Raw genomic sequence first — 288358 nt, 5'->3', positions numbered from 1 at the left:
TTAATGTCCACGCTGCGTATATGCAAAACCATACACAGAGAAAATCATACATTTATACATCTAAAATAAAAGCGAAAACGGAGTATTACTGGCGACCTCTTGCCAGTGGCGTACAGATGATAACGGTCAACATGTATGGTAGTCAAGCTGTTAATTTTAATCTACAATATAATCCTATAGCGTGCATTAACATGTTTGCAAAGCACTTGACAGAATATAACTGAACGATACTTAATATTAAGTAGAAGGAATGTTGCAGTGTTTTCAATGTCAATTTGTACATGCTAAGTAGGATTATGTCAATGAAGCCGAAATCTTTAAATGGAACTATTAATGACAATCACAATTCTGATCAAGATAACCATCGTCCAAATTTGTTTCAATTTTTAGTTCTAATATAAGAGGTCTTACAAAATGTTTCTTTCTATTTGTAATGTAGTATAATAAGTGATTATTCCACGAGGTGGCCCGCGAAAGAGAATTTCCTCGGGACATACCTCAGATCGTACTCAACGTGGGTTACGAGTTCGATGTACTACTTGCACTCCCATGTGTTTTGACCTCTTTCCCCCTTCAGTGGGAAAAATCTGAAATTTCACTGTGTATAATGATTGGTTGATCTGGAATTTAGTGTCCTGTTCAGCACCAAGGTTACATGAAACGTGGATCTACAACTTAATGTGGGATCCGAACTACATGAGCTCCCACACAGAATCGAACCCGATGTATAATAGTGTTACAAAAGGTTATGTATGGCATTCCAGATCACAGCCAAAAGTTGATGATGTAGCAAAGTAATACAACACGTACATTGTTTCACAAAATCATCTTTTGTAAAAACTCACATCTCACGAAGGTTTAGTTTCAATTATAAGTGGAAGTTTAAAAATTGAATAACAGATTGTGACGGTAATGAATAAATTTAACATCGGTTTCACATATAAATAATAGATTATTCCATGAAAGTACACTGTACAAATAATTCAAAGGAGAATGTGCAAGCATATAAATATGTTAGAAAGACGTAGAGAATCGACTGAGACAGTTTTTAGCAAAAGCTTACTATCCCAGTCATTGTAGTGTAGTTGGAAGTCACGGTAATATTTCACCTGAACTCAGTTTGTCTCCATATTTAGTGGAGCATATCCAGACATCATCTGTTGTAATGATGATTAGAGTTTTGATCTTAGCGAGATTTGCAGGTGAGAGTGAAACAACACATGATACTAAAATCCAATTCTAGATAGCAAGGTGGGCCCTGCTTTGCATCCTGAAGGTTGCGATTTTGAAATATGCATGCGTTCGCACTGATAGTTTAGCATTATGACACTGTGTAATTAAAACGCAGAGCCTAGGAGAGACAAACTTTATTTATTATTATTATTTTGTAAATAACATATTCTATAATTACTTACTGTATTATCCATGGATCAACGCACTAATTTGCGTTGTTTTGACAAGCTAACGGATAGTACGAATATATATAAACACATATTTACTTTTTCGGCAATGACATTAGCTTATATCTTAACAAAGAATGTAGCTAATTAACAGAAATTCTGTCACTGCTTACGCCAGTCTTAAGTTTTTTCAGGATTGTTTTGCTAATTAAAGTAGAAAGGTGATCCATTGTTATATACCATTGCGTACCGTAATAATTGTGAATTATATGTCGTATTTAGCACGCACAGCATACTGTGAGAAGAAAGGGGAGAGATGATAAATTCTCTCGCAACATGTTATTGGCTGGGCTTGTGTTTTATATAAATTGACATTGCGGTTTAACGTAGTGTTTTGCTAAAGATTACGCTTGAACGTATTCTGTTAACATCTAAATGAATTTCTATTCTTTTGTATCACCCATATTACTATGAATCAAAGCTTAAATTCTCCATATGTAGTTCTCTATTGACTTCTTTCTAAATTTTCAGGTCAATCGTTTGGCTGCAAACACAACGAGATGTAACATTAGAACGACAACGAGCACCAGGTCTTTCTCCTCGCCGGGATGACCCTCATGAATTCCGAGTGGGAAGACTAAAACATGAAAGAGTGAAAGTTCCTCGAGGAGAGGCGCTGTTAGACTGGGCGATTCAGGTGATGAAAATACACTCAAGCAGAAAGAGTATATTAGAGGTAAGTACATTTTTGCTTTCATAGTTAAAATAACTTTCTGTGTATATCGTAATTTGTAAATAAATTTAGACATTAGTTTGGAAGTAGGAGTAATAAATATATAACTAATCATTCACTTACAAACAGGTCTTCTCGGGTTAGCAGCCAGGTAAATGCTGTTGTGTGTTGCAACATTTCGAGGGCTGACGTTGTCCTTATCTTCAGGCAGATATGATGAAGCAATAGTGTTTTCTTTCTTTCTTTCTTTTTTCTTCTTCAAAAAGCAGACTTTTTATAGGAAAGAACTTCCATCCGCTCCCAAAAAAACCTGCTTTTTGTATATACCTGTGAGTAACGCTAATATACTAACTTCAGAACATGTAAGATTCACAGGTATAAAATCCGGGCAAAACTATTTGGACAAATACATACATACATACACCTAGGTATACATAGGTACGAGGGCAAGTCAGTAAGTATATACACTTTTGTTTTAATCGTCTGTAAATTGTCTGTATGGTTTTCTGCACTCTAGCCGATAGATGACATAATTGTCTTCGTTTGTGGCAGGTTTCAGCGTTATGACTTCAGTTTACTTTGCGTTGTTGCGAAGTAAACATAGCTGCCTCACTGTCCGTTTCCACCACACAGGACTCGGTTAGCTGCTGACTGTCCAGTAGGTACTGACAGATTTTCACACGATTGCGCGTGTTCTTTTAAGTGAGTTGTTTTGGAACCCATCTCGCACAGATTACGGAAGTTGAGTTTGTTATGAATAATTTCATATGCAGAACTATGACAAATGTTCATATGGTTTATACATTTCATATCTTCGTACACGTTCAGACCAAAAAAAAAAAAAAAAAAAAATCTTATTACGGAACGTGATTCTTCTGTGGTACAAACAGTGGCTCAGCTGTGTTTACTTTGCAGCATCCCAAAGTGAACTGAAATGATAACGCCGAAACCTGCTATAAGCAAAGAAAATGGTGCTATCTATCGGCTTGCGAGTGAAAACAGTTTAGCCAACGTACAGACGATTTAGAACAAAAGTGCACATACGAGTACTTATTGACTTCTTCTCGTACATATATATGGTATATATACAAACAAACAAAATATACCCGACATTGCATGTATATGACTACGAGAGTTTCTTTTGCCAGTATCATGTAGTATGTTCTGTATTACAGTTCAGTAACAGCACATTTCTATACCGAAGTGTGTAAAAGCTTTCTATATCACCATATATGTATAGTTTATTCATTAAATTTACCTTGTATGGATAAATTAGTCATGACTGTGCGTATTGAAGTTTAGGTAGTAGGTCACTGAATGGATAAGTGTAGTATATAACTTGTATATTACACTTAACACGATAGTTTCACGATTTCATTTGTTGTAGGTTGAATTCCAAGGCGAAGAGGGTACTGGTTTGGGTCCAACGCTAGAATTCTACGCTTTAGTAGCAGCGGAACTCCAGCGACGAGACCTCGGAATGTGGCTGTGTGATGATGAACTAGCTGATCAAGAACAACATGTGGATTTAGGAGAAGGAATGAAGCCTCCTGGTTACTATGTGCGACGATTGACAGGCTTATTCCCAGCTCCTTTGCCTCAAGACTCTGCTGCGTGTGATAAGGCTGTGAAGTATTTCTGGTTCCTTGGTGTGTTTTTAGCAAAAGTACTGCAAGACAATAGACTGGTGGATTTGCCTTTGTCTCGGCCGTTCTTGAAATTAATGTGTCATGGAGAGATTCGGAATAATGTGAATGAAAGGTAAGATACAAAGGACAAGTAGAATGAAGTTGCTCTTATAATTATTTTTATAAATCGTACTTAAAAGTGATAAGGTTGTCACGTAAAAAAGAAAATTCCGTGCAGCTCCCTATAAGGCTACAGGAGGTTGGGGAGGGGGGAGTGAGACAAGAATGTTACTGGGAATTAAGAAAAATAATTTTATTGGTTTCCGAAAACAGCAAATGACCCTGGTGTATTGTTCTGTAATTACGAGGGGTATTAAATGGGATAGGAATTTTAATATCCAGTGTAAAATGGCCTCTGAGCTGTATCTGGTGATTGTTAAATAAATAAATAAATAAATAAAAAGTAATGCATCCTATTATCCTAGATCTTGAATAATGCATCAATCAAGCTAAACACTTAAGCTAGGACACACTTGAGCTGAGCAATGAGGGTGCAAAGTCCCCATAAGAATAACATGGAGAATTTTTTTTAAATATCGGAAATGAACAATATTAAAGTTGAATTTATAGTTTTTGGTATGGCTGAAATGAATAGTAACACTCTTTAAATCCAATTCAACTTCAAGGTCATACTCCACTCCCCATGGAGGGGAGGGGGGAGCGAGATTTGAAAATTAGTCGGAAACGACAGATATAAGTGATGAATTCATAGTTTTCGAGTTTGCTGAATTTAACGGTGTCTGCTTTCATGTTGTTCAAGTTCATCCTCACCCCTTGGGGTGGGGGGTGGGAGAGGATGACTTTTTAGAAATATTCAGATAAGCTAGCTAATTAGTAACTACTGTAATTAGAGCGAATTAAACAGATTAACATATTTTCTCGCTCTTGCACGGGAGTCTGTGGGTTGCTAGTTTTAAATATTACTTTATTGTGAATCTATAAAAAAATCCAAAATTTTACCGCCCTTAAATTCTGCCGCCCTGTGCTCGAGCACAGAATAGCACTTACCTAAATACGGGCCTGGGTCTACCACAGTATTCCCATAAACATTTATTAGCCTCTTTTGGATGATTTTTACACTGGTGCAACCCTTTTTCACCAGGAACTCAGTTACCGCTCTTTGTTATGCCTCAAATCAGTGTGTCCTTCAATCAATCTGAAACATCCCAATACACAAGTGTTAGTGAAGGTCTAATATATAACACATCAACAACGCGCTACTAATTACGAAAAATTATACGAAGCATTACTTTTTAATGCCCCTCGTATTCTCATAATATTAGCAATAAGTGTATAGCTAGAAGCTTACATAGAGAAGTGTAATATACTGGTTCTCAGCGGTGTTTTTAAGATGATTTCCTCCTGTTTCCAATATTTTTGGTATATTTTTTTCTGACATGGGTAATAATGAGGAAAACTCACTGTCAAATTTAATTTTCTTTTAGAATTGGTTTATACCCAGGCGACAATTCCAGACCTTCTGCGGATGAAGATGTGATGATGTCGTCGTATATTTCAGAAGAAAGTGAAAAAGAGCTTGAACTGGATCCACCTAAACCAAACCAAGAAGGTGGAAAACCATGGTTAGTAAAGATAATCTCTTGAATTCGTGGTCAGTTAGATACTTCGTACTGTAATTAACCCAATAATACCAGGTAGCGGGACAATTTAATAAAATTGTGGACCCGACTGAAATAATGGTCTAATTAAGAATAATTTAAAATGAGAAACACAGACTTAAAGAAGCTTTTCATTCTCTTGTGAAAATTATTCTGCAGAGCTTATAATTATTTGGCAGTTAGTACAACGAAACTCTCAACTTTTGTATGCTAGGGGGGACGGTGGCTCAGTGGTGGAGCGCTTATCTCTGGTGCGTGGGGTCCCTGATTCGATCCCCGGCCAAGTAAGTTTGTGATGGATAACATCGTGTCCGTGGGTTTTCTCGGGGTATTCCCGTTTCCTCTCACTTTCTCATTCCACCAATTATTCCATGATCATTCACTTGCCTTAGTCTAATAGGCATAATCGTGGGACGTTAAACTGAAAGATTTCATTTCAGTTTTCAATTGAAATTACAGGTTATAAAATTATTCTTAGTCGGTGGCATGGTCCTATAATCTAGTTGTCTTGTAGGCGAGATAATGGTGGTGAGTAACGGCCTATGCTGTGAGGATTAATCTTGTGTGATCGTTGTATGATGTACACCCGCGAATTGCACTGATCGTGGTTCGGAGTCTTAACGTTAATGCTAGGTCCCGTCCTTCATAACATGTGTGTTACACAAGGACGTAGAACACAAAAGGCACGCTCAAAATTATTCCTCATAAATTAGATTCATACTTAGCTGCAGAGTGATCTCGTAGTACCTTTTTAATTTTTTTCCTGACAGTTAGTGTAGAAAACCTAGATTTTACGAACAAATGTAGTCCTGTGATTTAAAAAAATCAAGTTTTTATTCTTCTTCGTTTGTTTTTTTTTTTTCTTTTAAGTAGTTACACAATCAGTATTATGCAAAAAAAATAATAATAATAATAAAATAAAAAATAAAAAAAGTAAATCAAAACGATTATAATATTAGAGATATCATTTTTTAAAATATCATCAATTTTGAGAACTTATCTCGTTAAAGTTTTACGCTCTGCAAGCTATTCGGATAATACCAGTGGTCGAAGTGAGACGGTATGCGGTGGTATGTCATACCGCCTCTGGTTTTTCAGTAATGAGGACATACCGTCGCTGTTTTTTCAGTGATCAAAACAATATTTAAATTACAGGTATGTTGAGTCAAAATCATAATAAAACATAGCGCCTCTGCTTTTTTTTCCACTTCGAACACTGGGTGATACTTATAATTATTGAGTTGTAGACCACTAATCTTTTCAGTTTCATTTATACATGCTTCAGACTTCCCAGCCCTAAATAGATTGAAAGACTTTTCAATGTTGAAAAGAAAAATTCAGTCAGTAATGTTAATTCAACAGAGTTTTGCTTTCTTTGCGCTTTAATAGAAAGCATATTAAAGAAATTTATTCGGATTTGCTGAGCTGAAAATTAAGTGAATGGTCGCTCCTCGATTAGATATAATGTATTATTATAACAATATTTGACCAATAAATATGACATTCATACCTGTATTTGTTTTCAGCAAAGTAGTTTTTGAATAATGAAAGTAACGTTCGAAATTTAAAAATAAACAAAGTTAATTATGAAAACTCATAATTAAATATGATGACAATATGATTGGATTTTCAAAAATTAGACAGTTTTACTAATGTCAAAATAAACATCGCACATTATACATATTGTGTTGTGTTGGGAAGCAGCTGATTTGGAAATTTAAGGTATGATATTGATAGACGAAATGCTTGGGAAAATCTTGTAGCTCTTGCCTTCCGTGCTCATCGTTCGTATATCCAACGTATGCTTATATGGTTTAAGTGGACCACAATATTCATTGGTAATTGTATCTTGACAGTTTAACTTACTACACGTTTTCTGTTTCAGGTTTTCGGGTCTTTTGACTCCAGAGGATCTACAGGAAGTAGATCCTGTAAGAGGTCATTTTCTTCACCAGCTACAAGAATTAGCGAGCCGCAAAACTAGAATCATTCAAGACAACACCTTGTCACCTGAAGTGAAAGCAAATCAAATACAGAATTTAGCTTTGTTGACAACCTCTGGCCCAGTGGTGCATCTAGAGGACTTGGCGCTTACTTTCCAGTATCTTCCGTCTTCGCGTGTGTTTGGCTTTTCTGCTACAGACTTAGTGTCCGGTGGAGCTGATGTTGAAGTTACATTGGATAATGTGGAAGAATACATTGATCTGACGATGTCCTTCTGCTTAGAGAAAGGTTTACAGAGACAATTGGAAGCGTTTCACCAAGGCTTTAATCGTGTCTTTTCCATGGACAAACTCCGAGCTTTTAGCCCTGAAGAAGTGAGAGTGATGTTATGTGGTGATCAAAATCCCAAATGGTCAAGGGAAGATCTTCTCAATTACACAGAACCAAAGCTAGGTTACACACGTGATAGGTAAGAAATTGACAAAATATTCGTAAAATGTTAATCATGTGAAATTGCTTTTGTTTTTCTCTCTCTCTCTCTCTCTCTCTCTCTCTCTCTCTCTCTCTCTCTCTCGCTCTCTCGCTCTCTCTCTCTCTCTCTCTCTCTCTTTCTCTTTCTTCTATTTCCTTCTCATCATTTCTGTCTTTCTCTTTCTGTAATAGTGAGGAATCTTCTTCATTTTAAAGACCACATTGACAATCCCCATTTCCCAATAGGACCGCATATACTAGTTTTGAGTAATCTATTTTTTTCTAGTTATTTTACAGTTATTACTTAAATGGTTACATTAATAATTTACATAAAAAGTATTGCATTTTAGTAAATTGTTATTAGACATATGTAACTTCAGAATGATATTTCTCGTATTTCATATTCCTTATATAATGTTTCTGACGGTTTGAAATTTAATGTGCAGGTCCTCTTTAATATTTCTTTTAAATATATCTATTGCCTTAAATATGTTCATTATTAACACAAATATATGGAAATGGATACCCTATTATACACGTTCACCAATATAACGAAATATTGCAACTTCAAATCGCATTGAAACTTGAGTGGAAACCCAGATCATACTCAATACAGTGAAAATAATAGCAAATTTTATGTGTAATAAAATTAAACCATAACATTACCATTACCTACAGATGAATATCAAAGTAATAGAAACACCTTTAAAAAACTGCCATTTACTAGCTTAATATGTCGTTAGATCCTCTGAACAGCTCAGAGAGTATGGTGTGGAATCACAGAGAACGTAAATATTCCTCGTGCGTTGCATTACTCAGTTTCGAAAGAGAGGAAATCTGCACTGGATTCGTTTCTCCTAACCGAACCACAGATGATCAATTAAGTTCAAGTCCGGAAATTGGACGGGAGGCATGCAACTTCATCCTTTCATTCCTCAAACCGCCGCAATAACTCCAGCTGTGTAAATGGGCATATTGTCCTGGAATATAGTGAAAGCACATCTGGAGCATACGATGCATATGCCCCCCTCTAAAATGGCGACATAATTACAGGCGGTGGCGTGACTGGTAAGCGTCAACACACAACTTATTGAAAAATTGATATTGCAGCCAACGGTATTACAGAACCACCGCAGTGTTTTATAGTTGGGCGGAGGCACTAAGAATCATATGTTTCTTTGGGCTCCTGCCACACACAAACATAGCCCATATTTTGAAATAAGATGAACCGTTACTCATTCGACCATATCACACGTTTCCAGTCATTAGCGTTCCCTGTTGCATGTTCACACCACCATTGGCGTCGCGCTAAAGAGCCAGTGTAATCCCTTGTTTACCAGTGCAATCCGACCTCTTTATGTCCGTGTAATATGACTCGCGGCGGACTGTAGGAGGTGGTGTTTGAGATTCACCGTTACTTGCACCGCAGTCTCACGACGGTTCTGAGTGACAGTCTGCTGTAATGCTATGTGGAAATTGTCACTGAAAGTTTTCTCCCGACCTCTGTTCTCTCCCGATGTGGTTTTGGCCTTGTTTTTAGGCCATCATCACCTTGGACACTGTCCATGGCGACACACCCAATTTACTTCCACTTTCGTCACTCGTGCACCATACAACCGAGCGCCTACAATTTACTCTCTTCAAAAATCATAGAGGTTTTCCATTTTACACTATCTCCGTGTTCAGTTCACTACATACTGCTGTTTAACTGCTCCTCTCGTAGTACGGAATTTTCCCTTACAATCCACCACCAACTGCCCGGCGCTCCAATCGCCACCTGACCGTTGTCAACCCAGACATCTGACTTATTTCCAACTCTAAGTGTTTCTAGTACTTCGACAACCAACTGTATTTCTTATATATGTCGGATCCTAATGAGTCACGGCACAACACTGTTGCGGAAGAGTGATACAGATGGTACAAACCTGCTTCGTAATAAGTAAACTTTATTACCAGGTTGTGTAAAAACTTGAATTCTGTATCACCTGAATATAATCGCACGATGTAGGCAGACATCATTCAGTGCAAGAGTCATTTCTTCTAAGCACTGGCCTACGTTTAAACCACTCGTAAAGTTATACCGCAAAACTGCTCGTATCTCATTTCATGACCAAGATATCATAGCAAGCACTTCAGACTATAACTGTTAATGAATAACTCAGCCCATCGACTTGGTGTAGCGGTTATTGTGCACGTATGAACATCTCATCCTGCATCAAGAAGCAGGCTCCTGCGACACATTGTTGCGTCGTATTGCAAAAGTTTCCTAGTACCCTTGTTACCCTTGTTCTTACCTTTAAAAGCTTTAGGGAAGCAGACTCTAGTGACATATAAAAGGATATGTAATATGTTAGTGTCTGGTACATTAAAAAAAATAAAATAAAAGTATACGCACCCATTCATACGCCAAGGATGACCTCGACTTGGAATTTCAACCTCCTTTGCTGTTTTCGTCGACCAATTTTTGGAATGAAAAACGCCTACTTCTAGAATTCATATAATGTTCAATTTGATCCTCTTCGCACAAAAACATTAAAAACCACTGAGTTTTAACTTCTTGGCAGGCGTCTTTGTAAATTCTTGATTTAAAAGAAAAAAGAAAAGCAAAAGAAATGTGAAAATAATTATTATACATGAACAATATAATACAAAACCATTTACACTAACTCTCCTTGATAGAAAATTAATCATTTTTAAAATTGGACGACGAAAATCGCGGAGGAGGCTGTTACCAAGTCGGTACATACTAGGAGCATGAACGGGTGAGTATGTTGTTTCCTATGTAAAAATACCTTTGTAGATGGGTAGATCGTCTTGATAACGCTTTCACAGTTAGAGCGTAAATTGAATGAGTAATGCATTAATTTGGTTCTACAAAGATGATGCAGTTTTACAAGATTAGTTAGCTTTGTCGGCTATTTGAGTAATGCAAATGACTAAACCAATACATGAGTATATATCATTTCTGTAAGATTAAGTTTTTGAGAAATCTCGAAGTGAATTTTGCTCGCTACTAATTATATAAACTTAGTTCATAACATTTCTGTTAAACGTTAGTTCATTTGTGTAAGTCAAGTATTTATTCCATTATATCTTTGTTTTGCAGTCCTGGTTTCCAGAGGTTCGTGAACGTACTTGTGAATATGTCTCCTGAAGAACGCAAAGCTTTCTTGCAATTTACCACTGGCTGTTCGTCGCTTCCACCCGGAGGCTTGGCTAATTTGTATCCCCGTCTCACCGTTGTTCGGAAAGTGGACGCCGGCGAAGGCAGTTATCCGTCAGTGAACACTTGCGTGCACTACCTCAAACTACCCGACTATCCAACGGAGGATCTGCTGCGGGAGAGACTGCTTGCGGCCACCAGGGAGAAGGGCTTCCACCTGAATTAACAATGTGGGAGATGACTATGAGTCCTGCTCAAAACATTATAATAAAACATGGGCTTTGTTTATTGGTCCATATCTGCTGCAAGCTGCCAGTCAGAAACAGCAAGCACCTTCTGTGATCAAACAGACTGAGTTCTAAAACAGTTGATTTCTTTGCGTAATTGACAACTACTGTGTAGCAGCTACAGGTGTTGTGGTTTGACTATCACTTGTCCCTTGTGTACACATAATAACGCAGTCTTCTTGTTTTCGCTTTGATGTATTCCATGTGTATAGTTGAATGTGTCCCAAAATTGTATGGGCTCCTGTGCAATGCAGTATATTCACTATTAAAGAAAATATAGAGAACTTTTATTGTATGGTTTGGAGAAGGAAGACAAAAAAAAAATATTGTATTAGATGTAGCCTAAGACTTTAAGATTTCTTTTTTTAATTTTTGCAATAGTGTTGTACTAAGAACTGTGAAGGAGCTATTGTTTTTCTGCAGTATTGGACTCAAGAGGGGACTGCTAATGCATTGGTGGACTTGCAGTGCTGTTAAGTAAAGCCATCTATTGCTGCAATGTTAAAAGCAGCTTTTTTTTTCACTGTGCCTTAATTGCACATTTATCAAGTTTGTGATAGGTTTTCACGTAGCCTCAGCGGCTTTCTGCTTCGACTGTTAATGAAGCGACACGGAAGAATCACGGGTTGGCTGTGGAGAAAAGGAGAGCTCTTCAGTTGCAGATTACACACCATGCAACTTGTTGCTTTTTTAGGCATGTTAATTGTACAGGTGGGACAAATACAAACTGAAGGGCAAGTTGTTAATGATCCCATTTTTTTGTTTTGAATTTGAAGAGAGAGAAAGTAAAAAGAAATGTTAACGGGTGCACGAGCTGTGTATCTGATTCCTCTGTAAGATAAATAATATCTTGTAAGGTCATGTTTATGTTCAGATGGTTAATAAAAAGTCACAAATGGCTTACACTACCATTGTGTTTCGTGTTTGATGTGAAATCACACAATTGTTTATGTATCAAAGTTGCTGTGTCGCAGTGATGTTTAAAGTTACAGGTAAAAACCAATTTTTCTCTACGTCTAATTCTTACTGTGGATGAAATTACATTAAATTTCATAGTTAGTAAGTGTAGTTGAACTAAAGATGAAAAAAAAATCATTTAGGAATTGTCACTTCTTTTGTCTCTTTCGAAAGCACAATAGATGTAATAAGAGTCTGCTCATCCACTGTCAAAGGTGAAGTTCGGATGGTCTGTGAAAGGGAGGACTGCATAGTGCAGTGATTAATCACTGGCATAATAAGCGGGAGACCTGGCTCGATCTTCGGCCTGATCTACTTTTATATACAGTGTGTCTACTAAATTTAAAGACTAGCGACACTATAAGATAGCTGCTGGAACCACCAAGCGATTATTGTGTATAGCTTTTAGTACAGAGTATGTTGTGCATTGTGTGAAGAATTCACGAATTTGTTCTAAATTTTGTGAGTTACAGTGATTTCAGTGAACTGTTTTTTCTTCGTTCGTAAACTGGAGCAGAGAGTAGCCATCAAGTTTTATGTAAAACTTGGCGAAACAGCCACGGAGGCCGTGGACATGATTCAAACAGTTTATATCAATGATGCTCTTTCTCGGGGTAATCAGAGAGTAAGGTTACAAAGGCTTCAGTGAAGCGTGTAGATATTATTTCATAGAGCCAAGAGATAGTACATACATTAGGTTTATTTTTCGACAATCTCCTTATTGGTTCTGGAGATATTCCATATTCACTTGTTACATCGTGGAATGAATTTGAAGATTCCTTCCTGCTAAAAATTCCGTCCTTCCGTGTTCAGCCAGTTGTCAATGCTCGTCTGAAGCGAATTAACGGCCTCCTAGGTGCTCCTTCAAGTGTGAGAACAGGTGAAAGTGATCCTCGTGTTCTCTTGAATCAGCTCCTCCACGCGAGTTGTGTTCACATGTGTTGTCATGCTGGCCACTGCGCCCCTCGTCGGTGACGTTCTCTCTACCAGGTGCAAACTTTCGATACCATTCTGCAACATACTGACGAGGCATTACAGTATATCTCTGAACTCCTACCAGCTGCCGGTGAGTTTCAGCCGTGGTCATATGTTTTGCCCACAGAAATCGAGTAACTGGGCGGACTTCTTCGCGAGACCAGTTTTCCAAACGAATCGCCATTTGAGTTTACCTACAACTAGTGCCGTAAAGTGGCGAGTGGCTGAAACTGCACAGTTACCAACGCCGTGTATTAAAATTACTGCAGCCCCTCATTCCCCTATTAACAATTGAAAGTCCAGCAATATCGGCTTTGTAACCTTAGTTTCTGATCCTCCCTCGTATATTTCGACAAATGAATTGGAAACTAAATAGCGTGTTTCTTAAGGAACTCAATCATTGATGACTCTGTATTGACCCTTATGCTTCTGTATTTTTAAATTAAGCTCTTATGCGGAAATTATATTGAGTGGTTCAAAGCAAACCGTAAGGACATCTAGATTTAAATCCACGAACATCTATATTAAAGACCTTTGTATCACAGAGTGAAACAAAAGTCTAGATACATCCTGTCAATTTCAAAATTACTGGAGGAAATAGGACAATATCTTGGATAGAGGTAGTGGGGATGGAGCCGAACCTGATAGAATATATTACTATCGTGGTGGCCATCTCAAATTCGGGTCCAGTACCCACTAATCAACTTCAATGCGTTCTTTCAACAAAAGTGCCGTACCTGATACCTAAAGTTAAAACGAAGGATATTGTAAATAGAGGATTTGCCCATATCCCTATTAAATCGATGAAGCCAAAAAACAACCAAGCATCGGCACGTCTGATGGCTACTCTCGTTTCTGCCATCGTCTGATTGGCTACGTTTGTTTCCGCCATGATTGTTGGCTCAAAACATTGCGATCCTATTGAGCGGAGTGGGCAGAGTACGGGTGGCGAAACTGTGACGTATGGCTTCAAGATCTTCTTGTAAGAACAGATCCTCTATTTTATAAGATCCTTGGTTAAAACCGTATTACACCGCTGCATTTTCCCCGCTTATAGAGCAAGTAATCCTTTAACGGGAAAATAAAGCTAATTCGGAAATAACTTATGTACATTGTGGTAAAAAGCTACTCCAAAACTATATTTCACACCCTCCTTCACATTTAAAATTTGGCCCTGAATCCAAGATGCCAGTGATGATGTTAGTATACCTTATCATTTGCAGTCCCATTCCCTCCAGTCGTTTTGAAATTATAAGGGTGTATCCATAGTGGTTTCATTCTGAAGTTAAGTTATTGAAGGTCATTCGAAAAATTCTTGGAGTAATCCCTGTTTGCAGGTTTGATTCCAGAGTGCGTTATTATTGTATTATGAGTCATGTGACAACTTCTCATTTTAGTCTGGCTCAGTAAACAGCAGCCGAAGAAAATTTCCTAGGGGGGGGGGACATCTCCCTGGTATTTTTTTTATTTGCATTAAGAAAATCTTAAGAATATAAGTTACTATAATCGTGCACCGGTATTTTCGTGAGCCAGGGGGAGCCGCCCCCTCCCTGACCCCATTGGGACACCCATAGTTGAGAGGTTACAGTTAATTATGCAACCACACTACTCAGGTGTTTTAAAGTATAATAAGTTTTTAACACCGAAAGATCGTTAAATACTTTGTGAATAAGGACACACGGACTTCATCATTTTTAATTGTTGCCAAGTGGATGTTAATATATAAGATAATTGAAAAAAATCACTATATAGTACTCCAGGATGGCCGATTAAAGGTAAGTTGTACTGCAGAAGCTGTAGATATATGTGTGCACTAGTAATTGATATTTCGACCAAAGAATACTGAAGAAATTGCAAGATAGATGCCACCACTGTATCACTTGAGAGAAAATTAATCATAGAATCCAAATCTTTAAGGGCAACTTAGCCCGTTAAAAAGAAAGTAATTAAAACAAGTAACTTATTTTGTACGTTGCTTCTAACCATAGGTAAAACATGGATATATTACTGCACTCCTGAAATGAAACAGCAGTCAAAACCTTGGAAACATCCTGATTTTCCACGTCCGAAGAAGATATGCATGTGAGGTCTGCAGATCTCGTCTTTAGTTTGAGGTGCAAAAACTATCCATTTCATGCTTTATTCCATTGGTTTAAAAAAAAGTGCTATACAAAGCTTTTGAATCAATTATACAGGAAAAAAGGCCAGTTTTAAGAAGCTCGTATCAACAAGATAGTGTCCCCCCCCCCCTACGGACGTTGTTTTAATGACCAAAGTTAATGAGTTGGAGAATGATTTATTCACAAAATATCGACGTCAGACTTCACCTCTTCCCGAAGCTGAAGAATATACCATGATGAACTTAACATTTTCTTCAGATGAACTAATCAAGGGAGGATTTTGCAGGGATCTTGTATACTTGATGGCATAAAGTCTAGAAACTTGTTGGATCAAATGTGTCAAGGAAAACTGTTGAAAAGAGTTAAATAGAAATTAATGCCTTGTATGTCATTTCGAAAACCCTCCAAATGATTCTCGATCAACGTTCTACTGTAATTACAATAAGAATTTATTATTATTATTTTTTTAAAAAAAAGGTCCGATACCTACGTTGGATGGAAACGCATTTAAGAATAGAAGTAGAAATTCTTGGAGCAGGCCGAAGTTGGAACACAAGAAGGTGGTAATGATCCCAATGTAGCGCCTGTGGTACATCCCGAACATGTTTTACAGGGTGTTTGAAAAATAGTATTAATTTAATTGGATGTGTAACCACTCCGAGCGGCCACAGAACCATCAATTCAGGCATATAACTCGTCTATTGATCCTGAATGTCTGTATGGGTTATAGTATCTCTCGCTGTAGACCTTGGCGTTTTGTTTAACGTCTCAAGATTATGCATCGAGGCTAACGGAGGCTATGATGGTTAATGATAATGGTGGAATGACGAAAGTGGGAGAGCCGAGAGAATCTACATATACGGTGTTTATCCACCATGAACCTCATTTGGAGGGAGCTGGAATTGAACCAAAGACCGCATGCGCAAGAAGTGAGCGCTCTACCATAGTCCTTGGCATAGTTGGGCGGTGGCTGGTTGCGACAGTGCCGTCCCACTGATCTTCACAGAATTTGATAGGATTTAAGTACGGAGATCTAGCAGGCCAGGGTTAGAACATGTATTCACTATAGGTAGGGCTGGGTTGTCGTGGCAATATGGGGACATCCGTTATCCTGCTGAGGATGGTTTCCGCAAAATGACGATACACTAGAGGCGAGTAGGATGTTTAGCTTTGTTTCCCAGCGCCAGAATGCCAATCGTGGGTACTGCATAGCGAGTGCAAGTAAACTGGAATTTCTCGCTCATCTGCAAACCTACAGACGCACACGTTCTGCTAGAGTTTAAAAAATCCAAATCTAAATATCACACCTTTCATTTGCTTCACCACTTCAGTTTCTCCCAAGAATGAAGATGCTCTTGTCAATGATCAAGATCATGAGGTAACCATGCCACAAAAACACGGAACACTTGCTTTCAACAATTGATAATAGTATTCATACGTTTACATGGGAGGTCACGCAGTTCTTCTGATTTCACTGACGGTCGTCATCCTTTTAGTTACGGCGGCTCAAACTATTCTTGTTCAGGCACTCCCTGTTGCGTCGCGAGGATATCTGTTGGAGTGACAGGTCCGGCATCGTGTTGTATATCACTGATACATCACTACCCACCCGAGTGACATCTATGAAGTGATCAACTGGTCCCGCCACCAATTGTACAAGTCTCCCGTTGGCGTCGTCCTGATGTTGCAGATAAGACTATAATCCACATACGACTGCACTTTCCTTCCTGTTGCCTGATTTTAAAATTACTAGTAGTATGTTTTCTGATATTACGATGAAGTATGCCCTGCGGTTCGAATCGGAAGATATACATAGATGTTCCTAAATAAGTTTCCACTATTCCATCAGTATTTGCACAGTTCAGTTTTCCATATAGGAGAAAATAAGCAACTAATCTTCCGTCACTATCAGTAAGCTATGAACGAATTAGCGTAGATTAATGATTCTCGTTCCTGACAATAGGAAGATACCGCAAGCCAACATGTGTTCCAGGAATTTAGCTTCGAGTTTCAACAGACGAATGTTTAGATAGCTTCTACGACAATCATAATAATTTGTACCTGCCTATAAAGTTGACTGTTCTCTCAACGAATGTATAGAATGAATCAAATATGTTGATTTGCGTCGTACATATATGTAATTCTACATCACCTGCGAAGAACGTGTTGGACGACCTTGAAGAAGGAGCGAAATTTGACATAAATGTTGCTGCTCGCAGTACGAGTATTCTCGTCTGAGAAATGTTTTGATTATGACTCATTATAAGGACATTAGATAAGGTAGGTGGGAATTAACTTCCTATTGAAAATTGCTTATAACTTTTTAAATCCTTTAATCAATTTTGACAAAAGAAAGAAAAAAGTTTAAAACGGCAGAATTTATTAAATATCTCGTTCAAAGTCATTGCGTGTTATCAAGTCGGGAGCGTGATGTAACGTTTAACCTTGAGGGACCGTTCTTACAAGCAAAGGGTACGAATATCACGACTCGAGTTGCGCAATGAGAGTTATATATCCTTAAAGAGCATCAAATAGATAGTTAATTACCAAGTTATTAGCTGCAGTCCGCCAATGGAGAAAAAGTTAGGGGGTAGGGGGTCTATAGCAAGCACAAGAAAGTTTCTTCCGTCTCTCCTATGTATTTGGGAAAGTGAGATAGGATTGAATTGACATGTTCAAACCACAGTTGATGTGGAAAGAAAAAATCGAATATTCCAAACAAAAGTAGTTTGTACAGTCCGCAGCAAAAAAAAAAAAAAAAAAAAAAAAAACCTACAACATTTATTGTGAAACTATGTCCAACAGCGTAGGGAATCAACATAACGTCTAAGTGACACGAATCACGCCAGGAGAAACTTCGGGGTCCTCCCCTGCACATTTATTTTTGGAACAAAAGACTTCGTTGTTTCACAATAAACTTACATGCTCATGTTGCAGATTTTTTGCTTCGGACTGTACAATGTGCACATCTTACAACAACAAGACGACAAGCTTTCCGACAAATTTATTCCTACAAATGTCACATTCACGAAGAAACTGATTCCGACTGGATGCACAGGACTAGTTCAGGCCCCGGACGTGTGTACATTTCCCGTCCTTACAAGAACTTTGTCAAATTCATCACTGACACAATCGCACTATATCAGGAAACGAACATCTGGCACCGTGACAAGTTCTTGAATATGCAATCGTTTAGAGTTCTGTGCTCCACCATTGCACAACATGGTTCGATTTGCTTTCTACAAAGCGAGATACCTGGATCTCGAACCGGAAGCATTTCAGACACCTTCAGTACTGTTTCGATTCCCTTATCACTGAATTGTGTTATCACTGCGAATCGATGGCCATTGTAAGATGTGCACATTGTACAAACTGCTTTTGTTTGGATCATTCGATTCTTTCCACTCTCTACATCAACGGTATGGCTTATGAATATGTTATTTGAATCGCTATAGGAAAACCTTCCAAAATACACGGGAGAAACGCTTTCTTTGTGTTTGCCGTAGGCCCAATGTTAACTTTGAAGTCCCATCACTTTCTCTCTATTGGCGGACTGCAGCTAATAACTTGGTAATTAACTATTTGATGCTCTTTAGGGACATATTACTCTTATTGTGCAACTCGAGTCCTGATATCTATACCCTTTGCTTGTTAGCTAGCATCTTAGTACAAAATTGATAATCCGTGGTGCAAGCACAGAGAAGATGCCGAAGCGTGAAAGAACCTCGTGCCTCGGTAGATGGAAAGACCTTCAGGCATTACCATTTGAAGCTAATGAACGCAGGTTCTGTAGCAAATGTTAGAAGACATGGACGCTCTTATGTGCAATCCGCGGCAAAAAACCTGCAACATGAGAATGTAAGTTTATTGTGATACTACGCCTAACAGCACAGGGAATCAACATAACGTCTAAGTGGCACGAATCACGCCAGGATAAACCTCGACATCCTCCCGTGAACACTTATTTTGGAGCAAAAGACTTCGTCATTTCACAATAAACTTACATCATTATGTTGCAGGTTTTTTTGCAGCTGATTGTACAAGTGATTCAGGAAATGTTGAAATAAAGTCATCACGAAGACACGGAACGCATCACAATCAGAACCGTTTTGAAGGAAGTTTGAATGTTTGTCCACGAAAACTACATTACTGCCGGGAGTTACTAGTAGAAGATTGACCATCGGTTGGGGGATGCGGGATGATGATTACTCAGTATGAAAATTGGTGCGACCTTTCAAGAATGTCCTGTGGACAGATGAAGCTGTGTTTCATGTTTCGGGGTTTGCTTATCGTACAGAACCAAGAACTTTGATGAAATGGAGGAGCAACTTGGCCAGATTTTTGGAAACGTACCGCTTGAGCCCAATCACAAAACGTTAAGCATTACAGTACGCTACGCCACTGATACATAAGATGGCATTAATGAAATATGTAATAACGTTTACCTCGGCGAGGAAAAATTCTTTTCGTTCCAATAGAATTAATTAAGGATTTAGTTTCAGACAATTTTCAGTAGGTAATTCTTAGCCATTCTACAGGGTAGCCCAAAAGTAGGTATACAGTCCCGTCCAATCTTTTATATAATTTCTTATTGATATCAAACAGGTAGATCTACAAGGGTCGTTCAAGGTTGACCGGGATTTTCGTACGTAAATAATCGACGAATAGCCGGATCATGATGAAACTTGCGGGTGACGTAATGTATTCCTTCTCGAGTAACTAGCGCCCGGCATGACGTATTTGGCGCATGCGCAGCAGTTGCAGTGAACATGGCGGCAAGCAGTGTGTCTGTGGAGCAGCGGTGTGTAATCAAATTTCTTGTGAAGGAGAAAGTTAAACCAGCTGAGATTTTCAGAAGATTGCAAGCACAGTATGTTGAACAAACGATGTTACAGACAAGAGTGTACGAATGGTGTGAACAGTTTAGCGAAGGTGACAAATGAAGCGCATGGACACATTTGCCCGACTGCAGTAACACCAGTGAATATCACACGTGTTGAGCAAATGATTCTTAAAAACCGGCGAGTAAAAGTGCGGGATATTGCTGCTGAAGTGAATCTCAGTGTCGGGAGTGTTGAGACAATAATTCACGACCACTTACGCTTCCGCAAAATCTGTGCAACGTGGGTTCCCCGCCAGCTGACATTTGATCAGAGGTGGACACACATGACGGTCTGTGAACAGCTTCTGAATCGGTTTCGAGTCGCAGGTGATGAATTGTTGCAATGCATCATCATGTGTAATGAAACATAGTTGCACAATTCAACTCCAGAGACCAAAAGAAGCAGCATGGAGTGGCGACATAAAGGTTCTCCGCCGTCCAAGAAAAGCAAAACGCAGCTGTCCGCTGGAAAGATCGTGGCAAGTGTCTTCTGGGACATGAAGGGATTTTGTGGACAAAGGGAGCATAATTAATGCCCAGTATTACCCCACATTAATGAGTGATGCTGTACAAAAGTTCATTCGCAAGAAAAGACCTGCGATGTTGTCTGGAAATGTCATTCTTCTCCATGACAATGTCCGTCCCACAGGCCAATATGACAACAACTCTGGCCGAAATGCGCTGGAAAGTTCTACCCCATCCCCCCTACAGTCCAGATTTAGCCCCCAGTGATTATCATTTGTTTGCACTCTTAAAGGCCATCTGGGAGGAATGAAATTCTTGACAGATTAAGCACTGCGGAACGATGTCCTCCAGTGACTACAACAACAACCAAGTTCTTTCTACGTCGAAAGAATCAGGGAGCTGCCTCAACGATGGCAACGGTGCCTCGACGCGTACGGAGAATACTTTGAAAAGCTGACGTAGTTTGGTGCTTCTTGTGCTATCTGTTTCCTCTGAAGAAATAAAAGTCCCGGTCAACCTTGAACGATCCTTGTAGTTTCTTTATTATTTGTTCTTAACGTCTTTTTACTTATAACTTAAGCCTGGAACAGTCAAAGAAAATAAATCCATAAACTAGAATGTTATATTTGGTCAATCAGGCCCATATTTAGGTAAGTGCTATTCTGTGCTCGAGCGCAGGGCGGCAGAATTTAGGACGCGGCAAAATTTCGGATATTTTAAAGATTCCAATAAAGTAATATTTAGAACTAGCAACCAGCAGAGTCCCGCGCAAGCGCGAGAAAATATGTTAATCTGTTTAATTCGCTCTAATTACAGTAGTTACTAATTAGCTAGCTTATCTGAATATTTCTAAAAAGTCATCCTCTCCCACCCCCCACTCCAAGGGTTGAGATGAACTTGAACATCCTGAAAAATGACACCGTTAAATTCGGCGACCTCGAAAACTATGAATTCGACACTAATATCTGTCGTTTTCGATTACTTTTAAAATCTTGCCCCTCCCTGGGGAATGGAGTATGACTTTGAAGTTGAATTGGATTAAAACTGTCACCATTCATCTCAGCGACCCTAAAAACTGTGAATTCAACTCTAATATTAGTCGGGCTGCGGTGGCTCAGTGGTAGAGCGTTCACCTCTGGTGCTTGGGGTCCCGGGTTCGATCCCAGTTCCCGCCAAGTGGACTCTGTGGTGGATAAACACCGTGTGCGTGGGTTTTCTCGGGGTTCTGTTTCATCTCACTTTCTTCATTCCGCCATTTCATTCATTACTCATCACCGCCTCCTTTAGCCTAACCGGCATAACTGTGGGACGTAAAACTCAAAGATTTCATTTCATTTTTCTGATATTAGTCGTTTTCGGGGAGGGGAATTTTGTGTGGGGCGGCAAATTATTTAGAGCACAGGGGCGCACCAATATATAGATATGGGTCTGTGGTCAATGCAGGGGTGTATACATACTTTTGGGCCTAAGAGGCAGCTTGGATAATCTTAATTGTGGTACGATTTAGAAAGAGAAAAATGAAAATCTTTAACATCATTGGAGATTTAGAGATTTAGAGTACTTAACACTAAAACTAAAAGGATTTGAAATTCAGTGGCTAGTGTGCGTACATGTTGTGCATGATTCTGTTCGATTCCCAGCGCGAGACCATTGGAATTTGAACGTATTATGGTTTGGATTGTCTTATACTGTTGGTCCACGTCTGATCGCCTCGAAACTCATAAGTCTCATAGACGGACACTAAACTTCAGTAAACAAGAGGTACGGGCCATCACACTAAGCTTCCTCACTCCAATTTCTTAAACTAAATCATGTGTTGCAGTTATTAATGACACATTTTCTTGTGAAATAGAAAAAAAATTATAGTGTTGTTGGAAACTTTCGCCTAAAGAAAACACTCTCGAAAGTATCTAAATCTTGTAGATTTTTATGTAAGAAATGACTCTTTATGTCGAGTTATTGATTAAATATTTATATGTAAAATAACAAAATAGCAGAAATCTTATTACACGAAATTGTCAAAAAAAAAAAAAAAAAAACGAAAAGTAAACTACCGCTTGAGGATATTCTTTTGGAACCTACCTATGAAACACTATAGGAATATGAATGAAATATTTATTTATGAGATATGAACAAATTCACTTGAATTGTTTTTAGAAAATCGTCTGAAAAACAAATTAACAAATTTACCGCCAGGAATAAACTACTACTCGTACATTTTTCAGACTAATGAATTATTCCGTATTGTCAGGTTATTCAGGAAATATGAACAATATCGACTTTATATATATAGAAAATTGTCCGAGAAAGCATCCTTCAGAATAAACTATCCCTCGTATATTCAGGACAAATGAATTACGCATTATCAGACTATTAATGAAATATTTAATTATGAACCAAATCGCCTGATTCATTTTTGAGAAAATCGTCCGAAAAAATGTCATTCCCAAGAACAAACTATCCCTAGTATTTTTTTCAAGGACAAATGAATTACACCATATTGTCAGGTTATTAATGAAATATGAACATAAAGAAAATTGTCCCAAAAAAATTGTCATTCCCCAAGAGTAAACTACCTATCACAATCATTCAAATTTCGGTGGCCTCTATAGCAGTAATAGCGTAACTGAGATAGATGGGGCAATGCACATTCAAAGCACTTTAGAGTTTAATACTATGATCATAATATGTCGGATTTCGAATGTGTATTTGCAATCTAAAATGCAATTGATTTTTAAAACTTGACTTTCTTTTTTTTTTTTTTTTTAACCAATAGCCTTTATTTTGAAAAACAGCTTAGATGACTTTCAATAAATATGATCATAATGCCGTTTACAGCAACTTGATATCTCTAACCGTTCTAGAGAGATGGTAAAAACTGGTAAAGTTTGCAACACTGCTGAAAATTATGTAATTCCGAGAAAAAAGGTATCTTCCACCGCACTAAACTTTCTCTCTCCAATTCCTTAAACTAAATCATTACTATAGTTATTTAAAATTTTCTTGTGAAATACAAGCACAATTCTAAGGCGTTTGCGGAAAACTTTTGCGAAAGAAAAATCCCAAAAGAAACTGTCCCTTGTAGATTTTTCCATAAGAAATAACTTATACCATATATTAGGGTTATTAACCCGTAAGTAGTCGCGCCCTTTTCTGTGACAACATTACTCGCGCGGGGATCCAGTAGGCCCCCAAATTGATATTAGCTAACTCTAGACTTGTTTTTAAAAGTATTTGCTACAATTAGAATTTTTGTACTGGTTTTGAGACCTCATATACTGGTATATATTCATACCAGTGCTGGTATATATTCATCAGGACTTGTGGCTAGCAACACAGAACTTACTTGTTTGGGGAACAGTGAACTATCCATCATGGATTTTCTCGTGGAAATGATTTATAAAAGTATAATGAAATATTTATTAAGACATAGACCCTATAGCCAAAATCGCCCGTGTCGTTTTTGAGAAGGTAGACTGAAAAGAAACTCATCTACTAGAATAAACCACCCTTTGTGATCTTTTTTCGTAAGGAGTAATTTACACAATATTATAATTATTAATGAAGTACTTATTTATAAAATATGAACAAAATTGCATGACTTGTTATTGCGAAAATCGCCCGAAAAAATTCACCCCAAGAATAAACTACCTCTTGTACATTTTTCAGCACAAATTAATTATGCCATATTGTCAGGTTATTAATGAAATAAGAAGAAAATCACCTGAGTCGTTTTTTGAGAAAATCATGCGAAAGAAAACTCATACCAAAGATTAAACTACCAACAGTCAGCAACCAAGCTCAAAAAGGAAGTTTCCACCTGATTGGAGGAAGGCTCCTTGGGGTGAAATTTGTAAAGCTCTACGGGTATTATAGTGAAAATTTGTACTACAAAGGACATATTAGATGAGGCAGTGGATTTCTTAACCACTGTTGTTCATCAACAATAAAAGACTTTGTACCGTCCAAGAAAATAAAAACAATGAAATTTCCTCCGTGGCACGACGAAGAGACTCACCACATTGCGGAATAAGAAAAGAGCTTCGGAACTGGCGTGCATTCCCAAATGAACAAACTTATAAGAAATTTTCTAATATAAGACGTCACATAAAAAAGCCACTGAGGTGCAAATATCTGGTATTTCAAAAATTTTAGACACCAGCATCGACAACACTTCTGATCTTTATCAGGTCTAGATCTAAAACTTCTACCGTTACCTCATATATCCACCACTCCTCCAGAGGTTAAGTCACTCTTATTTTGTCTCCCACCCCAGGCCCTGAGAATATAAGCTCGATCTTTCTGCGTTCCTGTGCTTGGGGTCCCGGGTTCGATCCCTGACCCGCCAAGTGAACTTTGTGGTGGACAAACACCGTGTGCGTGGGTTTCCTCGGGGTTCTTCCGTTTCCTCCCACAGAGAAACTCGCTGTAATCATCTCACTTCTACTTGTCACTCGCGATGTACACAATGGTGGTAGAGTTGCAGATACAACATCTGAACTTTCCGTGGTTAAAAGGAGTTATCGTGGCCCCGTATTTTTCAACTTTTTGTGGTTTAAAATGTCGATTTCGATTAGCTCTGTCTAATGACATCACTTTTGATTTCTGGAACCGACCGCTTTGAACGCATTACGAAAATTCAATTTTGATCGGGTAAATTAAGGAAAATCCAAGATCCAAAATTCCGGATTTTCGTTAATTTTCGAGGTCAAAATAGAATTTTCGGGAAAATGGAATATGTTATTCATGTACGTATAAATATGAATCGAATGATACATATTTCGCCCGTCGGTCACATTGCTCAAAATCCCGTATTTTCGTTAATTTTCGGGGTCAAAATAGAATTTTCGGGAAAATGGCGTATCAATGTACTGTACGTGTAAATACAAATCGAATGACGCCCATTTCGTCCCAGTCGTTACCACACTGGTCTGCATTGCCCAAATGGTCCCACTTTTTTCTGACCCCTAATTTGTTTCAAAATTTTTTTGTTTGAAATTTTTGTTTGTAAGCTTTTTGTTTGAAATTTTTGTTTGGAAAATTTTGGTTTCAAATTTTTAAGTCATGTGCATGTGGTTATTATTATATATGATTATTACCTGATGAATTGTTCGTAAAGTGAGCTCCAGGGGTCAAGAGTAACCACTACCTCTACATCATGAAGTGAAAATGCTTGAGACGAGTGCGTATAATTGTTTGAATTTAGTCGGGAACTGTCGCCGATCATTTGAAAGTGAATATGTTAGAACCACGAAATAAAATAAATAGATGCGCGTCATTGTGTTATAAAATCACTTGGCGAGCGGATTTTATCTGATTCCAAACGGTTATCGTCGAATATACAAGGTTAAAGGAACACTATGATTAGCCAAAATAAAAAGACCTCAACCATTTATCCCTCTACAACCGACGTTTTTTTCATCGCCTTCGTGGCCAAGTCGGAAGAGCATGCGGCTAGTAATCCAAAGATTGGTGGTTCGCGCCCACCTTTTTTAAAGTGCTTTTTAGACTCACCTTACTGTAAACAAATTACGCGTATAAACGATTTAACATATTTTGGGGGAGGAATTTTGTTGTTCATTGGCGTTTCGTCGCGCCTCTGCCACTGGTGGGCCGCTGGTGGTACAATTTTCAAAACGGAAGTGGGGCCATCGCGGATCGTCGCTGCGGGGCTGCCAATTTTTGGCGAGATGTCGCTAGTTGCCCATAGGTGGTCCACAGACGCTTATGGCATGGGGAATCTTTTCCCGTCTCCTCTCCTAATTTTTTTTTCTTTCGAATTTTCGTCTCATCTCAATTCTCGGAAAATTATGTCTAGTCTTGATTCTTGGAAAGATTTTCTCGTTTCATTTTGTAAATTGGTGTACGGTTCAAAATTTACATTCTGATTTTCTTCTTAATTCATCTAGAATTTACCAGAATCCTTCCGTGTTATGATAGGTACGCGATGAGTATGGTGTAACAACATCTAAATCATATTTGTTATTGAAATATATTGTATAATGACTTGCATACTTTTAAACATCGATGAATACTCTTCATTGTGTTTCTACAATTACTTTATTCACTTATAGTTTTTTTTTTTTTTTTTTTAATTTTCAATCATGCAATAATAAATCAGCGTTTGAGACTTGTCTTGTGTAAAGTAGCGTTGCCGACGAGACTTGAGAAATTTCTCGTCTCGAAAATGAGACGATGAGTGTCATATGTCTCGTCTCCGGTTCAACACTATTCAATCCTCGCCTCATATCTTGAGTTAGCTCTCACGGGCAAAATTCTCTTGCAAAAAGTTAAGTCATCCTATTATTGTGTTTGAACGTTTAAGAAAAGTAACAAGAGTCTTCCTTGTAGAGAAGAAACAATAATAGAAAAGAAAGAATATCAAAGCAATTATCGAGCCTAGCTGTTAGGATGGAGAGCACTTGAGGATGGTTAATAAAATGCAGAAGTGCGTAGGTTACCGAAGAAGTAAACAAGTCATGTCATTATTTAACGACGGAAATCTACAGAATAATACTAATCCCTCTCTTTTTTTTCTTCTATCCGTGAACTCTTTCAAATACAGCCAGTATGGACATTTACTACTTCTGAAATTACCAACAAACAGTGTATGCAAGATTTCATCTCTTATATCAAAGAAGATCCACGGAACCGCCTAACGAAGATGCTGATGAAAGGAAAATGTTGTCTCCCTGTCTGTGTATGTGCGTGTTTTAGGTCAGTCGTTATTTCTTTGGGCTCAGTGGAACCGATTTCTGTATATATTTCGAGGTTCATTCGGATATGTGTGTATCTTTATGTCATATATTCTTGCAAATAGATTCAGATCCTGTGGGACCCATCAACCTTTGAAGGATGTCAACTGGTCGAGTGCCCTCATCCCCGCAGAATCGACGCCTGTGTCTGGATGTGACTTTTTAATTTGTCGCCATGCTAAAACTCTCAGTTTACTTAAATATGTGAAGTACTAGAAGTTACAGTGCATAAGTAGAATTTTAGTGCTATCTATAGTTGTGCACTATTTTGTGTTTAGTAAAAACTGTGTTTAATTAGTTATGTCTGCCAGTTCCAAATAAGAATTCTGAAGATTGTACGAAACAATTATCATCCAAGTGCACATTTATTCTTACCGCAACCTTCAATTTCCTTTATACGCATTCTCACTAATATTGCAGATCTAATTATAGCTTGCTCCTGTGCAGTATTAGTAGATGACATCTTCCGAGCAGCGTTCGACTACTACCCACTTAATTTGTCGTCGACAGATTCAAATATTTGCAAGAATTGAGATGGAACTATTTAACGGATGGCATTTAGAATCTCCCCCAACCAGACCCGTATCCAGGGGAGTTTAGGGAAGCCGGACTCCCCTAAATTTTTGCTAGCTCCCTAAAATTTTCACAGTAGGCTTGAAAATGAACTATAATATGGTGATAAACTATAATATAGTTGGATCGGCCCCCTAACTTCAGCCGGCCCCCCTTATATTTTTGGGCTAGCTACCGGCCTGCCCTCAACTCATTTCATGGCTCCAGAACCGAGTAAATTGTTTTTTTTTTTTTTTTTTTGGTCTAAATTGTGATAAAGGCGGAAAACAACGAGCCCTGCAGGGCTTCTAACCCCTTTTCGCTCGCTTAGCTATATTTTATGAGAAACTAAAAGCTAACCCTATTTAACTTTCAATGTTTCTCTAAGTGATACCAAACTCGACAATTTCTCACTAGGAGAAAATCCACACGGGCGCTAACTTTATTCTTTAAAAAGTTGACATATCCACGTAAAAGAGGATATGGTGCTTACTGCTGCTGATTGGACATTTCGGTGCCGGAGTCGTGTGCGATTTATTACCATGTTCGTAGGAGAAAGGAACTGACTTTGTTGCTAGAGTCGCGGCAGTTAATTTGAACAAGCAGTTTAACATGAACTAACTAATTCGTTTACTAGTTCACATGAATGTGCTGTTTAAAGAGTCATTTCGTTCTTGAACGATCCATCATTAGTTGGTATGAACTGGAAACGTAAAAAGTGGCAAAAAGTCCTCATTCCGCAACCATCTTTGAAATATTGTGAATTACAATGCAACACAAACAATAAAAGTAGTTATACCTTCTATGCAGAGTATAGCAAATCAGGGCGCAAATTTTGCATTGCGTTCACCCAAACCGCTATAGAATAAGGCCGTTACTTTCTCCTTAGGACCAACTGGAAGACCTTACGTAACTGGCAACTATGAAAATCATGACTTGGTAATCTTTCTGACCTTCCCGTACCCTTCTCATTAAAGAACTACAGCAGCCGGCAAGGGGACGATAACATTCATTATTGCAGTACTTAATACATCGGAATGGTAAAAAGTTACTATATATTTGTGACAAAAATATGTATATAGTAGTAGTGCAATGATAAGTTATAATTTTTGTTCCTTGCCTTTGCGTAGCTGTTTTGTTATTTTGTTTAAATCAAATCATAGCTTAAAAGGACCTTTCTGAATACTTCCATGTGCAAGGATATTAATTTTAGCTTCTTTCTAAATGAATTGTTTTGATTAAAAAGTACGAGTGACTTATACATATTATGATGTGTGATTTGAATTAAGAACAATCAACTTTAGTGTCATGTTCATGATTTGCACAAGGCCTACCTCGAGTTATACATAACCAGCTGATCTTGTTGGTAAAAGTCAACTTTCTCATCTGGTGTTGAACACAGGTGTAAAGCTAACCTAAGTAACATTTTAGGACATCTTAGGGTGCAGATTTACTGTACGGATCTACTTATTCGTAAATTTTACGAAACCTGTAATAATATTTTAATAGGCTGTATGTAAATAATGAGAATGTGTGTGTATACCTACCTTTGCTAATGCCTCTGCTTCCAACAGACACTCCTCCCCTGCAGTTGCTACGCCTGTGCCAGGACTCGGTTAGATAGCATTCCTGCTTTTAAGTACCGGTAGCCACCTAGCGCAAGTTGGTTAATGTCTTTTACACAGTTCTTATCATGTACTACTATGAGCAAAATAAATGACGCGTCTCTTTATTTTGAAGTTTTTTTGAAAATATCTCCGTTTTCTTTATATGTTCGAAATTTCGGAAGGTTTCCCCAGCAGGACAGGTTAATAACAAACCCGTTTTTAATATTTGTGTTAGATATTAGCTTAAAATAAAGAAATTAGAAGCAAAAAACATTAAATCGACAGAAATCTCGAGAATTACCAACTCTGCTAAAGTGGGAAATTTTCAAGAACGCGAGGGAATTCTGCAGTTCAACACGAAGCAGCGACATCTATGTCATTGAGAGAAGCGTGGATTAGATCTACAAACGAAAATTTTAACGAAATATTTCTAGTATGTCTTATTATATGCATAGGGAACGAAAGTTTGCATAAGGAAAGTAATGACAACGGTGTGAGACTCGTGAACTTTGCAACATCCAAAAACCTAATCGTGAAGAGTACAAAATTCCCACATCGCGACGTTCATAAATACACTTGGACATCACCAGACGGAAAAACACATAATCAAATTGATCACGTTTTAGTAGATAGAAGAAGACAATCTAGCATAATTGACGTCCGGTCGTTTAGAGGGGCTGATTGTGACACTGATCACTACCTGGTAGCAGCGATAATACGGGAGAGGTTATCGTTGAATAAATGTAATACTCAATGCCCGAAAACGGAGAGATTTAATTTAAAGAAATTAGAAGAGAGCCAGGTAAGAGAGGAATACCAGATTGAAGTTTCGAATAGATTCTCGGTTTTAGAAGACTCGGAGTGCACTAGTGTTGAGGATACTTGGATTGAAATTAGAGATAGCATTAAAAGTTCAGCAATAGAAAAATTGGGACACGCGGAAATACGTAGGAACAAACCATGGTTCGTCCAAGAATGCATTAAACTAGTAGAGAAGAGAAAACAGGCAAAATTACGGTGGCTACAAAATCCGAATGAAATAACTACACAAAATTTCGCAGATATCAGGCGGGAAACTTCCAAAACTTTTAGAAGAAAGAAACGGGATTTTTTGAAAGCTAAAATTAAGGAACTTGAAGATAATAGTAAAAATAAAAATATTCGGGACATGTATAAGGGGATCAGCGAATTTAAGAAAGGTTATCAACCTCGTGCTTATATATTAAAGAAATCTGACGGAACAGTTCTCACTGATACGGATAGCCTCCTAAATAGATGGAAAGATTTCTTTGACGATTTGCTGAACACGCAGCCAAAAACTAATGTGCGTGGAGAAAAGGAGATACACACCGCAGAACCGTATATTCCAGAACCCAATCGAATAGAAGTGGAAGCCGCTATAAAGAAATTAAAGAAACACAAATCTCCGGGTGTAGATGAAATTCCGGCTGAGTTAATTTTAGCTGGAGGCGAAAAATTGTGGAACAAGATACACAAACTCATTCTCCTTATCTGGAACAAGGAAGAATTGCCACAAGAGTGGAAAGAGTCAATCATTGTTCCAATTCACAAGAAAGGCGACAAAACTGACTGTAATAATTATCGAGGCATTTCTCTTCTGTCAACATCCTATAAAATCCTTTCAAATATTCTGTTAGCAAGATTGACCCCATACGCAGATGAAATTATTGGAGATTATCAGTGCGGATTTAGACGAAATCGATCAACTATCGACCAAATATTTACCATTCGCCAAATACTCGAAAAGAAGTGGGAATACAATACCCCGGTACATCAACTATTTATTGATTTTAGAAAGGCTTACTACTCGGTTAGGAGAGAAACATTATACAACGTTCTTACAGAGCTTGGAATACCGAGAAAGCTAATTAGATTAATTAAGATATGTTTAAGTGAATCCCAAAGTAAAGTGCGGGTAGGAAAATTTTTGTCCACGAGCTTCCACGTCGAAAATGGCCTGAAACAAGGAGATGCGTTGTCGCCATTATTATTTAACTTTGTGCTGGAATACGCCATAAGGAAAATCAAAGATAGCAACCAGGGCCTAGAGTTGAACGGCATTCACCAGGTTATGGCATATGCTGATGATGTAAATTTAATAGGGGATGATAGGAGAACAGTAGAAATAAATGCAGAGATATTATTAAACGCTTGCAGGGACATGGGTTTAGAAGTAAATGCAGAGAAAACTAAATACATGGAAGTGCGTCGGGACCGTAATACGGCAAATTGTGGAGGCGTTAAAATATTAAATAATACTTTTGATAAAGTGGATACTTTCAAATATTTAGGATCAATATTAACAGACGAAAATCATATTCACGAAGAAATTAAATGTCGACTAAAAGCAGGGAATTCGTGTTACTATTCGGTTCAAAATCTCTTGTCGTCGCGAATTCTGTCGAGGAATTTGAAGCTTAAAATATATAAAACGATAATCATGCCTGTGGTTTTGTATGGTTGCGAAACATGGTCGCTTACTCTGAGGGAAGAACATAGACTGAAAGTATTTGAGAACAGGATCCTGAGAAGAATATTCGGACCCAAGAGGAACGAGAATGGGGAATGGCGGAAGCTTCATAACGAGGAACTACATAGTTTATACGGTTTACCCAACATTGTTAGGGTCGTCAAGTCTAGGAGGCTTAGGTGGGCAGGTCATGTAGCTAGAATGGAAGAAAGTAGAAACGCTTTCAAAGTCTTGACTGGTAGACCCATAGGAAAACGACCATTAGGAAGACCTAGGCGCAGATGGGAGGATAATATTAAGATGGATCTCGCAGAGATAGGAATACAAAGTAGAAACTGGATCCAATTAGCTAAGGATAGAAGTCAGTGGAGAGCTTTTGTGAACGCGGCATTGAACCTCCGGGTTCCATAGGCCATAGAGTTAGTTAGTTAGTTAGTTCTTATTATATGCATTATCAGCGAACTCCAAATATATGAATCTATGCTAAGTATTAACGTATAGATAGTGCAAATAGTGGAAATTACCTATGGAAAAAGACGAATTGTTAGCCCAATCGTAATGAAAAATCGTCTTTACTGTAGAACAGGTTCCGCTTATGTAAGAAAGCAAATAGCTCAGTTAGATAAAGCAACGAGTTTGTATACCGAAGGTAGACGGTTCGAATTCCGTGGAAGTACTGTTGTCATTTTTATCACTAAGGTTATTTTATTTATTTTTTATTTGGGAAAGAATCAAAATGTAACATATGTGTAAAACTTATGACGATACCCAAAAAAAAAAAAAAAAGTTTGGATATTTTGATAACAGATTTCCCTATTAAATGTTTAATTTTCTCTATAAATATTTATCTTAAATTGAAATTGTTTTGAATTTACTACATAAGCAAAGTTGCCCGAAGGAGGAGAGCTCAAGTAATAGATATTCTACGTAAAAGCAACCTATTGTAGAATGATGATGCTTCTTACCTTCAGCACATAATCTTAACGTTAGAGAGTCAGAGAGAGAAAATTCCTGTTTTTCCTCCCCTATGACCACTCATCTTAAAGCTCTATCTATAATGATTCGTGTCACATAATTTCGGCTCTCCAAAGACATTCATATTTATTATTATTATTATTATTATTATTATTATTATTCCTGAATATGAGCCAGAGCCCACTCTGAAAAATTGCATCTGGCGTTCTGAGTGAAAGTTCTATGGGACTATTAGAAAAATATATTCCCGTTTCCACGCTGATGGTAGAATTTCTTAAACAGTTATTGAATTACGTTCGAAAGGCAGGCGTAAATAGCGCCCCCGCAACAATGAGGCGTGGGGACCGCACAAGCTGCAAGGCCAAAAAATATACAGTAAGTACGCCGGGGCGGAGCAGGCCAAATTTTCACACGGGCAAAGTGACTTTTTGGCGCCCCTTCCCCTAGTAGTAGCCTATATTTTACATTTTATCATAGTGTTTTTAATAGTTTAAACCAGGAGCGTCATTTCAGATTTTGCTTTGGGGGGGGGGGCAAGACCTCTTGATATAAGTAAAATTTCGCGTTTTTCACTGATTTACTACTATTCTAATGATAAAATCTATATACATCTCAAACTCAGGGGGGGCAAATGCCCCTCCCTGCCCTCCCTAAATGACGCCCCTGTTTTAAACCCATTTTCAAAAAGAAATCCATTATCTAGGAAAATTTCACAAAGAATATGGCTCGCTATAAACAATACCAACTCCACCCCCTCTGGTCTAGTGGCTAGCACGCCTGCCCTCTGTGGTACCGGGTCCAATTCCCGGTGGATTACTGTTGAACGATAAAAGTGGTTCGGATTCCACTATAATTAGTATCCACATCTCCCTTGCCCATTAAGGCATAACCGTGGAACGCTAAACTCAAGCAAACAAACAAACAACACTTAATTCCCGGCACTCTTTATTCTACATGCCATCTCTCAATTTTTCGATACAGCCCCCTTAGTACTATGAAACTCTCTTCTTCCATAGTGAAATGTAAAAAGATCATATAATTGCCACTACTTTACAAGAATATAAACCAAAAACGTCAGTAGAAAGCACATTGTAAAATTTACTTTTTGAGGCTCGTTTTGGTGCCCCTCTTTCTCTGGCACCCCGGGCAGTCGCCCGGCCCTTAGTCCGCCCTTGAAAGTACGGACGCATAACTAAGGACTGCGGAGGAGAGGTTAACCTTCATGTTATGCCACTGGTTTCACGTGTTTGAAATGTTCAGTAAGTGATCGGTTAGTGAAATAATTTCGACGGTTACTGATGTTTAAAGTTTAGGTAAGACAAAGCTACCTAATCAAATACATTTGATATCGCGATGTCACAATTTGATTTTTCCTCACATAAAAAAGATAAAAACAATAGTAATAAAAACCCTTACTCGTACTGGGCTCCTAACTAACTAACAACCTAATTCTTACAGACTAGTTGCTCTGACCAACTGAGTTTCGATTTCTTACGCGAAAGAAGTCTGTTATATTAAGAGGCATGCTTTTCATTATCAAAACTGTTCGAAGTAATACGAACATGGCTTAAGAACAGAGACGGAACTGAATTACCACTCGATTGACCTTGAGGGCAAATCACCAAAGCGTAGCTATAAACGTAAGTTCCAGCATGCATTTCTCTGGAGTTGTGTTCAGTATTCCTATCTGCCAGTCATGCTTGTTCGTAGGAGTAATATGTTACAAACCTAACCTTTCGATAGAGCACAATGACAGAGAATCGGAGGAAAGAAACTCTTGCCATTGTGAACGTGGGATACCACACTGTGCAATAAAACTGACGCGTCTCCTTGAAGTGATATTTCATCGAAAATAACTCGTTTTCCTTTATATAGTCTATCCGAAGTTTTTGAGGGTTTCAAAATGAGGAAATGTTACTGACAAACAAGAACGCATTTATGGGTGGGTCTAGGGGGTCCGGACCCCCTCTGAAACCCCAACTTTTATGTAAATTTAGCCTAATTTTGGGGATTATCTTTTAAAATTTTATTATAATTTATCCTAATATTGAAGTCGGACCCCTCCCGAAATAAATTACTGCATACGTGTCTCTGACAATTTTCAATATATTCGTTAAATAATAAAGTAAAATAACTAAATTAGGAGCAAAAAGCTTTAACACGGGCTAACTTTTGTCTACTGCCAATATTGCTAGAAGGGATATTAATAGCAAAAACTGCTAGTCAATGCTAAACCTTGGAACGTCATCCCGAACAACAAGTCTATTATTGAGAACTACATATGAAACATGTTATTAAAACTTATCCAGCTTTTATCTGGCATGAAATTATTATATACACCAAAATTCACTCTCCTAAAATGTGTATCTAAACAATGTACGAAGCAATGAAAATTTTTTATCGAAATATTTGGGCAGGAAACTCTAACAGCCAGCCATTTTATTTAAATCGTAATAAACCCTGTAACCGTACGTTAACGTGAGGGCAAAGCTTGGTCCATTGGTAAATTGTTTGAAGAATAAAAACTCAATGTTCGTAGGTTCGAATCTATCCAGTCACCACAACATTTTATTCTTATGTGTAACGATGAAATAAGAAAAAAATGTATAACCGTTAAGACAAAACTTCAACCAAGTCTGAAGAGAACAATACTAAAATAGTAACACAATGACGTCAACCAAAAATTATTTCATGTAGCGTTTGGACGAAATTACAGCTGTTAACAATTGCAGAAATAAAAACAGGCTGATAGCTGTAATGCAATCTAGACTTCTGAATGCATTTACTTCCTGAAAACTTCCGTCTCGTCATTGGTATGCCGTTAATCATTGTAAAACCTTTCAATTGGAAGTGAAATGACACAAACTAAAACAGTTTTAAATCAATAAATGTCTATGTGTAAAAGTAGGTGTCTTTTATCTGTAGTTCTTAGTTCCTTTTACTTTGAAGTGACAAATGAGAGAAGAAAGTATGGTGTTCGAAAAAAAAATCAAATTTGAGATTTCAACGAATTTATACGTATTATAGCCCCTAACACCGAAAAAGTTATTTTTCGATACATGTCTATCTGTTCGTCCGTCCGTTCGCTACACTTTTCTGTGCACTCGCCTAGAGGCCATACCGTTCAACTTATCGGCACCAAATTTTAGTTTAAGATTTTCATAGTATTTCCTATAGTTTTTTTATTTCCCTCCTACTCCCAAAACAAGGGTAGTTTCCTGTACGATGAAAATAGAAAAAAGATATTTTCTCATAACTGGCTCTAACGATCTTGTTTTCTTTCTTTTTTTATAAATCAATATTTAATTAGCAACCCTATTTTGTGGTATAAGGCATTTATCTGGGAAAAATCTACAAGGGGTAGTTTATACTAAGGGGGTGAGTTTTTTCTCAGTGATTTTCTCAAAATGGACTCAAATGTTTTCGTTCATATTTCATAAATAAAGATTTCATTAATAACTTATCAATATGGCATAACTCGTTTATCCTAAAAAAATGCGAGGGGTAGTTTATTCTTGGTGGAGTGTTGTCTGGGCGATTTTCTCAAAAACGACTCAAAAGAGTTTATTCATATTTCAAAAATAAATATTTCGTTAATAACCGAACAATATGGCAAAACTCGTTTGTCCTGAAAAGATATGCGAGGGGTAGTTTACTCTTGGGGGTGTTTTTCCTCCACGGTTTTCTCAAAAATGAGTCAAGCAATTTTGTTCGTACTCAGAAATAAATATTTCATTAAAAACCTAGTAATATGGAATAACTCGCTTACCCTGAAAGAATCCTCAAGAGATAGTTTATTCGGGGAGTTATTTTTCCCTCACGATTTTCTCAAAAATTACTCGGACAATTTTATTGATAATTCATAAATAAGTATTTCATTAATAACCCTATATTTTAGTGTAAGTCATTTCTATGAAAAACAATTACAACGGATAGTTTATTTTTGGGGTCAAGGTTATTTCCCCGACAATTTTCTCGAACGACAGGCGATTTTGTTCAAATTTCGCAAATAAATATTTCATTAATAACCAAAAGTATATCTTAACTCATTGTTCGAAACAATTCACAAGAGGTAGGTTACTCTTGACGTGTTCTTTTTGAACGACTTTCCCAAAGTGACTCATTTGATTTTTTTTCATATTTCATAAACAATGATTGCATTAATTGGTCTATTATATGTCTAATGAAAATGTGCTCAAAGTGTGAGTTAGTTTTGTAGTGTGGATTTTCTTCAATCGAAGTTTTTTATTCGATAATCTGACATTCGATGTATTTGAATAATACGATAATTTTATTCGTATTATCCAAATACACACTTCAGTAACAACTGCGGCCTAACACAGTTAAGAAATTGAATTGAAAAAGTTTAGTGCGGTGGCCCTGTAATTGATTATTTTTTGAGAAACTCCCTAGCTTTTTGTGGTAAACTTAGGCTTTTCTTTTTCGAGCGACAAAAGAGAGAAGAAAATATAGTGATTGTGAAAATAATATCAAATTCAGATTTCAACGGATTTACGTTTCATGGCGTCTACATACCGAAAATGTGACTTTTCGACACCCGTCCTTGCGGTCCGTCCGTTCGGCACACTTTTATATGCACTCGCCTAGAGGCCATACCGTTCAACTTATCTACACCAAATTTTAAACTTAGGGTTTACTTAGTATTCTTACAGGAGCTTTTCCATTTTTTCCTACCACCTAAAATAAGCGTGGTTTACAAACAGCCGAAAATCGAAAAACGCTATTTTCTCAAAAATGGTTTTAACAATTTTGTTTATTTTTCATTAATCAATATTTAATTAACAACCCTATATTGCAGTATCAGATATTTCTCTTAGAAAAATTTACAAGGGGTAGTTTATTCTTGGAGGTGACTTTTTCTCGACGATTTTCTCAGAAAAGACCCTGGCGAATTTTGTACACACTTCATAAATAAATATTTGACCTTACAACATGGTATAAGTCAATTGACCTGAAAAATATATGAGTAGTAGTTTATTCTTGGACTTGAATTTATTCTCAGTGAGTTTCTCAAACACGACCAGTTGGCAACCCTGTATCTCGACAACGAAGCTGAATTCGAAAACTGCAAGAGGACCATTTGTCTCCTTTTGATGTCACGAATCACCTCCCGAAGTTTGTGGACATCTTTCAGGTTCACCCTTAATGAAGCTTCTTTTCGAAAAGTTAACTATTAACTTTAGGCATTGTTTATCTTTTTTTAAATCACAAATGTCGTTATTAATTTTAAGGCAGAGAACTACTTCTGAGAGAATAGATCTTGAAAGATAATATTAAAACTTAGACTTTTGTTTTCGAGACATTCCAGACAAGACGAGACATTTTACAAGCTATCTCGTGTCCAAAACATTTGCCTCGTATTATCTTGGATGTCACAAAGCGCGTCTTGTCTCTTTCTCGAGACATGTCTTATCTCGTGCGCATTCGTTAACACTTGGAAAGGATTATCTTTCTACTCAAAGCATTGTTTTTATAATGGTTGCATATTTATGATAATTGCTGTCCACATAAATTACAGTCCTTTCAGTTGAATTAATTTTTATTATTATTATTATTGAAATTGCAATATCTAGTTTAACGTTGGTCGATTATGCACCTACGCTAAGGGAGAATGATGATGAATGAAATGGTGAAATGAAGAAAGTGGGAGGAAAATGGAAAATCTCAAGAAAACACATACCCATGCACACGGTATTTGTCCACCTCAAATTTCACTTGGCGCGAAGTGGAATCGAGCCACGGACCCCATGCACCAAAGGTGAATGCTCTATTATTATTATTATTATTATTATTATTATTAATAATAATAATAATAATAATAATAATAATTGTAGCGAGCTCAACGGGTTTCAACCGTTCGACTTAACCAACGTTTGGGTGCCTATTCGTTCGTCGGCTCCATGAGAACTTCTCATAAAAGACATTTCATTTTAATGAAACTAGTAAGTGCCTTCTTTTAGCTCTGCGAAGTAACTATTGCTTGGAATATGAATCTGCAAAACATAGAGGTAAAATTAACCAAATGGTGCAAGTTTCCACTTATATATACAAAACAATTTTGCAATATCAACTACGTAAATCTTGTCCCATAAAGAAGCCGAAACCCCTACACCGAAGAGCCCTCCGAGATTTGATCATTGTCCACACGGACTGAAATTGTCATTTGAAGCCAAGGCTTTAATATGAAGCCAATAATTTCTTTAAAATAGACGGAAAATTCGGAAGTTATAAGCATTTTCATATTTTTGCCTTTTCTTATAAGGGAGCCGTAGCCCCCTATACTGAAGAGCCCCCCCCCCCCCCGGAGATTTGATCATTGTCCACTCGGACTGAATTTGTCATTTGGAACCAACACTTTAATACGAAGCAAAATATTTCTTTAAAATAGACGAAAAATTCGAAAGTTATAAACATGTTAATAATTTTGCCTTTTCTCATAAGGGGGCCGTATTAGCCTACACTGAAGAGCCCCACGAGATTTGATGATTGACCACTTGGACTGAAATTCTCATTTGAAACCACAACTTTTAATATGAACCCAAAAATTAAACTTTTACATCAATTTAAACTGACTGGGTTCCGGTTCCCCCCACTATTGTTTAGTTTAGTTAAGTGGTAATTTGTGACAGCTTCACATCATCAAAAGAATGTTTCACTTCAACTCCCCTCCCCCAGGAGTTCGTGCTGGATCCACCACTGGAATCAATAGACACTCTTCCTATTCTTTTTGTCACCCTTGATTGTGTAGGGGCTCCCTCGTACAAATAAAGAAGCGGTAATATTACAATCAAGGGGCGCTATATATTAGGTATTTTTTTAGTTACCTACCCCTAACCGCACAGGGCCATCTTTCGTAGAATAAAAAATATTACGTGATATTCCAATCATGAAAGGGGAGAGGATGCTGTAAATATATTTCTTATTCATTTTGTCTGTCCTGCTTATCAAAAATTACTTTCTGTTGGAAGGGTACTGAAATGAGAGGGGCAAAATAAAAAGTCGTACCCCCTCCTACATGGTTGCTCAAATAAGTACTAAAGAAAGCATTTTAAACTAAGATATTTAAGATTTAAACTAGGAAACTAAGATATCCTTACATTATGTAAGGATGGCATATTCAGGATTATTATTATTATTATTATTATTATTATTATTATTATTATTTTTTGAATGTTTTTGGAGCACCGAAATTTTGTGAGACGAACAATGATATGTAGAGGTTTAAGATGGGTGGTCATACAGGAGGAAAAACCAGGATTTTTCTCTGTCTGACTCTCTAACGTAAAGATTATGTGCTGAAGGTAAGAAGCATCATCATTCTACAATAGGTTGCTTTTACGTAGAATATCAATTACTTGAGTTCTCCTCCTTCGGTCTACTTACCTTATGTAGTAAATTCAAAACAATTTCAATTCAATACAAATACATTGTAAAACTTTTCCGTAATTAAACATCTAGGGAAAATTAAACATTTAATAGGGACATCTGTTATCAAAATATCCAAACACGTAGATAGAAGAGTATCTAGTGAGAAATATTGTGAAACTTTATAAAATTCTCCAAATTAGAATTAACATTTACTGGGAAACATTCGTTATGCGCCAGCGAGCATATGGTGAGCAGTGAGCACAGGGGAAATAATTACGAAACTGTTTGCAAACAAAATTAGGGACGCTAATGCAAATGCGACAACGGCATTTTTTCTTTTTTTGGTATCGTCATGAGTTTTACACATACGTTACAATTTAATTCTTTCCCACATAAAAAAATAAATAAAATAACCATAGTGTAGAGATAAAAATGACAACGGCATTTCCATGGGATCGAACCCGCTACCTTCAGCATACAGACTCATTGCTTTAACTAACTGAGCTATTTGTTTTTTTACGTGAACTGAGCCTGTTCCGGTAAAGACGATATTTCATTACGATCGTCCTACCAATTCGTCCTTTTCCATAGATAATTTCCACTATTTGCTCTATGTTTATGTTAATACTTAGCATATATTCATATATTTGGAGTTTGCAGATAATGCATATAATAAGACATACTAGAAATATTCGTTAAAAGTTTAGTTTGTAGATTTAATCCACATTTCTCTCAATGACATAGATGTCGCTGCTTCGTGTTGAAATGCAGAATTCCCTCGTGTTCTTGAAAATTTCCCACTTTAGCAGAGTTGGTAATTCTCGAGATTTCTGTCGATTTAATGTTTTTTGCTTCTAATTTCTTTATTTTAAGCTAATATCTAACACAAATATTAAAAACGGGTTTGTTATTAACCTGTCCTGCTGGGGAAACCTTCCGAAATTTCGAACATATAAAGAAAACGGAGATATTTTCAAAAAACTTCAAAATAAAGAGACGCGTCATTTATTTTGCTCATGGTAGTACGTACACTAAAGCCCTCCTGAAGTGAATCTGCTCGGAAGAATACAAGTTCACACCCCCAAAACGATTAAGATACAGAAAGTTGATTTCCTGAGAAATAAATATATTTGTAATAAATTTGTGTGAGAATTAATCTGCATCCAATTTAGATACAGGTAGAATGGCCATGAGAGTTTAAAATAACTTTTTCTGTTTGGAAATAGTGCAAGGAGCTTTGTTACACAAGGTATCCATTCGTAATTTATGTGTCGTTAAGTGATTGCATTGCGCGGTACCATCCTAGTTTAGACAACCATAGATTTGTAATATCTGCAAAGACATGCAGTGTATTTTCAGAATAGAAATGTAGAAAGAAAATTATACCAAAATTCAAAGCAGAAGGAAAAGCAAAAGAGAGAGAAAGACTAATTCCAAGTCGCGGAGTAAACAACTAATGTTCAAAGTTTTGACACGGTATGACTTTACTTCCTACTTCCACCTTCAGCAGCTTTATTCCAAAAGTATGTAACTAAAACCTCACTACTTAGATAACTCATTTAACCCGGTTGCATGTGAAGGTAGTCATATAGCCATTTTTTTTTTTTAAATCTAGGTTCTAACCAATGACGTGGCTAGATGGGCGCGGTCGGAACCAATCTTCAGGGTCAAGTATCAGGATTCCTACAACCCGGAAAATCAGGGAAAGGGGTCCTCTGTCATGGAAAATTCAGAAAAAAAAAAAAAAAAAAAAAAAAAATAAAAATGAAAAAATACTTTTTGATTGTTGTAGAATCTTCTTTTAAATCATAGAACTGCATGTGATAAGGAAATCATCAATCAAACATTTCTTAAACATGTTTTATAAATGTTTGTGCTGATGATTAGAAATACAATTTATCTCACCGAAGTATTTGCAGTTATTCTTTATATATGAACTTTTTTAAAAATACGAGCTTGCCATGTATTTTTGATTATGTGAATGTCTGCATTTTTCTCAGGTTATCCTTAATATTTCTTCCGTTTCAAATTCAAGTTTGATTTTAATTAATTTAGCTATTGTACTTTAGTCCAATAAAAGATGTCCAAGGTGAGACTCTAGTCCACTGTGGGAGAATCCAGTCCATTAGCCTGGACTGTTTTCCTCATGGGTTGCCTGTCCTCTGCACATGGGCTGGATAATGACTGCTTATTGTAAAGTGTGTACAGCGTGGTCCGGAACTGAGCGTACCCCTAATTCGTGTTTTCTGACGGTTTTAGGTTTCGCCCCCATTTGTTTGGTGACATTGGCAACATTGCTATCCATGTTCATTTGTTTTCTGCTTTTTCCTGCTTGGTAACAGTTATTTGCAGTGAAGTTGGAGTAATCAACAATGTGTGATTGAAGTCCATATAGCATTAAACAAAGATTAGTTGTTGCGGTTTAGCTTCACGAAAGGCGTTACACAGATGACAACATGGAAAGTGTTAAAGCGAAATTACAGACCGCTTTGGTATTAATCCACCAAGAAAAGTAACAATTTTGGGGTGGGAAAAACATGCATTTTCTACGGACACTGTGAAAGACGTTCCTCGAGGCGATCGACCGATAAAACGGAGAGAAACGTGCGTGGGCGTAGAGTGGAAGCATCAGTGCAGTAGTCGCCTTCGAAATCAACACGTGAAAGGTCTTCGGAGCTTGGTATTCCTCGGATCACCATGACGAGGCACATGAAAGATTAAAATTAAAGGTTTACCGTCCAGTGCATGTGAATGAACAGTGACATCGACATGGATGCGCTGGAAGAGGCATGCATAACTCTCCTTAAGGCGTTCCCTTCCAAACGATCCCGTGGCACAGTCCTCTTCACAGACGAGTGTGCTATCTACCGGAGTATGCATTCTCGGAACGTTGTAATGTGGTGTAAGGAAAACCTCCGGTTTTATAAAGAGCTGGAGAGGAACCCACCACACGTGATGGTGTGGGCTGGAATGAGTGCAACACACATTTTTGGGCCTTACTACTTCGAAGACAATGGATATTCTTAGCTGGAGATGCTTAATGAGTGGTTGGTGCCTCAACTGGAAGAAAATGGTATCAAAGACACTGTTGTAACACAGCAGGATGGAGCACCAGCGCACTTCGCGATTCACGTGCGCAATTACCTGAATCAGACGTTTCCTGGCCGGTGGATTGGAAGAGGTTGTGTATCTTAACCAGCTCTCTTTGCCTGGCATCAAAGGAGTCCCGACCTGACGACATCAGACAATGCTCTCTGGTGTTTCATAAAGCAACAAGAAAGAACACTCGATATCACACAGCGCAGGAATTACGAGGAGCTGTGGTACACGCCTTCACCCTCGTGACTCCGAAGTATCCGCAAAACATGTACGAAAACTTGGCGCAGAATTCAGCTGTGTTACGACATGGATGGTGATCATATCGATGTTTCTAACTTGAAACTTCAAGGTAACTGTGTACAGACATTGTACCATAACTAACCCTATACTGTTGAAGCTAAAGGGGGGGGGGGGGGTACGCCCACCTTCGGACCACCTTGACGAAAAGCACTGAAGTTGAGTAACATGGGGAAGCAGGCTCATGTGAAAGAATCAACTCATGTGAAAATTGTACAAAATTTGAAGCAGCAGCATTCAATATGACATTTGTGGAAAAACTCAAAATTAACGTATTGTGAAGTTCCAGTTCTCATCATCTTCATCAGGAACTATTTCAAAGACTGCGTTCATGAATAAATGTTATATCAGCACCAAGTCTGCCTACTGCTGATACTTCAAGACCTGCTGGAATTTAGAAGCGCCGATTGAACAGTTTCATCCTTAAAGATGAAGTGTAAATAGCAGAGATTATGTAGGCTCTTCAAATTGTGCACGATAAGTGGTCTTTCAGCTCCTGCTAGGATTTGAAAATAGTGTTTAAGTTAGTTTCCAGACAGTCACATTGCTCATGTATTTTCCATAGGTCCAGATAAGGCCTCATATGTACTGCATTACGATTTAGTCCCATACTCCCGGCTCAAGACCTGTAAATTCTTTTGTCATCTGTTTGGATGAGGCTCTGAGTAAAGTTGTCCAAAGAGGCCAAATGAACTTGATAGTAAGGTTTTACTAATAATAAATAACTGGAGAAAGTCGTAACACTTTATTTGAATAGAGTCTTCCTTAACAAAAGCACAGCCAATGCCTTGTTACTGGTTTCCCCCTGCTGCTTTTGAATCTTGGATGGCCCTAATGATAATTTAAAATTTATTTCAAATGTACAGGATCGTATTAGCTCTATGAACAGTATTGGACACTATAGAGTGGTCAGCCTAGGTACATGTAGTTTACATGTTGTGCACGGTGCAGTGAAGACTGGTATTGGTTCTCTTGTCTGGGAGATACCTTGCATATTGTACGATCCATCTGGTACCTGTTCAATGACTTACCAGCCCGTAGAGGATTATTCGTTGAAGTGATAGGGTGTTCTTTGTTTCCACTCAAATTTTGTGGTGTAAGGTGGCTAGGAAATGTGAACTGTCTTCAAAGGATACTGCAGATTTGGGACCAATGTGCTGAAGCTCCTAAATGAAGCAAAGCTACAAAAATCGAAAACAGCTGCATCATTGAAAAAGGCACCCCGTGATCCACTCGTAAAGTGGAAGATGCATTTCGAAGACTATGAGTCTTTTCTCCAAAAGTTCCCATCACCAAAGCCAGTTGCTCCTTATCTTCTTGACGGTATTCATGAGGTTCTGAGAGACTTGTGATCCGCTGTATAAAATCAATGTAATGAAAAGTAAGGTAGATCATTCCATTGTATTGATACGAGCAAATCGGACAATCTGGTGTCAAGCGAAAATATTGATACAGGATTTGCAGCAAATCGCTACTAGAGGCCTTGAATTTCTGCACGAGTGTCACAGTGTGTTATGCTTAGTGATAAGAAAACTGCAAGAAAGAAGTCCGCTAAAACACAAGGCCTTACGTGACATTATCCAGAGGTCCCCTGTGAATGAACAGAAGAGATTTTCCGTACTTTTCCATGTGATGCACAATACCAACATCCTTGATGTAGTAGCTGAAAGTACCAAGAAACAGTACTCCTTATTCTGTAATCTGTGAGTATAGGAGCTTGACAAAATCTTCCAGTTTTGCTGAAGGAGGAGTGAATATTTCCTTCAGAAACCTTCTCATAAACAAGAAGGATTTCAAACAGTTGGGCATTTGTAAAAATCTGTATGGTTTTCTCTCACGGCAACTCAACTGTCGAAGGTTTTTTTTTTTCTTTCTTTCTTTCTTAAATAAGTTCATTAATAGAGAACATGTTGGAGAAAACAGTTGTGGCACAGTGTCAAGTGTACGACTATCCTAGAAGCAAATGGAGTCCAGAATGTCGAGATCTCAAGGAAGATACTGGGTTACATTTGAAATGAACGGAGACGCTATCAAGAATATCTGGAACACAGTAAGGTATAGAGGAGTAAACAAGAACAGAAGAAAGTAAACGTGTAGGTCAAGAGAGTGACTAAAAGAATTGTGTAATTGATGCAGAATTTAAAGAACTAACGAAGAATAAAGTTTCATTGTATTGAAAACACTGGTGTTTCTTGTTTGTTAAGATGCTGGACATGATTGTATTAAACATTTATTTTTTCTCGCATAGTTATGGTATTGTGATATTTGTTGCCGTCCTTATAATAATCAAAATTCAATTAATATGAAATGTGTAGAACAATAGTGACCAACCATAATATCAGAAGGAAAATTACCACGTTGTTGAGGAATGGTCGGCTGTAGGAAGAGACGACGACCTATTCCATAGAAATTTTATGGTCGGGGAATTTTACGGAGAGTCAGGAAAGTCAGGGAACCTTTTTGCTCAAAACCTGTAGCAACACTAATTATGTGAATTATTAGTGCGTATACGAACTATATGTATATTATGCATAACATAAGTAATTTGTTTATCTTCCTTTTTCAATCGGGAGGCTGCTCCAATTCGAGTTGTTGTAACTGGGGCTGCAGGCCAGATCGCCTATTCCCTGTTGTATCAAATAGCAAAAGGAGATGTCTTTGGACCAGACCAGCCTTTGGTTCTTCTGTTACTGGATATTCCACCGATGATGGGCGTATTGGAAGGCGTCGTGATGGAACTTGCCGATTGCTCTCTTCCCCTCGTTGTTGGTAAGATATAACACTGTTCATTATTATTACGGTTTTGATTGAACTTAAAAATAATTGACTGTGTTCAGTCGAAGACTGATACTAATCAGATAAGTTTCTTTAAGTTCTGTGAGATACAGAGATGTGTTTATTTCTCATGTATTTGTTGAAGAAGTTACAGCTAATTAAGCGCCTCACAGTTTTGTGTTGGAAAAAAAAAGTAAGAAGTAATAGGTAATTGTTTAAAAACATTTATTATTAAATACAAAGGGTTGTTAGTTTTACATCGGACTGAATTTGAAGGGTACTCATCTTACGAGAAATCTAGCCGCCACTACCAATGCTGTTCTGTTGGTCCCAGGCAGTTTAGACTATCGCCCGAAATTGAAGGTTCCATTGGAACAAACTCCTGCGAGCGTAGCACGGACAAGGGAATTCGGTCTTACTCCTACTAGCATTTTTTTTTTTTTTTTTTTTAAATTTAATTTAAGGCCAGCGATTGTGTGCGGATGGCGATGTTGGAAACAGCTTCTCAACAGGTAAAAGTTGCAGAAATCCATCTTGGGTTGGTATCGAATGTCTTTTTACAGGAATGTCTTCAAACAGAATGATACGAATTCGTAATTCCCGTTCCATTTCCTGATAAAAATGTAAAGATGTTCTGGCAGTGTCTTACAGACTTGTCTATATGGATCCTTATGTAGTTGGGTCCGCATCCCACAATTTTTGGATGTCGATTCGAAATGCGCATTAGCAAGTTTGCTGCATAACTGAATTCCGTAATGACCATAAACTAAAGCGGAAGATTTTTCCGGCAATTGCTAACAAAATGTCATACGAACACCGCTGTCACGGTAGATCAACGCACAAGCGATGAGATAGATGTTTGCTTCATTCATTGTGACTACTGGCTGCCATTTAAACCTCGCCAAGTGCTTTTTGTATATGCAACGTGGCCTGGACTCAGAAGTGGCTGAGTTCGTAGTTGAAGATGCCAGGTTGAATCGTTAGCTCATTCCACGTCCCTGGGTCTATGAATTTTTCTGGCACGGCGCTGCGAGTTTCACTTTTGCTTGGAGCCCTTTTCATAGGCTACTGTTTCGTCTCGAGCTTCTGGTTTGGGTAATAAGTAACAATATCTCTCCAGTAGTCGTATTGATTGAACCATTCTCAAGAGTTTGATAATGCGTACGTAGGAAACAGGAGCATAGAAAGGCGCCATTTGTGAACAGTAGACGCGTCGTTCTGTCGTCATTCACCAGATGGCAATGACGTTTCGAATTGAGTCCGATATAAACCGAACGACCTTCTATAGAAGACTTCTAAGTGAGGCCCATCGGCAAGTCATGAATTGAAAATGTTGACACAGAATACCTTCTGGTAAAATAGGAATTTTTCTGTGGCGTTACACCAGTGACTAGACAATATGAGTCATTCCCGGTCGCAAGGGCGAACTCAAGAACTTGATTTCTGAAAATGCTCTGTAGACAGTCAAAATAATCGTCCATTTATTTTGGTACTATATTTTCTAAAGGAAGAAAGAACAACTATATATACAAGCACAGGAACTGACTCTCACAGAGCCATTTGGTAGCTCTACTCGTATAACTCAAATATAATTTCCTAGTATTCAGACTATACGATAACTTTCGTTTAGTTAGCTCTTACTACCCGGAACGCCTCGTATCATTTACATTATTATCCTTGTAGTACATATGAAGTCGAATGTTACTTTTATTTATTTATTTATTTATTCTTTAATACAGAGGTTGTGCCAACAGCTGATCCTACTGTAGCATTTAAAGATGTGGATGCTGCATTTTTAGTTGGTGCAATGCCACGCAAAGAAGGAATGGAAAGGAAAGATTTACTGGCAGCTAATGTTAAAATCTTCAAGGCACAGGTTGGTGGTTTCATTCAAAGCCAATTGTCTTTTTTTACTTGAAGTAATTAGTTACGTTTTTATTGAGGTACGCAGTTTGTAGGCGTGCTACATGATTAAAACTTCGGGTCTGAAAATTATTCACCTAAGCAGCCATGCAACAATTCGTTGCTTACATTTCATCAATCAATTGTCATTTTCAATGTGCATTCCTTAACCCTTATCATACCAAGGTAAGTTGATCAACGTTCTTAACCAAGGGGGGTCCCTAAGGGACCCCATGATTTTTTCACTCTACATTTGTTTCATCTGTGTTATTTTGATGCTTTTTCTTGCATTTTTCAATCTTAGGCTTCGTAGAATCTTGTTTTATAATTCTAGAAAAAAATGTGTATATATACATATATACAGTGTGTGTCAAAAATTGCATCCCTAATAATTAATAAATTAACAGAAAAATCTGAGAATTAGTTAGGTATGTACATAAAACACATTCTATTGTCCAAAATCACATAAGACAAACAGAACGTGGTGTCATCTAGCGGAGACATTTGAATTATCAGCATATTGAAAAAAAACATAAAATACTATGAGGGGTCCTCGGAGGATCCCAGATCACTTATTCGTATTTTTAAAATCTTACTGCTTAACGATTTTCTTTCTTTTTATGTTTATATATATCTTACTCTGAAAAATGAACACATAGAAAAATCGCGAGGGATGTGTGTGCCATACTTTTCATTTGCCACTTAAAAAACAGTCTGGGGTCCCTCAGGGACCCCGCCTTGGTATGATAAGGGTTAAGAAAGAACACTTCCTCTAAAATTGCATATTTTCATCTGCTTCGTCCATTATAAACGGATAAGAAATTTTGAGCACATGTAAAGTGGAAAAAAAAAAAAAAAAACGTAGGTTTAAAGAATTACAACCGTGATTCTTGGAGATATTCGTACCGATTCTCCATATCAAGTGAAATTGTATTAACGAGATAACATTGCACAAACATATACAGTATATATAATTTACAGGCATCCTTTGGCTCATACGAAAGTTAAAGGCAGTAATTCAAAATTCATTAACACTGTTTCTACAATAGAGAAAACTGATTCGAATATGTAATGTAGTTCTGGAAGTGGCGTGATGTACAGAATGCGCACTGAAAATGACAGTTCGGTTTGGGAGAAAACCTCGCGGACCAAAATCTCGCCTGCCAAAACCTCGCGGTCCTGATCTCTGGACACAGAATCTCGCCTGGTTTAAACTACGCGGGACTTAATCTTGCCTGGAAAGAAATGTCAGTATAAAAACTCGTCACGACGATTTCCTCGATGTAGAATGCTCTATATATTGCAATATGTATATATTTTGTAATAACACATAATTGCATTAAAATAAGAAGAAAAATTCTAACACATGCATTGAAAATCTATCCTATATAAAAATGAAAATGACTATGTTTGTGACATCATACCTCTTGAGCCACCCGACCGATCTCGATCAAATGTTCATAGATGAGGTTCGGGCCTGGGATGTATTTTGTATTTTCACTTCGACGGCAGAATGAAGTGTAGGGGGGAACTCGAACCACGAGACCAATCTCGATCGAATTTGCCAGACAGATCAGGTTAGAGCCTGGATGGTTTTTATCATTTCACTTTGATGGGAAGGCGGAGGGGAAGGGGGAAACAGAAATACATAAAAATGAAAGTGGCTGCGTTTGTAACTTAACTCTTGAACCACCCGACCGGTCTCGATCAAATTGTCAATATAGATGAGGTTTGAGCCTGAGATGGGAGCCTTAGGAAATTCTAACGAACTTGAATAATATTTATAAAGTATGAAATAAATTAGTTTTTACGTCCCTTGATTATGCCTTGTAGGTTAGAGGAGACGTAGATGATCAGGATGAAGGAAATGCTGGAATGAAGAAAGTGGGAGAAAAGGGGAATACCCCAAGAAAGTCCCCACACACGACGTTTTTGTATCATCTTTATTATTATTTGTAATATAGAATTGCATATTAAGAAACTCATTGGGTAAATTTTAAGGAAAGGTTTCATTCCGCAAGTTTTTGGCCAAGCGAAATTTCGGACGGCGAGGTTTTGTCCACTCGAGGCTTTGGCCTGGCGAGATTTTGGGCGGCGATGTTTCGGCCGCGAGATTTTGTCCGTATCCCGACGGTTCGTCATGAGACCTATGCATTTGAATTATTGTATGAATGCTTGTGTGAAGTTTTTCTTTCCTTTTTTCTTAATATGCGTCCTATTATGTCTTTGTATTTGTCGTTACTTCTTGATCATCACATGATAAAATATTTATTTTATTGAAAACTCCCTTTAAAAGTAACTTTTGTCTTTGCTAGCAGTCAACAAGTAAATATTTTTTATGTATAGATTACATGAGCCGTCCAGTTCCAAAACGGCTCTTGTCCATTTACGGCAGGGTTGGCAAAAAAACATGGTTTTTATTGAAAAAAAAAGTTTTTTTGGGGGGGGGTTTAGACCCGTTTTTTTTGGTTTAAATAATTTACTCTATGTATTTATATTAAATATGGACAGAAGTTAGTTTGTTTCACCTTGGTGTTATTATGCAACAAGAAGGTTATGCTGGAAGGGGTAACATAAGCTTAAAGCGGAATCTAAACCGCTTCTCGGTTTACATCAAGAGAAATTGTCCATTGGGACATGAAACCGGGACTAATTGGTCACAAATGCGATTGCCGACTCGCTCACGAAGGACTCCTGATATAAATACGTTGTACTGATCTTTACATAGGCCTACTTGTTAATATAATTGTCAAGAGTCATTTCAGAATGACAAAAAGATAAACAGTTACACAAGTAAAAACATTATACAGAATTATATATAAATCGGGAAACTCTCACTTTAGCCATTGGGAAAATCCTGTTACTACTTTAAATGTATTTGTATGTAAAATTTTAAGGTCAACATATAATCACTCGCTAAAACTGAGGTATTAAATTACAAATTTGGTATGTAGATAACATTCAATAAAATTAAAACCAAGTCAAATCCAAGCTAATGTTGGAAGCTACGTAGGCAGTTGATAAATTTTGCCAATTTCTATCAATATATTTAAGCAACCTTGGATTCTTTATAAAACAACAGGCATTCAGTCAAGTAGAAACACACAATTTGGTTTCATTTCGTATGTTTAGGCTTAACATCCTTATGAAATACCAAGGTTATAACGGAGAAGACTTTCGCTTAGAGGGACACCTCGAATCGCTGCTTGGTTTACACTTGAAAGATGGGTTGTGGTTCGACCGAGAATTGAACACGGAGCCCCTTGATTAAAAGGTGAAAAGTAGATAAACGTAATGCGGATGGTTTGATATGTTGAAACGTCACCATGAAGTTCACCCGATTTAAAGCATTTTTCGTTGTTTTTTTTTTTTTTTTTTTTTTGTTTATTTTGTTTTGTTTTTGTTTAAACCAGCCAACCCTGATTTACGGTATATCAAATCCCAGAAAACCGAGAAAAATATGGGATTGATGTGTTTTGTAGAACTGGAAATATTTGAGAATGTTCCAAGTTTTTCACATGAACACACTGAAGTATTCCCAATTTTACAAAACATGCAAATCCTACATTTTTTTCAAAGTTTTCTAGGATTTTCTGTAAATGGATAAGAGCCGCCTACAGTACAGAAGGTTTATATACGGATAATATATTGTAATTTTAAAGGGAAAGTTTAGGTGAATTGATTTTGCGTGTGTTCGTGTGTTCATAATATAATTTTAATCGTGAACGATCGAGGGTTAGGGAAGAATCGCTAAATATTCCATAAAATTAAGTGACTTTTTGTAAATAAAATCGGTCACCCACCCCTTATCTTTAACGCTATTGAAAACTGTGTATAGATTCTTGGTCGGTAGTTACAGTTGTGTGGTACGTTTGGAAGGTTGAAAATCAAGAAACAATTAGCTTTTCCATTTGTTAATAGGAATTAGGTTAGGCATGTCATTAATTTATATTGATTGATAAGTAGCTGCTGGTTTTAATTATTAATGCTATGCACCGTCACATCCTCGAAAATAGAGATAAGGCTAGCAACATCCGACTAGATGGCTACGATATTCGAAAAAGAAAGAAGAAAAAATCCTGAAATAAAAATTTCGATGGAAAAGTTAGTATGCAATCTGAACCTTTTCCTGCGATTGACTGTAGTATGGTATAAGATACCGATAACTGAATAAAAATAAAAGTTATAAGAACCGATTCTGAAGGAGGGAGAGGATAGTAAGAGAAAAAGATGAAAGATATTAAAACGAAAGAAAAGAAAACTTCTACAGACCAACTTGCCAAGCATCAGGTCCTTTCCCTCAATTACCATCGTGTTCGTGGTTATGCAGTACTCCGATTACTCGCACATAAAAATAGTAATGTCACCGAATATAAATACCTTTTTATTAATCTTAACTTACCAGATAGCATTCCGTAGTGCGAAAAGATAACATTTAATAGCTATATTTTGTTATTGTGAATACAATGTATAGACATACTTTTCTCTCCCACAAGAAATAAGAAAGTAGATGAATATATGCTTTATTCCGCTGTTCTTGTCGTGTCTTGTTGCAGTTTAACTTCATTGTGTTCGTACTAATAGGCAATGCAAATGGAATGTAAGCCCCTTGGGAAATATTTCTTTTATTTAATAAGAAAATTCATTCAATTTATAATAATTAGCATTTAAGTTAATTTACGTAGCCAGTAAGTATAAGTGTTGGTGAGTGCGTAAGTGACTATACACGGCTGGTAAAAATCAGGTAATTTATTATTTTTTTTCTTCCTTTCTATTATTTTTATCTACTGTCTCCAGTCAATCGCCTCTCAATTCTTCCGTGACTTTTGTGTAGCAAGTGATTGTTTCGAGGGAAAGGCTCTTAGTTTGGTTACTCAATACCATCAGTTTCCACAAGTTTATTTTATTTATTTATTTATGTTTTCTTGTTAACTGTCGACAGTCTTCCTAGTTGGCCCACTTATTTTCGAGGACAGTGTGCGTCGGCCACACCATTCCTAGTACTGAATGAGCCATAAAACTTGGTCTTTCGTGAACGTACTCAGTATATTAAGTATACTGTTATAGTTAATTTTCTTCAATATCAGTAGTATTGAATTCCGAAGGTAGCAAGTTTATATATAAAGTGAATCACAAATTCATGTAAATTTTATCATATTGTTTTCATATCTTTACTAGGGTGAAGCATTGAACACACACGCAAAGAAGTCAGTAAAGGTTCTTGTGGTTGGCAATCCTGCCAACACAAATGCTTTAATCTGTTCGAAGTATGCTCCATCCATCCCTCCACAGAACTTCACTGCGATGACACGGCTGGACCAGAACAGGGCACAATCCCAAATAGCTTCTCGCTTAGGAGTCAGTGTGTCTAATGTGAAGAATATCATTATCTGGGGGAACCACTCCTCCACACAGTTTCCTGATGTTGCTCACGCTTCGGTCAACTTAGGTGGAAAGCAAGTCAGTGTGTACGACGCCATTAAGGATGATGGCTTTCTTCAAGGAGACTTTATAACGGTAAGTAATGTTATTGTGGAGATTTGCCTTGTAGTGTTTGTAGGTGCGTACTAGTTGAAACTACCGTAATTTACAGAATGAAATGGAGCAGCATAATGGGGTGATCCTAAAGTCAGGGTTCAATTTCCCTTCCTTGAAGTTTTGCTTCGCTTTTCAGCACCAAGGCTACATGAGTTTTGGTTCTGCAGTTTAGGTGAAATTCGAACCATTTAAAATCCAATGCTCCCCCACTGAAAATCCAACCTGGAACCATATGCATGAAAAGCGCGTCATAATTCCTAGAGCAGCAGGGAGGATTAGTAAAATTATACTGTCACATGAGGTAAATAGTTCTTTGAATTTATATGTTGTATACCAAGCGCTCATAAATGAACGGTGAGGGATCCAAGTTCAAATTCTTCAGCCAGCAATCCAGACTGAAATTTTTTGTTGGACTTTCTCCGAGGAGACTTGGACAGATATTAAAAGCACTTACTTCGAGTAATCTCATGTAAAATTCCTGTCCTGTAAGTGTTTGTGTTTATATACGAGGGCTATCCAGAAAGTAGATTACGTTTTGGAATAAAAAATCAACAAAGTATAGGAAACAAATTTTATTATATACAGATGAAAGCCACACACAAATACTACTTTTCGACATAGTCACCATTCAAATTAAGGCATTTATCGTAGCGATGTACGAGCTTGGAAATTCCTTCGTCGAAAAATTCGGCCGCCTGCGACTTCAACCACTTCGTTACCTCTTCTTGCAGCTGTTCGTGGTAACCAAGCTTTTCGCTGATGATTTCGTGCAACAAACTTCGCGAAATTTGTGGAAAACTCAAAGAAAGTTCCGTTATTGTGAACTTTCGATTTTCACGGACTTTAACATCGACTTTTTCGACAAGTTCGGCAGTCACTTTGCTGGGTCTCCCACTTCGATCTTCGTCGTGAACATTGGTTCGGCCATTTTTAAACCTTATGACCCACTGTCGCACTCCACCTTCAGTGATAATGTTGTCCCCATACACTTCACACAGCTGCCGATAGATTTCTATCGGTTTACAGTTTTTTTGCTGTCAGAAACCTTATTACTGCACGCACCTCGCAGCTCGCGGGATTTTCAATTAACGCAGACATTTCAAACCGTCACAGTATCTTAACGGAGCACAGCACGAACCTCTCACTAGCACGGCTAGATGCCGACTGAGCTGCGCAACGCTCTGACCCCAAGATGGCCGCGCTAGCCCCGCCCCTAGCGGACACAGACGAAAACGTAATCTACTTTCTGGATAGCCCTCGTATATTGAGCCAACATTGATAATCAGCACCAAATTACAGAGTGACCCAAAAGTAGGTATACAGTCCCGTATTGATAGGTCATGACATTTTATATCATTTGCTTATTGTTATTCATATAGTACTGGTTTAGTTCCTTCCTTATTTGTTGCTAACTTATTTTCTCTTACATCTTAAGCTCGGAACAAACGAAAGTAAATAAATTCATTATATTAACAAATTAAAATGTCATATTTGATCGATGCTAGTCTGTATGCCTACTTTTGGGCCACCTTGTATATGAAAGTTTAGAATAAATTATTTACCTTCCTTAAATGTAGAGTTTTGACTTAGAGTGACCTCACAACTGCCCAAACATAACATATTCATAATAGTTGATACTTTTATTGTACAACATTAGTATATCCATGAAATAATGATTCAATTACTATAAGAGTTCATACCAAACAATTAAGAGTACATGGTAAGTAGAGTATAGATTCTTCCAACAAACTAGACGTACAAACGAGTCCTGAGAATAATATACGATATATATTTGTTTGCACAGATTCATAACGACCAAAACTTCCTAATCAATGTGCAACCTTCTGTGGCATTTTGAGACCAGTACAAATATTGTGTAATACTTCGTGGTGTTCGTTTCAGTTACCAACAGTATGTACACTGATCAGCCAGAACATTATGACCACCTACCTACTATCGATATAAACCCGTCCAGGCGATAGCAGCGTCACCTGATGGGGAATGCCTGCTAGTCAGACACGTACGGTGCCTGTAGTATCAGTGAGCGTGCTGGCCGTGTGTAGAATGGGGAAGTCGCGCGATCTGTTTGACCGAGGGCAGATTGTAATGGCACAAGCGTTTCGGAAACTGTACGACTTAAGTGGTGAGTGTCGTCAACAAGTGGCAAAACCAAGGTAAAACGACGTCCAAACGTCGAGGAATTGCCTCCCCCCCACACACACACACTACAGATGTTGGACGTCGTAGGCTGGGCAGACTGGTAAAACAGGACACGGCGAACTGGCGGAACTAACGTCAGACTTTAATGCTGAACAGAGTACAAGTATGTCTGAACACACAGTGCACCGAACACTCCAAACAATGAGCCTCCGCAGCCGACAACCCATCCGTGTGCCAATGTTAACTCGACGACATCGGCAACTACGACTGAAATGGAAATGAAATCTTTGAGTTTTACGTCCCACGGTTATGCCGGTTAGGCTAAAGGAGACGGTGATGATGAGTAATGAATTAAATGGTGGAATGAAGAAAGTGGGAGGAAACGGAAGAACCCCGAGGAAACCCACGCACGCGGTGTTTGTCCACCACAAAGTTCACTTGGCGGGGGCTGAGATCGAACCCGGGACCTCAAGCACCAGAGGTGAACGCTCTACCACTGAGCCACCGCGGCCCCCCTACGACTGAAATGGGCACGTGACCATCGCCACTGGACCTTGGCGCAGTGGCAGAGCGTTGCATGGTCTGATGAATCTCAATACCTTCATCATGTCGATGGGAGGCTGCGAATCTGTCGTCTTCCAGGGGAACAGCGGAGACAAGCTGGTGGCGGCTGTTATCCTCTGAGGAACATTCACTTGTGCATCCATGGGTCCAGTAGAGCTCGTGCAAGACACCATAACGGCAGTAGTATTTTTCAACAAGATAACGCACTATGTCACAAGGCCAGGAGTGTGATGGAGTAGTTCGTGGAACACAGTGGCGAGTTCCAATTGATGTGCTGGCCCCCCAACTCGCCGGACTTGAACCCAATCGAATACCTCTGGGATGTGATTAAACGTGCCGGGAGAGCGCGTTGCCCTCCCCGGAATTTACGGGAATTAGATGACGTGTGTATGTGTGCAGATGTGGTGCCAACTCTCTCCATCGAATCTTTCCATTCTACAAATTGTCATCATCCTTCACTTACACGTATCGTTTCTCTGCATCAGGATATAGCCGTAGGAGTTGCGTATGTATTTCCCTTCATAATCAGCTTAAAAAATATGTAGTTAATGTGCGTGATCTAGCGAGAAAAGTTTTATTGTGATGGTAATGTTGAGTGCATGTGCAGGAGGGATTAGAGTTCTCTGACCAGTTGTAATTCTGGTCCAGCGTAACTGTTAACCCGTTTCATGAGTTTATACGCACAATCATTTTTTGAAAAATCCTGGCCTCCCTCCTCTCTCATGCATAAATGAATTAAATAAAACTGACTTTTTCTTTTCTAAGATCTTTATTTCGGGTCAAAATTCCAAATGATCTTATGCAGAAAGGGACAGGGGAGGACATGGTTTTTTACAAGAAGTAAGTCACCATGTTTTCGTATGTCACTTGACTATATGAAGCGATAAAAGGTGGGAGAGAAGAATGCTTCAGTTCAACAAAAACTTGTGAAATTCCATGCTTAATTCCGTGAGATTATAGTACTTTGTAACCCAAATCATTTCGCTTCACCAACAATAATGTAACCCTGTTTATATCAGATGATAGAAACTCTTCTGTACTATTTCATTTTTAATTTTCAATTCAAGGAAATATTGTGTCCACTTGTCATTATTGACAAACTCCTAGCAAAGGTTAGGAGTGTAAAAATGTGTTATGTAAAATATTAAATCCCTGCATGTGTAGGATTCTTGAGCTCTTGTTCAACATTTATTTGAATAACCCTTCTGTGACAGCATACAGTATTGGCTGACGAGTGACATGACCAGACATTGTTGATTCCTCCTTTATCCATCAGCATAGCTCAATGCTTACGTTGAATGAGTGAGTAAGTCGTAATTAGTGAACTGGATGTCATAGATGTTTGCAAGGAATGTGTCAAACATTTTTTTTTTTTTTTTAAATAATATTGCCACTGACAGAATATTTAATTGATTTGTTTCAGACTGTCCAGAAGCGAGGCGCTGCTGTGATAGCTGCGAGGAAGTTGTCGTCAGCAATGTCTGCGGCCAAAGCTGCAGCCGACCACATGCGTGATTGGTGGCAAGGAACAGCACCCGGCAGCTTCGTTTCTATGGGTGTGATATCGGATGGTTCCTATGGAACCCCTGCAGGAGTAATCTACTCTTTCCCCGTGACCATACAGAATAGAGAATGGACCATTGTTCAGGTAAGAAATACATTCAAAATCTTGAGTTAATGTTAACGCATTGCGTAAATCATTGTGGCATACTCATCTCTCTATGATTCCACGGGTAGTGCTGGAAATATTGATCGCCGTGTTCCAGGCATAGGTTGGCCCGATGGATCACATTCAGTGCAATTTGCTGTAACCCATTCCGTTGGATGTTGTGTATGTTCTGTTGCAGTGCCTCGATGGTTCGTGAATTGTTGTAGTACATCTTGCCCTTCACGTTGCCCCGCGTATAAAAATCGGAATTTGATAGATCAGGGGATCTATTTCTGATGGTAAAAGCCAGCTCCTACATCTTACATTCGTGAGCTGGAAATTACTGCTGTACACTAACCGAAAACTACGAATAATGCCGATAATCCAAAGAGTGGACGTCAAACACCTAACGTAATTTTGTTTCGTGTCTGTTCCAAAGCAATATGCCATCCACGTACCGGGATACTGCGCCACCTACTCATGCCAGCATTGTGGTTGACCAAGATACAAGACGACAAAGAACAGCTACGTCTTAAATCAGAAAAGAGAAAGAGGATAGGTACCGAATCTTGTTTATTATTATTTTACCCCATTTTATTTGAAAGGCATTCATTGTCCCTTCTACACAGAACTGTGTGTTATATGCTTCTGAATGAAGAAAAAAACTGAGGGCAATGAAATTGCTTCAAGACTGAGTGAAATTAAAGATCAGGTGAAAGTACTTTCATTATGTCATGGTGGGAATCCTTACTAGTAGAGCGTGAAGCAGTGAATGAGTTAAAGCTTTTTCTTTCTCTTTCTTTTTTACAGGAAATTCAAAATTTTCAATAAGCAAATTCAGAATTTCCCGAAAAAAAAAAAAAAAAAAACAAGATACCGATGTATCCGGCCAACTTTTGCATGAAGTTGCTGTATTTTTACATCTTTTGTATTTGACAGTCCATAAACTAAGTTTATCTATCGTAGCTTTTTATTGTATGTAATGTTAGTATGTCAAGCTAATTCGTTGATTGTTAAGTATTTATGATGAATATTCACCTTATTCTAATAGAATGTTCTGAATACTCAGATAATCATAGAAATTTAGAAATTGTTGAATTATTTTAGACGTGTTTTACGGGGATCATTCACTTTCTTATTTGATTTTTTTTTTTTTTTTTTTTCGTGTTGACTCCATCATTGTGCAGCTAAATAATATATTCGTATCATTAATCAGGGGTCTATTCCTCAGAGCTACTAGACTAGTAATACTTGTTCATACACTTGTGATACTAGTGTAAATATATGTAAATATACGTGTGTGTTTTCTCGAACCTACAAGAGTAAAATACTAGGTATGTCTGTGAATTAGTGTTACAAAAACACGTGACTTCCTTTATCAGTAATTATTTCACAAAATACTAACATGGCGCAATTATCTTTCTAACTTAATAATAAATATCCGTAAGAGATCGCAAACCGTTTGTGTAACTTCACAAGTAAGTATAAATAAATAAAAATTTCCTGTTTAAATACAGTAAGAAAGAGTGTGTGTGTGTCGCCTGAAACCGAGTGCAAATCGTAATCAAGCGACTGTTCAACGAAAGAGAATATGTTAATTAATGTATCTAATACTGTCAATAAAAGAAACAAAGCTTAATTGATTATAAGCAAACATTGAAGTATACATCCCGAGGAAAGCGTTCAGGCATTTTAATATTTTTATTTTTGAATATTTAATTTGCATTTGGACTTTCTTTCATCACGCCTGCCTATGTTTTTTTAGTCTGTTTAACTACACATTCTTTGATGTGGTGAACTAATTGGAATTCAATATAAAGGATTAGTTAAAATAGTATATCTTCTTCTTGTTCACCTCAACCATAGGTTGGTAGGCCACATGGAAATTTTAAAACTTTTCTCTCCCTTAGGAGAGCTGTTGTATAATTTGGTAAAAAGTCTCTTCTTCGTAATTGCATCTAGATATTTCATCCTTGGTCTTCCTCTTCCTTGGTTTTCCTTCTGCCTTTTCTTCTATCAACACGGGTATCCAATCGGAATGCCAAATAAGAAGGCCAAGCATGCTATTTCTTCTTTTCCCTATTATCATGATCTATCGTTCCTCATTAGCTTCCTTTAGTACGTCTTCATTCCTTTTCCTTTCGGTCTATGATATGAGCAGCATTCTGCGGCGCCAACACCGTATTTCAAATGCTACCCGCTTGGATATTTCACCTTTTCCCAATGTTCACGTCTCTGATCCAATGAAGCGCCACGCTCCATACCAGTCTTAATAAATCTTTTTCGAACGTCCAACGACACATTTCTTGATGTTAGTAGTCCTCTTTTGCTATTGAATGCTCGTTTAGCATGCGCTGTTCTGATTTTTTTTTCCATTTCTTCCGACCGAGGATATTAGACTTCCTAAATAGAGAAACGTCTTCAGTTTTCTCTACTTCTAGCCATACGTTTGTCCCTTTGTCCTGCTCTTGTGCACTTGATCACTTTGGTTTTCTTCTTATTTATCTTCATTTTGCATGTCTTTTTCCAGTTGGTCGTTCAAGTTTGAAACTGCTTCCTGCAAGTCCTTTTCGCTCTCCGCTATCAAGGCTGTCATCAGCAAACCTTACTGCGCTGAAAACCTGGCCATTTCCTTTTACGCCTTTCTCGCGTTTATCAAAGAATTCGTTCATAGCCTCTTGTTATTCCTTATTTGGATGCTATGATAAATTACTGTATATAACGTGTGCCAGATAATAGTAATAATCACTATTAATATAGGTTTACTTACTTTAGGCTTATATTGTGTGTCCCGAACATGTGAATAATCTGTGTGCTCCAGTGAGTTGATGGGCCCTGCACGCCTGCAATATTTTTGTCCATTAATTTACTTTTCTTTCTGTGTCAAATGACTACAAACTAAATATCTTTTGATTCTCTTGTCACATTCAAGATATATTAATTTCAGTTCTGTTGACATTATTTTCGAATGAATTAGCTAGCACCAGATTACTTGGTTTTCTACGTATTTGTCAGGTAACCTTTAGGTTAGATAAGTGACTAGTGAAAACCCGGTCCTGTTCACAAGTTCTTGTAAAACATTTTGAGGAACAGTAATTACAAGACGTTGTGAAATTCAAACTTACAGCTTGTGAAGTATTAGAGTAGCAATTTTGAGAAGTAGTCCCAGGATGACGTTAGATTAATTTACAAGTGTATCATTAACTTCGAACAAATTCGAGGGTAAGTCAAAATTATCTGCAATTTTGGCAACTTTTCTTACATTGTTAATACTGACCTCTGTCCTCGTGTATGTTATTGTTATGCTGTTGTGGTCTCCTTTTGTTGCGGATAGATCATGGGCGCTCCATTAGAAGTTTGCACCAAAGAGGAACAACAAGCAGTGATCCGGTTTTTGTGGTCGGAAGGTGTATCAGGAGCTGCAGTCCATCAGACTTTCGGCACGGTATGGGAACAGTGTCTTGCCGCAACGGAGTGTCTACGAATGGATTGAGAAATTCAAAAATGTCCGTACAAGGAAGGAGCCATACGACATCTATGGCCACAAATGATCTTTTTGACAACATTGAGCGTGCACGTGACATGGTTCTGTTAGACGAGTGACTATTGTGCCGAAAGCCTTCGATGGATTGCTGCTCCTGATACACATTTCGACCACAAAAACCGAATCACTGCTCGTTGTTCCTCTTTGGTGCAAACGGAGCGCCCATGATCTGTCTGCAACAAAAGGAAGACAGGTGGAGGAATTAAAAAACTTTCGTAGCATGACCACAACAGCATAACAATAAAATACACGACAAACGTCAGTATGAACAATGTAAGAAGAGTTATGGTAAAATTGCGGATAATTTTTGACTTACCCTCGTATATGTTCTTTTCGTTTAAGCACTTCACTAGAAATACATGTGTACAAATTAAACATGGAAATATATGAATCATTTAAAAATAAATTTAAGTTTACTGACAAACGTTGAGAGCATTTATTTGTTTTATTTATTTCTGTTTTTATCCCTTGATGTTTATTTGACGACATTAGTCTTAATGGTTTATTTTATTGTCCAGGCTACTTGGAAATGTTGTACATGATGGTAAATGCATTTAAATCCAGGTTCATGCCAAGAAACCATTGATTTTTATATTTTTCGTTGACTGCTGCACTTTCTTTTTTCTTTTCAGTATCGATATATAATGTGCTAACACTTTATTTCTAATTAAACACAACGGTTGGTTTAGATCTTTATACTTTTTATGGTTTCGAATCGCAGAAATAATGTACATTCTGTGGAGGAAATGTCAGTTGTCTTTTCTTTTTTGTAGGGTCTGCCAATCAGTGACTTTGCTCGCCAGAAGATGGATTTAACTGGCAAGGAATTGTTAGAAGAGCGCCAAGAAGCTTTGGCTGTTTGTAGTGATTGACTAGACATAACCTCTCCCCCACGCTGTAACATCTAGCCACTCAAATGATCTATAGATGTGAACGTGAATGAGGGGTCAAATTTAGTTGTACGTGTTTGACATAATGCTAGGCACATAGAAGGCATTAATTGACACGAATTCTAAAGATTTTAAGAAAAAATGGTTGTGTACCTGAGAATGAGAAATGCTGAATATAACTGCCATAAAACCAGTGGGACATAATGTAAAGGAATTGTATAGAAGCATAATTGTACAGATGGTTGTATTTAGAGTTGTAAAATTGTGCAATGGAATTGGAGGTGACATATCAGGGAATCAATAACAAATTACTCATATATTATCTAGGTATTATTTGGTGCTTCGTGGGCCAAGTTTGTATATTAAATTTTTGTGGGGTCATAATATATATAAAAATATAAATATTTATTGTTGCCTATTGGAGTCAATGGTCTTCTTAATGTTAAATGTCAGATTCTTGAACGTGTAATGTGTGTCGATTCCTGGTACAGAACAAATATATATATTCTTAAGGAAGTATTTTTCTTTTCTCGACTCTTTCCTCCTTCCTTGCCTCTACCTATTTTTGTGTGTTGCTACTCGGAGTGTAAAGGCATTGCTTGACATCAAACATTAACCAGTTGAAAAGGGAGTTCATTCGGCCATAATGACTCAGAAACCTAGAAAGTATTGGTGTAAAGGAGAATGACTAAATCTTCAGGCAAATAAGATAAATGATCATTTGCTTTGTGTTTAGTTTGTTTCAACGAAGATAAATCAACGGGAAACTTGTAAACATGAACAAGATATTTACGAAACACTTTTCTCCATTTGAGTTAACATGGAGTTTTATTTATTTTTAAAATTTTTTGTCGTTTAGTTTAAGATGCATAATACATTGTTTTTAACTTTTCTTTCTTCTAAGTAATGACATCGGACATCTGGCAACAACCATCGTCCTAACAAAGGTTGTGTTGCTCTTTTGGTAATTGTGTGAGACAAGGCTTTTATGTTGTAAAACGGACAGTACATCATTCCGTTCGACCGAATTTTTAGGCGTCCTGAGGAGTATCCATTGTGTATGGATCACTGCCCTGTTTGCAGTGCCAGGATCACACCAGTGAAGTCTAATTATGAAACTTAGTGACTTCGAGCGTGGCTGCTTAATGGGACTGCGAAAGGTAAGGTAGTCGTTGCGCAGAATTGGGGCAGATGGTAACGTCTCTCTTGTCCATCGGTGCAAGAGTAGAGGTGAAACGTTTCCACAGGAGACTCACCGGCAGCACCTGGATAGAAGAATCAGACGGCTCGCTCTGACGAGTGTGACTGCCATTGCAACCACAACCACTAAGGCCCCGTGTGTAATCACATTAATACTAAACAACCAATTGTTGGAGGAATCTACATTCTTTTGTTCTGGCACGAATACTCATATCACCTTTCATCGCTAAATATCTTCGGTGGTTTGTCTTTGGTATATGACTAGCCGTATGCGTGTACGTGAGATTGAAATCCAGCGTGTTCGCACTTCGCATTCTGATATGGGGGCAATAAGCTATTCATCCCGCTCGCTTCTGCTCCTTATTGAAGAAAATATGACTAGGGTGTCGTACATTCGTGACATCTTCTGACTTTACCTGGACTCTTTGCGGCACCTCATCTTCCTACAGGATAATACTCGTCGCCATACCACTATTGCAAAGTAGCTTATTTTACTTGGTATATATATTCCATTCGGGCTTGCCAGGTGTCCAGATCTGACACCTCTTCAGGACGTGAGAGTGGAATAGCGATTGACAGCCAGCCTGGCTCGGGAAGAAACAATTGCTCACCTACGCCAAATTTACAGAATGGAAGATATTATATACCACACAAACATTCATGTAACTAACTATTAATTCGAATTACACCAAGCGGGCCGCGGTGGCTCAGTGGTAGAGCGTTCACCTCTGGTGCTTGGGGTCCCGGGTTCGATCCCAGCCCCGGCCAAGTGAACTTTGTGGTGGACAAACACCGTGTACGTGGGTTTTCTCGGGGTTCTCCCGTTTCCTCCCACTTTCTTCATTCCACCATTTCATTCATTACTCATCATCATCGTCTCCTTTAGCCTAACCGGCATAGCCGTGGGACGTAAAACTAAAAATTTCATTTCATTTCGAATTACACCTATAACATGAGAATCAACGAAAGTGCATATCCTTTTCCTACATGGACACTTCAGAATATCACGTCTCGCCATTTGAAGTAGATAAGATTCTAACACGATTGGATGTATGTTTAACATACGATCTTATGAGTTTGGGGATGCAGTATATTAACGTAAAGATGTCTGACAATGGAAAATCCTATTTCTTTTTTTCTACCCAATAATAATGTCTATTGATTGATTTAAGTGCATTATGCAATTGTTGCATGGGATGTATCGCAACGCTCTCCGGACTTGTACCGATACATCAGACTGCATGGAATTTAACACGAAAAATGCCACATGCTGGATATTGTGAACTTCCAACTATATGCTATGTATAAGTATCATAAATCTTAATAGAACAGTCAAACCTGAATGACAGAGATAGAGGCGGTTTCTTACTGTATGGATCCAGTGTCAAGATTAGGTTGTCTCCTTTCTCTATTTAAACCGGAAGTGGTAGAAATCAACCATTTCCGATGATCATTCACTTTCAGTAATCGTACGTCTCCTTTAGCTTAAAGGCGATAGCGTGAAATGTTAAAACTGAAAGTTTCATATCAAATTGTATGTTTTGGAAATATACGATTTCCGCTTTTATATACGAGGTGTATCAAAAGTCTGGGGTCATTAGAAAATTGTAGGAAGTCGGTGGTTTCTAATCTAAAATGGAGTTTTTTTTTTTTTTTCAATCGCACCAGCTGTTTGGGCCCCACACTGGTAAGGTGCCCTACGTTACATGAAAAAAGTAACGGTACCAGTTCAGCGGGATTTTCCAACGCAATGTATGCGCATGCAAAAATGTAGAGCCCGAAGGGGCGGTGATTGGAAAGATTCCACCATTCCAGACTGAAAACCACATATTTTCAACAAAAACTTTACATTTTTTTTCCGTATCTTGAGTCATTACGAAGTTGGTTTATGGCCCCGGACTTTTGGTACACACTGTATACAGGCCCGTATTTAGGTAAATGCTATTTTGTGCTCGAGCATAGGGCGGCAAAATTTTGGATTTTTTAAAAAAGATTCACAACAAAGTAATATTTAAAACTAGCAACCTACAGAGTCCCGCGCAAGAACGAGAAAATATGTTACTGTGTTTAATTCGCTCTAATTACAGTAGTTACTAATTAGCTAGCTTATATGATTATTTTTAAAAAGTCGTCCTCTCCCACCCCATACCCAAGGGGGTGAGGATGAACTTGATCATCATGAAAATTGATACCGTTAAACTCAGCGACCTCGAAAACTATGAATACTAATATATGTTTTCGATTACTTCTAAAATCTTGCCCTTCCCTGGGGAATGGAGTACGATCTTGAAGTTGAATTGGGTTAAAACTGTCATTATTCATTTCAGCGACCTGAAAAACTTGAACTCTTGATAATGGTCTTTTCGGGGGCAGGGGACGGCAAATTATTTAGAGCACAGAGGCGCACAATATATAAATATGGGCCTGCTTGTATATGGATTCAATGTCACAAGAATAGTCATATTCAACCCTTATGTCTATGCTAAAAACCGGAAGTGATAAAAAAAAAACTACTATCTCTTCAGATTCCACTGTTGATACAGAGGGTCGCTTGTGGACATGATTAGTAACCAAAAGTAATTTAATTAAAAAAAAAAAAAAAGTTTTCCCAGCTCCAATAGCAGCCATTTTTATGTGACGACAACGCGCTGAAGCTTAAGTTGAAATGAAAACCATTTTATTCAAGAAAGAGCAGCCAAACTTATGTCTAGTACATATTTAATGAAATTTCTATGCAATAGTTGAAATTTACCTAAACAATTGACCAATTTGAAATGTTCAAAGGTATATTACCCCAAGAATTATAGTAACCTCAGCAGAGTGGCGGCAAACCTGGAAATGGGAAGAGATTCTTCTAGGATTCGGGGAATTTCGATTTGGTAAGTATGAGATTTTAAAAATATTTGAAGTGAAAATTTTAAAACTATTTTAGATGTTGTTGAGTGCTTGCTTTTTAATTGACAACTCCAAACGATGTGTAACGAACTTATGTTCTGTAGTTGTGCACATTATCTTTTGCTTTCACTTGTGCAGTGGCATGTTATATTAATGAATCATCCACAAACTACAATTGGATCAACTATCCAATAATAAATTAATTTTCGACGAACACAATTCAATCCGACCCTTTTCTTTCTCGTTCTCATTAGTTTCGATTTTGTCGAAGTTTCCTGTCCTGCATCAAGTGAGGGAAGCTTATCACACGAATGAGAGGATTTTGAAATACGATTACTCATATTTGAGTTTCTGTGTATTCATTGTAATGTATTTTAATTCTCACAGAGGTTTATTTCGGCATATCAACGTATGCATTGAATCAATACTTAGTGGATAGCCAAACTAATTTCCAGACATGAGACAGCAATATTTACGGTACAGGGTTCATTGTCTATTTTTAGTCATTCTTTGACCCAAATTTTAGCTATCAGGGACCCCTTGTACCATAGATGACCGCTTTAGAATTGAACTACCGTGCACCCAATGGTAATGAGAACAGATGATTTGGAGTTTAGCGTCTCTTTCAGCAGCGAGGCTATACGAGACATAGACCTACAGCTTAACATGGAATCCCAACCACATGAGCTCTCACTGGAAATTGATCCCGGGTCTCTTCCATAACAGGCTAATCTTGGAGCCATAGGGGAGCTCGATGGTGCTAAGAAAAAAGGAAAGAGGACAGAATAAAATTACACTTGAGTAGGTTCAACTCGAAAGAATGAAGGGTTGTAAGTATTTGTGAAGTGTAAGAGCAAATAATGCGAAATTAGAACAGCATCAGAGAATGCAAAATAAGTAATGTTTTAATAAATAACAGACCTGAAAACCGAGCCCAGAAGCTGCAGCTCCACAATTTCTTCAATGGTCCGCCGTCGATCTTCGTTGATGACTGCACGAATTTTTTCAACATTTTCATGTGTTCGTGCCGTGGAAGGACGACTAGAACGAGGTTTGTAATCAGTTGAAACATTTCACTATTTTTGAACCGGGAAAACCACTCAAATACTTGAGCTTTCCCCATAGCATCGTTCTTGTACGCCGTTTTTAACATTTCAAGAGTTTCTGTTCTACTTTTTCCAAGTAAAAAGCACAATTTCACTGCCGCACGCTGTTCACGAAAATCAGCCATTGCAAAAACGACGATAATATAAAACAGTTGTCACTATAAACTCTGCCGAAACTAATCCTGACCTTCTTCAGTGACGGCATTCATCTTACTGACTCAGGAATGTTCGCTCTATGCGCTCCTAGCGGCAAAACGCGGTACTACAAAAGCTCTGCCCACCAAAAATTAGTTTGGTTTCTTTTGGGTACCCCCAAGTATACGAACCCATATTGTGAACAATATTTAAAATAGGATGATACACTTAAAATTATGCTGTATAATGTAAACGTAAAATATTTAATGTAGTACGATATTAGAAATCTCGTTGAAGTTCTTGCGTCAATAGTTGGTTTCCCCCAAGTACGTTTGGTACATTAGTCAAATTCTGTCAGTTAAATCCGAAGTCCATTGATTCGAGATCCGTTAAATCGAGGGTTTAAGGATAAACGAACAAAGGAAGATTTAGAAAAAATGGGTCGATAAGGTGGTGGTAGTAGAGAAGTGAATGAGAGAGGAGTTGGGGGTGGGGGTGGGAGATATTGGGAAGAAAAATTGAAAGATGAGAGAAATTCTGTCCACATCCGACTCAAGGAGACCGAAGGGCGAGGGATCGATCCTAGCAGATTGCAATATTGATAATAAAATGATAAAAGAAATTGAAGCTTCTGTTACAAATCACGAGTGGAAGGATCTGTATATCTCGCGAAAAATTATTTCACTAAGAAACACAGTTTTCGAACTAGGAGGTTTCAAAAATTGTTTTTATTCTGTAGTCACATTGTTTTCAGCACATACTGTGCAAAAACAAAAATAAATACCGTATTTTACGGACTATAAGACGCACCTTAATTTTTAAGCATTTTTTTAAAAATACCGTAACATTTTTCCAGTTCTTCGCAGAGTTTACGGTCTGTACATTCTAATCTGTGGTTCTGGGTTTGTGATGGCGGGGCGGGAGGGAGACAGTGTTAGCAAGCTTGAGTCCCCGCAACTCATGTTCGTCGCATCGGTGCACTGCTGCTGCCGCTTGAATCCAATGTTCCAGATAGAGATAGGTTTCCCGCGGCATTGGACATTTTTATATTAATTTCGAGTATAAGACGCATCTAAATTTTGGAGATAATTTTCCGAAGAAAAAAGTGCATCTTATAGTTCATAAAATTCGGTAAAGTTTAAAAAAATAAAAAACGAAGTAAACATAAGGATAATAGGAAATCGTTAAAGACATACATATGTAAATCTGAAATAATAAACAAGATATATTCTCCAAGAAAAATCTTATGAAAATATTTATTATAATATTTTGTTCCGGCTTACAAGTAGTTCCTAATTTATAGGTAGGTATGTTCTCACTGTATAAACCATACAAAAATATAAATCCATTTCGATATTAATATTGCAATTTTCCCTTTTCAGTCTCGCTCATAGGAACTAAACAAAAAAATAGTATCCAAAACGTACTACTTTGTAGCAACCCCCATAACATGTGTTTGGATTAATTTGAACACAAAGATGTTCCTTATATCAATGTCTATCCTCTTTTGAACAACTTCTGAGAATCCTGCTTTATCAAAATAGTCGTCGATATTTCTATTCAGGTGACAGCCACCCCATAAAGAAGGCCAAATACCTGCCACAGTCAATAGACTCTGAATAATTCTTAGACGGGAGTCCTTTCTGGCGTGGACGTGTTCCAGGAAGAAACATTTGCCACCCTGAAACAGTGAAGGCACATTTTACTAATCCAGTAAAGGCTGTAAATTTGGTCACATTTTTGTGGAATCTGCAATTGAGCGGCTCGGGGAAACAACATGATATGTCACATTTTCTAAATTTCGAGTAAACTGGAAAAGAAGATTCAACATTCCCATTCAATTCAGTGCAATGACTTCACTCGGTCGAAAAAGTGTAACACACTTTTTCAGGCCAAGCCACCCTGAATGAGGTTTTCCTCATTCACACCAGGCAAATGCCGGGGTGGTACCTAACTTATAGGTCCTAGGCCACTTCTTTCCTTCTCCAATCCTTTCTTTCTTCCTTTTCCCCGAATTGTGTGCTCGCCGAGGGACGTCATCCCTCAAATTGTGAAGGGCTAAATGGTCTTAGATGCCGAAAGCCCAGAAATCTAAATCCTAAATCAGTGCAATGACTCATACCAAACAAGCTTTTGCTGCTATCTACAGAAACATCTCCAAAATGAAACTATCTACATACTATTATATGGTTCAATCTCAACCAATTCCATCTAATAACTCAATTTCACCGGAAGCGGCGCTTACCATTATGTTCGCCCGAACCGCTTAATTATCCATAATACAAATACAGGGTGTTACAAAAATTTGTCAGTGTATCGGAAGTAGAGCCCTCATCAAAATCTTATGAAAAAAGTTCATATGAACTTGTGGTCGGAAGTGCATAGTTTCATAGTTATAGGGTGCTGAAACGTTAAAAAAAAATTAACTTTAAAGGTCCATAGTTCCACTACTATAGGACCGATCGTAGTCGGGTCAAGACATCACTGAGGAACTATTGGGTGCCTGAATTAATTCTTGCTGTTGATGAACAGAGGACAGTAGTTGTGCTATTGCAGCACAGCGGACTGTGACAGGATACCTATTTGGAAGTGCTATCCTTGGGCTATCAGAGCATGATTTGACTTTCGAATGAAGTGACGAACATTTGTTTTCAGTATCTTGAACATGACGGGCTATGTGCCTAAAAACAACATTTGCGGGAAGCGCTACTCTTCTGCTTCCATCTTAAGAAGTCTGCTGCAGAAAGCTATCGTTTGCTAGTGGAGGCGTATGGAGAGCATGCTCTATCGGAAACAACGTGTAGAAAGTGGTTTCGACGATTCAAAAACAATGATTTTGACTTGAGCGACAAAGTGCGTCCTGGTCAGCCCACAAAGTTTACCGAAGACGGGGACTTAGAGGACTATTGGATGCAAAAGAAAGAGAATGAAGGGACTGCTAAATATTCTTGAACATAACGAAATAAAATAATATCTACAACAATTACAAGCAATAACAAAACTTATTTTCTATTTCTCAATTACTTTCTTTTGTGTTCCCTTCATCTGTCTGAACCTTAGAGATCTACTATAGATTTCTATATTCATCATACACAAAAGGTACGTTATTCAGTCTTAACCTAGCTCAGGATACTATATATCCTGAACAGTCCCAAGCCTGTGAAATAGGGAGGGAGCTTGAATCTCGTGCCTCAATGCACTAGTATTACTATTAAATATTGTATTTCTTTAATAAAACATTCCAATAAGAACTAAATGTTCCCTGCCCTTTAATATGCAGACCATAAGTAACATATTCTTAACATAATTGCATGAAAATAAGACTAACAATTTTAGCATGACGTCTCAGATCTTCGTAGCCTTAGATCATGAACTGAGTTAATGCAAATAAAAAACTATATGCATCTATAAATTATTACTATAGTCATTCTATCTTAAATTACTTAGAAGGAACTTAAAATGTTCTCAAAATCAACACTTAACTTTGGAATGAGGTGGGGAAGTGTACTTGTGCTTCATGCACGGTACAGTGACCACATTCCTATGAACTATCTCCATTAACTAACAAACTAATTGTTTTTCTACTAATATTTGGAAATATTTAAGCAAAAAGACAACTAATATTTTGTTTCTCTTTTCTTTTTTTTAATTATATATTCCATGTATGTATGCTGTTCACGATATACATAGTAAGCTTAAATATATAAATATAGTAGTAAGGATAAAAATAAATATACATAGTTCGGCAAGTAGCTCAATGATTACTACCCTCAATATTATGTGCATGTGAATTAGCATAGTTTTTCTCTAGTTTTCGAAGTTTAAAAAATAAATACAACAATAAAGCACGAAATAAGATTAACATAATCGGGATTACAATCGAAAAATGCTATGTAAGTTGTCAAAATGTAGCATATGCAAACTATTTTCATTAAGTTTAAGTGATTCTAATTCAGCACTGATTTGATCTAAAGATTTAATTGCATACGTTACGTTTAGATGTGGAGCTGAGATATTTATTTTCAAAACAACGTTCGTGTTGACCACATTAATAGTTTGCCTTGAGGGCAATACAGATTGCTTTATAAAAATGTTTTCATACAAAATAAATTGTGTTTTGTTATTACCATAGACTAACGGTTCAGTATGAAGAACGTTATGAAATGTTCTTTTTGTGTCCTGGTATTAAAGAATTAACTAATAATCCTGCAGGAGTATAAGGATGACTATACTCAATCTTATGTGGGATAGTTTGAACTTCACAATCAGTAAATGACTTATTAAAAATCATGTTCGTTAAACATTTCGATGGAGAAGTGACTTGTAAACTAGACGTCTCGCATAAAAATAAAAATGAATGCCATTTACCTAACAGCTTATTGATTTCCATGAATTTATTGTCGCTTTCATATACCTGTTCTGGAATATTATACTTCACAAGCTTATCAGGATGTAACATTCCGAAATTGGAGATTTGAAACAATTTTGAAATTATCTTTGGTGTTACTACTGGTGTTTTCAAAACTAAATCAACATTCAGTGTCTCAAAATTAAAGTTAACCAAAAATACAGATGGAATTGAATAAAATAAACCTATATCATTGACATACAAAGTATCTTTTAAAGTGGCATGGTTTTTAACTATACTTAAAACTTGATTTGAGTTTAATATTTCGTGAGTCACTTTATTTTGGAGAATATCATATATCATTTTGATAATCCTTTGCTGTGATTGATAATACGTAAACATTGCAAGCAAATAAGTTTCTGTGCTAACTACTTTACAAAATCCATCTTGTATCTGTGATTTCATTTTCAGCATAGTGTGTTTGATTGTTAAGGCTACATTCTGTATAATTTTAACTTTATGATTAAAAGCTTTCCTAAGATTTTGAACCTCTGTTAACAAATGATCATGTTCCTGTAACGCATTTACAGATGCTTTTAATTAACTGGTTTGATAAAAATTACAACCTGAAAGACCTAAAGATGTAAGACCAAGTATCCAAGATACAATTGATATACGATACCGATGTTTAGGAATACACTGAACTGAGTTGTTCGAAAATTGGAAAGCACATGGTATGATGTCTCTGGTTTCTGCAAAAAATTCTTTTTCGTGTTGCAATAATTCCTCTCTGAATTGAAACCAATCTTCTCAACTATCATTGTGTAGTAACGTAAAATTAATATCCAAATGAATCCGAAGCGTAGTATAGATGTTCTCTGCATCATGAACTGCAAAGCCTGCTTGTGACATAGCAATGCGTAGTTCTGCTAAAGTAATTTGTTGCTGAGGGTCAAGGTTTAGCTCACAGTAGCTACTCATAGACCATACAAGAATCAGGGTAATGGAAATCCAATTCATCTGAAATGAATAAAAATTTTCACTAAGCGCCTTGTTGAAAAAGAAATCTCAGATTTAAAAAAATATTTATAGGATGTTCTCTAATCTAATGTTTACAGGATCTTTTTTCTCTAATGTTGATTCGTTTCTCTAAGTGTGGAAGAAAAATCCATAATTCCTAATCTAACCCAAAAGGATAGAATTGAAAACGACACAATTGAAGATTACTAAATTACGTTTCGATATTGAAATTTAGAAAGTGTTAACATTTCTATGTCAACTTCCCGTCGATTGTCTGGACTTGGTTGAGGTTCAGTGTCCAGAATTCGCTGAAGCATATCAAAACGCAAAATAATAAGATAGTCCACCACCAGTTAATGCCTATACTAATTAGTGTTATATTTAGTAAACCTTTTTTTTATATATACTAACGTTCCCATTTAGAAATTGGAATCTTCCTAAAATGGACGTAGTCTTCTAATGTCAAATAAATCCTCGACCTCTTCATTTTTCGAATTTCGATAGCGAATTCGGTATGAATTCTCATTCAGTTTTTTAACAATTGTCCCTTGCGTTCTAAATTTGTTTCCGAAGCAAGCCGGAACTCCTTTCTGCGGGTTAACGTCTTGAATTAAAACTTTCTGTCCTAAATGAAATTTTTGATTGGAGTACTTTTTCTGAAAGTATTGCTTCTGGGACTCGAATCTCTTAGAAAGATTTTTCGCTGCAATCTCCCTCGCATCCTGTACATTCTTGATTTGAACTTTGTTTTCCACGAACTTGAGTGGAAGATCTAACTTCACATCCAGCATTGTTCTCGCTTAACCCAAAAAGAAGATAGAAAGGCGAAAAACGGGTACCTTCATGTTTCTGGGTATTAATACAAAATGTTATATTTGCCAAAGCCGTGTCCCAGTCACTTGATTTCTTGTTTACAAAATGCCAAAGGCATGTTTGTATTTTGTCGTTAAATTTCTCAGCTAATCCAATGGTATAGCTACTAGCTGTATTCACAATATTCAACTTGATGTTGAATCGTTCTGCCATTTCTTCCATGATCTTCAACTTGTGGGATGTTAAACGATCCAAATAAATTAATTGAGGAATACCGAACTTTAGAATTATTTTCTCATAAATGGCATTAGTTACCGTGTATGACGAAATGTCAGGAAGACTTTTTGTCACCAAATATTTTGTACAAGCATCCACCATTGTTAAAATGTATTTATGTCTGTGTGTAGCCGATAATGGAAAAGGGCCACATTCATCGATCACTATCGTACTCATAATAGAGTATGCTGGATAAGTTTGTGGATGTAGAGGTGTTCGACCGGATCTTCGTTTATTCTCCTGACAAGATATATACTGCTGACAACGTTCCTATATGTACTGCTTTAAGGATAGCATGTAAACTTTCTTAACTGCGGCAGAATACGTTTTTGAAAAACTTAGATGTCCCCCTCCTAGATTAGAAGAATGAACAGTCAAAAACATAATCCCTCAAAGAAGGGATACATAATAAATAATTAATACCACCAGGATGTTTTTGTTTACGAAAAAGGCGTCCGTCCTTAATCTCAAAGTTGTACGATTGTCTTTCCGTCTTCGCATCCTTCGGTTCTTCTTCTAAAATTCGGATTGGACCGCAAAAGGAGTCGTCCCTCTGAAGTTTGCCGACATCAACGTCCTCCTTGAATGAAATGAATATATTCAGATCTTCAACATCAAAGTCCTCTTATGTTGGTTAATTATTTGTTTCCCTGGAGAGTACATCTGTTAAATTGTCTGAAGACTTAACATGAATAGGAATATAGTGATATTCTGCTAACTGCAACTGCCATTTCGCCAACTTCGATGGCAGATTAGGAGTATTCTTCAAGTACGTAATTGACCTATTATCACAAAGCAACTTGAATTCTCGACCAATTAAAAATACTCTACGCGCTTTAAATGCACTTAACACTGGGAGCAACTCTAAAGAATAAATGTCCAAATTCTTCTCGCTGTCTCGCAAATTCCTGCTGTAGTAGGCTATAGGATACCATTTCTTATCCTCATCGCATTGCATCAAAATTCCACTCACAGATTTTCGGGAAGCATCTGTGTACAAAGCTAAAGGCTTCTTTGGATCATACGGCTTCAATATGGGAGTCTTCATTAATTCTTCTTTCAGTCTGTCAAAAACTTCTCTGGTGTTCGTCTGTCCAATGAAATTTCACATTCTTTCTCGTCAGTCTCTGAAGAGGCTCCACTATTTCCGTACAGTCCTTGACGATTTTCCGAACATAATTCGTAAGTCCCAAAAATTATTTTAATTTTTTTAGTTGATGTTGGTGTCTGAAATGTTTTTATTGAATTAATGATCTTGTCCGAAATTTTGTAACCAAACCTGGATAATTCATGTCCTAACGCTATTACTTTATCGTGGATAAACTTACACTTGTCAACGGAAAGATTGAGACCTACATTACGTAATCTTTGGAACAATTTTTCTAAAATTTCAATCATTTGATCCTGAGAATTTGTTGAAATTAGTACATCATCCATATAACACATCACATGTTCAGGATAAACGTTCGCTAAACACATGGACATAATTCTACTAAATATTGCTGGAGAATTTAAGAAACCTTGGGGAACTGAACGATAACGAAATGACCCAATTTGAGGCAAATTAAAAGCTGTATAAGGTCTAGATTGTTCTGCCAAAGGAACACAATGAAATGCGTTCTTGCTATCTAACGAACAATAGTACAATCTTCCTCCTATGGTAGATAAAATATCATGTACTGATGGTAAAGAAACAGATTGTAACATTGCATGGGAATTAAGGAGACGTGAATCCAAGCATAGACGTAAATCTCCATTTTTCTTCTTTACAAACAGCACGGGCGAACTTTCACTATATTCAATCACTTTTTGGTCTACAAGAAGATTGATTTGTTCCCTAATTTGTGGTCTAAGGGCCGCGGGAATGGGATACTGTCTTCTATAAAAAGGGACCTGTGTTTTTAACTCTATTACATGCTCATAATTCTTAATTCTCCCTATACAATCTTCTGACCAAGCAAACACGTCGGAATACCTATAACATAAATCAATCAATTGTTCTCTAATCTCAGGTTTAACCTCTTTGCCAACATCTAGTTTTATGCTATCAAACAATTTCTGATCTTTCAACAATTGCTCTAAATCTATATCCTCTGACTGTACATTGAAACATTGAAAATCACTTAAATATGCCAAATCTTCGGCATACCCTAAAATCTCATTTTTCGCTAACGAAATTGCAGACACGAAAGGATTAATTACCTGTACAAAGTGTTGTTTGGGAGATAGAACTGTCCTAGGAATCAAAATTTGTCTTATCTTGTAATGATTTGTTTGGTTCAAATAACCATTCTTTTCCTGTCTTTGAATTCGCTAATTTTACTTCAACAAATTGTTTCGTTCAAGGCGAAAAAGTAACATTATTAACCAGAACAAACGCAGGGCTCATACTATTACAAACTAAATTATTAGCCTGTGGTGATAATTCCTTTGAAATATCCCTGTTATTACTTAGAGCAAATCTAGGAGGTTTTCCAAATTTACGTAGCAACAAAACATTTCTATTCAATTCTATTTGTGCTCTCTGGGATACTAAGAAGTCATTCCCTAACAACATGTCTTGGGAAAAATTGTTTAACACGCGAAAATCATGATGAAATGTTCTCCCATTAATTTTAAAACGAACAATTGCTATTTTATTTATCAAAAGAGAATTTTGAGTAATTCCTTTTATGCGTGTATCAATATTCAAAATCTTAGCCTTTGGTGAAACTAAATCTTCTCTAATTATTAAAAACTGTGAAGCAGAATCTAACACAGCGTGAGCATTCTTATCTTCTATCAGTATTGGCATTAAAATCATATTGTTTTGTGTAGTGATGGAGGATTTTACAACATGACCCTTTTTCCCGAATACTGCGTTATCTGTAAATGTACCTCCCACATTTACAGACATTACGCGTTTAAAGACTGTTTCTGCAATAAACATGTATCCTCTGTGTGAAATCCATAACCACAAACAGAATATGGGATGTGTTTGTGCCTGATTCGTATACTGTTGATAATTACTACCATACATAGGTGTTTGAAACTGGTAATTATGAAAATTACCTTTAGAATAAAATTGATTTCTCGACTGGCCTCTAAAATTTCTATAGTTACCACGGAATCAAGCCCTAAAATTTTCTTTTTGACTACAATTGTGATTTTGATTTCCTCTATTTTGTGTGAAAAAATTATTCCCTTTTCCTTGAAAATTCTGTCTGTTCTTATTACCATTGTTTTTATTACTACGATTACTGTTTGGTCAAATTGCTGCTGACTAATCTGTAAAGTTAATTTCTTCAACGACTGCAATTGATCGGCACTAACTGGACTTTGTACCTGATTACTTGATTGACTTTGCACTTTCGGTTCACTAGCCTCCTGCTAAACTAACTTTTTTTCTTTTTCTTCCTCTTTTCCTGATTGTTCAGCACTTTCATATCTACTTCACTATCTGACTCGACCTCAGAATAATCTGCTGTTAATGCAGTTTTTAACTTTGGAAATACGGACTTCCAAGATTGTTTCGTAACGGAAGTATTATGTTCGCGTTTTTTCCTTCTCTGCACACGAGCTTTAATTTTCTCAAGCTTAACTAAAACACCTAACATTTCTTCTACAGTTGTAAATTCATATACTCCAATACGCTCTAAATAATAAGGTTGTAATGCAGAGGCTATAAGAGCAATCACCCTTTCCTCTGACAACTTGTCATCAAATCTGAATCAGCAAAAGCCTGTCACACACAAAGTCCGTGACTGATTCATCAGGTTTTTTTTATTCTTTCTCGCAATTGATCTCCTGTCTAAACCTAAACCTACCAAATTCCTTAAAAATAAGTTTTTTAAAATTGTCATAAGATTGTGGCTCTTCACCTTGTCTTTGTAAGAATACCGGTAACCTTTTCCAAAATTGCCCTGTAAATCCTAAAGGTAACATTTCCTTTTTCTTAGTTTCGTTCTAACTATTGATCCTACATACGTCATCATTATCTTCCATAAATAAACGAATATCATCGCCACTTTTGACATCGAACCTCGGAATAGGCAACAAATCTCGAGCAATCTCAGGCCTAACCGAATTGTTTGCCGGAGTTTCTGTATTTGTTCCCTGATTCATATTGCTGTTCAACCTAGTATTATATTTATGTGGAAATCTTGTTTGCGTTTGCGCTGACTTTTTCTTTAATTTCACTACATGTAAATGTATGTCATCTAACAATTCTGTTAGCTCATCAATGGGCATGAGCAAAATAAGGCAAGAAAAATAACCTTTTTAACTTAAATAACAAATATAACATTGTCCTCTATGTAATATAACCTTAAATTCCTAAACCACTTTAAATATAACCTTAGCACTTAAGTTCTAAAACGTATAAATACACTTTGAAATATGATTGCGCACTCCTGCACTTGGTTAAACATTACGAGATCGAAATCAATTTGAATAGTGAATTTCAACATACAAAATAGCTTGTTCCACTATCCAAAAGACTCCACCATGCTAAAACCTAAAATAGGTTCGCAATTTACCTTAAACGTGACCGATTTTGTGACGTAAAAGGCAGTTAGAAACTTCCGGAGGCATGTCAAACGTGGACTTTTGTCTGGGTTGCGAACCCCAAACCATTTTCATACATGAAATTACCGAATGGCCTTGACATCCATCCAGTTCCTCCGAGAAGGAATTTAAATTAATGCAAGTCTTGGGGGCGTAGAAAACGTAGCTCAGAATTGACTAAAAACATGGAAATAGAAATTCAAAGATAAAATTCGATAACACAGAAATAATTTAGAATAAGAATTTAATGATCTGATGTTGAATAATTGAACAATCACAGAGCATGGTATGGACTGGTATGACTTTAAGACTAGAAAAGACAATGCGTATTGTGCTCGTAGTATCAAGAAAACCTTACTGGGTGGTAATCGGAACTGCCCTAACAGTCGTATCCTCTTACTAGTGACATGGTAACTTAATGTGTGTCCAAAGACGTTGCCATAGTTTTGGTCCCCTTACACCGTGATTAACGACTTACACGTGTGGCTTTAAGAGGTCACTTTCCTTTTTAATCTTTTTCTCTTTTCCCCTTGTTAATGAAAGATTGATGCTCCTTTGGTGTTACTTTAAGTAAATAAATAGAAATAAGAGATTTTAGTGTATACTACCACACCAATATTTTAATATTTCAGAGTGCACTACATTTTTATTTGTTCTATCCACAGCAAGAAATTATGTGTAATATTCAGTTTAATTTAATGCGAATGTCATAAATTATAATTTATTCTTAAATGTGTTTTAAAATACTAAATATACATCACTTTAAAGTATTAAGAAAAATGAATTGTTTATTTATTTATTTTGCTTATTTCAACTCTGTTTGAATAATTCATAAAATTAAGAATATTAATTAAATAAACTGCACTACCGTCCCGTTTAACCAAATCTCCGGATTAACAGAATCGCTAAAAGAAATAAACATTTACTCGTGCATGACTTTTATATTAAAGCATCAGCAATGAGTAAAATATTTGTTTTTAAATGAGTAAAACAAGAAATGGTTTTAGGAATCGGTTTAGTGTCCCAAGAGTATGTTCTAATCTCCCACTTGAATCGCATAGTTTGGAAGCCTTAGTTACAGTGAAACGATACTCACTTGTTATGTCATCAAAATGCATATCATCGTCTGAGATCAACATCATGTATCTCCAATTTTGGCGAATTTGAGTTTTTGATACTATTACAGTCAGTATAGGATAGCACTCAATCTACTTTAGTAGTACATCTATATCACGACAAATGGCTCTGTTATTTCCTCAAAGTAATACCGCGTATAATGAGGTTGAAGCTAGTTTTCAAACAGTTTTTTGTCTCTCTTGTAAAATGTTGCTTACGCGGTATTGAACCCGTATTATAGGCTTATTAACCAAATTATTATGTATCGCCTGTTTCATTTTTTTGAAAAAAAAAAAAAAGTCCGGAAAATACTCACCCTAAAAGTAAACTACCTCTTGTGGATTTCTTTTTTTAGGAAAAATAAGTTATGCTATTTGGTTAGGTCAGTACTCAAACATTCATTTACGAAATATGAAAAAAAATAGTCCGAAAAGCTCACCCTCACGAGTAAACAACCCCTTGTGGATATTTGCAGGACAAATGACTTATCCCATATTATCAGATAGTTATGAATCATGTATTTATAAAACAATGATTTATGAAACACGAAAAAAAATCGTTACATGCGTTTTTGAGAAAATTACAAATTTTGATTTTCATCTTCCAGTAAACTACTCGTAGTTTTGGCGGTAGGAAGAAAATTCGAAAAAAAGCCTCTAGAGAATCTTATAAAAACCTTAAATTTAAAATTAAGTCTCGATACGCTGAACCGTAGATATGGCCTTCAGGTGGCGGAACATATTTTTATTGGGACGAACAGACGTTCAGAACTCCGTTTTGAGGCATAGAGAGACCATCCAACATACAAATCCGTTTAAATTAATTTTTTTCATGATTGCTATACTTTCTTGTCTCCTATCATCACTCGAAAGTAAAAAGAAAATTTTGGAAAGAAGACAATCGAGACTGTCTTGTCTCATCATCATGAGAAAACTCCTGAACCATTTGAAAAAAATATTGGAACATTAGCACTTGGCTCGAGCTGGATTTTTCATGTCCCTTTCATTATAGTGAGTTTTCTAATAGGTATTTTTCCTCTACACTCAAACTGATGTTATTTATCTCATCATCACGAGAGAAACGGATAGACTGTTTCAAATAGATTTTGCAGTGTAGGTAGCAGTTAACTCGAGTCGGGTTTCTTTCATGCCACTTTCATTAAAGGCGTATCCTAGGGGAAAAGGATTCAAAAATAGAATATCTCAAAAGCTGCTAAACAATTTAAAATCAGTTTTTGAAAATAGCACTTGAGTCACCTAAGCTTTTATCACTTAATTTCGATTCAAATACCTGTTCTAAATACAAAAACAGGGTTCAAATATGATACACATCTCAAATATTCTCCATAAATCTACTCTTCCCGTGAACGCCGGTTTTTCAGCTAGTTAATAAATAATTTTATGATTAGCGGTAATAAAAATAATTATCAACTAATGTTACAGATCACCAAGAACTAACGAAGACAAATTGTCTTATATGTGGTCATCACATAGCTTTCTTTGTTGTTGTTCTGGGACAAGGTTACCTGTTTCTTAATTCAATTGTCTAAAGATGTGGGTTAAAAACTGTGAAAATTCTGTGTGCTTGATCGGGAGTCAATCCGAAAAAAAGCATATTAAAAATAACTATAGTAGTAAAACCACATTTCCTGGTGCTAAATTTCACATTACAAATAGGAAGTGTTCAGAATTATGCAGCAGGAAATCTTGACAGAATTCTCCACGATTTTCATTTTCCCCCTCAAACGAATAGTGAGATACTTACCTTTTACTTATTACTTGTCAGAATCCTTTCCAAAGTTTTCTCCCCATTTCTCATTGTAATGTTAAAATGCATTCAAACTATACCTAGAGCTCTATTAAATAAATACCTGTCAGCAATAATACTAATACTACTACTACTACTACTACTACTAATAATAATAATAATAATAATAATAGAAGAGAACAGTGTTCCGCCAATAACTAGTCATTTGGCTTATACGTAACACATTAACACTAAGCATCTTTCCTATCTTTATCGAATAACGAAGAGAAAGAAAAAAATTAATATTATATCAATGTTTTTCCTGTGTCATGACGAAAACTCAGTGAAAGAAAATTAAGACAGCCTATGCTTTGGTGTAGAATTTAAAAAATAATCGATGTAATATATAGTTTAATTATTTAACAAAATAATTAAGAATAATGTAATAATTCAATAAAATGTAAAATATAATTAAAATACAATATTCATAAATGTTTGATCTCTTGTTGTCTTATCTATTATGTAAATGAGAAAGTTAATTACTTCATCATGCATTTCAGATATTATTATTCGACTAGAACTGAAGAGACTTTTGTGCTTTTTTTAATAGATGCATTCATGTTTATCTTTTTTTAAAAAAAATATGCACAATTTAAAATGTATTCTTGGCTTTCTTTGTTTATTTCTTTTTTCTATATAGAGAAGGGGGAAATGAAGAAACATTGACCAGCTTGCCTGCACACATGGTTCGCTCCTTCTTAACGGTAAAAGATATTCTGCTGAAACTGTCACATAACAAAGCAACACCAAGCACTCGCGACTTTCAAGACTACTTTTTTTCTTCGCCAAAACATTTAAGACATTCTATTCCTTACTCAAATAACGGAGATCAGCTTTTACTCACCCCCTCCTATTCTAGCTGAGAGCTGTCATTGAGTTCGAATTTGTTGGCAACATCGGATTTCGGAGAAAATATCTGTTTCACTACCATGTAGTGGGCGGAGAAGGCTAATAGGTCAATTTTCTGGACCCCACACTAAGGATGTTATGATATTTAAAAAAGTCTAATCACTTACTTTTGGTAACGGTGATAAGCAGAACCTCTGATGGACAGAATGGCGGAGTAGAAAAACGAATGATAAATAATATGACTCGCAGAGTTTCGACGTCAAAATAGAACTTCCCATCCCCTGAAGAGAATCCGGTAGTATTTATATTATTTTTCCGTCATGTCAACATTCTTAAACATTCTTTCTGCGTCTTCCTAGTTCTAGAAGTTACAACCGGTCATTTGCATTGTAGAAGTCAAGGCACTCTAAATTTTCCATTGGATTATGAATCCTACAGAATATTCAAACTGCCTCCACTTCATACATTGCCTATTTTATACAAATTTTCCAAACCAATTAAATATTTTGTTTGATTACACATTGTGGTACACAATAATATTGTGATACATTTTTGTAACGTGCTGTATAAGTAAAGCACCTGTTTACTTTAAAACTTGATCAAATAATAATTTATTCCAATGCAGCTATTGTTAAGTTGACAAACTAAACTGAATCGACTGTTAAGATATTTGTTTTTTGTATCAATCCATGTATGATGGTGCTTAGTGTTCCAGGTTAGTAATCAACTGGTGCTGGATTCGAGGTTTTCCTATGTCCCAACAGCAAATGGCGAGCAGACATTATTTATTACAGTAAATCAGACTTCAATGGCATTTGACACATGGCTACCTAACCATATGGGGAACTCTTATTTATTCCATCACTTCCAGTGGCGAAGGGTGGTAAGAGGCCCGGCCTACCCATTTACTTTCAGAAATTATAATTTATAATTAATTTATTTTCCTTGCACAGAATGCATGATTTTTCTAAGTTGAAAAAAAAAAATGTTCGATAAAGAAATCGTGGTTGGCACCACTGCTAGGAGGCTCACCGAGCAGTGTCTCAGGCGGCAGAAGAACTACCGCCAAGCTATTCAGAAAATCCCGCGAGAGAACGTGTTGGAAATGACGTTTTCTTCACCAGCGTATAACCTGCGAAAGAGACCGGCCTCAGCGCTTATCGACTTTCGTTTCTACCTACTAGTTTCTCTCGAGACCTTCGATTTCGATTCGATATATCAAACAAATAAAGAGCAAGATAACGTGGGCTCCATTCCGTTCCAACTTTGCTTAATTTTGCGGACTCTAACGCAACGCAAAAACTGGAACAAGGAATTCTAAAGGCACTACGAATATTATCCCAAACTAATGCCCCTTTATTCCGTTGCGTTGGCGCAAACCTGTAAGAAATCAGACTCGTTGAGTTAATTAGAAAGAGTGTGTGTTTTTGAGATATTATGAGTGATATTTTTTCATACATGTGCAAAAGTGAATGAGAGAAAATGTCAGTAAGTGGAGAATATGAATATACGTAATATAATTGCTATTAAAGAACCTTCTATGTCGGTGGTCTTTTGAAAATTAATGTGTTATTAAGGAACGAAGACTAACGTCTGTGTTGAAAATAGAACAAATAGAGGGCAAGAGAGTTTTGCATGCATTGGCGTCATGTGTATATATATATATATATATATATATATATATATGTTTGTGTGTGTGTGTGTGTGTGTGTGCGTGTGTCTGTGTGTATGTGTAGTTGTTGAAATAAAGACCAGCGTATGGAAATATTTAAGTCTGATTCTGTTTTTAAAGGGGAATTAAGTGACACACAAAATATCTTGATTGAATGCGTGTCATGTGTTTTGAACAATATGATTAAAGACAAAATTTTACAAGCAGTTTTTGTTTCAGCATATGTTTCTTGTGAAGCGCAGATAATGCGATAATCCATCTTCCCCACCCAATCACGCCAATTAAAGCAATTTAATTGCATTATGGCGAATTAAGATCAGCTATGAGTCATATACGTTAATTTCATTATGAAAATTGAGATCCGGATCGAATAAGTGCTGTTGATGAATTACAATTGCATTAAATTTATGTGAATTCGTCTTCTTGTATTTCTGTAGTACAATATTTATGTCTGATCTGTTTCATTTTACTATTATTATTATTATTATTGTTGTTGTTATTATTATCGTTATTATTATTAGTAGTAGTAGTAGAACATTGGGCCTACCCTCTTGAAACTATCACCCTTCGCCACTGATCACTTCGTCCTTCAACAAATGCCTAAGGATCCTGTTGTCAGCATTCTCCAACTAGGGATACATCTTCAACCTTATCAGCAAGCAATTTAGTCATAGGAAAAACATACCGTCAACAACCATCAGCCCTTTATTCAAACTGTAAGTGGTAGATATCAACCATTTCCGGTCTTGATGTTGATCGCCTTAGAACAGAAACCACTCTACTAAAACCAGAAAAGGTTGAAATGTTGATACGAGTCAATATTGATTTCCTTACAACAAAAATGGTAAGAGATATTGAGAAGCAAAACGGTGGATAGCTTCCTTTCCTTAAATCCCCATAGATGCTAAGTCTAATGTTGTCCTTATTGATGTCAAAGATACTACTGTTTTTCCGTAGGCTTAGATAATTACCTTCAGTAAGCAGGGTTGGCCAAAAACCATGGTTTTTATTGAAAAAACCAAAATACCAGGTTTATTTGGTTTAAACCCGGTTTTTTGGTTTTAATAATTTGCCCTATGTATTTATACCACATATGGACAGAAATAAGTTTGTTTCGTCTTCGTGTTATATTACAACAATCGGGTTACACTGGAAGGGGTTACGTAAGCTCAAAGCCAAATCCAAACCGCTTCTTGGCTTACATCCGAGAGAAATTGTCCTCTATTTGAACTCGAAACCCGGATTAGCTGGCGATACGTCTGCCGACTCACTCAAGAAGGAGTCCTGATAAAAATACATTGTACTGATCTTTACATAAAAAAAAAAAAGTTGCACAAGTGAACCCATTCTACAGAATTACATATGGACAATTTCAAAATACTGCAATGTATACAAGAACTAATTTAGTCCAAGTCAGTTCACTACGACTTCTATTAGTCCAAGTTAAAAAAAATACAATGACTTAATTTGCATATCAGTAAGAAAAGTGAATAAAGATACGAATTGTTTGAATCCACTTTGGTTCTGACCCATTTATACATAAATAGATACCAAAGATACTTCTGATTTCAATAAATGTCTCTGGTTGTTTCTTATGACCCTCTCCCCCAAAAAAAAGTACGGCACTTCGATGTATTTTACCAACAGTAAACATTATTAAAACGAAACAATATTTAGATTTTTTCTTTGGTTGCAATTGGATAACAATAATAACAAACTATAAAAAAAAATCACAAAAGAAACATTCATAAAGTTATAAAAAGAACAAAAGTTGCTTTTGTAGCATAATATCTTTGAGTAATGAATGGGAAATTTAGGTCTGAATATAATACGGTGCGAATAATATACGGGAGTGAAACGTGATAATTCACAAATGTGTGTTCATCAAGATTTTAAGAATACTTACACTTTTACGAACATTTTTTGTTTTTTGGTTTAAACCAGTTGTTTTTTTTTTTTTTTTTTTTTTTTTTGAAAAAACCAACTGGTTTAAACCACCTTGATTTAAACCAGCCAACCCTGGCAAGAAGGTTCCACAGTTTTGTAATCTCTTCGCGTACTTGGACGTCCTATCATCTCTTCGTCCTCCAAAGACTCTCTGCATTCAGGAGAGCGTTTGTTCCTGAAATATGGTTGTTCTAGACAATGCTTCATGCCCGTTAAGTATCCTATAGGAAGCCATGGATCTGTCTCTGATTTTCCTAATGTTACACTAAACTTGATTGCATCCCTCTGCTCCATGGTGGAAACACGATCAGTTACTGTGTAGCTCGATTACTGGCTGAAGCGTGTCGAAACTTGCTCAAATCACTCGACAGACATGTGGGCTCGCGATGTTGCTGTCGTTTCTGTGATGGGCCACTTTCTTGCGCAGCAAAAAACACTTGAAAACTTTTATTACCGCACTGTGTACAAGATGTAATAATTAAATCGCTATTCTCACACATCCACTCAGAAGAGAATCTTCCGACTGTGAACTATATACGATATTGGGTTTTTAACTTCAAACTTCACAATATACAATGCTTATTTTATTATTATTATTATTATTATTATTATTATTATTATTAGAGGCCATTTTGAAATAAAACGGAAACATCCAAAGAAAAAAATTAATTACTTATGTGCCTGTTCATATATACATTCAGCTACTTCTCAACGTAATTTCCATAGCTGCTGAGACACTTGTCGTAGCGGTTGATGAGCTTTTATAGACCCTCATCATAAAAATATGATGCTGCCAGTTCAAATTGCCAATCCTTCACGTTCTGTCTAGCTTAATCAGGTTTCTTGAATTGCTTCCCAGGAAGAAAAGCTTTCAGGTGGAGGAATAGGTAAAAATCGCTAGGGGCGAGATCCGGACTGTACGGAGGGTGGATCATCTGTTCCCAGGCAAATGAGTCAATGAGCAACTGTGTGGCAGCGGCAGCGTATGTTGTGTTCCTCTGTGAGCATTTTGGTTGCCCACCGAGCACCCTGCGATCATACATAACATTGTCAACATACACCTCACATAACTGGCGATAAATATCTGCCGCTTTACATTTTTTGCGAACTAAACTTAATCACTGATTGTATCTCACACTCGGCGGGATTTTCAATCACCTGCCTCTTCCATTGTCCACTATAACCACAAAAAGCGTTTCAGAACGTACAAATGGCACCTAGGCAAGGCATGTTGGAAGCCAATGCACATGCGCAAAATGCCATGCATGTAGTGTTGCCAACGTGAGCACCTAGTTAAAAAAAAAATAAGCCTCGCAGAAACAGTATTATTTCTGTACGTCAATCTAGATGTGGCAAGACTAAACAAGTGACTCATCTACAGAAAAATTTAGACCAATATGAATGACTGAAGAAAAGAACTTACAGGCGCCAATACTCTTTTAACTTCTTGAAGTACTCGGTCCACGTCAGACACTGTACACAGTACAGAAGAAATTACCACTGCATCCATGCTATTAGATGGAATGTTCTTCATGTTCTCCGCAGATTGGAAGTAAATTTTCTTTAATATTACAGGCGAATTCTTGTAAAAGTCTTTTAACCTCTCTTCTTCAAAACTTCTATTGGAATCGATTATATAAACATGGCTATTCCTTGGATAAAATCTCAAATTTGAGCCTAGAATGTAAAATAATTTATAAGTTTTAATACATTGCAATATTTTTTCTAATTACTTCCCAATATAATTATAAAATAACTACATTATACATTTTAATAAAGATTGTGCCTAAAACATATTAAAATGAAACAATTTACCCACATCTTTCATGTGCCCTGAATGAGTTTGCTTGGTATAATTTCAACAAATTCTTTTTCTGTCATTTTCAGCCAAACTTCAAAATGATAAACAGCGGTTTCAAGAATTCGTATGTTATGTTCAGATTAGGTTTTTTTTTTTTTTTTTTTTTTTTTTTTTTTTTTTTTTTTTAATCCAGTCACTATTTTAATGTGTTGATCGACTTTCCAGTTTCTTGCACAAGAACTCAAAATGAATATTCGGCACTGCAGAAAAAATATTTACAATTTGAAACAATATATAAAGTATCACAAATGTAAAATTACTCATCTTGTGTTTGCATACAAATAAACAGTGCCAAGTCTAAACCGCTGTCAAATTCAGAAGGCTAAGACTGGAATTTCTATCTTATCAAAACACCAAGGTACATCTAAATACAATACTAAGGAAATGAAAATCATCCAAACAAACTGCATCACAAATTGAAAGAAACATTTTTGAGTCTTATTACATTAGGACTAATCATCAATGTTAAAATTTGATGAGGGTAACCTCAACAAGAATTGAGACTGTGACATTAAGATTCCCACTTATTTGACGTGCACAATTTCCTGACTTTTCCAGGTCACGATTTATAAATTTCTATGTCTATATATAATGTAAAACAGCAACTACACTTTTCCCCTCCAGGGGGTTCTTCATCTACTTTGCATGTATATACGTATATAGATATACCACATTGACTAGACACTTAGTCTTCCGTTGCAAGTGCTGCTATCGGCTGAAGGATAGAGATGCAAGGGCTCGGAAAAAAACCGGCTTTTTTGGAAAAAAACTCGGTTTTTTCTGCTTCGCTTTTTTGCTTGGGAAATTTTGGGCTTTTTTGAAAATTCTGCTTTAAATTGATAAACCAGATTTTGTTTCGCTTCTCTACAACACAAAAAGTCATTTAATTAGTGGTTGATGCCGATAATAACATAAAACCTCGAAAATAAACCATGAATTTCGAAAAGATATTTCAAACAGTTTTACTTCTCAACATATTTACATTATGAATTCCAAAGGATTAACCAATGTATATAATAAGATTTTTTTAACCTCCTACATACAAAAGTAAGCAGGGTTGGCAAGAGCCATGGTTGTTTTTGAAAATGCCAAAAACCCGTTTTTTGGGGGGAGTTTAAACTAGGCTTTTTTGGTTTAAACCAGGTTTTTTTGGGTTTAGATATTTTGCTTTATGTATTTATATTACATATTGACAGAAATAAGTTTGTTTCGCCTTGGTGTTATTATGCAACAACGGGGTTATGCTGGAAGAGATCACATAAGCTTAAAGAAGTCCGGTCAGTAAATTTCTTAAATTGAGAAACTCCCGCCCTAGCCATCGGGAAAATCCCGTCATTACTCTAAATGTAAAACAATAACGGAAAAAATCTCGTTATTGCTTTGCATGTAAAATTTAAAGGTCAACGTATCATAATCAGTACGCTAAAACTGAGGTATTAAATTACAAATTTAGTGCGTACATATCATTGAAAATACAATCCAAGCTAATGTTGGAAGCTACGTAGGCAATCGATAAATTTTGTCAATTTATATCAGTATATTTAAACAACCTTGGCTTCTTCATAAAACAACAGGCATTCAGGCATGCAGAAATATACAATTTAGTTTCGTTTCGTATGTTCAGGCTTAACATCCTTACGTAATACCGAGGTTATCAAGGAGAAGACTTTCGCTTAAAGTGACATCCGAACCGCTACTTTGTTTACGCATGAAAGAAGGGTTGTGGTTCGACCGAGAATTGAACATGGGACACTTTGATTAAAAGGTGAAAAGGAAATAAAACTAATGCAGATGGTTTGATGTATGGAAACGTCACCATGAAATTCACACGATTCGCATTTTTCGTACCTTTTATTTTTTTCTGTTTAAACCAGTTGTTTATTTAAAAAAAAAAAAAAAGAAAAACAGTTGGTGTAAACCAGCCAACCCTAAAAGTAAATACTTCGTTTAAAAAAAATTCTCAAACAAGTAGCAAAATTCTATGTAGTATTTTTACTTCAAAATATTCCATACCCTCTTTTTGGAACAAAATAAAATTAAAATAAAACATAAGAAAAATACTTAGATTTATATGATACACTTAAAGGCTGCACACCTAGAACTTTTGGTTTTGTATATTCTTGAAATTCTACAGTTTTATATAAGCACCATCACGGTTTATTCAGTCCTCAAGTTTTCTGTATTTTTAACAAGAGGGATTGAACATGAAGGGTGTGAGATAAGAACATGGTAACCCATAATTTTACTATTTTAAGAAATTAGAAATTTTCTGCTGCACAATCCATTTTGAAAGTCGGAAAGCTGATTTTTCACATAAGTCTATACATGAGGATTAAACGAAGCGGTATGCGTTGCTGCCTATCTGATGCTGCGTAACTCAGCAATTGAAAATTTGTTAGTTACCATGTTCTTGGCTCACACCCTTCATATCATTATGGAACTCTCCCCACCCCACCAACACACACACACAAAAAAAGGACTACATAATATATTTAAGTTAAGATAAATACAACTGCACAACAAACATGATTGACTGGAGCTTTTGCGCTTCTATCGAGAAGTCCGGAATTCAACTCAGCGTTCGACCATTCTGACAAAACTTTTCTTCATTCCATCTATGAAGTAGAAATAGTGCGTTTACTGTGAGTTGGCTGACTTCATTTCTTATTGTTTTTAAATCGTTATTATTACTAATTACCAGCAGTGACGGTTTTGCGAGGGTTAGGGGGGGGGGCGGTCTTTCGGACTGAAGCCTGTTCCCCAAAATTACGGAATGTCTAAAACAAACGAAATTCTATTAGTTATGCCTTTACTCATTAACTTTAAGCTGTCGTCAAATAAAAATTACGAATGTTTAGAAAAACTAAACATTAGTAAGAAAAAAACCCTCCCAAAATACTTTTCTAAATCCGCCACTGATTCTCAGTATAAAATGATCTTCAAGGTTGTATCCGGAAGATTATCCCTAAATATATAAACGAAACGAAATACAGTATTAGTTATGCCTGTACTCATAAACTTCAAGCTCCTCCCAAATAAAATTAGGAGATTTTAGAAAATGAAACAATCAGAGAAACCCGTCCCAAAGTACGTTTCTAAATCCGCTACTGATTATTTGTATAAATTAGTATTCAAGGTTGTATCCGGAAAATTATTGCTAAATCGTTGCACAGCTACAGTATAACAGAAATGTGGAAGTACGGTTAGACGGATATATTGAAAAACGTACGTTTTGACGGATATATAGAAAAACGTAAGTTTAACTTCTGCGTTAGAAGCTAGAGTACTAAGCTCTTAGAAATGAAACAGACGACAAACTGAAATGATATCGAGAAGAAAAAATATCGATAACTCAAAAGTTAAAATAAAGTTAAATAGCCTCTAAAATTGCCCTCAAATACTACATTCTTCATGTTAGCTTTAATTCGTAAAACATGTGCTCCATTCATCTTGATGGTGAATTTTAGAGCGAAATATGGCATTTAGGTCATGGAATTCTTATCTAAATATAGAATATACTATAAAAAAGCTATTTAGATAGAAAAATCATGAAAATGAAAAAAGCCAAAATTTCCAAAATTCTCGTTTTTTTCCCAAAAAAGCCGGCTTTTTATGTGAAAAAAACCATCGATTCAAAAAAGCCGGCTTTTTTGCATCTCTACTGAAGGAATCCCACTCCCTTTCGTCATCCGTAGAGCAATGTTCCGCACTTCGGAAAATGAATCTTGCGTTAAGTACAGAACGTGCGAATTCTGTACGATAATTTCTTGGTATGTGTTCTTAAGCTTACAAATTGAGCTTTTCTAGTGTGTATAAAGGAACAATGAATCAACTCTACAAATCTACATAGAATAGTTTTGAAACGTAGTTCTTACCCAGGAAACAGGGCCGGCCTTAGGTAGTGCGGGGCCCGATTAGGAACATTTTGCGGGGTCCCAGGTCTATAGATCCACCAAGTGCTCTATTTAAATATCCCTCTGAGCTCCCTTTTGGCTAAGTGGTTAGCGTGCGTGCCATTGAACTCCGGTGAGTTGCGATTCCCGGCGGGAGCTCATGTCGTTCAAATCTCACACAAAACTATAGGTTTACATCTCACATAGTCTCACTACTGAGAAGGACGCTAAACTAAAATCAAATAAAAAAATCCATGTTTTATCATACTCCGTTATCGGAGAAACGAACTATATAAAGGAAGTTGAGGTATGGAAATACTCCTTTAAGTAATACTGGAGCATTCGTTTCGCCGATACCGGATGATGGTAATAAATGGATATTGAGATAAAGTGTAGGTATACCAGTTTCTGAGTAATTCCTTGAACCACTTGCGACATATCCTATAGTTTACAAACCAGGGCATTTTGAAACGTGATTTTTCTAATTTTCAGTGGTTTATAACTCTAAAAAGAGGCGTTATTCGACCCATGTTGATTAGAACTTTTTTCCTTGTATTTCACACTATAAGCAACCACCTTCCGGTAGAGTTACCTTCCACTCTGTATACATACTTCAAACAAAGCAATGGAAAATGATTTCCTGCCCTCAAATGACGACCCTCTGACAACTTTTGCTCGGCTCTGCTATGATTTAACGTAAAAACATGGTTAATTCCTATTCTTAAAAGAAAAACTTGGTTCGTTGACAATTATGTAATTAACGTTTTTAATCTTATACTAAAAAGGGATGATAGGCAATGACTACGAGAGATTTTTCGAAAAAATAGACATGTAACAATGATTTATTGGTGATCCTATTCTCAATCTGCTCCGATTCGATCCTCCATTGGTAACATACCCTTAATCTACAGTTGAGACGCATAGATATTCACCATATTGCGTAGTTACCGAAAAAAAAATACTGGAAATACTTAATCTACGCGTTTGAGTGCAAGACTAATCAGCGAAATAAAGTTGACATGAGATGATCTAATCTTATGGTTTGAAAACTGGTATTTTTATATCATACGCTCAGCCAGATTTACGTGTTGTTATAATATACGGTGATACTTCTCACCAGCAATGACACACTACACTCGCCCATTCAATTACCATTTCCACAGCGTTCTCTATATTCTTCTTCGAATTGCACTACAGCAGTGTATTACAAATATGAAATCTATAGACGTATCACCTTTTACGTACTGTTGCAAACTGACGACACTATATTGTTACAAAAATTATATTTTCAGTATTGTCCACCCCTTATATCTTTGAAATAACTTTTGGAAATATTTTTTGCAAGTCAATAGCCAGTGTGAGCAACTCCACGAAAGAAAGTGTTCCAACCCAAATTATACATTTTATTTAAACCGGATCCTTATGTTGGGTTGGAGACATTGTTTATTTTCTGACATTGTTCTATTGCATCTGAAGATAGCCCATTGCAGTTATTATTCATCTCCAAAAATAAATTAAACAAAATATTCTTTTGTAATGACGTTGTGACGTTACTCTGCAACGCTTCGTGCAAGTATTTGTATGTAGATTTCATAATTGTAATAAGCTTCCATAGTCCATTCGAAAAAAAGTATATGTTAGGGTTAACAATACTTTTTCACCAATGACACTGCTACATAGTTCATAATATTAGCCCTTGTAATGGCTAATGGCTTTCAACCTGCAGAAACAGATTTTCATTATTTCTCTCTTATTCGAGATATTTGTCTGCATATTAAATATAATATTAGGAATACCTAATGTAAAACAAGGCCATAATATAAAATACGTTCCTGACAAATTTTGTTAAAGCTTTCACATAATTAAGTCTCGTTCTGCAACTACATATGTGCTGAGAAATAATGATTCAGGGTAAATCAAATTAACATCTTCATTCAGTTGCAAATGCATTCCTACTCCGGTGCGATATCACTCTATTCCATCTAACCTGATAGGTAATAAATATAAATTAAACTACAAATCTGTAGCATGTGGGCTACTTCATGTAGCAAATCAAACAGTATTTGCAATAGCGTTCCGATTATCCTACCTAAACGGGACGTGGCCTGGTCGGACGACGCGGAAAAGTAACAAATACGACATTTAAAACTCACAAAATACTTTCATTACTCCAAAACTTACAATCAAACTTCACATTTATACTGTATGTACTACAAAAAACAATCAACCTTATGAAAAAAGTTGGTAATTGTCTTTTGTCTGCCAGCTGTTTGACGTATTTTACGGACTTCTTTCTACTGCCAACCAGATAGGATGATCGAGACACTACTGTATTAAAAAGACAAAAAGTTGGAAGGACGAATCATAACTTTTGTTTACCCATGTTAATACCAAGTTTAGAACTGTCAGATGGTTGTACATAATTGCAACAAAAGATTGCTTTTTGACGTTGATATCAGGTGTTATGAATAAAGTCAGAATGGCTGTTTTCAAGGTTGGAAATCGTACAATAGTTACTGTATTACCACATGATTGTAGCCTATGTCCTCATATAGTGCAATAGAAAAAAAAAAAAAATCATCGCACAGTTATTCACGCTTATGTCCCTCACAACTTTCCCCCACCTACTCCAACTAGCGAACCAATGGAAGCTAAGTGATACCAAGCGTATATAATGAAAATGTTTATTTTTTACCTACTGAACCTTCAAACATTTTCCCCCCTGAAATAATCACTAGCTGTACTTCCATTCTTGAGACATCCAAAAGTGGTATATGAATGGTCTGTCTTGATCGCCTATCAGGTTAAATGAAATTACTCTTCAGTTCAATACAGGAATTACACGCCACAAAATAAATATTATGGCTAATTACTAAAACCTAACTCTAAAATATGAGAGATGCATAAAAAAATCCTCACAGCCTTGGCAGGGGTTAGAGCCACGAAGCCTCTGATTACATGTTATCTTAACCTTACCTAGCCAGTTCGCTTCATTTACTCCTTCCCCTCCGCTTATAGGATAATAAGATTTTATATTTTAAAGAACTGATGTATAAGTAGAGCGTTTTCACAAAAGTATCATTTTCTTTTCAGATTTTATGACTTCATAATCAAAATTATCAATGAGGAATATATCAGAAAAAGTATTAATTGGAATAAAAATTGGTGACCAGACAAATTAGCGTCAACTTGAGGAAAGGTAATTATTTTACATTTTGATATGATTTCTTCCTATACAAAGATTGCCATCCATAAATAAAATAAATAAAAAAAGCTCTCAGAGAATTCTCAGCTTTGGCGGGATTGAAACCATTATATGAAAAAAAAATCTGAAAAGAAAATGATACTTTTGTGAAAACGATCTACTTATACATCAGTTCTTTAAAATATAAAATCTTATTATCCTATAAGCGGAGGGGAAGGAGTAAATGAAGCGAACTGGCTAGGTAAGGTTAAGGTGACACACTCCATTTGTACTAGAAGGAGTTTAATTAGATTTACTTCCACTTGGGTTGTATCATCGCGCTACTTACACACACTTACGCTAATACAAAATATAGTGGAGAGATATTCAGATAAACGGACATGTACTGTTGCCGTAGTTTCCTACAGCAAAAAGATTTACGATTCTGTGCCCCATATAATTTTAATGGCTAAGTTTACAGTTCTCTCGAAAACAAGTATGACTAGTGTTCTCAATACAATCAGTAAAGTGTGTATGTACCAGATGAGCAAAGTGTGCCGCTATCGGAACTTCCAGATAAATGAGAAAATATTAAGAACACCAAATAACATTCAATTTTTTTTATTTTTGTCTAAAACTAGCTACACATGTCTTATCTTTTTGCAAAGTTTCGACCACCAAATCGGAGTTTTGGTGAAATGTTCTTAATATTTCTGGTTTCTATTCCGTATCAGAGGAGCCAGCCTAACCTAACGAGCACGTCTTTACTTTAGGCAAAGCAGTGACAATAAGCGATTCATCTGAACCGGTTCCCGCAGTTACAGATCCAGTTCCCAAGAGCGAAAGACATAAGACAAAACAACGTACCCTGCAGGGCTGTAACCCGCCCTCACTCGCTTGGCAATACTATGTGTGTCAGGAATGGCGACATTAGTGAGAAAATATCTGTGTGAATAAGGTACAGCAAAGAATTAGTGACAACCTGTGAATAATATTAACAATGACAGAATATTACTGCCTTGCCCAAAGTATATACAGTAAACCCGCGTTAACACGAATTCCAAGGGACTGAAAAATCAGGAGTTCGTGTTAACCGGGGACCCAAATTTTATTATTCGAATACATTTTCTCCATACATACGCCCTACAGTATACAGACTATATATATATATATATATATATATATATATATATATATATATATATATATATATATATATATACATCTAAAGTATATGATGTATCTCATAGAAAACACTAGAGATGGTCTCGAGACGAGATTGAGTAGTCTTGGTTCCAAATTCGACACGAGACCAAGACTCTTTTCCATCTTGATACCATCCACAGAATTGTATCGAGACGAGGCTGAGAGTTTCGGTCTCGTCTCGATTTCGAAAAGCACGGCTCGGTCTCAAATTCGAGTTAGGGGCGAGAAGATGTTTTGTCTCGAGCTGTTGTCAGCAGCTCGTCTGCCAAGCTCCTGCATGTTCAGCGCTTGACGGAGGACAGAATGAACACCTCATAAGAGAGGAAAGATACCTGTTTCTAGTTTTTCTCATATTTACAAGGCAATTTTCGTCTGTATAAATACTGTATGACAAAAACCGATCTGGAGTGAAATCTGAAATAAGAAAAATGATCTAAAAAAAAGGATTGAAAGTTCGTGTTAAATGAAAACCTTTACTGATTCAGGGGACTAAAAATTAGTTCGTAATTCGTGCTAACCGAAATTCGTGTTAACCGATAAAACTTCCTATAAGATAACGTACAGTGATGCTGGGACCGAAATTTTGTTCGGCTTAAGCGAGTTCGTGTTAACGAGGTTATACTGTAATTACTATCTAACGTACCTAAGAGGCGATGGTTTACTTTTGGCGCACCACATTTTCCAATAGTTACAGGTAAAATTAAGTACTTTCCATGAAAAGACATACTTTTAAAGAACAATTTTTTGCAAGCGATAGAATTAAATATTAAGTAATATACCTATATTTTATGTTTACAAGTGCAGGGTTATTAGCGTAAATTTTTTATATGTGCTTTACTACGGAAAAAGAGTGAGTGGATATGAAAGACGACTGTTTTAGAAATTATGGTCAATGTTCCGTTAAGCGGGTCCAGTGTCTTACACACGAAATTTGCAATTTCTCCACTTTCTTCTATTGATTTTCGTTTCATTACATAATATAACGTTATATTGGGTTAGGTTACCTTCCTTGTACTAAAACGTACCTTCAAGGTTTGTACAAATCTGCCACTGCCTTTAAGAACTTGTGTACTATATTTTCCTGCTTCATTGAACATCTAAAAAGATATTCCGATAAATACCCTTCCATATGCTCCTTTTTCTTCCCAAATGTAGGAACAGAGTACTTTGCACCTAGCCACTTCCTCTATATCGTTTGTGTGTGGAGAGATAGTTCCTCACCTTTCAATAACTTCTTGTTTCTTGTTCTCTTCGTACACTTCCTCGCTTGCTTCCGTGCACACAAACTCGATAGAATGATTAACTCGCAGGTGTCTGTAATCCTCGTCGTTTAAATAGTCATATGATTTCCAGCAATCGGATATTATTGCTGTTCCTGGTAAAAGTCGGCTTTTTAATACCTCCACCAAGTTCTCCTTATCCCTTTTCTCAACAGGAATTAGGAAAAGTTTTGAACTACTGCCTCGTTCCACACCCCCCAAACACCTAATTTCCTTCTACTCGACGACCTTTGGGGGGCGCGGTGGCTCAGTGGCAGAGCGTTCACCTCTGGTGCTTGGGGTCCCGGGTTCGATCCTAGCCTCCGCCAAGTGAACTTTGTGGTGGACAAACACCGTGCTCGTGGGTTTTCTCGGGGCTCCCCCGTTTCCTCCCACTTTCTTCATTCCACCATTTCACTCATCTCTCATTATCACCGTCTCCTTTAGCCTAACCGGCATAACCCTGAGACGTAAAACTTAAAGATTTCATTTCATTTTCGACGACCTTTATTCGTAGAGTGATTATTATATATATTATAATAATCACTCTACGCCTTTCTTGTATTTCCTCTTTCCCAATTTTGACTCGTCTATTTCCACTACCAAATTTACACCTATTTGCGAAGACTTATTCAATACCCATTCCTCACAGGCCTCACGACAGTAACTTGACCAATCCACGAATGTCTCTCGGCTTATTTTCAACTCGTGACAAATCAGAAGTTCCCTATTTTTAGTCACTTTGCAGCAATATAATATAAATAAAAGTATCTTTTTTAAGTCTAACCTTGTTCTTTCGAAGAAGGTTCCCTCCACAGCTGATTTCTTCCAATAACACTTCGCTCCATTTAATCGGCGTTCATACCGAAGATGAGAGATCTTTAAGTTTTACGTCCCACGTCTGTACCGGTTAGGCTAAAGGAGACGGTGAAGATGAGAAATGAATGAAAATGGTGGAATGAAAGAAGTGGGAGGAAACGGGAGAACCCCGAGAAAACCCACGAGCACCTTGTTTGTCCACCACAAAGTCCATACGGCGCGAGCTGGGATCGAACCAGGGACCCCAAGCACCGGTGGTGAACGCTCTACCACTGAGCCACCGCGCCCCCACACGTTCATACAGAAATATGTATTTCCTCTTCTTTGAATTTTCACTTCCCTATTACACTTGCCACATTCGGTTCTCAATTTTATTAAGCCGTGTATCTCTACAAAATTAAGCAACTCTTCTCCTTGCCTAGGTATGGTCGTACGAAGTTGAGTATTGAAATGTCACAAGAAACGCACGATGCTGCCATTTCCCTTCACGGTTGACACTCGCATTTTGACATTTACACTACTTATTTTCCCTCCATAATTTCCAATTCTCCCGCCTCCCTTCACAACATACAACTGACAAACTACTTATATTTTTAGCTCACAGTTGCACCACATACCCTTTCCATTACATTCCCAACATCTTCTCGCTCCTGTAAATCATGTGGCTTTTTACTAGCTTTGGACCCCCTTAACGGAACATGGACCGAAACTATTTTCCACCTGCGGTGTATTTCTGCACAGTGTACAGAAGTTTTATTTTATGTTCACAAGTCGAGCGATACTAGTATGAAACCACAACAAGCGCTATTGAAACTCATACCATGGCGAAGACCCACACGTTTACGTGTATACCCACCTTCGTTGACCCACCCGCGTCGGACGTACCCCTTGCTGATAATCGGGCTCTCTTTTCGCTCTGCCATGGTTCGGTTAAATAGCATTCGTACTTTTAGTGGCCACCTAGCACTGGTTGATTTGTGTTTTTCACTAGTTTTTATCCGTATATCCGGACTTCGTATGAATACGCAAATCGTAAGAGAATTTTATCTTTCCAACAATTGCTTATGATGTCGCCCTTGAATTTTAACTATGGCATGTGTGATACTTTCATATTGCGCAGGGCAAATCATTTAGGAAACAATAAGAAGGAAATTAGTGAAATAATTCTAATTTTTGAACAATTATTTCGAGTTGTGCGCCAAAAGTAAACTTGCACGCCCTAAAATACCTTAAGAAAATAACGAAAACTGTTCTTAAATCTTGTATTGGCTCCCTGACACGGAATTTTATCAACATTTCTTTATCTGAAAGTACTAACGGGGTACATACTTGGGCAAAAAATTTACAGTACTTTGGGTCGCACAGGGACTTGAGCCTTGTGATAAAGGTAGAAAACAACAAACCCTGCGGGGCTTCAACTCCCTTCGCTAGCTGTCGCTCGTTCAGGTATGTTTTGTGAACTATTACAATAGATATCGCACCAAAGAAACAACTCCGAACTAGTGAATATGAAGGAGATGAGTTGATTTTGAGTTTAACGTCCCTTTCAGCAGCGAGGCTATATGAGACGGGACCTAGTGATTAACGTGGAATCCGAAAAACAGAATAGAACTCGGGTTTCCCACACCAAAAGCGCTTGCTAACCGCTCAGAATATGAACGAGTTCAACATCAATGTCGATCACCCAAGAAAAATTTTGATCTCCAAATGCAATAAGCTTCTAGCAAGATTAAAGCCTTCTATTCCAATGTTGCGCAGGGTGCCTCGAGGGGCTAGAGCCACAGTGGCAGACTCTCTGTGTGAGTTATTGCAACAGATTGTACGTACAAATGACTCAGAAGCTTGGATGGATCTCTTCTTTTTTCCTTACGTTACACTGTGCGTGCCATCAAAAGCTGACAAAGTGAATAATTTAACATCATGGGTTAAACAAAGAGTGCGATGTTGGTCTGATTCTCGTTGCGAAGCCCTTCCTAACCACAGTAAAAAATCCTTCAAAGCTCGACGACCAGTAAATTCCACTTTTAACATTAAGAATGTCGAGAACAAATTAGTAGATGGTGATGTCCGCAACGCAGTACGGCTTCTCATCTCAGAAGATACTATAGCTTCTCCGAATGGATCTGTATTAGAAGCATTAAAAGAGAAAAACCCGGCTCACAGCCACCCTTTTGAACCTCCCGATCTCATTGAGCCCAGTGCCAAGAGTATCAGCTGACGAGTTTACGAAGGCACTTAAATCATTTCCTTCCGGGTCATCAGGAGGTATGGACAGTCTCCGTCCTTCAATATTAAAGGACCTCCTACTCTCCCAAGACTGCAAAGCTAAAGAACACCTGACTAACGCCATCTGTGATTTTCTCCACTTGATTATTTCGGGTGATGTGCCCATGGAAATTAGACCTATTTTCTTTGGAGCATCACTAATAGCTTTGAGGAAGAAAAGTGGCGGCATTCGTCCCATCGCAGTAGGCAATGTGTGGAGGAGATTGTCAGCGAAAATAATTTGCCATAGAATTAGAGAACCTCTAACACTTTTTCTATCCCCACACCAACTGGGAGTTTGCGTCTCACATGGAGCAGAAGCAGCAGTCCACGCTGCTCGTATGTACTACTCTTTTCCACACCATCAGGAGAAAGTGTTTCTGAAGATAGACTTTAGAAACGCATTCAACGAGCTGAATCGTGATTCTATGCTCATACAGGTAAAAAACAATTTTCCATCAATTTATCGATACGTACATCAGTGCTACTCGCAACCGAGCAACTTATACTTAGGAGATGAAATAAGCCTCTCTCAGCGTGGCGTACAACAAGGCGACCCTCTTGGCCCTGGTTTGTTCGCACTAACTTTACAATCCATCGTTAATAGTATCAATACAGAACTGAACATATGGTATTTGGATGACGGGACTATAGCTGGAGACAAGGATACAGTACTAGAGACATTAGAAATGATCCGTAGACGGGCTAAGGAGATCGGATTGCAAATGAATTTCTCCAAATGTGAGGTCAGCTTTCTCGGAGTTTCCAATGAGCAGTCTAATAATCTCTTCAAGCTGTTTGACGAAGCCGCGCCTGGGATTCAAAGAATTTCGACAGATGACGCCAGCTTATTAGGAGCAGCATTATCTAATGAGGCAAGACGAACAATATTAAAAGACAAAATTTCTAAATTAGAATTCTTCTTTACACGTCTTTCCTTGATTTCAGCTCACTCTGCCTTTTACCTACTACGTGCCTCATTGTCCATGCCAAGGCTGCTATATTTTCTTCGCTGTGCTCCTTCTTGGCGGGATGCTGATCTACTGGAATGCTATGACAACACCTTGAAAACCGGTCTAGAATCTATCCTGAATTGTTCACTCAACAATAACTCTTGGCTGCAGGCGTCCCTTCCTGTTAACCACGGAGGTCTCGGCATTCGTCGCGCCATGGATCTGGCTATTTCATCCTTTCTGTCTTCATTCTATGGCGCTAAGCCATTGATCGAGACCATTCTCCAACAAGATCTTAGCCTAGTATCGGATTCGGATGTCAACGATAGCATTGCTAAGTGGTCATCTATAGTGGGATGAGATCCCCCTGACCTTGATAAGAGAGGACTACAATCCTCTTGGGACGATCCTCTTATAAATCATCACTTTTCAGCTCTACTTCAGTCATCCGATAACCCAGGAGATAAGGCCAGACTTCTAGCTACATCATCTCCAGAAGCAGGCGCTTGGCTTCATGCTATCCCGTCACCTTCTTTAGGATTACATCTTCCCAATGACAGTTTTCGAATTGCTAGTGCACTGCGTTTGGGAGCAGATGTTTGCGAGCAACACAGATGTCCTGCCTGTAGAAGTGTCGTAGACAAGAAGGGCCTTCATGGACTCTCCTGTGCCAATAGTGCGGGCAGATATTCACGCCACTCCAGCGTCAACGACATTATCATGAGGGCACTAATTTCAGCAGGCGTTCCTTCTATATGTGAACCGTTGGGATGCAGTCGTGCAGACGGCAAGAGTCCAGATGGTATGACTCTAATACCGTGGAAGAAAGGAAAAGCACTTCTATGGGATTTTACTTGTTCCGACACCTTCGCCCCTTCAAATATACATTCTTCCTCAGCACAAGCTGGCAACGTGGCTGCTCGCCGGGAAACAGAAAAGCGCAGGAAATATAGCAATTTACTCGACAAATATCATTTTGTCGCTATAGCTGTCGAATCGGGTGGTTCATGGGGTCCCGAAGGCCTTAACATTATAAAAGAAGTTGGTCATCGCATTCGTTTATCGTCAGGAGATGCTAGAGCAGCCTCGTTTCTACTGCAACGCATCAGCATGGCAGTACAAAGAGGGAACGTTGCATCAGTTTTGGGAACGCTACCCTCTGGTAAGGAACTGGAGGAGATCTTTTGTTTGTAATCTCGGCGAAGGTTTGAGGATGCTGTTGTGAGGCTTATCACAATAACTTGTATTAGTGAAGAATGTTAAACTTTTTGTATTACCTCAAGAATATTTTAACCTGCTGTCAAGGGACTTTACTTACTTAGTTGTAATAATATTTAACTTCATTTATACAAACTATGGGATGTGTCAAATTAATGTATACTCTTTATAACATAAATAATTATTTAAACGAAAATTTTCAACTAAGGTTAGCTAATCTCTGTATTGAACAAACTTCCAATTAAATCTTACCTACACTTATCTTTGTTTCATTTCTGGCTTTCACTATTAATCACAATTTTTTATTTTTATTAGTATTATTTTCATGCTTCTTTTACACTTTCCTAAATCCATATACATTAGTATAGTATTACTGTGCAAAATTAGTACCTTGGATCCCATCAATCCCTAGTATCCCATCAATCCGTGAACACATAGTCAATTTATTTTACGTTCTCCCTTACTAACCATCCTACAGCGAGGACCTTTCCAAGGTTTGTTACCCTCAATTCTACATTTCATCTGATTCTGTTCATTTTTCCTTAAATTTTGTATTTCGGGGTCGCAATCTGCGGCAGTTCACCCTGTTATGTTCTGTTATTTTTAAATCTATATTATTATTTCACTGGGCTTAAATTTAGAGTTGCCCCTCCAGTTTCCAACCCAGAAAAATGCAGTTAACATTAAAAATTATTAGGTTAGGTTAGGTTTGGTTAGTTTAGGTTCGGTTACGTTGCCTGGTAAGACTAGTTAGACTAGAACAGTGACCGGAACAGTTTCTAATATGAGCTCTAATTATCACTTAAATTGAATAATCCATTGTTCTTATTAAAAAAATTAATTGATTTTCTTCTTTATTCTCATATAATTCTGTAAAACTCTATGCGGAAATATCATATTCAACGCACCGATTCCCCATCCTATACGATTACCATACTGTCCAGTCATCAAACCTTCCGCATCCTGCAAATATTACCCACTTCTACATACCTTTTCTCGTATTAAACAAACTTTACTGCCAAGCTTTCACACCTAAGCATCACGTAAGAACTCCAAATAATCACTTCTTACCCCATTTCTCTTGTAAATTTGCTAATTTTTATTAAAAAAAAAAAAAAACGGAGGGGGCAACTCTAAGCTTAACCCTTTCATTTTTGTCCTTGCACTACAATACACGAGGCTATGCTACTTTACGTCATTTCGCTTCAAGTGCCAGCAAATTAAACTATTTTCAAGTAGAAAACAAAATATGGCCTATGTTTAGCACAAGGGGTCCAGCTCTTTCCTCCAAAATATGTTAAAATTTTGGTAATTTCTGCTCACATTAGGTTAGTTTAGGGTAGGTTATGTTAATTTAGATAAGTGTAGGTTAGGTTTGGATAGTTTATGTTATATTAGTTTATGCGTCCAGCATACTTTTCCAAAGAATATAGAATTTCGTTTATTTCTACTAATAGTAGGTTGGTTTAGGTTAGTTCAGGTTAGCTTAGATTTAGTTATGTTCTGTTACGTCTAGGTACTTGCATCATTCATTTCTCCTGTAAATTTTCTGTTTTTTACGTGCTTCTGGACCCCTTGTACTAAACATACTCCCAAAATATTAAATTAGTTCAATTAAATTTGTGGTGGGCATTATTCTGTCCGCGGGTTTTCTTGGGGTACTCCCGTTTCCTCCCATATTCTGAATCCACCAATTCTTTTATCATTCACTTGCCTTAATCATTCATCTCCCTCAATTCTTTCCACTGCTTTCCAATGATACAGGGATTTAAATACATGAGAGTTTAACCAATTGGAGTTGATATTTAGTACTATTAGAAATAAGATCAAAACATTACGCTAATAGGTTTATTGTATGGTGTAAAATTATATAGTGACAGTTATTGTAACACAAATAATGTGAAAAAATTTTACCGGTAGGCCTATACAACGGTTACCTTAAGGAATTCTGGTCTTTTAATACAATTCTCTTTTTGTTGATCAATGTACATAGGAGTTGGTTTAGAAATGCTCGTACTTGAACCCTCTTTTTCTTCACATTGTTATTTATTCCTCCTTCCTGGTGTCCTGCGGTTCTTATGTCCGCGGTTGAATTCGGGAAGACGGTCTTGTGCGAATGCACCTCTTGCTTCTCTTCGATCAAAAGAAGCAGACGACGATGTTGATTCCGATCGTGATGTGAGCTTTGCATTTCTTTTTCTTGAATGACGACTGGTGAACTTGGGAAGACGGTCTTGTGCGAATGCACCCCTTGCTTCTCTTCGATCAAAAGAAGCAGACGACGATGTTGATTCCGATCGTGATGTGAGCTTTGCATTTCTTTTTCTTGAATGACGACTGGTGAACTTGGGAAGACGGTCTTGTGCGAATGCACCCCTTGCTTCTCTTCGATCAAAAGAAGCAGACGACGATGTTGATTCCGATCGTGATGTGAGCTTTGCATTTCTTTCTCTTGAATGACGACTGGTGAACTTGGGAAGACGGTCTTGTGCGAATGCACCCCTTGCTTCTCTTCGATCAAAAGAAGCAGACGACGATGTTGATTCCGATCGTGATGTGAGCTTTGCATTTCTTTTTCTTGAATTGCGAGTAGTTGCTTTGCTTCTGCTCCTCCTCCGGCTCCTACTTCTTGTGCTGTGTCTTCTTCTATCACTCCTTTGCTTCGCACGCACTCTTCGAAGTAACTCCTCAAGAATTTCTTCCAAAATCTCGTACAACAGTCTTTTTAGTCTTGCACGGCACTCTTGGCAAAATTTTTTCCACAATACTCTCCAATCGCAGGCTTCTCTACATTTTTCATACTTCCGCCTAATTTCCAACTGACTTTGCACGAATGTTGAAAGCGAGAATTTGGACTCTTTTTTTTGAATGTACCCAATGTCTACAGCACATTGTATCCAGGTTGAGAAAAGACTTGTGGATAGGCTTCGATTTTGATAGTAGAAGTTGGTGTCAACATACTCTTTCAGTTCGTGTACACATAGCTCCTTTTTACATGATATGTAAAGTTTTTCTCCTATCAATACTGGTATTTCAAAATTTTCCATTTTATGTACAATACTGGATGTGGAGTATTGGAGATGTTTCTTCACAAATACTCTATTAGCGTATGATGCAATCGTATTAAAAAAATTATTTAAAGCAAACGAATGCCGACTTCATAGAAAACGCCTTGACAATTACAATATAATTCACTTTACCTTGGTAACAGCGTTCTCAACAATTGACTATTTCCTTTCTACTTCTTTTTGTTTACTGCCTCGATTATTAATAGCTAATGTTGAATAAATCTCTTGGATCTATTTTAATTTGCAATATGTACAGAAGAGCTACCTTTTTCTAATAATTTAAAATTAAAAAAAAAATAGTTTAACGTCCCACTAATGAAAGTGAATGATTGTAAAATCAATGTTTGGTAATTTCCCACTCGCCCTTCACTTTGACTCCCGAAAACAACTACCGTAACGTCTCTTTCTTGGGTTTCTTCTAGGGATGGGTAAAATGGGTACCGTTTATCACCGAAACAGTTTTCACTTTTCTCCAGTAGTTCGAGATTTTACTTAAAACCAGTGTGATTTTTCGCTGAAGACACTATCCTTTTGTAGTAATCACTTCCAAGCAAGTTAACGAAGAAGCAAAAAGTTAGTTTAAAAAACCAACCGATTTGATAAAAATAAATAAATAAAGCTCGCGTCACCCGAATCGGCGTGTGGCATCATCCAATGGGCTTGCAGTGCGCTCTTACTAAACCTTTAGGGAGGAATCTAATCATCCATAACTGTACACAAAAACGAATAAAATCAATTATGAATGATTACATTTAGACCAGGTTTAAACCCGAAATTTTGGATAGAAAACAACCGGTTCTTGTGAGCAAACCGAATCGACTATGAAAACTTTTCGAAATCGTTTTTAAATGTAATCAAACACCAGCTTTTTTACTTACCAGCAACGAATGTCATAAAACCGCGTCAGGGGTAAAAGTGGATCTGAAAAGGTAGGGGGACGATAGATAGCGGCATGATATCACGCCGTCCCCCTGCCTATCTTTGCCCATTATAATTTTTTATGAACGACGTCCCGTGCGTTCCCCCTCACTTTTACCCCTGAACTTAATAAATATCACGCAGACTAATAAAGGTATTGCACCTTTTGTGCATGAGATGGCGCTAGTGTTCCAAGTCTTAAGATAAAGGGTGCGGCAGCTATTTGAGAACAAAATAACATCCACGGAAAAACTGAGTTGAGTTGATTTTAGTTTAGCGTCTCTTTCAGCAGCGAGGCTATATGAGACGTGGACCTACTGATTAACGTGGAATCCGAACAGCATGAGCTCCCCGGGTCTCCCACGCCAAAGCGCGTATGCTAACCGCTTAGCCACGAGGGAGCTCCATCCACGGAAAAAGGACCAGAGACGTAAGATTATGTACACATTATTGGACATTATGTACACGTGAAGACAGACTCAATACAGGATATCATTCTATGAAACCGCCATCTGCCGCAATAACAACCTCTAAACGATGTCGAAACAGTCGGCAGGCATGATTGAGGTGGGTCCTGGGAATGTTTGTCATGGCCAGTGATGAAAATTTTCCGAAAAATTTTGAAACGGAAAATTTACCGGAAAATTTTCCGATTCATAAAAACATACTCCACTTATTCCTACATCGTTGTTTAGCCTGATGTGAGGTGGAAAATTTTCTTCTATATTTTTCCGGAAAATTTTCCGTTAACAAATATCAGTGATCAAATAACAGTTCCTCAGTATTCATAAAATTGATTGAAATCATGTATAGAAATGTTAAAAAGTGAAAGATCATTTAAAGGATCTGAAAATTTTCATGACTCAGACAATTTTCAGTACTATGTAGGAGCAAGTGAAACAAGTTTTCATGAATCGAAAAATTGTCTATCCTGTACAGTGATGAAAATTTTCCGGAAAAATTTGAAACGGATAATTTTCCGATTCATAAAAACATACTCCACTTATTCCTACATCGTTGTTTAGCCGTGATGTGAGGTGGAAAATTTTCTTCTATTTTTTTTCGGGAAAAAATTTCCGTTCTTAACAAATATCAGTGATCAAGTAACATTTCCTCAGTATTCATAAAATTGATTGAAATTATGTATAGAAATGTTAGAAAGTGAAAGATCGTTTAAAGAATCTGAAAATTTTCATGGCTCAGGCAATTTTCAGTACCATGCAGGAACAAAGGAAACAATTTTTCATGAATCGAAATATTTTATGTCTTGTATGGAAAAATTGAAGAACTTTTTATGAGTACAAAAATGTACAATACTACGGTCTCTTGAACGCAAAATAAATAAATAAATAAATAAATAATAAATATCATTACAATAAACAATGCTTCCATTTTCAATAAAATAGTCCTCAAAATGACTGTCGTTTCCTAAACAAACTTATTTTAACATCTTGAGCTAAGAGATTCCAACCTGGAGCTCAGCAATCTCGATTTTTTTAAAAATGAAAATTTAAATCTCGTACAAGATAGTTATGTTCATCTTGTGTAACCAAATGAGGTGATGTTGACTGGGATGTAGGTGGCTGAAACTCTACATCTTCCTTGTTGCTTGGAACATATGAGGTATCTTCTTTGGAGCTTTAGGTACTGGAAGATCTTCACCGTGGAAAACCGTTCGAATTTAAATTAGGGTATTGAATCTGATGTTTAGATTTAGAGGAAAAACCTTTTCCATCAGCCAATCAAAACTAACAGTTAGAGCTGCTATACACTATCGGATAGATCCTAGGAAATCTCGTACGATTTTTCCTAAAGTCAAAATCTCAATGTGTATGGCATCAGATCGCATGTCATTTCCCATGTTCTGAACGATCCTACGATATTTCTCGTGTTTAGAGCACGCTCTATTTCGGAAAGAAAATTCGTAACAGGACCCACACACGGTCCACGGTTTGTGCAAACATCGTGTTTGCGCAAACACTTTGCCATACACGATTCAACTGTTTGCACAAACTTCAGTTCAATCGCGTAAGCATGTCCACTGAAGCAGCTTGTTTAGCGATAGTAATTGCTTGTGCTTTGGAAGAGGAAATACCCGCGAAACCAAAAGGAAAGAAGAGAGTGTGGATGAAACAGTGGTTCAAGAAACGATCTATTTCCTTCATTTTATTCACTAACTTCTCATATGCCGCATTTTTCAAATTCCCATTTTTATAATCTTCACTCTTTACCTTTCACAGTTCAGGTAAATTTCGATATAGGTCAATAAATTCTCGCCAGAATTCTTGATTCCTATTCATTGACGCCATAGCGCAAGAAATAGCGGAAATAAAGCTCATGTTTGCACAAACATCATGTTCGTGTAAACAATTTTCGAACGAGTTCGATGTGGAAAATGTTTGCACAAACGTTTGCGCAAACAGTTCATACAGCGCTACACACAGTCAAACTGTTTGCACAAACAGCCTTGTTTGCACAAACCGTGGACCGTGTGTGGATACTTTAAGATTTCGATTTAAGCAACACCAGGTGAGAGAAAGTGCAAACAAATTTGTTTACTCTCTGGCAGCCGCCATATTTGATTACGATACGAAGTGATATGTGCATAATATTTTAGATGGAAAATAAGTTGCAGCAAAGAAGCTATTTGCGCACTTATTAGTGCATACGAAGAGCATAATTTTTTGTAAAATACAAAATCAACACTCGATAGGCATGCACGGCAGAAGGCACTAGAAGATATTGCTAGCCGAGTGTGCGTTTTGAGACCTGGCACCTCACCGGAAGATGTGAAATTGAAATTCAATCATCTTCGGCGATCTTACGTGGGGCAAAGAGCAAAAAAGTGGAGAAAATGAAGAGTGGTGCAGGGAGTGATGAGATATGTTTGGAAATTTATATTCTGATTTTAAAAAGAGGTGTGCAATTTAGGAATATAACCTAGCGCCTAGGTGTAGTGTAGTTAGCATAGAAATTCATCAATTTTGTACTTTCATTAAATAGTACTAACTCATGTTATTGAAAAGAATGGGCTTGCTATCCTATTTTAGATCTCGAAAATTTGTCAAATTAAGCTAAGAAATATGTTATATAATTTTGAAAGATCATTTCAAAAGAAATGCAAATATGTAGGCGCCTCACCTGTGAGTTCAAAATTTCCTGAGGGCATTGCTCAAGCAGGCGGTTCTTCCAAATTATAACATATTTATTACATTTTCAGTCTAGGTTAGAGTTTTTAATTTCTTTTAGCAGAGCATGCACTAAATGAGAAGCTCAAAAGCGGGTTTTTCTGAAAAAAAAAAAACCAACCCACCTGGGCCTATATAGGATTTTTCGGGTTTGTTTCTTTTTTCGAAATATTTCAATGTTTTTGGGGCAAAGGTATTAAAATGTGATTTATATTTCAAGATTGCCATTGTGGCAACTTGCAACAATTTTCTGTTCGCTGCAGTTTAGAAAAGCTGGCTGCCTTTTTGAAATTTTACATTGGTATGTCGTCAAAAATCTGTACAGGGAATTTAGTGTATCTCGTGCTTCTACCCTGAAAATTTAAACTTAAAATCCGAAAGTTGTACCGTGTAGTGTGTGTGGTACAGGCAGAGAAACGAACAAATGTAGATCGAGTCATTCCAGGAGCCTCAATGATGTTCGCCAAATATGAATACCAAATATATTAATTTAAAACAAAGATATAATTCATGTTTTATAAAATAAATGTTTCAAAATGTTTTATATGAAATAAATATTGGATATAGTATACGTAAAGCCGCGTCAGTTCCCGAAGGAGCTGGACGCTCATACTTTTAGGGATTATTCATTGAGTATCTACGAACTTACCAAGGGGGTAACAAAGCGACCTTGATTTATTATCGACTGATACGAAAATAAGAAAGAACGTACCTGTACTTTATATCTGCATGTGTAGTGCCCTTGTACTTTATCCTTGACTATGTGTGTGTGTGTGTGGGGGGGGGTATTTAACGCATATCGCATGTCTTGTGCACATGAATGTTCTGCCGCTGTATGACCTAAAAACTGGAACTCAAAGTACTGGATTTCACCATATTTTCATCAGTGTTCCAGTATCTAAAACCATATCCATTTGTTCAGACTGAGGTACCTTGTTGAGACACTCATCGGAAAATACTACAGAAGCTGGACTCCTACACATACACTGTTCACAAGAATCTTTAGTATATATTCACGGAGACCATAGCAAACGATGTAACTTTGTGGGCCTACACTTAAATTTTTGGCCAAATGCACTGTCTGGAAACATGACCCTAAATAGATTTCCAATGTCTGAACATGAGTTGTATGAGTATTTGATTTTACCACCTTCATTGCCCACAACAGTTCACGTTTACACATGTCTTCTCTAGACACATGTCGCAGTACAATTTTTTTCTGTGACATAGCCATCCTGATGTAGAAGGTTACTGACTGATTATGGATTGGTACTGGTACAAAGCACAGTTTCTGGAAAACAGTGCTAGTGAAGACAGCATCCAAGAATGAGTTGAGAGACTAGTGAATGAAAGAAGTTCTCCCGAGCAACCACCCTGTTGAGAGAAAGAAAATCCAGCAACACTCACATATGCAGGATCATGACAAATTATTATTCAGTACAAAAATAGGAATAGCAATCAATTAAAAACATCATAATTATGAAAAATATGACATTCAGTATTTCTGTAAATTTCAAGGGCAGAAATGTATTTTCAAGAACATTTCCACGACAAAATTAATTCAAGGACATTTCCAGGTTTTCCAAGACGAGTGGGAACCCTGAAAAAAGATTGTGTTGTAGTTTTGACCCTACACAAGTGCAGACACCCTCCGACAACCATCTCTCACTTACTGCAGAAACAACATTACACAGAAATTCGTTTGTCGCTTCATACAGCGATATAATAAAATGTCTGTCGAGGATAAACTTCGCTCCGTTAGCACACCAGGTGTCATTAACCATGTTGGTCCCGGCGTTCCCCACAGGGGATATAAAATATGACGATATTGTTCTTTCTTTACAACTTTAAAATCAGACTGGCAACATTGGAAGCTGTTTACAGGGGATGATCATAAATGGATCATGCCCTGTAAACAGCTTCCAATGTTGCCAGTCTGATTTTAAAGTTGTAAAGAACGAACAATATCGTCATATTTTATGTCCCCTGTGAGTGACACCGGGACCGACATGTTTGAGGTAGTGAAGGCAAGAATTGCTCGAAATCCAATCCGTAAGAAGAAATTCATGGCCTTGCAAATGAACATGTCGCGATCATCAATGAAGACCTAAACTACATGCCTATCGCAGGACAGGCCAGCTGTTAAATCAGCGCTTGATGAATATACGACGTGACAGATCAAAGTTGGGTCTACAACAGTACGCGGGTAACAAGCATCGACAAATTTTGTTCACAGATGAGAAAATTTCCAGCTAAAAACACTTTAGCAGACAGAATTGATAGGGTGTACGCTACAATCGGTATTGCAATTTGTATTCACCGAGGCCATCGCTCTGTATCAATGACTGTTTGACTGGGTGTGTCGTACTTGGGTCCCACTGACGTCCATTTTTGTCAAAAATGGTTTGATAACGGGACCCAAAGTGTACCACGACATTCTCGATAGGTGGTGAAATCTCTTGGCACCACTATGTTCAAACAAAGCTTTGAGTGTTTTAACATGACTCAGCACCAACTCAAGACGAAGATGACGTAGGAGTGGTTTCGTCGCAACAAAATTGCGTTCATCACCACCGAAGAATGGCCCTTGTCCAGTCCAGACTTAAATCTTCACGACTACAAGATCTGGTCCTCTTTGGAAAAGATATGTGCTTAACCTCACATGACTGTGAACCGCTTTAAGTCTGATATAGTGAAAGTAGTGACTAACATAGACACGAATGTAGAGCGAACAGACATTGATGATTGGCCGCGTCGTTTACGACACTGTCTAGCCACATGGACAATTTGAGTAACTGCTGTACCCATTTATCTGTCACTTACCTTTATATATATTGTATTACACATTTCTTTTTCTCCATATTTAGTTTATTTTTTATGGTCTGCTACCTTGAGACGGAACTTTTGACAGACTGTAATTTAACGCTCCTCATCTGGGAGGATGAACCATTGTTAACAAATCGAATATATGGAAAGTATGAATGGTTTGCTATATTTCAAAATTGTAACATTTTTCAGATGTGCTTCTGCCTCATCGATATTTGCTGAACGATGGTTTTCAAATCTTAAACGCATCTTAACGGATAGACGATATAAGTTGTATGGCACGGCTATTTTGTCAATTGCCAGGTTAGGGTTTCTATGTTTTTTTCTTTTCGTAGTCCTAGACAACGGCATATCGTATCTTCATCATCATTAGCGTATTTTCTTTCCGACACTGTCTATGGTTTACGAGTATATACCTATATATCTTATCATTTTGACGTGTTTTGGCTATTGATACTTTCACAGTTAGACTTATTCATTGGCGCTATTTACAATCCTTAACGTAAATTAGTGTAAGATAATAATAATTAATGACCTAAAAATACATACATATATATATATATTATTTGCAATATAAACTGACATTTTATATACCATTTTTGGAGTTTTCTTTTGCCACAACTCTGCTGGTCTTTAATAATTACGCTGCTAGATTGGAAATATCTAAGCTGGTTTCTTTCTATCCTTGGAAGTCCAGTTTCGAATATATATATATATATTGGTAATGTCTGTACTTGCCACGGTAAGGTTTTTATCTTTAAGCATTCAATATGTACCCATAGCTACTTTTCTCAAATATCCAGTTGATGCACTTTGGAATCCAATGACGAGGGCTTATTACTGCTTCGTAAACACATGGCAATTATCTCATATACATATTTTTCTCCCCACTTCATGCGTTAGTTAAGTTAAACATATTCAAAAGGTACATTTGTATGAAATCAGATTTTGAAATGAAAAAAGGACATCCACGTTTATGCCCTGAGGCTAAAGAAAGTGACAGCATGAAGAACTTGGAAAGAAACCGGAGCAGGATTCCCACTTATTTGGCAAGCACGAATTCCCTTACCCTTCCAGGTCACGATTTACAAGTTTCCAGATCTATATATAGAATATCAAAAACCTAATTTACTTTTCCCGACCAAGAGGTTACTTATCTAATACATGTACTACGTGTGTATACAGTGTGTACGTAGGTAACGAGGGTTTGTTAAATGAACTCATTCATTTTATTATATATATATATCCCTACAAAATAGCCTGGTAAGGACCAAACATATGAATTCTGAGAAGGAATCAATACTTACCTAACTTTTCCAAATATTCCAGGTTGGTAGGAATCCTGGGGAGGATCCCGAAGAAAAAAAGAAAAAGAAAGAAAGAAAAAAAAACATGCCTATATGTTTGTCCACCTCAAAAGCACTTGAGACGAGCTGAGATCGAACAAGGAGTGCTCTACCATCGGACCATCGCATCCTTTGAAATCAGACCTTGTATGAGCTTTTATTCATCAAGTTAAACAAGTACGGGATCATACACGATCGTCAGAATTAACGTAACGTTAAATAATATTTAATTTCTCGTTAAAAGGACTAGCTGTTTTACCAACGTCTGTTACTGCATCTTTATGCAACAGTAAGGTTATAAGATGGGAGCTACTATTAATGAGGCCTCTGAACTATAATTGGGAGCTTGAGTACAGTGCAGTTGCGGAGACCATCATGCAACACTTAGTTAAGACCATTTCCCACCACACGATCTCGCCTCCTAGTTTGATTACAGAACCACGCTCCCCGCCCCAACGATTTTTTTTTATTGAGGATGATAGTGATATTATGATCAGCTTGGCATATCTTCTACCATTTTAGACTTGGTACTTAACACATTGGCGCAGACTTAGGGAAAATATCCGTTTGACCTTCCTTCTTACCGTTTCTTCCTTACAAACTTAAATATTAGCATGTGTTGTATAGGACTCAGTCTCATACAGAACATATACAGGGTGTTCCAGAGCGACCCAGACAATACCTTTTCCTCGAGAACGGTACATGCTATCAAGTTGAAATAAAAAATTGCATCACAAATGTGGGTCCCAAGAATCACTAGAAATTATTTACAAAATCCCGAAAGACCCCCTTCGTGGTGTAATGGGGGGCACATGTCCCGTTCTTGGGATTTTCAAATGGGAACGATATGTTTCGAATGGACATTCGAAAAGGTGAGGAAAAAATAAGATTGCCCTACGAAACATTTGTCCGTACTACCTACCGTTTTCTGTGTATCAATTGTTTTTTCAAAAAATGAAGGTGCGCGAAATAGAGTATACCGAGTTTACTAATTAAGATAATGTAAGCACCGTCACAGTTTCAGGAAGTGCAAGACACACGCTTTCCAATGATATGCCACATGGTGACTCAGGGTATTAAAAGAGAACTGCGTAACTTCAAAAAGGGGTGGTCCAAAGTAAGGTCACAACTCGAAAATTTCAAATGGAATGGGGGTCGAGTAATACCTCGTTGCAAAGGCCTCTGCATATGTTATAAGAATTCGAACACGATTTTGGAAACTTTCAACATGACGACCATAACAATATCGAAACCCTGAATTTCTGGTTCGCCATGAAGAAATAAAACGTACTAGTGAAGTTGCCCACTTGACCAAAAAAGGGCGGGTAGGTAATAGTACCACAAAGAAGTAAAATTCCATTTGACTGTCCGTAAGCTTTTCACACTGCCCGGTTCAATGCAAGTTATGTCGCACAGGTGGAGATGTGCCTAGCTCTTCTGCCAGTTCTAGTGTGCTTCCGCTGATAACATGAATACGCTACTCCAATCTTGGTCTCATTCACCGTTGTCTGTTGCAAGACGTTGCGTCGTCGAAGGGATTGTGTGAAAACTCTGATTTGTTAACGTACATTTCTCGTGGTCGTGTGCATCTGTGTCAATTACTTCGCATTGGCAAATCGTGACATATAAGTTGAAATGCCTTTCACAAACGAAGCATTTGATATGCTCATGATATTGGGTGAGTGCCAACGAAATAGTTCCGCTGCTGCTCGTGTGTATGCTGCTAGGTATCCCGATCGGGAACATCGTTCAAGACATGCGTTTCGCAATCTTGCCGAACGTCGACGCAGAAGTGGGAATGTTCAGCCGTCTAGCAGTCACCAGAATGAACGCATAGATCGGCCTGTTCGAGATAATAGATCTGCCTATGTACTTGCAGCTTTCCGTGTTAATCCTCACACGAGTATCAGGCAAGTTGCTCGCGATTCTGGTGTCAGTGCAACTACGGTGTCAAGGATTTTGAAGGCTAACACATTTCATCCATAACTATGTCCTTGCCTCAAGAGCTACATGGCACTGATTTTCAAAGCAGGTTCGACTTTTGCATGTGGTCTCAAGCTCAAGTGCATGCAAATGCTCGATTCTTTGACGAAATAGTATTGTGGTCTGATGAGGCTACATTTAAAAGTGATGGTCAGGTAAATCGTCACAACATACATTATTGGGCCGCCGTAAACCCACAGTGGATGCAAGAGTTTGATCAGCAACGCAGATGGTCTGTGAATATGTGGTGTGGAATCATCGGCGGAAGAATAATTGGACCTCATTTTTTTGAAGCAAGTCTTACGGGTGCTGTTTACCGTGCATTTCTGCAAGAACAATTGCCCATTCTTCTCGAAGACGTCCCATTACACATCAGGACACACACGTGGCTACAAGATGGTTGCCCAGCACATTTTGAACAGCTAGGAATCAGGTGAATGCAATATTTCGTGGTCGCTGGGTAGGTAGGGGTGGACCTGTGCCCTGGCCTCCTAGGTCACCAGACTTAACATGTTTAGATTATTATCTATGGGGACAACTTAAAGAAATCGTTTATAAACATCGCCCCACAACAAGGAACAGCAAGATGGAGCGCATAGTTGCTGCATGCAGGCAGATTAGTGAGGAAATTATTGCGGCACAGAATCATTTCAGTTACCGTGTGTAGAAATGCATTGAGTCACAGGGTAGGCATTTCGAACATCTACTGTAAGTTGGTAAATGTGCATCGAAGTCAGTGCTTTATCTATTCTTTTAGTTTTCGTTCATGATTCGTTTCTCATTGTATTTCGTTTTTCTTTTTGTTTCACTTAAGACTAATGTACTATCTTTTGTCAAGCAACGTTGTGACAATCATTTTCTATACAATGAAGGACCTTTTTAGTTGACGAAGCAGCCGTTAAACAAGCCAAGGAATTCCTTATTGTGAGTGGAAATCGTTGCCAGTCCTAAGCCTGGAAAGTGTGAAGGGCGGCCCAAGTTACATTATTTCTTCATGACGAACTAGAAATTCAGGGTTTCGATATTGTTATGGTCGCCATGTTGAAAATGGTTAGTGGATTCCAAAATCGTGTTCGAATTCTTTTAACATTTGCAGAGGCCTTTGCAACGAGGTATTACTCGACCCCCCTTTCCATTTGAAATTTTCGAGTTGTGACCTTACTTTGGACCCCCCCTTTTTTTGGGGGGGGGTCACGCAGTTTCTTTTTTTATACCCTGAGTCACCATGTGGCACATCATTGGAAAGCGTGTGTCTTGCACTTCCCAAAACTATGACGGTACTTACATTATCTTATTTAGTAAACTCGGTATACTCTATTTCGCGCACTTTTTTTTTTTTTTTTAGTACACGGAATACGGTAGGGTAGTACGGACAAATGTTTCGTAGGGCAATCTTATTTTTTCCCCACCTTTTCGAATGTGCATTCGAAACATATCGTTCCCATTTGAAAATCAAAAGAACGGGACATGTGCCCCCCTTTACACCACGAAGGGGGGTTTCGGGATTTTGTAAATAATTTCTACTGATTCTTGGGACCCACATTTGTGATGCAATTTTTATTTCAACTTGATGACATGTACCGTTCTCGAGACCAAGTTATTGTCTGGGTCGCTCTGGAGCACCCTGTATATCAGTAGTCTGTGTCATTTATGTTCGAACAAACATTTAGGAATATTCTTAAGGTTTCCAGTAAGTAATTATAACATATGTATGTCCATTAAAAAAATAAATAAATAAATTTAAAAAATGTACCAATGTGTTAATAAACTACGTAAGAATGTTGAAAACTAGTTGATATTTTGGCATCCATCCTTTATGTTATTTATTGGTGGTATGTATTCCCTTTCCTTCACCTTTTCTCTCCTCCGTCTATATCCGTGTTACCCTACCACTGAAGATGAAACTAGCTTGTTCCGAAACGTGTGGAGAGTACATAGTTTTCCCACAGTAAGACCTATTGGTAAATAACTAATTTTTAGTTAGCTGTTACACTCTTTAGAATAATATTCTTTTAAACGACTTTCTTATGAACTGGATTGAGATAATAAACAAAATATTAAAAACTCTGATCATTTTATTCTATTCACATTTTTTGAATTAAATTCATCAACATCAAATTCATTGAATCGAATACAATAGTGAGATTCTTTACCACCTTCCAAAAATTTTAAAAAATTACACTAAACTATGACTTACATGGTACAATTCTAACTTTCTCAAAACAAGATCCATCACAGTTTATAAAACCTGATATGGAGGTAAAGTTGCATCAATTCCAAATAACATAACGTGAATTGCATATTTATATTGTTAAAAATGATATAGTACACAGTTGCATGGCGCTATTCACATTTTACGCCCTCTTCATTTGATTTTCTACTGACATTTTGAAATAGATATTTACGAAACAGTACAGTTCATTATTTCTCCTCGAATGCTAGATATATGCTTAGAAAAACTTAATTGTAATTAACATACAAATTTAACTGACTGGACTTATAATTAAATTCCTTATTTACGCACACAAAGAAATGGAAGTCATATTTTCTCGCCTCCTATCTTAGGGTATATTTTTGATTTTACTAGAACCTTTTCCTGCCTTCTAAAAGGATTAATCTCAATGTGAATAATAATATGCTTGCTTTTCATTGGTGAATGAAATGAATTTCTAGTTCCAACGTTTCATGGTTGTGTTATTTAAGCTACAGAAGACTGATAACTAGAGCAACCCACATTATGCTTAATTTTTTTTCCAAATTATGCTTTATTGTTAATTGCAATCATTGTTTTACATTAATCATGTATAGTGTATAATATTTACTATACATTAAATATTCTATATCTTGATCTACTTAATAATATTTTATGCAACCAGTTTCTTTCATATTTAATAAACTTTCTACTTAATGGACTCTGAAAGATATATGCTTTACTCGAGTCAGTTTTTTTCTTTATCACTTGCGCGCCTTAGAAGTGCAAAAATACTCAAAGGAAAGGTAAAGGATGCCATCAAAAATCACAGAAAGTGCTCAAGTTCAAGAGGTACACATAACAATATAGTGTGGAGTTCTCGTGTACTATTCATTATTGGCGGAAAGTTTTCTTTTTTCCTTTTCTCCACATCAAAGGATTACACCGAAATAAGAATAAGCTTTTCTTTGTTGCATTGCTACCTTCTCAGTAATTTTGCATTGTAAATATTGGTTTTAAAAATATTAATAATGTTAAACACGCAGTTAAACAGAATTTACCAAGAATTGTCCTATGTATTGTAAATTATGCTTTATTTTCTAAAATTATGCTTTTAAAATTAGTTTCTTCTGGATCCTTAGACGACCACCATCATGTTCAAGGTAGCAACCATATGTGTAAATTGCTGTTATGCTTTTAGGGTTGCCCTACTGATAAGTAATGAAAATGATTGATGAGGAATGAAAATGAAATGAGATTAGTTTTACGTCCCACGATTATGCCGGCTAGGCTAAAGGAGACGGTGATGATGAGAAATGAATGAAATAGTGGAATGAAGAAAGTGAGATCCCCGAGGAAACCCACGCACACGGTGATTGTCCACCACAAAGTTTATTTGGCGCGAGCTGCGATCAAACCAGGGACTCCAGGCGCCAGAGATGAACGCTCTACCACAGAGCCACCGTGGCCCCGTTGATGAGGAATGAATTGATGGAATAAGAATGTGGAAGAACACACTTCACCTAGTTTTTTTTTTCTAAGCAGAGTGGAGTGGCAGCACTGATGACCCTCTACGCATATATCTGAGAATTTGATACTGCATCTAATTACATTAAGAAGTATTAATTCAATTCTGACGATGTGGCCAATCAGCGCTGCCAGAATTTATTGTCGATGAATGAACCAGCTTCAAAATAGGGCTTATTTTCACATCAACATAATAAAATATAAGAAATATGAAAGCTTAGCTTAGTATGCCGTTATCCTAAAATAACCACAACCTTGCAATAAGGCAAGCTCTAATATGTCTTAATTTAACATAATTTATCAGTTTGAGAAATCAGACATATTAAAACACAGTTATTTTAAATTTAAATTGTACAACGGCAGCAAAACTAAGTTTACAGTAAACTCTCAATTATTGGAATATTAACTAAAAATTGCGTACATTATATGTTACTTCTGAGCCAACACTTAGAAAGTAGAACATGAAAATTCACTTAAAAAGGAACTTACAAGTAACAGAAAGAACAATACTTTTTCGTATCGATAAAACTGTGACAACTACAAAAAATGAATTCTCAGTTGATTATATTCATACAACTGATATACACACTCTAAGGAAATTTCATTCATGCAGTCCAGATTTAGAAGTTTTAACATCTATCAAAATATCAAGACTACAGTACCCAAAACTTACGCGCCATACTGTCGAGAATTCCTAAATTACATATTAAAATCTATATAGCAAAATTCAGCATAAAATCTCAAATGAGAATGCGTAAAATGTGATAGTATTTACAGTAAGGTATCAAAAAAATAGTCTAGAAATACAAACAACTTATTGCTTTCAAAATTATTACGTAAATAACACATACATGCATGTACTTGTATATTTTAATTCAGTGCATAAAATAAAAATTCTCTATCAACATTGTACACACAGTAAAAATAAAAATAATCACGTAAATACGAATATGACGATTCCTAAATGGGCTATGCACAAATAATAGTAAGGAAAATAAATTATTTTCAAAATAAGTTTTACATGCATGTCTTCGCAATTATGGATGAAAATTATTTCGCATGAGGTTTCATGCGAAGAAATTAACAAACCAATATTTGCCACTTTTTCACCATAAATTGAAAAGTAACATTGTATCTCACTCATAATTTTAATAATAAGTACAAAGAACTGGATTTATGGATTGAAGATGAGGTGCAACTGAGTCTTTGGAGGGCAAAAAAGATACGTTCTTTTAAAGAATTGTATATTTACATACTATACCATATGTTTTCAGTGTCGATATGTCAGTATTTCAGCAACTGTATGCTTTTAACCTGGAAACCACTTCGACCACTGGTGCAATCGCCGATAATACATTAATGAACTGGTTGCCTTTGTAAATACCCTACTCTCCTCTGAGAGTAATGATAATTGAGAGGGTACTTGAGATCAACGACCCTACTAATGACTTTTTCACAAAGAGTCGAATCTGGGAGCATGCGCACAGAAAAAATTGAATTACACTTGGCCACAAAGAAATACATGCATTTTCGTTTGTATTTGATTTTAGTGTTCCTTTCAGCAGAGAGGCTATATTAGACGTGAACCTACAGCTTAACGTGGGATCCGAAACACATGAACTCCCACCAGAAATCGAACCCTGGTCTCCCGCGCCAAAAGTGTGTACGCTATCCATATAGCTACGAAAGAATTTACTTGCATTTTCGTGTAGATTTTGTTAGGAATATTGTCCACTGACATTACGAGTGTATGAAACCGTTAAAATAACATGATAAATAAAATATCCACTGAGATACAAGATTCTGATCAGTTACGCAATAAATTTAACAGTAATATACATATTTATTTTCCTATTGTAGAAAAGAAAAAGGCGTTTATGACAATTTTCTCAAAAATATTAAAAAAAAAAGTCCTTCCCTCCCTTAACCCCAAACTGTGAATAGGATCGTATTTGTGCTTGAGTAGCTCTTTTATGTAATGTCCTCAGAAAGAAAATGTCTTTAAACATGCTGAGAAACCAAACTACTCGTTACCACTGGCTGATTACATAACGTGTCAGATTTGATTCATGTGTTCGCACTTTTGTGCCTTAAAACACTCCACTCCGTATCTGCGTTCTAAGCTTGTGTTCTCGCAAAAGAGGGAGCGAAGAACAAGAATACTGCAAGAAACCTTTTTTGCTAATAGTAGATTCCTACTACATCTGAGCAGATACACTTCAACTCTACGGTAATACTCACCATCTACAGACTTTAGATCAATCTATACTATCATGAATTGTGTCACTTTTGACTCCGGATAGAATGAAGGTAAGCACAATTAACCAAGTTAGTATCTATCTACTGAGCACTAAACAGAAACAACACGTTATCTATTCCTCAGTAGCGTTTTCCAAACATCAACCCTGTATCTTCTACAACTTCTTCCAAACATTAAAAGAATAGATATATCTCATCTTCGGAGCATAAATTCAGTTTATAAGTTGAATTTTAAAATTTACATAGAGGAGGTATCGGGAATAAATCGACAAACTTCGCGTGTGTGTTTAGAACTTCAATACAAGAAAAAGGTTTATCTGCAATTTTGGTTGTAAATGCGTAATTATGGAGATAGCCGAATTTAAAGTAATTAGTAGAATTACTTGTAATATGGCTACAATGAAATAATCTTAAACTTCGAATACATGTTCAGGACCTCTATACAAGGAAAGAGTTTATCTGCGACTTTCGTCGGAAAAGCTAATTTAAGGAAATGGCCACAATTTAAGGTATTACTGGAACTAGGCTTGGTGTAATTACACTGAATAGAACACCCGACAAACTTTGCGTACGTGTTCAGGACCTTAATACATTCAAATTTGGTCGACAACGCCTAAGTACGAGATGAGACCAATTTAAGGTGATTAGTGAAATTGGTCGTAGGGTGGTTACCTAAAATTGGTCCCATCTCCGTACTTAGGGTATTTCCGACTGAAGTTGCAAATATTTTTTTTCTTTTCTCCTATTGACGTCCTGAACACTCATGCGAAGTTTGGCACTTTATTCCCGGAACATTCCATATATGCATCACCTAATTGTTACTTGTTACATGATAACTTCATCGTAAAACAGGACGAATATACAAAACTTGGTCTTTTCCTCTCTATCTGATACGATTAGTCTTACGCAACGTAACAATATGAAAACATTTCAGCAAGCACTTTTTTCCATAAAACTTATATATAGACACTTTTTTTTTCTTAATTCTATAACTAGAACTAACAAATCACAGACGCTTGTAGAATATTTTTTTCTTGCTGCTGCTTGTATTTTTCTTTAAATCCCTGTATCCTTATAAAAACAAACCAAACGTTATCATAACTATATTCTACACAATGAAAAATGATACGGATCAGCGGCAAAAATGAGGAACTTGTACTTCTGGTCTTTGTTTTTTTCGCGCTTCCAGTTCAGAGAAAAACTCACGGATATCTTCTTCTCGAACGATCTTCTTATTCTCCACAAAACGCTGTAAATACTCCTTTAAATGAACCTTCATGTTGTTGTATTCTAAAAGAAGAAGAAGAAAAAAATTAACACGTAGAAGGAACATATCAATTACTTACATGATTAATATTAGTCTATTAATTTTCTAGAATCGTCTTTTACAAATGTAAGGGAAGTTCGGGATAAAGCACTTGCCCGCAGAGAAACTAAGCATGCCATTTGAAGGACAAATTCATGCTGATTACAACAAGCAAATAAAATTCCTGTACGGTTGAGAACTGTTCTAGAGATTCAACTTGGAAGTTTATATGAAAAAATGAGTATATACACATTTAAACGCGTTAAGTATTCCCTCCGATAGCGAAGCCTGATGGTTTGAACTTGCTACTGCTTGATCACTGGGGTCCATTCACAGACAAACTGTGCATTGCAAGTTGGATGACGGATGGCAAAGACGTAATGGTTGAGAATATACCAGAGAACTGCATACGATTTGTACATAGTACGAAATGTCATCATCTGGACGTTATGATGTACTAACGAAACAATGAAATAAAGGTCATGTCTATGCTAATGAATCAGTTCTGACCACCGCGATACATTGGATTGTTTCAGTTTGCGTTCCACAAGGCAGGTTACCGAACAAATTATATACCTTTTAAATCACCTGTGGAATTTGTTTTTCGCTTTGGTTATGTGAACTGTTCCCTTGATGGATTTATTTATTTATTTATTTCATTTTCCGCCGTAAGAACTTAGCGTTCATGGCTTCGTCAAGAGATACAGTTACTATTACAAGTTATAATAATAATAATTGCAAGAGATACGCTACAATTAGTAATACAATTATTAAAAAAATAATATATAATAATACAATATATAAAGTAATAATATAAAATATATACGTAACAATAAAACAAACTAAGTGTACTTTTAGAGAAAATATAAATTTACCTTGTTTTATATATTTTAAAATTCAAATAAATTTTAATATTTACATTATAAAGAAAGATCACAGTGAAGATATTCATCCAAACCATAGAAAAGATGTTTGAGTAACAGTAACTTGAGGTGTCTTTTAAACTGCAAGTTTGGCATTCGTTTGACACGATCTGGTAATTTATTATAAAGTTTTATTCCTATGTGGTGTAACGAATTTTGAGTTCTTGTTAGACGGAAATTTTGGATATGAATATGATTGGTTGTTCTTGTGTTGTATTCGTGTAGGTCCGAGTTGAGTTGAAAGTTTCTTTTATTCATATGTATAAATGATGTTGTTTCTAGAATGTATATACACGGCAATGGTAATATTTTAAGTTTCTGAAACAGTGGTCTACTTGGTGTATGAAACGGGACTGATAACATTATTCGTAACATTTTCTTCTGCATAGTAAACACTTTCTTTGCATAACAGGTATTACCCCAGAAAATGATTCCATACGATAGAATTGACTGAATCAATCCGAAATAAATTGTTTTCAATGTTTCTGTAGTTAGAATCTTACTAACTTTACGTATAAGATATATTTTCGCGCTTAGTTTCCTCAACAAATCATTCACGTGATCGTCCCATGTTAACTTAGAGTCTAATTTTATCCCTAAAAATTTACAAGAGTCAGATACCTGTATGAGTTCCCCGTCTATACGTATTTGATGTATATTTAGAGAGTTCAGTTTTCCTTCATTGAAACTCATTATAGTTGTTTTCGCTGCATTTAAGTTAAGTTGGTTTGCTTTTATCCATTCTGTAATTTTATCTGTCGTGTTCTTAAATATGATTTCCTCGGAGCAAATGTTATTTGGAATTTCAACTAAAATATTTGTATCATCCGCAAAAAGTACGCTTTTGTTTGGAACTATATAATAAGGAAGATCGTTAATGTAGATAAGGAAAAGTATAGGACCTAATATTGATCCTTGTGGAACTCCGTGCCTAATGTGTCTTACCTCTGACTTGGTTGGACCTATTTCTACATATTGCATGCGGTTAGTCAAATAGGAGTGGAACCATAAATTAGCATGACCTCTAATACCATAACTACGCAATTTATTCAATAAAATTTTGTGATTAACAAGGTCAAAGGCTTTTGTGAGATCCAGAAAAATTCCATATATTTTATTTCTTCTCTCTCTCGCTTTATATATATCACTTAGAAAAGCAAATACAGCATTGTTAATTGATTTGCACTTCCTAAACCCGAATTGGCTCTTCGTGAAGATATTATTCTTTTCCAAAAAGGGCACCAATCTGTTATACATAACTTTTTCTAAAATTTTGGAGAAAACAGATAGAATAGAGATAGGACGATAATTTCCTGGGTCAGTAGTTGATCCTTTTTTGTGTATAGGTCTTATTTTTGCAAGTTTAAGATCTTCTGGAAATGTTCCCGTTTCAAGAGAGGAATTGCATATATCAGTCAACGGTATAAGAAAATATTCGGCACACATTTTAAGCAAGTAATAAGGAATATCGTCGGGCCCAGAAGATTTTTTCGTCTTCATTTTTTTATAATCGATCTTATTTCTATGGATGCTATGCAATTGCACATGTAAAATGTTCATGGTGCAAGGAAGTCTTTTGTCTCCGTTATTTCTTCATAGAACATAATAAGAGTAAGTGATCAATTTTTATCTCTAACCTATCTTTATTGTGAACTGTATAATGACTAATTTTAACTAATAAACCCGTTAGTTATTGCAAAACAGTTTTTTTCTGTTACCTCCGATAGATCTCAATTCGTATGTCTATATTCGTTGCTAATAATGTTGTACTTAACGCGTTTAAATACGCATATCTTAATTTTTTCATATAAACTTCCAAGTTGAATTTCTCGAACATTTCTCAACCGTACAGGAATTTTATCAGCTTGTTGTGATCAGCACGAATTGGTCCTTCAAATGGCATGCTTAGTTTCTCTACAGGCGAATGCTTTCTCCCGAACTTTCTTTGTTAAACCTGACACATAATTACACACGCGAGTTCCTTCCTTTTGTTCTACTTGAAACATGTTGAAAATAATTAGTGTTCCAAATTCTCATTGTCCTAACTAATGTTGATTGAGTAGATTTTAATAGGACATCAACGATGTTCCCATCATGATGACAAATCTGTACGTGCAAGTGAAACCTGGCTAAACTAACCACCATTAGTTTATAGCTATAGAAAAGCGCATTTACAGAAAATAAGGATATTTTGACAGAAAATGAAAATAAATCAAATAAACTTATGTATATTGATATAAAATAAAGTGTGGTGTTAATCATCCAATTTTCAACACCTAGAACCACTAATTTCATTAACACAAATAGATTTCACCCGATCTAAATAGTGTAAGACGCAGTCTTCTCGAGTTTTAACTCACAAGGGTGAGGGGGAAAATGAGGACAAAATTTATATGTCAAGTTGAAACCATTAGTTTAGTCAACAAAGGAAAGCAGAAAAAATAAAGCGTATACAACTCTTTTCAGATGAGAGGCAACAGAAGCAATAGCAATGGTACGCGGTATTTAGCGCAACGTTGCCGGATTGCGGATTCCCCTTTTTCTTCTCGCTCCTTCTCCATATGGAAACATGACAAACTGTTACCAATATTCACAACGAACAGACTATTTACTGTTCATTTTGGAAACAAATATGAACTAAATTAATTGTCTTTTAATGTATACCATTAGAACCATTAAAAACACGTCTATTTCATCCTGGCTAGTCTGTATTTTGTCGCTATGTTAGCCTGAGTCTTAAATTTATTATAACAGGTTACAAATCTTGTTAATCACAATTTCATGAAATCTTCTCTTGCAATTTTTCTATATATCGTGCAAAAAAGTATCATCCGCAGTCTTCCTGTTTCGTGGTTGATTTCCTCGTCGGTTTAGAGAGCCCTTTCTTTCTACGAATTTCCTTGCTTCAGATGTACCACACAAACGAAATGAATTCTAAATCTTTTGATTTTATAGTTTTGGAAATGCCTTTCTTTCTTTGATGCAAATTTGTTTCTAACATATTCTTTAAAAATATATATGTAAACGCTAAAAATAATTCTTGGAGCCCTTTAAAACAACTGATGATTATTTTTAAAATACATTTTCTATAGTTCACGAAAATTAATGCGATTTTTATTTAGTAAGAAAGAATCTGAGGAACTGTTATACGAGTAAATGAAAGAAGTCTTGTTCCCTCCTAAATGTATCAGCTCCCAGCGTCTCGAAGCGGACAAGTTTGTTTTGGGTGCAATAATATATGGTACCATTTAGATGCCTGCTTGTTCGTTCAACAACTATGAGTTCATATGAGGGGTAGGCGGGAAGCACAACATGCAATGGGCCAAAATGGATAAAATTACAGTTAAAAAAACAAAAGTCTTTAATTTTATTAAGAACACTGCATTGCTTAGGGAAGAAAAAACAAGCTAAGAATATTCAGTGCATGTGACTATTCTAGAACGGGCACTTTCGAAAAACAAGACACGCCACTGATAGTTTAGTTTCAGTAATAAAATTCTTTTTTAAAAAATCACTATCTTTCATTTCAAGAAGGTAATAATTAAGTCTCCCTAAATTAAGAGTATTCTGATGCGTAGTTTATGAAAAATTCAGTTTCGATTTAATGCTTCTTTTGAAGCTCATACAAGTGTATTCGATTCTAAATATAGGTTTATTAGAAAAGAAAGAGGAAATGGACGATGAAATAACGTGAAACATGAAGAAAGAAAAAAAATCTCATTACTTATGACGAATAAAGAAATGCTAGTTAAATTATTTTTCGACAGATACACAATCTTCTACCATCTTTATTTACACTATTTGTTTGATATTATAAATAGGAAAACGTTCGTTTAAAAATATGCAGTTACATATGCATCTCCAAGCAAAGAAAGCAAATAGAGAAGGTATCGCCACAAGCCAATACTATTTTTTGATAGATTACGCGTTCGATTTCATATGAAAAGGAAATGAACAAAAGTTTTAATCAAAATCTACTAGCAGCTTTGGAAGACAACGTATTCTAAAAATTTTCACAATCGTTTTATGTGGAAACAATTAAAAGTCTGTATCATGACAAGTAGTTGACAGAAATATGCTGTTTGCACGTATGTGTTTACAATACATTTTTCTACTTGTTTACGACAGCAATCAATATAGTAAGACGTTTAGTATTATCATTCGCAGTGGTGCGAAAAGTCAGTATATACTATCGCCTATCACAAATTGACAACACTGCGTACCTACGATAGGAGAAAGCAGACACCTCGTTGAAGGCCATATAACTTATCATTTGAAAAGCGCTTTAGTTTTCAAATTTGGCAGTTTGTGTGGGGGGAGACCCCGAGGGTAAAGGAGTCGGCGGGTAATGGAGGAAGGTTTTTAAGTAATTACTTAATTTGAAGGGTGGAAAATTTACAGTTCCAATCACAAGATAAGATGTTTATGTTACAAGAAAATCACATTCAATAATATTTTAAACAAAGTATTCACAATTTATAGTTCATTTTATTTCAGTGTCTCAGGTACTGTAAAAATTTCAAAGCACCATTGGATGGGATTACAAATTGATGCACCACTATTTGCACTGGGCAAGTTTAAGATTGAATGAGATGGAAGTGCAAACATATTTGGGGTTGGAGAGCGATATTTGTCCATTATTACTTCTGAATTTTCCGTCCTGTAATAGATAAAACAAAAAAAGTTCAAGATGCATTGTAAAAATTTCGTGAGCTTTTTTTTTTTTTTTTTTTGGAGTACCTGACAATTCAAGGTTCCTTCTAGTCAGCGAAATTCAGAAAAAACTGAATTACGTATTAAAAAAAAACATACATTTTCAGAGTAATTCTTACAGCCTTACGGGTTATTATAAGATTAATGCCACTTTTTAATAGCACACTTTAATACTTGAAATAAAAAATATAGTTGGTTAAAGCCTTTGTTTTTGAATTTCATAACAATACAGGGCTTTTCTGATGAAGGAGGAGGAGGGCCGGGTTTTATTAAATAAGACCCAGTGCTGTAGTCGATAGGGATGGCCAGAACCGGTTCCTGGTGGAACCGGTTTTTGGGTCTGAAGGGATCCGGTTTCGGAGCCGGTTTTCGGGTCCAGGTCTGCAACCGGTTTTACGGATCTAAGTCTGGAACCGGTTCTTCATATCTAGGTCTGGAACCGGTTCTTCGGATCCAGGTCTGGAACCAGTTCCAAGATCCAATTCTGGAACCGGGTTTTCGGATCCAGGTCTGGAACCGAAACTTTGTGACCATCCCTACGCTAATCCCGAGCTGCTGGTAGGCTGTGAACAGTGTGCTAGATGAAATGGTGGAAGCGACAGGAAGGCGCCCAGGTGGCGATCGCTTTCTCATTTGGCTAAATAAACTGGGTAACTGGCAAACTCATTGGCTAAACAGGCAAACTGGCCAACTAATTTGGCTAAACACAACTGGTGGACCAAAATTTTTTTCTGGGGGCACAATGGGTCTGGGCGGGGAGGGCACAAGCGCATGGTCCTCTTTGCAGTGTTTTGAAGGTGAACTTTGTGCTTCCTTTAGGGTCTGTGGGGGCTTTCGGATCCAGGTTTGGAACCGGTTCCTAAGATTCGGTTCTGGAACCGGGTTTTCAGATACAGATCTGGAACCTGTTCCTAAGATCCGGTTCTGGAATCGGGTTTTCAGATCCAGGTCTGGAACCGGAACCGGAACTTTGTGGCCATCCCTAGTAGTCGAGAGTATACGGCGGTACCCGGCGTATACCCTCTGCTTAATCGTAGTCATTACAGTGTACCTTCTGCTTCAAATCGTATAGTACTTTCTATTTTTGTTTCGTTTTTATTTATTTATTTATTTAATTGGTCCATGACTCCAATGATAACCCGGTGTCCGGATGTGGCGCCTCCATCGTCCACTTTTTCGGAACTGAAGTCAGCCTGGTCCTCCAGTTTGGTTGTATCGAGCCGATTACCCGGCATTTAAAACCTGGGATCGAGCACTTGGATGTGATCTGCTCTTTTTGGATGCCAACCTTGCTATGGCGTTAATGATAAATGGATTTGTGGTTTTAAGACACATGGACCCAGAGCCATGGGATGGAGGAGTAAAGCGCATGGAATGGATCGAATGGTGCTGTGAATGGTTGGTGGGAGTCTTTGGAAGTGGTGATTTAAGTAAGAAGTGTCTTCAAGAAGATAGCATGAAATGCTTTTACACAATAAAACAGTAATGTGTCCTTTATATTTTAATTGAATCAATACATGCGTTTTCATTTTAAAAGAACATACCTTCTATGCATAGAAGGTATGTTTGACAATCATAGATGATCACAAAAGAGCGTGTACCCTCTGAAAACTTTAGGACTACGGCACTGATAAGACCGTACATCTGATATGTTTGACCTATAGACAACTTGTGCATACAGGCTTAAACTCAGTTCTCTGAAGTCAATAGACAAATGATTATGTATTACAGACACAAAGATAACACTAGGGTCCCAAGTTTCCCCAAAATTGTATTGTGTGTGAAAGCAGTTAGCAGAATTAATTCTTTGTCACCTGAGAGCTAGAATCTGAGAGAAATTCAGAGGAAGTTCAAGGGGAATTTCTGTCCTCATAAATAAAAGTTGTGAATTTATTATGTACTTAAACAATGATACTTACACTTACACTACAATACACTGATGTTTTATCAATACTTCTATTACAAATTTACGGAAGAGCTGGATTTCGATAATAGTGAAAGTGAAGGATTGTAAAATTATATTGAAAATTTTTGGTCTCTCACTGGGAATCGAACAGAACCATATATAGCAAAGGCACATGCGCTAGCGAATAGGACTTCCTCAGTTCTCGAGTGGAAACATATCGGAATTTTTCCTTGCCAAAACTCGAGAAAATAAATTTATTTGTGAACTGATAAGCATGCACTTAAACACAAGCGTGACTTAAACCTTAACCTTAAATTGATTTAAACTTACAGTTACAAGGTATTGCGCAAGTCTCTAAGCTTTCAACCCTACAATTAATCTCCTTGTCATTGATATCGTTTTACAGGTTGCTTCTGTTTTATAATGAAATCAAATAAAACGTAATCATTGTTTAAAAATACAATCTGCTTAACACAGTTAGAAACTCACTGAATTGTCAATTGTACTATGTTGTTCTTAAACTACTAATTTTCATGCATATGTCATTATACACTATACATCTGCATTACAGCAGGAATGGTGAACCATTTCTGCATTCAATAGCAACTATATAATTTATGGCGTTCTTTGTTAAGTGCAAACAGATTAGGTTACGTGCAACTTTAAGAAAAAAAAAAACATTGGATACTCTACAGTGGGACACTATCCGCTCCCCTGCCCCTCCGCGCTTGCCATGAAATTGATGTAAACACAATAGCAGCTCCCTCCGCCAAAAACCGCACTAATGTCCAGGTCAAGTAATAGCAGTTGTAAATTATAAGTTATCGTAATTATACAGGGTGGCCCAAAAGTAGGTAAGGTAGAAGGGGGTAATTGAGCGCTGGGGTAATTGGGCGGACACTTTTTAAAAATTTATATTTTGGATTTCAGTATATTTTCATGGAATTTACACCCAAATGTTGGGTAGGTAGATATTAATCAGAAAAAAAGCTTAATGTATTTTGAGAGGGTGTAATAATGACAAAAACAAAAACTGATTTGGTTGAGAAATGACATATTTGAAACCGAGTTTCAGGCTTGAGTGTGTTTTGGTTTAAGTCACAATAAATCGTTCATCTATTAATGTTTTGAGCCAGATTTTTTACTGCTGCTTAAAAACATCATAAAAATGGTGCCATGAAGAGCAGCCATCTTGAATCCTCGCTGTAAGGCAGCTAAAATTTTGTTAAAATTTGTACCTCCCAATTATCCCCACGGGGTTAATTTGGCCTATGATGTGAGGGTAAATGGGTGGAATGCTGTAAGTGAAAATTTTTTGCGTAGAATTCATTTGAATGCTGTCTCCTCTTGTGTACACTTTTGTTTCACAGTGCATTCTGCTTATTAAGCTATTTTTAGAATTTAGGATTTAGATTTCTGGGTCTTCGGCATCTAAGGTCATTTAGCTCGTCACATATGAGGGATGACGTCCCTCGGCAAGCACACTATCCGGGGAAGGGAAGGAAGAAAGAAACGATTGAGGAGGGAAGGAAGCGGCCTGGGACCTGTAAGTTAGGTTCCACCCCGGCATTCGCCTGGTGTGAATGAGGAAAATCTCATTCAGAATGGCTGGCCTGGAAAACTTTTTACACATCTTCATGCCGTTAACGTCGGTGGACCACCCATGAACTAGCGAAATCTCGCGCAAAAAAAAAAAAAAAAAAATGCGTGCCCTACAGCGACGATTCGCGGTGGCCCCACTTCCGTTTTGAAAATTATTTTTTATACCACTAGCGGCAAAGACGGGACGAAGCGCCAATGAACCCACAAAATTACTTCCCAAAATATGTAAAATCGACTATAGGCGTGATTTTTTTTATATGAAGATGAGTCTTAAAACACTAAAAAAAAAAAAAAAAAAAAAGTACCTCGCGATGGGCGCGAACTACCAACCTTATGATTACTAGACGTGTGTTCTGACTTCGCCACGGAGGCAATGAAGAACACGAACACTTTGTTTTATAGGGATAAATCATTGATGTCTTTTTAATTTGGTCAATCCGAGTGCTTCTTTAACCGTGTATGTTCGACGATAACTGTTTGTAATCGAATAAAATGCGTTTGCTATGTAATTTTATAACAAAATGACACGCGTCTATTTACTTTATTTCATAGTTCTCCCACATTCACTCTCTAACGATCGGCGACAATTGCCATCTAAATTCGTACAATTATACGCACTCATCTCATGTTATTCGCTTCATGAGAGTCAGAGGTTTCCCCCGTGACCCCCGGAGCTCACTTTAGGAACAATTCATCAGGAAAAAACAATAGATAATAATAACAGCATGCACATGACTGGCGATAGTTCATGTTTGTCCCTTCGTGATTCTCCATGACGAATCGAAGAAGCGCGGACAAAAATTAAGTCCTCGCTGCAACATGGTGGTAATTTCAACACCCCGACTCTAGATATCTGTTTCGACTCGATGAAATCCTGCCGCCAGTGGCACGCTAGCGACAATCCTTTGACGCGTAGCTATATCGACGATCGACATTTACTGGCAAGTGGGCCACTAGGTGTTGGCGACGTTTACGGCATGAGAATTCTTGTAAAATAATCTTGTACTATATAGGGTCTATGTATTCAAATGAAATATTTTGGATTGTGAAATGAATATATAATAAAAACTAAAAAAAAAGTAATGCACACAACTAATGCACTCCCGATTGGTTCGTCGCCGTTTACACCAAAATAAATTTATTGCAATATAATAGACTGGTAATAATAAACTTGTATAAAAGAAATCAGTTCAAAGAAAGCCACATTAATTTGGGAAAGTAAATCATAAACATAAGTAAAATCGGCTCTGTTTAGTTAACAAAAGTTTTCTCGATGTAGAACTACAGGTGCGATCCCTACAAAATCATTGCTTGTATGACAAAATGGCATAGATGCCAAAATTAAGACGATTGAAGTACTTTACCTGGTAATAGTATACATGAGAACCCCCTGATCTGCGTTTCTTCTGGGTTCTATTACCACTTCTACATGAAATACCATAAATTTTCTACGTAGTGCAATAGTAAGAAGTATCCATGTGCACAAGACATGCGATATGCGTTAAATTCCCTCCCCCCCACACACATAGTCATAGATAAAGTACAAGGGCACATACTCATAGATAAAGTACAAGGGCACTACACATGCAGATATAAAGTACAGGTACGTTCTTTTTTATTTTCGTATCAGACGATAAGTAAATAAAAGTCGCTTTGTTACCCCCTTTGTAAGTTCGTACATACTCAATGAATGATCCCTAAAAGTATGAGCGTCCTGCTACTTCGGGAACTGAAGCAGCTTCATGTATACTATATACCTTTACCTATAGATTCTTTAGGTGTGGTTCTATTATTTCTTTATCTTTAACGGGATTATCTAGTCATCAGCTTCCATAAATGGAAACCTGATAATTAACATGGGAGTTTAAATATATACCTACAGAATCTATGAAACGCCTGTGAAATAGACGTGGTAGAAAATCCTTTTAATTTCAGCACTAGCCCTGTTGTTAAAAATTGTAATGTGATTTGAAAAGTGTGACTGCTATAATGGAAATACATAAACTCACCACTTCTTTAGAATATATACGTTATTCTGGCCTCACGTTCAGCAGTGAGCAATGCTGTATGCTTATAAATTCATTAACTATATTACAAAGTGAAAATCACCTTCAAAAAATATATTTTTGGGGGCGCATCCAAGGGCTTCAAACGGATTACTACATAGCATATGGTCATGTTAAAGACGTCATAAAAAGTAGAAAATTCTTTTACAGGTAAGCAACAAGAGTAGTGTCGACACAGTATCTTTAAATTTTAAAAGGGATAAATTCTAATTACGGTGGGCCAGAACTACTTACTTCACAAAATATAGCTGAGCGAGCGAAGAGGCCTAGAAGCCCCGCAGGGCTCGTTGTTTTTTTAACCTTTACCACAATTTAGACAAAATTAAGGTACTCGGTTCTGGAGTCCGTATTTACCTTCATGGTTTGCATTGCCTCTCCTCCGCAATTAGAATTAACCCTTTAAAAGTATAATCAAGACTACTTTTATAAACGTGAATTTTCGAATTCTAGGAAGATGACAACCACTAAGTAGCAGAGATTTTTTTTTTTTTTTTAATACAAGTAGAACTAAGTTCCGCTCGTGGCCCACCAAAATTACAAAATTTCGGGGGAAATTCATAAAATTAAACGAAATTTAAGCATCAAACAAAGGAAAAAGGTAATAAAGGTCATCACTGTACGGTGGATAGCTACGGAGAAAAATGAAGTTTAATTATACATAAAGGCGTATAGGGCGGCCATACTAAGTAAACTGAAAACAGAGCATATGTCAGCGTTTCAAATCCACTGTCTTAATAATTAACCTAGGAAGTGTATCATGCTATAGGGAAGAGAGAGAGTGTATCATGCATGCTGATTTACTACAGTGCTCTGTAACATATCGCCCTTTGGGGGCTTGGTGCTATGAAAAATGGACACTAGTATTAATTAGAAATTATCAGCCAGTCGATTTTTACTCGTAAACTTAACAAGAGAGACTGTTTCGTGACCAGAAAAAAACTTCAAGAACCACTGCTCTACACAGTTTACAATTGTAAGGTCAACCTTCGATGCTACACTGATGTCGAGCGATTTATTGGGTCATCCCCAAAGTAATGTCGTTTTTCCCTACCACGAAACAAACACCGAAGAAATTTCATAAACGCAATCGTCAGGCATAATAATAATCTCCCCTTATTTCTACAACTCCATGGTATCTATTTGTGCAAGTCAAGGGATTTTGATACAAGGAACTCGGATGCTGTGTGCCTCATATCTTCAGCATCAACGTCTCTTAACATCAGTGTGGTTTTTGGAGACAACGAAATAGACTGAAATCTTTTGATGCAAGGCTCGATGAATATCGTCGTCGAAGTTTCTTTCATCCATATTCCGCAAATTTCACACAGTCATTCTCCCAAACTATGGTAGGGGCGTTGTCTCTGTGGATGAGCAGACTCATATGATTGATCAGTGCAGAACTTTTTTCTAGCAATGCAGTCTGTAGCTGTTCCAAGTTTTGAGAGTAGACTTCAGCCTATTTAGTTCTGTGGGAAAAGTTCAAAATAGACTATGCTACGCATACTTACCAAGCGCATAACATCACTTTGCAGGGGCGCATGTCCTGTTTTGCCACAATCCCTTTTCACCACCAAGTGATATTACGTTTAGTATTATGGTAAAGGACCCATTTTGAATTTTCTTCTTTTTCTTTTTTCTTTTGTTAACATCCTATTCAGAAATAGCTTTCTTCTGTGATGGTAGAATAGGGAATTGGGAAAATCAACACGTTGCTGCTTTTGCCGCGGTATAAACTCATGAGGCATCCATCTTTCCAGTTTCAACACGGTGCATCGTCGCATGTCGATGAGATTGTTGTCTCCCGACCAGAATTTCTGGTATCATTTCTAATGCCTCTGCACATCTAGGATTTCCTGCTCATACAAGGTGGTGATGTTTTTTGTCGCGGCAGTGGCAGAGTAGAGTGTAGGACAAAATCCAAGAGGACAAAATCCAAGCAGACAAAATCCAAGCTAAATTCTGGTAAGGCGGACAAAATCCAAGGAGCAGTATCATGTGCGTAGCTGTGGTATGTGCCTGTGAACACCCTAATTAAATTGTATGTTTGTTTCTTTCTTCAATTGTAATTCATTCTAAAGTTTTATCTGTAATTCTTCAATTTATTGAAATAATATTTCATTTACATTTAAAGAATTGAAAATCCAATAAAATATGTAAGATTGACACAGTACGAGTGCAGATGAGCTTTAATTACTCATAAAACAGTCTAGTCACTGCTAGGATGCCCAGTTGAATCCAATTTAGGGTGATCAGAAATATTTTGACTAAAAAGAGTATACTCACATAAATTAACCAGAAAATGAAAGCACTGGCTAATATCAGAGATAACAAATATCAGCAAAGCAGCCCAGTCTTAAAAAAGAGTACACTACTTACTTAATTCTATTATATTTATTGAGAATTAAAGTAAAAATAAAATTAAAAAGATATAATTTAGATATAAAAAATACTTCTCTACCCTCAAAGTATCTACTTCAGTTATAATTGTTAAAATAACCAATAATATATACATTTTCATTTAGTTTGTCTAGACACATTTTCACATTTCCATTTTCTAGATAACACTTTTACATTATTTAATTCACATACATTATTACATTATTAAAAATACACACTTCATATTTCATAATTATTTGTTTCGAAATATACATAAAACACTACCAACAAATCAAGACTTCTGTATGCCACCTCATAAGAATTGAATTAAAATACTCCAATGATTGGTCTCACAATAATATGCTGAGGTCTTAAATGTATTATACTGTATATATATTGAGAAGAAAATACATACTTTTATAATGTATTTGTACACACAATATTTTTACATACTTTCATATGGATGTGATAAGTAATTAAAGCTCATCTGCACTCTTACTGTGACAATCTTACATGTTTTATTGGATTTTCAGTTCTTTAAAAGTAAATGAAATGTTATTTCAATAAATTGAAGAATTACAGATAAAACTTTAGAATGCATGACAATTGAAGAAAGAAACAAACACACAATTTAATTAGGGTGTTCACAGGAACATATCACAGCTGTGAACATCATACTGTTCCTTGGATTTTATCCGCTTGGATTTTGTCCGCCTTGTCAGAATTTAGCTTGGATTTTGTCCCCTTGGATTTTGTCCGCTTGGATTTTGTCCTCTTGGATTTTATCCGCTTGGATTTTGTCCGCGCCCCGGCAGAGTAACCTCGATTAAACTTACACAGCATTACATTATGTATGTGAACTTCTGTCACTGTTCTAAAACGTCCCTGTTACATAGCTTGCCTCATAGCCGTGGAGCGACCTCACTCCGCACACTGCTGCACTAGAAACTACTCTAGCCAGCAATACCAAGAGCCAAGACAGCTTGTGTAGTTCGTAATTTTCCCGATATGTGGTGCTGTTCGAGAAGATTATTTATGGGATGGCCAATATTTAGCCATACTGTAATCCTTTGTCTAAAACAATATCCTTACTATTTCTTATTACTTTTTTTTTTTGTCTCTCATTTCAGTTTGAATTGTGTAGACTGGTCTCTGTTGCCAACAATAAGGAGAGAAGAAAAAGATATTGCAAAACTTTCTACTCTTCGATTTTATGGAACACCTGAGGTTGTGGCGGAAGTAATAGATCCTATGGACTTCAATCTAGAGGAAAGTGTAAGTATGGCATGCAAAACGTGCCTAATTAGGAAAAAAAAAGACAAAGATGGCTATTTGACGATGTGGATTCACTTGGGCTCAGGCTATTCTGATTGAAGCTCGCGTTCGATCAACTTGCGCTCGCTAAGGATATATCCGAGGTGAAATCCGGATTTTAATATTGACAAAATATAGAAACATGATCGATATATCGAAGTACATCGATCGATTAGCCAGTATATCGAAATATCGCACAGCTCCGGGTTCGTGTTCACACTGCTCGTGCTTTGAGCTCACCAACCTCATTGGGACTCGGATTCGCAATTCAGTTATAGGACTGGCATTTATTTATTAGGTTCGGACTCGATTTGGTCCGAAAGTCGGGCTCGCAACTGTAGACATTGCTGTTCTCTAAATTGCTTTTAGGATAGCCACTAATTGAATTGATTTTGAGTTTAACGTCCCTTTCAGCAGCGAGGCACCTACTGATTAACGTGGAATCCGAATCACATAAGCTCCCGTCGGGAATCGAACCCATGTATCCCATGCCAAAGGCGCGTAGTCTATGCTAACAACTTAGCTACCAAGGAACTCGGGTAGCCACCAGTAACGACGTCAGAAAAGGAAAGAGCTCCCCGTTCCCCCACTCCAAAAAATTAAAAATGACAGCCGTCACTAGTAGCTAATCTCATATTTAGGTTTTTGACACCCTAAGCCAAAGCAAATTTCGCTCCCTCCAATTTATTTATTCGTATTCGGTATAGGTCTACTAGTAAACAATATGGCTATGACCGCTAATATTGAGTCACGAGGAACGAGGCAGGGCATACAGACAAAACTACAGTAAATGCACGGATTACGCTGGCAACCAACAAGCAATAGCCTCAGCTTCTGCTGCACTGCCGTGTCGTGACAAAACGCTGTAACTTTGGCGGAGCAGTTTTGCGAAAAAGAGCCGTAAAGTTTTCATCCGAAAATGTGATCTGTATCGTGTAGAACCAGTGTAACTAGGCAATAATGGTCAACCAATCAATTTTCACCAAATTTAATCACACAACATGCATTTACGTAACATTACATGTAAAAACGTGTATCTAAAGTCAAGATACACTGGTTCTACACGATACAGATCACATTTTCGGATGAAAACTTTACGGCTCTTTTTCGCAAAACTGCTCCGCCAAAGTTACAGCGTTTTGTCACGACACGGCAGTGCTAGCATCAGTAACTTTGCAACGAGAAATCTCTATAGCGTTGTGGTAGTAACATTTTCAGAATATCTTTCTCAAATCTCTCTCTCGTGAACAGTCTTTTGTTTCTGTATATTGTAGTTTAATCTCAATGTTTTAAATGTATCACCCTCGAATATTCGTCGCCCTGGATACGGCCCTTGTGTAAATACGGGGTTGTTTGTAGCCATACTTGTTTTATTGATATGTACACTTATATTAGTCTTACATATAAATTTCTCCTGTATCTTTGTCTCTACGCCACTTATTTGCTTTACAGTTGTATGCAAACAAAATTACGACATTAAGATATAGGTTTAAACGTTTTATTGCTAGGGTTAATAGAAAATAGTTTATTATTTTCACATACATTTTTAATATTTCCATTTTCTATATACATAGAGTTCACGATATTTGTGACTTCGATATTTCGGGGCTTCCCCTCTCCCCGGAAATGAAGTTGTATTTATTATCACGCAATTAAATACATAACCGGTGGCGATATATATGGTGGTGGTTTTTAAATTTCGCAACACGCCTTAGGGAACTGCGAGACACACCAGTATTTCGCGATACATCGGTTGAGAACCACTGAGCTAGAGTGCTAATCATTTTAGTAGATTATACTTGTGGAGAAGTTGCACCTTGTCGCTAGCTCAATGCGTTCATTTCATCTCTCCCAAGCTTTTACTCTGTATCGAATTCTATGTTAGAGCTGGGTATTCTTGTCTAACGCCGTTGAGTACCTGCACTTTCTTTGCTCTTAGCCCATTGATTCTTACGGGATATAAAATAGAGGATCTGCCTATACAACAAAATCGTAAAACCATACGTCATAGTTTCGCCACTTCCCACTCTGCCCACTCCGTCCAATAAGATAGCATTGCTTTGGACCAACATTCATGGCATAAACGAGAGTAGCCAGTCAGACGTACCGATGCTCACAAGGAAGGGTCACGCAGTGGCTCCACTGAGATCCGAACTAGACAATTGTGTTTGCATTTGATATGTTATAATTAGACGAATCCCAAAGTTATACGTGCCACCGGGCGGAATGTCGTGAGTTACAACATATTTTGTAGTATAAAAGCTACAAAGCTGGCAGAATAGTTTGAACCGAGTTATTTGTTCGGAAACAGTTGGGTAAATGGAAAACTCGGACAATACTATCCCATCATTTTCAACGACAAACATTTTTGGGGTAAAAACTTTGTCCCAGGGTCCTCCGCAGGGTCCCAGACGGAGTCCAACTCAAAATTTTCAAATGGCAAGGGGGGTTAAGTGGCACATCATTGGGAAGCTGTTGTAAAATGAAAGAAAATGCAGCAAGTCTCGACTCTCTACAACAACCCTGTGCAAAATGGCGATGTGTCAAAGTGTAAACGAAAATTTAATTGACAAGTCCATGGTCACCCCTATAAATCGGAAACGGTAAGACAAATGTGAAAACAGAAAAGGATGTGTGGCATTATTTTCAAAGTACAACGATTAAAGTGAAAACGTCTTGTTCCAGGGTCCCCACATGGTCCCAGGTGGGATCCAACTAAAAAGTTTCAAATGGCAAAAGAGGTAGGACATCGTTTGAAAGCTGTTGTTAAGTGAAAGAAGACGGAGCGCATCTCAACTTTCTACGACAACCCTGTCCAAAATTGCGGTGGGTCAAAATGTAAACAAAAGCTCAATTGAAAATCTATTGCCACCTTGAATCCAAGAGGGCCGCTTCAAACCTATGTTATTCATAGTAGAAATCTAAATCTCTATTTTTCTCTATTATGTATTTAGAAATAATAGGAAGACTAAAGAACAATTGAATTTCGATTCACTTCAACTATTATTTCATTCGGTAACAACACATATATATTATGTTCGTAATGCACGTTCCTCACGGTTCTCTGGACATTATTTACTTGAATATAACGAATATGCGATGAACACACAACTCTGATTTCCTACTCATGCCGGTAAACAAAAGTTGAATACCTTCGGGTATTTTTCTAATTTTGTCATACGTAGTTCATACAGAAAGAACTTAGTGCACCAGTAGGTCGGGGGCTCTATTGTAACGTATTCATGATGGTTACATTTGTATGTCATTCGTTGGTTTGATCGCAATACCAAATATACACACACACACACACAAAAATCATTTGCAAGATTGGCGAGTAGTACCAAACATGTGTAAGTCATTTCAGTACATCGAGCTGCGTCAAACTTTGTTGGTTTGGTCACAGTATTCCAAGAAATAACATATTTATATACAAACTCATTTTTCACGCTGGCAGCCACATTGGATTACAGATTATACTTTGATATTTTGTGGATATCTACTATTAACCATAAACGTTCGCTTCTCCAACAGCAGTGGTGTGAGCTGGATATGCGTTCGATACATAGTGCGGCATTTTGAACTCAGGATGTTGCATTTTTGAATATTTTGCATATTTTAGTCACTTATTAATCAACATTAATGCCAAATTTGTTTTCGTAGCTTCAGCAGTTTGGTACGCTTATCCTTTCGATATGGGTTTGAAGTGGCCCTCTTGGATTCAAGGTGACAATTCATTTTCAATTAAGCTTTTGTTTACATTTTAACCCACCGCAATTTTGGACAGGGTTGTCGTAGAAAGTCGAGATGCGCTCCGTCTTCTTTCACTTAACAACAGCTTTCAAACGATGTCCTACCTCTCTTGCCATTTGAAACTTTTTAGTTGGACCCCACCTGGGACCATGTGGGGACCCTGGGACAAGACGTTTTCACTTTAATCGTTGTACTTTGAAAATATTGCCACACATCCTTTCCTGTTTTCACATTTGTCTTACCGTTTCCGATTTATAGGGGTGACCATGGACTTTTCAATTAAATTTTCGTTTACACTTTGACACATCGCCATTTTGCACAGGGTTGTTGTAGAGAGTCGAGACTTGCTGCATTTTCTTTCATTTTACAACAGCTTCCCAATGATGTGCCACTTAACCCCCCTTGCCATTTGAAAATTTTGAGTTGGACTCCGTCTGGGACCCTGCGGGGGACCCTGGGACAAAGTTTTTACCCCAAAAATATTTGTCGTTGAAAATGATGGGATACGTATTGTCCGAGTTTTCCATTTACCCAACTGTTTCCGAACAAATGACTCGGTTCAAACTATTATGCCAGGTAAATTTTTTGTAGTTCTTACATTACAAAATATGTTGTAACTCACGATATTCCGCTCGGTGGCACGTATAACTTGGGAAGTCATCTAGTTATAACATATCAAATGGAAACACAATTGTCTCGTTCGGATCTCAGCGGAGCCACTGAGTGACCCTTCCTTGTCAGTTGTTATTTCAGCTTCATTGAGTTTATAGGATGAAGATACATATGGGCAGATCCTCTTTTTTTTTTTTTTTTTTTTATATATATAACATCCTTGATATCAATTGGAATTTTAACAGATTGATTTTTAGCGATTTCTTCTTCAAATTTGTTTAAATGTCCCTTATTTTGTGAAAATTAAAATTTGTTCTACATTATTTTAATCTATTTATAATACAAAATCTCAGTCTATGAATAACGCTAATTCCTAATAGGCCTACGGTAGTTAACACTTGCCGCTCCGCTACTTTCGCTGCTTGCCTGTCTTCATTTGAAAACGAACAGCGGCGATGCTAAACATGAAGTGTTTGGCTGCTTATTGAGACAAAGGCTGTATTAAATATGAATGAAGTTGTAATTACTTAATGTAAAATTCACAAGTATTTATTCAACGTCAAACACAAAATAATTTACTTAACTAAGCAATATGAACACAGTGTATAAGCTACAGACAGTTGTTACCGTTTACGTTTAGGACAATGCAATAGTAAACAAGCTTTACCTCCACACCACATGAAACATACTACCATTGACTATATTTGGATTTGATCACTAACAGTTGTGTAACCGCAGGTTAGTTCAGAAAACTTTTTTAAAAAGTTTTAAATCACAATTTTAACCTATAGCGTACCGCAAGACGAAGGTTTGAGGATCAACTAGTTTTGTATTGTATTTTCGTCCTTTTTTCATACGTTTAGCACTGTATTACAATGGGGACCCGGACAAATCCGCCAAATGACAAATCCGCCAATTACCAAATCTGCCAATTACCAAATGCGCCAAACGCGAAAATGACCAAATGCGCCAATTGTGAAAATGGACAAATCAGCCAATGGACAAATCCGCCAATTACCAAATCTGCCAATTACCAAATCTGCCAATTACCAAATCTGCCAATTACCAAATCTGCCAATACCAAATCTGCCAAACGCGAAAATGACTAAATGCGCCAATGACGAGAATGGACAAATATGCCAATTGACAAATCCGCCAATTACCAAATCTGCCAATTACCAAATCTGCCAAACGCGAAAATGACCATATGCGCCAATCGTGAAAATGGACAAATCAGCCAATTGACAAATCTGCCAATTACCAAATCTGCCAATGACCAAATCTGCCAATTACCAAATCTGCCAATGACCAAATCTGCCAATTACCAAATCTGCCAATTGACAAATCTGCCAAACGGAAAACACCGAACTCTGTTTGTATTATCATCAAATAACTGGATAGTCTAGTAAAAAGCATACAGAAAGAAAGTATTTATGAATATCAAGCAACAAACTAAAAGTAATTAATAGAAAGTAATCAAATCATCGCCCAGACATTTGAGGATTTGAACGAGGTAACCATTTAAAATAACATTAACGTTTACTCAGTATATGTTTAAAAAAAGTTGGTTATTTTATGAAGACCGGAGAGACATGATGTAAAAGTTCAATAAATCGTACATGCTCTAACGCAATGAGATAATTTGTTTGTTTTTATATGTTAATTTTGATGAATTTATAACTGTTAAAAATGAATGTTCTTGTTATATTTTTCGGGTGCCCGACCTCTTGGACATTACACTATACTTGTTACAGTTGGCAATACTTCTTAAAATGACGTAGTTGCTAAAAATTTTTAAAACGATCGTTGTTTGTTTTCGTACTTTTGACACTTGACCAACAGTTTTTGGGAGTCGTGATTACTACATATTCTCCTAATTTCACGACTTTTAGCAGTATTGCTAACATTAACATTCATTATCACATCTCCTAAACCATGTAAAATTTCAAATTGCTATTACGTGTTGTTTGCCATGACTCCATTTCGGTGTTGTTTGCCACGGTATTGTTCTCTCTAGCTTATCTTATACCACAATCGTGAAGACTTATACAAAATCGACTTATAAGCTAATGGTTGCCAGATGAGCATATTATAATGATCAAATCTATTATATTATAAACAGAATGCATACAATACGAATTGTCCCAAGCACGTTATTGGGTTACTACGCTATCAGCTGTTCACGCCACAGTTAAATTTATTCAAGGTGAGTTCAAGCACTCAATATAATAATTTGTTTGCTTAGAAACTCTCCAAGTGCATTTTCAAAATTGATATTGCCTACAATTTGTTTGTGTTCGACTGTGTAGCCAACGTTAAATCTAGGCATATCATCAGTATTAACAATAAGCGGGTATAGGAATCCCGATAAATGGGGACCCAAACCTTCTAGAGGGAGCGCGATACGCGAGATATATATATGTATATATTTCATAACCTTTCTAGAGATCAAATTAAAATTAGATTTAAAAATCTGGATTTAGCGATCTTTTAAACACCTTTGGTGAAAGGAGAAAAATTTAGTCTATTGGTAATACAAAAATTTAGTGACTTATGTACAGTTACTGGGGTATTTTCAAGTCCACACAAAGAGCTTCCTAGTGGATGAGCGGTTAGCGTAGGGTCCCAGGTTCGATTCTTGGCGGGAGCTTATTTGGTTCGGATTCCACGTTTAATTGTAAGTCCACCTCTCATATAGCCTCGATGATGAACGGGACGCTAAGACTGAAAATCAAATCTGTCCCACAGAGATTATTAAAATACAAGGGTCGGCAATTCCTCCATAGCATTTCTGAAACAAGATGGAATGTACACGAATTGGAGTGGATTTGAGTTAAGCATCACATTCAGCAGAAGACTATGAGCCTTGGGCCTACAACTTAACATAGTTTCCGATACACATGAGTTTCCGCCGGTAATCGAACCCGGGTCTCCCATACCAAAGGCGCGTACGCTATCCACATAGCCACAAGGGAACCCTGTGTACGATTTAAGACCATAAAACCTATGGCAGAAGAAACGGGTAGGTTACATTTCTCTAAGTTACAACCATTAATTCTTCCGGCCGTTTGAAGATAAAATCTAAATCATATCAATGTAAGAAATTGAATCCCGCATTTGATACTGAACCACTCCGAGAAGAAATCAGAGAACAACAATTTAAAATATTGGCTTTTTGATGTAATCGTACACAAGATCGTATCTCAGGTGGATTCTCGGTGTACAGAAATGAGATATATTTACTTGACTTTCCAAACAATTCTCACGTCAGAGTAAACACTTTGGATGACAGTGTCACAATTAAGAAATTAATTACAATCTACTCTGATGACTTCAGTTGTAATTTTGTCAAACAGAAACAAGTATATAAGTCAGTCTCTGTGCAGCTACTTTCTCGGATCTTCACAATAAAAATTATAAATTGATGTTATATTTGTGTTTCCTGAACTTCAGAATTTCCTCGCGCGAAGTGGATTCTGTGGTGGACAAACACAGTGTGTCTGAGGTTTCTCGGGGTTCTTCTTCCTCCCATTTTCTTCATTACACTATTTTTCATTCATTCTTATCATTACCATATCCTTTAGCTTACACGGCATAAGGGTAGGACGCATCGGCGCAAATCTGTCTTCAACATTGGTTGGGACGAGTAAGACCGTTCTCATATATATATATATATATATATATATATATATATATATATATATATATATATATATATATATATATATATATATATATATATATATATATATATATATATATATATATATATATATATATATATATATATATATATATATATATATTATATATAAGCGATGTTCAAAATATTTATGAAGTTGAAAAACAATGCTGTGAAGAATCAGAGGAGCAGAATTGTCTTCAGTGGCGTATTTAGGAGGCTATCGGGCTCAAGTCCCCCCCGAAATAAATTTGTTAGTTTTTCGCATTCCACGTACAACAATAATCCTTCTTACCATTTCTAAGAATGCAATTGACTTTCCATTTTCTTATGCTCTTTGTTCAGAAATAATACTGTATTTGTCAAATTTCATTCCATGTAAGAACTGCGTTCTTTTGTTCTTTCTTTCGTCCTTTCTACTTTTCTGTTTCTTTTTCTGGACGTTATTTTCTTTCATTTCGCCTATCATACTTTATCGACCGTTGTCAGTTGTGATTTAAGTCGGCCGTCATCAGTAACACCAAAACTAAGAGGATTTGATAAGCGAAACTGGTGTTCCACACCAACATGCGCGGATATCAACATGACAGGACTTTAGTTATTATAATAAAGGAAAAAAATATATCGTTTAGTTATTTTTAAAAGAAGGGAATATTTGAATTAAAAAAAATCAAACCGGGGGAATAATTAGTCAAGGAAGTTAGGAAGGCCAAGAGGATGCTTCCTTTTTCTTGTATGAATAGAATAAAGGGTTAGATTCACTCATAAGTTTTTGTATCATATCATATATAGGATTTATCGGTCTGCAATTCTTGCCACTATAACTTCAATTTATGCATAAATTAAAATATATTTAATTCTCAAACTCAGATGGGCAATTGCACTCCGACTTCCTTCCTTGTGTTGGGCATAGCCCCTCGAAACAAAATACTAAGTACGCCTTATTCTAGAGAAGGGAGATGAAACTCATATTACGGTAGATGAATCTGATCAACTGTTGTGGAGTATATTATATATTAGGCGATGTAGGTGAAGTAGTTGTACATATCAGTATTACAAATCACTGCCGTGAACACATTCTTAAATCTGAATACACGCATATTTATAATTGGTATATTTCTAATTAGGCATCCACAAAGATCAACGTTAAAATTGTTTTATAATAATATAATAATATAAATGACTTCCCCAAAACTATGAAGAAAGAATATCAATTATGTATGACGCAACAATACTGTTTGAGCAAAATGGTGATAATCTCAATAACACTACATGAATCGTTACAGAAATCTGACGCATGTCATATACTCTTTAGTTAACAGATGTAACCTTAAGATTATGGAGAAAAATATTCCAGCATTTGAATTCTTTTCTTTGCTTACGAAGCATCCTCTCACAAAAGTAAAATTGGTACACGGAAATACGTAGGAACAAACCATGGTTCGATCTAGCAGAGAAGAGAAAACAGGCAAAATTATGTTGGCTAAAAAATCCGAATGAAATAACTACACAAAATTTCGTCGATATCAGGCGGGAAACTTCCAAACAAAGAAACGCGATTTTTTGAAAGCTAAAATTTAAGAACTTGAAAATAATAGTAAAAATAAAAACATTCGAAACATGTATAAAGTGATCAACGGATTTAAGGAAGGCTATCAACCTCGTGCTTATACATTAAAGAAAGCTGGTGGAACAGTTTTCACTGATACAGATAGCATTTTAAATAGATGGAAAGATTTCTTTGACGATTTGCTTAACACCCAGTCAAAAACAAATGTGCGTGGAGAAAGGGAGATACTCACCGCAGAACCGTATATTCCAGAACCCAACCGAATAGAAGTAGAAATCGCTATAAAGAAATTAAGGAAACACAAATCTCCGGGTGTAAACGAAATTCCGGCTGAGTTAATTTTAGCTGGAGGCGAAAAATTGTGGAACAAGATACACAGACTCATTCTCCTTATCTACAACAAGGAAGAATTGCCACAAGAGTGGAAAGAATCAATCATTGTTTCAATCCACAAGAAAGGCGACAAAACTGACTGTAATAATTATTGAGGCATCTCTCTTCTGTCAACATCCTATAAAATCCTTTCGAACATTCTATTAGCAAGATTGACCCCATACGCAGATGAAATTATTGGAGATTATCAGTGTGGATTTAGAAGAATCGATCAACTATCGACCAAATATTTACCATTCGCCAAATACTCGAAAAGAAGTGGGAATACAATACCCCGGTACATCAACTATTTATTGATTTTAGAAAGGCTTACGACTAGGTTAGGAGAGAAACATTGTACAACGTTCCCTCAGAATTTGGAATGCCGGAAAAGCTAATTAGATCAATTAAAGTATGTTTAAATAAATCCCAAAATAAAGTCCGGATAGGAAAATTTTTGGCCACGAGCTTTCACGTCGAGAATGGCCTGAAACAAGGAGATGCGTTGTCGCCATTATTATTCAACTTTGTCCTGGAATACGGTACAAGGAAAATCAAAGATAGCAACCAGGGCCTAGAGCTGAACGGTGTTCACCAGGTTATGCGTACGCTGATGATGTAAATTTAATATATAGATGATAGGAGAACAATAGAAAGAAATGCAGAGGTGTTATTAAACGCTTGCAGGGACAAGGGTTTAGAAGTAAATGCAGAGAAAACTAAATACATGAAAGTGCGTCGGGACCGTAATACGGGAAATTATGAATGCGTTAAAATATTAAATAATACTTTTGATAGAGTGGATACTTTAAAATATCTAGGATCAATATTAACGGACGAAAATCCTATTCACGAAGAAATTAAATGTCGACTAAAAACAGGAAATTCGTGTTATTATTCAGTTCAAAATCTCTTGTCGTCGCGAATTCTGTTGAGGAATGGTCGCTTATTCTGAGGGAAGAACATAGACGTAAAGTATCTGAGAACAAAATGCTCAGACGAATATTCGGACCCAAGAGGAATGGGAATGGGAAACTTCATAACGAGGAACTACGTTAATTATACTGCTTATCAAACATAGTTAGGGTCACCAAGTCTAAGAGACTTAGGTGGGCAGGACATATAGCCAGGATGGAAGAAAGTAGGAACGCTTTCAAAGTGTTAGCGGTAAGACAAATCGGAAAACGACTATTAGGAAGACCTAGGCGCAGATGGGAAGACAATATTAAGATGGCTCTCGTAAAAATAGGAATACAAAGTAGAAACTGGATCCAGATGGTTAAGGATAGAAGTCAGTGGAGAGCTTTTGTGAACGCAGCATTGAACCTCCGGGTTCCATAGGCTACAGAGGTAGTTAGCTTACGAAGCATGAGTAGATGCCTAGGCTGATACTACAAATAGATTAAATACGCATTTACTGAAAAGATGGGTTCTACTGACATTGGATAGTCTATACTCTTCCCGTGCTAGGGCCTAGGGGAGAGGAGGAGATAAGATTTCATATCAGGTTACGTCACACACAGTTGCACGCCTTCATTTTCATTAAAAATGGAAAAGCCAAGAGAAACAAACTTCATTTCACTTTCCTTTGTGGCAGTCGGACACAAATCATCACACTTATCTGCAAAAAGCACTTTTCAAATCGGATTATTGGGAGAGTCTCTAGTTCCTATGTTGGGGGGGGGGACATGTCTCCCCATTTCCCCGGAATTTGTGCCCGTGCCTACAGCTGAGACAACTTTCCAGCATGAGGAGAGAGGCATATCCTCCTCTGGCATTTATTACAATTTGTGCCCAAGTAGCGGAAGTGGAATTAATACATATTGATGAGACTATTAAACGCACTACAGCACGAAGTTCAGTTTGAAATACTACAGAATACGATTCTTTTTTAAAAAATGGAAAAGCCAAGAGAAATCAATTTCATCTTACATTCCTTTGTGGAAGTCGGACACAAATCATCACACTTTCCCAAAAAGAACTTTTTGTCAGATTATTGGGGGGACAGTCCCCCTCAGTTCCAAGATTGGAGGGGACATGTCCTCCTCGTCCCCCCTGGGATTTGCGCCAGTGGTAGGGCGTAATTGAAATTGAAAACAGAAAATTATACAACAGGAGATAATATTAAAACTCCGTTAGAAGAGAAAATGCAATTATATCAATTTATTAAGTTATTGTGATATTAATGATGTTCTGTGTTCATTTGCTTTGAGTTTAATGTCTCTTGTTTTGTTTAATGTCACTTGTTTGATGTTTGTTTTGAGTCTCTTTCAACAGTGACTCTAATGAGACCTCTCTCGTCCCAAAGGCGAGAACATTTACCACTTGTTCCAGAGGATCAAAAACAGAGGTGCCTGGCAACCCTTCCTGTTACTCTAGATGTGTGTAAATTTTCACGTTAATAAGATATGATAAGATCGGAATGCAAATACTTCGTGGCAAACAACTCGAAAATCGAGTCGTGGCAAACAACACCGTTGCAAACAACACGCCACCCAAATTGCTGTAAACGGCATTATGATTAATACATCTTTTGAAAATAATCTACGTAATTAGATGTGATACTTATCTCAGCTCTTTTTCGAAACAAAGCCCTTTGCAAGAAGTCAAGTTTTGAATTCCTTGTAGCTTTTTTCTTCTGTTTGATAGAAATACATCATATGCTGACCATAGTATTCGATACTAATTTGCTTTCGATGTGCGATGCACCATCCGTCTCACTTGCGTCCTTACTGTTGTAGAGGCCTCCAAAATTGGGAAGTTTCTGGATTTTTGTGATACTATAGCATCCTTAGTTTGAAACACTGAACAATAAAAGTGGTATTGTTTGTTTTCGATTTGTATGTAGACTTAAAATTTGTAATAACTTAACGTAGTGCTATTTAAAAAAAATACAACTTTGTGTTGAGTGTTGGCAACACTTTTCATCCGATGATATTAACCAATACGTGGCTAGGTGTCACCCTTCCTACAGTTTCTTCATGAAAGGTTTCGCTTCCCTCCCTCTTCCCGTTTTTCTGTTATCAAGGTTGGACATTATAAATGACATATCCTCTCTCTCTCTCTCTCTCTTTCTCTCTCTCTCTCTCTCTCTCTCTCTCTCTCTCTATATATATATATATATATATATATATATATATATATATATATATATGTGCGAAATGTTGTCTAGTAGTAAACCGGAAGAAGACCCGCACGCTGAGAATTAGTCGACGATGTATGGAACCGCCCGGGTTAGCCACTTATGTCCTACCCGTACCTCCTAGTGGTGCAGACTGGTAACTTCCTGTCTACGGTGAAACTTACAGGTTTCCGTAATGATAGGAAGGCGAACAGGGAGGGCTATCACCAACATGCCTGACCGGCACGGTGATTTTTGCCAAATACCTCCAACTTCTTTAAACAATCATCATAGGACACAGTAAGCCAAGACCCTCATTCTCTGGAAGCAGAAGTGTGTCTGGGCAAGGCAACGTTCAGAATCACATGCAGGCAGAGGGTGCTAAGAATCCCCGGAGTTACGGACTAGGTTACCATTTAAAACTGACAATGGCTACATACAATTCAAGATCCCTGGCTTCAGAAACAAGATTCCAGGAGCTGGAAGAAGAACTACAGAAAATCAACTGGGAGATCGTCGGATTGAGCGAAGTAAGAAGAAAGGGAGAAGAATTAAGCGAATTGAAGAACGGACACTTATTCTACTACAGAGGATCAGAATGTGGCAAGATCGGCGGAGTGGGATTTCTTATCAACGAAAAATTGAAAAACAAGGTCCTTGAGGTAGATAGTATATCTAGTCGAGTAGCAAGGCTTGTAGTCAAACTCTCCTAGAGATATACACTACAAGTGATTCAAGTGTATGCGCTACCACAAGCCATTCAGAAGAGGAAGTGTATATCCAGTGGTACTTGTAGAAACCGGAACTTGAATAAAATGGAAATCTGTCTATAATTGAAACTCCTCAGAGTCCTTATCGCTGTTATTCCTTAGAGTAAAATTCGGAGCCATTGCCTTCCGTTTTATACTAGCTAAAATGCTAGTCATTCGCACAGGATGACGAAGATTGTGAAAATATTTAAATCCCCCAACTCCCCATACAATGCTCATTTCAACGTTTGATTACCCGGTTATCTCGACTGAATCTATTCTTTGTTCATGTTATACTCACCGTGACTTTTTATTTTTAACTTCTCCTCACTAATATCAGTCATTTTCGATTATTTGCATATGTCATCCCTCTGTGGCTCTCTTGGGGATGATAGGTGTGGAATACGCGACAAAGTGTACTAGCGACAAAACGTACCACCGACAAAACGTACCACTTACCCTGAGGGCTCCTTGTGAAGGGTTTTCTAAAAACACTTTAAATAATGACAAGCGACAAAACGTACCACTTGCCTGGAGGGCTACTTGCGAAGAGTCTTCCAATCAACCATCAAATCAAATAATGTCAGGCGACAAAACGTACCACTTGATAGGACGGTATATAAGTATATATATATCGGCCAAAATAAGGTTAAAAGTTGAACAGATTGGTGCTGAGAAAAGTACCGATGCAAGACCAAGACTAAGACTAAGGCTAAGACTAAGACCATGCCTGCAAGATTCTCGCAACACCAAGACCATACCTGCAAGATTCTTGCCAGACCAAGACCAGCAAGAATCTTGCATATGTAATATTTGAATATTTGCTGATTTCCATCACACTTTATCCAGGCTTTGGACCAGAGACGGACAGGCATTATTAGAGGGGTGCGGGCGCTTTCTTCCATAAGGGCCACCAGCATATCAATGTCACAAATCAATTGCACAGTTTTCTTTCTACAGTAAGTCAATAGTATTAACAATTGACAATTAATACCTGATATTCTTTCATCAGTATATTATTCTGAATTGTTCAAAAATATTATATGAAGTTCAAGGAGAACCTATACTATATTACAAAATTAGCAGATGTTTTAGTGTACTAGTTTTTGATGCTACTGTATCTATCACTTTTGCATTCGAAATACTTTTTAATAAATCTTTTTCAATAGACATCAACATAAATGTTTTCAAATGTTCGTGAGACATGGTACTCGTTAGCCTATTTTTAATGTATTTCAGTTAATTTGAATTTTGAAAAATTTCTTTCACATGTTACCTGAGTTACGGGCAAAGTCAATAAAAATTTGTATGCTGGAAACCTGGATAAGTATTACTGCACAAATTACAATTCTGCAAAATTAAAAAGGCAGCACATTGGACAATTTTGCAACACGTTTTGCATTCGCTTTCCTTGTAAACAAATGTATTTTCTCCTAATTCTGAGTCACTTGCACCATCAGCACATTCATTTTACCTCGGTTGTGCTCGTCATCAAGACTGCCTTTCAAGGATATCCCCGTCCTTCAAAAACCCAAGAGAATACATTTATAGTATCCTTGGAAACCTCTTAACTGAAGTTTTTCAGAAAATATGTAAGTTTATCGAAAGGCACGTCTGGAGGTTCTGTTACTTGGTTGAAGTGGCTAGGGTCCAAATAATCCATAAAGTACATTGCTTCTTGAATCTTGAAGAAATACTCGAACCTACCATGTCCAATATTGAGTTGAATGCTTCGATGCAGTACCTGGTCATTGGATAGAAGCAGCTTCATCTTCATATTCACAGGAAAAATCTTTGTCCATCTCTGAAGGCGAATTGTCGATAGGTCAATAGAAAAAAAGAAATCACATTCTAAGTCTTCAAATTTATTATTGGCCCATTCTGCAAAGCTTAATGCTGCATTCTTAACGGATTCAAAATCATCTCTCTACTCTTTCAGTTGGAACAGAGTAGTCTGCACCATCCATAGGACTACACTAGCAGCACGCTCTATTTGGAGATAGTTTGACAGAGAGGTCGTCACTTGAAATATCTTAAGGAACATTTCTGCTGTCCGAATTGTTTTGAACTTGAGAAGATCTTTTATATATCCTTTCGCTTTACACCTAGTTTTTGGTTTGATATTTTCTGTAGAAGCAATTTTCTTAATTGTTATGGTCAACTCTATATACAAAGCACTTTTTGGATTAGGAAAATGACCAAACTTTTTCTGAAAAAACAGTGTGTTTTCTACCATCTTGTTTCCGCAATAACTGTAAGACGCCTTTGTTAACATTTGACCTTCCAAATGTACATTCACTGATAAGACTCATGTATAAATATCGCACAGTCATTCAGCAGAACAATGACACAGAATCAATGCAATTTTTTGTCAGATCACATATGACATGATTGAGTATATAAGCGTAACACCACACGTGTAACTGAGTTTCTTAGTAGTTAAGCAGTTAGCGTATGCGCCTTTTCGTGGGAGACCTGGGTTCGATTTCTGGCGGGAGCTCATGTGCTTCGGATTTCCCGTAAATCAGTATGTCCTTTCTCATATAGCCTCGCTGCTAAAAGGGCCGTTAAACTCAAAATCACTAAATCACACGTGTAACTGATCATAGGTGAATTTAAAAAACCCGAATATTGTCCTTGCATGTTACTTGAGCCATCGGTTGAATTTCCAATACACTTCTTAATATCAAGGTTCAACTTCTGCAGAATTTCCAGCAGTAAACCGCAAGGACACTGGCCTGTGGTAGATATGCATTTTACAATGACAACAACACTTTGTTTAACAACCATTTTAACAACATACCGTAAAACAACAGAGCACTGGCCTGAAACTACTATATCTTGAGTATTGTTTAATAGAACAGAAAATGTTGAAGCTTGAGAGACTTCTTTCGAAATATCTTCTCTGATAAGTGTGCTGAAAGCATTCAAAACAAAGTTCACCGTGTTTAGTAAAAGTTATGCGACCACTATCCTGCTTACTTCCTCGTATATGACTCTTCTCGGTGACCTTATCTAAATTACTTTTAAGCGGAAGATCAAATTTGCTTAAGAAAGGAATAATATCCAAAAAGTTTCCATGATCTATAGCTGTGTCTTTCAGTTTATAGGCTGCTACATTTCCTCTGTAAATTAGCACTCTTTTACCAATGAGTTTGTGCACTTTGACAACTCGATACATTACCTGTCTGTTCTTCTCAACCTTATACTGCCGTTGTTTTACCTGTTCATGAGGAAGTAGTTTTTTTAACATTATGTTCTCTTTTGTTAGATATGTAAGCACCCACATTGGTCTAATGTATTTTGGAAGACTCGTGTTCTCTTACTCGCTGATAAACGTGTTTAATGTTACGTTTGTCACATACAGAACCTTTAAGAAAAGTTTGTTCGATCTGGAGAATAATCTGTGAACACGCTGAAAAAAAAAAGCTTCAAGTGGTACGTTTTGTCGCGGATTAAATATCCGAAATGTTTTAATTAGTCCAAGACAGGTTGTAATTTATATAAGTGGTACGTTTTGTCGTGGAATAAATATCAGAAATGCTTTAATTAATCCATGACAGGTTGTCATTTATGACAGGTCGTCAAAAGTGGTACGTTTTGTCGCGAAAATTCAAGTGGTACGTTTTGTCGGGACACCTATATAGATACATACATACACTATTTTTTACACGTCATCCTTCTGTGACCCTCCTAGGGATGAAAGGGGTATCTTTCGCTCATAGTGTTTGTTTCCTCATTGTAAGTAATACGTGTACCAAGTTGGATTGAATTTGCTCAAGGCGTTCCAGAGTTATGCTAGAAAATATACACACAATGGTTACGTTCTTGCTATCATAGTTAAAAATTATTATCTATGGGGACATTAAATTTTAAAAAGTTTCTTCAAATCTTGTTTGGATTATCCGGAGATCCGGGTGAACGAGGGCCGGATAAACGAGATTGTACTGTACATAGATTAAAAACATCAAACTTGTTAAGACATTATATATATATATATATATATATATATATATATATATATATATATATATATATATATATATATATATATAATAGGATGTATGTATGTATGTATTAGTGTATGTATGTATGTTCGAGCATAACTCTCGAACGCCTGGAGCAATTTCAACCAAACTTGGTACACGTATTACTTCAAAACAAACACTATGGACGAAAGATACCCCTTTCATCCCTAGGAGGGTCACAGGAGGATGATATGTAAAAAATAATGTATGTAGGTGTCTGTATGTATCTATATATTGTCTAGCATAACTCTGGAACGCCCGGAGCAATTTTAACAAAACTTGGTACACATATTACTTGTAACCAGGAAAAAATGTTGTAGGGGTGAGATACCCTATCATTCACAAGTGGGTCACAGGAGAATGACTTATGCAAATAATCGAAAATGACTGGTATTAGTGTCGAATTCTTAGTTTTTGGGGTCACGGAGATGAATGGTGACAATCCAGATAGCGTTTCAGTCCCAGTGGAGGTCAGATACCCTTACCATCCCTAAGGGGGTCACAGGGGGAATGAAGTACAATTACTCGAAAATTAGCGATATTTGTTTCGAATCCATGGTTTTTGGGGTTGTGGAGATGAATGGTGACTTCCGATGGCGTTTCCGTCCAAATATGGCTAAGAAACCCCTATCCACCCTTCGGGGTCACATGGGGGATGACATGTATAGTCGGAATGAACCGTGTAATCAATTATTGAAATGTATATTGTTAGGGTAGTTGGGAGTTCAAATATTTTTATAAACCTGATCTCCCCGTTCGAAGGACGGGCATTTCAGCTAGTTTAACCAATAAAATACAAACCAGAGACATACACAAGCGATAAGTTCTGGTGGTCCGGACTCCCCTCTTCCCCCCAAAAAAAATTCTGTAAATTTAGTCTAATTTTAGGGGCGATTTTACAAATTTTAAAATTCTTTATCCTCAAATTGAAATTGGATCCCCGCTCTAGAAAGAAATTGCTGCGTATGCGCCTGATACAAACAGTAGAGGGAAAGTGGGTTTGGATTGATTGTAACTACCGTTTTAAGAGTGATTCGTGCAATTAAATAGTGATATTCATTGATGAAGTTCAATTAAAGTGACAATCATGTTCTCCCCTGCATCGATCGGCATCAGAGTGGATAAATTTCGAAATAAATTCCAGCGAAAAATTCTATGGGTGCTGAACGCCAATCTAAAATCCTCTATAAATCTTTGATCCTTGAAGCATCTATCGAATTAGTTAATTATTAGTGTTTAGCGTTTCTTTCCAGCACCGAGACTATATATAACTTGGACCTACAGTTTGAGATGGGATCCGAACCACCACAATGCGCTTAAACTTAAAATGTCTCCCACTGGGAATCGAACCCGGGACTTCCTGCGTGGCAGACATCACCTAGGCACTAGACCTGTCTGAAATCCAGTCTCATGTGTAATTATAATCTGCGCTTATCCTAGACACTTTTGTCTGATTATCAAATGAAAACCGCCGGTTAAGTTATTTTAATTGCTAGCTCTTAATTAACATCTTTCTATGTACTATTCCTTATGTGTTTTCGTTTTCTTAATAGCATAATGTTTACAGCACCTGTATTTAAAAGCATGGCTTTAGATCGATCTATCCTGTTCAAACAACTTGAGTACGTTGGAAAATAACCACCCGTTCAAACAACTAGAAAGAGGAAACTGGAAAGCGACCGCTACTTTTTCTTCTTTTCTTTACGCCCGTATTTTTACGCTAGGTGTAAGGGCCAAAATGCGGATAGACATTTCGGTCGGAAATTTAGGGACGTAAAATACGCACGGGAAAACACGTTAGTATTTGCCTAGCTTTATTGTGCAAATGTATGTTGATGTGGAAGTGCTTTGTAAATTCGGTTTATTGTGTGAGATTCTGACAAATCAAGCGTGAAGTAATGTAAATTGTGGTCTGTAAATATACAAATAAAGATGGTACAACTTTGACTTTCATCTGTTTTATTATCATCTTTCCTTTATACTGTTTTCAGTTATGTTACTAAACCAGCACAAACTTAACATTTCTTCCTAGAAACATTAAACGTAGTGTCAAAATTACCATACGTGTTGAAGCAGCCGTTCCTCGTCAGTATAACTTCAAAACTATGTGAGCAAATTTTTACATGTCACACATCACCTACAACATGACGGCATGAGACCCGCGGTACGTAAGTATACCAACTTAACTGACATACTTGAAAATATATGTAATTATCTGGCTAAACATATGGTTACTATATATATAAAAGGTAACAGATGTATTTTCCACTTTGAAGAAATTTCGATCCGGAGGATCGAAGACAGGATAACTTTTAGTTATTCCTGCATTTTGCTATACATTTCCACATCAAATAACACAAATTTAAACATTAGTTGTGAGAATTACAACGTTATTCTATATTTTGCACTGTATATATGTAAATAAATTATCCAAGCCATGCTCCCGCCAAGTGAACTTTGTGGTGGACAAACACCGTTTTCTCGGGGTTCTCCCGCTTCCTCCCACTTTCTTCATTCCACCATTTCATTCATTTCTCATAATCACCGTCTCCTTTAGCCTAACCGGCATAACCGTGGGACGTAAAACTCAAAGATTTCATTTCATTTTAAATTATCCAATTACATATCTTTAAAAATCTGTCTCTATGTTAACAACAGGAAACTTTTGTATACAAACTTTTTTATATCTTTTTCTTTTAAAAATAATAACGAAGAATTCTGCTTCCAGAATTCTTGTCTGAACGCGCATAGAGTAACTTTCGTACAGATATAACTTATGAGAGCAGTTCTAATAATAATTGTAATAATAACAACAAATTAACTCAATAATTCATTCTGAACATAAATGCAATAAATTAAAACAAGGGGAATTTAAAAAAATAAGAAAATTCCTTTAAGGAATACAAATAATCCTGTAACGCCATAACGTTAACAGATGTCAATAGTGCCGATTATCCCGCTTGGGCGAAATTAAAAATTAAATGAAATAAAATTTTAAAAAGTGGCTAACACGTGTGCTTTAAGTGCATGCGGTCCCGGCTTCCATTCGTGATACGAAAGATCAGAAATTAATTTCACAACCATTCACTTTTCTGAATAACCCACCTGCTTTATTCTAAAGGACGTAAACGTTTGACGTTCAACTAAAAAATGTCATTTTTTTTAAACTTCTATAAAATATGTTTATATGCAGACATGTATTAAGACACAAATTCCCAGAATATATTGTAAACATTCTTTTGCAACAGTCCGGGATGGGGGAATTACGCATGTATGTAGATACAAATGATACAGGAGGGAATACAGGCAGAAAGAAAAGGGTTGATGACCAAAATGTCCCGAAACCTGCACAGGAAACAGGTAAGAGATGCAGAAAAGAGAAAGAAACAGGTCGTATAGAGTTAGGTGGAAAGGAGAGGATATGCGCAATGCAGACAAGTGCTCAACAACACATCCGCTCCCATCCTAATCATCTATTTGTTGACCTTTCTTATGCTCTCAGCACCTCTCCACTAGATCACTTTGTTTCTATCTCCTCACTCTCTTCTTCACTCAACTGTAAAGGTATTCTTTTATTTGTGAATCTGTCATAATTACTCTCCTACTGTAAAGCCAAACATACACTAGCGTATTTTCAGCGCGTAATTTCGGTGCGTAAAATGATGTCGTAAATTTCGGTCCGTAAATTGGCCCATACACCTAGCATAAAAATAGGCGCGTAAAAGAAGAAGAAAAAGAAGCGGTCATTTTCCGCTCTTTCTCTTGCCTGTTGTTTGAGCACCTGGTCATTTTCCAGTTTACTCAAGTTGTTTGAACAGAACGGATCTATCTTTTAATGTCCCTTTCACATTATCCGGCGAATTGCCGGACGAGGTAGAAAGACATTGCAAGCAATGAAGCTCTTCACATATGTGCGGCGATCGCCGGACATTCATCCGGCGAGCAAAAACAGCCGGATCTCCCTGCTAGAATCCGGCGCGGCAAATCGCCGTGTATAGCCAAGCGGGACATTACAAGCAATGAAGCTCTTCACATATACGCGGCAAAATGCCGGATGGGTGTTGGGGGAGGAAGCAAGTGTTGCCAGGAAAGAGCAGAAAGTGGCTGCTATAATATGGGAGCGTGTGGTTTTGTGTGTGTGTGGAGTGTGTTTGTGTATGTGGTTGTGTTCTGGCCCAGTACATCTGGAGTAATTAACCAAACCTCTACATACAATATATGGGGAAAGATGACATGTAAAATTAATTGAAAACGACCAATACTACCGAAGTGTCGAAATCAATATAAATTATTATTTTTCTATGTAATAGAAGATTGGGAGATGTCCGGGTAGCACTGGACCAATGAGCTTCTATAAATTTGTGGTGACCCAAAATTGAAATATACACTATCAATATTTCAACAATACAGTATTTTGCTATATATTTATTAAATATTTTGCTACGCAAAGCAAGAGAGAATTCATGATGTGATATATGATAAATATACCGTACTTTATATATTTTATAATTATCTGGCTGTAATTTCTTGAACATTCCTCTGAATTCAGGGACTAGAGCAGTGCTTTAAAGAAACTTGAGTCAATAGTCGGAACGCTTAAAACAAAAGAATAAACCCGAAATAGTATAATAATAATAATAATAATAATAATAATAATAATAATAATAATAATAATAATAATAATAATAATAATAATAATAGTCTAATGTAAATAAAATAAAGAGTTTATGTGTCTGTCTGTCTGTCTTTGTACGGCCTGGGAACCATACGAGTGGACCGAAAGTTACCAAAATTTGGTCACGGGTACCTTGGTCCAGGCTCCAGATCAAGCCGATGCGTTTTTCTCAAAATTCGAACCAGGAGGTCTCAGGGGGGCGTTTACCAGGACATGTAAAAGTAGTAGAAAGTGACCGCTATTAGTGTCAAATCCATAGTTTTCGCGGTTCTGAGATCAATGGTAATACTACCATTAGCGATGACTTCAGGTACCATTTGTATGCGGGCCGGGGGTCACCAGAGGAGGGGGAGGAATTTCGAGACATGTAAAAATAATCGAAAATGACCGATATTAATGTCAAATCCATATCTTTCGGGGTCAGTGAGCTCAATGGTGAAACTCAAGATAGCGTTTACTTTCACATATAGTCCCCATCAACTAAGGAACTTGGGCCAGGAGATCACGGAGACATGTAAAAATAGTCCACAATGACCGATATTAGTGTGAAATTCACAGTTTTCGCAGTCTCTGAGATAAATGGTGATACTTTCATTGGCGATGATTTTCAAATTCAGCCACCATTGTATGCGGGTCGGGAGTCACCGGGGTGGAGAATTGCGAGACATGTAAAAATAATCGAAAAGGACCGATATTAGTGTCAAATCAATAGTTTTCGCTGTCGCTGAGGTGAATGGCGATACTCCCAAAACGTTGACTTCCAAAAACAGCCCCCGTCGACTGGGAGCCAGAGGCGGTTTTTTTTTTTTTTTTTTTTTTTTTTTTTCAAAATTGGAATCAAAGGATCACAGAGGCGTTTACTTTCAATGTAAAAGTAGTAGAAAATGGCAGATGTTAGTGTCACATTCATAGTTTTTGCGGTATCGGCTCAAGGACAGAGGCGATTTTTTCACAATTCGAACCAGGGAGGGGTCTCAGGGGGCGTTTACCGGGACATGTAAAAGTAGTAGAAAATGACCAATATTTGTGTCGAATTCATATTTATCGAGGTCGCTCAGATGTATATTGATACTCCAGATAGTGTTTTCGTTCAAATTCTGTCCTCATTGGCCTTCCCAATGAAAACACGTACGTTGTTGGATATATATTCACACAAAATGTATCTAATTTTAGAAATGCTTCTTAATTCTTCTCTCATTGTTCCGTTTGTTTACATTGATATTTTATCTGACCCGTGCAAAGAACGGGCATAACAGCTAGTAATAATAATGCCTAGAAACCAGTCTTGGGGTCAGTGACTGAATGTTGGCTTGAGATTCTCGGATAGACCTCAACGGTTGACTATCCCGAGAGGACTTTAGTCTGGTTTTCTCAGTCACAACAGTTGAATACCGGAACGGTATTTTAAATATCCAGAACCGGGCCGCTATTTTGCCCAAGTTTATCAATTGTGGAAACAGTATAGAAAAATCTCTTCCAAAATACCGCTTCTCTAATAAAAAGTGCACATGTTTTCTGTATGTGGCATGTTCTCTCATTTCGGTAACAAACAGGCCCGTATCCATAGAGGGCAAGGGGGGCCGGGCCCCCTAAACTTTGGCTGGCCTCCTAAAAGTTTCACGGTAGGCTTGCAAATGAACTATAATATGGTGATGAAGTATACTATGATTGGGTCGGCCCCCCTAACTTCTACCGGACCCCTCTAAATTTTGGGCCTGGCTACGGGCCTGGTAACAAAGCGAATAAAATGCATATTATTTTGCATTTGTCCACTGCAGCCACATTAACAAAACTAATGAATGACAATAGTTGATGCAATAGACATTCGAAAGTAATTATTAAAGAATTTCCCTTCGTCTTCCCTTAATTGTGGAAACAGTATAGAAAAATCAGGGTGAACCCATATGTGTCTCTGACGTTTTTTTTTTTTTTCTGCCTGTGTCTTAACAAGGCGAGTAGAAAACACATTTTGCGTCTGTCCCTTACAACCACCACAACACGACAAGAGTCACAGAGTTTTGTTTCTTCCGTTGCACAGCAACCCTGCTCGCATATTTTTCATCCACGGCAAAACGCTGGATAATATGAAAGGGGCTGAAACCGGATCCGGCAAACAGCCGGAAACGGATCCGGCAAATCGCCGGATAATGTGAAAGAGACCTAAGTGCAGGTCCTATAAACATTATGATATTAAGGAAACGAATAAAAGCAAGAAGAAAAGAATAAAAGAAAATTGGACTAGGGAATGATATTCAAACGTAAGAGTACTTTTTGTTTAGTTTTCATAGTATTGGAATGTGAAATTCCCGTAGAATGTCTTAACAAAATTAAATCAGACAGATTTTAAAAAAAAAGAAAGAAAGAAAAACAAAAGCTAAATGCATGATTTTGCGAAAGCAGTAATTGAATTTAATATTTTTTTCCCCACTAAATTTGTTAAGATTTCTCGAATAAACAAATAAATCTACCCTCTGTGGCGTAACATATCTCATGGAAACAGGGCCTACCATTCAGCTTATGCCACTCATGTCTTTAGGGTAGGGTGCGAATCCCGGGGCGGAATTTCCTTCTATTTTATGTAATCCCTTTCAAAAAGCAACAAACTGAAACATTGATTCTTCACAAAGCAACCAACTATCTCCTGTTAGGAACTATTTTATCCCCCTTCAAATATACACAACCTAATTCGCGCACTGCTTTTGGGTAATATATGCTCAGCATCTGCTGCTCTTATAGAAGCTAGTCCTTAATGAAAGGGTCTAGAAAAAGAAGGAAAGTCAACCGTCTCTAAGTACAAACAAACTAAGGTTTTAATTTCGAAGTGTGACTTGACAAGTTATTTAAAAGTTACAAAAGCACATTTAGAATAATTAAAATTTAATATATAGAAAACGAACTATCACTTGATCTGAAGAACAACATAACCAAATCAAAACAATATCAATTATGTTGTTGTACTTTACTAATATGAAAGGCGGCAACTAATTCACTCTCCTGTTTTCTTTCCCAATCTTTCAAGCATGTTCTAACAGTGACGGTATAAATGCACCATGCTACATTACATTGGATAGTACATTTGCTCATAATAATAAGTTCCTTGGAAGTAAAATATCTTTTTAAGATAAAAAAAATACTTTACGTTAAATACAACTAATTTTTAAATGTGTAAGTGCTTGTGTTATCTCTTATTCGTTTAGCAACTGTAGAATAGATTGCTGTATATTTAGAAAAGTTCTCATCAGAGCCGTAGTTAGGGTGCGGGCGAGCGGGGCGGTTGTCCTGGGCGCTGATAGCAAGAGGGTGCCGAACGAGCAAGAAGAAAGAAAAGGTATTGGAAATGAATAAACGACGCGTCGCCCCGAAAAAGTATTGGCGCCCTATTAAATCAATATTGTTGTTGGTATGGAAAGAAATAGATTTGTTAAAAATTTTCTTGCTTGCTACGCTCGCAATCCAAACGTTTCAATAATAGTCACAAGTTTTTACTTATCACTTTTAAAAAAAGCTATTATATATGGTTTATTAATGACGATGTGACATACATGCTGCCAAGTAATGACTTACAGTGTACACAAGAACGTTTTCAAAATCAAAAACGGTCAAAGTGTTAAATACGAACGTATTTGGCGTTTTGCTGATGATGAATTTGGTTAATCACGTTTTTCTACCCAATTGTTTTAATCACGACGGTGAGAATAAAGGTATGAAAAATGAAAGGAGTTAAGAGACACACACAAGTTGCTCTTTGCTCGGGAATATTAAAAATAAAGGTAAACAAGGGGAATAATAACGTTCTTGAATTTGAAACAGTTGTAGTATAGGGGCTTAATGGGTCAGAACTTAACCCCATGAATTTCCTCTTTTTCAAAGACTGATCACTACCAGTGATTTTTTAAATTTCATTTGCATATGAAATGGTTCCAACTTCAAGGAATTTATTGGGATGATTCCTGCACTTTTCGCCTTTTCCCGTCTCGCCTTATGACCTCTAGCAATGGAATTTACATGTAAAACCTGTTATCACTTTCTATCTTCATGTAAGGCGGAACGGGAAATCTCGATGTGAATTTTCCCGTTTCGCCTTACGAACATTATGTGGTAGGCTTGCAAGTGCATTCATAGATATAATTTAATTTGTTTATTCATATAACAAAATAAGTGCAGTAACTACAAGAAGTACAGAACACCTATACAAGATGGTGTTTATCTTCGGTACATATACAATGAGCAACAGCATCTAAGTATTGCATTAGAGAAATCTGTTTTCTACTCATTCTACATTTCAAAGTACGCAGGCGAATGTTTAATTGTTTTCACTTCTATTTCTGGTGTCTCAGTGGTAGAGCGTTCATCTCTGGTGCATAGGATCCTTGGTTTGATCGCAGCTCACGCCAAGTGAGCCTTGTAGTGGACAAACACCCTGTGCGTGTGTTTTCTTGAGGTTCTCCCGTTTCCTCCCACTTTCTTCATTTCATCATTTCATTCATTTCTGATCATCACCGTCTCCTTTAGCCTAGCCGGCATAAATGTGGGACGTAAAACTTTCATTTCATTTCGTATGAGAGAACTTTCAATCTGCTCATTTCTTGGAGGATGTGTGTATTCACCAGATAAAGATTCAAATTCAACACAAATTAGAATAACAGTAACCTTACACCCTTCACTACAATTGCAATATTATTTTGACTCACGACAATAGTTTATCCGATAAATATGTTCTTCCTAACACAGTAACCTTCCCCTTCGTTTATATGCAATGAAAGATATAGCCATTTAACACACTTAAACACACTTGCACTTATACACTTTCCAGTGACGAACTCAGTACTAATCAGGAACTTTTACTCATCATACACAGTGTGAAACTAGTTGAACAACGTACAGATCTTCAAATGTGACATCTAATCTGAAACCTGTTACCTGATTGACTCGTAATAATCAATAATCTTACAGAAAACAAAGTTACACAAAAATTCTAAAATCCCTTCCCTTTCCTGCTCTACCTTCGCAAATACATAAAAATAATCCAATTACATGAATATAAACATTAATTCTTATACCTTTTCAATAATTTATCCCACTGACAAGAGCGGACTTGCCTACCTGGCTACCCGGCAATCATTTCTTTCAACTATTTTAACGTATTAGCATTGTTCATATTTTTAAAAAGTACCGTACTTCATTTTATACTATATTCTTCATTTGCTGTAGGCAGGGGGTGTGCCTGGGGATCCGAGAACCCCTCTCCAAAATCACGACTTTCCTTAAATTTTGTCTAATTTTAGGGGCGATATTACAAATTTTAATACAATTTGTCCTCATATTGAATTTGGACAGCTTCCCCCCGAAATGAATTCCTGCTCACTCACGTCCCTGGCTGTATGTAAGTATTAAAAAAGTTTAATTAACATATAAGCGAACTCTATTTGGCAGGATATGGTTTGAAGGTCCAGCTCTTCGTTCCACTCTCTGGTTACCCTTCTGTATTGTACTCCTATTGCAAGTTCCTTGTTGCATTTTTTTAATGTCAACTTTACCAAATAAACCTATCCTCCCTTTAGGTTGTGAAAGAGTTCATTTATATTTTTTTCTGCCTAAGTATAGTTGTACACTTCTTGCTTGAAATTTTTTGTATACTATGGAACTAGGGATGCGCACGATACAAGATTTGTGGCTGTCTCGTCTTGAAAATGTGCTGTAAAAGTGATGTCTCGACTCGAAAAATGTATATTTCTCTATTGGAAGAGCCGTCTCTCGACTCGAATTTTGTCAGGAAAATCCTGTCTCGACTCGTCTCGTGTGCATCCCTATATGGAACGTTAGGCTCAGACTGTTTGATATCTGGGAAGTTTTCTGAATCGGAATTTGTGCAAAAATGTTTTCATTACGCAATAAATGAAACATGATTATGAGAACTATCATTTTAGTTTGTCTCTTTTCTTTACACATAAGCATTGAGCGTCGGTGAAGACTTTTTGCACTCTTCAAAAATTTTCTGCGTTCCTGATCCAAATTAAGTTGTTTTCGAGGAGTTACAATTCTATTTCTGTAGGCAGAATAAACGATTTATATTGAGGTAAAAGAAATAAAATCCATTTAAGGTGGATACATGTAAGGTTAAAAGGCAGTGGCAGATCCAGGATATGATCAAGGGAGGGGCTAAACCATAATTTGCCGTTTTATCCAGTGTAAAGCAGAATTGAAGCCCATTTTATCCAGTGTAAACCTGAGCGTCAATTGGGGGCTATAGCCCCTTATCACCCCTTGGATCTGCCCTTGTTAAAAGAGATTCTACTGTTTTACGTACAAAAACAAACACTTACGCCCTCCAGAATTTGTAGGACTATGCTTATGCCGTTTTTCTTTCTTTCTTTCTTTTTTCTTTTTTTCTTTTTTTGTAATTAGGTATAACTTTGTTCCCGTGAATTGCAGTAGGGTGTCGAAAATCCGGATTCGTGAGCCATAATGGTCGGATTCATGGGTCAAAATTTTGATGGTGGGCCAAAGTTTGCCAGTCCACCCCTGCTCTGTGATAATTAATTCTTAGTTCTGATTTCGAATCCATTACATTGTTACCTTCTTTTTCAATGCAACTTATTTCTTTCCAGTTTTTCAGTATCCTTCTGTTAAACATTTTAATTACATTTATATTTGCTAAAGCAGTGCTACCAATATATGAAAATTATTGTAAGGCGAAAGGGGAATTCCCATTTTGCCTTATGATAACAAGTCATTAAGTACCAATTTTTGGTTGACGTTTCCTGTGATAAGAATCATAAGGCAAAACGGGAAAAGGCGAACAGTGAAGACACGATTGGGATCATTTCCCCATCAACCACTTGTATCGCCAGGATTTCTTTTGTGTGTGTGTGTGTGTGTGTTTACGTATCTAGTTGTGTGATATTTTGTATGTATATTAATAATAAGTAACCTTAAATTCAAAATTTTCAGTCATTAAGAAATTAAGTAAGTACTATAATTTTAAATGTATATAGTAGCCAAACTATATTTTGGATTTCAAGTACAAACATTAAACTATTCTTCACCTCTATCGATCAATATTAAGAAATTCGCAAAGAAGGTCCATTCAGAGCTTCCGTTACATTTCACAAAATATTTTTTACTGTAAAACAATCAAAATTAAAATCTTCTTTATGTGGTCACATACAGAATAAATTTACAAAAGTTTACAATTATTACTGGAAATTGAAGCTGTTACCCATTTCGAACATTTCTTTTTAAACACATAGATTCAAACATATTAAAATTTCATTTCTTCTAGATAGTATGAAACGTAAACATTGTAAATTTTCATAACTGTTCTCAAGGTGGATCTGTGTACAGCCAGAGGCAGTTTTGTAAATTCAACAAAAAGTCCAAAATAAGCCTCTTGAAAACAGCTTTTATTTGTAAAAGAATAGAGAATGATCACTTTTGGCTGTTGCAATAATCTGTGTCTTATTTGTAAAAAAAAATAGCTGTTTGTCTTATTTGTAAAAAAAAAAAAAAAAAGGAAAAGCTCGATAAGGTGAGTGTAGGGGCGCCCAAGTCTATAGCTACGGCTCTGTTTTTCATCCCCCTTCTAAACATTTGTCTAGTTTACTGACACTTATCGATTCGACTGTGATATTCCTCATTGTTGTAAATATATATATATATATATATATATATATATATATATATATATAGATATATATATATATATATATAGAAAATTTTTCGAACATTTAACATTCCCCTTCACCGGACGCAAATTCTTATTAATTAATACACTGAGAAAAGTCGGTTATCCGGACAGTGATACATTGTACAAATATACGGAATCATTGTTTACTACAGGAATCTGCAAGGAGCACACGTTATCCATATGCTACAGACTTTCCTCACTTAGATGCTACATAATGCGGTTTTAGGATGTATGACATCTAACAGTCTTCCATGTATCACATACGTATACGTATGTTACATACGCCAGCTGTATGTTACATGCGTATATCTGTATGTGACATCCTGATCACTTATATACAGTTCTTTCGTTCGCACAGAAAGTACGTTTATTCGAAATATTTATACGGAAAGTATGTCTTAGTTATACTTTTTTAGTTATACGTTTTTTAGTTCTACCTTAAGTCCAAAAACTACAGGATTTACACATGTAACCTACGTTTTTACGTACGCCACATACATTTTTTCTGAGTGTATAACTTCACAATACGCCCTATGTCCGTCTCTCATGTTAGTGTATATGATATAAGAAATTTTACAGCATTCAATGTAAGGTCTACTGAAAACATTTTGACACAGTAAGCAGACACTTTTGATCGATGTAAACCAACTTTTAAATTGAAAAATTATTGATTCAAATGACTGGACTAAACCACATGTTCAAATTAAATATAACAAATTTAGTGTTTTTTTTTTAATTATTTAGTTAACTGTAAACAAATTAATTTAAGTTGTTGGCCAATGCAATGATTGTTAGTGAATATTCTATGTTTGAACGCATCGTTGGATGACTAACAATTAATGAAAATATAATGAAACATTGTAGATCTGAAGTGAAGTGTTTCAAATAAAAGCGTATAGATATAATTATATACTACTAAAATTATTCCTCAACAATGTCTTAAAATTCTGTTAAATTGGGAATAATATTAACAAGTTTGCTGTCCATCGGCGATTAGGTGCGTGGAGGTAATTGCTGCTCTCACTTTTTTAGCTTTACACTATAACCTAATTACATGGCCCCTTTATATTAGTAGTGTTTTGTCCCACTTTTTAGTGTTCATACCCAATTGCCGTCCTTTCTATTACAAGTGAATGGATCTGTTTTTGCGCAACTACAATCGATCACGGAAAGTAAGATAAATTTAACACTTTATTAAAATTGTTATAGTTAGTTAGTATACTATATATTGAATTTTTCTAAAAAGAGAGGTTTGCACGTGTATGTTATATGGGAACAACATATAATAAAATGTAGGGTTGTTACAAATCATTGGAGCTGTTTCATGAATTTGGCGTAGATATGACATTTGGCATATTATCACGAAGCTTTACCATAATATAGACCTTAATTTAGGGCCTATTTAATTTCGAATTTATAGTAGTCAAATTCCGTTCAAACATTAGCCATTCACAACTCTCTATCCTACAATTCAACTCAGATTAGGTTATTTTCAAACAAAGTTAAACTATTCTGAACTACTAGTTTGTTTAAATTTTACTACATGTTGGTACAAACATCTAACTGCTTAATTAAATGAATTGAGAACTACCCAATTTTGGTTCAGATTTTTTCTTTCAAATGTTTAAACTGTTAACTCATTAAAGACACTTTGAACCAAATCCATTCGTTCATTTAAATTTATTTTTTTACTACATTTGTTTCACAACTTATGAACCAATCAGTTTGAAGGAATCTAAGTCGAAAGAGTTTCCATACTGGTTCAGAAAATAAACAGGTTTGTTTTATTTTAAATTTTCATTTCTCTCAGTGTAAAGATCCCGTCGAATTGTATGTTTTTAATACTCATAGTTCTTATATTCATTACATAAGGCATATTTCACTGTAAGAAATCGTGGTTATAAGGAATTAAGGAGAAAGTAAAAGGAAAAATGTAAACAAACTTGTATGTTATACGAAACTGAAACAATTAAATATCAATTAATTTCGAAGCTCTAGTAGTTAAAATACCACTAAAATAACACACTATTAAGTAGGAAATTGCGTCAATTATTATATCAATTCTCCTGACAGTGATGGACATGTTACTTACAAACATAGTAAAACGATATAACTTGAGTTGATTTTGAGTTTAACGTCCCTTTCAACAGCGAGGCTATATGATATGAGACCTACTGATTAACGTGGAATCCGAACCACATGACTCCCACCGGGAAGCGAACCCGGGTCTTCCACGCCAAAGACACGTACGCTAACCGTTTAGTGACATAGGAGCTCAGTAAAACGATTGAGTTGTTCAGGAAAGAAATTATTTAAGTGTCAGGTATTCATTGTTATTTAATATTTTGTGGTAATATACCTTAAGTTAACGTTTGTCTGGAAAAGATTGATAGTAACCATACCACAAAGGTTGAGAAATGCTTGAATGGAATACTACAAGTTAACATGAACTATTATGAGTGTATTCCTATTTCCTGCAAATGGGTGCCATTTAAATGTTGATGTTAGTTATGTTCTGTTTTGAACCTACATAAGTTTTCAAGTAAGTGGTAGTACAGTCCCCATCATGACGAGATATAATATAATGTTGAAAAATATTCAACATAGCTGGTATCCTGGATTCAACTAGAACTTTTATCACTGGAAAGCAAGCACACTAAAACAAGCGGTACAATGATTCTTCTATTTATACTTAGTATGTGAGCATTAATAGAGAAATAGGATTATTAGGTCTATTAAATTTAAATATGTATACATTCTGAGGTTTGAAATAATACACAAAGAAAGAAACATTAGGCTATGTATTGTGGTTTATCACATTTTCTTTTTCACGAGTAAAGTCACGTGAAAAAAAATATTGACTTTCTGAACCCATTTTGCTACAAGTTCTTGTAAGATTGAGAAGGTACTTAAAATAACAAGCAGCAGGTGGTCGAAATAGCAAAAAACTTTTATCGAATTTCGATACTCAAACGCAAATCTTTGCTCAGTTTTAACAGGCAGATATCGAGATAGTATCTTGTTGAAGGTCAGGATTACTACTTTTTATCTTAAATGTACCTAGTAGGTACCTCTAGCTTCTATACTGGTGATGATTTCTTCTAAAAGTATTGTATGGGTAGCGTGGGACAAAACAAACTATCAGAAAGCTGCACTTGGACATTATTTGGTGAAGTGTTCTTCACAAGAGTGAAATGTAATTTATCTTTGCTACTGGGGACCTTTTTATTCATATTCGACTGAGAGAACCAAGTGCCCGAAAGTATATCTGGAAGTAACATTGCTGTTGGTTGCCCTAACCTTCCTTCTTTCCCTTCTCTTGCTTTCTCTCTCTTTTATAAATAGCGTGACATTTTCAGTTTGCCGAGAATTGGTCACACCCTATTAAAAGTCATGTTATACTTCTCTTTTTAATAGCAGAACATGAGCAATTCTAAAGGTGTGACTTCCTCTTTATAACCATCTCGACCTCTGTGTCTGTGTGTGTGGGGGGGGGACTAATATGCAAATACTAAATTTAATGTTAAATTCGTAGTCGAAAGACATCATGTTCGATTGGATTGGGTTTCAATTTAGCGACCTCTTAAACAGCGAGGCTATATGAGAAGTGGGATCCAAACTACATGAGCTCCTGCCGAGAATCGAACAGGATATCCCGCGCCAGAGAAGCGTACGCTGACCATATAGCCACGGAGGAGCTCTCATCATTTGCGAATTCTGATTAGGAAGTATTGGATTTAAATAGCTTTTTCTCTATATACTGAAAATTAATTATGAATTTTAATTAGGAAATAATATCTCGTTTTGTGCGATAGAAAATATTAATTTAGCCAAAATCATGTATTGTATAGAAATACTGAAACTAGATTGGAATGATGATTTCTGGTGAGTCTGCCAGCAAACCTCAGCAACGATCCGCGAGGACAACACAAGAACAGGTTTTCTCTTCTGAAAACAATAAAACCAGAACGGGGAGAAGGCCTGGAAAGGGCAAGAGACCACCTGCTGCTTGAAAACTCTTTCATCTGAGCCGTTTCTACGCGCCGTATTTACGCTCGAAGTTAAAAGCAGACAGACTTTTCCAGCGTATAAAAATTCGTTACGTAAACTTACGCCAGGTCCCATACACTAACGTATTGACAGCTGCTAACAAGACTAGCGTATGAAATTTTATGGTTACGACCGAAAAATACATCAATGTATGGTCGACTTAAATATGCAATTCGCATTTCCTGAGCAGCTGTCAGTCTCTTAACTCGCCCCAACTGAGACAATATTCTCTGTAATTATCTTTTGATTCTAATTGTACTGAATGAGACATGACAGAGACACGGACACAGAAAGATCGAGGACAGTTAAAATCACAGAGAATCTCCACTGCGGATGAAACCTCGGACCCATACACCAAAAACCCACCCACCAGCCACTATACCAGCTTAATTTCCTTTAATTAGTTGCAACAGCGACACCCGACTGTGTAGTCATCTTTTTTGGTTGCAATTCAACTTAAGCATACACGTTAGTGACAAACAGAAATGTAACGGACAGTCCAAATCACAAAGTATCTCTTAGCAGGAATCAAGGCCGGGACCCCTTATACAAAATGCTCACGTACTAGCGACTAGATTAACGCGAAAGCACAAAGGGAGGGTTTATAGATATTGTAGATAAATGTGCAAAAAGGACTTTCAGAAGATTACAATATTAGTTTAGGACCATTTTAACCCTTATACCCTTTGATGTCTGCCCCCATTCAAGATAAGTACATAGAATAAGAATTCATTCATCTATACGAAAGCTTGCTCAAAAGAAGAAGAGAAACTTGGTGTTCATGACTGCATCACTTGCTCGCATCAGACATACGTTATAAAGGCTGTAAAGAAAACGCATAGTACTCATGTTAATATCACCTTCCAGCACAAATACAAACTGATATTTGAGCAGGTATATAGTCTTAAAGTAGCTAGGTGGTGGTCGTAGGAAATGCTATCATAATCATGTGTCTGTCAGAATCGCATGCTAGGGCTATGTTTGATGAACCAAGGGTAGATTATCAAACGAGAGTAGAAGGTGTACAGTGACTAGAATACACCTGATTCATGTTATGAAAATGTGTTACCCTCTTCGAAGATGAAATAGCAAAATGTTGTTCAAATATTTATAGAGATGACAATTGAGGATGAAAGCACCCATAGCGGAACAACAGATGTGTGAGATATGTAGCTTAATGCCCTATAGTAAAATTTTGGTATTCATCCTATATGCGAAATTCATACACACTCAATAGTCGTCATTGTGTTAAAGGGTAAAAGGACAATATTATCAAAATATCAGCGTCCTCCATGTGCCTACTCAATGACGAAGATCCTGTAAGCGATGAACAGATGGAGAAAAATCGTAGGAAAAGAACATAAACGTGCGATTCAATAGTAGATTGGTTACTGTTCGTGCGTTCACATGGGCCCACACATGTTCCAATGAAGTTGGTAGTGATCGTCCTATCAATTATGGTTATCCGCACGTGTCTTACTTACGACTTACAGCGAATAACTATATACATCATTACCCACGAGAATGGTCTATAAATAAATACGTAAAATAGTGGTAAAATTCAGAGCAATATTTTAGTTTACCTTTAATAATTCAAGTAATAAATTACTTTCTGTAGAAAGGAAATAAATATATCTGGAAAAATTATCTTTTTTTGCTTCAGAGATGAAAAGAGTTGAAAATTAAGTATATGTAAACAGTTACTGTAAGCAATAATGAAAGTGATGTTTAATTTTGTATAGGTGAAAATTCTGTGCATCTACTTAACATGCACAACGATATGTTCAAAGAATATTTCTAACGTTAAATAAACCACCTGTAGACCTTGTAAACAAATTTTATATTTAACTCAATTGTCATGACAAGGTACAGCACTTTTTAGTAAAAACACTGTATAAAATGTAAAGTTTCAATACTATAATAGTATCTTCACCAGACTTAACATACGTATCTAGAATGTTGTTTCTACTCTTTCTACATCTCGTGGTGTAGCTCAAGGTTGTGGTTGCAAGGAGGTACCTAAAAGAACACCAAAAGCGATGCAACTAATGGGTCTAGGTCAAAACCCCCACAGCCAAAACCCCCACACTCAAGAAATGTCAAAACGCCCACACAAACGGTCATAACCCCCACACAAATGGACAAATCTCCCAAATACACGAACGGTCATAACCCCCACAGCCAAAACCCCCACGCTCAAGAAATGTCAAAACGCCCACACGATCGGTCATAACTCCCACACAAATGGACAAATCTCCCAACGCACGAACGGTCAAAACTATTCTCAGGTTATCGAAATGAATAATGAAAAATATATAACTAGTTAGTAAATCAAAGAAATATGAGTCGAAATGTTAAGTTTTGTATGAATAAATTTATAAGTACAGAAAAGGGAACATGTCATACACATCGTTATTTTAGAGAACCTAACCTATTCATTGAAAATCATAAAGTAAAAATTGTATGTAAGAGAATAACACTTACACAAATAATAAGAGGATATATATACATTATATATGCTGTATTATAAGTAAGCAATTTGTGATACTTTTATTGAAGTTATAGCATTTGTTCCAAAGGATCAATCTATATATGCCCATGAATATATTATAATGAAAGAAATACAAGAGAATACGAAGATAAATATGTGAGTAATGTGTTGGCTTATCGTATATTATTTATTCCTAAAAAGAATCTAAATGTATGTCGAGGAAATATTGTCTTGTAAAGGACAAACTGTGTTTCTTTACTAATATGACCGCAAAGGGGATAACCGTGGCTAATATTGTGGAAAAACGGGTCTTTGGGGAGACAGTTTATTTCTTTTCTTTGTTTATTTTGTTTATTCCGTTATGAGAGCTTCTCCGTGGCTAAGCGGTTAGCGTACGCGCCTTTGGCGTGGGAGACCCAGGTTCGATTCCCGGCGGGAGCTCATGTGGTTCGGATTCCACGTTAATCAGTAGGTCCACGTCTCATATAGCCTCGCTGCTGAAACGGGCGCTAAACTAAAATCAACTCAACTCAATTTATTCCGTTATGAGTATTTCAAGTTTGAAGTTACCGACGAAGTGCCTGTGGTGCATCATCATGTAAGTAGTTCACTATGAGAGGGATACACTTTACACAAAAGCTCTTTCAATTTTCAAATTTAAAAGTAGTAGAAGAAATAATAAAGAAAAAGGACTTGAACCATATAAATATTGTTACTTGACTATTTCAACAAAAACGAAGTTGCAACTGTGCTGACGACCTTTACGGGGATGGAGATTTCACAAGTTTGGTTGGACCTCGCATAGAATTTGTGTGAAAGACCATGAAATCTACGAGCTATGGCTGACCTAATTCATTAAGCGGATGTCTGCTTCTTTTTTACATTTTCGAAATAAATCAATATATGTATTCCTTATTATAAGTAGAAAAATACAGTCGGTAAAAGTTAATAATAAAAAGTCTTGAACAAGAAGCTATAATCTTTAACAGAAAATGAATAAGGAAAGTAAGAAGAAACGCAATTATTTTAGCAATAATAACATCGTTAATAAGTAGGCAGTAGTTAGTATAATCATGACTTGTTTGCAAACACGTATCTTGAGATCTTTTTTGAGTACTCTATTTAGAACGTTTAGAATATATAGTTTTTATATATATATATATATAATTTATTAAGTCAGGTTTGCGGGGTTCTTAGATTGTAGGAACTTTGCCCATAGTACAAGTAACTTTTGTCCTCTTGACCTGATTTACAGTCGTGAATTTTAAAATCGAAAGTTATAACAGAAAAAATTCTTTTACAACTATAAATTTTGGTATTTATTTTTTATACGATGTTGTACTTGGTGAGAAATTCTAGTTTGTAATTGTGAAAGTTGTGAATATTTGAAAGAATGTGAAGAAATATTTTCATAGCCTTGTAAAATATAAAGTAAATATTTTAAGTAAACACTTTTGTAATTTTCTTTAAAAATATTCTAAAGTGACGGCTTATATTTTGATGTCCCTATTCAAATTACCCGTTCCGAAAACAGGTTCGTATTCATTTTAACCAATTTGAAAATACTTATTACCAAGACTTTTTAATTAACTTGATTGTTATTACCTACGATTACAACTAGCTATCATGTTCGAAAAAGTGTATGTGTCACCTTACGAAAAGACAAGGAAACTGCTAGTTCAGTACTGCCAGGACAATGAATGAAAGCTGTCACTGATTATCGGCAACGAAAGATACAGTTGTTAGTGCAGCATTTTTTTTCTATTTTTTTTTATAAACTAAACTTGTATTCGAGCATCTCATTTTATTTGGTTCGATGTGATTTATCGATTTATACATATATAATGTGTTTGACAATGTTATTTTTAAAGGAAGAAAATCAATCAACAGTGTGGACTATATCTCATTAACTGAGTAATGCAGTCTTAGAATTGGTGTAATAAAGATCTTAATGACAGCGACAGCAATGGGATACTAAACTCCAACAACCAACATCAGTAAACATTCATTTTGAAACATAATTGTGAATTAATTAAAGTAAAACACATCAAAATTAAAATACCCTTTTCCGCTTTCTTTCATAAATAATTCTTCTTCTTTTTCGTAATATTGTAGGATGATTATTGAAGAATACATCTAAAATAAAATGATAGTTCGGTGACTTATCCTTTGGCAGATTTGGTAATTGGCGGATTTGGTAATTGGCGGATTTGGTAATTGGCGGATTTGTCAATTGGCAGATTTGTCCATTGGCAGATTTGTCCATTGGCAGATCTGTCCATTCTCACGATTGGCGCATTTGGTCATTTTCGCGATTGGCGCATTTGGTAATTGGCAGATTTGTCAATTGGCAGATTTGGTAATTGGCAGATTTGTCCTTTTTCACAATTGGCGCATTTGGTCATTTTCGCGTTTGGCGCATTTGGTAATTGGCAGATTTGGTAATTGGCAGATTTGTCCTTTTTCACAATTGGCGCATTTGGTCATTTTCGCGTTTGGCACATTTGGTAATTGGCAGATTTGGTAATTGGCAGATTTGTCCATTGGCGGATTTGTCCATTGGCAGATTTGTCCATTGGCAGATTTGTCCATTTTCACGATTGGCGCATTTGGTAATTGGCAGATTTGTCCTAGGCCCTTACAATGCATCTGAAATGGACACGTCATTTATAAATAAACACAAAAGAAAACGAAGCAGTAATAATGTAAATTGCACACACTAGGTTAATAATATAGTATTATGCCTTACATTTTGCGTAATATCATTATAATACCTAACATATTGAATGATTAGAGTAAGTAATTATTACTTGCAGTGTTTGTAGAAATCCTTACATATATATCGAGTGCTAAAAACAAGCAATGACACTGGTTTACTGTAGATCATATAAAATTTTAATGTAATTAGCAACTCATGTACTCCTCTACTGAGTAAAAGCAATATTGTAATAAATATTTCCGAAGTTCTTTTTGGAATTTAGCAACAGTCCTGAGTCTATATCTTTAGGAAGTATATTGTAAAGTATTGTAAAACTTTGTCTCATATAGGATTTGTGGGTAGAGCATTTAATAAAAGGAGCGTCCGGAATCGATTTCCCACTACCAATTTTATTATAAAATTTCCACTATAAAAGTATTTCCACAAAATACTGTACAAATTAATCTCTCTAATATCAAAGGTTATTTATAGGTGGTCTTTGACCGTAAGGTCGCAGACAGGATTTCCAACAGAGCCCCGAAGCAGGCTAAGAGGAGTGGAATTAGGTGCCCAAAGCTCCGAAGCAAGCAGTGGGTAGGTTAAATAGCCAACAGAGCCCTGAAGCAGGCTAAGCGGCTGAGGTTAGGATTCCCAGTCAGAGCCCCGAAGCAGGCTAAGCCTGGAGAAAGGATAGGCGTAGTCCCGTAGCAGACTAGAGGCCCTGGGTTTAGGTTACTCCTAAAGTCCCGAAGCAGACTAGAGGAGCGTCATCAGAAAACTGGTATCGAGCTGTCTTCGTCCGTCCAATTTATAGGGTCCTTTGGGTAGCGGTGGCGCTGCTGCTCCGATGTCGTCTTCTGCTCCGTGGGAGGGGCCAGAAACCGTCGTCTGCATGTAACTGTAGATCCATCTGGTGGGAGATCCTATTGCCGAACCATGTGGTGGTGTTTGTAAACACTGATGCATGGAATTGTTTGTTTACAACATCACATAGGATATTACAGTATAATACTCGCGTATTTACACTAATTTTCATATAATACAGTTCTATGTTCTATAATAGAAAAGTTTGATTGTTTGTTTCTTGTATCACGATAATGTTGTAGTTCTACTCGCGTAAGGACACTCTCTGGGTGTCTCCTTTCAAGTTTATATGTAGGCTTAGTCAGGGGTAAAAGTGGATCTAAAAAGGTGAGGGGACGCATGACGTCACGCCGTCCCCCGTGCCTATCTTTACCCATTGTATTTTTTTAGGAAGTGGGGAGACGCCATAGATATTTTTTGGAAGTGGGAGGACGACGTCTCCTCGTGTTCCCCCTCTTTTTCCCCTGGGCTCAGTATAAATTCATTTTGAAAAAACAAGGAACATTTAAATAGATTCTTGTTCGTTTCAAAGAAAACAGGAAAACAAGTTCCCATATAAAGACAGAATTCGTACTGTTCTATTATTTTGCGAGGTTGTCCTTTATTACAAAATTCTTTAGGACACAGAATTGTCCAATTTGTGAATTTGTGTATAACGTTGTCGTTCTTCAACTTAATATATCCAGTTTCTAAGGAATTAATATCTATCATCATAAAAGTGTCCTACCATTTTGTAATTCTTTTATGTTGCAAGATTAGTGCCACGGATATAGTAACAACTGAGCATACTGATACATGACCTGCAAGTAGTTTGATTACTTCATGTATACTCACAGAAAAATCTAAGGATTATACACCCTTTTGATGTATATAATTAATGTACGAATCATACACATAAATCAATAGGCTAAAGAGAGAAACATGGGTGTAGGTACGCAACACTGTTGAGGCACTATGCATCTATTTGCTAGACAAAAAATGAAATCTTTGAGTTTTACGTCCCACAGTTATGCCGATTAGGCTAAAGGAGACGGTGATTATGAGAAATGAATGAAATGGTGGAATGAAGAAAGTGGGAGGAAACGGGAGAACCCCGAGAAAACCCACGCACACGGTGCTTGTCCACCACAAAGTTTATTTGGCGGGGGCTGAGATCGAACCCAGGACCCCAAGCACCAGAGGTGAACGCTCTACCACTGAGCCACCGCGGCCCTATTTGCTAGACAATGTTTACCAACACTTTTATTTAATGTTGACAGGGCTGGAATACTAATCTATTTCTTGAGGACAATATAACATTAAGAAAATGGAGGGGTGGGGTGAATATTGCCTATATTAATACAATAGCAAACAAATTAACTTAAAATATACATTTAACTTGCTGTTTAGTTTTATTGTTACAGAAAATACTATTCACTGAATAACGAGATAACTTGCAATATTTTCTTTGAAGGAAAGGGTTCCAAAATCTATTAAGGAAGAAGACCGATTAGCTGCGGTGGTACTTCAAATATCAGACGAAGCCGCCATTGTACCTAGAGGAGCATTATTTAAGAAGCCAGACGGGATGGTTGTTGAAAATTTGGCGTTTTCAGGTAAAGTCTATGCAGTATATAGGTAATCATATCCAGAGATGTTGATTCAAACCTTCATACCTTCATCAAACTTATGACACTAGCATAGAGTAGCCAGGACTTTCAGACTAAAAGCGGGACACTCAATGAAAATTTAGAGGGTAGTCATAGTCATACGTACGATGAAATACATAATCATACATAGTCATACTTCTAGCTGAAATATCAGAATTCACCACTAATAGGTCAACACTTAGCAAAAATGAGAGCCCGACTGGATTATTCCTATTAGTTGAGGTCAACACTTATCAAAGGTGAGTGCCTGACTAGATTATTTCTATTAGTTGAGGTCAACACTTACTAAAAGTGAGTGCCTGACTAGGTTATTCCTATTAGTTGAGGTCAACACTTACCAAAAGTGAGTGCCTGATAGATCATTCCTATTAGTTGAGGTCAACACTTACCAAAGGTGAGTGCCTGACTAGATTATTCCTATTAGTTGAGTATCGAAGATTTATGAAAGCAGGTTTTAAAAATAATATATGTCACGAATATTATTAATTTTCTTGTTCTAGAGAGGAACGAACATTTTAAACAACTTTTAGGAGACAGATGATGTAAGTCTTGGACTGTCCGGCTAAACCTGGACATTTGGGAGCCTATAGGAGGTTGAATGTGGTGTGACAAGGTTCCTGCGTGTTCATCAAACCACACACAAACATACAATCTTGTGAACACGACAGTTGTGTTGAAAAGTGGGAATATCCACTAGGGATGCGCACGAGTCGAGTCGAGACAGAATTTTCATGAGAAAATTCGAGTCGAGACACAGCTATTCCAATAGAAAAATATACGTTTTTTAAGTCGAGACATCACTTTTACAGCACATTTTCGAGACGAGACAGCCTCAAATCTTGTCTTGTGCGCATCCCTAATGTCCACAGCATGGTCATCATGAAGAGATAAACTGAAGAGCAACACCTGATTATTGAGAATGTTCAAATAAATATCCTGGTTCATGTTCACGGTAATTTGAATGAGTGGGCCCAATGTATGATAAGAAACACACCCATAACACATCGCAGTACCACCACCTGCCTCTACACCCTCCACAGACTGCGGATAAAATGCCTCATTTGACAGTCGGTAAACAAACGCCTTGCGTCATTGGAGAAGAGGCAAAACCGCGTGTTAGCAAAGCCCTCTTTTGAAGTACTCGACTCCATATATCCATGGCGTGAAATTCTTGTAGCAATGTTCGCTGGGATATAGGTTGGGATGGGCCTTCATTTACTGACTGCAATTCCTACCTGCTGTGGAAGCGATTCTCATTCTCTCGCCACTCACCTCCGTCCCTCTGGATGAAGATATTTTTCCATCTATAGTTGTCATGAAGTGCTTTATTGCCACCAATGCAATACCATTCCCTGTAGACACGTTGGAGTGCGCCACATCTATCAAGGCTGATAAGATTATGAAATGAAAATATGATTGTTTTGTTTTTCTCGCGCCTTATATGAAGGGAATTAGCAATGGACCTGAATTATGTAGTATATTTGGAACATCTGATTGAAAAAGTAAAGAAGTATGAGATCTATAATGAACACATTAAAATTATGCTGAATTTAACTGGTGTGAACACCAGTCTCACCCACACGGAGAATCTTCCGGGTTCGGATCCCCCCTCAAAACTTCTTAACTCGACATTCGCTTGGATACTTTTATAATAAAATTTGTTTTTCTGTTTAGTAGAGAAATGACTGATGTAGTCTAGAGATCTGATTTTCCACTTCATCTGTACTCTTTCTTTTCTTTAAAAAAATCTAATTCTGTATTTTTTCTTAGCATATAGATTGCGGAACTTAACAATTAGATACCATTTCTCGGCTGTAGAATTACATCAGATCAAGCGTACAGAGATATAATGTCTTACAGCATTGGAGACCACAAACTTTTGATTCATCCAACAAATTTTTTTGAGTGCGCGCTTGGTAAGTGCGTCAAATATTCTATCACGATTCGTTCGCATGATCATTTCTATCAAGTCTCATAATAATTTTGTAGAAAAAGAAGTCACATTCGCTCACTTTTGATTGAATCAGATTTTGGGGTTTGAATATGCTGTATGTATCCATTAGCAGTCTAAATATTCTAGTAGCTCTAGTGTTTTCGTGGTTTGGTTGACTTCATGAAGTGTCCTGTCCTCCTCATTTGTATAGTGACTAGTATATGTCTTTGGTGGACTGGCCTCGAGTTCAATTAGAGGTGAGAGAGCATCAAACATATTACAGTGATCTCCTTTTTAAACTGTAAATCTTATCTTACATATTATGGGGATGTTCTCGGGATATCGGCCAGGTGAAGTCCGACGATAGAGCCGACGTTTCAAGAATTGACATCGTTTTCGTTTTCAGGGCAATTATACTGAGACTAGTTCGTGTGTACTATATATAGGAGAGGTAAGTGGGGGTTAAGAATCCGTGTCTCTGATTGAATGGTCTATAGCTTGACGCTGATTGGTCGTATTCATATATGCTTTCTTTATGACTGGTGTTTATGTCTGGCTGAGTTGAAATCCTGTATCCCTGTTGATATTGTTGGGTTCTTGTAATATAGCAAGATATTCTTTAATTATCCTGTCCCAGTGGTTTGAGCTCTCTGTAATAATTTTAGTTTCTGAAAATAAAATTCTATGTCCGTCCGTTATACTGTGTTCCGCCAAGGCTGATTTCTCTGGATAAAACAGTTTCAAATTTCATGTCAAAAGAGCAGTAAATAAGAACAATAAAACGAAACTAAAATTTTCTTATCCATTTAGCAACATTTTGTTTTACTCATGCTAATTTTCCTATTCTTTTCCTATGAAATTTACCACAAATATACATTTCCCGACTCGACATATAGTATCAGTATTAAAAGTACCCTGCAAAATGATTATCAAATTATATTGTTACAAGAAGACAGATATAGGTATGCGACAATAATTTTGGACATGAGTGTACACATCTCAATGTAATCGAAATAAAACGTTGAAGTAACACATCCAAAACCTCATCTCTTACTTCATTCACTTTCGTCATGGCTTTGTTGACTCATCGCTGCTCCTGCTATCTTCCCTAATATTTATAAACAATGGCTCCATTTCTACCTCAAGATCTATCAGTATACGAACATGTTATTTACAAACATGTTAAAGGTTAAAAAGAAATGTACTGTAACCTTGGCAATCACATGTTCACCCAAGTTCTGCGATCAATTCCCCTGCCGAATGTACAGTAACACAGAATGGGTCCTTTGTTTTCTTTCAACGAAAGAAAACAATGCAATGAGTAGGTGACGAGGGCTGTATTTGCGTCTAATCACGTCGCACTGATTAAGTCTTCAACACTTCCCTTCGGTTCGTAGGCGTCAAAAACTTACACACGCACTCATATCATATGGGTTCATTGCAATGAGACGGACGAATGGGCATTTATATTTTCGTGAGTATATCTTGTGCTTTTTGATTAAAAAAATGGATATTCCTTCACGAGCGGCGGTATTACAAAAAGAAGAGGCAAAATGTTTAGCGATAATGAAATTGCAGAACTGATGAATGACTCCGACTCAGACGATTATGAATTAGTAATTAATAGTAAGGACATTGATCTTTCTGTGCTCAGTGGCGTAGCCGGGAGTGAACAAGATAGTAACTCTGTTTCAAGTAAACCTGAGGCTGCGCCGAAAAAAAAAAAAACGCGTCATTCCTATTCAAAGGCAGATTCTAATGTAGCTTGGAGCTCTTAAATCTGAAAACAGATTTTCTGTGAAGTGTAAACTCAATATTACATATCAACTAAGGTTGTATCATATAATAAACTTTGTGCGTGTTTTTGTTTCTGTGCAAGTGTATTTTGTACTGGGTGCAATAAGTGAAGAACTGACAAAAAGCAACAAATTTTCGAGGACCATCACATGCAAATCCAAACAAGATAAGAGTTCGCTTTTCTAATTTTGAACACTTGGTACATTTACTGTATATCCTGTTAATTTCTAAGAAATTGGTTTAAAATCTGTGGAGACATTACATTTTAAAAATATCTCTAAAAAGTGCCGGACAGTGTGCGTGACAAGTTTAAATACCCGTCCGGCTGAGAGTCTATACGCGTCAGGAAAATGTGGCAACGTAGCACTCCGTATAAACTGCGATAGCGAAGGGCGCAAAGCAGAGAAAATCATAATTTCATATTTGTGATTGTTTATCTTTTAAAACAAGTCAAAACAGTTTGGTTGAAAAAGCTACTTTAAGATCTTCCTAAAAGTTTTTTCAGATTGTTAATACACCGCAGCAATTCAGAGATAATGATGTCTCACTTTTTGCTGAATAACAAGAAAATTACTGCGTGTTGAATAATGAAATTTTCAGAACTTGCAGGTAATATATGCATCTACATATCGTGCACAGGAAATTATTTCATGTTATCTCCTTTCCGAGATATAGTCCTATAAACATTGATTTACCAAAAAAGTACGAAAAAATACGCACTTTTTCATTAATTTCTATTTTTTTCTCATTATACAGTACAAAGAAAATTTGTATGTCTTAAGTATTGAAAAGACAACATTCCAACAATTCCAACGAGGTACGACAATGCAGTATAAGTTTTGACTGGACGTCACAGCAGCACCTCGATTTCAGGGGCCTATCTTTATGAAATGGATAGTAGTGCATTAGCTATAGTATCAACAGAGAAAAAATAAAAAAAAAAACTTAACTTCAGAAGAGTTATTGACAAGTTGATTGCCCAGAAGAACGTCAGAAGTTATACGAATGAAATGGAGCATTTGTTTATGAATGGATACTTCTTATTATGTGTAAATATATATGATTACTTTGATATTTTATAGCTTTTCTTAATTAGAATACTGAAAGAATTTTAAAATATAATTTTCTAACGACTGTGAACTACCGAAAAATTACGTCACGAAACGCCACTGATAACATTCTATATTTTAGACAACTGAATTAGAAAAATTTTACTCTAGAAAGCCACAAAAATAGTATTAAGAACCGACGGGATGAATCAGATCACCCAGTTGAACTTGTGCAATCTTGCCTGCTAGTTGCAACCGGAGCGTTTCTCTGCTCCAATGATTTATCTTGAAGTATTATAAGTCACTTGACTTGTAATTACGTTTTTCCATTACATGTGCGTAATGCGAACTCGGCCAGCATAATTTTTGAACGTGATGAGGAATATATTGGGGCCCTTGTAATGAGCTAATTGAATAAACAAGTCTTTAGCATTAAATGTAATATTTTTAATAATATACATTGGAGCAACTACTTACGTATCTTTTCTACTTAATATTTTAGGTTTGAGCCTAGCTGACGCTAAAAAGATTAAATCTTACGTGCATCTCCGAAAGCCTATCCAGAAATGGAATACAAATTTGTTGACACGTCCTGATTATAATTTTAGTCTGGATTTTCTAGACACAATTGATCTCGACATACCTAAAGATGGTAAGTATTTAATTTTGACAATGATTCTGTCAAAAACACCTCCTTATATAGGCCTACCGTATTCATTCAATTATAAGCCGACTCCTCGGAAATCAAAAACAATTATATATTATATACCTAGCTATATAAACGAAGCGCACTAAAATAATGTTTTTATGTAAAGACCTGCTAAATCCAAACATGAGCAACATAAAATTTGTATTTCTTTCTTGATAAAAATTAAAATTCATTAACTTTGCAGCACTGAGTCTAGACACCATATTTGTATCTCATTCTGACGATATTTCTAGGAACTTTTTCCTATTGCGTCGATAGAGGGTGCTATCTATTTACAGGCCATATTGGAACGATACTGTTCTAAGCCATGGTGCATTTTTGAACCAAGTAATTAAAGATCGGCTTACAATCGGATGAATACGGCATTTCCAAGGAATGAAAACCACAGTAGACTATAGTGACTTCCCCTTACATTCTTAGGCAGAAAATTCTGATAAAATTGGTCTTCCTTGATCTGCAACAATGTGCGAACTTACAATATTAACCTAATAATAACAACTTATTTTACTAATTTTCTCTGTTGATAGTAGGTGTGTTTTTTAAGTACCGTTTTGAAATAAATAATAATAATAATAACAAAACAAGTATACAATTCTATTGTTACATGAAAGCCTGTATCTTAGTCTACTTTTCTACATAGTTTCCACCAATCTTAAGGCAGTTATTGTATAATACAACAAGCTTTTGAATACCATCGTCATAGAAATTTCCAGCCTGATTTGACAACCACTGCAACACAGTCATCCTAACCTCATCATCATCGTCGTGGCACTGATTTAACAATTTCATAGAGAACACTTCTTGAAACTTGACGAAACTTATCAGATAACAATGAAATCGTAAAGCGTCTATTTTCTTTCAATTTTTTGTCAGCTCTCTACACCAAGTTTTCAGTGATGAGAGGTAGCCCACTTTGTTCCTCATCATGAACATTTGAGTGGCCATCTTCAAAAGCTCTTACCCATTTATTCTATCACTCATAATATTTTCTCCATACACTTCATTAATCTGGCGATAAAATTCAGCCACTTTCACATCTTTTGCACTAAAAAAAAAAAAAAAAAAAAAAAACGAATCACAGCGCGTATTTCACAGTCAGCGGAGGTATTTTAACTACTGAAAAACAAACGTAAACACCGTCGGAAGTTTCCGTAATAGTGTCGGAGCGCTGCAGCGGCCGAATGTCAAAACGATACTGACTTAAAAACACGCCTCGTACATTAGTCTAGAAGCAACAAATGTTCGCATCCCCATGTTGTGATGACACAAAAGTTTACATGAGAAAAAATAATCTTGATATGTGAAGCTTAATACGAAAAACCTGAACGCTCCCCTTTAGTCTAGTTGTTAAGGTGGATCACTAGGTGTTCTCGGTGCTATGTTAAACCCTGCTTGAATAGTGTGGCATTGCCAGATAGTGTCGAGTGTTTACTAAAGCCAGATAATAAAGGGAGTAATCATGGAATTCTGGCTAGACACACTGGAGAACTTTTCGACCCTTCCCGCGATTCCGCTTCTCGAACTGCAACGCTAGAATCCAGGAATTTTGTTATTTTGACTACTATAATAAACGTACAAATTTGGGAACAACGCATTATGGCGTTCTGCGCAAATTTCGTCTCAAAATCTATTTCCTTAAATGTATATTAATATTTAAATAAAATATGAAACCTAACACGAAAAACAATTAAACAATATATCTATTTCGTGATAAGATTGTTACCTTAAAATACTTAACACATATAAATAAACAATTCATAAAACGGAGCACTTCTAGTAAGATCTACTAGCAAGTGCCATCTTGTGTGTTCATTGTAAAACGAATCAAATATTTTCTTTTCTTTGTTACATTTTCCGATATCAGGAGACACAACCAAATGAATAAGTACCTTGTGCTGTAGCTGAAACAATACTCTATCTAATAGTACAATATTTATAATATGTAACGTTTCATTGCGCAGTAGTTAAGGGAATGAGCTAAAATATGTACTGACTTCCGGGTGGTGATCCACCTTAACACGCAGACCTTTTTTTTTATTTTTTAGAACGCATTACGGTGATTTGAATTCCATCTTAAACCGTAGGTCTAGGACTCTTGTAGGCTTGGAGCAAACAAGGATACAAAACTTCAACCAACCACGGATTTGAACTGATTTGACCACGTAACGTTTTATTGTTTCCCCATTTACAGCTCATGATGTGAATTGCTTTTAAATTTCTAGTACACTACATTATATATTTTGTCTGTAAAATTGCATGTAGTGTAAATATTCAGGATGCTGAACACAACAGATCGCTTAGAGCAGTGATTCTCAAACTTGTAGTTACCGCGACCCACATTAAATATTAAAATGTACTTTGTGGCCCTTTATTCAAGTACACATTTTTATTCTACGAAATAGTGGTATTTCAAACCAATTAAATTCTGTAAATCATGCTTCTAATTTTTCCATAGAAAGATAACACAGACCTAACACTGTTCTCAATGCAATGCCCTACCCCATGACACATTTTGACTCACCCATTTTCTTTCCATCCTAACCCAGCATCCCTACTGATAGTACTTTCTTTACAACATATGTTTCTACCTCAAAATACAATTTTCACAATTCAAAGGAAAAACTTCTCGCGACCCACCAAAGAAACGGCTCACGACCCATACTTTGAGAAACACTGGTTTAGTGTGTTAAACTAGAAACAGTGTTTCGTTTCGAAATAAATGTAGGCCTACATTTTGTTGTTGTTGAATTGTCTAAATGGGACATAGGTGCAAGTACATAGTGAATAATCAGGGTTCCCACTTGTTTGGCGAGCACAAATTCCTGACTTTTCCAGGTCACAATTACAAATGTCTAGGTCTACATGTAATGTAAAAAGCAATTATGTTTTTCCCCGCCAGGGGTTCCTCATCTATTATATATGTACATGTATACAGTGTGTACTGGTAGTCTTTTTTTTTTTTTTTTTTTTAACCAACTAATTTACTTTATAAAATATCCCCTACCAAATAAACGGATCAGACAAAAAGAGAAATGGTTTCGAAGAAGTAAAAATCCATACTTAAAATTCCTTGACTTTTTCAGGTTGGTAGGAACCCTGATAATGTAACCAGAAGTAAGTACAGATATTTGTGAGAGTCTTAAGATGTGATATTCTTAAGAAAATTATATGTCGCTTGTGGTCGGCACTTTCAAAAAACCTGTTTAAAGAAATGTAAAATATCTTAATAATAAAATCGGTATTTTTATACCTGTTTATTAGCCAGTCCTATAATTTCAAGAAATGTTGTTCCTATCATCTGTCACGATTTACATTGATAAAACAACAACGAAAAAAAAAAAGCTTACAACGGGACAAAAATTAAACTACGAACAATGATGAGCATTGACTGTCCAGCAAGCACCCACAGAATATAAAATGTGATACTGCACATTTCCACTGACTCCTGGGAGAACACCTTTAACCATTGCACTCTCAGAAAATCAAGGTGTGTGACATAACCTATAACATCAATTTTTAATCGAAACTGATACTATCTCCAAGCTTTATTCAATTTCCTTCATCCAAATTTAATTTAGGCTTTTTGGTCCGAACGTAGACGCTTCATACAGGTTTCTTTCTATTGAAGAGGTTATTATCCATAAATGTTTTAACAAACCAGAAACACCTGAATCTTCGTAAAAACATTATTGAAGAGCAGACAAGGCATGACTAAGTGAGGTTCAATAACACTCAAATGAGACTAAGTGGGTCTTTTAGAATTACGTACATAATCCAAGAGCACAAAAATCTCATTCTTGGAGTTATATTCCTTTGGTTGTCATACAACGTTGTGTTCCTTTATTCTAGTATGATGTAACTTTTGGATTTTAATGAACAAAGTATCCCATGCATAAATAGCTTCATAATTTCCATTTGTATTTATTTATTTGCATCCTTTGATTATACAGAGTATAATATAGGATTTGTTATGAAGTCGGTACAATAGGTATTACATATATATATAAATGTTATATATATACATTAAAGTAATTACAAATTTGGATAATTACGTATACTCCTGCATGGATAGACTTATTGATAAAGTATCTTTTCTTGTGAAGTAGGCGGCTGCAGATATGAAAAAAAAACACCTAACCCTCAAAAAATTCCTACAAAAGGTTTCTCAACGGTTTTTTGTAGTATCAAGAGAGCTGAATAACATACTAAAAGTTTACCCAAGTTTGATTACCGGAAAGACCCAATTTTCAAGATGGCGTCCAATATGGCCGTCAAAATACGGATTAACACTAAAAAATTCCTACAAAAGATTTCTCAACGGTTTCTTGTAGTATCGAGAGCGCTCAATAACATACTAGAAGTTTACTCAAGTTTGACCACCGGAAAGACCCAATTTTCAAGATGGCGTCCAAGATGGCCGATGAAATACCAGTTAACCTTCAAATAATTCTACAAAAAGTTTCTCAATGATTTCTTTTTGTAATTATTAATAGACAGATGTCTGAATCATATAATTGTCTCAGATCTGGAGGAAAATAACAAACAATTTGCGTCACTAATGAATGAAGTAGAAAAATTATATTCATCATTGATATTGAAACAAATCACGATTGAAAATGCGATAAAGTCAGATACGTTGATCGAAGCAAAACAACTGATGGACACAAGAAGGGGAGAACTTGCCACATATCACAAACAAGTCTGCTTTGGACAAACTATCAAAGAATGCTGCAAGTTGCCCGATCACTCATCAAAGCAGACCGCGCAGGGTCTTGGATGATGCACTTGCAAGCAGTGTCAGACTGTCTACCAATATTTGCCGCTGCTGGACATTATAACTACTTAAAATCTGTATATCTCTATGTGCAAGAAATGAATCAATTGAGGAACACACATCCTGATGTATATGCTGCTTTCTCCAAGGGATTCCATGTGATTCGCCGCAGTAACCAGTTTTGGGCAGGACTTAGTTCAGACCTAGTTATCGAGCAGACGCTGATGAGGTCTTTAAAGAGTAGTGGCGGATTAACCCACGGAAGTGGGTTGACTGAAGACTTGCGTGCTATGTGGACCATGTGGACACCTATAACATCTCAATTCCTCGATGCTATGCAGGCATTCAATGGCCTTACCTACACAACCAGCCATCAGCATCGAGAAACAACAATGTCAAAAGTTAAGAGAGATTACTGTGATTTGGAGAAGATCAAGGGAAAACTTGTAACCTGTACACCATTCTCACCAGACCCTTCTTTGAGAAACATTGTTACGGGTGTAGTTGCCAAAGACGATGTCAATGTGCATAATTCAGAGATTGTTGGGGAAAATATTGTACAAGATATGGTCGGGAAGCCAATCTTTGATATATCATTTAAACAAAAAGACCGTGCAAAAACTCTTGCCGACGAGTCGAGCATTAAAATTGACAAAGACCGAACCATTGATCCTGCTCTTCTCTATCAACGATTTTTGGTTATGTCAAAACCTGGAGACCTTTCTCTGGAGCTTGTTTTGAGATATGAGCTCAGTCCATTCCCAGCAGCTCTGTTTGAAGCCAAAGAAATATTTCGTAAAAGTGACAAGGCTCAACTGGCTCATACAATTGAGGAGTATGTTATCAAGAAATCCCAAAATGCCATAATGGATTCGAATCCCAGAACTGAACATTATGTGTTAGACGGTGGTTCCCTTCTTCATCGCTTGCCTTGGAAAAAGAACGACACGTATTGTGCCATACGCTGAATTTACCATAAAACATTACGGAAAAGCAACTGTTATTTTTTATGGTTACGAAGCCGGTCCTTCTATCAAGGATAATACTCATCATCGACGAGGTCAAATCACCCACTCGACCATCAGCTTCAATGCAACAACAGAATTCGCAGGAAATAAAGATGATTTTCTCTCTATATCCTCCCAGAAACAGACATTTATTCACATGGTCACAGAAGAACTGCGGATAAGAGGATGCAGTGTTATTAATGCGTCAGGGGATGCAGACATGGACATTGTCAAGGCAGCTGTCAAATCTTCAGAACAACATCCAACAACGTTGGTAGGAGAAGATACAGATTTACTTATCCTTCTCCTATACTATGCACAGCTAAATAATAAAGGACTATATTTTCGTTCGGACAGGTCTGCATTGCATAAAGTATATGATATCACAGAGATTAAGCGAGTTCTGGGTAGTAATGTGTGTTCGCAATCACTGTTCATTCATGCTTACACAGAATGTGATTCAACTTCGCGCATATTTGGTGTAGGCAAGAAGTCAGCATTCCAAAAACTTATTAGCAGTGAACAAACGATTCAGAACTGTGAAAATGTGTTTCTGCAGCCACGACAAACAAAACCTATTATAGAGAGACTAGGAAGCAAGGTAATGGTAGTTTTATTTGGGGGCAGAAATACTGACTCTCTTACTTCTTTGCGCCACCAACACTTCCGTAAAAAACTTGTTTCTGCAACGTCATTCGTCACTTCAGAGCGCCTTCCTCCTACCGAGTCTTCGACCAAATATCACAGCTTTCGAGTATACTATCAAGTCATGGTTTGGATTGGGAAGGACAGTGATATGAATGGGGTGCAGTGCAATTGATTGGGGTTGGAAGCTGTTGCACAATCAGTATGTACCATTTATAAGTGATATACCTGTTGCTCCAGAAAGTCTTCTTCATATGATCCACTGCAATTGCACGACTGGATGCCTAACGAAACGATGCACTTGCATGAGATATGGACTACCATGTACATCTGCGTGTGCACCGTGTCAAACTGAAAACTGTGAAAATACTTTTAATGATTCTGTTTCGGAAGAAGAATGGGAGAATGAATATTTGTAATCAGTGGCGGCTGATGTTAGTGTTGCAGCGTTGCGCAACGACCAAATTATTTCAAGAAAAAATATTATTATCAATAGTAATAAAGAACAGAAAAATACTTTTTAATACTCGCATATTACACTTTAAATAACATATTTTTTACTTCTGGAACTGTCCGTTCCGTTAATCCGTTTTAAAAAGCAAAAAATAATCCGTCACGAAGTCTCTAATTTACATTGTGTTACAGCGAGCATGCAACGACCAGATTCCTTCAGCGCGGGAATTGGAGCGAATGTTAAGTCTCCTTTCCCCTATCTCAGAAGTTAAAGGGACTGGTCGTTGCAGTGCTTCTGCAACACAGCACGGTTTCCAGTGAACGAGAAGGTTTTTCGCGCTAAATAAGATTTCTGAATTTTATTTCACTAGTAATTAACAAATGGAATTTATTTTTATGCATTCATATTTTTAAATTACAGGACCATACTGAAGCAAATCAATATAGTGATAATTAAAAAAAAGTGATTGCAGAATTACAAAATAAGAAAGAAAATATTTAGTAGAGCAGAAAACAAATGAAAGTAGACCCGCATTTACAAGTTAACTCTTAGCTTATATTGATAATGAAGGCTTCTTCCACAGTAATTTGTGATTCAAATATTAATAAGTCAGTATGTAGAATCGCCTCCTCCCTCCGTGGATAGCCTAGTATGTTAGTATATATATATTTCTTTTATAAAATAAGTATATTTTATACTCTTGATAATTTCTACATAAAACTGTATGATGGGGAACGCCACATTGAATTTGGGACTAGTTGGCAATGCTCAGGGGCGTAGCCACGAGGGAGGCCCACCGGGTCCGGACCTCCCAAAAATTTCGAAACTTGACTAACATTTGTAGACTTTCCTAACGAACTATACTTGTTTAACAGAGAAACGATTGATGTAGGCTAAATATTTTATTTTACGCCTCATCATGTACTCTCTCTTTTCTTAAAAACAATCGTTCTATCATTTTTTTTTTTTTTTTTTTTTTTTTTTTTGCTAAGAATATAGGTGACAGTTATTACTTATAGTCTTTTCGGATGCAGAATAAGAAAGGTATATATTGCATAGACGTATCGAACCCCTCCCAACACACATTTTTGGGTGTAGAACTGGCAGTGTTGTTTGTTTTGATGTTCTTCGACTTTTGCCTTCTGTTAGGTATACATGCTGATCCTACATCTGGCGGGTTTCGAGGTTTCCTTTCCAGAACATATCACATTGATAAGCATTGTTTCGCTTCATGTGGAAGTATATTGTGTTCATCGTGCATTGCGTAACAACCAAGACGGATGATTTGCAATGTAGTTTTATTTCTTTTACGCACATGTGTGTGTGTTGATGTATGAATATGTGACATTCGGAATTCATATACCAGTACCTCTTTTGTATCACTGTTTTGGTTTTTTATTTATTAGGTTTAATTTTGTTGAGTGTGCTTTAATTCTATAAATAACGTACATCTGAATGAATTGTATACCGTGAATTCTGTAAATAACTTACAAAAAACATTGACCAGCTTTCAACTGAGGAAAAACTTGCAATTAAGGCTTAGACAAAACAAGCAAAAGGCAATTCAGGAGAATGTTTTAAAAAATCCAGTTTAAATTTACAGGATATTTTATGGCAGTAATGTTGTTTGCACTAGATACATTTCCTCAATTTAGTTTAAATTTTCCTGGATAAACTGTGAATAAAGTGTGTTCAATGGACATTTTTTATAACACTAATCTCTGTTACGAACTCTCTTCAGTCAACGCTGTCAGGGACTGAGTTTGCTAGAATGAATCGTTCGCAGTAATCTAGAAAAAATATTTAGTGAATCTACAAAGCTTCTGAAATTAATATTAAACGACGAAAAGTTTTTTTTTTCACATGAGAAAGAATTGACACTTTCAAGGAATTTAATGTCCCAAGAAAGGTTATTTCCATCTAAAAAGACCTGACAATAAGAATACCAGAGTTCAACCAGTATGTATTAGACAGATTTGCTCCAATCAAAGAGAGGAGAATAAACTTGCTAATTAATTAAGGTGATTAATCGGATAAAATGTTCTTCATTTTTTTTATTTTTTTAAAAACAGAATTGTATTTAATTTCACATATTACATAGCATTTGCATTTAAAGTTATCCTGATTAGTCAATGAGTCCACTTTATATCTTCTGTCTTTTATCGTTCGTGCTGCAACACCCGAAACCACAATCCACCGGCCGCCACTGTTTGTAATTATTTCAATGTTCAAGAAGAATTTTGATATTTTTCGTAAATTAAGTATAAGCAAAATTACTGATAAAATCATGTGTAAAATTGTTTTATCTAAGGCCCTTAAAATTATAGTGTGGACACTAATTTTACTTTTATAGAATGAAAACTCTATGAATTAAGTGTTTGATGACCATCATGGACGCCACATTAAAAATTGGGCCTTACCGGTTGTCAGACTTAGGTAAACGTTTAGTATGTTATTCAACGCAAACTATAGTACAAGAAAAACGTCAAAAAAAATCACCGATTTTCGTGTCAAAGAAAACTAGAAATTCTTTCAATGAGACTGTCTTGGAAAAGGAATGTGACAATGACTATTTGTAAATACTTTAATGCTAAGAAAACAACATGTTCAGGTAAACTAACGTTAAAGAAAACAGTTTTGGTAATATAGGTGTCATAAATGTATTGTAAGACCCTGAAAACATAGTGTAAACACTAGCTTTACCTTCATAGGATGAGAATTGTAGACGGGTTTGGCGACTTTCTTGGACATTATCTTGAAACTGAGGTCTTTAAGGTGGTCAGATTTGGGTAAACTGAGAAAATTTTGTACAAAAAACGTTGAGAAACTTCTTTGCAGAAATCTTTGGAGAGTTGAGCCGTATTTCCACGGCCATCTTGAAAATCGAGTCTTTCCGGTGGCCAAACTTAGTTAAACTTTCTGTATGTTATTCAGTGCACTCGATACCACAATAAACCGCTGAGAAACTTTTTGTGGGAATTTTTTGAGGGTTTAACCTACTTTGACGGCCATATTGGACGCCATCTTGAAAATTGGGTCTTTCCGGTGGTCAAACTTAGGTAAACTTTTAGTATGTTATTCAGTGCACTCGATACCACAAAAAACCGTTGAGAAACCTTTTGTAGGGATTTTTTGAGGGTTAAACCGTATTTTCAGCCGCCTAAAGATATTTCTGTGTTCAGCATTGATTTTTTTTTTTTTTTAATGTACATCGTGACAGATGACATGAACAGTAGAATTACATCACTGGATAAATAAACAGGTATAGAGTAAGTTTTATAATTAAATTAATAATAATGAGCCAGACATATTTCTTATTACATTTTAAATAATTATCTCTATATACACACTATTTGATAGACAAAAATGGCAGAAAATAAGCCACAACTCACTTTTTGATTCTTATATTATCATCTTAATATTCTCTACGTTCCGGCGCCAAACAGTTCGTGTTACATATATATATATATATATATATATATATATATATATATATATATATATATATATATATATATATAAGCCACGAACGGCTTGTCGTCGGTGTAAAGAAGAAAAATAAACAAGAGGAAATAAAAAAGACGTCTGGCAGTATGTCATTAAAATACATTTCTATAACTGCATTACACGGTTACCTCCTTCTTATAAAAGGTTCCAAAATATAAACTGCATACATTTTTCTCTTTACAGCATGTTGGAGCTTGCAACTGGAAGAACGAATCAACACAATGATACTACGTTCCCTCTATTGGCCTGGAATGAATTTTTACCACAGAATAGGAACACCAGATTATGGATATATGTATATTGGAAATGGCCGAAAGAATTTAGATCTACCTTTCATGCTATAGGCAATTTTTTTACTTGAATAGTTGCATTGTTAGTTTAATAGACTTATGTCCTTACGGTTTGTGCTTCAAGTGAAATTTCTGTCATGTCATTTCCCATATGGCCAAATAAACCAGAGAAAGACACATATTTAGTTAGTTTTTTCTTTTGTTTTGTTTTAATTAAGTTGGTAGCAACGTTACGGAACTGGAATTTCTTACATTTCTAATATGATACAATACTATTTGCATACTTGGAAACTATTATGGCTGTAAAATTCAGACTGCAAAAATATCTTATACGTAGACACCGGATTTCGAACCAAAATATGTGGTCTGAATGATGGATTTCAAAACCGAGGTTTTGTGGTTGATCTGGTAGCAAGCCGGAGATCAGGGTTTGATCACCGGCCTTGTCGCATTTTTTCCATGTGATTTTCCTTGAATTCTTACCTATAGAGGATGTAAGAATCGGTTGCATCCTCCATTTATCATATAAAATTACAGCTCCGGATTATCCCCTTGAGTTAGCGATCAGAAATTTCTAAAATAGAATGTTGATCGACAAACAGGTACGTTTCTTCCTTAAGCAATACACGTTGTATTGATCGTAAAACAAAGTATACGGAATTAACTACACATTTGGTAATTCCAGAAAGTAATACGATTTCGTTTCAATCAAAGCTTACCTTTATATTCCTTAACTCACACGTGAGCTACTTCCCACTCTTGCAAGTTGATCAACAACTGGGTCTACGTTTAGATATATACGTAAACTACCGGTACAAGCGCTTTATAACGTGTGCGCTGTCATTTGCAACGTATTTGTTTTAATCTATTACGTGGGTTTGTGGTATCTTTTAGAATACCACAATTGTAACAATATATTTTATGTATTCTACATTGAGTTGAGTTGATTTTGAGTTTAATATCCCTTTCAGCAGCGAGGCTATATGAGACGGGACCTACTGATTAGCGTGGAATCCGAACCACATGATCTCCCGCCGCAATTCTATATTAAGATTACACATTAATTAAATTAATTATTATTATTATTTACAAAGAGGCTCCAGTAAATACTTTGAAACTTTTCCTTGTAACTGAAGAAAAAAATGAGTTTCGTTGCTCTCTGAGAACTTCTATCAATGTCCTTAATAAGGTATAGTTGTAGCAAAATGTCATTTTTAAAGAAGTTTTAAATAAATGTCATTTATTGTGATTGGACACATTTGTCATTTTATGATTGGTTCTTGAGATTTCTTCACCCTTCTACCGTTGGTCAAGTTTTTTCCCAAACATGTACGAAAGCTGCAAGTAGTTAGAAATGATGTATGAAAATAATGTAGCATTGTTGTGAAACCCTAATGTTGGTTGAACTTACACCACCATTATTGCCCTCTGTTTCTTGCTGATGAAGATGGAGTGGGGAAAGAAAGACAGGGTTCCCACTCTCTTTCCCCCAAAAAAATTCCAGGACATTTCAAGGGCAAATCATCGATTTTCCACGATTTCAACACAGGAAGGTATAACAGGATCGCATCTGTAGGTTCAAAACTCAACTGTGTGAAATGAAAAGTACAGTAGCTTATGCAGTGAATATTAATGCAAGTACAATATTAATACACAATAATTAAATACACAAAGCGGAGTGTAATGTGCTGCTTTTCCTTTTTTTTTTTTTTTTTTTTTTTTTTTTTTTCTCCCAACTCCCCTTATAGCCATCCGATCCACCCACATCCAGCCTGTCTACATGACATTTTAATTGTGCACCGAACAAATTTACAAACAACAAAAATCTATTTTTCGTACATGCCATCTTCATTGCATGACATTGTTGACAGGAATTAGGAAAAAAGGAATTATATTACAAGTTTTTCAACTGATTATGGAGTTGTATGATTTCCTCATCTATAGACATAATCTCTTTCTTCTTTAGAGAAGCTGCTCTACGGATAGCATTTGACTTTGTCAATAAAGTAAAGCAGGACTTCTACTCTGCTTCATACGCAAGCTGGTTTGCTTCAGCCTCCAAAGCTTTATTTGTTTTCGTCAATTTCCTTTTCTTTCTCTGCAACTGCTGTAGGATTTTCACTTAGCTCTTTTCTCTTGCTCTGCACTTGACTTTCTCTTTCAAAAGTCCTTATTTTCTCCAACTCTGCCATGCATGGAAGGCATGATGCAGCATTTCTTTTCGTGATGTTGATTGAAGTAAGATCTTTATGGGAAATATTATCATACACAAATCTCAAACCGACCAATGGTTTCTCTTTCATACTTTCAAGAAGCAGATCTTTATTTATGCTGTAGCCTCGTTCGACAGCAGCCTGTCCATGAGACAAAACCAGAAGCTTCTTTATGATTAACAACAAGTCTTTAAATTCTTCCGAATCATCCAAAAGTTTTGTGTAAAAACAATCCACCCTCTCAGGATCCAACTTATACCCAGCAAGTACATCTTTAAACTACTCAGTGAATTTTCCATACAAAACAAACAGCTGATCACATTCATTGGGTGTAGCCTATTTCTTCAAGTGACCGAAGGACACCACGAAACTTTATGGATGACACACTATCTGGATTTAGGCATGAAAGATCTCTCACAAGCCTATATTTCAGTGGACTCTTCTGCATGACATACAACGGTAATTTGCACAGGGATGTCTAACATTCAACTCTAAACTGGAGTTTTTTTCTTTCAGCAACGTTCCTCTCTTTGCATGCACTACCGAGACTTAGTGAAGTTGCAAATCTCAAGTTCACATTTGATGCACTCACCATGTTGCTCTTTGATGGGGTGAATTGTGATAGTTCAGCAGCAGAAGACAATGTCCCAAGAACAGATTCCTGGATAATTATGCGTGCCATTTTCTTTCCAACTTCGTAGAAATCTTTAGATAGGAATGGAACCTGAGGTTCATGACTTTGGTACCGCTGGAGGAATGGTCTTAAGAGATTAATTACAAACACAACAAATGGAACTTACACTGCATTAAACTATAAGCACAAACAACTTTCAAACACTGGAAGCATTTGACTTTGGTTCAGAACTCTTGCCAGACATGCTCTTAATGTAAGTTTCCACTGATGGCCATATTTCCAGTACTCTTTCAGGTACCATTGTGTCTCCCAACCACCTGTGAGCACAAAACTTCAATGGAAACTTTTCGCAGCCAGCAACAGAAACAAAATTCTCACTTTTTGCCGGAGAGTCTCTAAAGAGTCGCCACAGGGATGTTAACACTGATCCCAGGTCCCAGTCTGTTAATTCACACGTCACACGAAAAGCTCAATGTAGAGTGTGCAAACTACAACCTTCAATGTCCAGCAAAGCAGGAGAGTCTTCACCAATGTGACTTCTTAACAGATTCAGCCATTTCCAGTTAACACGTTGCCCATCCATCGACATCTGAAGTAATCTTCTGCCGTTGTATGACCTAAAAACTGGGACCCAAAATACTGGATTTCACCATATTTTCATCAGTGTTCCAGTATCTCAAACCATATCCATTTGTTCAGACAGATACTTTGTTGAGACACTCATCGAAAAATACTACAGAAGCTGGACTTCTGCACATACACTGTTCACAAGAATCTTTAGTATATATTCACGAAGACCATAGCAAACGATGTAACTATGTAGGCCTGCACTTAAATTTTTGGGCAAATGCACTGTCTGGAAATATGACTCTAAATAGATCTCCAATGTCTGAACATGAGTTGTATGGGTATTTGATTTTACCACCTTCATTGCTCACAACAGTTCACTTTTATACATGTCTTCTCTAGATACATGTCGCAGCAGATTTTTTTTCTGTGACTGATAACCATCCTGATGTAGAAGGTTACGGACTGATTATGGATTGATACTGGTACAAAGCACAGTTTCTGGAAAATAGTGCTAGTGAAGACAGCATCCAAGAATGGGTTGAGCTTGAGAGACTAGTGGGTGAAAGTAGAAGTTCTCCCAGTCAACCACCCTGTTGGGAGAAAGAAAACCCACCAAGCACCCCATATGCAGGATCATGACAAATTATTATTCAGTACAAAAACAGGAATAGCAATCAATTAAAAACAATAATTATGAAAAATATGACATTCAGTATTTCTGTAAATTTCAAGGACAGAAATGCATTTTCAAGAACATTTCCAGGTTTTCCAGGACGAGTGGGAACCCTGAAAAAGAATATGTTGTAGTTTTGACCCTACACAAGTGCAGGCACCCTCCGACAACTCTCTCTCACAAGTAAAGGTTCTTTCCCAAGAATCGGGGATCCGGAAATTACGCATATATTTAGATAGAGGAGGACCACGAAGGAATACTGGTGAAATATGCCGGGCCGACAGCGGAGGATAAATCCAATATGGCTGGCCGAAGGTCATGCCAATCGACTTTTGCAAGCAACCTCTCATCTACTTCCCATGGGCAGATTGACTTACTGTTTTGCAGATTGATACATGTATGAACGCTACACATTTATTGGTTTGAAATTTCGCGGACATTGACGTATTGAACCCAATATGGCCGATCAAAAAGTCAATGTGTCAACGACTCGTGTCTGGAAAACGAATTGTACTATGGAAGTACAGTATCACTGGACGTTTGTGGCTAGTGCGTTCTAGACCTTCCCAAATGAACAGTATATGTTTGCGTGTAATACTTCAAACAGATTGCAAAATCTGTTCCAGTGAATTCTAGGTGATTTTCATGCGAAACCCCCTGAACTGTTTGCAGTGTATATTTTATATGCGTATTTCGCGACTATACTGGATACACGATATAGAAATTGTGATCCATTTGCATTATTTTCCTCACCTACTGGTGGTAATGGACCTTTACACCAAATTTCGTTTTTATAGTACGAGCTGTTTGGTTCTGAATTTTGTTCGGCCATATTGGGTTTCAGATGTCGATATTTTGAACCGTTTAATACTTTTCGTCTAGTGATACTGTACTTCCATTGTACAATTCGTTTTCCAAACTCAAGCCGTTGACACATGACATTTTGATCGGCCACATTGGGTTCAATACGTCAACGTCCGCGAAATTTCAAACCAATAGATGTGTAGTGTTCATACGTATATCAATCTGCCCATGGGAAGTGATGAGAGGTTGCTTGCAAACGTCGATTGGCATGACCTTCGGGCGGCCATATTGGATTTATCCTTTGCTGTCGGCCCGGCATATTTCACCAGTATTCCTTCGTGGCTCTCCTCTATCTAAATATATGCGCATTTTCCGGATCCCCGATTCTTGAGGGAGAACCTTTACTTGTCAGTTACTGCAGAAACATTACACAGAAATTCGTTTATTGCATCATACAGCGATATAATGAAACAACGTCTGTCGAGGATAAACTTCGCTCCGTTAGCACACCAGGTGTCATTAACCATGTCGGTCCCGGCGTCCCCCACAGGGGAAATAAAATATGATGATATTGTTCTTTCTTTACAAATTTAAAATCAGACTGGCAACATTGAAAACTGTTTACAGGGCATGATCCATTTATGATCCCCTGTAAACAGCTTCCAATGTTGCCAGTCTGATTTTAAAGTTGTAAAGAAAGAATAATATCGTTATATTTTATGTCCCCTGTGGGGGACACCGGGACCGACATGGTTGAGGTAGAGAAGGCAAGAATTGCTCGAAATTCAATCCGTAAGAAGAAATTCATGGCCTTGCAAATGAACATGTCGCGATCATCAATGAAGACCTACACTGCATGCCTAACGCAAGACAGGCCAGCTGTTAAATCAGCGCTTGATGAAAATACGACGTGACAGATCAAAGTTGGGTCTGCAACAGTACGCGGATAAGCACAGACAAATTTTGTTCAGAGATTAGAAAATTTTCAGTTAAAAACCTTCAGTAGACAGAATTGATAGGGTGTACGCTACAATCAGTACTGCCACTTGTATTCACCGAGGCCATCACTCTTTATCAGTGACTGACTGACTGGGTGTGTCATACCTGGATCCCACTGACGTGCATTTTTGCCAAAAATTGTGTGATAACGGGAGCCAAAGTGTACCTTGACATTCTCGATACGTGGTGAAACCTCTTGGCACCACTATGTTCCAAAAAAAGCTTTGAGTGTTTTAACAGAACTCAGTACCAACTCAAGGCGAAGATGACGTAGTAGTGGTTTCGTCGCAACAAAATGCGTTCATCACCACTGAAGAATGGCCCTTGTCCAGTCCAGACTTAAATCCTCTCGACTACAAGATCTGGTCCTCTTTGGAAAAGATATGTGCTTAACCTCACATGCTTTAAGTCTGATATAGTGAAAGTAGTGACTAACATAGACACGAATGTAGAGCGAACAGACATTGATGATTTGGCCGCGTCGTTTACGAGACTGTCTAGCCACATGGACAATTTGAGTAACTGCTGTACCCATTTATCTGTCACTTACCTTTATATATATTGTATTACACAAACTTTTAGAACAAAGAAACGGGATTTTTTGAAAGCTAAAATTAAGGAACTTGAAGATAATAGTAAAAATAAAAATATTCGGGACATGTATAAGGGGATCAGCGAATTTAAGAAAGGCTATCAACCTCGTGCTTATATATTAAAGAAATCTGACGGAACAGTTCTCACTGATACGGATATCCTCTTAAATAAATGGAAAGATTTCTTTGACGATTTGCTGAACACGCAGCCAAAAACTAATGTGCGTGGAGAAAAGGAGATACACACCGCAGAACCGTATATTCCAGAACCCAATCGAATAGAAGTGGAAGCCGCTATAAAGAAATTAAAGAAACACAAATCTCCGGGTGTAGATGAAATTCCGGCTGAGTTAATTTTAGCTGGAGGCGAAAAATTGTGGAACAAGATACACAAACTCATTCTCCTTATCTGGAACAAGGAAGAATTGCCACAAGAATGGAAAGAGTCAATCATTGTTCCAATTCACAAGAAAGGCGACAAAACTGACTGTAATAATTATCGAGGCATTTCTCTTCTGTCAACATCCTATAAAATCCTTTCAAATATTCTGTTAGCAAGATTGACCCCATACGCAGATGAAATTATTGGAGATTATCAGTGCGGATTTAGACGAAATCGATCAACTATCGACCAAATATTTACCATTCGCCAAATACTCGAAAAGAAGTGGGAATACAATACCCCGGTACATCAACTATTTATTGATTTTAGAAAGGCTTACGACTCGGTTAGGAGAGAAACATTATACAACGTTCTTACAGAGCTTGGAATACCGAGAAAGCTAATTAGATTAATTAAGATATGTTTATTAAACGCTTGCAGGGACATGGGTTTAGAAGTAAATGCAGAGAAAACTAAATACATGGAAGTACGTCGGGACCGTAATACGGCAAATTGTGGAGGCGTTAAAATATTAAATAATACTTTTGATAAAGTGGATACTTTCAAATATTTAGGATCAATATTAACACACGAAAATCATATTCACGAAGAAATTAAATGTCGACTAAAAGCAGGGAATTCGTGTTACTATTCGGTTCAAAATCTCTTGTCGCGAATTCTGTCGAGGAATTTGAAGCTTAAAATATATAAAACGATAATCATGCCTGTTGTTCTGTATGGTTGCGAAACATGGTCGCTTACTCTGAGGGAAGAACATAGACTGAAAGTATTTGAGAACAAGATCCTGAGACGAATATTCGGACCCAAGAGGAACGGGAATGGCGGAAGCTTCATAACGAGGAACTACATAGTTTATACGGTTTACCCAACATTGTTAGGGTCGTTAAGTCTAGGAGGCTTAGGTGGGCAGGTCATGTAGCTAGAATGGAAGAAAGTAGAAACGCTTTCAAAGTCTTGACTGGTAGACCCATAGGAAAACGACCATTAGGAAGACCTAGGCGCAGATGGGAGGATAATATTAAGATGGATCTCGCAGAGATAGGAATACAAAGTAGAAACTGGATCCAATTAGCTAAGGATAGAAGTCAGTGGAGAGCTTTTGTGAACGCGGTACTGAACCTCCGGGTTCCATAGACCATAGAGTTAGTTAGTTAGTTAGTATTACACATTTCTTTTTCTCCATATTTAGTTTATTTTTTATGGTCTGCTACCTTGAGACGGAACTTTTAACAGACTGTAATTTAACGCTCCTCATCTGAGAGGATGAACCATTGTTAACAAATCGAATATATGGAAAGTATGAATGGTTTGCTATATTTCAAAATTATAACATTTTCAGATGTGCTCCTTCCTCATCGATATTTACTGAACGATGGTTTTCAATTCTTAAACGCATCTTAACGGATAGAGGATATAAGTTGTATGGCACGGCTATTTTGGCAATTTCCAGGTTAGGGTTTCTATGCTTTTTTCTTTTCGTAGTTCTAGACAACGGCATATCGTATCTTCATCATCATTAGCGTATTTTCTTTCCGACACTGTCTATTGTTTACGCGTATAAATATAAATATAAATATATATATATATATATATATATATAGTTTTGACTATTGATACTTCCACAGTTAGACTTATTCATTAGCGCTATTTACAATCCTTAACGTAGATTAGTGTAAGATAATACAGTGAAACCTCTACTAACGGACACCTCCCGTAACGGACATATTTTGTAATCCCCAAACACCGTAATAGGAAAAAAAACATATTGGCAAACCTCTCTAAAGCGGACACTCTCTAGTACGGACACGGACAGTCTTTCTTGTCTTTTATAGGTATTATTTACCTCCTATTACGGACACTTTCTCTAAAAACAAGTTGAAAAGTACAGTAAAAATACACTTTTAGTAATTCATACTATGTCACCAAGGAAGAACATAAGAGTGTGACAACATTTTGTCTCCTCATCTGTCTGTTCAGCAACCCTGAGGAAGGGTCTCTGTTTCACAACACTCTTATGTCCTTTGTTTGCATTCCACTCCTACCCAACCTGTTTCAGCATCAAAAGTGATTGAGAGTTGCCTACTGTTTGGGATGACACATCATTCTACTGTCTCGCTGGAATCTCTAACCAAGCAGAAGACAAGTTTGGTTTTTTTGACCACGGGAATGCATATTGTCTTTAAAGAAGTCACTCACAAATTAAAGCAATTAACTCACAAATTAAAGCAACACACCGAAAACGTAGTAAGTAGCGATAAGTGTATAAAGTGCAGAGAACTATAACATCTTATTCCCATGTTGGGCCTCGAACATAGGGAATTGGATGACGCAAGATAATGCAGGCGCAGTAACATTTTGGCAATATTCATAAATACCTGATTCATGCAAAAATATTTTTTTCTAATTGCATATTACCTTTTTTATTAATTTACGTAAGAAAATATTGAAACCTCTGTAAGGCGGACACCTCTCTATAGCGGACAATTTTTGATTCCCCACGGCTGTCCGCTTTAGAGAGGTTTCACTGTAGTAATTAATGACCTAAAAATACAATTTTATATATATATATATATATATATATATATATATATATATATATATATATATTCCATTCTCAAGAGAAAAGGGAAATTTAACCCCTACTTCAAAAATTGTGTTCTCTTGAAAACGTATGTTATAACGGAGAGGCGATTGCACTTGAAGACTGATTGGTATATTTCTACGTATTGGTAATGTCTGGACTTGCAACGGTAAGATATTTATCTTTTTAAGCATTCAATATGTACCCATAGCTACTTTTCCCAAATATCCAGTTGATGCATTTTGGAATCCAATAACGACTTATTACTGCTTCGTAAACACATGGCACTTATCTCATATACATATTTTTCTCCCCACTTCATGCGTTAGTTAAGTTAAACATTTTCAAAAGGAACATTTGTATGAAATCAGATCTTGAAATTAAAAAACGATATCCACGATTATGCTCAGAGGCTAAAGAAAGTGACAATCAGCATGAAGAACTTGGAAAGAAACCGGAGCAGGATTCCCACTTTACTTTTCCCGACCAAGAGGTTCCTTATCTAATACATCCTAATATATCTAATCCTTATCTAATACATATCGTTCGCATTTGAAAATCGCAAGAACGGGACATGTGCCCCCCATTACACCACGAAGGGGGGGATTCGGGATTTTGTAAATAATTTCTACTGATTCTTGGGTCCCACATTTGTGATGCAATTTTTTATTTCAACTTGATAACATGTACCGTTCTCGAGAAAAAGGTATTGTCTGGGTCGCTCTGGAATACCCTGTATATCAGTAGTCTTGTCATTTATGTTTGTGCAAACATTTAGGAATATTCTTAAGGTTTCCAGTAAGTAATTATAACATATGTATGTCCATAATAATAATAATAATAATAATAATAATCATAATAATAATAATAATAAAAAGTACCAATGTGTTAATAAACAATGTAAGAGTGTTGTTGAAAACTCGTTGATATTTTGGCATCCATCCTTTATGTTATTTATTGGTGGTATGTATTCATTTTCCTTCACCTTTTATATCCGTGTTACCCTACCACTGAAGATGAAACTAGCTTGTTCCGAAACGTGTGGAGAGTACATAGTTTTCCCACAGGAGGATCTATTGGTAAATAACTAATTTTTAGTTAGCTGTTACACTCTTTAGAATAATATTCTTTTAAACGACTTTCTTATGAACTGGATTGGGATAATAAACAAAATATTAAAAACTGATCATTTTATTCTATTCACATTTTTTGAATTAGATTCATCAACATCAAATTCATTGAATCGAATACAATAGTGAGATTCTTTACCACCTTCCAAAAATTTTAAATAATTACACTAAACTATGACTTACGTGGTACAATTCTAACTTTCTCAAAACAAGATCCATCACAGTTTATAAAACCTGATATGGAGGTAACGTTGCATCAATTCCAAATAACATAACGTGAATTGCATATTTATATTGTTAAAAATGATACAGTACAGTTGCATGGCGCTATTCACATTTTACGCCCTCTTCATTTGATTTTCTTCTGACATTTTCAGATAGATATTTACGAAACGGTACAGTTCATTATTTCTCCTCGAATGCTAGATATATGCTTAGAAAAACTTAATTGTAATTAACATACAAGTTTAACTGACTGGACTTATAATTAATTCCTTATTTACGCACACAAAGAAATAGAAATCATATTTACTCGCCTCCTATCTTAGGACATATTTTTGAATTTACTAGAACCTTTTCCTGCCTTCTAAAAGGATTAATCTCAATGTGAATAATATGCTTGCTTTTCATCGGTGAATGAAATGGAATTATTAGTTCCAACGTTTCATGGTTGTGTTATTTAAGCTACAGAAGACTGATAACTAGAGCAACCCACATTATGCTTTATTGTTAATTGCAATCATTGTTTTACATTAATCATGTATAGTGTATAATATTTACTATACATTAAATATTCTATATCTTGATCTATTTAATAATATTTTATGCAACCAGTTTCTTTCATATTTAATAAACTTTCTAGTTCATGGACTCTAAAGATATATGCTTTACTCGAGTCAGTTCAGTTTTTTTCTTTATCACTTGCGTGTGCCTTGGAAGTGCAAAAATACTCAAAGGAAAGGTAAAGGATGACACCAAAAACCACAGAAAGTGCTCAAGTTCAAGAGGTACACATAACAATATAGTGTGGAGTTCTTGTGTATTATTCATTATTGGCGGAAAGTTTTCTTTTTTCCTTTCCTCCACATCAAAGGATTACACCGAAATAAGAATAAGCTTTGCATTGTTGCATTGCTACCTTCTCAGTAATTTTGCATTGTAAATATTGGTTTTAAAAAATATTAATACAGTATGTTAAACACGCAGTTAAACAGAATTTACCAAAAATTGTTCTATGTATTGTAAATTATGCTTTATGCTCTATTTTCTAAAATTATGCTTTTAAAATTAGTTTCTTCTGGATCCTTAGACGACCACCATCATGTTCAAGGTAGCAACCATATGTGTAAATTGCTGTTATGCTTTTGGGTTGCCCTACTGATAAGTAATGAAAATGATCAATGAAGAATGAAAATGAAATGAAATCTAGTTTTACGTCCCATGCTTATGCCGGCTAGGCTAAAGGAGACGGTGATGATGAGAAATGAATGAAATAGTGGAATGAAGAAAGTGAGAACCCCGAGGAAACCCACGCACACGGTGATTGTCCACCACAAAGTTTATTTGGCGCGAGCTGGGATCAAACCAGGGACTCCAGGCGCCACAGATGAACGCTTTACCACTGAGCCACCGTGGCCCCGTTGATGAGGAATGAATTGGTGGAATAAGAATGTGGAAGAACACACTTCATCTAGTTTTTTTTTTTCTAAGCAGAGTGGAGTGGCAGCACTGATGACCCTCTACGCATATTTCTGAGAATTTGATACTGCATCTAATTACATTAAGAAGTATTAATTCAATTCTGACGATGTGGCCAATCAGCGCTGCCAGAATTTATTGTCGATGATTGAATCAGCTTCAAAATAGGGCCTATTTTCACATCAACATAATAAAATATAAGAAATATGAAAGCTTAGCTTAGTATGCCGTTATCCTAAAATAACCACAACCTTGCAATAAGGCAAGCTCTAATATGTCTTAATTTAACACAATGCATCAGTTTGAGAAACAGACATATTAAAACACAGTTATTTTAAATTTAAATTGTACAAAGGCAGCAAAACTAAGTTTAAAGTAAACTCTCGATTATTGGAATATTAACTAAAAATTACGTACATTAAATGTTACTTCTGAGCCAACACTTAGAAAGTTCCTGGTTCTGAGAAAGAAATTTAAAACAATTAAAAAAGGGGAAGTGCTACGCATATCGAGATGAATTGAATAAATAATATAACATACAATTTCACTTAAAAAGGAACTTACAAGTACCAGAAAGAACAATACTTTTTCGTATCGATAAAACCGTGACAACTACAAAAAATGAATTCTCAATTGATTATATTCTTACAATACAACTGATATACACATTCTAAGGAAATTTCATTCATGCAGTCCAGATTTAGAAGTTTTAACATCTATCAAAATATCAAGACTACAGTACCCAAAACTTACGCGCCATACCGTCGAGAATTCCTAAATTACATGCTAAAATCTATATAGCAAAATTCAGCATAAAATCTCAAATGAGAACGCGTAAAATGTGATAGTATTTACAGTAAGGTATCAAAAAAATAGTCGAGAAATACAAACAACTTATTGCTTTCAAAATTATTACGTAAACAACACATACATGCATGTACTTGTATTATTTTAATTCAGTGCATAAAATAAAAATTCTCTATCAACATTGTACATACAGTAAAATAAAAAATAATCACGTAAATACGAATATGACGATTCCTAAACGGTCTATGCGCAAATAATAGTAAGGAAAATAAATTATTTTCAAAATAAGTTTTACATGCATGTCCTTCGCAATTATGGATGAAAATTATTTCGCATGAGGTTTCATGCGAAGAAATTAATAAACCAATATTCATCACTTTTTCACCATAAATTGAAAAGTAACATTGTATCTCATTCATAATTTTAATAATAAGTACAAAGAACTGGATTTATGGATTGAAGATGAGGTGCAATTGAGTCTTTGGAGGGCAAAAAAGATACGTCCTTTCAAAGAATTTTATATTTACATACTATACCATATGTTTTCAGTGTCGATATGCCAGTATTTCAGCAACTGTATGCTTTTAACCTGGAAACCACTTCGACCACTGGTGCAATCGCCGATAATACATTAATGAACTGGTTGCCTTTGTAAATACCTTACTCTCCTCTGAGAGTAATGATAATTGAGAGGGTACTTCAGATCAACGACCCTACCAATGACTTTCTCACAAAGAGTCGAATCTGGGAGCATGCGCACAGAAAAAATTGAGTTACACTTGGCCACAAAGAAATACATGCATTTTCGTTTGGATGTGATTTTAGTGTTCCTTTCAGCAGAGAGGCTATATTAGACGTGAACTTACAGCTTAACGTGGGATCCGAAACACATGAACTCCCACCAGAAATCGAACCCTGGTCCCCCGCGCCAAAAGTGTGTACGCTATCCATATAGCTACGAAAGAATTTAAATGCATTTTCGTGTAGATTTTGTTAGGAATATTGTCCACTGATATTACGAGTGTATGAAACCTTTAAAATAACATGATAAATAAAATATCCACAGACACAAGATTCTGATCAGTTACTCAATAAATTTAACAGTAATATACATATTTATTTTCCTACTGTAGAAAAGAAAAACGCGTTTATGACAATTTTCTCAAAAATATTATTTAAAAAAAAAGTCCTTCCCTTCCTTAACCCTAAACTGTGCGTAGGATCGTACTTGTGCTTGAGTAGCACTTTTATGTAATGTCCTCAGAAAGAAAATGTCTTTAAACATGCTGAGAAACCAAACTACTCGTTACCACTGGCTGATTGCATAACGTATTAGATTTGACTCATGTGTTCGCACTTTTGTGCCTTAAAACACTCCACTCTTTATCTGCGTTCTAAGCTTGTGTTCTCGCAAAAGAGAGAGCGAAGAACAAGAATACTGCAAGGAAACGTTTTGCTAATAGCAGATTCACTACATCTGAGCAGATACACTTCAACTCTACGGTAATAGTCACCATCTACAGACTTTAGATCAATCTATACTATCATCAATTGTGTCACTTTTGACTCCGGATAGAATGAAGGTAAGCACTATTAACCAAGTTAGTATCTACCTACTGAGCACTAAACAGAAACAAAACGTCATCTATTCCTCAGTAGTGTTCCCCAAACATCAACCCTGTATCTTCTACAAACTTCTCCCAAACATTAAAAGAATAAATACACCTCATCTTCGGAGCATAAATTCAGTTTATAAGTTAAATTTTAAAATTTAAATAGAGGAGGTATCGGGAATAAATCGACAAACTTCGCGTGTGTGTTTAGAACTTCAATACAAGAAAAAGGTTTATCTGCAATTTTGGTTGCAAATGCGTAATTATGGAGATAGCCGAATTTAAAGTAATTAGTGAAATTACTCGTAACATGGTTACACTGAAATAACCTCAAACTTCGGATACATATTCAGGACCTCTATACAAGGAAAGAGTTTATCTGCGACTTTGGTCGGAAACGCCTAATTTAAGGAAATGACACAATTTAAGGTATTAGTGGAACTAGGCTTGGTGTAATTACACTGAATAGAACACCCGACAAACTCTGCGTACGTGTTCAGGACCTCAATATATTCAAATTTGGTTGACAACGCCTAAGTACGAGATGAGACCAATTTAAGGTGATTAGTGAAATTGGTCGTAGGGTGGTTACCTAAAATTGGTCCCATCTTCGTACTTAGGGCATTTCCGACTGAAGTTGCAAATATTTTTTTTTTCTTTTCTCGTATTGACGTCCTTAACACTCATGCGAAGTTTGGCACTTTATTCCCGGAACATTCCATATATGCATCACCTAATTGTTACTTATTACATGAGAACTTCATCGTAAAACAGGACGAATATACAAAACTTGGTCTTTTCCTCTCTATCTGTTACGATTAGTCACGCAACGTAACAATATGAAAACATTTCAGCAAGCACTTTTTCCATAAAACTTATATATAGACATTTTTCTTAATTCTATAACTAGAACTAACAAATCACAGACGCTTGTAGAATATTTTTTTCTTGCTGCTGCTTGTATTTTTCTTTTAAATCCCTGTATCCTTATAAAAACAAACCAAACGTTATCATCACTATATTCTACACAATGAAAAATGATACGGATCAGCGGCAAAAATGAGGAACTTGTACTTCTGGTCTTTGTTTTTTTCGCGCTTCCAGTTCAGAGAAAAACTCACGGATATCTTCTTCTCGAACGATCTTCTTATTCTCCACAAAACGCTGTAAATACTCCTTTAAATGAACCTTCATGTTGTTGTATTCTAAAAGAAGAAGAAAAAAATTAACACGTAGAAGGAACATATCAATTACTTACATGATTAATATTAGTCTATTAATTTTCTAGAATCGACTTTTTACAAATGTAAGCGAAGTTCGGGAGAAAGCACTCGCCCGCAGAGAAACTAAGCATGCCATTTGAAGGACAAATTCATGCTGATTACAACAAGCAAATAAAATTCCTGTACGGTTGAGAACTGTTCTAGAGATTCAACTTGGAAGTTTATATGAAAAAATGAATATATACACATTTAAACGCGTTAAATATTCCCTCCGATAGCGAAGCCTGATGGTTTGAACTTGTTACTGCTTGATCACTGGGGTCCATTCACAGACAAATTGTGCATTGCAAGTTGGATGACGGATGGCAAAGACGTAATGGTTGAGAATACACCAGAGAACTGCATACGATTTGTGCAACAATTTGATGTGTTTGGATTCCGATCAATCAAAGATTATGGCAGGAGATTTGTACATAGTACGAAATGTCATCATCTGGACGTTATGATGTACTAACGAAACAATCAAATAAAGGTCGTGTCTATGTTAATGAATCAGTTCTGACCACCGCGATACATTGGATTGTTTCAGTTTGCGTTCCACAAGGCAGGTTACCGAATAAATTATATACTGTTTGAATCACCTGTGGAATTTGCTTTTCGCTTTGAACATGCGAACCGCTCCCTTAATGGATGCAATGGAATTGCACACATAAAATGTTCATGGTGCAAGGAAGTCTTTTGCCTCCGTTATTTCTTCATAGAACAGAATAAGAGTAAGTGATCAATTTTTATCTCTAACCTATCTTTATTGTGAACTGTATAATGACTAATTTTAACTAATAAACCCATTAGTTATTGCAAAACAGTTTTTTTCTGTTACCTCCGATAGATCTCAAATCGTATGTCTATATTCGTTGCTAATAATGTTGTACTTAACGCGTTTAAATACGCATATCTTAATTTTTTCATATAAACTTCCAAGTTGAATCTCTCGAATATTTCTCAACCGTACAGGAATTTTATTAGCTTGTTGTAATAAGCATGAATTGGTCCTTCAAATGGCATGCTTAATTTCTCTACAGGCGAATGCTTTGTCCCGAACTTCCCTTGTTAAACCTGACACATAATTACACACGTGAGTTCCTTCCTTTTGTTCTACTTGAAACATGTTGAAGATTATTAGTGTTCCAAATTCTCATTGTCCTAACTAATAAGAAAATATATTGATGATTGAGTAGATTTTAATAGGACATCAACGATGTTTCCATCATGATAACAAATGTGCACGTGCAAGTGAAACCTGGCTAAACTAACCACCAGAAAATAAGGATATTTTGACAGAAAATGAAAGTAAATCAATTAAACTTATGTATATTGATATAAAATAAAGTGTGGTGTCAATCATCCGATTTTCAATAGAAAAGAGACACCTAGAACCACTAATTTTATCAACATAAATAGATTTCACCCGATCTAAATAGCGTAAGACGCCGTCTTCTCGAGTTTTAACTAAAAGGGGGAGGGGGAAAATGAGGACAAAATTTATATGTAAAATTGAAACCATTAGTTTAGTCAACAAAGGAAAGCAGAAAAAATAAATCGTATACAACTCTTTTCAGATGAGAGGCAACACAAACAATAGCAATGGTACGCGGTATTTAGCGCAACGTTGTCGGATTGCGGATTCCCCTTTCCCTTCTCGCTCCTTCTCCATATAGGAACACGACAAATTGTTACCATTATTCACAACGAACAGAATATTTACTGGTGAACTAAATTGTCTTTTAATGTATACCATTAGAACTATTAAAAGCACGTCGTCTATTTCATCCTGGCTAGTCTGTATTTTGTCGCTATGTTAGCCTGAGTCTTAAATTTATTATAACAGGTTACAAATCTTGTTAATCACTATTTCATGAAATCTTCTCTAGCAATTTTTCTATATATTGTGCCAATTATCATCCGCAGTCTCCCTGTTTCGTGGTTAGTTTTCTCTTCGGTTTAGAGAGCCCTTTCTTTCTAAGAATTTCCTTGTTTCAGATGTACCACACAAACGAAATGAATTCTAAAGCTTTTGATTTTATAGTTTTGGAAATGCTTTTCTTTCTTTGATGCAAATTTCTTTCTAACATATTCTTTAAAAATATATATGCAAACGCTAAAAATAATTCTTGGAGCTCTTTAAAACAACTGATAATTATTTTTAAAATACATTTTCTATAGTTCACGAAAATTAATGCGATTTTTATTTAGTAAGAAAGAAAAAATGAAATGAAATCTTTGAGTTTTACGTCCCACGTTTATGCCGGTTAGGCTAAAGGAGACGGTGATGATGAGTAATGAATGAAATGGTGGAATGAAGAAAGTGGGAGGAAACGGGAGAACCCCGAGAAAACCCACGCACACGGTGTTTGTCCACCACAAAGTTCACTTGGCGGGGGCTGGGATCGAACCCTGGACCCCAAGCGCCAGAGGTGAACGCTCTACCACTGAGCCACCGCGGCCCTTAGTAAGAAAGAATTTGAGGAACAGTTATACGAGTAAATGAAAGAAGTCTTGTTCCCTCTTAAATGTATCAGCTCCCCGCGTCTCGAAGCAGACAAGTTTGTTTTGGGTGCAATAATGTATGGTACCATTTAGATGCCTGCTTGTTCGTTCAAAACCATGAGTTCATATGAGGGGTAGACGTGAAGTACAACATGCAACGGACCAAAATGGATAAAATTACAGTTAAAAAAACAAAAGTGTTTAATTTTATTACGAACACTGCATTACTTAGGGAAGAAAAACAAGCTAAGAATATTCAGTGCATGTGACTATTCTAGAACGGGCACTTTCGAAAAACAAGAAACGTCACTGATAGTTTAGTTTTAGTAATAAAATTATTTTTTTTAAAAAAAAACACTATCTTTCATTTCAAGAAGGTAATAATTAAGTCTCCCCAAATTAAGAGTATTCTGATGCGTAGTTTATGAAAAATTCAGTTTAGACTTAATGCTTCTTTTGAAGCTCATACAAGTGTATTCGATTCTAAATATAGGTTTATTAGAGAAGAAAGAGGAGGAAATGGACGATGAAATAACGTGAAACATGAAGAAAGAAAAAATAAATCACATTACTTATGCCGAATAAAGAAATGCTAGTTTTAAAATTATTTTTCGACAGATACACAATCTTCTACCTTCTTTATTTACACTATTTGTTTGATATTATAAATAGGAAAACGTTCATTTAAAAATATGCAGTTACATATGCATCTCCAAGCAAATAGAGGAGGTATCGCCACAAGTCAATACTATTTTTTGATAGATTACGCGTTCGATTTCATATGAAAAGGAAATGAACAAAAGTTTTAATCAAAATCTACTAGCAGCTTTGCAAGACAACGTATATTCTAAAGATTTTCACAATCGTTTTATGTGGAAACAATTAAAAGTTTGTATCATGACAAGTAGTTGACAGAAATATGCTGTTTGCACGTATGTGTTTACAATACATTTTTCTACTTGTTTACGACAGCAATCAATATAGTAAGACGTTTAGTATTAACATTCGCAGTGGTGCGAAAAGTCAGTATATACTATCGCCTATCACAAATTGGCAACACTGCGTAACTACGATAGGAGAAAGCAGACACCACGTTGAAGGCCATATAACATAATTTGAAAAGCGCTTTAGTTTTGAAATTTGGCAGTTTGTGTGGGGGGAGACCCCGAGGGTAAAGGAGTCGGCGGGTAATGGAGGAAGGTTTCTAAGTAATTACTTAATTTGAGGGGTGGAAAAATTTACAGTTCCAATCACAAAATAAAATGCTTATGTTATAAGAAAATCACATTCAATAATATTTTGAACAAAGTATTCACAATTTATAGTTCATTTTATTTCAGTGTCTCAGGTACTGTAAAAATTTCAAAGCACCATTGGATTGGATTACAAATTGACGCACCACTATTTGCACTGGGCAAGATTGAATGAGATGGAAGTGCAAACATATTTAGTTGGAGAGCAATTTGTCCATTATTACTTCTGAATTTTCCGTCCAGTAATTTCAGATTTAAAGTGTCACTTCTTGATGCGTTCTGTGTAGATAAAGCAAAAAAGTTCAAGATGCACTGTAAAAGATTTCGTGATCCTGTTTTTTTTTTTTTAATTTCCAAAGTACACTGAAGTCTCGTTTAACCGAATGTGATGGGACTTACTATTCTGTTGAACAAATATACATTAAACCGACTAAAGGAAAAAATCTTGGGAGTTTTACGTCCCACATTTATGCCGGCTAGGCTAAAGGAGACTGTGATGATGAGAGAGAAATGAAATGGTGGAATGAAAAGTGGGAGGAAACAGGAGAACCCCGAGGGAACCCACGCACACGGTGTTTGAAGTTCACTTGGCGCGAGCTGGGATCGAACCAGGGACTCCAAGCACCAAATGTGAACGCTTTATCACTGAAACCGACTAAAGGAGTTTTAATATCTAATACTATGTATTTGTAGACAAATCTCAGTTAGCAAGTGTATCTTGACTTTCACAATACAGTGTGCGTGTGTGCTGAAAACAGACTGGGATACGGGAACGGATGAGCACAGCCAACACATCGTAACAATGAACTTACTCTTTGATAAATAACCGTTAAACCAAAATAAATACTGTACTCATTGTTGCTGTTATAAAATAAAAGTCGCGCATGAATAAAGGCTTTTTCTTTAGCATTTCGGCTAACCCGGAAATTTGGTTAAATGAGACTTAGTGTAGTTCTATAAAGCGCCAGAAGAGTACCTTATATGGAAATAATAATATATAAATTGTGTTACATTAGGCTATTATTATTATTATTATCAAATATTACCCATAATTTTTTATTTTATTTTTGGCTATGTATATTAAAAAATAGTGCATGTACATTGTATCTAAGGAAATGGCACAACTAATTAATTTTCCAGCTTAAGAAACCTTACCATTATTCGCCACAGAAGCAAAAAGTCACCGAATTTTCCTGTTACTTTAATCCAATTAGGATGGTCGCTTCACACCTAAATAAATCAAATCCTTATGCAGAATGACACACATGCAAAGATAATTTATGGAACTTATTCAGCAGATCTACTTAAAATATTACCTTGTATAGCTTCCATTTGCTTTACCCTGTCCATCGATGACAATATAGTTGGCAATGCCTTCATTCCTTTTTCATATTGAGAATCTCGGCCATCTGCTTTCGCTTTTCCCGCCTCCTCATATACTTGAACTGTATCTTTCTCATCTAACAAGTACGTCACCTCCTCAGCTTTGTACAGTTCCTACAAAAATAACATTTTCTATAAGGCGCCTGAACATAATGGACCTATTTAACATCCGATTAATAAAACGTAAATAATGAAAATTAAAAATGTGCAGTACCAGCAGTGCCTATTCGTAAAAAGGTGATAAAACACAGAATAGGAACTAAACTTCGGTGTGTCTAAATAGTTTATTAATTACTTTCAACTTCTTTTAAAATAAGAATATGCGGACCAATTACGATAATTGTTTATGAACACACCATATATATAACCGTCTTTGACTTATGATCTGTTGAATTTAAAAATGCATGATTCAGAATCTTTTAATGGTGGCGAAAGATTTCCCAACAGGAAGTGAGCGATTCTTGGATATTCAGTTAGAATAGGTACGCTCTATTCATGACGTATAGAATTACGTCCCAACAAGTAACAAGAATTTATTGCTAGAAAAGCGATATTTTGACTAGGTAATTTCGTGCAAATGCATTTTATTAAGCAAAATAATTTCCTTCAATTTCAATTACATGTTCCTAGCAAGATACAAGCTTATAAATCCCGTTTGTAAAGGTTCTTGTCCCTTAAAACAAAAAATTGTCCTATGGCCTGCATGACATCATCTTGGTTTCAGAACTGTTGCACACGCAAATAGTTATCCATGACCAAAAATAGGTGACAGTTGGATGGAGTGGTATCCAGTGAGTAGGGTGATTGAGATAAAACTTCCCGAACAAGCGTGTTATCACTTCCTTGGTCGCTTTCATTCTATGAGTTCTGGCGTTGTCTTAAAGACCATTTCTTCCCTGTTGACTAGTACTGGCTGCCTCTGACGCAGTAAAACTTAGACGAATACACCTCAGCTGTGATGATTTTGCCACTCGCTAGTAATTAAAGTGCACAATACAAGCACTGGTCCAACAAAAAACAGAGCAGTACCTTCTGTTGATAAATGTTTTTTTGGGGGGTAAATGCCATAGAACCAGGGGACGACCAGTGTCGAATTTACTTTTTTTTTCTTCTTTCTTTTTTGTTACTGTGTAACATTCATTCTCGTCACACGCTAATATCTAGTCCATCTAGTCCCGGAATGGGGCTTTCTTAGGCGTGACAGCAACGAAGAGCAAATTGTGAGCCCCTGGAGTTTGGTTTCCTCGGTCAAAACGTGAGGATCCCACTTGCTGAGCTTCCAAGTCTTCCCAAGGTTGTGAAGATGCAATCGATTGGTTTCTCCCAACACTCCAAACCTTCAAGTTTCTCGCACGTTTGATGTGGATCACGTTCGACGTTCTTCAGCAGGCTTCGTCGATAGTGGGAGGACATCAAGCTCTCATTTCCCTGTGCAAATCGACTGAACTACTTTCACGCTGTGCGCTTACTTACTGATGCTCTTCTAACGCGGAGCATTCGAGAAAGCTTCTACAGCAACTCTGCCAATTTAAATTGAAAGTAAACACGGCCATAAAACATCATTTAACGCTGACATGTTCACTTCAGCATTGTAGTTCATACGGAGCTGCTTTCGACACGCCTCACAACTCTGCATTAACTGATGGTTGATGAGAATGTCAATATCTGACGTCATTTAGATAGGGTTGTCGACACCTGCCGTTTGAATTTCACTTTTGAGTCCGTTGTCGACACCTGCCGTTTGAATTTCACTTTTGAGTCCGTTGTTGCCAAACTTACAATTTTAGCGTTTTTCTTTTAAAGAAAAATTCAGGCGCGCAATTGTATTTTGAAGCGCACATAATTTTCCCTGAACGATTGGATATATAAAACTGATGTAAACGGGATTATGTTCTTTACATAAATATTGAAAGTGATGTATGTGATTAGATGTAGTACTTATTTAAGCAGTGTTTCTTCGAAATAAACCCTTCTGAAAACAGTAGAATCTTCACTCAAATGTAACTTCGTTTCTAATTATTAGAAATACGTAACAATAGCACATTTAATGCGCATTGCTCTGTCAGTCTCACCTCCCATATTGCTGTTTATAGAGATATTCAAAATTTGGATGTTTGTGGTTGTTTGCGATACTTGAATATCCTTAGTTTGAAACACTGAATAATAAATGCCATATTGCAGGATTTCGTTTAAAACGTAAATTTGAAATATGTAACTTTCTGACCTAATGCGATTTGAAAATTTTATGTTGCGTAGAAAACACTTATTGTGGTGGAATTGCAAAGTATGCCCCCAATCTATTTGCATCATACAAAATTTCAATGTCTCTAGTTATTAGTTTAAAGGTTACATAGGCGTTTCAACATAAATGATTCACCCTATATGTAACGATTCTGTTCAATGTTATGTGCACAAGTTTAATATTATAATAATAGCTTAATGAACATGAAAGTTACCCAATTTTATGTTCTCAGTTTCTACCAAACGTAGTCGATCAGCTATGTAATTCCATGAATTTGTCATTTACACTTGGGCATGTTCCTGACATCCCATAAATGGGACATCACTTTACGTTATAGTCCTTACCCATACCACGTTGTTATCATCAATTATAATTATACTTCGCATATTATAATAATCACAGCAATATGAAAAAAAAATATATATACATAATTCAAGAATTTAAATATAGTTTAACATTATTATTTTAAACCAGTGTTCCCAACCTTTTTTTTTTTTTTAACTAACGACACAACACTGAACGCCCACACCATCATGACACACTTGTTTGATTTTTATTAGCAATAATATAAGGTTCAGTCAAATGAAAAAGTCCAATTGCAACCACGTACAATATGTGTAGGCCATAATAAATGTTACATTTGTTGCGCACGGGCGTAGTGTGGCATGCTAGCAGAGGTTGGTTATTTATCAATGCTCCTTTCTCTCCTCCAGGTAAGACGTGGCGCCGTGACACACCAATGGAGGTGCCAGTGAACAACGTTACCAAGGAAGAACAGCGAGGAGTGATATACTTTCTTTGTGCGGAAGGTGTCCATCCAGCGGACATACACAGGAGAATGCAAGATGTGTATGGTGCGAAGTGTGTTTCAGACAAAACAGTACGGAAGTGGTGTCTGAGTTTTCGTGGTGGCAGAGAGACACTGACTAGTGATGTGCGACCCCGACAGGTGACGAATTGTATTCCTGATGAGACTGTTGCTGCTATTGACAACTGCATTCAAACTGATAGAAGGGTCCCCCTGGATGCCATTAGTGCTCGAGTACAGGTGTCTCATGGCAGTGTGCATGACATTGTGAGAAATAGAATTGATTACCGGAAGGTTTGTGCTCAATGGGTCTCCACGTGTTTATCCGAGAAACAGCGACACAACAGAATGGGAATGTCACTGAACCAATTGACGCGATATCAGAACGAGGGCGACAATTTTATTGAAAACATCATTGCCGAAGATGAATCCATATGTCCTCTTTTCCAACCGGAATCCAAAAGAGAGAGTATGTAGTGGAAGCATACAGGGTCGCCTAAACCAAAGAAAATCCATTCCACAACATCAGCTGCTAAGGTCATGGTGACTGTGTTTTTCGACAAGCAGGGGCCTCTGTTAGTGGAGTTCCTCCCCAAAGGGAAACAATACATGCCAACAAATACTGCGACATTCTCCGTCGGCTGAAGCTAGTAATCAAAAATAAATGCCGGGGTAACCTCACAAAGGGCATAATTTTATTGCACAACAATGCCCGTCCTCATGTTGCCAAACAGGATCTTTTGGTGTCGTGGAAGTGGGAAGTGCTAGACCACCCCGTGTATACTCCTGACTTGAATCCCTGTGATTTCCACATTTTTGGGCCAATCAACAAACACATCCGGGGGCACCAGTATGGATCGGATGAAGTGCAGCACGCTGTGACAGAGTGAAATGAAATCTGAGTTTTATGTCCCACGGTTATGCCGGCTAGGCTAAAGAAGACGGTGATGAGAAATGAGTTAAATGGTGGAATGAAGGAAGTAGGAGGAAATGGAAGAACCCTGAGGAAACTAAGCACACGGTGTTTGTCCACCACAAAGTTCACTTGACGCGAGCTGGGATCGAACCAGGAGCCCCAAGCACCAGAGGGGAACGCTCTACCGCTGAGCCATCGCAGCCTCGGTGTGACAGAGTGGTTCCATACTCAATCCAAAGAATTGTTCTTCCAGGGCATTCAGAATCTCGTGTCAAGGTGGGGTAACTGCCTCAACAGCAATGGTCATTATCTTATAGCTCTATCCAGTAATAAAGTCTGTACATTGAAATGAATCTTTTCATTTGACTGCACCTTATATAAACTAACATTGCTGCCACTCGAGGCATTGACTGGTAGTGTGTGTCCCAAAATTGATTTTAACTTGTTATTAAATGTTTCATGGCTTCCACATTTTAAAATTTCGCGACATACCTTATGGGACTGTGCGACACACCGGTTGGAAATCACTGCATTAAAAAATTACATCACAGCAAGAAGTTGATATTCTCAATTAACACTCACCTTGCAAGAATCACACGTACACAACTGCTTTCGCCATTCTTCGGGCCAAAAAACAGCCCCTTTCCCCTTGTATAAGAGCTTTCCGTCTTTCAATATACAACCTACAGAAATTAAAGTATTATAATAAAATTACATTGCAAAGCTTATTATATTATTAGTTCTAATACTTATTAATAGGGGGGAGGAAGTTGATGAAATGTCATTGTTCTTTGTGTTATCATAGACACAATAACATTTAAATACAAATATTATTAAACTTCCTTCTGAAACAAAAAATAAAATAAATCATTTTAAACTGCATTCTATAAATATATATTGACAAATTTTAGCTTTTAAGTTTTTTTTTTTTTTTTTTTGGTAACTTTCTGTACTTTTTCATCGTTCTCTTAACTTTGGTAATATGCTCAAGACAATGCACCGAGGTAAAAACATTTTCCCATAGGATGACAATCTACAAGCAAAAGCGAGAGGATCTGAACTACAGATATTAGTCTTCGTTCCTATGTTGTTAAGAGGAAAGTACCAGCACTTAGTGGATAAAGCTTGGATGCAAGACCGGATAAGATGTTGGGATTAAAGTGATCGCAATGAGTCGTGAAGTTCGACATACACACCGATTTCACCACCCAATAAAACGAGGTGTGCTTCGGTCGTCAATCTCTATGTATGACATTTTGCAAATAGTGTCTCGCTAACATCTGAGGGTACAAGTGTTCCCAAATTGCTGCTAAGTATTTTTTTAATTATATATTTTCATTATTACTGTTACGCGTGCACGACATCGACTGATTCATACTACGCGAGATGCTGGAAATTAGTACATTTTACGCTGAACAATTTACTGTATTTGTCTCATTCATTTTTTAAAACTTTATATTTTATTTCGTTATTTTTTTTCTGGAATCGTAAATACGATGGTTATCATTTCGTATGTTTGTTGTATTCTTTTAAAGTTAGTTAGTTACTGTATAATGTATATATAAATATAAAATTAGAGTTTTCTTTAGATTTTGACTTGCGTAACAAAATGCGAAACAAATTTAAATTTGCATCGCAATCCGTAAATTTTGTTTTTCTTGGCTGCCGAGAGTGCGATACATTATTACCATTATTTCACACAGTGAAATAATGAACATTTTCTATGCGTCACAAACAAGTATGATAATGAAAGGCAAAGTAACAAAAAAGTGTAACAGCAATCACGTTTCTAAGTTTTAACTTTGACATTCTATTGATTGTTGAAGCTGGTATTTGCTTTCGAGTGTGTCCATATAAAGTCTTTTTCGTTTTAAATTAATTTTGAATCCGTAATGATTTGAAGAAACGGATAACTGAATTACGCACCACGAAGTCAACTTCATTTTTACGATAAAACAAAATAACTTATTTCACACAAAGGCCAGTTTCTAATTGTAGCCAACTGATACTCGGATCCAATTCATTTTTCATGTTTTAAACCGAACACCATTTTTTCGTAACCTCAATGTTAAATAAGCGAGCATAACTGAACAGATATATATTTCTAGGCCAAAACTATGAAAAACATAGGAAGGCAGAAAAGAGTACTGCTAAGATCCCGTATTTTAGCTAGTAATCTAGTTTTAAAAGTAAGCTCGAGTCTTGAATTAGAGTGTGAATTGAGTCACCCTTTCAGATAGAATAATGTCGAAGAGGATATGGTCTCTGTGATCAGTTCTACGATTTGTTTCCAATAATTTGGTTTGTAGCCAGTAGTAGATTGTGTTCTTGAGAACCAACAGATGCTTACAGGTAACACATCGGGTTTCCAAGAAAACTAACCACTGCACTTGAACTGTATGTAAGATCGAAAGAGGAGAGATAATAATAAATTGTGTTCTGTTACAAATGTGGCTCACTTCGGTAACAAGTTATGATCATAGATGCATCGCATTTCTAGGATTTTGCATAACAAACTGCTATGCGATACCGCTTAAATAAAAAGCTGATTATATATATATATATATATATATATATATATGTGTGTGTGTGTGTGTGTGTGTGTGTTAACTTCCGCTCTCCTACTTACATAATATTGAATGCTAGTAACACACACAACGTAATAATGTGAGAAAAAAATCACTATTGGGCCATTCCATATGAAATCAACAAATCAAGGTGGCTCATGTGTTTTATATTTTCTTCAAATTTTGTACAAATATTGTTGTATCCAAACATAGCACACCTATCAAATTTTGCAGCTCTACCTCAAAAAGAACTGCTGTAGGAATCATTCGAAATTTGGGGTTTGGTATATATATAAAATAAAATTTAAAAACTAAGTTCGCCTTTGATCACTAAAATATTCTTAAAATTTGTAGCGTTTAAAACATTGTACTAATAAATTTCTCAAGTGGGGTTAAGCAAATGCATTTTACCATCAAAGAGGAAAAAAGAAAAAATAATGTCAAAATTTGGTAATTATTTCTGAAAAAGGCCTACCTAACACCAACCTCAAATTTTCAAAATAAGTAGATCTGGTGTTTCTCTAACATATAAAAAAATTAGGAGGGTGTTTTTTGGTATGTTCAAGAAAAACAAATTATGACAATGTTAAGTTGAGAGTGGACTCAAGCACTTTTTGCACAAAATCCCCAAATTTCCAATTTTCCGTGTTGAAAATGTTTATGATTGTCAAGACTGAGGTGATTGAATAAATGAACTGTGACAGGAATCAAACTTAGTACCATTGCTGAAGGGACTCAGATTCTTTCATTAGTTCCAAAATCATGGACGACTAAGAAAACTATTGAACCATTTCAAACAACTGAGTATCTCGTTCGTGCATTAAAAGAACTGTCTCACTCAGAAGATATAAGTACAAACAATGGATTCAAACTGACGGAACCCAAATGGAGACAATGATTAAAGATATAGACGACTTCATTAAATTTTTGTAGGAAAAATGACAAATTAGCACAGCATCACTTCATAAATCCAAGAGCGACTACTTCAAACACACAGTAGAGACTTTGGATGACAACTCATGCTTAATTATAGTTGATTTTGCTAAAAACTACTCCTGTATTATTCAAAACGAAGTTTAAGAGTAGCACTGGACCAACATTCTACTCAACTGTGCAACATTCTAATCTTTTTAGGTGCAACATCCTAAGAGACCCTGCAACTTCTGTTACAGGGTGTCTACTGGAATACCAGAAAGTAAATTCATGACTTTTTCATGACTTTTCATGATCTTTTTGTTCACATTTTCATGACCATGGCGATAAAAATTTACCATTAGTAATAATAAACCCCTACCGTCAGTGGTGCATCGGAACTATGCGGGTTGCTAGTCTTAAATATCACTTATTGTGAATCTTAAAGAAAGAATCTAAAATTCTGCCGCCTTGTGCTCGAGCACAGAATAGCACTTACCTAAATACGGGCCTGCTCTTACCAGTGAATCACTCTGTACTGTATTTGAAGTTTTAATTCTGAGTATAATTATCCATCTAGCAGAAATTTGTCTGAAATTAAGCACTCAGAGAACTCCCCAAAGACAAAACAAATTATAAAAGAAATTCGTTTTAAAAAAAATAGATCATCAAATTTAAAATCTGCAAACTCAAACGAATAATATTATTTGTATAAGTCTAAAGGCCCAAAAATACACAATTTACATTTCTTAGAAGTAAAGAAATAGCAGATCAGAAAGTTGGACAGAAAAAGTTGTTACTATATTACAGAGACTAGAAGATGAAATGGGGAGCAGCTAGGAAGACAGTAAAGTACCAGTTAGCCAGCACTAACTGGTGGGGGAAATTCTCACAATTACTGACCTGATACAACTGTTTCAGTACATGCAGTATGAGGTATAAAAGTATGAAGTATAAAAATATACTCTGAGATTTCAGATTTTCATGACCAGTTGGGTAAATAAAGGACTTTTTCATGGCTTTCATGACCACTAAGCAAAATATATGACTTTTTCATGACTTTCATGACTTTCATGACCAGTAGACACCCTGTGTTATTAAATGTTTCATTATGTTGTGTCAATGATATGTTAAAGCACGACACAGTTACATTTTATGCTTTCCAAGTTATTCTTTTGAAGCATGTTAACTATGTTTTTCCTCAGATTCAACACGTTATCTACTTTGGAGATGGGCCAGAAGCCCGATATTAAAGACTATTAAAAAAAACTTTGTCAACTTATGCCTGCATGAGTGATTTTGAACTCCTTTGTGAGTGGAACTATTTTGCCACAAACCACGGCAAAAGTGTTTGCGATGGCGTTTGTGATACGCTGAAATGTCTAGCGAGACATGCTAGTTTAGAGTTCACTGGATGACCGAATTGTTACTGTTGCCGATTTCTTCGAATTTTGTCAAACTATAACCAAACGCTTTTTTTATGCTGGAATATGTTGGAAACCTTCGTCTAATGCTTCAAGAGAGATTGTAGAAGCCATAGCGTTGCACGAGATGCGTGAAATTCATCATTATGAACACACCAGTCGTGTATCTTTTTCAAAGTCGTGTATCTCATTCACTCTAAATACTTAAGCAGAATCGAAAAACATTAATCTTTTCATGTGAGCAATTTATTGCGTGCATCTTTGAAGAGAAATGGTGAATTGGAAAAATAAAAATGAAATGAAATCTGAGTTTTACGTCCCAAGTTTATGTCGGTTAGGCTAAAGGAGACGGTGATAATGAATAATGAATGAAATAGTGGAATGAAGAAAGTGGGAGAACCCCGAGGAAACCCACGCACACGGTGTTTGTCCACTACAAAGTTCACTTGGCGGGGGCTGGAATCGAACCCGGGACCCCAAGCACCAGAGGTGAACGCTCTACCACTGAGACACCGCGGCCCCCGAATTGGAAAAATAGTTGAGAATTCACAGGAACATCGTGACTAATGTGAATTTCCTTCATCCCTATGGACCGAAGAAAATATTTTTCTGCCCAAAAACACCTGACACATGCTGGATTCCATACGAAAACTGTATCATTAATATTGGAGTACTCATTATTTCAACTGGTACTGGCAGAAATTACAGCATTTCTGAAGAAATTCAAGCTACTGAGACTTCTCTGAAATTGGTGATAAAAGATCTTAGGCTCAATATTTAAAATTGTTTACAATCAACCAAACATGTAAATGTTATTTGTGTATTATATAACGATAGTTCACTATTGTTCAGTGTTTCTTTTGTTAAATCAATCAGCACTATATAGGTTGCGTAATAGACACACATTGTTTTAAAATAACTTTATAAATTACATTTAAAGAAGGGTTTCTACTTTTATTATTTTTATTATTATTATTTTCTTAAGAGCAACCAACCATTGTAAAGGAACATACTTAGCCATGCAAGTCGTATTACTAGAAAATTTAAAAAAATGAGATTATTTTTTTTCCTTCAACATATCGAAAAACACCCTCCTAATTTTTTAATACGATAAACAAGAATACCAGAGCTACTTATTTTGAAAATTTGAGGTTGATGTTAGGTGGGCTTTTTTAGAAATAATTGCCAAATTTTGATATTTTTTCTTCTTTTTTTTTTCTTTGATGGTGAAATTCATATGCTTAACCCAACTTGGGAAGTTCATTACTACAATGTTTTAAATGCTACAAATTCTAAGATTGTTTTAGTGAAAACCATTTTCAAGCAGCTTTAATATCTCCGGAGATCTAGCGGTTTCAGTACTTTAAGTCGAAGGCGGACTTTTTGCACAAAACCCCCAAATTTCGAATGACTTCTACAGCAGTCCCCTTTGAGGTAGGGGGGCGCGGTGGCTCAGTAGCAGAGCGTTCACCTCCAGTGCTTGGGGTCCCGGGTTCGATCCCAGCTCGCGCCGTGTGGACTGTGGTGGACAAACACCTTGCTCGTGGGTTTTCTCGGGGTTCTCCCGTTTCCTCCCACTTTCTTCATTTTACCATTTCATTCATTTCTCATCATCACCGTCTCCTTTAACCTAACCGGCATAAGCGTGGGACGTAAAACAAAGATTTCATTTCATTTTTTCCCTTTGAGGTAGAGCTGTAAAACATTAGAAGTGTGTTATGTTAGGATACCACAACACATGTACATAATTTGAAGAAAATTTAAAACATATGAGCCACATTTTAGTTTCAAATTTGGCGATTTCCTATGGAATGACCCTATTCACAAAGCCTCTACACTTTAGACTAGTCAAGGCTTCTTTCGTATTCTTCAGAACAGAATATTATATAAGCAGACAATGTCGAAATAAATGAGTGTGAAAGGGCTGAAAACGTTTAATATGGAAAAAGGTAGACCTACGTAATCGGTGATAAAAACAACGCACACAGCCATGCACGTGGCCTCGTTTGAGGTTACATACAAGAACTCTCTAAACAATTTCTTAAAACCTTTGAAACAGGAACATATTATGTAATAAGAACTGTGCACTGGAAAACTAACAATTAATTATACGTCGATTTATGTCAGAGAGTCTTTGCTCATCCTCAGCAAAGGTATACATACACATACTATCGGACAATTCCTTTTGTGTTTCCCTGTGTGCACCCTACATGAAATGAAATGAAATTTCTAGTTTTACATTTCATGATTATGTCCTGTAGGCTAAAACAGAAGGATGATTGATGAAAATGAGTAGTAATAGAAGACTTAGTAGATTGAGAATGTGGAGGAAACTAGAAAAGTCGAGGGGAAAAAAAGGGCACAATACTGTCTACCACAATTTGATTAGTAAAATTTGTCCTTTGTTCTGAGGGTAGGCATAGATTTGTGTTCGAAATATTTCATTTTCCCTTGGTAATCCGTTACAAAACTGACAGAATACGCGAAGAACATCTTTATTAAGAAATCTAATATGACGTCAAAACTATGATGAATAAAAAAATCAAGGAATACATTCACTGACAAGAATTCTACAATAAAACTCGCTGAAGCATATATCTTTCTGAGAAATGTTAATAAACGTTACCTGACAACTGCACATCGAAGTTCTTGGTGTCATTACACTCAACTTTGACTTCACTATCCTGAAAAATATAATACGACATAAAATTAACAGTGGCAGAGAAAAGTATACATTAAACCTTTTATTTCAGTCATGAATAATAATAATAATAATAATAATCTTTAATATATATTAAATATGCCTTAAAACTAAATAAAAATACAATCTAAAGCAAACACTTATTATTTGCAAGTGACACTTCCGTGTCCCATGCTGGTATTTCATTTGTCCAGTGATATGTATACAATCAAAAATTAATGAAATATATTATTTAATTTAAATTCTAATTATGTATATGTAAACATGCTATAATATATAATTATGAGGAAAATAAGATCCAGGTTAAAGGTATATTCACATATTTAAACTGATTATGTTACCATATTATTACTTTTTTTTTGTTCTATGTATGTTGAATTTATCTAATCTTGTATTTATACTATAGCTCAGGGGGTTTTCAAACTTTTTGCAGTTGAGGCTCCCCTCAACCACCAAAATCTGAACGCGCCTCCCTTGTCAAAACATAAATACAAGTGTCCCTAAAAGAAAGACTATAACTATGATAAACTATGTTTTATTTTTTAATCACTAATGGAAATATCTCATCAACAGAGGTGATCTACATTGTACACACTGACTACACCTTTTAATGTTATTAGCCAGTGTTAATAATTACAAATTGTGGTAAGTCAGATACTTAGGTTAAAATTGAAATATGATCCTTTGTAAGACCTTTTTTAAGTCCTCTCACCTCCCTTGACAACCAGAGAGGCGCGCCGCACAGTTTGAAAACCCTGTGAAAACCCCTATAGCTAATTCACTTACATTCAATAAAAAATATTTTCCTCGTAAATAGCTGCTCTCTTACACGGGAGGGTTCCACAAGTTGTCGCTAAAATCTGATTACCATATAGCACATCTCATAGAGCACCATGAGAAATGAAAATAAGCAAAATTTAAGGTGCTATGGACCAGAAGGATAGGAGCTACGGGACTTTAAATATCTTGAAAGCCGTTAAAGCAATCAAAACAAAAGTCGCGCAATATTTTAATCCTCTAACCTTTAATAATAACAAGCCGAGGTGAACCGAACTCAGAAGCGTGCAAAGCTGTGGACACAGCCTCTGGTCTGAAGCTGAGCCATCTTTGGCCAAGCTCGGTCACCAAATATAGTGATCTTAATCCCTCAGAAGATGTGCTACCTTACAAGTCATATTTTATCAACGTATATTTAACATTAATTTTATATGAGTGAAACTGGCTTATTGGGACAATTTTCTGTGCAGTGAAATAATTATTATTTAATATGAAATGCTTTTTCTCAATTTTCTTTATTCATATGGACAATAGTACATTCTTCTCACTTATCTCTCAGACTGTAAGAACGTCTGGTTTCAGCAGCTCACACAAGAACGTCTGGTTCCAGCAGGTCACAAGCTGGTCACTGTTTGAAAAGTATTGGCCAATAGAAATTTACCGTTCCTTTTCTGCACAAAGGTCATATGAGATGTGAACTTAACGTTTAACGTGGAGTCCAAACCTCTTTAATGCGTCCAATGGTCTCCCACTGCAAATTGTATCTAGTACCACGTGTATTAAAGAATGGCGCTGGTTAGCAGGGAGGGTTTACACATTAGATTTAAGCAAGAAATAAGCGTAATTTGATACTGAACGCAGTACGATCGTCTCTTCTTCGGTCAAGCACATAAGGTATTTCACGTAAGCCGACTTTTACATTTTGAAGAAATATTCAGGTTTCTCACTTGTTTAAGTCGAAGAAACGTTTAGAATAATGAACAACCACACTCATTTATGAGTTCCCTTATTGATAAGGACAATTCTAAAGTTTTCTGTAAGTACATATACACTAATTGCATTATAGTTTTAGTTCTTCATTGTGAAAAATACTAACCAAGAAATTATATATCTATTTATACACAAATAATAAGAATTAATTCACTGTATTAGGTGAAGAAACTTAACAAGAGAATATGACTATCATAATGAGGCACTGTACAACTTAATCCCAACTTACCTGTTTCAACACGTCAACTGTTTCGTTTGCCACTTCTGTCTTTATTGGCTGCTCACTATTATCTGCTCCTGAACTTTTGTCTCCTTCAGATGTTTTTACCTTTATCACTGAACAAAAAAATGAACACATTTGAAGAAGGTTATTTCTACTTCGTAAGGAAACAAAAAACCTGACAAATACCAGAAATTACACATATGCTTTATTAAGCTAAATCTTTGAAATCTGTACATCTTGGTTAGAATATTAATTGCTGCTAGCTTCAAATACTAAAAGATGGTAGTGTGGACTTAACCTTTCATTGATTAAGTTTTTCTGAACAGTTTCATCACTTTATAAAAACGTTTTATTGTTTCGATGTAAGGGTTTTATTATTGAGACACTCTTGATCCACTTGTTTTTGTGGAAAACAATACTAGCAGAGGATTCTTGATAAAAGATTTTACTAATTTTCTAGAGACGAGCTCAGTGTATTTCTTGAGCACGGCTTCATAATTTACATATAACCAGTTTTTTTTTTTTTTTCAGTATGAAGTACCATTTTTTCTGAAGAAATTTCTCTAGTTCTTAAAAAAAAAAAAAAAAGTATTTTTCAATTTAAATGGATTTTACGACTGGAACAAGCATATATAGGGTGTCTACTAAAATTCCAAAATGAAATTTCGTGACTTTTTCTTTACCAAATCATAAAATTTCCTAACATTTTCAAGAGCGAATTTGGGTGCGAATTAGGTCGACTTTTCATCCATGCGATAGATACGTACTTTGCTTGCGATTTGGTAGCGTCTAAACGCGACCATAGACATTTTTGGTGGTGAATTTTGACGTTCTATAGAACAAAATTTTCCAATCTCTACTTACATTTGTACAGTTAAAAAAAATCGTGACCCAAAAGCTAAATTTCGTGACCGATAGACACCCAGATATATATATATTAGGGATGGCCAATTTCGGAATTTTTACTTTCCGGAATCCGGAAAGTAAAATCGGAAAATTCCGGAATTCGGAAAAATTATTTTTTCTTTTTGTAATCCTAAGAATGTATGATGCAAGTTAAGCTGAAACTTACATCCTAAAGTATACACTACTCAATCTTCCCATGGTTAATGAGATGTAGTCCAAAAGTACGATGTACTCCTAATATTTAATTTTTGTTTTACTGTGATATTGTCCAGAGGTAATACATATATCACACTGAGATAAACAACTTGACATAATGAAGATGTTATCATACATAGTTTTCCAGAAAATCGTGAGAAACGAATTTTTATAAAGTTAAAATATGCGTCGCTTGTTGCCAGTGTGATGCAATTGATAACTTTTATGCTGGAATAGTCTTATTATTATTATTATTATTAATCGTTTATGTACTGTAAAAGAAAAATATGAACCGTTAAGTAGTAGATTTTATCTGTTGTTTTTTGATATCTTCTAACAATAATAACAAACTGCCTGTAAATACGCAATGATTATCAAGGACAATGGCATATTAATGTAAGGACTACTCTGCAAACTAGCAATAAACAATAAACAATAACAGATAAACAATAGTTGCAAAAAAAGTAACTAACTTCGGCACGTCAGGGGACATACACATTGCGCATTATGTTCGCGAGAATATAGGGACGCATTGAGACTCTAGCAAAGAGCGTGGTGTTGTTATTACTCAAAGGGCCGTACGATGGAGGCGTTAACGTTAATGTTAATGGCACTAATGAGCACTTACTTGCTCTAACGGTTAACCTCATTTTTGAGATGATTCTTAGAAGTGGGCGTGTTGGCATGAAGTTAGAAGACTTATATCCATTATTTAAAAAAGCACACGTTATCTGTGGAGTACTAACGATTTGCGTCACTATCGAACACTAACGTAGCACTAGCGACGTTTAAAGTCGAAATTGGGGTCTGACATAAGTGGCTTGTCAACTTCACGGACATTATATTTTCCTTGAAAGAGAATTTTGCGCCCGGGAAATTTGCGCCCTACCACAAAAATACGGAAAAATGCGCTCGGAATATATTTGCACTGGGATGTTAGCGCCCTACAATTCAACTTGTTATTGTATTGTGTAAAGTAACTTCCACTCACACTTGAACTAGGCTTGCCTCTCATCGTCTCAGTGAGTTACTCCATCCGTTATAATATTCCGAACAAATGAAAAAAAATACAATTTTAGTTCACTAAAGGGCAATCCATACAAATACAATTTTTCATTATACTACAAAATTTACAATAAAAGTATAAATGACTGATATATAATTATTTATTAATATAATCAAAGAGTATAATTTAATCTACAAAAGGCTGTTTGGCTCTACCCAGATATCTCTGTTCACAATCCTTGCGAGTTGTTTGGCTTTTCAGGACACAAAATATAGAAAAGAAAATGTAAAGTGAATGTAAAATCAGGTCAGTAATATTATCAAGAAAACTACGTACAGTGTGTTTACTTGCTGGAATTACACTTCAAACACACAATTGCGTTCAGTCGTTCTTTCACAAAAAATGTTCCGGGGGGACACACTTAGTATTCTGGAGAGGGGTCACTGCTGGTACTATTCTATTTATTATTATATTATAGACGTATTATTTTGGTCTCCTCCGAGGGGCACTCTGAGAGCTCTGGGGAGGCCAGTGTTCCCCTAAAATCATCTCTGGAAGAAGCAGTGATTGCGTTGATCCGTTGTATTCTTTTGGCTTATATTGAAGTTTATTCTCCCCTTATATAGCCACAATGATAATAAATCACAAATGGCATGGTTGTGGGGGGAGGATTGTTTATGCTGTAATGTCAGCCCCTCCGAGCAAATGCGTAAGCTCGAATAGGTTCCTTTATTTCGCAGGGCTCAAACTTCCCGGTGGAGGTACACCGCAGGCGCAATTTTCCCTATTCTTGAGGTAGGGCTCAAATTTCTCGACACCGTTCGAATGACCTCGGAAGACTATATCTTTTTCAATACTTTTTTATATTCTTTTACTCGAGATTTCTTCATAGCTTCTTATTAAAATACTTACTAACATATTCTCATTTTATTGTCCTAACCAATCAATATGGGTATGTTGTCAGTAAAATATTTAGATTGATCGAGCCCCTGGTGTGTAACCACAATATTTCATATCATCCCCCCCATTAGAAATCTTGGCTAAACGAACCAATATATGTTGCCAATAAAATAGTTTAGAATGATTGAGCCCCTGGTAAATAACCACAGTATTTCGTGACAGACCCCCCCCCCCTTCCTATTACCATATTCTAGCTACGTGCCTGACTCAGCTAATTCTCTACATTCTTTATCAAGCACACATTTTCTAAAGCGGAAAATGCTCTCTAAATACCTAAGCTCATTATTTTCAGCAGATGCACAAATTGGGTAACATTCTATCTACATGAATGTTATATATGTCGATTACTAGAAACCGCTTCTCGCTATCTATTACCATATTTACTATATAATGATTAACGTTAAAACCGGAAATGGTTGATTTGTACCGCTTCCGGTTTGAATATTACATTCATCAGGGAACTCGATTCTTAACTATTGACTCTGTACATTATGGCCAAAATTGATGGTAATCCATCAGATAGTTCTTGAGACTGTTTGTTTCACTGACGGACAGAATGAATATATGGCTATAGAGTTTTGATAAACTAAATTCGTTAGTGAGTGATGATGGAACAAATATAAGAAAGGGAACCAAGAGTACCACCGGGAAAATTTTCGAACACAAAATTAGCCATCGAAAACCCACATGTCCTGAGTTAGAATACCATAGATGAAAACTCTACCACTGAGTCACCAATCACCCGCTTATTAGTTTTATTAATAATTATATTAATATAAATTAATGAATGCCTGCTTATGTTAATTATTGACAATTACATTGTATACTTCGTCAAGTCAAAAATTATAAATTTGTATTTACTGTACATAGGTATGTTGACAATAAGCGAATGTTATTAGAATATTTGTTGATATTTCTTTTCCTTCACTGCCTTTCGTCTGGTTAAAAAGTAGTTTGCAGTGCTTTGGAGCAGCTGCAGGTGGGAACGCGATAATGTTTGAGACATACCGGCGACTTTTTTGTGTGTAAAAATAAGACCTTCCTCATAAAGCAGTAGCAATTGTCTACGTAAGTGATAAAGACATATTCAACTACAAGAAACTAATACAGTATATATATATATATATTAATTACTGTGTTTTTCTTTTAACAGCTACTAGCTAGGGATGACCAATTCCAGAATTTTTACTTTCCGGAATCCGGAAATTAAAATAAAAAAAATTCAGATTTTCTTCTAAATTCCGGATTTTTTCCGAATTCCGAATTTTTCTGAATTCCGGAATTTTTCCGTATTCCGGAAAATTTTGGCCATCCCTAATATATATATATATATATATATATATATATATATATATATATATATATATATATATATATATATATGTGTGTGTATATATATATATATATTCATTTAAAAAGGAACTTCAACCAATGGCAGCATATGCTAATTTCTTCCACTTTTTGGCGCTTGCTTTTGCAGTCAGTCAGAATGTATAATAACGCATTCATTAGGAAAAAAGAAATGAAATCTGAGTTTAACGGCCCACTATTATGTTTGTTAGGCTAAGACGGAAAAGCAAGTGAATGATGGAAAAATTGGTGAAATGAAGAGTGGGAGTACCCCGAAAAAAAGCCACGGGCACGATGTTGTCCACCACAAACTTACTTCGCCGGGGATCGAACCAGAGACCCCACGCACCAAAGGTAAGCGCTCTACTACACGTATTCATTAAAGTTGCCCATTTAAATGTTGAAGTTTCAACATGCTAATTACTTACAAAATACTACGGTACATTCTAATCATGCTGGTATAGTAGCTAGCGCGCCTTTATGGTATGTGGTCCCGGTTGGAGCACAACAGTGGTTCGGATTTCACGTTAAACTATGGGCCTGTGTCTCAGCCTGGATGCTGAAAATAGGCACTAAACTTCTATAACCAACACTGAACAGCAGAAGCACGAAATTCAACCACACGAATAGAACAAGTAGAGCAGTATCATATGTACACCACGTGAAGGAGTTTGGTTTGTATAGCGTGATATTTTCTCAATATTAAAACCGTAAGCGGTAGTAATTTCTACCAGTTCCGGTTTTAGTAGAGAATTAAAGTAGACATGTAATATATCTTTGAACGTTTAACTGATTGAAGAAAACCGCTTTCCCCTATTTATTACAGTTTTTATTCATAGCGATCAATATTGAAACCTGAAGTTGCACTGGATTTTATCACATCCGGTTGCAGAACAGAGTTAAGAGGCCTAATCACTGCGAAATTAAAATACCGTAAATTTTACAGTAATTATGTGATATCTTCAAATAGATAAAAGATAATCGAAATGTGGAACAAGAGCACCCTATGCAATTTTATTTTGCGTGAGGTACCGTTATCACGGGTCACCTAGTAGCTTTCCGTTTGCAGCCATTTAGAAACGCGAAAATAAATGCCAATTTTCTAAATGGCTGGAAATCGAAAGCAGATAAGTGAGTCATAATAACGGTACCTCATGTAAAATAATATTGTCTAGGGAGCTCTTGTTCCGCTGTTCAATTATATTTTATCCACTTGAAGATATCACATAATTACTGTAAAATTAGCGGTATTTTAATTGCGCCGTGATGGAACCTCTAAAGGATGGAAATGAAATGTATTCTTGGGCCAAATAATCGATTGCAGGAAATTACTTCTACATATGACTGTTCTTGCTCTATAGTTATCAACGCTAAAACTAGAAATGATTGATTTCCACCATTTTCTGATTTAATCTCACTTTCATCAACAACCTCGATTTCTAAAGATTGATTAACCCTCTACAGTGACCGAAATTGGTGGGTCATTCATCGAGTAATTCTTGAGAAGTTTTGTCTCCAGGACGGGCAGACAACATATAAAGGAGTTTTAGCGAACTTCTTAAAAATATAAACTCTTGAAGTCTTTGTCAACCAGTGAACAGAAAATTGTTGTAAATCACGGCAATGATACCATCTTCAACTAAAAATCGTTATCCCAAAGGAACTTTAAATTAAACCCGAAAAAATAGTTACTAAACTGTGTTCTTGGGTACATAAAATAAAAACATTATCTTGTACCTCTTGAGTTTTAAACACGAAAAAAAAAAAAAAAGTGCGTTGGGTTTTTTCAAATCCTAGTGTTCATGGTGAATACCAGCACTTAAAAAAAATCATCATTTCTTTCATCAGCAAATCTATACACGAGTTTATTCTATAAAAGTGAAATTATCAAGGGATCAGTTGTTCAATAAACATAAAAACGTAAGGTCAATCATTCAATTGCTTAGCTGTTCAATAAGCAACAACAAACTGAACACTTTTCCTCCTTAAAGGACTGTCCAAAAAAATTATATCCGACGTCCAATTTTTGATGACAACTGTCAGTATTTTCCAGACAGCTAAGGGAAAGTATTCTTTGATAGGAACATGGAACGTGGAAATTACATGCTTAAATAAGAACATATCGTTGTTCAAAATACACAGTAAATGACTGAAATCGACCTTTTAACCATGCAACTGACACAGTAGTTCAATATTATTACTTTTTAAAACAACATTACAAATGATCTGTAAGTTTTTTCTGATTAGAGGATTCTTATAGTAGATGTGAAACGTGAAAAACTCGAAGATAACACAAGAAACAAAATAGAAAGGTACGAAAACATTGAACATATACCTTATCTAGAATTATTTACATCTTGAAGTTATCGTCTTCTTGCGGAAAATAGCATTTTAATTGTAATAAGAATAACAAGAAGCACACTTCTGTTAAAATGAAACACATTCTCTCTCTTGTGGCTTCAATGCCTTTGCTTCATATTTTAACGGTTTCTTCTACCGTTCTCCTCACGACAAATTTCAAAATGGTAAACAACAACGTTAAGAATTAACATGTTATACTCAGATTAATCCTCTTTTAAGGAAACACCAAAGAAGTACAGTCTTTTTTTTTTTTTTTTTTTTTATTTTTTTAATTGCTGGCTACCACTCTAAATTCTTGTCAATAATAATCTCTAAGTAATATTAAAGAAAAGTTTTGTTAGAAGGAGCCCTGAATTTGGGCTTCAGGAAACCTAAAATGGCTCTGACCCAGTAATAAAGAGACTCACAACTTTTATTTCATCCTCCTTCCTATGTATAAACTACCAAGCAACCACAACATTTTACATAATTTTATTTAGTTAATATTTTTTTTAAAAAAAACTAAATTTGCAATCATATATAATAAAGTAATAACGTAATCGTACCTGCACATCCCATATAGAACCCCAAAAATTTATGTTTTTCCATGCATAATTCACATATCATTTCTCCATAGTCATGTTGAGCTGGAATTGGACTTCCCAAGTGCTACAAATAAGAGAGAAACAAATATTGAGCAAATAGTAATGTCTCATACTACGACATGTACAAACAAATGATTCCAACCTACATAAAGAAATGTATGACACATTTTATTATATTTATCAAGGAACATACTTCTTATAGAATCAAAATGCGTTCTTACCCTGCCATGGAACCAGTCTTCACAAATAATACACTGGATCATTTCGTCTTCAGTTGAATCATCAGGGTCAGGATACGGGCGATGACAAGTGCAGTAAATTCCACGGAAGTTCTGATTATACTTATTGAGCTCATTTTCTGGACTTTTACTCTGAAAAATATCAAACGAAACATTTTTAAAATAATAATAATAATTTTACGATTATTTACAGTATATGAAGGTGCCAAAAACTTATCCAGCTGACTACAGCATAGCCAATAGATGGAACATTGAGATGACAAGAAAATTGTTACCAAAAGAAAACTCTGTTATGAATGCTTTGAAACCATTCGGGATGTAGTGTTGAAAATTGAAGTCTACTGAGAGATTATCGAGTAGTAAATGTACTTCCAAATTATAGCTAAACAAGTACCCCCAAAGCAGAGAGTTTCTGAACTTTATGCGACGGCTTACGAAATACCCAAACCTTTCTGCAAGCATTTTAGTAATAACGTAGTAAAATTATAATGTAAAACTTTCAAGTGCATAAAAGAAAAAAAAAAAAAGTTTTTATAATATGAAATAAGATGATAGTTTCTCGTTACATCACACATGGGATCATGGTCACGGAAATAACTGAAATATTGCGAAAATGAAATCCCAAATAGGAACATATTTGAGTTGCAAGGTAAAATTTTGCTTTTGAAATATGTACCTTAGAGCAAATTTCAATAACTACAACTCGAAATTACATTTGTTTTGTCAAGAACAGTTGTTCCAGCACAAGAGATTTGCATTAGCAAGAGCTTTAACCTCAATCATTGTTCAATAGGACACACACGATTAGTAAAAACTGACACCAGGAGACAAGAGTTAGCCTTAAGCTACCAACAAAGGCCATAAGTTTGCCGAAACAATGTAATGGAATTTGGACGTAGTAATTATTCTTGCGAAGTACATAACATGCTTCAAGTTACTGCATATATATAAATAAATAAACTTATTGTTTCCAATCATTCGTCATCAAATAGCATTTCCATGCGTTATGAGAAATCTCACAAATGCATGAAGCAAGAAGTCACGACGTAACAGGTACTGCTTGCCTACAGTTAATAATTCTCCATTTTTAGTGCTCTTCTATAGAAGGAATTACATTTACTCAAAATCATTCTAGTGTCATGTTTTACTTTGAAAAAAATCCCTTTTTCTTTGTGCAAACATATAAACATTCAAACATGTAAATACAATGAACACTCGTATAAACATGATAAGTATCTTACCTGTTCAAGATTACACTTATTGTTAGGAAACCTGCTATTGCCACAATCACACCTGAAGTTCCTATAAGAAAAATTAAGGAACATTATATTCAAGATTTCACACACAAAAAGAAACAACTGATTTCATGAAACTTAAGGATTTCGTAATACACCTGAAGATTTACTTTTAGCACTTGATATGTAAAATAAAACTTAACAAACATGTGTTAACAACTTCACACTGAAGACTCCGTCAGGGCATGTATATAGGATATGGAAAGGACTGAAACGCGAACCAGTACAAATGCATTGATGAAATTATGTAGTATCTGTAACATGCGGAATTATACATTGAGCAGGCAAACGTGGTTGAAACTAGCATGTTATTATGTAAATAATAATAATAATAATAAAACCACGGAGAGTCGTTATGATGCAGAATTAATTCTGGTACAACAGACTAGCCTTGTCACACCTTTTCTTCTTTTTTATTATAGGGTCATACATTCTGTCTACACTTCAAGTGAATTAAATATTTGTACTCAGTAAGTCCAACACACAGTTGATACACAACTTCCAGGATTTATTTCATACTTGGAACTACGTGTTAAAGAAAAAGAGAGCGACATAGAAAAGGAGTGTTGCATTCTCGTGAGTTTCTTTCTTTTTTTTTTCTTTCTTTCTTCATGATACATGCTTACATTCTCTTCACAATCTTAGTGAGTCCTGTGCGTGTTACAGATTAAAAAAAAAACAGATACAAATATTACTATTAATTTTCTTTTGCGCATCCAAATTAACCTGTCTGCGAACGTTTTCCAACTCAAGTTTCCCCTCACCAAATAAATTTTTGAGAGGGAGAAAATTTAAATGTAAAGTTCTGTTGAAAATAAATAAAATCTTTCAGTTTTACGTCTCACCGTTATCCCTGGTAGGTTAAAAAGGAGACAGAGATGAGATGAATTAAATGATGGAATGAAAAAAGTGGAAGAACCCCGACAAAATTCCCCACACGGTGTTTGTCGGCATCACAACTTCACTTGATGCGAGCTGGGATCGAATCAGGGACTACGCACCAGAAGTGAATGCTATACCACTGAGCAATCACGACCCCTAAAGTTTTGATGAAATGAATATTCCTTGTCAGTTATGAACTGCACTGAAAATAGTCTGAGCAACTTACCACATCACTGCATCCAATATTTAAGGGGATTATGAAATTATATATATATAAGGGTAAGTCATTAAGGAACTGCATTATTTTTCTATTTTTAGTCAGGTTGGCTCTACGGCATTGTGTGCTCACCAGGCACTAGGTGTTATCGTTGGCTTCAACTATAGTAGGTTGCAGCGTCATCATATGAGTCCGCTTTGCGCTGCTGAGAAGATGGCCGCGCCACTCTCCGTGTGTACCACAGAAGAAAGTGTTCTGTCATCCTTTTTGTGGTCTGAAGGTGTACCTAGAGTGGAAATTCACAGAAGACTTTCAACAGAATACGGAGACAAATGCAAAGTGCTTACCACTGGATTGAACACTTCAGGAGTGATAAAACGAGGTGAAGGATGAGACAACCTGCTACAGCAACAACTGATGACATTATTGAACGAGTCCGTAACTTGATTCTGAATAACAGACGAGTCACTGTTGATGAAATGGCAACCCATATGCAGATTAGTCATGATTCTGTATATGACATCATGCGTAACAGACTCAACTCTCTCAGTCTGTGTGAGATGATTCCGAAAAAACTCGAAGAGCACTAGTGAAACCGTATAAGAATATGTCAGTACTTACTGGACCGTTATAGTAAAGAAGGTGAAGCGTTTCTCAGGCGAATCATTACTGGAGATGAAATGTGGATTCACCACTCTGAACCAGATGACAAACGCCAGAGCATGGAATGGAAGCACCCCGGATCTCCTGTCACGAGGAAATTCAAGAATCAACCTTCCGCAGGGAAAGTGATGCTTACAGTGTTTTGGACTTACGACTTACAAGGGCCAATCATAGAACATTACCTGGAAAAGGAGTCAACAGTAAAAGGTACAGTGATGTCATAGTAAGCAAGATGAAGTCTGCAATTCGTAATAAACGTAGAGGTGGCTTGTCGTAAGATGTTCTTGTGTTGCATGATAATGCGCGTCCACATACTGCTGCCCACACAGCTCACACTTTTCAGAAGCTGCGTTTCTAGGTGTTGGAACATTTCGCATACAATCCCGATCTCGCCCCGTCTGGTTATTATCTGTTTGGTCCATTTAAAGACGCTCTCAGAGGCTGTCGATTCAGCTCCGATCAACAGAGGATGGAAGCAGTGCATTCGTGGCTTACTGCGAAAACCAAAAACTTTTTTTGCAGACGGTATTGGAAAACTGTGCAACGGTGGACCTGGCACATTGAAAAGCAGGATGACTACGTTGAAAAATGATAGAATAAAAACCTGTACTCTCGTGGTAATAAATAATTATAATGCAAACAAGTGTTGCTCAATGTGCGACAGGGATGTGTCTAACTTTCTAACCGTCAATTGTATAGTGGGAGGAGGCATGTCGATGAAGAACGTAACTTTTAGCAACCTGTTATCGTTAGGTTGGCGTTATCACAAGGAATATGTTACTATCAAACAGCTGAAAGTATAGGCACCTTTACAAACTATAGTCACGGCAATAATGGCCATCCAAATACCCTTCTGACTGCCATAGACTGGGAAGAAAACGAACGCACCTCCAGATATTTATACACGAGCTTGCTACTGTGAAGGAACGAGTATACCTGTACTGAAGTTCGAACCGTGTAGATATCTGAATTAAAGTGTACGAAAGTATATCAGCTTTTTCAGAAACTACAATCATTTTCCATTTTACAGTTGTTTGGTATGATTTACACATAAGAGATCATTAGAAAACTTAAGACTACAAAAGATCCCACAATGAATGGAACAGAAACGGTAAAAACTACCACTTACTACTTTAAGAAACAAAGTACACTATAAACGTTTTTGCCAAATCTTCAAGGGATGGAAACAAGGAATAGAAAAATGAAAAGAGGAAAGTGAAGCGTCCAGCAGGACGTCATACTAGAATGCAGAATGGAACCTGAAAATGACGTTTTACAGCTACCTCTCTGTGAACCTCCTATACTTTCATTCACTTATTTTTCCACCGGCTGTTTATTTTCAGTTCGATAAAAGCTGTCAATACTCAAAAAAGATTTCCTCAGTAGGATTAATTGTTTCCCCCATGAGATGGATTACAATAAGGCAAAAGATTCAAATGAAATCTTGAGTTTTATGTCTCACGTTTATGTCATGTACATTAAAGGAGACGGTGATGAGAAATGAATAAAATGGTGGAATGAAGAAAGTGGGAGGAAAAGGGAGAATTACATAACAACCCACGCACATGGTATTTGTCCACCATAAATCCCACTTGGCGCGAGCTGGGACCGAACCAGGGAACCCATGTATCAGAAATGAACGCTCTACCACTGAGCCATCGCGGCCACGGATTACAATAAGGCGTTTAAAACCCTATTAAGAAACTGTTTCTCATAGGTAGTTGAATACAGCTCATCTAAAAGGAGGGCTTTTTGCAGGAAAAATTTCTTCCATCTTTTCATAATCATCCCTCGAAATAAATTACTGGCTCGTGTAAGTACCGAAGGTACATTAAAAAAAAATCCATTCTTAATTCGTCAGCCAAGACGTTTAGCAAGCGCTGTTACGATTTTTTTTATATTATTTTTTTTATTGTTGTGTGATATTTCAGACAGCGTTAAGCCTTGCTCAGGAATTCTACCATTCTACTTAAAAGATAAATATAATTCCTGACTAGTATTTGTACTTCCGAGCTTTCGACACACCCCTGGATTCTTGGTCACGTTGGATAATAACAGGAATAAAAATAAAAACATTAAGGAATAAAATGGAACGGACTTACCAAGGGGAGAGCTGTACAGGAAAACACTTTGTCAAGTACAACGATTAAATATCAAATGGTGATGTAAGCTCTAGTATTGTCGCAGTCGATTTGCGCACTCTTTTGTTCTTTGGTACAATGTTGCAAGCTCGTGCTATTGTTTTCGCTGTAATGCCCATGCTGTATTTAAAACAGCAAGGAAATACAATAGATGAAGAGAAGAGCTGTTCGAGCACAAGGAATTTGCATTAGCAAAATTTAACCTCATCATTGTTGAAAGGTAATAGTTTGAAAAGTGAGAATAGGTACCGATGAAGCGTACAGCGTTTGTCGAAACACCATAGTACCATTAAAACTCAGCAATTATTTTGTACACGAAAGTAGGAGCGCTTTCAAAATTTTCATAATGTACGAGTTTTTTTCTTTTTTTTTTTCGAAAAAATCTGGCTACAGATATCCGAGCACAATCTACCGTGAAGAGTACTATGGGCTGTACGTAATATGTATGTCAAGTTTCGTTGCAATACCTAGAATAGTGGAGGAAGAAAGAAAACTAGCAATTTTGTTTGACAATACAAACGAAGCTAGTAACTACATCCTTATCCTTCTAATGCACGACGCATCACAATTTGTTAATAAAAATCCAACGCACATAAATTTCAGCTAAAACAACACTCACTTCCCCTGTTTGGCTCACAATCAAATAATATAACATTTTCTGGGTGTACGGAACGGAATGAGAAGGGGGAAAATCTCATATGTTCATTTTTTAATACATGCACATGAGCTGCGAGCCTAAGTGCCAACAAACAATATCGACTTCCACTTTTGCAAAGCTTGAACAGAAATATATGTAACTCGTGGCTTCGTTTCAAGTGCAAACTTTAAGAAACGTCATCTCCCTGTATCTTCGAACAAAAAGAACAGAAAATGTTTTATTATAACGTTATACTCTCTGGACAAGGAAAAAAACTTTAAAGCAAGCATATAGATTCTAGGGGATAATAATTGTTGATATATGTGCGTAACACAGCGTTTGTGTCAAAAGTTATAAATAAAGATACTTTCCTTCACCTCTGGCTCTTGACTAGGAGTGTTATCCTAGTATTTGCCTGACATAGTTTACAGGAAGTTAAAGAAATCCACGGTCACTGGCTCTTCAATTTTGAGTATATTTTTATTTGTTCTATAATATATAAAATTATCTACCTTTTTGTTACTCTACAAAATTGTCCACTGCTTCCTAACTATAAATCGAAATACAACCGAGTGTCAAGTGCAAATGTGTCTCACGAAACGGGGATCAGTCTTCATGGATTTCATTTCTGCGACAAGGAAATTCCACAGTTTCACTCTAAATGTGTAGAATAGGACAAGAATGCTTAAGTGGCATTTTAGGTGAAATACGACTTTAAATGTACATACACTATAAAACCTTTTTTTTTTTTTTTTTTAAGCGATTTTACCCAATAAAACACACTGGGCTGGGCTTTTTTTAAAACCCAGGTTCTTCACAACCCTAAAATGTAACCGTGAAAGAATAGGAAAATCAATTCTATGCTAGTATAGATACCGTAGGCTAGAAAAAAGAATGAAAGAACGATTACCGAAGAACTTTCAACATAAAAAGCGATATTTCTAAATTATTCATTGTACAGGGTGTCTACTAAAATTCCAAAATACAATTTCGTGACTTTTTCTTTACCAAATCATAAAATTGCCTAACATTTTCAAGAGCGATCCATGCGATAGAAACGTACTTTGCTTGCGATTTGGTAGCGTCTAAAGCCGACCATAGACATTTTTGGTGGCGAATTTTGACCTTTTATAGAACAAAATTTTCCAATCTCTGCTTACATTTGTACAGTTTAAAAAAAATCATGACCCAAAAGCTAAATTTCGTGACTTTTACGTGACTTTCATGACTGTTTCCTGATTTCGTGACCGATAGATACCCTGTTGTAACTTTGGAAAATTCAAGATTGCTAATAAAACTCCAACTGACCAAAGCAGTAATATATATTTTAAGACCGAAACTGTAACACAAATATATAATCTTAAAATTACTGCTTTTGTCAGATGGAATTTTATTAGCAATAAAAAGTGATAATAATACCATGGATCAAATACGTAACAGTCCAGGGTGACGAATAGTGAAGTGAAGCATTCGCTGTGGAGTCCGAATAGCTACACACTACAAGATCCGGCAGAATTCTGGAAACGGAAGTTTAAGATGAGACAATGGTGTAAAGAAAATACATAACAAAAGTACGTGAATACTCTTACCTTTTCGTGTAGAGCTCGATCAATTCATGGCCCTCGTGACAATGGTAGCTACACGCTAAGCACACTCCTGCTGGCTTATATTCATTCTCAATTGGTGGTGTACACGTCATACATGCGTACAAAGCTTGCCTTTTCACATAGCCCTGAAAAATAATTAGTCTGTCTTTAAAATGCACATAACTCGTATCACACAATATGTACTTCTAGAAATTCTAAAGGTTCAGCATTCTGCCTTTTCCAATATATTTACGAGATTACATATTTAACAGTGAAATAAATGCATCTCAAATGAAAAGTACAATCATTTATTTTCTTCTTCAAAATTATCTGAATAATGAACTTGGAAATTACAACTTGTCAGATCTCAAACAATTAAATTTAATTCCTCGTTTCAATAACGTCTATATCTCAGTGACTTTTACGGATGTAGATTCCTTACGTATACAAGAGCAAATAGACAGTGGTGTATTCACACTGGATAAAATTCTTCAGTGTATTAAGATATGGTTACCGATTACTTTCGTATACATATATACATCCTTAATTATCCACAAAAACCACACCACTTAAGCACAATTTCATCTGTACATATAGAGTTAGCATCTACACGTTTTATTTTCGAAATAAATTGCACTTTACTCCTAAAAAACAATGAAAGTATGTAGAATATCCCTTTTACTTAATTTTTACTGATCTACCTTCTGTAGAAGCAAAATCTCAGGGAAAAGCATTGATTCTTTTTTATTTCAAACTAGGAAAGTAAAACGTGGACTAAATATTTTTCTATTAATTTACACAATCCAAATGGTTAATCTATTTCATTAGTGATAATGACCTATATTAAAGGAGAGCTATGATTAATTGCCTACATTTTTGTAAGTTTTATTCTGAGATCAGCAACAACAAAATGTTTCTTGACAATAGTTGAAAGGAATTTTTAAAGTACACACGATTAAGAAGTGAACATTGCATACGTTAGTCGTATCGAATTCTCATTAATATTGTCATGAAATAAAATAGAGATATGCGAAAGTAAGCGTAATATATATAATGTACGGCCATCACAAAAAGTAAACAGCATGTTTAATATGCTGTTTTCTTTGGGTCATCTATACAATACCTGCTCCAGCTGGTATTCTTAGGCAGACACCGAATTAATTTTAACAAAATGGGTCCAAATTTCCTAACTTTAAGCCAACCCATCTACTCTACTGGTTCTACTTATCGATGCGCAGCTGGAGTGCATATTATAAAGTCCAACTTTTCCTTTTCGTCAAAAACTACACAAATAAGGTTTATTAAAATATTCCAACACAACAAAACCAACGGTAAACTTAACTTTCTATATACTTAAACTTACATGGATTGTTTCACACTACATACATGTAATTTTCAGGTTAGCGCAGTGGTTGCCAACCTTTCTAATCCAGTGCCCTGCTTCATGAACTCTACATATTTCACTCCTTTCCCTTTCTTATCGCCCGTTGGTCTGAACCCTTTTGCGATTTCCGATCCAGTATTGAATTATCGAACCAACAGTAGTAAAAGTTATGTCTCACCAATTAATATTTATTCCCTCGATGGCAGAACCTTCTTTGTCTTTCTGCGATGATCTTTTGTAAGTCAAAAATTTTCTGCATGAATTCTTCAAAATTTTCTGCAGAAGAAACACTTGTGATTTTAAAAATACGCTCTAGGCGATGTAAAAAAAAAAAAAAAAAAAAACAGTGTATATTTACGTGAGTCGTCCGTGCATTTAAGACATATATCAGGCATGATTTTACACTTTTCTGTTGGCTATTTTTTCTTCTTCTGTCAATTTTTCTGCACAGGCGTGGCAAATTTTCTGCGATCAAATCGCAGATCGCGGCATATTCTGCTATTGGGTTTATTCCTAGCAAAACTTTTGCATACCACTGTACTGCCTTTTCTTGTATGTAATTTATTTATATACGTGCTTTGTTCTTAATGAAATTAAAGGTCTTACTACGTTATTTTCTGATTTAACGACTTTGTTAAAACATTCATAATTAGGGTTGCCAGATTTTGTAAACGAAAAACCGGGACACCAACCTCAGGTTATAGTGTTCATTTATTATGTAACCAAAATCAACTGGTGAAATCCTCACACTTAAACAATAAAAAGTCCATATGAATATATATATATATATATATATATATGAAAACTTTGTTTCAAAGTTACGAGATGCCGAAACCGAGAAAATTGTAACTTTGAGGGTGCCTAACTCGACAACTATGAGAGATATCAAAGGCGGTTAAAGTTTCCCCAACTCCATAAGTTGTGTTAAAGAATCGTGATTGGTGTAGTGCATTTGGTTTTAGATGACATCCATTTACAATATGTTTGAGTAAATAACCTTATTCCCTATACAGCTGCTTTTCGACCATTCACATGTAAACCAAAACAGTTTCTCTTTGGAAAAGGGGAGGGTCATCAAAATTTACATATCATGTACAGTCTCTTATTTCAGTATGCAATGTAAAAAGTAAATAAATCCATAGAAATTTCGATATCTCTTTAGGCTTGCATAGCAAAAATTACTTAATATGAACCTGTACCAAATTAACTAGGTAGTACCGTAATGATACATACAAAGCGAAATTTGAGAATTCGGTAGTGACGCGTTCTGAAAGATCTATAGTTTAGTAATATTTTATACACTCTCAAAAGAAATGGAATATATATATTTGAGTGTAGTTGCACCACGTCACTGATGGTACGAATTTCGTATCCGGTCTTCGATACTTTTATTTAAAAAAAAAAAAAAAAAAAGTCTGATGTTCATCTTGAGCGATTTTCCCCCCCGCTAAATTAGACAGAAAATGATGGAAATTAGACTATGGTAAAGATATCCGTTTCGCTTTCTTGCACGTCCCTATGCTTAATATGTGCTGATATATAGAGTGATATTTTGTGTTTTGTTTATGTATGTACTTGTGTGTAGGTTTAGCTTAGGTTAAGTTAGGGTAAGAATGTAATGTTGATGTGTGCGAATTTAATGAATATTGCAATAGCAGTTGAGCATTCCTGCTTGATTAATTTGTAATGAATAATTTATGTCCAAATAAGTAATATAGCACACAAAACCTGAAGGGGCAGGATGTTTAATTCCCTGCAGTATATAAAAATATAAAACTGAAAGCTATGATTCATAATGATTCTAATAAGTAATCGGGATGATGTAATACCAATTTGGATTTATAAGATTTTAAGCGAACTTTTATAAAAATGATTTTTTTTTTTCGGTAAAAGAATATGTAGTAATGTTCAATATAGTAAATGTAATGCAGATAGAGATGAACATGCTGTGCAGCTGAACAAGAGCAATGTAGCATAACTGTACACATTACATTTTTTTTTATTTTATTTAAATTTTTCTTGATACCAATTAAATAGATACAATTTGAAACCTACAATTTTTATTTCAAACAAATACAGAGAAAACCCAGTAGTTTAGAGAATTTAGGTACGTTTGAACAAAAATGGTACAAGGGTAGATTCAGTAGCAATGATCTGTAAAAATTACAGAAAGAATCAACTGAAAGTGAAACGGTGCAGATAGCGTTTGAGGGGAACCCAAAGGTAGACATAACCACCTTTTCAAAATTAATTTATTTTTACTTTCTTTTTTCTTCTTTCTTTCGTTCGTTGCGCAGAATCTAAGAAATTTTTCACACATTACCCCGTTCGAGTTCAGCGTCCTCACATGATAGTGGAGTGCACGAATGTTTTGTGGGTTGCCAGGCGCACTTCTGTGGGGGCCCAAACAGGTTTGTGACTGGTTAAACTTGCAATGCATTTGGGCACACTTCAATCAAGGGAAGGTGAACGTCATACAATACACAAGTCAGACGCGTAATTACATTTTCATTTATTTATTTATTTCTGGGTAGATACAAAAATGGTTTTCATCAGCCAAGATTTATTATTTTTTTGAGAGTTACATACTGAAGCTAACAATGGATTTTGTCACCGTAAGCCCTGCTTGAAAATAATAATAATAAAAGTGGAAATTTAAAATCAGGAGTCGGCATCTCTTTCAAGCAAGTCTTATAAGAAATGTCTGATGTACTAGAATGGAAGTTTAAAGTAACATGTCCGGAGTAGGTAAAATCATCCACTTTTTAAGCCAATACCGTGCAGGTTTTTTTTTTTTTTTTTTTTTTTTTTTTAAATCTGAAGAACGGAAACCGGAACAAACAGGCGTCCGGAAAGCCGGTTTCGGACCAGATAATTATTTCATTGAAAACCCGGACGTCTGGCAACCCTATTCGTAATATTTAGGGTTAAGTGATAGCGAGTAGATCCCGAAATATGAGAAATACAAAAAGTTACAGAAAAGAAACGGTGAACTGCTGTCTTTCGTGAAAACCATTCTAACTAAAAAAGTGTAATGTGCTATTTTGAAATGTGAAAAGCTGAGTGTAGTTGGTAGTATTTTTAATCGAGGCATGCTGACATCACACATTAAAGTGCAATGAGGAAATTAATTTTCCATATTCAAAAATGGCAATTCCATGTGACAGTTTGATTTTTAGTTTTACGTATGTTGGTCAAGAAAGGTTATTAAATTTTGTAGAGAAGCACGAATTACTGAAGTTGAGCAGAAAGTGTGATAAATGTAGGAAGGCACTGAGAATAAGGAAATGAAGGAACAGTTACATATTCAAATGTGAATACGGAGTTGGTGTGAAATAATATTGACAAAAGCCAGCAGTGAAAGGTATTTTTCCGAGAACACAAAGTTGCTGGTAAAGAAAGTGTTGTTTATATTGTATTGGTGCAAAATTAGAAAATACAGGGAAGATTATCAACTATTCAAGGTCTCAACATTAACTATTAAGTTACCGGTAATTGCAGTGAATGCGTTAAGAAAGTATGTTTCTAGCGACATCCTAGTCTACCTACATACCCACTGTCGTTGATGCGCCTGCTCCCTTCACAGGTACTTCCTCGCTACCACTTGACCCCACCCGCTGCGCTCCTGCCCTGACTCGGAGTAGATAGCATTCGTGCTTCTTAGTGCCGACCTAGCTCTAGTTAGTTTATGGTTTTTACACTGTAGTTTGTATGGTATATTTGTGGACACAGTATTTACACAAAAACGGTGAAATCCTGGAAGTATACGTGCTCCGAGGAATTCTTGAGAAAGAACAAAAACATTAAAAATGACTAAAATTACAACAACGATCTCCGACAAACATTGGAAGAGAAAGCACGTAATAACTGTATCCCGTGACCGAGTAACTCAACAACCAAGGCACAGACACGAAGGTAAGAGTGCACTTAGAGCAGAACAAGTGATTTTGAGTACCTTTAAAAGTTTCTTCCCAATCCTGCAAATATAAAATCTCCAGTTTTACTTCAAAAAACATAGCTGAGCGAGTGAAGGAAAAAACAAGCAAGTAAAACATTCGGTGAGACAAGACTTAATATACAGTTAATAGGTTAGACGCCAAGGGAAGGGAGGCCATCTAACTCCACCAATACAAGCTAATAGGGCATTATATAGCTCCTCCCCCAAATCACGTGGTAGAGAACCTAGCTCACTTAGTAGTGATTACGGTTCGTTATGCGTAATTGTTATGAGTACAAATACAGTGTAGATGTATGGCATAAAAACTAGCGCATATAATACGAATCAACCTGTGTTAAGTCGCCACTAAAAAGCACGAATGCAATCAGGGTCAATGTCCCGTTAAGGGCGTGCAGTGTCTTTGACATCACTTCTTTCTATTGATTTTCGTTTGATCACATAATATAACATTATATTAGGTTAGCTGAAGGGGGTCCAGTGTAGTTTTCTCCCTAACGGAACATGGATCGCAATCAGTAAGGGCAGGAGCGCAACAGGGGCCCTAGTGGTAGCGTCCCCAAGGAGTAGACGCGTTAGCGATGGTGGGTACACGCATAAACGAGGTCGTTTACAACAAATCACTATAAATCAGTACCGACCCCGGAGCCGTCAATAGATTTCGGGGAGATGCGAAGTCACTCAAATAATATTACTATACAATATTAACTGTGTTTAACAATTTCAGGGCTCATAGTGGTCTGGTCTCTTGTAAATACTTGAAAAGTGACCAAAATCTCATCACGGTTTCTTCCTTTGTCAATTTCTCCATCACCTCTACCTTTGTTGTTTTGCTTTATCTTTCCTCCTTTACTTCTTCTTTCTGAGCTTCCTCCTTTCTTAGGTTTTCGAAGTATGCTTTGTAGTTAAGGTAAACAGACTTAGAAGATGTAAGAAGCTTTTGAGTAAGTGGAACCAGTTCTGGCCTATTTCTTCATCCCAGACATTATATTTAACTTAGCATTGAGGATTCTCAAAACCATGAAATATTCATCACCTACTCTTAAGAAGAACATGATGAACCACACAAACAACATTAACTATTACGAGAAAAAACTAAAAGACTATTATTAGAAGAAAGAATAGACACAGGAAGGTCTCAATCCCATCTTGAGAGCTCTCTGGGAAATTAAAATACCGCTAATTTTACAGTAATTATGTGATATCTTCAAATAGATAAAAGATAATCGAAAACGGATCAACACCTCCCTAGACGATGTTATTTTGCATGAGGTACCGTTATCACGAGTCACCTAGTAGCTTTCCGTTTGCAGTTATTTAGAAACGCGAAAATAAATGCCGATTTTCTAAATGGCTGGAAATCGAAAGCAGATAAATGAGTTTAGAAATAAAAGATGAAGTGAGAATAAAGCTGACTATCTTACATGTGGCAGCAAGTACTAAAGCTTTCAGAAGAGTAATGAGTAGTAGGTTTCTGCCTTTTTCCATTTATTTTTATATTTTTCTTAGAAAATTGCCAATGCAAAACATAAATCACACGGAAAAGTAACTTCACCTCCCAAAAAAGTAACTTTTAGTGATAAATTTGAAAGAAGTAATTTTTAGTGACCAACTTGAAAGAAAGTAACTCTTAGTTAAAAAAGTGCCTCGTTATCAGCCCTGCAAGTTAAAAACGACAACATACGTAACTACATATTACCACCTAACGATCAGATACATGTAATTTTGTCAGTAGTTTAGCCTCTTGTTCGCTTGTCATATCCCACATAGTGGAAGAGGGCGAACATGTGTGATACCGGTAACAATGTTGACTAACCTATAACTTAACCCTCTACACTCTCCATGTAGCATCCCACCACGAAAGCATTAATTACAAAAGGAGATTCAAATTGGTTGTTATTATACTCTTACCGCTGTCATGCACGCACGATAAGATATAATAGAATTTTTTAGACCTACACTTTATGCGATCTTAGGTACAGTGCTTCTGCATTTTGTGCACTTACATGATCTTTCATATAATTTAGGACTATAAACGAAAGAACTCCCTGTTTAATGATTTTACACCAAATATTAATTTCTCATTGATCCATCAGCTGGTAATAATTACGATTTTTTTTGTACAGTAATGTCATCCTGTACACGTCTTGTTATTCGTATATTTTGAACTACGAGATAGTTCACTGCCTACCATAATTATCTGATCACATCCAAATTATTTCAAGCTTAATACGAGAATTTATTGAATTTGTCGAATACGATAAAAACGATTCCCCTAACTTACAAAAGACCACCAACTTGTAACACTACTTTGAATTTCTTACTTGTGCATAAGTACAGTTTTGGTCATCTGATCCTCCTAAAACAGCGTTGGCATCCTCTTCTAATTCTTGTTCCTCTTCTAGAACATCAAGCATAGTAATACCACTATCTTCCTCATTGATTTCAAGGCTTTTCCCAGCGCCTGTTGAGCTTTCCGCCATATTTCACTCAATACGTATTCATATTGATTACGTAGACATCTGGCGGGAAAAGTTCGAAAATGTTGACAAGTTTATGTTCCCTCCAAAATTTTAGCGATGTTGCCACATTTTCTAAGGAAATTAAATTTTAATTTTGTTTGTAGTAAATATAAATATGGTTAATAGCTAAATAAATAATTGTGCTTAAATTACTTGTTAAAATTTGGATATGCGTATGTCATTTCTTTAAAGCAGCATTGTTGCTATGACGATATTTATCACATTATTACCGTAAATAATGAGTTCATTACAAAGAATCGGAAGAAACTGAACAATAGTACTGAATAGGAGGTGCGTAGGCAGGGGTGTAGCCAAGAGGGGGCCATCAGGGCCAGGCCTCAAATGGTTTCCTGGCCCCCCAAATGACCAGCTTTTAAAACATCATAGTAAAATTATCTCGCTTCATTCATTTAAAAGTAACAAAGTTTATTGACAATTAATAATTTAAGGTAAAATAGTATGGAGAAATATTGTTTTTCCATACCGATCGAAAAATAGTATGGTATCTCTTCCTTATACCGATCGAAAAATAGGATACTTTTTTGTGACAGCAGATTACACAATTTACTGCGATTTATATTTGACAGTTTGAAGACTACATTTTAACAAGACACTACAAATAGAGCCATAAAACAAAGGTACTAAACTGATTTGTAAGCACAGTATATTTTTATATACTTTAATAAGTGTTTTAAAAGACATAGAGGATGGAAAATTTTGTGAGAAACAATGTTTTTATTCAATTTGGATTACATTCGCTCTCTCTTTTATTTCTACTCAGTGTAATAAAATAATTATGTTTTTTTAAGTCACGAATAATAAGTAAATATTTTTGTCAGGAAACCATAAAGAAATTAAATGAAATTTCAAAGAAAATCAATCTTGTGTAGATAGGTTCTGTATACAAGGTCTTATATTTAAATATGAAGGTAACCAAGAAAAGTTTTGTTGCTTTTTCACCCACCACTTAGAACATCGATATGTCACCTAACCTGGAAGATCAAAAATAGTCCCCATCAGCATTGACGACCTTCTGAAAGCGTTCTAGGAGGCCATGGAATCCATCGCGGTAGAACTTGGTGGGCCGTGAAACGAAGAAGGTATCAGGTGCATTTTGGACTTTTACTACAGATTTGAACTGGCGTCCTCTAAGGTGATTGTCCAAAGAATGGAACAGGTGATAATCGGACGGTGCAATACCCGGGAAATATAGTGGTTGCAATATTGTTTCCCATTCAAGGCGGAGAATGGTGTCCTGAGTCATCCTTGCCACGTGGGACTTAGCGTTGTTCCGTAAACGAGGACCCATTTGCAATTCAGAAGTGCTGGCTCCAGAGTTTTGAGTTTTTCTTAAGCACAGCTCAACTGCTGACACTACACAGTTGCATTGATATTCTGACCAGCTGGTAGCAGTTCCCGATGCAAGATGCACCAAACACACAGAAGGACCTTCTTCTGGTACAGTGCTGGTTTCGGCTGTTTTGAAATCGCTTCATGGGATGCTAACCAATAATGACGGCGCCATGGAGCTTCGTATAGGACCCACTTTTTATCACATGTCAACACCCTGTTCAGAAATGGCTCCGAAATAGTAAAAAAACACAGGCGATGCCGCGTTGCCTTTTGGCCCGCAGTCAAAACATGTGAGACCCATCGACCCAACTTGTAGTGCTTCCCAAGTTGATGGATGTGCTGCCGAATGGTTTCTCCACACACTGAATTGTAGTCCCAGTTCCTCTTGTACATGTGTTGGACTTCCGGCACGTGGGGTTTTCGGGTATTTCGTTATCGTCCTTAGACTTGTTAAACCATCGCTGCACTGTCCGCGTCGTCACGACACCCTCACCAAAGGCCTGGCATCTGTCCCGCTACAGCGGCGTTTCACCTCCATTTGAACTCGTTCAGCATACATGCTCTTATGACGCTCTATGGATGTCCCATGTTCCCTCTGTCTTTACGCAAGTTCACGGTGTATCTGAATTGCCACAACCAGGTAGTATGTTGGATATACCCACACCAACAACTGACGTTCGCCTTATCTCCACTCGCATTCAACTCACGGTGTGAGGTCCAATTGAACACAGACCTCCACGAAAAGGAACAGAACTTTCTTAGTTACCTTTATAGTTATGCAGAAAAGTATAGCGTTTGGTCCCGGACAGTAGTTCTTGATTAAGCATAATAAAAACTATCTTGAATATAATTTATGGAGAAAATAATAATAATAATAATAATAATAATAATAATAATAATAATAATAATAATAATAATAATAATAATAATAATAATAATAATAATAATAATAAGCTAAACTAGTGTTTTTAGTTTTCCAGAAGGAAACCAAAATTTTCCTTTATTTCAGGTCTCAAAAACACTAGCAGCAACATATGTTTTTTTGGCTTTGTACATTGTATCTGCCCCCCCCCCTCAAAAACGACGGGCTCCCCCTACACAAACCTGCTGGCTACACCCCTGGGCGTAGCTCAGCGAGGCTATATGAGACGGGACCTACTGATCAGTGGCGCAACCAGCTATGAGCATGAGGGGCTCAGGATAGGGTTGCCATAATATTTTGATCCAAAATACGGACAGACCTTAAAATGTCCTATCAAACATACGATGCCCAAACACAAAACAAATATTTTGAATTTTTTTTACTTAAAAGTCACCTTTTTCAGTTATGACACAGTTGTTTACTGTAATACTTAAAACACTATTTGAAACTAACATGTTTTATAATTTTTTCATTAACACAAATATAATAAATCTTGCCATTAAATTACGTATATTAAATCTAATCAAAATAACCCTGGAATGGAAAAAGAGACACTTTTCAAAAACAACCTATTTTATTAAGAGTAACTAAAATATAAGTTATATGATGAAAACACAATTCTTTTCGCTCGAGATTTTAGCGATTTCCGACTCGGAAATTTTCGAGGAGTTCCAAAAGCTGTCAAATACGGACATTTTCCTATTTCATGCTTTGTACGATACGGATACGGACCCAAAAAATACAAACAGTCCGTACAAAATACGGACATATGGCAATCCTAGCTCAGGCCCCCGAAACTAACCTGGCTTATCTTATACAGCAGCGCCGCAAACAAATTTTGGTGAAATTAAAGAAAAAATCATTACCGCTTGTCATTTGTCGAGTATCCTTTAAAATATGCAAACTCACACACGCACCGTCAGGGAATTTTTTACACTCCCTATACCCTTCCTGTGATAGGCGATATCACCCCTTGGCAAAGCAGGTCGATATCCTCCTAAAGAGAGTGTAAAATTTTTTGTTATTACTATTATCGGTACCATAAGTGTAAAATATAGTCCAATAAATAATCTTTTGGTGGTACTTTCCTGCTAGGTGGCACGAAATTCAACAATCTAAATATTAGCTTCGATATTATATTTTTATTTCTCTACTCACGAAATTGTATAAAGTATTGCGCTCGAAGAACTGCCTGAGAATCATATAAACAATTCATGTTAGAGCTGAAATCTGATAGCAGAATAATGTCAACGGTGGCTCACTGTAGTCAATTGCTACTCAAGTCCGTCAGCAGTTTAACATTCAGCGTGAAGGAATTTCGGTAGTAACTAAAGCAGCGTTTCCCAACCGGTGTGCCGCGAATGGACCGCTGGTGTGCCGCGAGGAAATCGAAACAAAATTATTAATTCTATAGCAACCAAATTGAAAGACATAGGGAAAAAAGTATATTCTAGTATTTTACATTACTATGAATTTCTACCATGAAAAAAATTACTGTAATTGTAGGCCCTAATATATTATTCTACATTTATTGCTGTGTAGGAGACAGTATTTCGGCTCGTACACATTTCCACGGTTAGCTGCTATATTACGCTTCAATTGAGAGTCATACTACTGTAACACCGAGAAATGGAAGCACTTGTACGGTACGCGTCAAGTGAACGTTCGTAGAACACTCATACGCACCTGCATGACAGAACAACACTTTGTTCAACAGGTGTGTTTTGACTTCGACGCATCGTAAGCTGCGTGATTGCAATAATATGCACCGCTTTTGGTTAAAACAGCAAAGTTAAAAGTACAAGACATTTGTTTGTTCGTTCGTTATTTAGTGATCTTCGTTCTTAGTGAAAGGTTGGATACAGTTTTCGAAAAAGAAAGCATATTTTTTAAAATCTGAGTCTTATATTTCATTTCAATTGTTTTCTATTTTAAAATTATAATAAAAAATAAGCGCAATGAATTAGCATAGGGGAAAACCAGTGATCGAGCTTTCATCTCTATGAGAAGATCAGTAATCACCAAAAAAAAAAAAAAAAAAAATACCGTGTGCCGCGAGAATTCAAGTTACACCCGTAGTCTGCCGCAAGTTGGAAAAGGTTAGGAAACGCTGAACTAAAGATTTATTCAAAATCGCATATTTCCTATTTTTCGAAGAAATACCACATATATTCAAATGGAGACCCTTAGTTAGTATAGTGACATTGCTAGACTATTCAGGAACAATAAAACAGCATATAAGGAAATCATCCGAGAATGCACATCATTGTTGCATTACTCTATTACTTCTATTCTAGAATTTTTGGTGTTGCCACCACTGAATGTACAATAGCCAAGTTCTCTAGAGTTAGTAAATTCTCACTCATGACTGACGAGTCCACATATATAAATGGAAGAGAAATTCTAAGTATTTGTATACTTACATAGAGGCTTGCAAATTGAAAGGAAATTAGATTTTTTCTGGGGGGAAGCATTAATACGTGTATTTGGGCCTCCTAAAAAGTTGTTTTTCTAATTTTTGGACCCCCTTTTACCATCTCTTGCTCTATATGGCCTCCCGGAGCCTGTGGGCCCTTCCGCACGGCAAGGTCTTCTGGGCCGTTAGTTACGCCTCTGGGTCCGTTCCGTACATGACAAATTAATTAAAGGGACAATATTGACAAATTTTAAAGCCATACGAATAAATAGTATTTCTAGGGCCCCTAATAGTAGACATTTTTTTCTACTGAAATGGGCCCACGACTCATTTTTTCTTTTATTTACCTTTTGTGTGTTGTTTTGTTATGTAATGTAGTAAACCTCTTCGATGCTTGTAATGTACCATTACAGTTGAGAGCAATGACAACTTTTTTCTCACCCTGTACCTAGTGATTTTTTTAAAATTCGATTTCAGTTTAATTACACGATGTATGTATCCTCTTTACTTCAAATTAATGTAATGAATCGAAAGGTCTCATTAGGAATCATATTTTCACGGAATAAAATATTTATTTATATTTTGATTAAATGTAAATCCCATTTTCGCATATACAAGTTGAATAGTTACAAGGTTTACCATTCTGACGTCATACCGAAACATAGTTCCGCCATTGGATATAAATTTTCTTAATTTCAGACCAATGTAGAATTTGGCCAGGTAACTAAACTTTCCCTCACCCCCTCTCACTAGTCCATAGTCACTTTCAGATCCGGTTATATCTGGATTTCACCAATTTCTATTTGCTTTGTAATTTCCGCGGCTGAAAGATTTCGCCCTGATTGGAGGAATCCTCCTATCCTTGTCGTTTTCGGCGCAATGTTATCATTCTCATCACAGACGATTCTACAAGCACAGCCGGGGACATCAACTGCTCCATATTTGCTTGTAAGGACTTAAATTTCGAGTGAAAATCAGGTAAAAATCACATTAAATGCCGTAATAAATGCCATATGATCATTTAGGAGCCAGAAAACCTATACTTTTGTTGAAAGAACTGTAAAACCAAGGAGAAATATCAGATTCCGGTTTACAGGACGCCATGTTGCTGCCCAGATAGGATGGACAGAAAGGAGAGTGATTTTTGATCGTTTCAAATTCAATTAGGGGTTACGGAAAATACGACCTATTCTGTGTGTTTCGTTCGTGTATTTGGTAGATATGATTTTTTTAAAATTAATCAATAACTGCATGTACACAGTAGGTTTCATAGTTGTAATATAATCATCATAATGGCAGCTTAATCTAACAAAAAGGGGCTCCTATTAATTTTTCCGAATTGAACCAGTTCTAGCGGGGGGATGGGTTAGTTATTGTTTGTTTTAGGGCCTTTTTCCCTCTCAGGGGAAAGGTCCCTCAATAAACTTTGTTAAGGTGCCCCCAGGGCTTCAAACTCCAATAAACATGTTTTAAATAATTGGCCAGGTCAATTGAACCTAGGGTTACCCTTCTCATTTTGTCACCCTAAAGTTCAATAGAGCCAACTTTATATACCGACAAGGAGTAATGTGTTTGAAGGTACTTGTCTTTAACATGCCTATAATAAATGGTGCTTGTTTAGTTAGTAGTATTTATGTGTAGTATTTATAGTGGTGTATGTAGTTAGTAGTTCTGAGTGATTGCATGATTTTACTGTAAGGACAGTGTATTAAACATGCGTTAATTTAGTACCATTTGTCTAACTCGAAGTACACTAAACAAGAGTAAATATTAGAGTTCTGATTAATAAGTGTAAGGGTATATTTTAGTGCACAGTAAATTGTTTCTCTACTGCAGCGCCATCGTGTTCGTTTTCGGTAATCAATTGTTTGTTGACATTACGTCATTGCATGGGTTAGCCATCTAGATTGTTTGATTTTGGCCCCTTATTCTTAAATTACATCCCGTGGACATGGTTTTCGGTTCATATGAGTGTACGTTTCAATGAAATAACATGAGATCTCGTAGTTTTGAAAATTACAGCTTGCTACCTCAATTAGAAACCGAAATATCCACTGAAATCAAGAATGCCTATTTTCTTAATAGAAGTAAGCCTACATGATGTTACTGTTTGTTTCAAAATGCAATATTAAATTCTCTTTTCCCGTTGCTGTAGAGATATTCCATTGTTGCTTTAGTTCTATAAGCAAATCAGAAATAAAATAATCGTTGACAATTTAACTTTCAGTGAATGCACGTATGATTTTTTTTTATAAAACTGCGAAGTAAATATAATTGGGTGCTTCGACACAAAAAGTCCGTGGTTCGATGAATGTTATCGTGTAGTAGTTTAAGCGTGACGGATTGTGATAATTATAGATTTATTAGTGCATAATGTAATATGTATGGCCTGCGTATAAATGTATGTAATAGGGTGTCTGTAAAATATTACTTCGCGGGGAAATGAGTAAATAATGAATAAATGTAATGATATAGTAATAATACGATTATGATATAAAATATGAATGAGATGATAGGACACCTGTACTTAAGTGAAGAGGCCCAGTGTATATTATATGTTGAGAATATGAATATGTTTACTGAAAATCTCTCGCGTTTGGACTTCTACATCGATATATTCATCCAACCGAGTTTGCTATTGGATAGTAATGTGTAGTTGGGAATTATATGTTACTTCACATTTAAGTATCTCATATTAACCGCTCCGGTTCTTAAGAATTTCATCAGATAGGGTAGCATCATGTAGGAATTACCTTTGGAGGTTTACGGAAATGATAATTAAGAAAAATAACTGCTATATCCTGTTATCATCGGAAAGTACAGGTTTGGTCATTTGTACCTTTAACATTCATTGACTCTCCGAGATTTTTTCCTACGTTGCTTACATTATTTACCATACAATGTTTGCGTACCCGGACGTCGACCCCTAACCCTCTTAAGTAGTTTCGTTTCTTTTCTTAGTTTAATTAGATGATGGAAATTAACGACGTCCCACACTTTGGCATGTCTGCGTAGGGGAGCCATCGGTGATGTTTGGTCACTGAAATCACCGATCCAAAATTCAGTTTATTTAATTTTTTTTTTATTTTGGCAAATTACTAGTTAGGGATATCTTAGCTATTACTTTTACTCTAGTTTCTTTACTGTCCTTGAACCTCCTTAGTTCTTCTGAGGGGTCGAATATTTTTTTCTTAGAGATTTCAAAATTGGGGACGCAGTTACCTGGTCCCTTTCCCCTCTCCTTTTATCCTGCTGGTCTGGGCCGGATACGGGGATCAGATTTCAATCTTACAAGCAAACTCTTGTGGGATTGGGATCTGATGGACACAGACTTGCATCCTTGGCAGCAGGACGCCCCCTAAGCTACGTATTTGAGTGAGCCAACCGCTTTTCGGCATGTAAGAATATTTTGGCTATGAGTTGTTATATATTTAAATTCGATCACTCGTCTGTGTAGTGAGTAGTACCTCAATCTTCCTTCTTTCGTTGGCGCCGCTTTCTCTTTCTTGTCTTTTTCTTCCTTCTTACTTCAAGATTTTTTTGAACCTCCCCCCCCCTGGTTCTGAAACTCACGAAAGCATACAATGTTCATATCACTTATTTCGATCGTATGTACTAACTGAGACATCGAGGAATACAATTCGTGGAGGTATTTCAGAACAACTTACTACCGTTTTTCACGATACTCAACCCACCATGGGAGGGACTGACGAAAGGGTACACTACGATTTCAGATTCCCAGAAACTTGATTATTGTTCATCGATCGTACAAACTATACCCATTGATTACTGATTTCTGGTTTCTTTCTATTGATTGGTTATATGGTGTGTATGTATTAGTAGTTTGGCCCCACTAATTTCAAATAATCTTGATTTTTTTCTTTCTCTGTATACACATTTATATATGTATGCTTACATAGTTTGAAAAGCTACGTGCCTGTTTTATTTGCTGTATTTCCACTTCTTGTGTCAACATATTAAATAATATCAACCATTTCTTTATACGCGGATCTTAGTAAATTGAATCTTTGTCGATTATCGGGTTTATATATACATTTCAATGTTGCAACCTTATTAAAAGAAAAAGAATTTTGTTAGTCAGGGTTTTTGTTTGTTTTGAGCCAAGAAAATGTGAATACTTTTTAAATATGAAAAGGTTACGTAGAAAATTAAGTGTCGACGAAATACTAAGATTGATATTAGAGTAAAATTTATTATATTGAGTAATATGAATATATATATGAGCGAATATGTATGTAAAAGACTCGGTATTTACAATGGTTGTTTTAGGTTGCCATAGATTTTTGACACCCGATACTGACCAACTAGTTGTGATTGTGGAGTATTACCGCGTAGCTTGTAATAAATAACACCTTACGGATTTGTTAGTAATGTTCGTAACTATTAAATTTTTTAATACTATAATAAATGTTGCATGTAAATAGAACAAGTAACAGGTCGTAAAAATAACACTAATCCGTATCTAAAGTTATTTTTGTGAAACCATAACGAAATCAGTGAATTACGAAACAGTGTGCCTCAAATCCTTCCCCTACGACCGGAAACATAACTATTTGTCGTTCGCCAGTTCAGTGACTCGAATCTCTTGACTCCACGATCTAAACCAGAAATAAAATTCAGTGATCTTAATTTGAACTGAGATGTGGTTAATAATTTAGTAATGTGAATACAGGACCTAGGATAGGTCCAAAGACCTAGCTCCATTGAGATATCGTATAGTAGAATGGAAATATGTTACCAATGTTTGGGACTGGATTCGATATTTTAAATCTTGATAAATTTTGAATTTTCATACCAAGTGCGTCAAGTGACGAAATGAAATATATATATATAATGTGAAGCAACTATCTCTCTCTGTAGTTAAGACAAACGACTAACTACTCTCATGGACGCCAATCGTAGTGCATAAAGAGAGTTGATAAAGGAGTTATTATCGACGTAAGAAAAGGACTTATAAAATTGTCGAAATTTCCCCTCTTGGGATAGAGACTCAATAAAAAGCTACTAAAGTTTTTTTAAATGATTAACCAATTATATTTTTTTCTTTTCATCTTTCACATTGATATGTATTCTTTGTACTGAATCTTAAATATGTTCAATGTTGATCTTTGATTTTTTTTCTTCGTCTTTCGTTCTGTCGATTTTTTTGTTTTGTAACATAGTCCAACTCTTAATGTATATACAAAGAGAAAGGTTTTATTCGATATTGTTGAAAAGTAACGGATTTCTATGCATGTCTATAAATCATATTATTATTACTATTATTATTTTCTTTTCATGTATCGAAATTTTTCCCTGTTATGTCAAATTACGTTTTCTTGGAACGTAATAAATGTCTATAGAAATGTAGTTAGGTTAGTTTAATTCGACTAAATGCAACCTTAAGTATACGTTGTCCTGTATGAATGTGTGTGTGAGAGCGAAATGTAAGTTTAGTATTAAGTGCACCAATTCTTTTGACATATATGTGTGACTTTCTGTAATTAATGGTAGTTGATAATTAAAGTCGTTGAAAAGTTAATACTAACTCAACTTGAGTTGACTCTATAAAGGAAGCAAAAAGGACAGAAATAGCCTGAACGAATGATCATCATGGGAGAACTTTGAAAGTAAAAATCTTCGACAAATATGTGTGTTACTTTGATTTTTATTTCTCTGTGGTCAATTCTAGCATGCCGTTAACTTCATCATTTATACTTTAAATACTAGATACTAGTCAAGAACTTACGGAAATATTGAATAAACTGTTAAATTAAACTTTCTCATCTATCTCAGAGCTAGATTGGGATAATTTGGTAGTTGGGGTTAAATGGATCTAGGTCTGGGGGGTATGGGTTAACATGTGTCTACCTTTTATCACCTTAATACCAAATACTCACCCAATAGCTATTGGAAATAATCCCAATTCGATAATTATTCACTTTCCATTACCAGATTTCTCAAAAATATCCAGTAACAGTTTCCCTCTTTCCTCATCTACTTACTTTCCCTTTTTCTTTCCTTCTTATCCCATCTTTCTCTTCTCTTCTTTACTTCTTCTTCTATTTTTTAATAAAAATGAAAAGGGGGTCGTGACTGGGAATTCTATATATAATAAACACGGTCATGTATTTATTTTATTTTATTTTATTTTTCTTCGGAAGTCCGATATAAAAGTCTTTTTATTTTGATTGAACCTTGTATGTTCAAAAGTAAGACATGGATTATATATTCCTAGTAAATTAGATATAAGCTAATAGCTTCATGAATATTCCCCCACCAGGGGTGAAGCGTTCCCACTCACGACTTACTCAGTGCATCTCATTTGCACGATACAGGGTTTTCCCCCTCTTTTGTGTGTTTTCTTTCTTTTTCCTTTTTCTTTTCCCTTTTCATGCTTCATATATTATTTCATATTCGTATCGTATATGGAGTAAGAAACTTTTGTCTTAAATGGGGCCCCCTAGAACGGCGGGGAGCTTCTCTGGGAGGGCAGCAGCCCCCCTGACTCCACAAGTTATGGCCCTGAATAGCGTTTTGAGTTGCTATCGAATTTTTCCGAAGAGGTTGCTATGAAATGACAGAACAACACAAAATCATCTATGCTAAATACGACGCATATGGGCTGTATATGTAAGAAGCCTTCCACGATGATCCATTTGCTTGAACATAAAGACTAGTTACAGGGTTACTACGGAAACCTCCAGTAGCTAGGCGAAGTCTCGGGTGGTGCACAGTGTCAATCTGCTCAGCAGAGAGAAACACGTTGATGAGTAAACAACACAACCATAGTCTAACTACAATATAATCGGAAGAAAACTATAGATCAGCATTCCAGGTGCAGGAGGAAAGAACTCGAAGCAAATTCAGAGATCGAAGACAAGAATACTTAAGATTTGTAATGTAGGGTGTCCACGTTAAGCGACGATCAAAAATAACGCCGAAAATCAGATTGTTTCAACAAATGAGAGACGAATGACACTGAGATGCAAATTCCGGATTAACAAAGCAAGTCGTTGGCGGGAGAAGAATGCATATTGAGTTTTTTTAAAAACTAGAAAACCGAAGCTCTATCTCATTCGATCAGCAAATAAGACTATTTAATGTAAGCTGAAGTTGTCGAGTAATACTGCGAAGATATCTGGGACGCATAAAACTGGATAATCAACAGAGCAGACCACAGACAGGAGCCTGGGTATATATAAAGGGTATCAACATATCGTAAGATACACGATCTATCCTTGGAGGAGCAGTATTTGATGACTCAAGTAAAGTAGAGTTAAATTCGAAGAACGTGAACCCTCCGAATCGGGCCTACGGAAATTTAAATAGTTTCTCTCGGTGAGAACAAAAGCGATTAAACTCGACAGAATACTGTGCAGATTCAGAGAAAGACGAAAATTATCTGCCTCATTTATTGGTTATTTATGTGAGGTTAGTCTCCAGAACACCGTTTAGAGCAGGCACATTGAAAGAAGAATAGTGGCTATTTATGAAGTGAACTCGATGCCAAACAGTGGTCATAGTGATTCGACTACTGAAAGTCGTTACAAAATCTTTCTAATTTTGGGGCTTCAATGTTCTTACCAGGTATCTATAACGGGCATGAATAATGCTAAATTGTTGAAAATTTTCGTCAATTGGATACCTTTTAAAAGTGTCATTAGTATGATGACGAGCCAGGATGAGCTCATGGATTCCCGCAGACCACCATTGAACTCACTGTTATAGACGATCTCCTCCGTATTCTGGTATGGAAACCATGGACAGCATCAATCACCGTTTGTTTAAATAACAACACATACGGGAAAGTTTTCAGTGGAATGAAAATGACTGAGCTCACGAAAGATTAGCCGGTTAGCATGCTTTGCATTAATAACAAGAAGACCTTCTGTAATCACTGGAAAGTGATCACTACCACAGAGATCTAGATGCACTCTTGATATAAAGGAAGCCACAAGGGAAACACTACACAGTGGGAGTCAATGCATGAGTAGGTATAGGATCCTGTAGAAAAGTGAGGAAGACTACTGTCATTGCCATCCTACTCTCACCAAGGAATTTCGTCAATTGAGAGCTACGATTTTCAGTTCGAATATAACCCTACAGGTGATATGAATTCAGATATCCAACAATCACTACAAGTGCTCAAGTTGATTGTAAGGCTTAATTAGATAAACTGCTAAAAAGGCTTTACCACGAGGAATATATAATGAACAGATGGTAATTGGGTTAGAGGAGAAAGCTTGCATCACAACTGCTTGCAACCATGAGTGTATGGTAATATATTGAGTATGAAAGTTGCTGAGTACAGCAATGGTTACGCCGCCAGCAGCGCAACCTTCAGTGTACTTAATCATACCTTTACATCGTGTAACGAGTTGAAACTGATGACTGTGTAGACCGAAAATAACTTTCTTACAAACATAGAAAAGCCATCTTTTTAAACGATGACGTTTGTACTGGCTTAATTTGATGCTTGCAATGTATGGTGAGTGACGATAAGGTAGAGTTAGTTTTAGAGCACGCTACAACACACTGAGACTGGTTGTGAGCTACTCTAGGAGCGACTGGGATTCTTGGTAGTAAACTCACAATTTCAGTATACGATGTTTTAGTGGAAACGTTATTTGTCTATGTTGAAACAAATCTCTGGGAAGTTGTGACTACGGATGCAAACAGAACAGGAAACGAAGTTGGAATGCTCTCGTACAACGTTTTGCATCGGTGTGGAAATCTTTTCAACTACCGTTAGCTCTCGGATTCATTTCTTCTCTTGAAAGGCTGGACAGTCCCTGGATTAAACAAAATGAAAACCTTACAGTTAACACAGTATTGCTTGGTCGCTGTACAAGGTCCCTCTCCCCTACACTTCCCTGGTTACAATTAGCACAAATAGAGCAGTCACATTATAGGACGTGCTGGTGTATCCGAAACGCTGAAGCTTAAAGCAACAAAGTAGACTAGGTATGTAGGGGCGCACTTTTAATCGATAATATCTAGACTTTACTAATTTCGAGAGCGTAGGTGAACTGAAAGTAAGAATCAGATACTGAGTTGGAAGCTGTTTAGAAGACTTCTTACTTCTAATGCGCACTACTACAAATGTTGATCCGCCAGTTCGAGTTTTATCTCTTTATCAGTGTCGTTCAGGAGATTATAACACGAATCACTTCACGACTAACATTCAGTAGCCCAAACGATGACGCGAAGTGATCCAATGTAGTCTAATTTACGTAGCTTCTCATTTTGCTTTCCGCCAACAGTGTACCCTTTCTTCGTTTTCTAATGTCTTTAGCTCGTACGGCAATCTACTACCATAATTACTTTGTTAATTACAAATGGGAACAACTCTTAATCCGACTCGGACGCTTAGACTCGCTACTGGTACTTTCACCTATATATTTATCTTTGATAACGAGGTAGCAAACTACTGCAGTTGCAGTACTTGTCTTTTCCACTACTTCTGTATGCATGAACGCATCCTGCTCTTGCTCTTGTGTTTTGAACTTGTTTCGGGGAAAGTTCGGCACCGAGGAGTTTATAGAAGATTTTCCCACGATTCAAGGTTAACACATAACCAATTGAAGCAATGGATGTGATCACCACAGCACTTCACCACAGCGTTTGCACAGGAGAGCTAACAATACTCCTCTAGCAATCATGTAGGCACGAACTCCCCAAAGAATCACTGTGGGGCCAACGTGGTCAATCGTGGTAAACTAAGCCCTTAAAACCGTATCTTTATAACAGGCGCGACGCAGAAATTTTTGTTGGAATAAGTCCAAGGTTTGGGGCAGGGTTCAATATTACAATCCACTACGTCTATGTGGTATTAAACTAGTATTATCCTGCACCCGAAACAACGATAAATAATTGTAAAATACTTCTACTTATAGTTTCAGGAAAATATGATAAAACTAAATTGTTTTTATAGGAGTGCGGATGAGGCATTTACCTGATGAAAAATATTTTACTATAGAGACGTTTGGTTCCCGAGATATGTGCCATTAAAGTTAATAAAATTTCGTAAGAGGAAAAATGAATAGCTAATTATTTTTTAGAACAAGAATGAGGGGAAACACATGGGAAAACTGACAAAAGTTGATTTGAGGATAGAACAAACCCGTTAAACTTTGAGTTTAAATATTAAAGGAGCAGTTCGAGTTAAAAACAAGTTTGGTGCAATAGAAAGAGTAACAAAAAATAAGAGACCTGTATTTTTTATATCTTGATAGGCCGTCTCGTTCAGCTTCTACAGACATTTGTTTTTGATGAATCGTAAATGCTGACGTCAATGGTGGGATACGCGAGAAACTCAATGTGAGTCAGCAACCACTCCCTTGTACGCAGCTGATAAACCTTTAATAGTGCATTGGATTTAATAGATTGTGTTTTGGATTTGTTAGTTGCTCTGTGTTGAATTCTTGAGGGGAGTTTTTGTAAGTTGTTTTTCCTATAGCATTAGTATAAAAAAAAGAGTAGAGAGAGATCAGTAATTACGTTTGTTGTGCGAAACAGTGTTTCTTCCAGACATGTTTTTAGGGTGGCACTGTCTCCCGGAGCTCTGAGAGATTCCCCCGGAGGAGACCAAAATAATACGTCTATAATGTAATAAATATAATAGTACTGTGTAACAATAATGTGCCTCTCCGAATACTAAGTGTCCCTTTCTCCCCCCCCCGGATTTTTTTCTGAAAAGGACACTAGTGTGAAGTAGAAAACACGTGTTAGTACAGCGCGTGCTGTGTCTAAGTGAAATAGAAATGCCTAACACCTGCTGTGTTTTCGGTTGTAATTCTTGTGCAATTGAAGCTGAGGACGTAAAGTATCTTTTCTTACGTTTCTAAGTCGTGAGAAATCACCAGATCGATATAAATTATGGCTCAAGAAAATCAATGGGAAAAAATGTACCAAATAAAATCACTCGTGTTCCAAACATCTTGAATAGCCTGCCTTCGAGAAGTCAAGTTTACTAAAAGAAAAGTTAATGCCAGTGGCGGATCTAGACTGGGGCCGGGGGCCTAGGGCCCCCAGTTTTTGAGTGACAAAATTGATTTAAGCTATTATTTAGATATTTTTGAAAGTTTTTAGGAAACATGATATACATATCATAGTCTGGGTTCTGACTCTCCCCCCCCTGAGTTTTTACCGTCTAGATCCACTTCTGGCTAAAGACAGGAGAATTATTTACACGCAAACTGAGAAAGAATGCTGTTCCAAGTATATTATTGAAAGGTTTAAAATCTGAGCCATTGAACAAGCACCGATCTATGTCCAGTTACCAACGTACAAATATCGTACAAGACGCAATTGACGGTTGTAGTCAAGACGAGGCATTAGAGGGTAATAGAGACGATGTCACTCATGATTCTGAAGATACTGCTTTAGAAATAAGCTATACAATGTGAATTAGGGAGTGAAATATACCGGCTTGTAGAAGGAATCAGTGACGATGACTGTTCCTCAAGACATTGATTCATCGTTTAATTTCTCTGTATCATGTGACAATGATGATGAAACGGGTGATGAGAGTTGTTCCGCGGACAGCTATGAGAATAAAAGAAATTTAGCCGGTGAAGTGTTTTTCGTATTCTGGCAAACTTTACAGATGTTATTTCATTTTTGCCTCATATGTTGCGCTCCTGTACATACCTTGAAGCACAAAATTATAGGGTCAGCGTTAAAAATTGCAACAAAACGTGAAAATGAACATAGGCTACTTATGTTTGGGAATCGGAAGAATGATTAAAGAAAAGGTACTTAGGTGTTGCAGCAATCTCGTCCGCCATCTATTTACATATTGGTTTCGATTTTTTTTTGAAACCCTGAACTCATGCTTTATAGGATACGCTTTATAATAATATAAAAATGTTTGTACAGCCCACCATCAGATATCATTTTCTACATGCAGATGATATTTGTAAGTCCTTGCAACCAATTCTGGAAAAGGAAACCGCACTTAGAACGTGTCACCGCACCTCTCACAAATGAAATGCTTGGCACTGTGTAGTATGTAAGCCTGCTCTCGCTTCTTGCCCACCTATGACGTCATCACAAAATCTTTCTTCCTCTGTTACCCGCTAACGACTGAACGTATCGCGATCAAACAAACACCATTCCTTTTAGAATTTTCAACTCTACAAATGGAAATAAATTGTAAAAAATGCATTTCTAAGTCGAACTGCTCCTTTAAGTAAATACGGCGTATACTCATAATAAAATTTCGCTAAAAAGAATTAGAGATTATTATTATTATTATTATTATTATTATTATTATTATTATTATTATTATTATTTTTTTTTTTTTTTTTTTTTTTGAAATCGGGGTCTATCATCTGTTCAGTCTTACCTGTACATGAAGGTAAACAACAACATTCGTATCCTTCTGCTGTTCAAAAACATGATTGGCTACTGATGCATCATTCCCAATCTCGCACAGGGTTGAACAAATTATACAGACGGATTTTAACATCGTAGTTTTAGCAGAAAAGGAAGAACAAACATACACAGTTAAATTAGCGTCAAAATGAAATGAACTCTTTAAGTTTTACGTCCCACGATTATGCCGATTAGGCTAAAGGAGACGGTGATGATGAGAGATCAGTGAAATGGTGGAATGAAGAAAGTGGGAGGAAACGGGAGAACCCTGAGAAAACCCACGAGCACGGTGTTTGTCCACCACAAAGTCCACACGGTGCGAGCTGGGATCGAACCAGGGACCCCAAGCACCGGAGATGAACGCTCTACCACTGAGCCACCGCGACCCCTACATTAGCGTCAAAATCATTGTATATACATTACGGGGTGTTCGAAAAAATGTACGCTTTTCTTTATTTTTTCTAGGTGTCCAGTGAGTAGAGAGAGGTATCAGTGACAAAGATTGTTATTAGGTACTCCAAGTTTTGATTGAAATACCTACTATTTCCCAGACGATAATATTGTTTCGAAACACAACAACAGAAGGCATTTTGTATTGTGGAATACGTAAAGATAATATCCGTTATTCACAATTCAGTTCAACGTTCGGAGACAGTTTAGGGTCGATGCACCTGACGAGAACTCCTTAGACGTTGGCATACACAACTCATAGAGACAGGTTGCCTATACAAAAGAAAGAAAAAACCGGCAGTCCTTCGCATTCAGAGGAGACAATGAATAGAGTTCGGCAATCATTCCAACGCAGCCTCACGAAGTTAATTGGGAAAGCAGGCCGTGAGATAGCATTGTTCCACTTAGCAGTCCAGGATGTTGTTTGTAAGCGTTTAAAATTCAGGCTTACAAGCTGCAATTTTCACAGGCACTCGCTGAAGATGACAAAACCTTCACACTATCTTCAGTGTAGACATATTAGAGTTCCTGGCAAATGATGATTTTAAGGACAGGGTAGTCTTCAGTGATGTGATCTTCATATCAACGGCAAAGTCAACATGCATAATGTTCGAATCTGGAGTTCAGATCACTCTAGGGAATCATTATACATGTCAGGCATGTTTCAAAGTGAAACGTCTTTGCTGTCATGTGCAAAACGAAGCTTTACGGGCCATTCTTCTTTGCAGAAAGAACTGTAATGGGACACACGTATCTTGACATGCTCCAAATGTGGTTGATACCACAAATTGAAGAGGATTCATGGGATTTCCTTTTCCACCAGGATGGAGCTCCATCTTCCTTCCGTAATGACGTGAGAAGGTATCTTAATGAATAACTCGCACATTATTGGATAGATCGCACTTGTCCTGATGCCAAAGCGTTGTTAAGGTTGTTCCGGAGGTCTCCAAATATGGCATGATTCATTGTATGGAGCTTTGTAAAAGATCTGACGGAGCTGCGAGATCAGATCACAGGAGCTTTTGCTGCCCTTACAAGAGACATGTTGATTCGAGCATGGGAGGAAGTGGACTATCGACTAGATATCTGCTATGTCATTAAGGGAGCCCATATTGAATCTTTGTAAGGAAGAAAAAAAACTTTGATATATTACCTTTCTTTCGGCATATAAAGAATTGAGGTGCGTTTTTTCAAAACTCGATAGAGTAAATTTTGAGAAACGGAGAAATATATGAAATAGGTATGTTTTTTATGCTACCAATCGAGCTGTGAAATCAGAATTGGCAAATATCGAAATGTGCAGTGTGTATAGAATACTAAATAATGAGCGTTTTGTCAGATCTCGATTGAGGTTATCTATAATAATAATAATAATAATAATAATAATAATAATAATAATAATAATAATAATAATAATAATAATAATAATAATAATTTAATAATAATAATAATAATAATAATAATAATAATTTAATAATAATAATAATAATAATAATAATAATAATAATAATAATAATAATAATAATAATTAATAATAATAATAATAATAATAATAATAATAATAATAATAATAATAATAATAATAATAATAATAATAATAATAATAACGCAACTCCTGTCAAAAAGATGTTTTGTGCTTTATCGAGTTTTGAAAAAACGCTCCTCAATTCTAAAATTACATTAGGGGGCCCAAGAATAATCTTTTGAAAAGAGTACATTCTTTTTCGGACGCCCTGTATGTAATTTTATTATTTCTTTCAGAATACTGAACTGTAATATTAACAGATAATTGCATTATACAATATTTTTGTCATTTATAATAATGTCATATACGTATGTGTATGGTTGATTCATGGTAAAAGTAATATTTTAAATATTTGAGATATTTTGCAGACGAGTACGAGTTGATAAGCCAACAGCAAATCAGAGTACTCAAGTTACACGTGGATTTGTTCATCGCGGTTTAGTGGTAATGAGAAACATAATAATTACCAGTCTTCTTTACACATGCTGGAAGATGGGTATAGACTGAAATAGTGTGACGTCACATCCTTCTCGTTGCCATGGTGTTCGCCATTTTATTTTCTAAACAAGTAGCCTAAATACCTAAAGAGCCTATGTGCAAAACGAAAACAGTGAAGAAGTATTTCGGAACTGCAAACATTAGAGTAGAACAAATACTTAGGTTTCTTTTTAAATATATATAATGATTGAAACAGAAAAAAGGCTAGAAAAAGTAATTAGAAAAGAAATATGTTAAGTAATGTTACGTGCATGACAAGCATTGAAACTGAAATTAGCGAGTTCACATGTCTTGTGAAATTTTCCCTCTGATGTATATTTTGAGAATTTCTATATTTTCAAGTTAAATTAAATCTTAAAGTGTATTCACCCTGTTCATAATCAGATATTAACCTTAAATAATTCAGGAAACTTTTGAATTAATGCTTTTTTTTAAAAAAAAAAAGTTGGTAGAGAATGTAACAAAAGATGTTACCTATATCCACTGATGGTCTGGATTGAATATTTCTAAAAGCTAGCCTGTTCTTTCTTTTGTAATGTATACTTAGAAATAACATTTTGCATTCTCATTAGAAACAGTAGACAGAAGTGTAAATGCCCCAATAAAATTAACATTATTCTAAAAGACTTTTTTCTTTTCTAGAAATCATATTCTATTTTTGCAGCTTTCTCTGTGCCGACAGTTTGTCAATCTACACGTCAGGGAGTTTATGTTGCGTATAATTCCTTCTTAGGGCGGATTACATGATAATTGTGCTTACATTAACTATTCGATTTCTACCTTATTACTTAGGGATGTGGAGCTTTTAGAAATAAGCTCTTTAGCTTCATTAACTTAACGGGAAGGAAATGACGACATCACTATTCCAGTCTATTGTGAATGGACCAGGGTTCTCCGTTTAGGAGCTTATTTTATGCAACTACTCTTTCTTCTAAGCAATTTGGGTTGCATATACACTAGGCGTTAAGGACCATGTTAATCGCTTTTACCCCGTCGCGTCGTCGAAAGAAAACAGAAATAAATAAATCGAGTAGTTTTGAAATTTGGCACAATTGTGTCGGATAATACATTAAACATCATACTATAAGTCCCCCGAGGATGTGGGGTCAGCAGGCGGTGAAGAGAGGTTTAAATGTAGTTTTTCAAGTTTCCCTTAAATCTCTCATGAACAAAAAGTTCTAGCAAAAAAGATTTCAAGTACACAAATTAAACTTCATTAAATTTCCTACGATTTTTTTCATATGATCTTTAGTTTAGAAGACAGAAGAGGATAGAAAGTACACTGTTAAAAATAACTTCTTAAATTTGAGAAACCGTTTTCTATCTGTGCACAGAGACAATACTTTCTTTTTTATTTTGAAATGAGATTTGGCAATTCTCGTTCATAAGGAAAGTAGCAGGATAGTTTCTCGTTGCGCTTTATACAACCTCATCTACTTTTCTAGTACATTTCTCATTATTGAGAGTTTCAAACTTATATTTCAAAGAAAAAATATTCTCGGTGTACAGATAAGAAACAGTTTCTCAGATTTAAGAAAGTGCTTTTAATAGTGTATATAGTTCAAGAAATCGTACCATAACTAAAAGTGTTTAGGTTTTTAAAAAAAATATATATATCTATACAACAATATACAAAGGCAATACACAATTTTGAGCACAAACACATGAGTTGGCGGGCAGGGGCAGAATACTGGAACGGATGGGGACGTAGGCACGAACCGCTTTGTACGAGTCGCTTGCGCATGGCACTCCACATCTTGCTTAATTTTCCTAACTGTCCGAGCGTGTACAGACGTAGTCTGTGTTTCAAGTGTTTATGCATTATACTGGCATTAGCAGCTACAAAGCGAGGAACAACTAGTGAAAAGTGTTTATTATGAATGAGGATGTTGTGAGTAATAAGTGTGATGTAGATGAAAAAGGAATAGAGGGATTAACGAAGACAAGTATTTTAAGAAAGAATGACAACCACAAAGAGGAAAGAAAAGGTTATTTTCATGCTTCTTGCAGGAATCAATACACAAGACCTCATTCGAAGAGACTTGAAAGTAGCAGTTTTAGAGCAACATTCTTCAACAGCGTGTTCTACCCATCTGTACTTTTTAACTATTGTCGTATACTGCAGCTGCTTACGATAACGCAAGAACAATAGACACAGGCTACGTCTCCACACGCTCGGAGTGTCAGATGAACAAGTAAGATATAGAATGCGACCTCTATCTGCTAAACCTGTGGACACCAATTACTTCAAATTTGCTGACCCCTTTTATTTTTAAGGCAAGGTACAGTCCCCATAGTTTTAAATTTGCGGACCTGAAAGCTAAGATTAGTGAAGTGATCCATGACATTTCTGACGACGCCAAACGGAAACCATAAGTGCCATCGTAGCCACTACCAAATGGACACTAAACACTCTAAAGTATCAATTGTTGGGGTTACGTCTACGTTCCCGCATTTCCCTTGCATAATTATCCTTGCTTATAGCCGAGAACGTTCCCGGTGTGTTGATAAGACTGAAGTGGCGGGGCAAATGAAGGGTAGCAATATTTAACGATGAGAATAGTTTCTATTTTCGCCACAATATAGTCCATGTATGTGTTCATAGAGAAGCAGGCGAAGGGGAAACTCCTTCGTTTGTTTATACACACCATACAGGACCCACACCTGTCATTCTGTTGTGGATGTCAAGTAAGGGAAAGGATGGATACATGACCCAAAAGCTGCGGACGCGCAGAGAATAGGAAAGCCAATTAGCCGCCATTACCTTTGCAGTATCTTGTGAAATCTATCACGATTTACGTGTAAGTATTTTTGGATCTGTTGTATCGTAAAGATAGAAGTAGGAAAGACTGAATTAATTTAAGAAAACCGTACGATCTGGTATCAAAAATTGGGAGCATTCTTCTCCAGAGTTAAACGAAGATAAAGACTGGTGAACCGCTAAAGTACCTGCTAAAGTAGTCAACTTCTTTTCTTTTTTTTCTTGAACGCTTGGATATTTGCCAACGAGAACGGTATTAAGATTCATTGCATTCGATTTGCATGTGTTAAGTGGATAACAGTTACTAACAGGTGTCAGCGTTATGGATTGAGTTTCTTGCTCGGGATACGTTAGAAGGCCCGGGATAGACAACGTCAGTGTTTCCAACTAACAGTAGCAAAAGTCCCAATGTAATTATTGGACAGGTTACGTCATGTCATATTGATTTAGTTAACACGATATACGGCCCAAATAAGCACTATAGCTAATTATGTTTTATTTTAGGGCGAAAAATCTTAGGTTTTAACTAATTTCTTTAAATAAGACTGAATTCAGTGTAAAATGAAGAATGCTAAAATTGAAAAGGAAAGCAACAAAAAAACATATTTCGAACACTGAGTTATTTAGGATTTGGGAATTAGACTTCTGGGTTTTCGGCATCTACAGAGAGTCCATAAACTCCTGCAGGAAAGTAAAACTCTATAACTTCTAAACTATGTAATGTATTAACAAATACTTTTTGGTGTACTTACATAAGGGTTCAAAGTTTTGTTTCAGCTAGTTAAAATTCATCACTAAACCTCCAATTGTGCACCATTCACGTCCAAACACACTTGCAGTCTTTTTGGAAAACCAAGAATTGCGTGTTGGTGGTGCTCGTCTGGAATGTTCAAAAGCACATCAGTTATTTTGTTCTTGAGATCGTGTAGAATACACCTTGGTCTTCATGTGTCCCCACAGCCAATAATCACAAGGCTACAAATCTGGTGATCTTGCAGGCCAAGATGTAGGTCCTTTTCGGTCAATCCATCTCTCTTTAAATTCTTCGTTAAGAAACTGTCGAACTTGAAGGGCATAGTGCGGCAGTGCCCCATCCTGTTGCATGTGGAACTCATTAAGGATGCCTAACCTAGTAAGTTCTGGCAAAAGGAATGTCTGTAGCATGTTCAGATAATTGTCACCATTTATCGTTTCTTCCTCGAAGAAAAAAGGGCCGATAGTATGATCCATTGAAACAGCACACCACACATTGGCTTTGGGACTACTCCGCTTGTGCTCCTCGAATTCACTTGGATTTTCCACCCCCCAAATTCAGCAGTTGTGCCTGTTCATTTTTCCCGACACATGAAATGTGGTTAATCTGAAAACAGAAATCGAGAAAGAAGGTCACCATCTTCTTGTAAGCGAGTAAGCATTGACTCACATAATTCCATTCTCATGTCACAGTCTCCCTCTATCAGCTCGTGCACAAATTTTAACTTATAGGGCCGGACCTTCAAATTCTTGCGTACGATCTTGTGTAACGTTGACTTCGGTATTTCCAGTTCCAATGACCTACGTTTAAACGACTTCATTGGAATACTGGCTACGCTGTCCTGCAACGTGTGAATCACATCGTCACTCGTTCCTGGCCTTCTACTGCGTGGTAAATCTGACACACTTCCCGTTTCCTTGAACTTCTTGTACCACCTCTTGATACTTGTTTCTACTGGGGGTGTTTTCCCATACGTTGATTGGAACTTTCTCCGTACTAAAACGCAATATTTTAATTCCTCAAACCACAAAACACATTGTGCCTTTTCTTTAATAAACGCCATCTTAAGTCACATGATTATCAGCGCAAACGTCATCGAGCATTGTGGCCAGAACAAAACTTTAAACTTCCCTTCTTCCAACCCCAAAAATTTATACACTTAAACGTAACGGTTTCCAAGTTATAGAGTTTTACTTTCCTGTTGGACTTTATGGACTCCCTGTATAACTATATTAGTCCATCATACGAGAGATGACGTCCCTTGGCAATCACATTATCTGAGGAAAGGGAAGGAAGAAAGAGGCTTGAGATCTGTATGTTAGCTACCATTCTGGCATTTGTCTGGTGTGAATGAGGAAAACTCAGGAAACCCTCACTCAAGGTGGCTGGAATGAAAAAAAATTACACTTTTTCAACTGAGTGTCCGCACCGGGAACTTTGAGCTATTGTTCGATTTATGTGCACATATTATTCCTGATGTGTGCAGTATGTCAATTCAGGTTTTGCCAGGGGGAAGGGGCAAGTTTGTCCACCGATATAAGATTTTCACGTTTTTATTAGTATTTAAGTATCAATGTATTAAAAAGCATGTGTTTCTCGAACTGTGTGGGCAATTACTCATCTGTCCTCCCCAAATGACTACCATGGACGTGTGGTCCTTAATTTGACACCTATGCGGATACTATGAATATCTAGTAAAGCGTATTGGGATGAAAATTTTCGAAAAACAAATTAGAATATCAGCACAGAAAAATATGAAAATTGCTTGAAGCTATAAATAATAACTGGGTATGACCAGCTAGTCACTCTTGAATTAGATAATATGTGGTCAGCACATTTAGGATAAAGAATGAAATGGAATCTTTGAGTTTTACGTCCCACAGTTATGCCGATGAGGCTAAAGGAGACGGTGATGATGAGTAATGAATGAGATGGTGGAATGAAGAAAGTGGGAGGAAACGGAAGAACCCCTAGGAAACCCACGCACACGGTGTTTGTCCACCACAAAGTTCACTTGGCGGAGGCTGGGATCGAACCCGGGACCCCAAGCACCAGAGGTGAACGCTCTACCACTGAGCCACCGCAGCCCTCAGCACATTTAGGGTTTCCATGAGATAAGATGAGACAGAATTTCTTTCATGACTTTCATGACATATTTTCCAGGCGAGACAACTTCAACTTTTATCTGTTAAGCAATCCTAATGCATACCAGTTTCTTGATCAGAGTTCGCTACGTCTTAATTTAAGTACCTTCTCAATTCCTTCACGATCTGAGTCAACCTCCAAAATGAAAGAAATTAATGACCCAATCTATGTAAAGTAGGATTAATGACAAATTGGAGAAATTATGAAGTAAGATAAAGGGTGAGGGTTCCAAGAATACGAGGTGCAAAGGAATTTAGACTTGGGATCAAAGTGGCAACTCTGCATAGCAGAAATCTTGAAATCTTTGAGTTTAACGTCCTACGTTTATGGCTTTTAGGCTAAGGGAGACGATGATTTAGGCAAGTAAATGATGATGGAAGAATTGGTGGAATGAAAACGTGGGAGGGAAGGGAGTGCTCCGACGAAAACCACGAACAGGATGTAGTCCACTACAAACTTACTTGGCTGTGAATCGAAACAGGAATCCCATGCACCAGAGGTAAACGCTCTACCACTAAGCCACCGTGCCTTCTCTCTGCATAGCAAAGGTGAGCACTTTCCATTGAGTTACTGCTAATTTAACAATCATTGAACTTGACAACGCCCAATGTCCTAGCTGCACTGAAATACAGTATCTCATCAGGTCATCGGAATCAAGCAGTGCCGCGTCTGGTCAGAAGAAAGATAGGTGACTGTTCGTACTCGTCAGATGGTGTTGATATTGCAGCGTCTACCCAGTGTCGTGAGAGCTATTGGGTAGCTACTTGAACCAAAGATGTAGCTAACTCTGGCAAACTCTGTAGCCTAATATTAACGACGACGAGAACCGATGTCCTGACCACACATCACTTCTAAAGCATGATTGCCATAAGCAACAGGAAAGCTCTTGGGCATCTAAGGCCTGTTGCGCAAGAAGTTAAAAAGTTAAACTTGGTAAACAGTAGATAAAACAAAGCAGGCTTATAATCGGCACTTTGGCTTTTAATTAACACGCAAATATTTGCTTTACGCGATTGCTTCTAATGATATCAGGAGTAATTGCGGGTGCTTGCAAATACGTTTTCCTCCTCCTATTTATCACTGAACTTTTAACAAGATTTCTCAAGCTTGAAACAGATCCAAGCCATAAAAGCAGTTGAATTTATAGCTAGGAATAACAATAACCTTGGTCGCGCGCAACGAGGGGCAAAGGGGGCACTTTACACTCTAAATTTCAAAAAAGTGTTCAGTTCTTGGAAATACATGCCAAAACATACGAATTTGCTCTCACATATTATAGTAAGCCGTATTTACTATATTCTTATTAAACATGATAGTACATACTATAATTCATTTACTGTAGTTAATAAGGATATGTGTGCAAATAACTTGTTTTATATTACAACGGTAACGGGCTATAAGTGCTTAAAATTAGCACTAGCCCGAATATAAAAAGAAGAAGAAATCATAATTATAAAATATATATAAAACAACAACATAAGAGATGGCGCTGTAAACTTACGTATTGGGGAGCATTCGCTCTCAGTTTTTCTTCAATTTTTTTACTATTTACATTTTATTACTATTGACAATTTTGCTATTTAATACAATTTTAATACCATGTCTTTCAATTTCCATATCTACATGCGCCGCTTATTCCTCCTAGTTACATTGAAAGTGTGATCAACAAGTCTATTAAAACAGGCAACTTCGGCCATTTTGGCACGTGCCATTTTAATACAAATATTTAATTCAAATAACTTTTAATTCAAACCCAACACAGTGAACAGTCCTCATGGCTTTATGGCTGGGACTATAAATCTCCCGTAAGGGAGAAAGTGAAAGTGAAAAGTGAACAAACACACGTCATTGTTATAAGATCTGTGAATATACAAATATAAAAATTAAGCAGAATTAATGTCTAATACAAGGTTTTTTAACAAAGGAATCCCACAAGTATTTGATTTCAGAACTAGTCAATATAACTAACAAATAATTACCGTTTTAGTATGTACCATTATGTGTACGCGTTATCAAAGATTGTGGTATTCGCGACTGTGCGTATATGTTGGTGTTTTGCACTGCTTGGAATCGGTCTTTTGCCTCACTTGGAACTGGTCTTTTGCCCCCCTCCCCCCCTGGGAAAAATCCTGTGTCATCCCCGGCATTAACGATCCTGTTTACCAGGAAATCCCTTGGCGACTTTGACTAGAACCATTGTTAAGATTCAAGGACTGAGATGGCTTAGTAGTAGACGGTTCACCTCTGGTGCATGAGGTCTCTGTTTCTACTCCAGCACGTGCCAAGTAGACCGTGTGATGTGTAAATACCGTATGCGTGGGTTTTCCCCAGGGGTAGAAGTGGATCTAAAAGGGTAGGGGGACGGATAACGTCACGCCGTTCAATTTGCCTATCTTTCCCATTGCAATTTTTTAGGAAGTGGAGGGATGCCATAGATATTTTTTTGGAAGTGGGGTAACGGCGTCCTCCCGCGTTCCCACACACTTTTATCCCTGGTTTTCCCGGTTTCTCCTACCTTAGTTCCACAATTTCATTCATTATCATGATCATCGTCTCCCTTAACCTCGGAGCATAATCGTGGGACGTTATACACAAAAAACAATGATAAACTTCTTTCGCACTACTTGCTTGAATTGATTACCCGCTTCGCAGGGTTGAAATTTAGTAATATTTTCCGTTAGTCAGTCACTTCTTACTATTACTGAAGCGCTGAAGCGCTTTCTGTTATCGGTTATTTTTCATCATTTATATATATATATATATCTTCCCTCTCCCCTTCCCCCAAGTTGCGGGACTGAATTGGATTTAAACCGTATCGGAAGTGTCACTGTTCTTCTCAGCTAGTCTGAAAACTATGGATTAGACACTAATATCGGTCATTTTCGAGCATTTTTATATATCTCTCCCCTCTCCTCCTCCCTAAGTTGCACTGTCAAAGTGGAATGATAAAATCGATTCCAGGATCGAACCTCATCTATGTTGAAAATTTGTTCGAGATCGATCGGATGGTTCAAGAGTTATTAAGTCAGAAAAATAGTCACTTTGATTTTTATGTAAAAAAATCTTTCAAACAGTCAGAAAAAGTAATTGTCGGTATTCACAGAAGGGAATGTATGATCTGTTTTAATTCATATTTTTTTTTCGAAACCCTATATATTAAGGCACGATACAACATCTTCTAGAGTGTTCTTCTCATTGGTCTATTGAACGTTTGGTGCATGAGATCCCGGGTTTGATTCTATGTTGGAAAGCATTGAACATAATACAGTGGTTTAGGTCACACTTGAAATTATAGGTCTCATCTTACTTAATTTCGCCACTGACAAAGGTCATAAATTCATATTAATCAATCAAGCGTGCTGGAGAAACATAACTTCAAAACGTCCTATGATTTGAATATTATGCAAGGTTCGTATCCTTCTAACTCAGGAAACAAGTTATACGTTCTTTCATTCATATTACAGTTGTTCGGAACAAAATGTTGAAAATTACGATTTTGTCGAACAATTTTTGCTTGAGATATGTTATTCCTTCATGTAAAGGAAAATGTACTCAGACTATCGTCATTGTAACTGTTACATATTTGCATATGAAATGTAAATTTTAAGGTCTGTTACTCATACCTGTACTTTAAGGGAAATTACAAAGATCTGGCACCAGTATTGCGCATTAATAATAATAATAATAATAATAATAATAATAATAATAATAATAATAATAATAATAATAATAATAATAATAATAATAATAATAATAATAATAATAAAATAAAGCGTAAACAGGCATTTATGTTTGGTAAAATGAATAGCCAACTTCCGGGATTTACAATCCTTGTAAGGTTATGATCAGCCACAGGAATTTTTAGTTAGATCACATGCAGTCAGTACATCGACTTCATAACTATTATCTCTGAGAGATAGGCACGGTAGCTTAGTGGTAGAGTGCTCATCTGTGGTGATAGGAATCTCTGGTTTGATCCCAGACCACGTAAGTTTGTGGTAGACAATATCGTTTGAGTAGGTTTTCTCGGGTTTCTTATGTTTCCCCCCAGATTTGAATTCCACCAACTCTTTCATTAGCATTCACTTTTATCTTCTTTAGTGCAAAGAATATAAAGTGATAAGTTAAATTTAAGAGTTTGTTATTGGATTGAATTACATACAGCTTAATTTGAGAAAATCTTGAAATTCGTAGTGATGCCAGGTCAAAAGCGAGAAGCTTACGTTTTCACCGGAGTTGAACTCAGGACCATACTCACTGACAATTTTGATTACAGAAAAATACTATTTGATAGGGTAAATAGGATTGATTTGATTTTTAGTTTAGCGTCCCTTTCAGCAGCGAGGCTATATGAGACGTGTGGACCTACAACTTAACATAGGATTTAAACCACATGAGCTCCTGCCGGGAATAGAACCCGGGTAAAGTGAAATGAATTGAAATCTTTCAGTTTTACATCCCACGGTTGTGCCGGATAGGCTGAAGGAGAAATGAATGAAATGATGGAATGAAGAAAGTGGAAGGAAGCAGGAGAACCCCGAGAAAATCCACGAACGGTGTTTGTCCACCACAAAGTCCACTTGGTAAGAGCTGGGATCGAACCAGGAACCCTACGCACCAGAGTTGAACGCTGTACGCTGTACAACTGAGCCACTCGATCCCGGGTCTCCCACCCCAAAGGCGCGTATTCTAACCGCTTAGCCTTGATTTAGCTCTAGCATAAATAGGACACAAAGAGTTTTTACGCGGAATTATAGATAGAAAGAACAAAATTGATTCTTCCCTCTAACAGTGTAATCGTAAATTCTGAATATATTATACTGCAGTGCGCAACATGTAGTAGAGACGAGAGGGGTGAGCAGGCAAGTGGGAACGAAAAATTAAAAATAAAAAAGTCCATTAATGATATCACTCACGAAACTTCTGGTGTGAGTGCACTTGTGTATTGATGAAATCAACATGTCCACTACACGCAAAATTTTGCTCTGCAGTTACAGTGTGAGGAACAAAGCACTAAAAATGAAGGATGGAGAATGAAAACATGAATATTTTGCTGTTTTAATGAAATTACTATGATTTTTTTGTATAAAAAATAATAAAAACTAAATTACGTGTAAGCTTTCATCGCGACAATAAATATGCCGATGTGGCAATGGCATGCAAATGGAATTCTGTGGAATAATTACATCCGGTTGTTATTGGGGCATTTATAGAAACTGCCTTCCCATTAGAGCAACGTATTGTTCGATTACGCACACAAACACGAACACACACACACACACACAGTGTGTACACACCCAGATCGGATTGATTGATTGATTCGGATTGAAGAACCGAGGCTACATGAGATCGGCATTATTGCTTCAAATGTAGTCCAAAATAAACATGTGGATTACCACTTGGCCACGAATGAGCAGCTCTTTCGTGAATAATGTCCCACAAAAATTGATTTTAAGTTTAGCGTCCCGTTCAGCAGCGAGGCTATATGAGACATGGACCTACTGATTAACGTGGAATCCGAACCACATGAGCTCCCGCCGGGAATCGAACCCAGGTTTCGCACGCGAAAGGCGCGTACACTAACCGCTTAGCCACGAGGTAGCTCATGTGTTTAGAACAGAGGTAAAAGTGGATCTGAAAAGGCTGGGGGACGGTAGGTAGCGGCATGACGTCACACCGTCCCCCATGCCTATCTTTTGCCTATTGTACAATTTTAGGAACTGAGGGAACGACGTATATATTTTTTCAAGGTCCGGAGACGGCGTTGCCCCGCGTTGCCCCTCACTTTTACACCTGGTTCAGAAGAAAAATCCTGTAACATCTCATTGTCAACGAAGTGGCTTTCTAAATTATAACTTCTTTATTTGAAGTAGTTCTACATACTCTATCTTATCTAACTTTTAATATTTGCATTGGAAACCTATATATTATGAAAAATTGTCCAATTTCTAAGTTAGTTTCCTATTATTATTATTATTATTATTATTATTATTATTATTATTATTATTATTATTATTATTATTATTATTATTATTATTATTATTATTATTATTATATTTTATGTTAATTTAATTTAATTTCTTTTACGTATAAGCTTATGTCATGTCGCGCGATTCCTAAGGTCGTTTTCAATGTTTTTATTTTTCTTTGTTAAATACAATTTTACACATTCAGTTATTATGTTGTGCTGTATGATTTCTAAACCAAATACGAGGTGGCATCGAAAAATTTTGAGACTAGTTCTGTAACACGCCAACAGAGGCAGTGCAAAGCTGCACGTATAGGCACAGAGAGTACCGACATTCGTGCCAAGACATCATCTGTGTACATCGGAACTGGTGCTATTCTGATCACGTGCATTATCATGTCTGTGATTTCACCATGAATAGCAAGTTACAAGAACAAGCAATCATAAAATTCTGTGTGAAACCAGGCAAATTAATTTCTATGTTAGAGATACAGCTCTGTATTTCGTATTATCTTGAGAGCAATTGACATGCAAGAAAATCGGTAGTAACTGTTAGTTGGTTATTGAGTAAACATTCCGTGAGAAAGTAATTCAAAAACATTGATACCTAGAGTTTTTCCCCAACTAAAACCAAATTAAAATTCTCAAACCAATCTTGCAGAACATAACGCATTACTTAGAGCTTTTTCCAATAATAAAAAAGTAGTATATACAGGATGTTTAGAAACAACACCAACAACGTTTGGGAGGTGATTTCTGACACCAAGATAAGACAACAAGTATAGACCAATCTCTGTGCACAAATGCTTCCTTTCGGAGTTATAGGCTGCCGAAAACATGAAAAAATTAACTTTAAAGGTCCATAGTACCAATACTATGGGAACTACCGTAGTCAGGTCAAGACTTCGCTTAGGAACTAGTATGTGCCCTATCCAAATATCCAAGTTTCAGAATCCTGCGGTATTTAGTTAGTTGGTGGGTACTTCAAATTATATGGCCGTAGCCGAACTTCTTCTATAAAAATTGTTGTATCTGTATTTCACGATTCTGAAACATATAGTTTTGGTTAGCGCACATATTAGTTCCTAAGTGAAGTTTTGACCCTCCCACTTTCTTCATTCCACCATTTCATTCATTTCTCATCTTCACCGTCTCCTTTAGCCTTACTAGCATAACCTTTGGACGTTAAACTCATAGATTTCATTTCGATTACGGTAGGTCCCATAGTATTGGAGCTATGGACCTTTACAGTTCATTTTTTCATGTTTTCGGCAGCCTATAACTCCGAGAGGAAGATTTGTGCACCCAGGTTGGTCTATACTTTTTGTCTTATCTTGGTGTCAGGAATCACCTCCCAAACGTTGTCGGTGTTGTTTTGAGACACCCTGTATAACCTTAGATATTGCACAACATAGCATGACACTTACTTGTTACAACTATTTGAAATCTGATTTCGATCAGAGAGTAAATATTAAAGGAATTTTACAATTTTTCGCAATGATCTGAGAGAAAAAACTTAAGAAGTTCGCGAGTTCAAAGTAGCGTCTCTCTAATTATAAAGTCAAAGTTGCTCAGTGGAAAAGCACTAATACTCTTTGAAAACTATTCTTGAACATGTGTTTCATGATGGACAACGTCGTCTTCAGACCTCCCTCCTGAGACTACCTGATTAACATACGCGTTTTCGAGACGGAAGAAAAGGGTTCGATTCCAGGTGGGAGCTCATGTGGTTCGGAAGCCCTGCTTAGCTGTGGATCAAAGTTTCTATAACCTAGGTGCTGTCAAAGGGACGTTAAACTCCAAATTAACAAGTGTATTGTACACTCATGTCCAAAATAATTGTCGCATATCTATAACTGTCTTCTTGTAAGAGTATAATTTGATAATGATTTTGCAGGGTACTTTTAATACTGATAGTATGTATATAATCGGGAAATGTATATTTGTGGTAACTTTCTTAGGAAAAGAATTATAAATACGAAAATTAGAATGGATAAAACAAAATGTTGCTAAATTGACAAGAAAGTTTTATTTTCGTTTTATTGTTCTTATTTACTGCTCTTTTGACATGAAATTTGCCACATATATGTCTATGCCGATTATACACATACTAACATTATATGAAATACCGGGCGAATTCGTTATCAAGTTATATTCCTACAACAACATATTTATAGACATGCGTCAATAATTTTGGACATGAGTGTACCTACCTCATTTCTTGGACCTCTCTGACTTTCACCCACTTCCTCATTCCACTAGTCATTTTATCTTTATTCATTGTATTTCCTTATTTGTTTCCATAGGTGTACCTAGAGGGGAGCTAGAACTCCCTAGGATACTGTTGGACCATAATCTCAAAATACAGTCGTTTAAGAAGTATGGGAGCATGTCCCCCCGTAGCAAAATATCTGGGTTACTCCAATGATCCTTTCCTTCAGGTTTCAGGATAAAATCATGAAATATTTAACTGAAGATTTCATCTATAATAATAATAATAATAATAATAATAATAATAATAATAATAATAATAATAATAATAATAAATAATAATAATAATAATAATAATAATAATAAACTATTTATAATTTGGTTACCTAAAATTTAAAGAAAAGTTGATAGGAAAGTTTATATGAATTTTGTTTGTTTATATGAGCGTAGAGAAAC

At 36.5% G+C, this 288358-nt stretch overlaps 5 protein-coding genes across 18 annotated transcripts in view; 4 read left to right on the top strand and 1 right to left on the bottom strand.

The window, feature by feature from the left end:
* Ufd4 (ubiquitin fusion-degradation 4-like) overlaps positions 1-12213 on the top strand; it is a 222950-nt gene extending 210737 nt beyond the window's left edge. For all 14 annotated transcript variants that reach the window (XM_081758514.1, XM_081758516.1, XM_081758521.1 and 11 more), the window contains 5 exons: positions 1932-2136; positions 3521-3894; positions 5267-5404; positions 7326-7853; positions 10962-12213. In XM_081758514.1, coding sequence (XP_081614640.1) covers positions 1932-2136; positions 3521-3894; positions 5267-5404; positions 7326-7853; positions 10962-11244 — 1528 coding nt within the window. In that variant the 3' untranslated portion in view covers positions 11245-12213. The remainder of the gene's footprint in view (positions 1-1931; positions 2137-3520; positions 3895-5266; positions 5405-7325; positions 7854-10961) is intronic.
* A 16684-nt stretch (positions 12214-28897) lies between these two features.
* On the top strand, positions 28898-63406 carry Mdh1 (malate dehydrogenase 1). Its single transcript, XM_081758506.1, has 6 exons — positions 28898-29051; positions 46443-46638; positions 48384-48520; positions 53725-54063; positions 58232-58456; positions 62774-63406. Exons 1-6 carry the CDS (start codon positions 29049-29051, stop codon positions 62870-62872), a joined length of 999 nt encoding a protein of 332 aa, XP_081614632.1. The 5' UTR covers positions 28898-29048; the 3' UTR covers positions 62873-63406.
* Positions 63407-109798: 46392 nt separating this feature from the next.
* Positions 109799-118408, top strand: LOC145685861 (uncharacterized). The gene is made up of 2 exons (XM_081758504.1): positions 109799-110180; positions 114606-118408. Exon 2 carries the CDS (start codon positions 116258-116260, stop codon positions 116606-116608), a length of 351 nt encoding a protein of 116 aa, XP_081614630.1. The 5' UTR covers positions 109799-110180; positions 114606-116257; the 3' UTR covers positions 116609-118408.
* A 16491-nt stretch (positions 118409-134899) lies between these two features.
* On the top strand, positions 134900-197132 carry LOC145685860 (radial spoke head protein 9 homolog). The gene is made up of 5 exons (XM_081758503.1): positions 134900-135248; positions 138605-138749; positions 180591-180732; positions 186068-186217; positions 196845-197132. The coding sequence occupies exons 1-5, from the start codon at positions 135022-135024 to the stop codon at positions 197003-197005; spliced, it is 825 nt and encodes a 274-aa protein (XP_081614629.1). The 5' UTR covers positions 134900-135021; the 3' UTR covers positions 197006-197132.
* Positions 197133-207596: 10464 nt separating this feature from the next.
* LOC145685859 (putative E3 ubiquitin-protein ligase UBR7) lies at positions 207597-254687 on the bottom strand. The gene is made up of 10 exons (XM_081758502.1): positions 254321-254687; positions 246661-246803; positions 240478-240538; positions 239219-239368; positions 238959-239061; positions 231642-231748; positions 229571-229628; positions 222624-222724; positions 218009-218189; positions 207597-212874 (listed from the first exon to the last, which is right to left on the bottom strand). The coding sequence occupies exons 1-10, from the start codon at positions 254477-254479 to the stop codon at positions 212717-212719; spliced, it is 1221 nt and encodes a 406-aa protein (XP_081614628.1). The 5' UTR covers positions 254480-254687; the 3' UTR covers positions 207597-212716.
* Positions 254688-288358: the final 33671 nt, after the last annotated feature.

Source organism: Thermobia domestica, chromosome 5 (genome assembly GCF_964235325.1).
Source record: "Thermobia domestica chromosome 5, izTheDome1.hap1.1, whole genome shotgun sequence".
Taxonomy (NCBI): Eukaryota; Metazoa; Arthropoda; class Insecta; order Zygentoma; family Lepismatidae; genus Thermobia; species Thermobia domestica.
This window is presented reverse-complemented; position numbering and strand designations above follow the sequence as displayed.

Bases quoted from the DNA above. Each gene is read 5' to 3' on its own strand.
- Mdh1 (XM_081758506.1), top strand. The intron at 46,639-48,383 runs GTAAGATATAAC...TCTTTAATACAG, and splicing joins CTCTCTTCCCCTCGTTGTTG to AGGTTGTGCCAACAGCTGAT. The intron at 48,521-53,724 runs GTTGGTGGTTTC...TATCTTTACTAG, and splicing joins TTAAAATCTTCAAGGCACAG to GGTGAAGCATTGAACACACA.
- LOC145685861 (XM_081758504.1), top strand. From the start codon at position 116,258: ATGCCTTTCACAAACGAAGCATTTGATATGCTCATGATATTGGGTGAG.
- LOC145685860 (XM_081758503.1), top strand. From the start codon at position 135,022: ATGGAAATACATAAACTCACCACTTCTTTAGAATATATACGTTATTCT. The intron at 135,249-138,604 runs GTAAGCAACAAG...CTCTCATTTCAG, and splicing joins AGTAGAAAATTCTTTTACAG to TTTGAATTGTGTAGACTGGT. The intron at 138,750-180,590 runs GTAAGTATGGCA...TTTTCTTTGAAG, and splicing joins ACTTCAATCTAGAGGAAAGT to GAAAGGGTTCCAAAATCTAT.
- LOC145685859 (XM_081758502.1), bottom strand. From the start codon at position 254,479: ATGGCGGAAAGCTCAACAGGCGCTGGGAAAAGCCTTGAAATCAATGAG. The intron at 240,539-246,660 runs GTAAGAGTATTC...TTTTTCTTATAG, and splicing joins ATCGAGCTCTACACGAAAAG to GAACTTCAGGTGTGATTGTG. The intron at 212,875-218,008 runs GTAATATTTTAA...TTCTTCTTTTAG, and splicing joins GCAAATGGAAGCTATACAAG to AATACAACAACATGAAGGTT.